The sequence below is a fragment of the Hippocampus guttulatus genome, chromosome 1, assembly GCF_054856545.1.
Source record: "Hippocampus guttulatus isolate MCC_2025c chromosome 1, RoL_Hgut_1.0, whole genome shotgun sequence".
Classification (NCBI taxonomy): Eukaryota; Metazoa; Chordata; class Actinopteri; order Syngnathiformes; family Syngnathidae; genus Hippocampus; species Hippocampus guttulatus.
Window position 1 is genome coordinate 18,115,289 of NC_141261.1, and position 278,225 is coordinate 18,393,513.

General features: G+C 42.3%; 15 protein-coding genes and 1 non-coding gene across 35 annotated transcripts; 1 reads left to right on the forward strand and 15 right to left on the reverse strand.

Moving 5' to 3' along the window:
* Window positions 1-6,180: 6,180 nt before the first annotated feature.
* Window positions 6,181-24,873, reverse strand: atp6ap1lb (ATPase H+ transporting accessory protein 1 like b). The gene is made up of 7 exons (XM_086115783.1): window positions 24,676-24,873; window positions 14,571-14,608; window positions 13,972-14,054; window positions 10,433-10,671; window positions 9,625-9,675; window positions 8,686-8,929; window positions 6,181-8,106 (listed from the first exon to the last, which is right to left on the reverse strand). Exons 1-7 carry the CDS (start codon window positions 24,807-24,809, stop codon window positions 7,870-7,872), a joined length of 1,026 nt encoding a protein of 341 aa, XP_085971909.1. The 5' UTR covers window positions 24,810-24,873; the 3' UTR covers window positions 6,181-7,869.
* Window positions 24,874-28,483: 3,610 nt separating this feature from the next.
* Window positions 28,484-39,761, reverse strand: b4galt3 (UDP-Gal:betaGlcNAc beta 1,4- galactosyltransferase, polypeptide 3). The gene is made up of 7 exons (XM_086115794.1): window positions 39,462-39,761; window positions 37,512-37,991; window positions 36,006-36,241; window positions 35,225-35,415; window positions 33,242-33,364; window positions 32,052-32,156; window positions 28,484-31,326 (listed from the first exon to the last, which is right to left on the reverse strand). Exons 2-7 carry the CDS (start codon window positions 37,792-37,794, stop codon window positions 30,975-30,977), a joined length of 1,290 nt encoding a protein of 429 aa, XP_085971920.1. The 5' UTR covers window positions 37,795-37,991; window positions 39,462-39,761; the 3' UTR covers window positions 28,484-30,974.
* Window positions 39,762-41,461: 1,700 nt separating this feature from the next.
* On the reverse strand, window positions 41,462-55,664 carry bgnb (biglycan b). Its single transcript, XM_086115806.1, has 8 exons — window positions 55,397-55,664; window positions 48,861-49,122; window positions 45,764-45,876; window positions 45,206-45,419; window positions 44,999-45,109; window positions 44,255-44,348; window positions 43,331-43,469; window positions 41,462-42,917 (listed from the first exon to the last, which is right to left on the reverse strand). The coding sequence occupies exons 2-8, from the start codon at window positions 49,105-49,107 to the stop codon at window positions 42,720-42,722; spliced, it is 1,116 nt and encodes a 371-aa protein (XP_085971932.1). The 5' UTR covers window positions 49,108-49,122; window positions 55,397-55,664; the 3' UTR covers window positions 41,462-42,719.
* A 3,533-nt stretch (window positions 55,665-59,197) lies between these two features.
* Window positions 59,198-70,632, reverse strand: LOC147210743 (extracellular matrix protein 2). Its single transcript, XM_086130587.1, has 10 exons — window positions 70,394-70,632; window positions 70,159-70,304; window positions 69,331-69,591; window positions 69,020-69,263; window positions 67,315-67,430; window positions 66,243-66,375; window positions 66,003-66,160; window positions 65,191-65,330; window positions 62,063-62,389; window positions 59,198-61,435 (listed from the first exon to the last, which is right to left on the reverse strand). Exons 1-10 carry the CDS (start codon window positions 70,575-70,577, stop codon window positions 61,246-61,248), a joined length of 1,899 nt encoding a protein of 632 aa, XP_085986713.1. The 5' UTR covers window positions 70,578-70,632; the 3' UTR covers window positions 59,198-61,245.
* A 2,255-nt stretch (window positions 70,633-72,887) lies between these two features.
* On the reverse strand, window positions 72,888-79,384 carry tktb (transketolase b). Its single transcript, XM_086115818.1, has 14 exons — window positions 79,155-79,384; window positions 77,357-77,474; window positions 77,160-77,273; window positions 76,986-77,083; window positions 76,045-76,236; window positions 75,197-75,324; window positions 74,924-75,120; window positions 74,579-74,743; window positions 74,246-74,407; window positions 74,034-74,159; window positions 73,880-73,963; window positions 73,711-73,807; window positions 73,445-73,564; window positions 72,888-73,372 (listed from the first exon to the last, which is right to left on the reverse strand). The coding sequence occupies exons 1-14, from the start codon at window positions 79,250-79,252 to the stop codon at window positions 73,200-73,202; spliced, it is 1,872 nt and encodes a 623-aa protein (XP_085971944.1). The 5' UTR covers window positions 79,253-79,384; the 3' UTR covers window positions 72,888-73,199.
* Window positions 79,385-79,945: 561 nt separating this feature from the next.
* lrrc23 (leucine rich repeat containing 23) lies at window positions 79,946-84,596 on the reverse strand. Its single transcript, XM_086115866.1, has 8 exons — window positions 84,408-84,596; window positions 82,102-82,205; window positions 81,905-82,025; window positions 81,435-81,576; window positions 81,214-81,344; window positions 80,986-81,122; window positions 80,700-80,904; window positions 79,946-80,592 (listed from the first exon to the last, which is right to left on the reverse strand). The coding sequence occupies exons 1-8, from the start codon at window positions 84,480-84,482 to the stop codon at window positions 80,569-80,571; spliced, it is 939 nt and encodes a 312-aa protein (XP_085971992.1). The 5' UTR covers window positions 84,483-84,596; the 3' UTR covers window positions 79,946-80,568.
* Window positions 84,597-84,910: 314 nt separating this feature from the next.
* On the reverse strand, window positions 84,911-97,495 carry rbm10 (RNA binding motif protein 10). 4 transcript variants are annotated; one of them, XM_086115838.1, is made up of 23 exons: window positions 97,361-97,495; window positions 95,655-95,721; window positions 95,053-95,569; window positions 94,817-94,987; window positions 94,668-94,737; window positions 92,305-92,378; window positions 90,734-90,820; window positions 90,571-90,631; window positions 90,333-90,491; window positions 90,027-90,187; window positions 89,810-89,907; window positions 89,381-89,468; window positions 88,805-89,006; window positions 88,624-88,703; window positions 88,474-88,555; window positions 88,296-88,387; window positions 88,010-88,192; window positions 87,708-87,854; window positions 87,501-87,554; window positions 87,227-87,421; window positions 87,007-87,051; window positions 86,822-86,877; window positions 84,911-86,514 (listed from the first exon to the last, which is right to left on the reverse strand). In XM_086115838.1, the coding sequence occupies exons 2-23, from the start codon at window positions 95,669-95,671 to the stop codon at window positions 86,424-86,426; spliced, it is 2,730 nt and encodes a 909-aa protein (XP_085971964.1). In that variant the 5' UTR covers window positions 95,672-95,721; window positions 97,361-97,495; the 3' UTR covers window positions 84,911-86,423. The 4 variants fall into 4 exon arrangements, with proteins under 4 accessions (XP_085971964.1, XP_085971974.1, XP_085971982.1 ...); XM_086115848.1 differs by having other exon boundaries at window positions 90,333-90,488; window positions 95,053-95,572; XM_086115856.1 differs by having other exon boundaries at window positions 88,624-88,688; window positions 95,053-95,572.
* A 2,484-nt stretch (window positions 97,496-99,979) lies between these two features.
* On the reverse strand, window positions 99,980-104,588 carry LOC147210747 (rho-related GTP-binding protein RhoA-C-like). The gene is made up of 5 exons (XM_086115974.1): window positions 104,465-104,588; window positions 103,522-103,677; window positions 101,806-101,926; window positions 101,588-101,718; window positions 99,980-101,513 (listed from the first exon to the last, which is right to left on the reverse strand). Exons 1-5 carry the CDS (start codon window positions 104,537-104,539, stop codon window positions 101,340-101,342), a joined length of 657 nt encoding a protein of 218 aa, XP_085972100.1. The 5' UTR covers window positions 104,540-104,588; the 3' UTR covers window positions 99,980-101,339.
* Window positions 104,589-105,449: 861 nt separating this feature from the next.
* On the reverse strand, window positions 105,450-113,963 carry usp21 (ubiquitin specific peptidase 21). Of its 7 annotated transcripts, none has more exons than XM_086115927.1 (11): window positions 113,660-113,963; window positions 113,054-113,305; window positions 111,431-111,674; window positions 111,236-111,350; window positions 110,800-110,919; window positions 110,659-110,723; window positions 110,394-110,581; window positions 109,672-109,765; window positions 109,482-109,589; window positions 109,097-109,211; window positions 105,450-108,943 (listed from the first exon to the last, which is right to left on the reverse strand). In XM_086115927.1, the coding sequence occupies exons 2-11, from the start codon at window positions 113,207-113,209 to the stop codon at window positions 108,850-108,852; spliced, it is 1,299 nt and encodes a 432-aa protein (XP_085972053.1). In that variant the 5' UTR covers window positions 113,210-113,305; window positions 113,660-113,963; the 3' UTR covers window positions 105,450-108,849. The 7 variants fall into 7 exon arrangements, with proteins under 7 accessions (XP_085972053.1, XP_085972044.1, XP_085972036.1 ...); XM_086115918.1 differs by having other exon boundaries at window positions 113,054-113,330; window positions 113,660-113,962; XM_086115910.1 differs by having other exon boundaries at window positions 113,054-113,383; window positions 113,660-113,962.
* A 32-nt stretch (window positions 113,964-113,995) lies between these two features.
* On the reverse strand, window positions 113,996-123,024 carry arhgef3l (Rho guanine nucleotide exchange factor (GEF) 3, like). 3 transcript variants are annotated; one of them, XM_086115886.1, is made up of 13 exons: window positions 122,744-123,024; window positions 122,509-122,560; window positions 122,371-122,418; window positions 121,229-121,303; window positions 121,020-121,127; window positions 120,789-120,947; window positions 120,509-120,571; window positions 118,980-119,076; window positions 118,287-118,363; window positions 117,883-118,140; window positions 117,286-117,456; window positions 115,811-116,003; window positions 113,996-114,433 (listed from the first exon to the last, which is right to left on the reverse strand). In XM_086115886.1, exons 1-13 carry the CDS (start codon window positions 122,809-122,811, stop codon window positions 114,186-114,188), a joined length of 1,617 nt encoding a protein of 538 aa, XP_085972012.1. In that variant the 5' UTR covers window positions 122,812-123,024; the 3' UTR covers window positions 113,996-114,185. The 3 variants fall into 3 exon arrangements, with proteins under 3 accessions (XP_085972012.1, XP_085972021.1, XP_085972003.1); XM_086115895.1 differs by having other exon boundaries at window positions 121,229-121,297; window positions 122,371-122,421; XM_086115877.1 differs by having other exon boundaries at window positions 122,371-122,421; window positions 122,744-123,023.
* Window positions 123,025-123,378: 354 nt separating this feature from the next.
* Window positions 123,379-137,576, reverse strand: uba1 (ubiquitin-like modifier activating enzyme 1). 3 transcript variants are annotated; one of them, XM_086115993.1, is made up of 26 exons: window positions 137,360-137,576; window positions 134,683-134,799; window positions 134,544-134,602; window positions 133,817-133,985; window positions 133,231-133,365; window positions 133,040-133,146; window positions 132,875-132,965; window positions 132,646-132,778; window positions 132,463-132,560; window positions 131,636-131,782; window positions 131,277-131,453; window positions 131,065-131,172; window positions 130,907-130,987; window positions 130,483-130,635; window positions 130,244-130,409; window positions 129,970-130,166; window positions 129,818-129,882; window positions 129,275-129,470; window positions 128,616-128,690; window positions 128,333-128,522; window positions 128,181-128,266; window positions 128,006-128,098; window positions 127,715-127,906; window positions 127,347-127,448; window positions 127,161-127,261; window positions 123,379-124,406 (listed from the first exon to the last, which is right to left on the reverse strand). In XM_086115993.1, exons 2-26 carry the CDS (start codon window positions 134,797-134,799, stop codon window positions 124,271-124,273), a joined length of 3,174 nt encoding a protein of 1,057 aa, XP_085972119.1. In that variant the 5' UTR covers window positions 137,360-137,576; the 3' UTR covers window positions 123,379-124,270. The 3 variants fall into 3 exon arrangements, with proteins under 3 accessions (XP_085972119.1, XP_085972129.1, XP_085972112.1); XM_086116003.1 differs by lacking the exon at window positions 137,360-137,576 and adding an exon at window positions 135,920-136,162; XM_086115986.1 differs by lacking the exon at window positions 137,360-137,576 and adding an exon at window positions 135,330-135,880.
* Window positions 127,543-127,644, reverse strand: LOC147210751 (small nucleolar RNA U6-53/MBII-28). Its single transcript, XR_015103046.1, has one exon. It is a non-coding gene; the product is annotated as a small nucleolar RNA U6-53/MBII-28 (small nucleolar RNA).
* A 433-nt stretch (window positions 137,577-138,009) lies between the features above and the next one.
* Window positions 138,010-174,204, reverse strand: camkvl (CaM kinase-like vesicle-associated, like). Of its 6 annotated transcripts, none has more exons than XM_086116023.1 (12): window positions 174,035-174,204; window positions 173,826-173,951; window positions 148,698-148,804; window positions 147,768-147,899; window positions 146,521-146,595; window positions 145,769-145,907; window positions 144,844-144,964; window positions 144,418-144,493; window positions 144,196-144,332; window positions 143,229-143,307; window positions 143,056-143,143; window positions 138,010-140,699 (listed from the first exon to the last, which is right to left on the reverse strand). In XM_086116023.1, exons 3-12 carry the CDS (start codon window positions 148,790-148,792, stop codon window positions 139,368-139,370), a joined length of 2,274 nt encoding a protein of 757 aa, XP_085972149.1. In that variant the 5' UTR covers window positions 148,793-148,804; window positions 173,826-173,951; window positions 174,035-174,204; the 3' UTR covers window positions 138,010-139,367. The 6 variants fall into 6 exon arrangements, with proteins under 6 accessions (XP_085972149.1, XP_085972186.1, XP_085972159.1 ...); XM_086116060.1 differs by lacking the exon at window positions 174,035-174,204 and adding an exon at window positions 156,375-156,438 and having other exon boundaries at window positions 173,826-174,010; XM_086116033.1 differs by lacking the exon at window positions 174,035-174,204 and having other exon boundaries at window positions 173,826-173,974.
* Window positions 174,205-182,674: 8,470 nt separating this feature from the next.
* On the forward strand, window positions 182,675-186,357 carry LOC147210753 (mitochondrial glutamate carrier 1-like). Its single transcript, XM_086130599.1, has 9 exons — window positions 182,675-182,800; window positions 183,496-183,621; window positions 184,204-184,259; window positions 184,764-184,854; window positions 184,941-185,059; window positions 185,479-185,674; window positions 185,753-185,910; window positions 185,992-186,067; window positions 186,177-186,357. The coding sequence occupies exons 1-9, from the start codon at window positions 182,778-182,780 to the stop codon at window positions 186,334-186,336; spliced, it is 1,005 nt and encodes a 334-aa protein (XP_085986725.1). The 5' UTR covers window positions 182,675-182,777; the 3' UTR covers window positions 186,337-186,357.
* A 1,194-nt stretch (window positions 186,358-187,551) lies between these two features.
* On the reverse strand, window positions 187,552-200,147 carry LOC147210754 (tetraspanin-2-like). 2 transcript variants are annotated; one of them, XM_086116080.1, is made up of 9 exons: window positions 199,838-200,147; window positions 194,112-194,214; window positions 191,320-191,417; window positions 191,164-191,238; window positions 190,994-191,077; window positions 190,470-190,526; window positions 189,292-189,375; window positions 189,090-189,203; window positions 187,552-188,923 (listed from the first exon to the last, which is right to left on the reverse strand). In XM_086116080.1, the coding sequence occupies exons 1-8, from the start codon at window positions 199,904-199,906 to the stop codon at window positions 189,138-189,140; spliced, it is 636 nt and encodes a 211-aa protein (XP_085972206.1). In that variant the 5' UTR covers window positions 199,907-200,147; the 3' UTR covers window positions 187,552-188,923; window positions 189,090-189,137. The 2 variants fall into 2 exon arrangements, with proteins under 2 accessions (XP_085972206.1, XP_085972199.1); XM_086116073.1 differs by having other exon boundaries at window positions 191,164-191,417.
* Window positions 200,148-206,677: 6,530 nt separating this feature from the next.
* On the reverse strand, window positions 206,678-236,939 carry ngfa (nerve growth factor a (beta polypeptide)). The gene is made up of 3 exons (XM_086130613.1): window positions 236,772-236,939; window positions 210,548-210,673; window positions 206,678-208,095 (listed from the first exon to the last, which is right to left on the reverse strand). Exon 3 carries the CDS (start codon window positions 208,082-208,084, stop codon window positions 207,260-207,262), a length of 825 nt encoding a protein of 274 aa, XP_085986739.1. The 5' UTR covers window positions 208,085-208,095; window positions 210,548-210,673; window positions 236,772-236,939; the 3' UTR covers window positions 206,678-207,259.
* Window positions 236,940-278,225: the final 41,286 nt, after the last annotated feature.

The following is a 278,225-nucleotide window of genomic DNA, read 5'->3' on the forward strand; positions in this document are numbered from 1 at the left end:
CAGATTAATTTCACTCAAATGAATCTTACATAATTCAAAGTAATTAGATCAAATTTCAGAAGTGTGTATCGAATTGGATGCAATTCGCATTTATCAGGACCAAAGAAGTTCTCAGTTTCAAAAAGATTGGTAAGGCATGCTTAAACGAATATACTTTAACACAGTGATGCAATTCATGAGCCCATCTATGGTGTTTTGCACTGTTTTTTGCGGGGAGGGGAGGCATTACACTAAACTGTCTCATCGAAAGCAAAGCTATGTGATTGTTTGAAATACAAGTGTAATTCTTTTTTTTTTGGTTTGTTTACTTTGACAGTAAACTTCATCTTGAAGTGGCAAAAACAGCTTGAAGCCTTTTTTTTGGAAAATGCATTTTTGTCAGAACATCATCTCTATAATTTTCCTCCTTGGTTTGCTCCCACTTTAATTTCTGTTGTGCTCTTCTTTTATTTCGGCTGCTCATCAAGGTCAGCTTGGATGAAACAAAAGATCCACAGGGGAAGGGTGTCTTGACAGAACCTGAAAAGCTGATCCACTTCTGCACAGACACAGCTTTTCATTCATTCATGTAAAAACCGTACTCCAGACATTTTACTTGTAATGGAACAAAACATTTTGAGGAATTACTCCGTGCTATTTTGTTCATCTGAACTATTGGACAGAAATTAATGGTCATTCTTATATAACTCCGTTTGTGGAGTCATATATGTGGTCAGTAGTTTCCTCAATGCCATTTGCTTGTGAAAGCCATCAGGGAAACATTTATTGAGCTTCGCTCCCAAAATGGATCATGTCCTTGAACGAAGGATTTGATCTCTGATCTTGGCCAAATACCAAGGATGGCTGTGGCTGCATTTATTTATTTATTTTAAACGAAGGTTGGTTAAATCTTTTGGGCAAACATTAACATATTCTTCCCAGTTGGTGAAAAATGACTGACATAAATAGTCCTCAAGTGCAACTGTCTTCTTCTACTCTTATTTTAGCTCACTGTGAGAACTCCATGGATGCATGGCACCACACTGCCCCTATGAGGCCAAAGTGCGCACAGCAGAAGCATCCAGTATTGATTTGTGTTTAATTTTTTAAATTGCTATTACTTTAGAATATTTGATTTTACTTTCCTATTTTAATTTCTGCTTGTTTTCTTTCAAGATATTTTTGAAGTTTTAAGGAATTCCAACACACCAACAACCATTTCAACATGATATGGCAAGAAACACAATCCCCAAGGTCCCAGGTTTTTAGTCCAGCAAGTTTGTAGATTTGTGAAAATGAAAATATTGAACCAAAACGTAAGATAAAATAAAGGGGACCCCCCCCCCCAAAAGATCAAATAAATGCAGCAAAGAGATAAGAGAGATGTCCCATTTGCAGGTTGAATGTGTGCAGAGAGTAAGGCAGGAAAGGTGAATGTAGCAGAATGAAAATGCTTTACACGATACACAAAGTCATTATGTACTTGACAAAAAAAAATAATCCAAGTCTTCAACATGCAGGGATAACTGGGCATGACGCTGTGATGGTAGTTTGGAGTAGTTGAGTTTGGGTGGTTGAATTAATTCTAAGTTTTGAAATCAATTAATATATATATATATATATATATATATACAGGTATATATATTCATTGATCATGCGACCATCACAGTGTCATGCCCACTTATCCCTGCATGTTGAAGACTTGCAGGGATATATATATACATATATATATATATATATATATATATACAGAGAGAGAGAGAGAGAGAATCCAAAACAAAAATGAGTTTAAATTTTACTTTTGGGAATGTCAACAGGGGTCACTACTGAAGAATTTTTGAACAATCACTCCCTCGGTGTGTGGATAAAAGGGTTTTAGTGAACGCAATGTAAGGTGCAAAGTGAAATGTAACTGATGGCTATTTTATGTAAATCTTTTAATCTTACACATTGGTCCTTGAGGTTACATGCCTGGTATGACAGAACACTCTCTTCATCATTTAAGATAGAAGCATAATATTTACACCACGCGGGTTTGCAAGCAGACGTGACTCAGCAGAGGATACCTGGAGGCACTCACACTTGATAATAAGGGAGTCAAATCCCAACGGATGTTCATTTCACCCAAGAATAACTGCAGGGCTTGCGAAAGAAAAGCAGAGCACAAGTGGCAGCTTCACCAAGACTCCAGGAGAAAATCATGAACAAGAATCCTCTATTCAAATGTAATATTTCAAGGCATTTCAAAGAGGAAATATCACATTTGACTTGATATTGTCAGAAGTATGCCATTTATTTCAGTTGTCACTGGTAAGCCAATTCAAAACAGCAATGCAATGTGTTGGCAATTAAACAACACATTTATACTCTATTTTTGAAATTACCTCTGCAGACTTTTGGAAAACTATTTCATCAGAGCATTTCGGTTCGCCTGAACGGATATGCTTGATTGCAGTATCCGCCAGATGTCCCTGTTGTTTTAAGTTTGAGGCCCCAAAGCCTCAAAATAATGTTAGCACATACAGTATACCTGTACTGGCAAAAGGACTTCCCCCAACTCCCAAAAACAAGTTTCATTCTGCTTTATCTGCCCATGACTACGTTCAGTGCCGCCCCAACGCTTTATGGGGCGTTATACTGAATGTGAGTTTGGACCAACTGCCACCATGTTTCCGATGTTTACAAGAAAATAATATTGACGCTTTTTGTGACACCCTCAAATAGCCAAGGGCCAGCAGATGCTTTGTTCACTTATCCACGTAGTCACTTTGTGCATATATACTTTATGTGCAAAACTAATTTGGGTGGCGGCCCGGTAGTCCAGTGGTTAGCACGTCGACTTCACAGTGCAGAGGTACCGGGTTCAATTCCAGCTCCGGCCTCCCTGTGTGGAGTTTGCATGTTCTCCCCGGGCCTGCGTGGGTTTTCTCCGGGTACTCCGGTTTCCTCCCACATTCCAAAAAAAACATGCATGGCAGGCTGATTGAACGCTCTAAATTGTCCCTAGGTGTGAATGTGAGCGTGGATGGTTGTTCGTCTCTGTGTGCCCTGCGATTGGCTGGCAACCGATTCAGGGTGTCCCCCGCCTACTGCCCGAAGACAGCTGGGATAGGCTCCAGCACCCCCCGCGACCCTAATGAGGATCAAGCGGTTTGGAAAATGGATGGATGGACTAATTTGGGTGAGGCAAACTATCTTGGCAGAAGAGATATAATACATTTGCGAAAGTCATCATCCACAAAATGCAGTATAATCAAGGCAACATATAGCCCCCTGCATCGGTTGAATATTCACATAAAAATACACTTACGAGGAAAGTCTCCACTGGGCAAAGCGTCAAATAGCACATGACTGATCTTACTTCCTGTCTACACAGGAAATGGTGTCAGAGCTCACCAGCATCTTTCTCCATCTATAGGACAGCAACTATGGTTTTCCATGGAAAATAAATATTATTTAAATGACGCTCAAACTGCATCCTCCATCTCCTAATAGGAAACCCCATTGGCAAAGGTCTGCTGTTATTCTGAGCAGCGAGAACGAGCAGACAACGTAAACGCTCTTTATTATGTTTGTGTTCACAAGCACTCCTTATTCTGCACAAATGATTTCCAGTTCCATTTTATATTCAACACCTTCCTGAAATACACCTTTGCTTTTCCCCTCATTATATTGTCCTTCACATATTTTCCTGCCTTTCATTTCCATCTGATCGAATCAGATGTGAATCCAGTATTACAGTATACTGTATGTGTTTCATTCACAACTTTATTTGACAAGGCCTACAAATTGCTTACATTCCTGGGTGTGCAGCAGCATATGTGGAGCACCATGATCCATTCACGGAATTCATATTTGCCACTGGCCCAACAGGCATGTTGATTAGCACCTCATTTACAATAATAACATGCCCAAGGGCTAGAATTAGACCCTCCTATGCTCCTATGCTGACAGGAGAGGGGGAATTCAGAGTCTGTGGTTGTCTTGACTGCAAGGTGCAATTAAAGGTTGACTTGCCAAGCCTCGACAGTCATTAAAGAGCACCATTGGAGCAAAGCAGTGATTGGCAAAATAACAGCAGTCATTGTGAGCGAGATATATATATCAATCTCAAGTTGTGATAGCAAGTGGATGTACCACCGGACCATAACAGAAGTGGCTGATCTCAAGAAGTCCTATCAGTGGCTAGGGAGGGCCAGCCTGAAGGACAGCACAGAGGCACTCATCTTGGCTGCTCAGGAGCAGGTCCTGAGCACCAGAGCCATAGAGGCCCAGATATACCACACCAGACAAGACCCAAGGTGTAGGTTGTGCAAAGAGGCACCTGAGACGATCCAACACATAACTGCAGGGTGTAAGATGCTGGCAGGGAAAGCCTACATGGAACGCCATAACCAGGTGGCTGGCATAGTCTACCGAAACATCTGTGTGGAGTATGGACTGGAAACCCCAAGGTCAAAATGGGAAACACCTCCAAAAGGTGGTGGAGAATGACCGAGCGAAGATCCTGTGGGACTTCCAGATCCAGACTGACAAGATGTTAATGGTAAACCAACCGGATATCGTGATCATAGATAAAGGGCAGAGGAAAGCCGTTGTCGTGGATGTAGCGGTCCCAAGTGATGGAAACATCAGAAAGAAGGAACACGAGAAACTCGAGAAATACCAAGGGCTCAGAGAGGAGCTGGAGAGAGCCTGGAAGGTAAAGGTGACAGTCGTGCCTGTGGTGGTCGGAGCACTCGGGGCAGTGACCCCCAAACTACATGAGTGGTTGCAACAGATCCCGGAAACAACATCGGACATCTCAGTGCAGAAAAGCGCAGTGTTGGGAACAGCAACGATACTGCGCAGAATCCTCAAGCTTCCTGGCCTCTGGTAGAATACCCGAGCTGAATGGGGGACGGACACCACCTGATGGGTGAGACAAGGATTAATAATATAAATGTGTATGTGTGTGTATATATATATATATGTATGTGTGTGTGAGACGGGAGTCAGTACTGATTGTGGCAGTCTCACTCCGTTACACACAAATACATATACACACACACACACTAACATTTTTTTAACTGATGTGTAAAAAAATGTGAAAATGAGATTCTTGTGAAGGTTGCACTCAATAAACTCTCCTTCTGGGCTCTTGAACTCCCACAATGCAAAGCGGCTTATTTAGAGGCTCCCCATCTCAGTTTGGCTGTAACAAAGGAGCCGTATGGAGAGCCCTGCAGGGCTCTTCTTTCTGACTGGCAGCTTTACATATAAAACAGGCGGGCCTATCTGTCTGTGCTCAGACCACTGCCACAAAGTGCCCAATCGGCAGCTTTGAGCTCTCTCAACAGCCTGACGCCAGAGTTCTGCAATGGGAGAGATGAGCATTCAGCACGACTCACTGATTGATGTTTTGGGGTCATCATGAACAATCGTGATTATTCATTTGTAGTCTTCCTGAAATATTTGTTGATGTACATTTCTTATTGACACGTGTTTTCAATCAAGTCAGCATTTGAATGGGGTCACTTTAGTCCTCGACTGGCCTGGCATACCATGTCAGACGATTCTTAGGCAATTAAATACTGACATCTAGAGGATGTCCTGTAATATCACACCACCCAAAAGCAAATGGTTAGTTATTCAACATGCATTTTAACGTTAATTGAGGTAAATTACAACAATTTAGTCCCATGTGGTAAGAGAAACGTATAATTATAAAGAATATAAAATATGTACCCGTGCAGTTCCGATGGTTCCGTTTGTGGCAAAAAAGTAGACACTCCTCAACCACTAATTTCACTGCAAGTGCATCTTTTCTCTCATTGCAAGACAATCCTATTCTGACTTCTACTGGTTATGATATGAAATTACAGCTTTCTTTCTCATGTATGGTTAGACCAGGGGTGTCCAAAGTCGGTCCTCAAGGGCCGCTGTCCTGCCTGTTTTCCAGCTCTCCCAAGAGCAACACACCTGATTCAAATCATCAGGATCGTTCTAAAGCTGCTTCAGAGCTGGCTGATGACCTGATCATCTGAATCAGGTGTGTTGCAGCCAAGCTGGAAAACAGGCAGGACATTGGCCCTCCAGGCCCGGAGCTTGACATGCCTGGGTTAGGCTAATATTTTTGTCCTTTCCACGTGACAATTGAATCTAAAACGAATATTATTCATGTTTGTAAATGTACTCGTCCATATATTAACGCAGCACAAATTCTCCACTAAATATCATTTATTGTTCAATCAGTTGGTCCTCGGACAAACTACCCGCACTCATTTCGTAGTTTGTAGGATACACTTATGACCAAAGAACACATTTGACACTGCTACAGATTGACAGAACTGCCATATTGAATGTTAAGATATCTACTTATTGTCATGCTGAGACTTTTTTTTTTTTAATCAATGGTAATGACTTACTGATGCTGTTATTGTTGCTAGTGTGGCTTCTGGCATAATCGTGGCATCAATAAATCCCAGGTGCTGGATGGCATTCCATCGTGTATTTTTTCTCTATGGCAGGAATTTGGATTTACAGTTACAGTTAGATTGACTGCACTTGACTTCATCAGAACCCATCTTTAAACAAAGTCAGACATATGCAGGAAGGGGGAAAATAATCATAACACCAATCCTCATCTGTTTGCACAACATCATGTAATTTTGGTTCTAATATTAGAATTAAACAGCTGTTGTAAAGAGATGCGGATATTTATCCTTTTCTTTCGGAGTTTGAGCATCGTTGTCCTGTACCAGTAAGTTTTACATTGTATAGAAAAGAAAAGATGAAAAGAAAAAGAAAAAAAGACACTTCTGTACATGTCTTTGTTTTGTACATAGCTGAAATGGTTAGCTCTTTTACACAATATCTCACTCAGCATATTTTTAATGGCAACACCTCTGAAGCTTCACGTTGGCAGTCACACCCAGTGTCTTGTCCAAAATCTTGACTCTCAAAGAGCCATTTCACCGGAGAGATGCATACTTGTGTCGTCCTCAGGCGGGATGTCTTTTGCACCATTGTCCTTCGTATAGTTTTTAAGTCTTCTGGTCAGTGCTTTTGCTACTAACCAATGTTGTGCTAGTTTGTAGAACCGCTCGCCACTCATCTACATCCATCTGGTCCGTAATAGGCCATTTCACAGTTAAATCCCAAGCAGCAGTCTTGTTTAGGGACGGCATGAAAGACATGGAAGGCTCAGAAGGGCCGTTCACTCCAGCCAGATGCTAGACCAGAATTTCCTTGCTTTCCCATTCTCTTGGAACCCGGAAGCTTCTCAGGCTCCTTTTGCTTTGTGCCTTGCTTGCTTATTTTAAACTGCACTTCATGCAACACTTTCAGATTATCAGGAAACGCTGCACTCGCTCAAATTGCCCAGCTTTTTCACGGCATGCAGCTAACAGGACTATTCCAGTGCTAAAACTGGCTGTTTGAAGCTTATAGTTGTTGCAGCAGTAGGACGATGGATACCTTAGAGAAATCTGGAAAGATGATGACTGGCGGAAGCTTGTGGTATGACAGTTGTGAGTGACCCATGTGTTACTTGCATCTAAATTGAGAGCATCTGATGTTAGCTGTGTCAGTGACAGATAGCCCGGTAAGGGTCGCATGGCTGGCTGGGGTAAAGGCCGCTGTTGCCCCTCAGGGCCTCAGGACTCTCCTTGACCTTTTGACATTTGGATCATGAACTGTCGGCCCAGGAGAGGCTTGAGCATCCGGACAATGGATGCCAAGATACAAGTCAATGAGGGAAGAGTATCCCGCATTTACTTACAAGTGATTTACAAGGTTTTCATGTGAACAGGCATTTTGTTGAAGAAATACTCTGTGGAGGATACTTTTTCCATGACTTGCTTTCTGCCACAGGCTTGCTTTTCCTCTCTTTGCGCCTGTCCTCTTTCCTCAAAGGCTGTTCTTGTCCGGCAGTTCAGCCTCTGGACTCCGGGGGAAGTAGACAGTTGCCTTGTGCTCCTCATAGCGGTCAATGTGCTTGAGGTGGACCACCATGTGCAGGGCGTAGGCCAGGACCAGGAGCAGGATCAGTGACGTCACCAAGCCCATGAGGATGGCCGGCGTCAAGAAAGTGGCGCAGTCACTGGCCGACGCAAACTTGTCCGACTGCACGTTGAAGGCCTGAATCTGCAAGAGAAGGCAGAAATCTGAGAGATGAGGCTGAATTCAAGGGGGACAAGTGGCTCTTACTGGGTTTAGCGCACACAGGTTGAGACAGCCTAGCAGATGGCCAAGCACACTGAGTACAGACAGGCCAACAGACTGCCAAACGTACGCTATAACAGACTGATGGTACACCAAAGGAAATGGCTGGCAAACACAGACATGCAAAGTACAAAATGGCATCAAACGAAATAAGTTGCAGTAGGAGAGAGTACTACCATCATCCTGAACTATGAATATTTCAGAAACCAACGAGGCTTGACCGTGAAAAGCAAATTCATAGCCATCAGGGTGCGGTCTTAAAAGTAACAATGCTGATTAATTCTACCTGATTTATGTTGTTTTAGTTACACAAGTGTATAAAGTGAGTCATGATATAGATCAAAGGCATTCACACTACGCATTCAACAGAAGGCTACATGCTAAAAGAGTTGTGGTGTGATTTTAATTTTTCTCAACACGGGATCAGCGAGACCAGCCTCTGCTTGTCTAAGGAAAGTAGCCTGAGGTTACAACACCTGCGTCCCCTTTATGAGATTGTACCTGGAAATCTGTGAAAGTAATGTGCCAGTTGGCTGACGTGTCGGTGTGGGAGCTGGGCACCAGCAGAGTGTCATATTTGTGCAGACTGCTGACGTGCTGGCAGTGGTAGGACGACGTGGCTGGGGCGTAAACCTCGCTGGCGTTGAACGTGGCCTCCTGCGTCCAGTTGTAGTGGATATGCACACTGTCTAGCGTGAACCAGTTTTGACCTGCTGCTTCGTAGAAGGTGTTTGACATCTGAAGCCTGGGGCAGAAGGCGTACATAATATCCTGTTTCAGAAATTGAACTCAGGGAAAGGAATAATAGTTTTGTTGCAGATTCTGCGTGACTATTTGACACAATTGGAATATATTAAGAGGAAACATGCTACATGATGGCAATGCCATGAAGTCTGGGCTCAGGATTTTCTGTCTGCATACAATGAGGTGGGCGGCACGGTGGACCAGTGGTTAGCAAGTCGACCTCACACTGCAGAGGTCGACGCGCTCTCCGGCCTCCCTGTGTGGAATTTGCATGTTCTCCCCGGGCCTGCGTGGGTTTTCTCCGGGTACTCCGGTTTCCTCCCACATTCCAAAAACATGCATGGCAGGCTGATTGAAGACTAAATTGTCCCTAGTTGCGAGTGTGAGCGCGGATGGTTGTTTGTCTCTGTGTGCCCTGCGATTGGCTGGCAACCAGTTCAGGGTGTTAATGGCCTATCCCAGCCGAAGACGGCTGGGATAGGCTCCAGCACCCCCCGCGACCCTTGTGAGGATAAAGCGGATCGGAAAATGAATGAATGAACACAATGAGGTTCTTATGTAGTATTTCCCGGATTTCCAAATGTTGCCTGCATTCTGTGAGCAGTGCTTTTTAACTCCAGGTTGACAAATTCAGATCAAGGGGAAATGTGCATTCAGTAAAAGGTGCTGATTGTTGAAAACTAATTCAATAGGTACCTGATCACCAGACCTCGCAAGTCTTCCACGTCACCAAATTTTAACGAAAGCCTGTAGAAAAACAACATTAAAACATCATTCAGGCCTGGAGTCAAACAACATTCTGGCTGTGACCTGTTGACCTCCTGCCCTCAGGGAGCCGTTACTTGTGTATCATAAAAAGTATGAAACGGACTCAACAAATGTTTTCTTCCCTTCCCCTCCTCAAAGCCATTACCACCCTAAGCTCACACATGCACTGAGCCCTCCCTGACCCTAACCCCTGTTTCTTTTTTTCCAGCTTCTACACAATAGTCAATCTTGGAACACTGGGCAATATCCAAATACTTTCCGATACTACTAAGACGACAGTTCTCTTCTTTATCTTCTGGCATTTTATTTATCCTGACGTTCTTTTCATTTTTAAAATTTTATATTCTATATACTGTACTTGTCTCAACTGGAGAACGAGCTGCTTTTAATCTCATTGTTTTTGCACATAGTGATATAGATAAAAGGTATTGCAATCGAGTCAAAAGTAACCTTGAAACAAATATGCTCACTGACCACATTAGGCACACCGATCCCTAGCTGAAATCATTGCCAACAACAAGAAATGTTTCACAAATGTTGCAGTTTCAAAGAAATTGTCATAAGCTGATCATGGATTCATTCAATAACGTTTTGATTGTCATCTGACACAGTTTTGATTGTCATCTTATGCAGCAGTGCCTCCTGTACTCGATACTTAATTTGCACGTAAGAAATGACAAAGAAATGGACCACAAGGAAGTAGCACAACAACATGGCTGTAGTTGTGGTTACTTACGTGGCCTTCTCTTTGGTGCAGACCGAGCCTTTGGTGTCCACAGGTGAGTTGGCATTGAACACTCTCTCAGTCAGGTCAATGAAGGTGTGGTTCTTGTAGCGGATGGCCAGGCGCTTTGCCTTGAAGAGAATGCACGTCTTGCCGTTGTAGGACACGCTCAGGGGGCCGTACGGTCCCATCGGCGACTGGAGCAGCTTCCTCTTGTTGTGAGACATTCCTGCATGATGCCACTTGAAGGGCTGGGAGAAAATAAAAGAGTGGCATAGAAGACAGTTCATTTAGTTCAACTTCCCTGAGGTTGAAACGCCAGACCACGTGTATATAGCGCCAGCAAGGCCTTCTTAGCTGGCCTCATATTACAACCTATTATACATTTTTATATTCATTCCAAAAATTATTTTCACTTAATCCCAACAGAATTTTCTCTCCATTTCCTGCTAAGCGCATGATGGATTTTTTTAGGGGGGGGCAATCAAATTTCAGCCTCTTTGTGCTACCATCTCCGTGTAATCTGCCCAGCGCCTTCAAAATCAGCTGTGCTGGCCAATGAACCGCTAAATCAACAATGGGACTGTTTCTTTAACCGAGCGGAATTCATATCCATCTCCCAGGGCCATCTAAGTGGCCGATGATAAACTTTGCATCCTCTGACTGCTTGGTCAGAGCAAGCCCAAATTGGACGAGCAAAGCACATCTGTAGCAATCTGCATCCATTAATACATTTAATAATCCGCGTCTATTTTATTTTGACGACGATATGTTAGTAGATTTGTTCGTGCCGGTCCACAGAGCAAAGGTTAATAAGCCAGAAGCAATGTAACTGCAACTCTGTTATCTAATGAGCTGTTCGCCAGTTTATTATTATTTTTCAATCTTCCGACCACCAGTACCAACAGTTGAAAAATGGACGAAAGGAATCGCACATTGGCAGGAACTGGCTTTATTATGTCCCAGGAATACTTTGCCACGGTAAAATAAGTGTCAGTGGTGAGCAACCACTTCAAATGTTGACTGCAATTCATGCGATCCGTTTGTTGTTTATATTTTATTTTACTTTATTTTTTTTGAAGGGTAAAACGCATTTCATACACAATTTAAAATGTATTCCTACACGGAGATTTGCATCGTGATATAAATTGTTTAGAGTCTCACATCATGCCTCGTAAAATGTTTCCCTTGCTGTCAAGCAGAAACGCTGCTCCACTACAATTTGTCCACTAGGGGGAGACAGTAAGTGAATTATTCTTGCACTGTACAGTCAGTAATCCAATTGTTACCCATTTGATTGAATTGTACTTAAACTAGATGATTGAATTACAAAACATGTGTGATACTGTTAAACTAAAATCTTAATTGCAATCCACAATTCCATGATGTAAGATCGTAAAGAATCCTTTGAGAGTTGAGAAAGTCGGCCTTGTTCTAAAATGTTTGTGCATGGCCTACTTGTATTTTGGGCAATGAATGAACTGCGATAAGTCGATTTGGTTTCAACAGGTGATTAAAGGTGAACTGTTTAGTCATTTTAGAAAAATCACAAATGAAACATTTTTATGTCACAGGTAAAGTAATTAACAGAATGGACATTAAATAAAGCATGAACAAATCATTTCTATTTCTTAAATTCGACAAGTGACAAACTCAGACGTGTGACGTCACTTTGAGACAACAATAGCGGAGCTCTCAATGGAAAGTGTACAAAACCAATCATAAATCGATTTGCAAAGTGACGTTTGAAACTTATCTGAGGGGATCCAGATGTTTGAAGAGTTACAGGAAGAGCAAGAGGAGATTGTTGCTGAGATGTTATTGGCCCATACATGTATGTATACAGTACGTTATTGTTTCCAACTCAATACTGTGTCGTGCTGTAAATTGCGCACGGTGGGATTACCTACTTGGTCCATGTATTCCTGCCAGCACTGAGAGCACACATTATATTGTGTTGGTGTCCTACATTGTCATTGCTAAGGTAGTTCTGTTGAGTTTTCGGCCACTCTTCACATTATATGGGCAGATATTGTTAGTTGCAAACCATTAAAGATGATTCCCTCTATGCACTGACATAGTTTGAAATCTTTTCAGACAAGATTACATCCATGTATAATACTTTGAATCAAATGTTTTCATAATTAACAGCCAGAATTATTCATTGATTGACACCCACCTTTTTTGCAAATCTGGATGAGAAAACAGAGTTCTTAGAAGTGCTTGTAACAAGAATGCACATCGACACTGGCGTGAAATTCATTCGCTTTGTGAGAATGAAACTGTTTTCTTTACAATTCGTCACCTTACGTTCCCTATTCTTCTCTTTTGGCCACTCAAACTAAGTGTCAGCCTGAATGTGAACAGTGCATCGCCACACAGTACTGAGGCATTTCGCCGAATAACTCAATAACAATGGCTAAGAGCAGATAGCGGGACAATCAACAATGCAGTACAATTGCTGACCGGCACTCAGCATTCTGTAAATAGCGTCAAACGATGGAGATTTCTGAACAAAAGCCTTTTCATTGTTAAATGCATTGCTATGGGTCTAACTATGAATCTGGGTGGATTGTGTTAAAAAAAAATTTACAGAAGTGTGCTTGAAATGGTTTTAGCTCTAAGTAATGCTCAAAAGATGGTTGGCCCAGTTTACTTCATTATTATGTTCAAGGGAGTAGGAAGAAGTAAAAAACTTATCTAGTCCTACCCCGTTATGTGATTGTATCTAATAAATCATTTTTATATCAATCAGAAAAGTAAGAGGAAAGAAGTCTCCATTAAGGCTCATACTTTACCCTTAACCGTGATATTTTTACAACTTTTGGTTTGTATCGGGATTATATACTTCCACACCCTGACACTCTTGTGTCAATTTTCTCTTAAATTCATAATGGATATTTATATACCTTTCTCTATTTATCAACTTAGTTCTGATTTATCATTATATTTAATCATTCTTGACCTTTAACATAGCTGGAATCCTAACCACAAAGTGAGAGTAATGTAATCAGAGTTGGATTTGTATCAGTCTGGAGCAGATGTGCGCTGTGAGAAAAACATGATGTACGGCACCCTGTATGCTACCAAGAGCTCCTCCATCTCTTTGCTTAGAGGCTACATCGCATTGGAAGGCTTTTGTGCGAAATCCAGCACTGTTTTGTAAGACATTTACTCTGAGTGGCTTTTCTGTCTTTATCTACGAATTACGGGGTGACTAAGGGTTGCAAGGTTTCATCTTGTTTTTCATGCCACCTTTGTGAATGCACTATTTAAAAAGCAGAGACTACATCAAATCCTTTAATCTATATGAAGCAGGAGCATATGGCCACACAGATGTGTCATTTAGAATGGTGCCGCATGTGCGTGCGTGTGTGTGGCAGGCAAAGATGTTCCTCCAGTGAATGTGACACCAAGGAAAATTCTCCCATCCAAGGTCACTCACAGCGGCAGAGTGCTTTATTTGGTTTTCATGCGCATATAAGATGCGGCTGCACGAGTCCGAAGTGCAGATGAAGACACAATGGCAGGCAGGCAGTGTGCGTGCATACCTGCAGGATTCTCCTGAGTGGGTTTTCATCTTCAGGCGTCAAAATAACCTCTTCGCTTTCTAAGCCATACTCTCCATCCTGACCTGAAAACACATGATTTGGCAGCGAAAGGTTACATCGGAATACACATTAAGATGATCCCAATGCTGCTGTGCAGATTGCAATGCAATCATAAAAGTTCAGCCCCTTTCACACAAACACACACGCATGCCACTGACACACACATGCACAAATAGATCCTGCCTACACCTCTGCGCTCAAGCGTCGCTCTATTTCCAGTTGTTTTGCGTCATCCCTGTGACTCACCAGCGTTTTTTTTTTTTTTTTTTTCTTGGCACATTATTCAGTATCTACAAACATCCACATTTCGTTGCATCACAAGATTGCCCAAATTGGAGCAGTGTTAATCTGTCTTTTTGTCAAACCATCTAAACAGTAACATCTGCCAGATTTGGGAGGCGCATAAAATAACACGGTTCTCACTTCTGTTTGCATTACAGTGACACAAAGATGTGCGTCAGGAGTAAAAAAGCATTTGTCAGCATGGGCGGCTTGATTGAATCAGGCCTTCCATCAGCCCATGTTTGTCACTCACTTACTTGATGTGACTCTTGTGGCTTGTTTGGGGTTCTCTCTGCTGTGGAGCAAAAAAGACAAGACAACATGAGATTCTGAGCACACCGCAGGAAATGAGACAATGAGAAGTCATTGAAAATAATGCTCCGCAATCAGGCATGTGCACAGATAGCCTCCTGGTGGCGCTACTTTTGCCCTGGGTGAGAAAAACTGCACTCTGCCTGAGCCCATTTTTTTCCTGAATTCACAAAATGCAAACAATATACCCTCTCTGTCATCAATTTCCCTCAAAAATGTCTGGATATTAGACGGGTATTTAGTCGAGTTATCCGCAGTGCACACAAGCAAATGAGATTTGAACTGGGGTGTGTAGACTTTTACTCTAGCTTCACCTTCACCTACTTTGTAGATAGGTTTACTGACTGTGTTCATAGTGTCAACAGAAATTCATTCTTACATACATCGACTACTGTCATAATTGTGTGAATAATTTTCACAAAGGTTGCCTCATTTTTTTGGCCTTGAGCACCTGCCCCTTAAACGTCGATAATGTGTATGCACACAATGTGCAAGTATCGTGAAGGAATCAGTGGTCATGATCAAACCCAGTGACAACATTTGAAGCGCCACTAATGTATTCTGCACATTCAAACTCCAATTATGACTTCACAATCTGACGCTTTCTTTCAACCCGTCAATATTGCAGTTGCTCCACATTCCCGCTAAAACAATCCTGCACCACCTCAGTCAAGCTTATCCTGTTCCTTGTAACCGTCCTGTGAAAGACGTCACACGGAGGAAATTGGCTTACTGGGCGGCACTGGATGGGCCTGATCTACTTGTCGGGATGCTTTGCTTTAACTCTGTGCTCTTTGCTGGTTCGTTGGTGATCGTAGCTTGTTTTAATTAACGTCTTAAAGATCTTTCGCAGGTAGCATGACAGCTTCAGTCCACCCTCTGTGACACACTTATTTTCCAGTTGAATTGTTTATTCATGTCGCCTCATGACAGCAAACAAGAAACTTGAGATGTGCATAAATGCTGTGAGATAAAATGAGACATATGGAATCAATACACGATGGAGTAAATATTCATGTCGAGTTGAAGCACTCAAACGTTATTCAATGGTCACCTGCTGTTGTCAGAGAATGTTAGCATGTTTGACTGTGCAAAAATGAATCGATTAACAGACAGCTAATCGATAACCAAATTAATTGACAACTTTTTTTAGTGAATGAATCATTTAGAGACCTTGTTGAGCAAAAACATTTTCAAATTTCCTTTGCAGAATTTTTTTTTGTCTATTTTCTGACATGTTATGGACCAAACCAATAACTGAATCCAAGTCTATTAGTTTGTGCGTTTTCTGCACTGTCAATTTGACAAGACGTCCAGTTTATTACTGTAGCAATGGAAAACAAAGGTTTTATTTGATTCCTTAATTAATAAGAATAATAAAAAAATCTAACAATGATTTGACTATTAAAAATAATACTTTTATCACATGTGGTGACTTACTGTCAAACCTACTTGGTGCACAAAGCAGGGAAAGGGTACATCCAACCCGAAATTTGCCCTAAATGTTTTTTAGCGCAGTGACTTGCCACATTTATCCATTGCTGTGAGCCAGTCAAGCTGAGAATTTGAAGCAGTTGGGTTGGGTTTTAGCCACATTTGTGGAGAAGAAAATCTCTTGACGTCAATGAGATGTTCAGCCCCTTTCTGAGGTGGTGGTTGTTGCCCAAAGGTTTTTTTTTTTTCCTTTCTGGCTGTGCACAGTGCCTCAGATGCAGATGACAGGATTTCCCATCACATACACATGAAATAAATCTCCCTGCAAATAGATTTTTTGATGTGAAAAATGAGACCAACATAAATATGCATACACCTACTACAATTTACAGTGTCTCTACATAGCTGCAATAAAGTTCTAATAGTTTCCCCTGATATTGTATTGTTGATGTTTTTTGCTTTGTAGCAGAAGACTGAAGTTTTTGTGTCTGTTCATAATTCACACCATGCATGTGTATGGAAGATTACAAGCGGGTTTTTACAAAAAGATCCAAACCAAGGTGGAATCATGGCTTCCCTTCTGAAAGAACTGCACACAGTACTGCAGTTTGCCAGAGATATTTATAAAATAGTCTCAGCAGTCTGGAGCAGGTATCCACCCATCTGGTGCAGTTTCCACCTGAGCAGTGTTATATAGATGGGTGCCAGGTGGATTAGGATTAGTGGCCAGGTCAACTGGAGTCTGACCGCGGAGAGACAAAGGCCACAAGCAAAACGAAGATTAATGAAGTCAGATTCTGCAGTATGCTGGAGACTGCAAGTGCTAACTGACCAGTTTGAGCCCCAATTCAACAGTTAATAAATGAAACCTGGCCAGTACATATCCAGGTATGGCCATGTCCTTTCTTTCCTGAACAAGCCCCCGACCTACATTCACCGGTTGAATCATACTGGACAACGACTAATAATACGAGCCTAGCTTGTTTAACTTTTGGTGACATAGAACTTGAAATCCAACTTTTATTTATGTTGCACATTCTCTCCACATAAACCACTCGTGAAAATGTCATGGATCACTCATGATGATGTAGCCACGCCTCGTGAGTAAAATAATCAGACAAACTTGCTAACATGCTAACTGAGGCCGACCTACATTTCGGCTTCTGAACTGATTCAAAATGAGAATTTACCAAGGCTCCAAATATTGATTTGTCTTGGTGGAACAGTTTTGCCAATCAATGATTTCATTTAAGGAGCAAACCTCTAATTTGTGGACTTTCTTTGTTAATCCCAGGGACATGAAGCAACCGTTTATTAAACAATAAAAATATGGCAATGACCAAATAAACCGTGAGTTTAATTTTTTTCTATAATCAAAAGTTTTAACATCAAAAATTCACATTGTGTATAGCAGCAAACCATATTTTCTTGTCTAAAAGCAAAGATAAATTGATGAAAAAAACGACTGCAATTTTATAATAATGCAATTTTTGAAAGAATTTATTGTGCGTATGTTGGATGCAAAAGTCAAAATTAAAACTCAGGGCTCTATTGTGAATAACATTACTGATATAAGTATTTCATACTGTATTAATATACTTTTCATCTTTTGGCCACTCCTCCTGGCTCACACTACATCAAAACGAAACTCAATTCATTTCTCGGTCTGGTTAGCGTGTATGATTTTCTCTCCAAATGCTTATTCATTTGCCTGCTATTTTGCTGTTCAAAGTTAGATGCTTTCCACTTTAACACGGTTCCCGCCAGATGCTCAAAGCATTTAATTTTGTGTTAACCGTCCAAGCATTGTCAATACTAAGTTAGCTTAGCTATTGGCTTCACCATCTTTTCTCATCATCCCTTCGTGAGAAAGATACTTGTCAGACATGTAACTTCTTCGCCACCACGCAGGTTAACGAAGCAACCCTACAAAATGTTTAGGTTCACTAATAGCTAACCGAAGCTTGTTGCTAACCAGTTACCGCGACGTAAGTGGCACCAAGCGTCCCTCAACCCTCGACTACCCGCGGTATGTGACAGCCGGCCCACCGAACCTTATTTTCTCAGTATGGCTATGTAATATGATTTGATGAGGCACAAAATGCAAAAAAAAAAAAAAAAAAACTGATGTGAAGCCGCTTATTTCGAGCCTTGATAACTTTCAAAATGTAGGCCCTATATTTTGACTGGGAAAAGCAAGGCAAAGCACTTTTGCTCATCTCGCATGTTTTAGACACTTATTCACACAAGCAAAAGCACAACATCCAAAAGCATTTTCAAACACAACAGTTAATGACATTTAGAAGCAAAGCAGAGAAAGCAAAAGTAGGATTAAAGGACAAAAATTAACAGAATGTTTAAAAGTAAAGAAATAAAAGTTGTAAAATGACGAAAAGAAAAGAAATATTTCAAATTGTTTAGAGGGCCTTCATCAAAGGTCTGGTGAAAGAAAGCACAGTTTTTAACCTGGATTTAAAAGAATTTACACTTGGGGCTGACTTCACTTCTGTTGTCATGTTATTCCATTTGTATGCAGCATAACAGCTAAATGCAGCTTCACTGTGTTTCCTTTAAACTCGGGGCTCCACTAATTGACCCAAGTTGATAGATCCCAGATCACTGGTGGGTTTATATTCTATCAGCATTTCGTTAATGAATTCAGCTCTTTCCACTAAGAAGACCATTACAATAATGAAGTCTAATGGAGATAAACGCATGGCTAAGTTTCTCCTGGTCCGCTCTGAGCGTGCAAGCCCACAGTCTGGATATGTTTTTGAGCTGGTAAAAAGGCTGTTTATTTGAAATAATTGCTGAAAGTCAAAGGTGACAATGGACAGCAAGTTGCTAAAATGTCAAAACTTGATGACTGCTTAACTGCAGTACGAATAGCTCTTATCTCAGTCAAGGAAAAGCTGCACAGAGGGAAGGGGGTGGGGGGGGGGCAAAAAGAGAAGAAAGAAAACAAAATAAGACATAGTTCTTGCACATGCAACACAACCGGAGCTCCATCCATCTCACCTCGTCAGGCCTCAGCTGGCCGAAAGGGACCAGAGGAGTGCGCAAGTGCTAGCTAAAGCACTCGCGTTTGTTCTTGTGCCAGTTTGGTGAGGTCAGCAAGCTGGGACTGCTGAGGCCGCGTCATTGGCCGAGCCTGTCACACGGTGCCTGAGTGCCGAACATGCCCTTTTATATAATCAACGCCACCCCTTTGGCTCACCTCACTCTCTCCTGGTATGTCTCTTCAATTTGAACATGCCCGCCAATGTGCCGCCTGATGTCATGAGGTTGTCATGAATTGAACACAAAGCACTGCGGGGGACTACTTATCGAGAAGGCCACCGTCACATACATGTTCATGTTATTGCTTTTTGTTTTTGAGCAGCAATGTATGAAACAGTACAAACATGCGTATTCACATCTGACTGACAACTGACATTTGTCACGCACGTGATGACCAGAGGGCAAAAACAGGCGATTAATGGATTGTTAGAAATTTGTTCTCAGACTTTTTATACTCGGTACCACCTCGAATAATATCTAGCTCTCCAAGTACAGCTATATGGACAATAAAATACTAAAATATAGTATTGTAGGGGTAATTTACTGAAACAGAGAGGTTTTGAAAAAAATATTTGAATTGATTCTATTTAATTTGCACGATTTCCTTCAAAGTAGATGATGTAGGTGTACTTAAAAAATGTACAACAAATTGGCTACAACCAGTAAACATTCCCTCTCATCTACTTTGTGACTTAAAAACAGGGCTCCTTCCGTTCCTACGGCAATGTAATCCAAATTTCTTGCCATTGCCTATCACTGAGTAATTGATCATTTTTCCCCATGGTTGCCTGAAGAAATTAGGTCAAAAGCTCGACCGTAACAACTACTCTGTCTTAAATATCAAATAGAAAACATCAAACGCTGGCATTTACTGGATCTGGTGGGGCACTGCAGCAGAGTCTTCGGACCTATTTTGGTGAAGAACAACCTGGCTTTCTGAGGATGGCCGAATGCCATCTCAGTGGTGTGCCAGTATTTGGTGCAACAGAACACACTGTCGTATCAAGTTCTCTGCATCATTTGCCCATCACTTCATGGCGCATAAAGTCGAGTTACCATTAAACGATGTTTAGTTAATTACATGAATGTCTATTTTATTTAGCTTTTGAGCAAAAGACAGTAACCGAGCTGTATACTGTATAGCTTGTATCGATGAATCTAAAAACATCAATTTTGCGGACAATACATTATCACATTTCAATATACAGGTACGGGCGGCCCGGTAGTCCAGTGGTTAGCACATCGACTTCACAGTGCAGAGGTACCGGGTTCAATTCCAGCTCCGGCCTCCCTGTGTGGAGTTTGCATGTTCTCCCCGGGCCTGCGTGGGTTTTCTCCAGGTGCTCCGGTTTCCTCCCACGTTCCAAAAACATGCATGGCAGGCTGATTGAACACACTAAATTGTCCCTAGTTGTGAGGGTGAGCGCGCATGGTTGTTCGTCTCTATGTGCCCTGCGATTGGCTGGCAACCGGTTCAGGGTGTCCCCCGCCTACTGCCCGAAGATGGCTGGGATAGGCTCCAGCACCCCCCGCGACCCTAGTGAGGATTCAGCGGTTCGGAAAATGGATGGATGGAATATACAGGTACATGTATTTGACTAGTCAACACAGAGTGAAGCTGCAGTCGAAGTTGAAATTTATTGGAAGGACAAGCGATGTTTGCGTCATGTGGCTCATGTAGAGTCGATCACTAAAACCCAACAGTTGTATTCATTTAAAAAAAAAAAAAAGGAGTAAAATATTGACAAAAATCCTAGTCTGGGCAGGTTCTTTCTTGGCCTATGAACCGGCACCATTTGGAATAAATAATTGGGAAACGAAAACAAGTCTTAATCCCATGCCTCACAGCTGTAGGCTGGCCTATGAATAGATTTATTAGGGCAGATTAAGCGGAGGTGTTACCCATCCATTCCTGCTAGTTAAGTGTCGAAACTGATGAACGCTTGATATGCCTCAGAGATCAAATTTTGACTTGACTCATTAGTTTCTGGATCTTTACATATACTGTATATTGAGGTCAATGTGACAGTGTTTGATGAATTCAAGGGTTGATTTGAACCTATGTTGTCTCTCCCACCCGGACAACCTAACTACACAGCAAAAAAAGAGGTTGAGCACTTAGGGCCCATTGCTCGGTGTAAAAACTTGCACATCCTTATTTTTTTTCCGGGGCAAGCCTAGTTTATTGTGTTTGGGAATTTGGCAGACCGCGCAACGGCTCGATGGGTGTTCCGGCGGCCTGAGGGTGTTTTCTATTACATGCCCTCAGGACACCTGACAATTTGGTGATAGAAAACAGATTACCGGTACACTTTAGACCAGGTGAAACTCGGTCTAGATTTTGGCACAGATGGTGAAATACGATTCTGGTGGATTTCATCTCGGCGCAGGCAGACAGATTCTGTGCTCCATAGACATGCGCTGTGGATGTCATTGTATTTCATTCATGACAACAACAAAAGTGCATCGAACTCTCTAAATCATTATAGAAATCAATTAATTGAATGTATTATTTTTATTATTATTAATTGTTATCATCATTATCTTAAAAATATTTTTAAAGGCACCTCCATGACAGCAGCACGATTGGTGTGTGTGTGTGTGTTTGGTTGGTTGTCATACACAGACACCCACTTGAGGATTGATGGCAGTCTCCAAGTGACCACTTTGCAGTGGCCAACTTTAGGTTATCCCAAGTGGTGATATTTTTTCAGTTACTTTTCAATATATGTGAGCCAATTTTGTGCGTTATTATTCTGCCATGTTGACCACATGCATGCTCATCTGTGTTGAATTTAAAGGGAATGAAAGGAGCTGCTTTGATTGGCCGGAAAGTCAGCTGTGTTCAGTCCCACAACGGCGCAAACGCCCAGTTCTTAGTCTATGAAAATCAGAGTCACCACATTTTGTCGAGAAAAATATTAGCATTGAATTAGTGTTCAGAAAATAAAGGCAGCACATTTTAAATAAAAGGGACTAAAGCTCCAACTGGTTTCACTATACTATTAATATACCATCATATAAGCTTCCAATCCAATGTGCAGATTGTTTAACTACACCATGAACATGCAATACTGTTATTTATCAATATATTGGTTAGTTCATGAAAGAGGCCTTTTTACAGTCTGCATGTTTGAAAATATTGAAAACTCGCACCAATCCCTTCTGAAGCGCACTTCTCTTTCAGCCAGCGGGATGCTATTTGAAAGTTTTCAGAAAAAAAACGAGGCTTTACAAGCTGCTCTTACATAACATGTTGTGAGTGTGTCGCAGCTGAAAACATTGCCGTGACTTGGGAATCTGAGGCAACGAGCCATCACATTACTAAGGTTATGGACAAAGTTTGATTCTGGGCAAATGGGATCAAACTTTACATTCAACTTCAGATGAAGTAATGCAGCCCTCTGCCACCATAGCAGATGGCTGTGAAAGTTAAAAATGAGAGCAATGCCATGAAACGAATCATTTCTGAAACGGCGCTTCTCTTGTCGGACTGTGAAAAAGAGCGTCAAGCAAAGTCAATGGATGTAAATTATCATTATTACTATGTTATTATTGTGAGGCCCAAAGTGGAAAATAAATGAACAAAATCTAATTTCTACATTCGTAAGTTTAGACCATCCATCCATGATTTCATTTTCTGGAGCACTTGTTCCCTTTTGAGCCATATGACTCGGGGAAAAAATGCAAACTGATGAGCTCAGAATTTCAAGGCAACAAACTTGATGACAACATTTTCAGTTGGGCAAGTCAACAAGATATTTTAAGTTTCACAGTTTTGAAATCTGGCTTTCACTACTTCACTGGCACTTCACTACTAAGAAAAAAAAAGTGGACAGCAATAATTGTCCCATGTATTGTTCCTGAACTTAAAGTCAATAAGTCAAGTCAACAGTATTTATAGAGCACTTTCAAACAGCCATAGCTGCATACAAAGTGCTGTACATGGAGCAATTTAACATGCACAATAAACAGTAAGACAAATCGGTAATAAAGGCGGTAGAAAGCACCAAACAGTAAAACCAAGAACAAATCTAAGTCATGCTGAGTCGAATGCCAAAGAATACAAGTGAGTTTTGAGGAGGGTTTTGAAGATGGGCAGCGAGGAGGCTTGCCGAATGTTCAGTGGGAGGTCAAAGATAGAAACACAAACAATACAGCAAATTGTTTTGGAGCACTGCGTTTGGCTGGCAACCAGTTCAGGGTGTCCCCCGCCTACTGCCCGAAGACAGCTGGGATAGGCTCCAGCACCCCCCGCGACCCTTGTGAGGATTAAGCGGTTCGGAAAATGAATGAATGTTTTGGAGCAAACAACTTGCTTGCTTTGTTGTGCTATGATTGTTGCCATAAATGTCAATACAGTACTTTATATTTTAAAGTTGTTCCAACTTAAATTCTTGTTTTAGCCCCCCCCCAAATAAAAAGTTGCATATTTTACAGTAATCGCAAGTTAGCTGCATTGTGATTGTGGACAAAGCATCAGCTGGGAATTCATCCCACACTCGCAATATGACAGTCAGCAATTTGAAGCGCTACACTACCAAAGGCAAGGTGTAGCCTGCCTCTCCGACGACCTGCGTTTTTTTGGTCCACAGGGAGACTCAGACCGTGACCCTCCAGTTTCAAAGCGCAAATCTCTACAGTTCAGCCACTGCAGGTCCTGACCTCTTGTGCCCCTTTATTTATTATGTATCTGTCCCTTTAAAGATGCCTTTTGTTAAATGTAATCATGTCAATTGTTCATCCCGCAAAAATGCATTCACTTGAAGCATTTGCGCTACTTAATTGTCGTCGGCCATCACGCAGAGGATGGCTTGGTTTCCAAATCCGAACATCGCTTGGGTTCAACACCGCTGGTCGTGTGTGTGGTGACTGAGAGCTAGCGAGGCCCATAGGTGCCGGCTCCGTGTCGCCCTCGTAACACTGTTGTGAGTGACAGTTGTGTTGGCCCCTGAACGTTTGATCCGAATGTGACCCGCAGGACTGCAACATGCAGACATGTCTGGCTATGTTTCCCTTCCCCGATCTCCCTCTGTCACCCCCTCCACCTCGAATCACTCCTCCTCCCTCCCACTCTCTCTCAATGACTGCATCGGTAAATTGACTCCAGCAGACCACCCCTGATGCATCCTCTCCTCCCTGTCCCATGCTTGTTTACCTTCTCTCCATGTCCCACTCTCCTCCCTTTTTTATGTCCTCGCCAACCCCTTGCACGCTCGCAGCCGGCGGCGTTATTTAGCGCCCTCGTTTCGGACCCACACTACTCTACATAGACAACAGCCTCATCTGTGATCGATGAGTGGCATCTGATGCAGTCCCCAACACCGAGGCAAACAATGGCGTGCGGTGCAGCCCTCTCGAAACACAGGCAGCCTTCACCATTCAGGAGGCCGCCAAGGTGAGATGGAGAGGCAAGACGACAATGGGGAGGAATATAAAGGAAAGAATGAACCTTGCATATACACACACACACACACACACACACACACACACACACACACATACACGCACACACGCCTCTTGGGCTCATAGCGATGGAGAGGTGGTTGGCTTTACCTTCTGTCCAAGATCTCAGGCACTTCATCGTAAATGAGTCCTGGCTGCAGCTCTTCCTCGGACAGAGTCAGAGCAGTCCGGCTGAAAGCAGACAGCAAGGCGATGGAACACAGGAGGAATGCGTGCGCAGCCATTGAGGCAATGAGAGGAGACTGCCGCTGCTGGAGCGCCGCTTCATAATCTGCTCTCCAAGCGGCGCCTGGCTCCCAGCTCTTGTGAGCGGCACTCGCCGCGGCCAATCAGCGGCGAGCACAGGGCACCGGCGTGCGTCACAGTCCCCTCGCTGCTCCCCCTCCTCCTCCCGCTCCTCTCCTCTCCTCTTCTTCTGCTTGTTTCACGCCGCTCACCCTCCCACATCCACTCCTGTGCTCTCCATCCACTCTGCTTCTGGTATAGACACAGGTAGCTGCAGGCCAGTCCCACATATAGGAAGCGGCTCACTGCATTTCACATCCCGTCATACCTTTGCTGTCCCCAATGTTATCCTCACGCGTTTGCGCACGCGCGTACACACACAGACACACACACACACAAAGTAACTAGAGCAAGCACACACGCAAAAAGCTGTGAAAGTCAAGGTCAGATCACAGAGGGAGATGGGAGGATGTTGACAAGAGGAAGAAAAAAAAAAGCAGAGCCACGACTGCATGACCTAGATCTCCAGCGTGCTGCCACAAGAGCAGAATTAATTCACTTGATCTATGCGATGTTGTGAGCCCACAGCGGAGGAAATTGTCCACTGAGGCTGCAAATATGGATGACAGCAGCAGCTGAGCAGCAGTGGGACGAGACAGGAGGAAAAGGTCTGACCGTCGGTGACCCTGACCACTGTTTCAGTTTCCGCCATGAGTGTTCATCTGCCATGAGTTTGACAAAGATCGCCTTCTCACAGCGCGCATTTCCATAAGCAATGAGCGGAATATCAAGAGTGCTTATATAACAAAATATTTTGACCGACTATTGTGGGAGATTTTCTCATCGATGCATGGCAAGTGAGTCACACTGATGCCGTCTGTCGTTTTGCGCTCACAAGAGCCTTGCTTTCTCGTTTATCATTTGGAGAAAAAAAAAGATATGTTTTGGAGATGCAGCATTCAGATATGTTCAACAGGATCATCTGAGAAATAAAGTGACGGAGTGGGACTTGACTTCTCTTTTCCAAAATAAATTTCCTCACACTTTCATGTTACATTTCTCATCGCGGAAGGAAGAACATTCATACATTTTTAGTGATAACTGTCACAAGATGGATGGATGAGATGGTCAAAGGTCAGAACGTACGGTATTTCCGGTTGGTCTTCTGCAGCCACACTTTTTGCAAATCTGTGTGGATGAAACCAAAACAATCCATCCATCCATCCATTTTTTTTTACCCGTTTATGCTCACGAGGGTCGCAGGCATGCTGGATCCCATCCCAGCTGTCTTTAGGTAGTAGTCCACCCTGAACTGGTCGCCAGCCAATCACAGAGCACACATAGACAGACAACCATTTCTGCTCACAATTACACCTAAGGACTATTTTGAGTGTTCTATTAACCTGTCCTGCATGTTTTTGGAATGAGCGAGGAAACAGGAGTGCCCTGAGGAAACCCACGCAGGCACGGGGAGAACATGCAAATTCTACACAGGAAGGCCGAAGCCGGAATTGAACCCTGCACCTCTGCACTGTGAGGCCGATGTACTAAGCAGTTGGCCACCCCCAAACAATGAAAAAAAAAATCCCAAATCATCAAGGTCAATTCAGTACATAAAATATCTTGCTAAGCGTATTCTCTTACCTGCTTTGACTTCCTTGTGTGACATCTCATTCTGAATCCATCAGGTTTGCCAGATATGACCTCATTGCACCCTGTACAGCATTAACAGCTTCCAATCTAGCACGAAGTTTAGAACATGGAATTGGGTGGCCTCACAAATGTGAGTGTAGATGAATGGTCAAAGATTTTCTGAAGCACATCTCATATTTTGTGGAAAAAATTCCCAGATGAAGACGAGTTGAAGCTGTTACACAACGCTCAATTCCAATGAATCTGGGACATCGTGTAAAACGTATATTCAAACAGAATACAATGATTTCCCTTTTTTTCAGCCTCAAACACAAGCTATTTAATATGCAAACAGATTTATCACACTTTTTGGCCGTTGGTTGGGGGTGGGGGGGGGGGTAGTCTCTCATTTTGAATCTGATGCCTGTTGTCTGTTCCAAAAAAAGTGGGGACTGGGGAAACAAAAGACTGGCTACGTTGAGAAATGCTCAACAGACTCCAAGCGATACCCACTCAAAACACCTGTTTTAAATGTTGCGCAGGTGAAATAGATAATTGGAAACAAGTGAGTGTTGCGATTGCTTCCGAAAGGCTCAGTTGATCACAAGCAAGGATAGGACAACTCTCTCTGCGTGTGAAAATAGTCAAACAGTTTAAGGACAATATTCCTCATTTCCGAACATTATCATCCATGGTCCACAATATCATCAAAAGATTCTGACAATCTGGAGAGATCTCTGCACGTAAAGATGAAAACCAACATGAAATACCTGTGACTTTTGATCCCTCAGGAGGAACAGCATGAAAAAAAAACGGCATCATTCATCCTTTGGAATAGATACTTACTTGGGCTCAGGGACACTTCAGAAAAAATTGTCAGTTAACACAGTTCGATGCGACATCAACAAAAGCAAGTAAAGAAAAATGCCATAAATCATAACACCCAAAAATGCTGATTGGGAATCTTGATGACACAATGGGAGCATATACAATTTGGTAGTCAAGCAATTTAATCATTCGTGGTGCTGACTTGACTTGAGAGATCACCCTGTGCTGTGAGGTTCCTGGCCTGACTAGGTCATATTCAAAAGTCAGCAGATTCTCCTCTTTACTCATGTGACAATTTCAAGTCCGTTTGATTCACATTTAGTGACATAAAAACATCAATAACATCCCCGCAAACCTTAATTATCAACGTCATGGTCCTTCCTTGAGGAAACTACAATATCAAGTGTGTCAAAGAAAGACATTAAGGCTCCACAACTTAGTGTGCAAGGAGGCTGGGGTGTCGCAAGGGGCCAATATGGATCATCTGTGTATTGTCACACTAACAGGAAGTGACTACAGGCTGTCTCAGCCTGCCGCAATCACTTCAACAGGCCAGTGTGTCAGTCTGCTGCAGGGAAAGTGCAGAGTAGACCATCACCGCTGTCAGCGCAGACTGACAGCACGCTTGAGAACATCCAGGTGGAACGACGATGTTCCCCGACCCCCATCGGTAATGTGGAAATGCATAGATTTGGTGTGACGTTGTGTTTTCAATAAGTTCATTTCCACGCAGTGGCTGTGACTAGATGTATTTTTTGAGGCACCTAGCGTCTACTTTTGTTCATCCGAGTTTGTGTTTGGCCCTGTCACAGTGAGTCATACAGAATTTGCGATTATGAAACAGATCGAACGTAAAAGGCCGAGGGGGGTCACTGCATGTCTATTTATAGGTATGAGCTCATGTCCAACTTTTTTAATCCCGCTCTTCATACCCACGCAGAACACTCATGCTCATGGTGATGTAACAGGTTTGTGCCGTTTCACAGCAATGTGTTCAATCTTCCACTGACCAGTTGTCATCAACATTCGCACTCGGATGGCGTGGGAGGTTCAGCGCATTCTGAGTGTGCTTACAGCACATGTGCAACAACAATAATGCCATGAGTGTGAATGAATTTGCGAAGTTCAAAACACAGCAAGGGAAAGAGACATTGCTTTCCACTGTGGCCAACTGGTCCTGTGACGCAGGCTTGCACAAATTCACGGCACACACTTCAGAATAGAATTAGTCTTTATTTGCTCCAATTGGCAGTGTCACTAAGTTGTACAGCTGTACAAAAGAATCTGCTTTTACAAATGCTGTGGTGAGACTGTCACATCACTGTCAGACATTTTTTTTTAGTACAGTACATCTTTTGATCAGCGATGCAGGTAAACTTTTCTAGATAATTTTTTGGGGCTGATTCCAAAACTGACCTAATTATTTTCTCTAGCACAGAAAGAAGCCTTTCATATGAACAATAACAATAAAATACTGATATGTAATATTGTGATATTTATGAATTAAGGGTTAGGTGCAGCAACAGGTGGGATTTTTTTTCCTGTGATATAGATGTAAATTACAATGGATGTTTAGTTCGATATTGCATAAACTTTTCTCAGTCAAACTTGGTGTGTTAGGAAAAAAAAGGAAAGACAAGTTCAAAATCAGCATGTGCAATACATTTATGGACACATAACACCATCTCTGATCAAAAATTGCTGTTTACCAGTGTTGTTATGAATATATGTACTACACATAATCTGCAGCAAAGCAGAACTCACTCATTTCTGATATTTTGTACAGGCAGCTGAACAAATGGAGAGTCCTCCGAATTATGCAGTGCAGTTGCACTCTATGCAAACTAACCACCAAAATAAATGTAATGTCAAACCAAAGCCTCAATCCCAATGTCCATCGATACATTTTATTAGACAGTGCACGCTTTAATATTAGAGCCGGTGAGCTACATGATATGGACTTCACGCTTCATAAAATTTGAGGACAATAAATTCAAAACTTGTGAATAGCACGGTTGACATTACATAGCATAATATAATAATGCATTTTTGAACGACTAGATGGTTATTATGTTGCTCAAGGCTGACAAAATGACAAATGTTTTACATACGGACGTAAATAGTCAAGACAAGTCAAGTAATGTAAACGACCTCTGTTTCTAAAAGGGATACTTCTCAATAAACATATTCCTTTTATCAAACTACGTTCATGAATACTTCTCCGATGTCTCTTGTTTTCTTTAAGTCAGCCAGAATGGTGAATAAAGGTGTATAGCTTTAAACTGAGAGGCTCTCTCAAGCGATGCAATTGTGGAAAACCTCCACGCGGAGCAACGCGCATGTTTGATTGGCTGAATTCCGTGAATGGTGAACATTTATGCTTGACATTCATGTCACACACGGCGCACTTTCATTCATCGCTGGGCTCCACTCGGCAGCGCGCCACTTGAGATCTGATTAAAAAGCCATCGGCACGCTTCGGATAATGCGAGTTTAGGCACAATGAGAGACCGACATATAGTCTACGATTAAACGGACCATTTAGCTCACGAGCGACTGATAAACAATCATTCGATACATTCAAATTGGTATCTCTACTGCGATAATTGCAGACCATGAATAAAAGCATCATATTTGAAATAATGTCTTTCAACGAATCACCGTTAGGCAAAGCAGCAAACGATGCAACCGGCACGCCCCGCCCTCTCTCTCTCCCGCGCGCGCACACTCGCGTGCACACGCACACAAAGTACCCTTCTCCTCCTGTCAAACTTCGAAGTTACATTCAAAATGGCTGAGTTTAAAAAAAAAATCTGTAGTCCGAATACAGTAAAATCTTCCTTAGAAATGTTCTCAATGTCTTTTCCAATTCCCATTTCGTCCGTTTGAATGAATGAAAAAACTCATCGACACAATTTCATGCTGCTGGTTATCTAACATGTACATAGATAACCTCTGTGAAGATGCTTTCAATCTGAGTAAATACACTGTCTTTAAGTGTCACTGTAGCCACTTTTGATAGGGAACCACATTCGGACACTATAGACATCGTGAATGATGCGCTTTAAATATCTGCAAGTTTTTTTGTTTTGTTTTTTATACGTGGGAAAGAGAACAAACACCACAATATCAAGAAGCATTCCTCTAGTAGTATCACGAACAAATACAGCATCATGCCCAGTGTATGATTATCTGACAGCCATGATAGCTAATATATGCCGAGTCGTAGAATAAACGATCTGTTCCCCTATGTGGTTTGATTGTCTAGAAACTAAAACTCAAAGAGAGAGGCACCCAACAAAAAATATAAACTGGTAAACAAATAAAGAGATTTCTCTATATAAATATAATCTATAGTGACCTTGATGCACACTTATAGAAAACAGCAACCCTGGAGCAAACATGTTGTCTTTGAAATCGCACCCTCCCTTGCTTTCGAACGTTTGCCACAAGGCAGGAGAGATCAGATGAATCTCTGCTCGGTACGAGTTTAGAAAAGCGCTTTAAAAGAGAAGGCACGCGTTTTTTTTTTGTTTGTTTTTTCACAGCACACCAGATGAAGTTGCGGGTTAGCAGCTGGGTTATTCACTTGCGGGAGATTTGACTTGTTCGGCCCAGTCTAGTTCTAGAAAGCCCAGGCTCACCCATCAAGTCCTACAAGCATTCCCACAAAAAAATAAAAAGTGAAGAAAAGCCATTTGGTGCTACAGATGAGAAGCATTCACATTTGTTTTCGCCTGTGTCATCTCATTAGCTGCCTTTGTCTGAGAAGCTTCTGTCTTTATGCCATCAGGTCTTGTCACAGTGACATTTACTAAAACAGCTGCTTTGCTCTCTGACAATTTGGTTTCCTGATGATCCAGGGCTCCGGTCTTAGAGGCGCTACGTGGATGCAGAGCGGTCGCCGTTTTCCCCTGAGGGTGATGGAGCTCTTCTCCGATGTTGACAGTGAGGTTAGTGTAGAGAGGTTCCTGTTCTTTGGAGAGGAGCTCGTACGTCAGAGAGTTGAGGCCGTCAGAGCGCCAGTTGAGTCTGGTCCTTTTCAGGAGGTCAAATCTAGAATGTTCAAATCCGTTTGACATACAAATGGCATTATGCGTGCGTAAAAATAATTGTGAGGGTTAGAACATAACTGAGCCAATATCACTATTAGCTACCTTTGAGACGTGCCCCCATTTCACCCAAAGAAGAAGAAATTTCCCTCTGAGCTTCATATTCATGTGTGTGTGTGTGTGTGCGCGCGCTCATGTGTGTGCATGCGTGTATTAAAAATTACATGTCATGGGAGACAGCAGCTCATCACTTAGCAACATGATTCAGTTTGCAAGCTGAATGTTACCGTTTAACAAAAATAGTTTGACTTTCTGGTAGATTTCAGCTGATATTTCATTTTGACATCGTGGACTTTTTTTGAGATTGACAACATCCAACTGTAATAAAAATTATGAATGTATAAATATTTATTCCATTTAAGAAAGACAAAAAGGTTGGTTATGTTACTGAAAACATCAATGCATTCTTTTAAATGACAAAAAAAGTGTCTGTTGGAATGGAGAAAACGATTTTGTTGGCTGTTATATTCATGTTTTATCATGCACATCCAATTTAAACAATTATAAAATAATATCAAATACACACATAATGAGAGACTTCTTATGGTACGGATGTGTGTGCAATTGTTTGTCTACGACCTTGCTCCGTTTTCATGATGACCGAGTGACTCTGACGAGGACGCAAAAAGCACTTTATGCGGATACTGAGCCGACGGTTGCAGTCCGTACCTGTGTGGATTTTGCTCATTCCCTCGGTCTCCTCGATGCTTGATCATTTTGTAATGACCGACGGCCACTGGGGGGCGCACGATTTTCATGCCAGACAGACGCACTCTGGTTGAGCAGCAGACAATCGTGAAAAAGAGCAGAACATTAACATTCAAGGAAAATCAGTCAACAAGATTCAAAATAAAACACTGACTGCTATCACTACCATTGATGACACGACTGCTAAGTGCACCTTTCTGACAGCTTTCTATATTTCTCTGGGAAAGGCAGATGGGCAGCGAACATGAACTCCGATTCCTGTTCATGATTAGTTGTTTTTTTCCTTCGCATCATGGCCAAATTGCAATCTCATCAAGAGCTCCGTTGAATTCTCTTTCAGTGTGGTTCGTATGCTACTCAAAATAATCTAACTCATGTCAAAGATGCGCAAATAGAGACAGCAATATTAATTTTATTGCAGCTTGTTTCATATCCAAATGTTTGCAAGCGTTTTGTAGTCCCACATGAATGTTAAATATCTGCATTTTTGGACAATGGCAGATTTTGTCTCCGGCTGCCCTCATATTCTACCGCCTGTGATTTGTTTTGTTCTCGATTGATTTGTAGCCTACTGTCATTCAGTCTTGGTGCTTTTATTAGTTATTATGTATGTTTGATCATCGAGGTAGGGATAATAGGTTTCCAGTAGTTGCAACAAATGAGATGAGGAAAAAAAACACTATTGCAGCACAACAAATGTTTCAAGCCGTTTGTTACCAGTGCAGATCCGTCAAGATGGTAGCTTAATCTGTTTCGTCAAGTTCCCTGTGAATACTTTTCTGCTTTTCCTTGTGCCTAGAAACATGTCATTATTTGGCAGCTGACTCTTGGCTGCACTTGCCTGGCGACCACTACGCGTTTGGATGTGACTGCATGTGATGCATTCAAGTGTGTCTTCTAACAGGAAGTAGTGGAAGGGAAGCGGCAAAGGGAGAATCCCCACCCGACGAACTTTTCCATGCAAACATACTCACTGCGCTCACTGAGACACACAGCAAAGCCACATGAGCGGCAGGTGATGTGAAGATGAGTGATGCTGTTAGCTCACAAAGAATGAAAAGTGAAAACAAAGAAACGCGCGGGAGCGAACGTATAAAATGATGAGTGACAAAAGCCAAAGATGATCATGATGAGTCGACCACACGTTTTACCTTGCTGCGATGTCATCATCCTCTCCCCCCCAGCCCCAATACTGGTTGGGGAAGCCGTTCATCTTCATGTACTGGTCCGGAGTCACAGCAGAAACCCCACCGAAATACTGTGGGTATGGTAGCCTGTGAGGGTCAAACAGCAAACATAAGATGTTGATTAGAACATCTCAGAGCACAGAAATAAAATTCGGACAGAACTTTATCTAGTAAACTGGAACTAGAAGACATTGCCTGAATTTTGATGGATTACTTTGAAACATTTCAATTGTATTCATTTATTTTTTATTTCTAATTTTAGGGGCATAGTAGGTTGTCGCTGGTGTGTTTTGCTCAGAGAGACATCTTAGAAATACTGTCTTGTTATGTTTTTTCAGCCACCGAAATGATACAAGCATTACCTGGGAGTCCATTAACTAGCCCAGGGGTCGGCAACCCAAAATGTTGAAAGAGCCATATTGGACCAAAATAAACAAAAAACAAATATGTCTGGAGCCACAAAATATAAAAAGCCTTATAATGAAGGCAACACATGCTGTATGTATCTAAATGAGCTATATTAGCCTGCTATCAACATGACTAAGTTGGCTACAAATACACAATGAGCATTCATGATTAAAAGGGTTTTTTTCCCCCTGCAGTTCATCCTGTAGAGGACGGGTGCCCAAACTTTTTTGACGGAAGATCTACTTTTCGAACAACCAACCTCCTGCGATCGACCCGTTACCGCACACGCATGCCAGCAACAGCCATAACGGCCGCTAAGATGAACGAGGCACGGGACGCACTTTCGCAGCGTGCTAACTATTGTAGCTCACCTGTACCGTTTAAAAATGCTTCTCTTGGACACCCAGATTCCCATTCTTAGCAAGTACCCTCGGTGAATGCTACATGAAAGGCAGCTGGGTTTTTGTTGTTGTTTTTTTTTTTTTTACAACAGCCCCCTGACTGACATCTTGCCCTGGTAATAGAAACGTGTGTCGCAGGCTATGACGCAAATATTCGTTGATGAAATGTTGACATTTAATATTTATTCGACACATTTTTACAGCATTGGAAAACGTTAATAATGTTTGTGTCATGTTTGTCCTCTGACAGAAACCATATTAAAACAAAAAAATATATTTCCCTCCCATCTTTTTCCATTTTCAAACATTTTTGAAAAAGCTCTAAGGAGCCACTGTGGGGCGCTAAAGAGCCGAATGCGGCTCGAGAGCCGCGTGTTGCCGACCCCCGAACTAGCCCTATGACAGGGCTGGGCAATGCATTTTCTAAAGACGACACAGGAGAAACTGGAAAGATTGTGGAGGGACATGCAAACACGGCAACCAAAACTGTGTTCCATATTAATGTATTTACATAAAGCATTAAATTATCTTGTTTCATAAACTGTTACTTGATTAGCTACACTCCATATTATTATAACTAAGAAATCAAAAATGTCAACAAAATTAAAAGCAGCCATTAAAATTCCATAGATGCACAACTGAACATTATACGAAATCATGTCTACAAAGTGGCCATCAGGTTTACTTTTAAATGTGCTGATATTTTGAACTTGTTAGCTCATCAGGCATTCATAATTTGGAATCTTAAATCAATCAATCAAGCAGAAGTGAAAAAAAAAAGTGCGGTCAGGACAAAAAATGCCACCAAATTTAGAAAAAATGTCACCGTGTTGGCAACACTGCAGATACACAAGTCATAACTCTTGCTCGCTTGTAACGTCTGCATGCGTGCACAACAAAATAAAAGCAGCACAAAAAAAAAAAAAAAAAAAGTCATGCTCATTTTTATTTGTGACTTCGAGAAAATTGCGAGTGCACTGTGGACAGGCCAGACGTGAGCCGTACTTTGGCCAGGTCTGCCATATGGATGCCTTTGTGGGAATTGTACCAAAGGGAGAAGGAATGAACGACCCTCGGAGTCTCATACGGTAACTACTTGACGTTGACTTTCTGCAAATTCTCATGGTGGGCATTTTACCTGTATTTGAACTTGTCCATGGCCACGGACAGGTGTGTGGGAAACTGTTTGTGGCAAGTGTAGGTATTGTGGTCGTTCTCGGGCAGGAGATCAACATCATGGAGGAAGATGCAGTTCCAGTCTTCATCTCGGAGAGCTTCCCGCACGCCAACATTCAGCAGCTTGGCTCGGTTGAAGGTACCGTTCCCCCACTGCAAGACATATAAACACGCTAGCATGAGGACAAGTTTTGAAGGGCGAACATTTGAAGAAGCACCGGCAAGACACGTCACAACAACAAGACCGAGCTTCTCCTTTTAATGTGTGCAGGACACACGGCAGGTGACTGCAGGAGTTGCCTTTGATGTCAGCTTTCTTTTTATAGCCAAACATTTATAAATGCGCGTCCAACAGATCGTCACCTTAGCGTGGGATCGGCTGGAGCGGTTAGACTCAAGTTACATTCAAGGTGCGCACATGAAAAACTGTGCAATAATAATGAAGTTATTGATGAAATAAATTGATGCGATTTTTAGAATTTGGAATCTTCCCTATCAGAGAACAGAACACAACACCTTATTAAAAACAAGCAAATGATTGTGCTGTAAAATGCAAAATGCTGTTTTTGCTGACAAACAAAATAGATCGCTTTGAGAGAAAAAAAAGTTACTCTTATTGTGCGCAAAAACATACTGAGTATTTGCATCTGGCGCTTCACAACCATTAATGGTGACCCAAATGAGGAACATTGATGACATTACTTGAAATGAACAATTATCATCAGTTGAATCCTTCTCCTGACCTGTTGCACGATGTAGATGCTGTAGTGGATCTGTTGCCTTTGCAGGAAAGGATGAAGGTGGTAGAGGAGAGCAAGAAGGTGTGTCTGTCGGTTCCGGTACGGTACCACGATGGCAGTGTGGTGCCGAGGCTCACAGTCCGGTGGACGGTAGCGTCCACCGGGCAACACCAAGGGGTTTTTCGTTCTGATTTCCTCCAAAGTCAGAGGCGAGGAAAGATGGACAGACACGGGCCCAACTGTGGGGAAAGGAAATGTTTTTCCATATGACATAAAATCCTTTCCACTATGTCGAATCAGACGGCAGTGGTGCCTTGAGATATCAGTGACATTCGTTTCTTGACCACTTGTATCACAAATCATCTTTCTCCATTGCTTCAATTGTGCTGCTCATTCTGGTGGATGCACCATGGCCAACCGGGGACAGTAGAAGACAAACATACTGATATACTGAAATGAAGGCTCAGCTCCTCATCCCGGGTTCCATGTATGATAGTAATATTCGTCATTAGTTGCAGCAGATAAAGAACACATGCTGTGTACCTGCGAGTATTCTTTTATGGCCCGTTTGCATGGGTTGCAGCACCGTTTGTATTCATATAGCTGATGATTAACTCTTCACGCGCCGTTGACTTGAAATGCAGTCGACGAGAGTCCTAACAAGGAGCGCCTTCAACGTCAATTTCCCTCATATAAATTTAGTTTTAATGGGAATGGGCGGAGAAAAGTCTTGGCCAAATCTGGTTTGATCATTTAGCTGTGAAAGTTAAAGAAAATACTAAGAAGAATTCTCATCAGATGGTAGCATTGGCTCCCTTTTGAATGAGCTCATCGTGTTTCACAACAATATGTAAACTCATAAATCAGGGTTGACCGTTAAAAAACAGCGACCATTGCAAGGAGCTTGTGATTGATCAAAGTGTTAAAAATGATTAGCATCAAAGTCAAAGTTGTGCTTAAACTATATCTTTTCACAAATAGCTTGCCTTCTGTTTTGTTTTTTGTTTTTTTTGGTTTTTTTTTTGGGTGGGTGGTTTGGGTGAAACCAACCCATTTTTACTTTACAGCTGACACTCAAGGTTTTCTTTTTTGAGAATGTCGGGCATTGGAAGAGGTAAAGGGTAACAGCACTGCCACAAAAAAATGCACAACTGCTAGCTTGTGTGCCTGTGGATTTTGCCTTTTTTTGTTGTTGTTAGCATTCAGGTAGCCAAGACTTGGTGATTGCTTTCGATTCTCAATGTGCAATTCTTTTTTCATGCTGTTTTGCTTGATAGTAAACCTCAGCGAAGTGTGGGAATAAACAGCTTGAAGCCTAATCTTTGATGAAATGTTCAGTGAGTTGAGTCACCTGTCACCATAAAGCGCTCATCTCTCAAGTCTGCGCTCGCAACTCAAAGCAAAAAAACAGGCTAACTGACTGGGTGTATCTCCAAAAAAAAAAAAAAAAAGGTCGAGTCACTTGCATCTCAAGGAACCATTGTATCTTTCATATATTTGCTCCCTCACCCAACAGAGGAGACACAATCTGGCAGGTTGCCAGTGGTGGTCCTGTCGTGGGAGCTCCAGTGCCAGCGTTCCGAGGTGGGGGAGGCGGTGCTCTCAGATGACTGAGGTTGGTGTAGACGTCGTGGGGTCGCGAGTAGTCAAACTCTTGCTCTGTGGTGTGCACCAGGACGGACACCAAGCCTCTGAAGCCCCCCAGGGAGAAGTAGAGCACAAAGGCAAATTGGAAGCCCACCAGCAAGGCCAGCGTGCACGGGGAGCCCAGAGAGTGGCCGCAGCATGCCATAATCAAGTATGCTGATCGTACACACGGAGAGATGGGTGCAGTTATGGGGGAAGGCGGAGGCAAGGAGAGGAAGAGGAGGGGATGGAGGGACAACAAAGGTTGAAGGTTCAGGCGTGCGCGAGGAGGCCGCGCATCGTCAGGGACAGATGGTCGTATTGGTGAAGCTCAGTCTGGACTGCCATCACCTCCCAGTCTCACTAAGAAAATACAAGCAAGATGACAGTGATGTCAGGTGAGGAGCGGAATTTGGACCGAGAAGTAGATATATGAAAGTTGAAAAGTACCTTTTTATCTGCCAAAATACAAAGTAATTACAGGGAACAGGGTTCGATGCAGAAGACAAGGAAAAGAGACACTCTCATTGGAAGAAAGCTTGACATTGTACTGTTTGTATACTGTGAGAGATTGTCAATTATGATCATACACGAGCTTTCAAGGAGGGCGGCACAGTGGGCCACCGGTTAGCACTTCCGCCTCACAGTGCAGAGAAGCAGGGTTCAATTCCGGCCGGGCCTTCCTGTGTGGAGTTTGCATGTTCTATCTGTGGCTACATAGGATTTATCCAGGTACTCCAGTTTCCTCCCACATTCCAAAAACATGCATGGCAGGCTCATGGAACACTCTCAATTGTCCCTAGGTGTGATAGTGAGTGAGCGAATGGTTGTTCGTCTACGTGTGCCCTGCGATTGGCTCCAGCACGCCGACGACCTTCGTGAGGATAAGCGGATTCGAACTGGTTGGACGGATGGAGCTTTCAAGGTTCATTTTAAATGTATTTATTTTCGTAATCCTACACCTATTTACAGTAGGGGAATGTCAAACAGTTGTCTGAGGATTGTAGTTAACTTAATCACACATACTTAAATACGCACCAAAAAAATCTAACTAATTAAAAAAAATTACAAATTTGCTTTAAAAAAGTCATTACAAGAACTGAATTAATACACAAAAGTTAAAACGAAATAAATACTAACTACTCTTCAACAAAAAAACAAAATGATAACCCCGCCAAAAGTAGCCCATTCTCTTTTGTTGTCTGTGCACCTGCTCCACCGAGTGCTACTCTAGTTAGTTACTTTACTGGGAGTATTGCTGCTGATCCTTGCAGGTCTCATTCTAGCCACTCTGTGACAGGAAGCATTCTCCCCTTCGCTCTGAAAGGCATCGATATGCAGTCTTGCACGATAGCTACAAAAGTGTCTGCTGCAAATGTAACTTAACCCGGGGAACTGACACGCAACCTGAAATAAATGTCATGTTTCTGTCCTGATTCAGCGATGTGACATTTCCGTGCATCTGTGGAGCAAGTGGCGCTGCATGATGCCTGCAGATCAAATGACTCCAACGTCACAGCTCTCTTTTCAGTCTGCACAATTGCCCGCAAGAGCAAGCTTGGTACGCCTGCGTTTATGGCGCTACTCACTGTTGGTTTTTAAAATTTCAACCTTCACAACGCAGCTGTGAAATGGAGCGATGAGATGCAAGTAAATAAGGCAGTAGCATCTGTGCTCCAGATGATTAGCCCATCATCATCGTCGTTGTTGCAAGGCAATCACCCCCAACAACAACAGCAGGTCCGAGCGAACGTGTTTGAATTGACTCGTTGGCCGCACGCCAGCTCCGAATTCTGCTGTGTTTACAATCTCTGCTGCCTACTGCCGACTCACCAGCTAGCACGTCGCCGCTGCGACATTTCCAATCCAGCCCGAGGCTTCCGCCGACAACCCACAGGCCGCAGCCAGCCTCCTCAAAGAGGCGATGGAGCAAAAGATCCAGTTTGTTTCCAAACTGTTGCTCGCTCCTCCTCCTCCTCTTCCTCTCCGTCTTGCTTCGCCGTTACTCGCTCATCTGGGGGCGGAATCGAAGGGCTGCAGACGAGTTGAAATGCAAAAGCATGGTGGGATTGCGACGCACGTCAGCGCACTGTAAACACGAGCGAGTGCGCTGTGCGCTGCGACGTCGGCTCCATCAGCGCGTAGTCAACGAGCGCCTTTTTTGAAACCCACCTGCCCCTTATTCGCACGCCCTGTTAGTCGCTTGTATTCACGGCAACTGGTGAGTTCAAAGGTTAATTGTAATGTCTGCCACCTTTTTATTGCATTTATTTAAGTAAATAAATGTATTCCAAATACATTTGACAATACAATTAAAAATACTAAATACAGTACTGTATATAAATAATAATAAAAAATAATGCAGGGTGGCATGGTGACCAACTGGTTAGTACGTTGGCCTCACTGTGCAGAGGTGCAGGGTTCGATTTCGGCTCCGGACTTCCTTGTGTGGAGTTTGCATGTTCTCCCCGTCCGTGCCTGTGTGGCTTTTCTCAGGGTACTTCGGTTTCCTCCCACATTCCAAAAACATTAATCACATTTTAATGGAACGCTCCAAATTGTCCCTACACGTGATTGTGAGTGTGAATGGTTGTACGTCTTTGTGTAATTCTGGCTTCGGCCCTCCTGTGTAGAATTTGCATGTTCTCCCCGCGCCTGCGTGGGTTTCCTCAGAGCACTCCTGTTTCCTCGCTCATTCCAAAAACATGCAGGATAGATTAATGGAACACTCAAAATAGTCCTTAGGTGTGATTGTGAGCACAAATAGTTGTCTGTCTATGTGTGCTCTGTGATTGGCTGGCGACCAGTTCAGGGTGCACCCCATCCACTACCCAAAGACAGCTGGGATGGGCTCCAGCATGCATGCGACCTTTGTTAGGATAAGTGGGTTAGAAAATGGATGGATGGATGAAATATAACAGAACTCTTGAGGGTAAAAAGGCTGGATAAAAGAACACAGTAGGACTCTTGGGCCTTGGGCCTCTTGTTAACAACCCTGCCAAATTGAAACTGTTACATTTGCTTTCCAGACCCAACTTGTTTTACTGGTTCAGGTCACATTTTGTTTGCTCCACTGGTAAAGAGTTGCACGAAATTCCATGGGTTGAAGTGTCCAAAGCAGGTCAGGGTGCATTTTTTGTTTCATATACTATGCCCAGTCTAAGGGGAGACAGGATACTGCACTTACAGGTATGTATCACCATTAGCATGAACGGATCATTTGTTGTTCAGCAAGAGAAGCTCATTGTTTGCAATAACACTTCAACATTTGTCCAATGTGTCCACAACAAACACTTAAATGTGCTGTTGCATCTTATTTAAAGTTGTTGAATCATTGATGTTTCAGGAGCTAGAAGAGTTGCGCAATTACATAATCTGAAACCTGATTGGTATGGGATGTGAAAGATCAGATTGTTTTCGTGTTCCTAACTTGGAAAGGTCACAAAAAAAGCAGTGCTATATTACAATATATATTGTAGTGCGACATAAAAGTATCTACGATATAACCATGTATTGTTTATATCGTTATTTTGTTGCGTGCAGGTATTGAGTTAGATCATCTGCCACAGTAACACAGCATTGCTTTTCTTTTGTGTCATCCTTGTGCCTCATGGTCCAGGCATTACCTTTTACTTTGCCGAGGTATCGCTAGAGACTTGCTATCGACAGATAATCTATACCAAGTGACTTGGTGCAAAAGAAACAAATGTGAATGGGAACATCCTAGTGGATGGATGATGGATGGAAATTAAGTCGAAGGAATGGTAAATTGACAGGGTGGATAGATACTGACTTTGTCGACCTATCGCTGCAAAATGGCACATACACATCTTTGACATAATTTATTTGCATTCTGTTGTGTTGGTAATAATCTGTGAAGGTTTACACTGGGGGGGGGGGGGGGGGGTGTACATATAGCACCATTAAACATAAGATATGGATATTTAAATTGACGACAGATTCATGTGTTCAAGCCAGTACGTGTCAATTCCAATAAGGACCCAGTGACATCTAACAATTAAAATGATAACAGTTATACGATGATGATAATAGTAGAATGTTTTTGCTTCATTCCAATAAACGTTTGCCTTGTTTAATATTTCTGCAATATGATATTGGACCCAGCGGTTGCTCTCGGGCTTAATGCAGCATTTGGAAATATCTTTATTCACATGCAGCAGTAGCTTGTCAGATTACAGAGTGGAGACAGGACAACATGTGTGTGGTTAAAGCGCTTTTGCGTTACCAAGCGGAGATAACGTGAGCAGAAACTGTGCAAAACTATGCATCAACACTACTTTAGTTTGCAGCACTATGTGTACACGATCTTTTTTTTTTAGAGTCAGTCAGCAAAGCCGGTGCGTGTTGTTGCTTAAAATGGGGCACAATGCTACGACTTGGGTGTCCCCCTTAAGGACTGCTTACAGACAGCGGAATAGAGATAAAAGGCACAAGAGAGTCCCTTGACACAGAAAAGCTGGAGGTTCAGTTAGGTAAATGTAAAACATGTTTACTGATGAGAAGAGGCCGCTCGGTCAAGCGAACCCCAAGTCGAAAGAAAACACGTAACCGAACTTGAATTAGTATCTACATTTCTGTTCAAAAAGTCTTGTTTCTTGCAAAGGTGAGAAACAGCGAAACACTAGATGTTGCTAAATTTAATGACAAGACCTGAGCAACTCTCCCAATGTACAACACTCAAAGTCCTAAAAAGCAAATGTTTCTAGATTTCAAGATCTATAACATGGGGCTTTTCTGGGGGGGTTTCCCTCCATGGTTAATCTTAAATTTTTTTTTTTTTTAACTTAAACTGCGACATTGTGCAATGGGGGATGTTTCTCTCTTTTTTAATATATTATGGCTTGGGACAAACATTCTTCCCTCTCAACTGAAACTGAATTTAGAAAATAAAACTTTGAAGTTTTACGCTGGTGGTCTATTTTATCCGCTTCCCTCCTCTTAAAGAAAAACTACCATTAAAGAAATTTCCAATCTTCTCAAATATTTTGAAAGTTTATTAATTTAAATGGTTTTCTTCATTTCTCCATCGCTTGCCCTTCATACTCTGCACCCCCGAGCAAACCCCCTCCTCTACTTTTTGTAGTTTCCAAACTGAACGGCCAGTCGGTCGCTGACGCAGCGGAATGTTGCGGGCTGCACCTCCCAGTAGTTGACGGGGTTGGAGAAGAGACTGATGCCATGGTAGAAAGCTCTCTTCATTCCTGCTCCTTTAGGACAGAAGGCATTCAAATCCACCTTGCCGATGTTGTTGTTGTGGAGGTACACCACCTGGAGAGCAATAGTACAACACTTGTGGTATGTCCTTGCAAAAACATGACATAGTTGCAGGTTGCCGTCGACCAGGGGTGTCAAACTCATTTTTTGTCGCGGGCCACATTGTAGTTATGGTTTCCCTTGGAGGGCCGTTAGGCATTTTGGGAAACCATCTAAACGTTTGATCGCCTCCATATATTACAACATAGCCTACCACAAATTGATGGAAAACTAGTTTTAAAATCAGAAGTCAAGAATAATGACTGTTATTGAGGACTACATATGACAATTTGACATTTTGCTTCAGCCTTTAGCAAGCATGATGGAACTTGACATGCTTGATTTGCTTTCGCGGGCCACATAAAATGATGTGGCAGGCCAGATCTGGCCCCCGGGCCTTGACTTTGACATTAGTGCCGTCGACTCACCTGTAAGTATTTCATATCCGGGAGACCTTTGGGAACAAAGGAGAGACGATTGTTGTCCAGGTGCAGCTCTCTCAGCCTCGGTACAAAGGCAAGACTTCCATTCTCAATGTTACGGATGTGATTGAAACTAAGGCCCAACCTGGAGCAAAAGGGAACAAGGGGGTAAATTGTACCTTTAGTCACAGAATTATTGACATTTTATATGAAATGTAGCTAATTTCTAAAGGTTGATCATTTGTGCGGCATTAATGGCAGTTGTTATAGCCTGTCTATGGCGTTTTGCATTGTGTGTTGGCATTCAGCAAGGATGCTTTCGTAAATCTAGGTAAATGCGCTTTGGTTAAATGCGATGAGTGTAATTCCCTTTGTTTTATATTTCATGTTAAGGTCAATTTCAAACACACACACACACACACACACACACACACACAAGCTGTTGTCATTCCTTCTCAAAAGGGGTTAATTAAGCCTGTTGAAATAAAAAAGGAACACAACATAAAACAAAGCTCACAATTGTGTGTTTTGGTAGATTATTTCTGTGTAAATTAGGTACGATCCCACAAGTGTTCCATAGAGGGTTGAGGTCAGGACTGTTGGCAGGCTACTCTCTATTCTTTGTTCTCCAAAATTTTGGAGTTAGTCTCTAAAAAAAACACCGCAATGTTGTGGCAAGCAGTTCGTCTCTCTGAATTGTCTTAAATGAAGATACTGTACTGCCTCCACCAAATGGTGTCACTCGGTTCACTTTGACCTGATAATTCCTTAGGCACAATCTGGAACTGTCACTGATGCGCATTCGTTTCAGTTTTTGCATTTAAAAACGAACGATACAGCTCACGACAACAATTGTTAAAATTTCCCAACCATTTTGGTTTATGTTGATGTTGTGGAAAAAGTGTAAAATGGCTTTTGGCTGGAGGTTACCTGAACAGGTTCTTGTAGCGTTTCAGGTCCTCCAATTCCACAGCCTGGATCTCATTGTGGTCAAGGTGAAGCTCATGGAGACTATCAGGGAGATCTGAAAGAAAAACACACGTTTGTCTCTGCAAGACTCCACCGACTTCCACAACTCTTTCTTGCGTTCTAATTTGGACTGGTTGAGTTTCTCATCATGCACATGATTAATTCATGAACTGTACTTTATTTCAGACCTGTAGCCCACATAAAAAGGGAAAAGAGAAGCAACAGTAACAAGAATTTATGGTATGAGACAAGGTAGGGATAAATGAACAAAAAGGTGACGATGTCGTGCTTGTAAATTAAATAATTCTGTCAGAGTCCATACTTTCATAACATATTGAAAGGGTCATTGTGCCAATCATCATTTATCTCTCCTTTTCTACACTGCTGATCTTGTTCAGGATCTTGTTTAGGCTCACAGGGGGGATGATTTCTATCCCAGATGATGGACGATGAAAGTTGTGGTACATGCTGAACTGAGATTCACACCAATGGCAAATGTGTCGTCTTGATTCAACATGTTAATTGAACTGTAGGAGAAAGCCACGGTAGCTGCAGAAAAGCTGCCCAGAAAGAACTGACCCAGTCCACAAACCCGGAACCTCCTTGCTCTGAGGCAATAATACCTTGAGCTCAACTACTGTCCTGTTTTCACATGATGTTTCTATTAGAAATGTATTTTGCCTGTCGGTCGCAGAGAGCAAATACCTTTGGGCACGCCAGTCAGTCTGCTGTCTGAGATGCGCAAAAAGTTCAGTTTCAGACCCTTGAAGGCACCAGGCTCAAATCCACTGTTCTGGATGGGGTTTGCTCCCAGCTCTGCAAGAGAGAAGACACAACTTTATGTCAACACAAAGACCCTTTCATCACAAGTGCCCAAGTGAATAACACAGAGTTGTGTTTGGGATCTTTGACCTATGCAGTTCATGTTGCCCAGTCCTGCGAAGGCACCAGCTTGCACCTTCCTGATGCGATTCTCGTGGATCCTGATCTCAACCAAGGAGGCAGGCAAGTTTTTGGGGATGCTGGTCAGCAGATTCTTGGAGAAGTAGAGCTTCTGCATGCTCTGGAGAGGAATGAATGCCCTGGGATGGACCTTGGAGATGTAGTTGTTCCTCAGAGATAATCCCTGTGAAAAGCAAGTCAGTTACGTGGTAGCGCCTGAATAGACAACAAAAAAGGGCTTATCGCATGATGTCTTGTCTGCCTGTCTAAGTCTTGGTGCTAGAGAATGTGCGAAAAGTGTCTCTGCAAAATGAGAAACAACGTGAAGTTGATTACTCCCATTTGGCCTAAGACTTCATTTTTCACACAATTTAAGATGACAAGGGCGAAAAAAAAGAAAATCAGTCTCTTAGGAAGTGGAGGTTCTTAATGATATTTCACACTACCAATGAGGCTAATATCAGCTGAGTCGGTAACACAACCAGCAGACCTCAATTTAAATGCTACCCGACTGCGTGTTTGTCTTACGTATAAATTTGTGAGGCCCTTGAAGTCATTCTCTCTCAGCTCTGTGATATGGTTGTTCTGAAGATCCAGGAACCTGGTGTCGGGAGGAATGTTGCTTGGCACCTCACTCAGACCTGCAGACCAACAAAAACACAGAAGGGAGCCATACTCCATTAAACACTTCACACGGGTAACTTGTGAAGCAAAACCCTTAAAAGCTGGTTTGTGTTCACTGTGCCACTACTTGGGATATCCGAACTTAGACTTCAGGAAAAGAGGGCCTGCAACTCAAACCAATCATCGTGCCACGCAATGTCAAATGAGCACTTTGGGTTTCTGAGTCATTATTTTAATGAGAGATGGACATAGGATACAACCATGGAGGTCACTCACAGACGTCAAAGTGGCACATAACTGGTTGCATGCAAATAAAGACATGCACACTTACACGCGCAGACACACACACACACACACACACCAGATGGGGCCAGCAGATGTTTCCTGTCTGGTCTTCATTTGACCAAAATCTCAAAGGCGACGATTTAAGTACCATCGGTATCAAGCTTCTGCTATTAAATGAAAAGGAAACAGCAGAAGCCGGCACTCTGTTGGTTGTGAGTTATCGCGTGTGTGATGAAGTCGACGCTTGACGGCTTAAGTGTCTTGTTCCGAATGACTTCGGAAAAAAAAATGACCACACAAAACGGTGTCACCGTACAGTCAGCGACATCTTGGTTTGAGAAAGCATATTTTTTGCTACTTCCAAATAAAAAGTTAATTATATGGGATACATCCATATACTTTTACTACTAATCCTCTTCAGGGTTACTGGTGAGCTCTCCCAGCTGACTTTGGACGTGAGGTGGACCACACCCCGGATTGGTCACCATTCTATCTCAAGCCACCAGCGTATGATGATACTCTGTTCGTCTCCAAATGTTTAGAAATACACCTCTACCTCAACATTTGGTCACTGGAGCCAAATGACACTGGTTGGACTTGGTCATGAGCCGCATCATAAAGAAACGCGCAATGTGTAACAAATGTAGTCAGTTGCTTAAGCGAACCTGATCGTAACCGCGCGCATGATGCAAGAAGGTCAGCTTGGCAGCTCGTACCAGCTCTCCCATTGGGATCCAGCATTCCGCAGACCACATCTACCAGCCACAGCTGTCCATTCAGAGTTAAGTTTAGATACGGCTTTGGCTGTAACCAGCCGCGCCCTCCCTTTCACCACCATGGATCGAACGCCGCGGTGCCCTCCGGTTTCGGTTCCACGTAAGCAATACTGAGAAGCATTCAAGTTGCAGGAACGGTGTGTGGACTTTTGTTTGACATTTCAAATCTATTCCTGAATGTTCCTTCTGGGAGCATAATCTCATGATGTGAGTTAAAGATTTAATTTTTTTTTTTTGTCTGTGCCAGAGCAGTTTTCAGCAAGCCTGCTGCAATTGACCCCCTTAAATGTGGAATGCAGCATCAAAGTTGAACAAACATTCGAGAAGCACACCGATCAAAATGCCTCTCCAGCGACCTAAAACCCCCGACCGCAGATTTCACCCATAAAGCCACACAGCTCAAAGGTCTTGCCACAGACTGACAAAACTGGCACCCTGTCAAACCCCAGCACCCCTCCAGACAAATACTGAACATCATTTGGGGATGCACACGGAGAGGAGACAGACGCCACTGCCGAACACACATCTGTTCTAAATAAGCATTCAGGAAATTATATGCTTCCACATTTATCCTCTGCAGAAACACCAGGGCTCCTCAGTAAATACAGAGAGTTCACAAAGTGATGAATCAACACCACCGTTATGTCGAAACAGAAACTTGGAGAAAGTTGAGAATCTTCATACCTGCCGAGATGGCTGATCACCGTAGTTTTGGTCCAAGCAACGTGGACAGGAAAATTTGAGAATCGTTAATTCAAGAGGTGATTGCTGAACATCATGTTTGTTGGAGTTTTGATCGTTTACTTGATGATTATAGCTTACATTTGGAATTGTGACAGAGTATTTATCAGGTTAACTCTTTACATTTATGATCCTACCAGGAGTAATGTTAATAGGCACGCTATGTCAGATGGAAACCTCCAATGTCCAAATTTGGTCAATATCCTTTTTTTTTTGCACAAATCGATAATATTGGCGAGTTCCCACACTGGTCTATTTGTTTGACAAATTATTGACCAATTGAAGAGTTAAAAATGACTTGATGCAATGGTAATGGCTCGACAAACATTTTTTTTTGGAGAGTTTCCTGAAAAGTGATGTTCCGGACATGCGAGGTCACCACGCGATGCCAGCGAAATGTATTTGAGGGTCAGAGTGTCACCAAAACAGATGGTAAGTTGTGACGCGTTTCTTGCTGGAAATGGTTTGAACTTCATTTCTGTGTAGATTTCCATCGATGCTGGTCTCCAAAGGTTGAGGTGAAAGCACCTGGACTTCTTGATCATTGAAGGTGTTTCACTTTCAATCCAAAAGGGAACTGAAGTATGAAGAAAGGTTTTCAAGAAATGTCAGTTGAAAAGTAAAACCTGAGAGGTTCCTGTTGGATCCAATTGAACGTTTGTGAAACTGTCCTCTTTCCTACTAAATTCTTGTGAAAACACATTGCCCTGAACATGAAATGGTATTGGTTATTTGTTCAAGATCATCCTGATTTTCTCGCCGCCGTCCTCAGTCCTTCGCTCATTTGGTCCCCCTCAATCCATCAACGTCCTCCGGTCCCCATCACAGCTCCACTTATTTTCGGACTAAACCTTATCGTCCGCTCAGTATCTACGCACAGAATCTGGAACCGAGAATCCCGGAAAGAGACGCTTTCACTTTTCAAAATACACTCTCTTCAAGGAATATGTATCTTTCCTATTAGAACAAAACTTTGCTATCTGGAGCAGCGAGAGTCGTGCAGCGCTCAGACTTGCAGTCAGCACGTGATTCAGCTGTGCGTCATTCATTAAAATGTGCTTTCCCCACGGACCCGTTTAAATATCTTGCACATTTTGTGCTGACAAGTACCACAGATACATTTCCTTGTCCCCCCAACCCCCCAACAACACAAATACACACGCTTACACACTCACACAGATAAACACACACTCACTGACCGAGGTCAGAGCACTGGACCACTTTGAGTCGACACTGGCAGCCGAAGGGGCACATGGGCATGTCCGGAGGGGGCAACTCTTCAATGGCTGATCCTTCTTCCTCATCCTTCATCATGGCCTTCATGTCAATGTCCAGACTGTCCAAGGCAAAATCCCAGAAGCCTTTCTGCTCGAACGGCAGGGCAGCGGACGGGGAGAGCAGCTGGGCCACGCATAGTAATAGCAGGAAGGAACAACAGGACTGCATCTTTGCTTGGGACACCTTCAAAGAAAACAAACGCAGCAAAATGAAGAGGAGGAGAATTTGATACATTGCAAATAAGTCTGTGGAAACATCTTGTCAAGATTGGACCTGGCTTTGTTGACTTGATTTTATCTGTATTAGCTCCTCACGGCGGCTAACATGTTCGCATGACTTAAAACGAAGGCGTTCCCACCCAAAGACGACCAGACGTAGGCCAACAGCAAATGTTTTTCCCTTTGCCTTCGAACAAGCCAATGATTGCCGGTGCTTTGGGAGCTAAGTATAGTGACTAACGCTCTTTGTAATAATATGATACAGTCTGATGAAACTAAACTACACATCTCAGAAGTTTACACTGCACCAAAAGGGACCCAAGAATCCGTTCAGGGAACTGAAGCCACTCCGACCACAAAATGCCGGCGTCTGCTTCCTGCACACCGAGTTGAGGTCAGGTCTCTTCGTGGCTAGTTTAGAGGTGGAAATTATTGCAACGGTGCAGCCTCACAAAGATGCAATTCATTCAAATGGGGAAACGGGGCTAAGAGCAAGTGCAAGTGTGTGTGTTCTTCTCGAATAGCATGTCAGCCCCTGATGTCAGACTGCACATGCACATGGTCCTAACAGAAGACCTACAAAAGTGTCAACTTGATTTATTCTGCCTGTGCTGACTATGAGACAGAAACACGCTCAGTCTAATCCCAAGAAAAAATTGAGTGACCCTACTAATTGGAACTGTTGCTCTTTAGCATCAGTGCTAATCCCATGAAGCAGTTTGCGAGCGTTGTTGTGTTAACTGAATTTCTCGTTCGCAGCCGCCTAATTTCAAACTGTGCTGGGACTGGTGTTGAGCTCACGGTGCCGACAGCTTCTGCGCCGTCTGCACCAGCAGCTCCTTCTGATTTGCAACATATTCAAGATCAAGTAGACATTTGACAAGGATCAGAGAGATGATGCAATTTTGTGTAAAAAAAAAATAATAATAATAATAACACAGTAAATGGTTTTGACCAAGACTGGCATTGAGCTAGTTTCAGTGTTGGGTTTTTAATTCAATACTGGAGTTAAAAGTACAATATTTAAAAGCAGTACCAGAGTTAAATAGATTTAATAGTAAAGCAAATAAATAAAAAAATAACTAACCACATTTACGAAAAGAGTGAAAAGAGCAAGAACAAGATTTCAAAAACATGATGTTAAAAATACACAGGAAAAAAAATGTTGCGCTGAATTTACTCAAGTGGTAAAATGAAATTGAATAATCTGAATCGGATAGATTTTTTTTAATCCCAATTAAACACCTCCTTAAAAACATTTGATTTTGTGTAGTAGCCACTTGATGAAGTAACTGAGTAAATTCAACCGACATTTTTTTTCTTCAGTGTACTTTGAAGAATTGTTTCATGGGTATGGGAAAAGAGCATAATTTTTAAAAACTTTTACACTTTCCTCTGATGTTTCGAATATCTATTGATTCCGATTATTCACTCTGATAATAAAGAATAACCTCGAATTGGGGGACAGTATTATAAAGAAATTGCATTTTAAGTGTGATTTGCTGGTGGACTGTATTATACACAGGTTTGTGGATTCACAAGATTTGACGGTACATGGCATTTTGGGACTTTTTCGGTTCATTATAACTAACTTTATAAAGCATTTTTTTAAATTCTGCACAAAACAAAAAAACATGTTTTTGTGCATGTAGAGCGTTATACAGTATGGATATTATTTAAATCAGTAATTCACAAAGTGTGGTACATGCACCACTTCTGGTACGCGGGCACTCTCTAGTGGTGCGAGAAAGAATCATTGCCCAAGTTAAGCTCACTTGTAAGGAAAACTTATATGTGCAATACATTTTTCTATATTTAAGCGCAGTTTTATTTTTCTAACCGCGTAATGTTGAAGTGCCTTCCAATATTTTTAGAAATACTTTTTGCGCATCAAATCAGTGTCTCGTTTTTGATGAACACTTACTACAGTGCTGTATTTTAATGTCAATATGGGGGTACTTTTCAGTATTTTTTGGGGGTGGTATTGGTGTAAAAAGTTTGAGAACCACCGCTTTCAATTAGACCACTTACTGGCTTACAATAAGACCACAAGATTTTCAACCGACGTACGTAAAGTGCCTGAACGGTTTATCTCATTGGTGAAACCATGTTAACACCTTGAGCATGTTACCGTTCAGATTTGTGGACTGCGCATTGAGAAACTTTGTGGCACACTAAATTCTATTACAAGGAATGTTTTGTTCATTTAGCCGGCAATTAATTGGCTTGGCTTCTCACACCAATCTCGAGATTTCTGTTCACCACAAGCACCTTCGCAAGAATGTGGAGGTCCGAAATAATGGCTCCTTTCTTCCACTTTAAATGTGGAAGAAAAAAAAGAAATTGTATGACGTGGACCTGATCTGGCCCTCGCAGACCGTTCCCAGCAATATAAATAGCAGGCAAATTATACTGTTTTGCAGCAAAGAAATAACAGCCGCGGCCTTGGTTTGGTCAGAAGAATGAAGCCAACGGGACGCAGCCACGACGACACATTTATACCACATTGCACAATGGCGCACAGAGAATGGCTGCAACACAACACCAGCAGACACCTAGAATTTCTGCAACGTGTGCTGCACAAAATTATGGGAGATATCACAAATATATTGTCAATCTAAAAATATGTACCCTAATCAGAGAGAGGGTTTTCGATGTGGTCAAACCGATGATTTGTCTGCAGTTTGTCTGGACGTGGCGCGAGATGAGGCCTTACAGAGGAAAGCACTAGAAAGGGGAATGAAGGATGGAAAGGAATAAAAGCAAGCAAGCACTTGTTAAAAACAAAAAAACATGGCTACAATTAACTCACCTACATTCCAGCCACTGTGGCTGTGATCATTTATTCGGTATAAATTTCTATCATCTCTACATCCGGTTTAATTCTGAAGAAAGGAGCCAACCAAATTGGATGAAGATAATACATATTAAAAAAAAAAAGACGGGAACCAATGAGACAATTAGGCACCGCTGAGTCAATTCTGAGGTCTGACAGGGAAATTATTGAGTGAGAAAAAGAGGAATTGGCTGAAGAAACACTGGACTACTGTCAAGTAAACCACCCGTAACTCCGTCCAAAATGAAACCAGTAAATTGACCACACATGACCACGCCTCAATTATGCTCTTTTGGAACTCGCGTGTGTCTGTGGTGCTCAAACTGCCACATACTTCGAGCCCAACTAAGTGCAGGAAGAATCCCACGTTCCCAATTTCCCTGAAAACCAAAGAGAGATTTCTCCACTCGTACTGTATCTTCCTGCACAAACTCATTTGGTCACCCACATTCACTCACTGAATTCATGGAATGAATTTAGGGATTTTCCAAAGAGAATGTCTTGATTGAGTTTTGCATAGTTATGCACTTAGGCGTCGATGCGTAGTTTTCTTTCAAGGTTCGCACACCCAGCATCTGAGATGAGCTTCACATTTTCAACGTGGACAATCCATCACGTGTTGGCTACCTGTCAGAGCTTCCATCCATCAGCAGTATCTGATATTGCTGCCAGATTTTGCTTCGTGTGCCTGCGTGGCAAGACTAATCACCCTGGCACACGTTGCAGCCCACCGTGTTGAGTCTTAAGTGAGTCAGGACAATCATGCGAATGCCTGTCGTTTAGCTCCCACTGTCACACTTTGAAATCAAACTACTCATTACTTGTGATTTAGACTCAAACCTCACAAAAATGTTTTGGGTTTTTTTCAAATGCCTTCTACAGTGAGGAAAAAAATGGTGTGTTGAATTTACTCCGATTTATTTCATCAAGTGGCTGCACAACATCAAATTATCTGAAATCAGTTACATTCTTTTTAACCCTTTCAGTTACAACAGTGGACAGCTTATCATGTTATCAGGTTGCAGGGTGCATGAAAGGGTTAAATAGATGTATTTGGAAAAAAAGTCCCTGGATCCAGATGATTTTATTTCATGCACCCACTTGATGAAAAAACAAAAAATTGAGTACATTCAACAACAACAACAAAAAATGTCAGTGCAGGAAAAGACCTTTTCTCTCTATAAGATGCTCAAATCTGCTTATATAATGTAGGCCCATTCACCCTCTCTCACGAGATACATAATATGCTGTCTTTGCTGCAAAGTATCATCCCCAGCTCATATACCACAAGCAGCTGAGGTTTTAGAAAGGTTGCCATTTTCCCCATTTTCTATGGCTCAGTTGCCAAATGTGCAGAAGATGCACAATGGAAGCGCAGTCAAGACTGGAACACGAGTTCAGCAAAAGCTGCCACGTCGCTGTTGTCCAAAGGATGAAAAGTCGAAAAGGGGGTGAGATACAAGGAAGGAGTGTTTTGGTTTGGGTGGACTTCAGTAGGTGGGCCTGTCGATTGGTTAATGTTAACATTATTAGGTAGGTTGATAATATCACCATACCAGACGAGCTAGTTGATCCAAAAGGAGGGCAGCGTTCAGAAGGCAATTTAGTGAAATCTGCCTGGCCAAAGCTGACTACTGATCAACACACGGGCAGATAAAATGACCGCCAAGTGCCCATTGCAGCTTGAACTTTTTATTGTTATGTGGAGGGAAAATCTATTCATGGCCCGGGTTGGACCAAGGGCTTTTATGATGTTTACAGAAAGTGTCTTGTAACAAGTCTGTGTTATTCTGAGCAGAAATTCAATATAAAATGCAATCCAATAAAGCTAGAACAACGCAAACCCAAAATTCACAAGCCTGCGGGCTAAAGTCACCACCGCTCGCACGAACATTGACACGGTGTTTTAGTCCGGAAAAAAAAAAATTAAGCCCTCCTTGAAAGGGCTTGTTTTGCTGACCTCTCAATTTTGTCCAACACACACAAACAGTTGGGCTGGAAAGTGCTGCTTTTGCTTCTTGCTGCCTTTTGTTCACATGCCCATTCGCATGGGAGAGAATTTATTTCAGCTCATGCTGCTCATTATCATCAAATATGTGCATTGCCATGTGTTGCCACTGTCCATATTGCTGCTGCTTGATTCGCTCCAATGTGTCAAGACTGAGTCGGTTCTGTTCTGTTCAGTTCTGTTCTCTCGCTCTTCTCTTCTATTCACACAACTCCTGTTCACACACCTCCTAACACAGGCTGAGCTAGGCGGGGTCCTGCAGCAGGCTCCGGGTGGAGTCAAGTGCCCCAGCGGCTGTAATTTGGTGACTGCTGCCCCTAAAAAAAGGTCGCCTTTGGCAGCTCCTCTGAGGCCACCAAACTTGGATGTGGTGGCAAGCTGCAGGGAGAAAAGATGCTTCCAAAAGAACCACGACAGCCTGGGGGATGATTCCCAATTGAAAGTACTTTGGAGTACCGGTACTCAGCAGTGATTTGTCGTATCATCGCCGAGGACACATGAGTTTGAGTTGGATGCTGAGAGAGAGTGACAGGTGAATGGCGACACATGTGAGAGTGTGTTGGTGAAGCCACAGACTGTCTAATAAGCGGGGAAAGTCAAGAGACAGGAAACAGACACGTTTCATTTCCTGTGTCTGACCAGTGCCACCACACTGTTTGCTCTGTCTTTGCGAAGTTAAGGTGACTCAATGGCATGACTGGCTCATATGGTGGGCATGAAGTCATGGCCATAAGACGAAATGGGGCCACCGGGGGAGACGGTGTTTCTTTTTGAGTCTTTCCACGCAACACCTGAACATAACATCAACTGGTGTATATGTAGAGTGTGATGACACAAAAAAGGCGAAGGCAAGTTTCAGGAACACAGATGGGAACGTGTGACTTCCAAATATCATTTCCTTTCATCCTCCCTTGTCGAACAGATTGCGCCATCTAGTGTAAATGTGCAATAGAGGTTGGAGGCCGATGTGACTGATTAAATCTCGGACACCCGCCAAGTATTTTATCTGATGCAAATGATTGCAGCGCAATCATTTGGAGCGAGGGTACAACTAAAATATATATATATATATATATATATATATATATATATATATCAGAAAAACAAAGGCAGAGGTATTATTGCACAGCATACGGTGAAACAAGAACGGTGAATATAATTTTGCATTCAAATAAAAAATAAATAAAACTGTAATTTGTTGCATTGTAGGAATTGCACCATGCAGAGCATTTTAAACTTGAAACAGCTTTGCAATAATAACAAGAAACAAATAGTTTGATTTGAATGTTAGCTATTCCAAGTTTCTGTGCAGGCTTGATAGTGGTCTACTAAATACGAACGTTACAGTTAAAAGATTATGTAACAGCTATTTAAAAAAAAAAAATCATCGCCTACCTTTTCAATAGGACTTTGAAAATAATTCCAAATTCCCAGAGTAGGTGGAACAGTGTTGCCTCCCTCTGTGCGTCAGATTATCCTGCAGATGATTGATTTTATATGTTGATCACATTCAGGGATTATTACAGTATTTCTCTGGGGTCCGCTGACATCAAGCCTCTGCTCCTCCACCACCGTGTGCCACTGTGAGCCGAATCAGAGCTTCCAGCCCATAAAGTCAACGGGCCAGCCTCCTTTCTCCTCTTTGGGGAGCAAGGACGAGGAGGAGGGGAAGTGCAGGACCGCTTTTTGCTTTGATTCCTGTTGAAGAAAAAACAAGGTTTTATAGTTAGTCGTCATTCCAACAAGAAAAGAAAACATCGATGACTGGGCGTCTTCACAAGAACAGATGATGACACCCGAGTCAAGTCAAGTCAACTCACTTCACAATAAGTAGAGATTTGTCAGAGTCTTAATAATTGAAAATGAAAAAGGAGCATTCAAGATGTTTATTGCCACTCTCATTAAAAGTTTAATCAAAAGCTAAACATAAAACAAGGAGAATTGCATGGTGTGTATTTCAAACAGCTATATAACTGCTTTTGATTGTCTTAATACTCACAAACAATGCAAAACACCACACAAGGGCTAACTAACAACATCAGTGTCACAGCATTATTATATTTTAAGCTATTTACATATTTGAACACAAACAATAGTGCAACTTATGCACTCATAACAATACTCACAGTCATAGGTTCTTTATCCTCTGTGAAGAAAGATTAATCTTACTGTGGTTTACTGAGGAGTTTTGACCAGATCCATGCATATCCAAATGTCTGCAATCTACTCCCGTACACCACATGGACGTACACTAGAAGGAGCAGTGCAATGGCCATTCAAGTGAAGCAAAAACTGTTTGTTTGTGTTTCTGCAACATATCAAATTATGTTATGACTGTATGTTGTATGGGGTGGCATGGTGTGCCAGTGGTTAGCGCATCGACCTCACAGTGCAGAGGTACCGGGTTCAATTCCAGCTCCGGCCTCCCTGTGTGGAGTTTGCATGTTCTCCCCGGGCCTGCGTGGGTTTTCTCCGGGTATTCCGGTTTCCTCCCACATTCCAAAAACATGCATGGCAGGCTGATTGAACACTCCAAATTGTCCCTAGGTGTGAGTGTGAGCGCGGATGGTCATTCATGTCTGTGTGCCCTGCGATTGACTGGCAACCGGTTCAAGGTGTACCTCGCCTGCTGCCTGAAGACAGCTGGAATAGGCTTCAGCGCCCCCCCCCCCCCCCCCGCAACCCTTGTGAGGATAAGCGGATCGGAAAATGAATGAATGAATGTACAGTATGTTGTATGGTACATGCATTGAACTTAAATTCAAATACAACTGAACTGTACTTGAGAAATATGCTGTCTCAATTTAAAGTTAGAGCCAAATGTAACATTCTGCACAGTTTAAACATGTAATTCAGTCAGTCGTTCATGTGCCACGAGAGGAAGTCTGTGAGTAAATGTATGTAGAAGAATGAAAGAAAAAAATCCCATGCAATATATGAAATCTCATTCGATTGAGGTGGAATTTCTTGTCGTTATGTAGAATTGTACAACATACAATATATATTGTGCTTAATGTGTAAGTAACTGTGGCTGCTAGGCGTATTTCCACTAAATGCTTTGTTTGTTACTCCATGAAAACTGGTCTTATGCCAAACAAAATCCAAGTTCATGATTAAAAAAAAAAACCAAACCTTGCATTACTTTTTGTAAATTTCCCGTGCCTACATGGTTGTTTAGTAGTACTGTAATCCATGGCCATGACGTGGTGTCACAAATATATTTGTGGGATAGTGATGATTAACACGTCTTGCTGCTTTCTATTTGATTGTGTTCCGGCAGGATGAATATGCTCATCCACTGGCTCCCTGATTTCCTCTGTGGGTTACCAGAACCCGAATGAGGCAGTTTGGCGAGCCGCACCATCTGGGAGCTTTCCCCACCTTGTCCAACAAGCAGCCACAAAGCATTTTTCAACTAGCTGCACACTGAATCTGAGTGCCACCGTTCTGGCCTTTTGAAAGTCACATCATAATATTTAGCCTCACTATCTAATTCAACTGCGACTTCCTGTCCCGCCCTACAGTGGGCAATCCACTGTTGCAGGCTAGCCCGGTGCGACACTGGGAGATTGGCAGGGAGATATTTTGGATGAAATCCTTTGCAGACAGCATTCTTCCTCAAGCCCTCATCGTGTAGATTTAGGCACATGTTGTGTTTCTTAGTTTTTTGGCTTTTTTTTATTTTTTATTAAATCCCTTTCTGTTGCTCCCTTCCTGTGGTTTTGTTGATTATGATGTTAGTGTGGAGCTAGAGGGCTTGGCATCCAAATGAAATGCTATTTCTCTCTCTCTCTCTCTCCTGGGCCTCCATGTATTAATGCACCCGCTTATTTGCCCTTTGGATGATCATCAAATTACTCATTCCCCAGCCAAATTATTCGTAATGTCAATGTTTATTTCTTGAACGTGTTCCTTCTGACAGGAAATGACACAAGGAATCGTTTACATATTCATTTTAAGGAAACAAACCATCTTGCCTTCCATGCCCCTCCCTGGTAGTTTACAGCATAAACTAGAGCATTCTAACGCACAAAAAAAAAAAATACATTCTAGAATATTGAATATGCCCACTAGAGTGGTTAACTCACCCAATTCTTCGCAGGCATCTTGGGTTCAGTTCCCACTCAATGATAGTTTGAGCATGTTTAACTTGTGTGTCTCGCTGTGACTGACTTGTCAGGCCAGGGTGTAGTCCGGCTTTTTTCCCAGAAATTCCAGCTTCCCGGCAACCCTGGAAATGATCAGCTGTGTGGCAAATTGATGTTTAGATCAATCTGCCTCAACTTAAAAGCTAAGTAGTTGGATTTTTTTTTTGTCCAAAAATACAAACACACGTTTTAGGAATATCAAAGAACACAACTTGTAAATGTATTTTCTCTCTTAAGTCATTTTCAGCTGCCTTTCTCAGTTTGAGCTTTCTTTCCTGACAAATACATGATATGTACATCCGATCTGAAACCAAAAGGACCGTGCCCCTCTGACTGAAGTCTGTCATGTTTCCGGCTGTTTCGTTTTGGTAAAGAAGGCGGACCAGAGGGTGCGTCCTCATGTTCCGCACCTGTTCTTCATCAGACTCATCATCATCCACCTTGAGAAGACATCCTCGATGACAACTCGTTGTCGGATTATTCCAGCCTTGCTCACGACTCTTGTACCTTGTGCCTGAATTTTCTAGACGTTCCTTGTTTTCGCTTCATAGTCCGTTTTGTCTCGTTCTTAGTTCCACCTTTGTTTATAGGAAGTATTTATTATATTGTGCTATTCTCTGTTTTGTCATTTTTTTCTCATGTAAGACTTCTCTTGTCCTTGTGAAACAAGCCATTCATTTTCTCATTTTCTCCATTGTCGTTTTGCAAGCGCTTTTTGTTTCTTGCAATTTCTTCTGGTTCATTGTTACCAGCGTGATTGTTTGTACTTTGTCGGTTTCGCTTTCTACTCGAATACATTTTTGTCAATTGACCTATCTTGGTCGACGTTTGGTGGATCCACTCCGATTCCAGAATTCGGATCACAGTCGAGTTCGCGATGATAAATTAAACATTTATTGGATAGGATGTGGGCACTGTCACATACATTATGATGGATGGCGAAGCAGTCAGATTTGAAAATACCTCAACGTGACGAGATTTAAGATCAAAGTGGAATAACGGGGGAGATGGGAATGAGTGCTAATACATTTGGGTCACTTTTTTTTTTTTTTGTGAAGCGGCTCGCTTCAGCTTGAAAGCGCAGCGACAGCCGCATAAATGAGAATGAGCAGTTTCATCGGCAGTAATCTGGTGTTGGCAAAAATGACTGTACAATTATGGAGAATGGAAGCTGCGCCACATGCGCAAGGCCGAAAACGAGAAATGTAACATGTGATTTACTCAGAAAGTGTATAAATGTAAACGGTACAAAAGCAGCCCTGTAGCATTTTCAGAGCGGCTTTATTCAAACTCAATTCTGCTCTGCTTGTTGACTTAAGGATCTGCAGGAGACCGTCTCTAATTTACAAACATGAATGACTTGCATTTACAGTACAACGTGCCGAAAGCCAGCATTTTGTCGTCGCAATCCTATTTCTGACTTGCTCTTCGAGGACACGTGCAGAGGTCATGGTGGCATGTCAAAACCGATTTGCAGAGCAGCTTCTGCCCACATGAAGTATTTGTTTGATTGAGCGTGTATCGGCTAATTACAATGTCAACCGATGCGTGTGATTTTTCTTGGACTGAGTACCAGTAATGAGGAAATATATAGGAGATTCCAGGTGAATTCTTGCTCAATTCAAGACAATTAAAATGCTTTTTTTCCTCTTGGACCCAGATTGCTCCAATGGTAGCTCTCCCTTATATGAGCATTACGAAATGTCAACATTGAGGCATGAGTCAGGGGTCTCAAATGAAAAAAAAAAACATGCACACAACAGTGACAATGAACCAATAAAAGTGAACAAAAACAGAAACTCTAAGTACAAGAGGACTAATCACAGCGGAGAAACAGGTGACAGTCATAAGCCACGCACTGACACAGAGCGACATGATCACCGAACCAAAACAGAAACACATCCAACACGAATCCACAAAGCCAAATGGCAAAAAGCCGAAAAATGAGAGGCCAAACTTCCACTCACATCACACAGATTAGGCTCTTCCGAAAGGGCATTTGTATGGTTGTCGTGAGACAAAAAGTAGTAAAAGGAGGGACTAGAGCAATGATGTTGCTGACAAATCGAACACACTGTAGAGCATTTTCTCATTCAAGAAAAATGTTGTCCAACAAGACAAATACACACACATTGACATTCCATTCTTTAAAAAAAAAAAAAAAAAAAGTTGGACATGAAAGTTTATCAAAGGTAGTGAAAGCAAAATACAAACTCAATGGCCGACATTGGCGTCCCTGTAAAGTTTTGTAAAGGACAGAAGGAGATAGTTGATCTCTATGATGCTCTTTTGTGTTTCAGTACGTGTCACTGAGAAGCATGAACATGAATTTCGCATGACTTTATCCACATATGCTGGAATTACGAACTACCTTTGCATAACAGCAATGTTGTTTGGGTCTGCCCAAGAGGAAAATATCTTGCATTTCGGGATGGCCCGATCATGTGATCAAAAATCTGGCCCAATCACGTCATTTGTAGCTAACCGGAATCAGGGGGAAAAAGTCATGTCTTTAAAAATGTTTTATGTATTTTTTTTCACTTTATTTTTCATTTTTAACGGCTACAAAGCAACAAAATAATCCAAATACACACACACACACACACACACACACATACACACACAGAGTTATGGTAGTTGTTGCTGCGAGAAGCTAACCAGCGTCACTTATCAATGATACGGTTTGCAGTGTGGAAATATTTTGACGTGGAAAGCGGAGACAGTGCAACGGCGACTTACAATGTGTGCAAACGGAGCATGTTATGTAGTGGAAAGGATAGAGCTACGCTAACTAATTTAATATGCTACCTGAAAAACTGATGGGCTCCCCTGTCCTGCAAAAATGATTTCAATGGTTTTTTTTTAAGTATTTGAATGTGCTCTTTTTTTCTCTTTAATATATTGCCACAGCATTGACTCTTCGGAATCAGATGAACTGCTCTGAAGATATGTCAACGTTACCATGGCAACACATCCAGAGCATTTTTCTTTTTGTTGAGTTGCCTTGAGTAGATTCCACCCTCGCTACTGGAAATTGTTCAGTCTAAGCATGCCTCACTTTTTTTTCTGGAGGTTTCATACTAAATTCTAGTGAGATCATGTTGACGTCGAAATTTCTGGTAAGGCCCCTCGTTGAGGATAGATAACAAGTCCTTCTGCATCTGTGAGACAAGCGAAGGCATTGGAGGGAATCTTTTCAGCCACCAACAGGTTATTTTCTAAGTGGACTGACGCCAAGGTGGAGCCCGAATTTTGGGGATGACACACTGCCCAGCGCCTGAGCTGCCTGAAAACACAACATGCAACAAATACAACCCAGGGTTAGAATAGTTTTGGATTTCTCTTGATGGTTTCTATTTCATTTTGACTTTTGTTTTTCAGTTACCAGTACTTTTTTTTTTCTTCAAGCAGGTTTGTATACTTTTGAATTTATTTTATTTTTTCTAAATTTGTTCGCTTCAGTTTCATTTTAATTAGTTTTAGTGTTAGTTTTAGTTTTTTAAAATACTTTATAGAGTATTTGTCGAGTGCAAGATATTTTTAAAAAGTCACTCAATAAACTACAATTCTCTTAATCTGAAAATGTAAACTCATGTACCATATGATACACACAACCACAACAAAAAGGAAGGACATTTTTGCTATGATTATGGTTAGTTTTAGTTAGTTCCCAAAATGCAAGATGTAGTGCGAGTTAGTTTTCTTTTCGTTTTTTTAAGCATTTTCATTTTTCTATTTTGTTTATTTTCCTTTTAGTTATTTCGTTAGATTCCGTGAAAACAAATAATTTATAAATCACAAATACCCGGCTTTTAATTGGCCCAACAGAATTAACTTTTGGAATCACTTCGTCAGAGACGAAAAAGGTCCAAACTTCAATTGCAAGAAAAATGGAATGTGACTGCAATCCCACCTGATATAGTTGTTGTCCAGCCTCAGTACTTGCAGGTTCTTAAACTGTCGAACCCAGAGTGGGACCTCCGCCAGGTGGTTGTCATCCAACAGGAGCTCAACGAGCGAGCGGAACGTTCCGACAAAAGATCCCTGCTCAATCCCCTCATCCCTCAAGGCATTGTGAGATAGACCAAGTAACTGCAGGCCAGGCCGCAGGTGGGGAAACATGTGAGCGGGGATGCGGCTGATGTTGTTGTGTTGGAGCTTCAGTTTGAGCAGATGGCGAGGAAGATTCATGGCCATCGATGTCAGCTGGTTGTAAGAGAGGTCCAACAATTCAAGTCTCCTGTGAAAAAAAAAACAAACAAACAAGCATTTTGCTGCCTAATTGTAGAATATATATATTTATTGGCCAGTCCATTTGGAAGTAGCAGTTCAGAGTCGTCGAGTGCACCTGATTTGCATTTACAATCTTGGCCAGGAAGCTCAGCGGTGATGCAAACACATGAGATTAATGAGCAGACACCCTCTCCTCCAACAACAACAATCCTCCTCTTGGAAGCTGCTGCGCACGCGCGCACACACACACACACGTACACACGCAGGTACGCGCACGCACGCACCCACGCACAGACCCACTCACACACACCCTCTACACTGGATGCAGAGGCCAACTAGCCCATTTTCATGGCCCTGAAAAATAATTTGTTTGTGTATGGGGCGGTGCACCGCGCCTCAGGTGGGTACACGAGGGCCATTGCCCTGTTGGCCCCACCCTCTACACATCCCTGGTTTGAAAACCTAACCCTAGTTTGAAATCTTACTTTGAAACCCTAATCCAATTTCAAAAGCCTAATTTCAAACCCTAACCATTCTGAAACCCTAAATTAAAACCCTTTGATGCCCTCGCACTTTTTAAAACACTACTTGGAAATTTTATACCTCGTGTAAACCCTAATTTGAAATTCTAACCCAAATCAAAAGCCTAATTTGAAACCCCAGACCTACGTTGAAACCCTAACACGAGTAGTGTGAAAATTCAAAATCCTATCCTGAGTTTGAAAAGCGACTTTGAAAGCCTAACCCTAGTTTAAACCCCGACTTTGAAACCCCAACCTAAATTCAAAACCTTAATTTAAAACTGTAATCTGAGTTTAAAACCCTAATCTGAGTTTAAAACCCTACTTTGAAACCCTAACTCTTGTTAAAACCCTACTTTGAAACAACCAACCCTAGTTTTAAAACCCTTAACCCTAATTTAACCCCCCATCCCTGGTCACTCGTGTGCACTATCCAAGGCTGTGCTGCCAACTGGGACGACTTTAAAAAATATGACAACAATTCAGAGGGTTTGCTGCCCAATGTTCACATATTTATGACAGAAATAGAAAGCATTAGACTCGTTGTCACCCCTGTTTGTGAGGTGTTCTGCAGATCAACTGTCTGCCAACAAATGGTCCCGTCGCCAGGGTCTCCAAGACACTCCTGCTGCATTGCATTCCAAAGGGTTGCATTCCAGCCACCGGAGGCTTTCAGGTGTCAGCTGGATTTTTCATGATTTTCAAGTCTTGTTTGATTGACATGGTGATATTTTTTTTAAATCCTTCAAACCCAGCAGAGTTGTAAACCATTCTTTGCTGTATTACCAACGCTATCGAATGAAAAAATAAATAAATAATCATATATTAAGGCTGCAGCCTACATCGTTGTTAATGGATGTCACGTATCTGTCTCTTTTAGGATCTTTTCACAAGATAATCTAATGTGCTTGAGTGTCTTTTTTTTCTTTGCAGTTTTGCTCGCTCCTCCGCTCTCCCCATAGGTTCAGAAGTATCCCAAGGAGCAATGGAAAAAAAAAAACCCACAGGAATGAACTATATTTATATACAACTCACACACACACACAAACACATGCACACACACTCTCACACACACACACACACACACACACACACACACCCTCACAAACACATTGAGACGTGCAATTGCGCTCACTCACACGGCAGCTCTTCTCTACACACAGAGTCAGCGTTAAGCCTGAGAATCAAGTGTGTGTGTGCATGTGTCTGTCCGTCCGTGCATGAAGGAACAAAAGAACATAATTCAGGCATGTCCAGCTCTGGGCCTGGAGGGCCCCTGCCCTGCCTGTTTTCCATCTCTCCTGGCTGCAACACACTTGATTCAGATGATCAGCTCATCAGACAGCTCTGAAGCAGCATTAGAACCATCCTGATGATTTGAATCAGGTGCGTTGCTCCTTGGAGAGCTGGAAAACAGGCAGGACAGCGGCCCTTGAGGACCGACTTTGGACACCCCTGACATAATTCATGATGACTGACAAGGATGATGGGAATTCAAAATGAGCTACTGTAAGCTCTAATTTTTACTAATACTATTTTGTGTGTGTGTGTGTGTGTGTGTGTGTGTGTGTGTGTGTGTGTGTGTGTGTGTGTGTGTGTGTGTGTGTGTGTGTGTGTGTGTGTAAGGATGCATCATAGCCTGATGTATTGGCACTGTCAAGATTAGCAAATGATGTGTCAGTGAGTGTTTCTTTGGAAGGGAATTTATCTGCCACAAGTTGAAACTGCCATCAACTTTACCATGAATCAAATGCAGGCAGTCTAATAATCAACTTTGCAAGAGACACCGGCCTACCCCCTTATGCCTGACACACTGAACTACAGGATCCATCCATCCATCCATCCATCCATTATCCGAACCACTTTATCCTCACGAGGGTCGCGGGCGTGCTGGAGCCAATCCCAGCCGTCTTTGGTCAGTCGCGGGGTACACCCTGAACTAGTTGCCAGCCAATCGCAGGGCACACATCGACACACAACTATTTGCGCTCACAAACACACCTACGGAAAATTTTGAGTGCTCAATTGACATTGTGTTTGGATTGTGGGAGTAAACTGGAGTACCCCCCCCCCAAAAAAAAACACGCAGATATGGGGAGAACATGCATACTGGAAGGCCAGAGCCGAAATCAAACCCTGCACTTCTGCACTATGAGGTGGACAATCAAGCAGTCAAACACCGTTTCGTTGTTTAGTGGCGGGAGATTTTCTACTCTCGCTGGCTTACCATCACTCATGAAAGATTGGCAAACATTGTTTATGGGTGGATGTGATTGAACGGACCTACCGCAGGCGGGTCCAGACATGTTGGGCAAGGCCGTCCTCATGCAGAAGGTTATGACTCAGGCCGAGCATTTTCAACTGACTGCAGCCCCTCAGTGCCTCTTCTGTCACCTCCTCGATCATATTTTCATCCATTTCTAAAGTCTATTTCAATGAAAGAATGAAAGAAAAAGGTGCACGGGAATTATGAAGAATTTAGCACATTCCTTTATCAATGTGTGGTTGTCAAGGTTACCATAGCGAACAAAAACAAACAAAATAACAAACTATCGGTAAACGATATCAAATAAAAAACAAGTGTTTTTTTAATGGTAATTAACTGAAACTAGATTTTAAACTAACAAAAGTCATTAACGCTAACTAGATTTTAAATTAACAAAAGTCATTAACGCTAACTATACTTGGAGCAAAAATGTGCCTTGTTTTCCTTTTTGTCAGTTAATTTCATACATGACCTTTCAAGGTTTTCATTTATCCATCCATCTATCTATCTATCTATCTATCAAGCTAGCGAGCAAGCTAGCAAGCTAGTTGTTTGTCTGTTTGTCTGTCTGTCTTTACATCTGTCTAAATGTCTATTCATCATCAGGTTTTTTTTTTCAATCTCGCATAAAAGAAATGCACGATAAAAAAACAACTTAAGCTAATACTAAAACTATTAAAAAATAAAGTAAAATGGAGCATTTTCAAACCAGAAAAAAATGGAATGAAAACAACCATAACCTGCTCTAAAAAAACTGTAATGAAAAAAAAAATCCTAATCGATTGTCACCGTGGTGGTAGCGTTTGAACTTTTTGAAAGAAGAAGGGTTGCACCTGCAGAGAGCGGGGAAGACCTGGGGGCAGAGAGCGGAATCGGTTGTTCTCCAGGTTGAGGTGACGAAGCCCCTTGAGTGGTTTGAATGCTTGAGGTGACACAGCACTCTCGTGCAGGCTGTTCCCTTCCATCTCCAGGTTCAACAGGTTTGTCAACCCTAAAGGCAGCAAACCTCTCATCACTACGCACTTTGCATATGGAGACTTGTTTTGCGGTTGAATTTACCGAGACACGTCTACCTGCGAAACAATGAGGGGAGAGGGTGTGGAGGTTGTTGTTGTTGACGCTCAGTTCTTCAAGAGCCGGCGGCAGAGTGGGGATCACTGTGAGCTGGTTGCCATCCAAGTTCAGTTTCTTCAGAGAGGTCAAGTTCTAAAGAGCACACATCAAAAAGAGCAGTGGAACGGCCAACGCACAAAATAGATGCTTGTCTTCAATTCCCATCATTTTCCTCCTGAAAATGGAATTACAGAGTTCAAAGAACTGAACCAAGTGAAAGAATGCCAACGTGCAAGTCCTCCATCCCATCTATCATGTCGTATTTTTGGTACAGCCTATCAATGTGGCATTGAGCGAAAGCCGCCGTGGTTGATGCATGTCATCTAAAAGCTGTGGACTGGATCCATCACAGTGTCCCTCGAGCCAGTCCATCAGTCCTCTGTCATTACTGGGATGTGAGCAGGCGAGCAGGGGGTGGAAAAAAAAAATCCCCCCAAAATAGTTTTCCTTTCCTCCACGTCATTGGCTGCAGCTGTTTTCCAACAAGTCTGCGTAGCCAATGGCGTCAGATGGTGGTGTGCGACGATTGGTCGGAAAGAAGTCGGCCGCTTGAGCGTGGTCAGGATCTTTGTGTGCCTTTGGCCTGTGGTCAATTTGAGGTTAGGCCGAAGATTATTCTTAGAAAGGATGAGTTAATGTGATTCCCAGCACTTACTCTCAAATTATTGTAATCATACACGATTGAGACTGCCTTTGATTTTAATGAGATGCAAGGACCTTTTTGAATTTGACTTGAATGAAATACATCAATTCAAAACTTACTTATATGTAAAAAGACGCCCAACCTACGTTGAAATAACTTAATCAGCATGCCTCTGTTATCACCAAGCTGTCTTTGGTGTGGTTTTCAATCTTCAGTTTTTCCCTCCTTGGCTTTAAAAGCCACCAATTTTACTGGAACTGCTGGTGCCAGACATCATTACTTTGCATGATCTCCACTGTATGACGTTTCAGCCATAAGGTACGTGGACATTTTTTATGGCTGCACTATTTTGAGCAACTGGAAAGTCGTGTAGGTACAAGGCTACTCACAGACAGCTGGTTTCGGCTGAATGAATCATCATCCAGTTGGTTTTTGCTCAGGTCCAGCGATTCCAGATTTGGCACCCCGGAGAAAACGTCTGGAGGAATGTCTCGAATGTTGTTCTCTTGGTGAGACAAATATGCAGGATAATGAGTTTATGTGATACAGAGGCAGTTGCATTATGCAGACGAAAGAATTGGGATACAGGGCCATTACAGCTACACCTCTGGAAAACATAGCTCAACAACAAGATATTGTTCAGTGTGTCTGTCGGCCATTTTTCCGACATTCATCCAGAGGAACATTTTGTTACACAAGCACACGGAGAACCTACCGACTTCACACAATTGAAACTTGAATCCTAAACCTCTGAACGGTGAAGCGGAAGTGCATACCGCCTGTTCAACATGCTGCTAAATACTGTATGTAATTATTAGCGTCAGTATTAAATGCAATTGAAGAAAAAACAACACAATGAAAGAGACTCCAATTTATACAGTCTGTAGATGTGCTTCTTTGCTTGTTATGGGTACTCCATTTTCCTTCCTCCACTGACAGGTGAAGTGAAGGCTCTAGACCACGGGTGCCCAACCTTTTTTTTTTGACTGAAGATCTACTTTCGATCAACCAAACTCCCGCGATCGATCCAATACCGCGCACGCGTGCATATGCACACACTTACACACGCATGCCCTGATGAGCAACAGTCGTAACGGCCCCTAAGATGAACGAAACAGAAAAATAAAGTACACACAAGATTTGATGAGTTTGTTAATACGAAATCACTGCCTACCTTTGTGAGAGACCTGCCGCGAAAGCATGCGATGCACTTTTGTAGCCTGTTAACTACCGTAGCTCACGCATAGCGTTTTAAAATGCTTCTCTCGACCCTCCAGATTGCCATTCTTTGCGAGTGCCATTGGTGAATTGTACACATATAGAGGTTTGAATGATAATAATTTGAAAAAAAAAAGCTATATCTCAGCAGCTCTGATCACAAGCAGCAATTGCAGACTGCTGAGCGCTAACAACTTCGGGTGATGCAGGTCACATGCCACCGTAGGTTAAACGTGACTTGCTTTATTTATTTATTTTGAAATACTTTTGTCAAAGTGGGACTTATAGGATGATCGGGGTGCAGTCTGCATTAACACAAAAAATATAATAATAACATGCACAGAGACTGACAAATGTTTTTTTTTTTTTTTTCCCTGTTCACCCCTCGTGATCGACTTGGGACCAGTCCGTGAGCTACCGGTCGATCGTGACTGACATAATGAGCAACACTACTCAAGACTATCTATAGGTGTGATTGCTTGTTTCTCTTTATGTGCCCTTGGGATCTATATGTATACCACGCCTCTCACCCAAAGTCAAAGCGCCAGCTCACTTGCAACCATAAGCGCTCCAGAAAATGCACGGACGGATCTTTGAATGCAATTGAAATGCAGGTAAAAATACTTCTTTGCTTATCTGCTGGGACCTTTGTTTTAGCATTAAATCGGAGTGAAACTGTCCGAGCATCACATTCTTGGTTTATATTTCCAAACATGACATTTGCCAGCATGTGCTATGGACTGTAGAGAAGCAGGTGGGGCCGTAATTCATTCATTAAACTTTTCCCCAAAAAATGAGAAACAATGAGGAAAGAAGCAGCACTGATGCGTCACACTGGATGGTCCAATAATACATTCAGAATTGAAAGCAACACACCTCCCACATCTAGCTTCGTGGCCTCTGGGTTGTGGATGATTGGCAGGTGAGTCATGCCAACATCTCTGCAGATGATTTCACTGCTGTCAGTCTGACACTGACCCACAGGAGGCTCTGGTGAGATGTTCTTTGTTTCAGTCTCATAGCCAGGAGCTTCAGTTGCCTCTTCTTCTTCTTCCTCCTCCTCCTCCTGCTCCTCCTCTTCCTCCTGCTCCTCTTCCTCCTGCTCATCCTCCTCCTCTTCCTGAGACAAACAAGTCAGCAACGTGCATCACTGAATGTTAAACACAACTCATTTAATAAGTCTGAACCTCTTCCTCATCGTCGTCATCATCATCATCATCGTCGTCGTCTTCGTCATCATCATCGTCGTCGTCGTCGTCTTCGTTTTCGTCATCGTCATGATCGTCATCATCCTCCTCCTCCACCTCCTCTTCCTCCTGTGCTTTCTCTTGATCCATTAGCTGCCTCTTCTCAGAATGAAACTCCTTCAGTAAAGCCATTGAGATGCTGCTCGCCCTCTCTCCTTTTTTGTTCATCCTCCATCCCGCCAGGGGTCGCCCTAATCCTGCCTAACAATATAGCAGTGTGTTTCTCAACCTTCACTTTACATCGCAGACCAGCGAACAAACACCAAAAAATTACGTATTTGTCATTCCGGAGTTGAAGATTTTTTTCCCCAAAATTTTAATTTCAAATAATAGATGCAAAAAAACAGAAACAATCATGTTGTAAAGTTGTAAAATGCATTTCTGAATATAGCATAATTTAAAATACCAAATTTCTCCTGAGCACCTCACAAAATGACCCCTTGCCCATGAATAATGTACATATCAAATACAACAGACAAATTCAACTTTTTTTTGTTTGTTTTTGCCTCAGCATGGCAAACAAAATACTGTATCATATAAAATGTCATAATGACGACTGAGCCGGACAAATCATATGATATGATAGTTGATCACCTGTTTTTCTTGAAAACATTCCAGAAAATGATCAAAAGTAAAATTTTGAAAAACGTGACATGGCTTTCTAAATGCAGGTGTTGAAAGAGCATCCTCATTCGACTCTGTACATCTACCGAATGAGGAGTCTACGTTTCGATGGACACAGGCAGAAAAGTAGGTATCATGTCTTACTATTCTATAGGCAAAGGAGTCCACTGTCGCTGCGTGTTTCCTCTTCCACCAAGCATCTCTCTTTAGTCTATCAGCCTTCAGGTTTGGGGGGTTCTGGTGCTGCTCTTCTGTCGGCATCAGAATGTGATTGTCTCCTTGTCCCACACCTTTGAAAAAATTGAAATGTCTTTTGAAACATTCTCAACATTATATTATTCTATCCATTGGAATGGTACAAGAATAGAACAGAACTTACCTGAAGGGAAAGACTTTCCAGAATCAGAGAGTTTCCTCCAAGTTTCAATCCCAGTTTCTGGGGTTACTGTTTGGTCGACTTGAAGTGACTCGGATTCCAGCTTTACATTTTTGTCATGAGACATGCTTTGTCCAGATAAAAATGTGCCACTCAGCCAAATGAGCACTACCCATGATTTTGGCATAATTGGTTGTTCCCTGAACAGTATTCCGCTTATTTCACTTGGAGCAGGATGTCAGCAGAAGGTCCAAAAATCAGCAGCCAAAGAGTTCTGAAAATACCAAGATGTTTTTTCCCCCCACTAGAATGTAAGACGCTGAACTCTACAGGTAAAAACTACGTCTTTCTGCTATGGCTCACTGCCGCAGTCTTGCCAAGTCAGTGACTGCAGCATGTAAAAGAGTACAAGATGCGATGGAGTGAGCCTATGTTGTAGGTGGGGTGGTGGAAAAAAAGGAAAATCTCACATTGTTAATAGAGGCCCATGTTCGACCAAGCATGAGATACACAGACCCGCCTGACTCCTCCTTGTCTCCTCTCTCAGTTCTTCCTTCCGACCTTCTGTCTGCCTAACACTTGCTAAAAACAGACTTGTGACGCCAAGGTAACCACGGTATTCATATATTCATTCAATGGGAATTATTTACCAATGACATCATTTGGTTTTACACCTGGAATGGCAAAGTTATGTTTTCCCTCCGAATATTGACAAAAAAGGTGGGCAGCGTGCTTGTATTGGGTCTTTTCCCAGAGGAGATGGATGGATTTCTTTTGGGGGTGTGGGTTCAGGCCAGAGTCAACCTTGTTTGGCGAAGCTCCACTGGCATCTATGTATGAAAACAAACACGAGCATGCAGAAATGGACGAGACCGACCATCTTTGTGTTCCCAAGACATGCAATGCATGTGCACACACACAATTTGGCACAGTGCTGCCTCAACTCGTCACACTGAGCAGGTGCCAACAGCTGGGTACTTTCATTGTGGGTTGACACCTGCCCACAACCACACAATGTTTTCGTTCAGAAACTCCACTTACTCTGACAAATCTGTCAAAATGTGTGACCATATTGCAAAGTCACACACAACAGATTGTTAACATTTATTACAAATATGCATTAACCCGAGGTCATGTGATGCAGACAAACGGCCAAATGCAGAACTGCCATAAAGGAGAGAAAAATGGCGACAATTCTAAGGGTCCAGAACTGAAAATAGTATTTTCATTTTGCGGCACTGGAAGCAGTGGGGTTTTTTTCACCGCGCTGTACCACTGGCCAAATGGCAAATTGAACGGTTGAGCACTACTGAACACTGAAACACTCGGGTCCTGGTGGCCTTCCACATAGTTCCCTGAAAAAGTAATAAGAAGCCAGGATAAAAGTGACCTTAATGACAAAGTATCCTTTTTGCACAGTGGGACATCGATCTCACTCATTTGCATGGAAGGGAAATAACATGTTTTTTAAGATGGAACCCAGGGGCAACCAATACAATGAAAACAATAGGGGTTACAAAATTGAAACATGTAGAATACCAAACGACAGTGGGGCAGAACGGGACTCAGAGCAACCAAGGTTAACACAAAAAAACTTTGTCAGCCACATATGATCCAAACCGCTTTGGAGCACTACCGCTAATGCTCACCTGTTGCTGATAACGAGCTAACATACTATGGTCCACTGCATCGTAATGAATAAATGCAAACGTTGCCTCGATAAAGAAATAGACTCCAAATGACTAAAAACCCATTTTAAACTAAAGTTTTTAAAAAAAAATAAAAAGTACATTGCGGTAATTTTGAATAAACCATCAAAATCTGCCTCAGTCTTTCATAATGTCTTCCATGATAGACATCTGGATGGTTGAGCAGCGTTCAATTTGAAACTAATTTAGAATAGTTATCCATAATTCAGAGGGAAGTATCTAGCGATGGAAGAATGAAGCTTCATAAAGCACGTGAGCATTTTCAACTTCTCCACTTTTTTTTCTTATAAAGCTGCAGTGGAAATGTAATAAACTTCCCTTGCAAAAGCCTTAACTTTAAACCAAGAGCACCATCTACTGGACGAAGAAAAATCAGAAGCGCTTCATAAGGATTCTCTCATCACTAGATATCAAATCATTAAAACTGTGGTAAGCTATGACCTGTGCAATTCAATTGAGGAACATTGAATTATCTCTAAGGTATCTCAAGTTAAATAGCATAATTGAACATGGGGGTTTTTTCTTTGTCGATTCTCATTCATTCAGATCATGGTCAGCCAGAAAAAAAAAAAAGGAAAAAAAGTCAATTGGACTCTGTTAAATTGATATTTTTCTTGCTTCTCCAAAACCAACTTGGTCTTACGCAAAGATGCTACACGGCTAAATTTGAAGTGAACTTCTTTCCCATTCATGAGCAAGTTAATAGAGAATGCACACTTTCAAGTTGCAAAACACCTGTCAAATAAACTTAGAAACTCAGAAAAAAATATATATACCATAACGCAATACTGTGTTAAGCATGTTTAATTCAGCACACCAGACTACCAGTAACATTTTGTTGGGTTTTGGAAGAGTAAAGAAATTTGGAAGCTTTCTAAAAATGAATTATTCATTCAACAGTGTGAAGCAAGGCAATGTTTTGCATATACAGTAGTAGAATGTGAAGAGGTACCAATAAGTTCGTCTGCAAACAATAACGAGGTCACAAGTAGACTGACTCTGGAAACTATGAGAAGAGTTAACAGGCACCTACAAGACTGCTGGAACAAGTTGGGTAAAAAAGCTGAGCATGATAACGAGCTGAAGAAGATGCAGTCTCATCAGTTGGGAAATTTCTGGCGCACAGTGTTGGCAATATGCTTCGCGCTGATGTTGTAGTGGTCCAAGAGCTCCTGGGGCTTCCCACTGCGAGGAACGCTGGTGACTGCCAGGCGGGTCACTACAATGCCCTGCACGTGGCCCACCGCCGACAAGACCGCCTCTCCAAGACCACCTGTGCAAAATGACACGTCTTAAAGGATCCAAACAGTCACGCATACACTCCAAGACAAACCACACAACCCACCCTCCTTGTAGTGGTCCTCCACTGTGATGATGTGTCCCCCTGTGGCTTTTGCACTGGCCAAAATGGTGTCGGCATCCAAAGGCTTGACAGTGAATGGATCAATCACACGAATGTTTTTCCCTTAAAAAAAAAAAAAAAAAAAAAGACAATTCAAGTAATCCAGAGCTTTTTATAAAAAGGACAGTTCTGATGACCACTCTCTTTTGTGAGGCTAGATTGCAACCCCCATTTATACACAGAACCACTAGAGGGCGGTAAAGGCATACCTTCATTTTGCAGCATGTCAGCAGCAGCCAGAGCCTCGTGCAAAGTGACACCAGCTCCAATCACAGTCACAAGATCATTGTTAGACTGGCGCACAACCTGGTGGGGGTCAAGTTTCATTACATAAGGTTCTTTGTACAAACCTTAAAGCAGATAAGAGTGACTATTCACCTTGGCTACACCAAGCTCAAAAGGCTCTTGAGCAGAATAGATGATTGGCGTGTCTGGTCTGCTGGTTCGGATGAAACACATCCCCTGAGGAAATCAAGGAAATGTCAAAAGCAAGTTGGCAATGCACCGCTCAAGGGAAGAAAAAAAAAGCAACCTTTGTGTTCGCTGCCAACTCCACAGCTCTCTCTGTGGCCACTGCGTCACTGGGGTAAAACACCGTACAAGTAGGGATGGCACGGAACATGGCCAGGTCCTCGAGCGCCATCTGAGAAGGACCATCCTCACCTGGAATGATAAAAGGCCATTGTTGAGCACTCACTCTGTAAAACATAAAAAGAGGAAAGCGTGCAGATGTCATTCCAAAACCTCACCAATGGAGACGCCACAGTGGGACCCCACAAAGTTGACATTGGACTGAGAAATGGCTCCCATTCGGATCTGGTCATAGGCTCTGGAGAAGAAGGCAGCAAACGTGCTGACAAATACCACAGCGCGGTCTCGAGCAGCGCAGCCAATTGCCACTCCCACCTGTAGCAGCAGAGTCAATGAAAATACTCCTTAGGCTTGAGGACTACACGATCTGGCTAACTCAACCAGTGACTGAGTGAAATACTACCAAGAGTCACATTTCCAAGTGAGTAATTGAAAATAAGAAGGTATCGTTCAGTGGTCGCCTCAGAAAACTTGAATCTCATTTACCATGTTCTGCTCAGCAATGAAGCACTCGATAAAGCGGTCCGGGAAAGATTTCTGGAATGTTATGGAGAACGTGGAGTTCTTGGTGTCCCCATCGAGGGCGACCACTCTGCTGCTTGATCGGCCCAGCTTGGCCAGTGCATGACCGTACGCACGCCTCGTTGCCACCTGAAAGGGCAGAGAACAGAAGTTACCGCAAATTGTTTAACCACGTAATCGACACAGCAAGGCAACCTTCTACCCACAGTATTCTGCTCCCACTGTCGAGGCCAGCGTTTTACAAATTACAAGCATATCAACAACAAACCTTCAATGGGTAAATGTATACAAAAAAAATAAATAAAAGACCTTTTCACCGCTCTTGTAGGATGGAGGTTCGGACAGGGGGATCATTCTTTGGTCGGCAGGTGTGACGTCATCCTTGGGCAGTTCAGGACACAAGGTCTTGTTGGGGTTTTGGATTTGCCCCAGTATGTTATTCAAGAATCCATCCACCGTGTCCTTGGGGATGGGCTTTCCATGCCAGTTCAATTCATCCTCAATACCTTGCCAAAAATAAAAGCCACTGAGTAAACGTGGAGAAAAAAATGTTGAATAGGACGACGTGAAACACCCTCCTACCTTTGAGGCCTTTTCCCTTAAGCGTCCGGGCAACAATGCAAGTGGGCTGGCCGCGACTCTGCTGAGCGTTCGAGAAAGCTCGACACAGTGCTTCCACATCATGCCCATCCACAACGATTGTGTTCCAGCTACAGAAAAAAAATTGAAATATATCACCGTAAGCTGTATGTAAGCCTTCACAACACTGAATGGGTTCCATTATCTCAGGTGACAATATTTAAAACTGTTGCAGTGCCATCAGCATTCATGACAGCATACTATGAAAGATTTGGTTTAGTAGTTTTCATTTCGGTCCATGTGAAATAATGCATTTCAAATATATGAAAATGCTCTTAAAAAGTTATGAATGTAGTATTTGGCTGAAATCCAATTTAAAATGATTTACCTTCTCAAAATGGGATACTTTGGGGTGAAAACAATCCGATCAAGCACATTGTAGCAATGACAGCAATGCCACTTCAAAAAAGGTTTTCAGAGGGGGCAATTTGTTTATTTGCGATTTTTCATACCTGCTGAATTACTCAAGACTAAACCAATACATTGCCACTTTCTATTGTTCTACATTTGTTGTACTGTTGAGTAAAAATACGGTTTAGTTTTGTTTTTAAACATTGACTTCGTGTGACTAAACTCTTTATTACTCTTACTTTTTACTCTTTAATTTTCAGTATAGATGCTTTAAACCTGGCAATTAACAATTATAATAATCACCGACAGATATTTAACTCACCTTTTTTGCCATCAACAATGTATTTATACCCAATCTAAAGATCATGACACTCAAAAGAACCTTATGGTTGGTTGATTGATTTCATTTTAGTCATGAGTAGACTGAAGTGGTAACTCACCCAAAGGATTCGCAGCGCTTTTTATAGACATCCATTTGATGCTGGAGGGGTGCCGGATCACTCTGACCGAGCCGATTAACATCCATGATAGCCACCAGGTTGTCCAGCTTGTAGTAGGCGGCAAAGGCCATGGCTTCCCACACGGAACCCTCGGAACACTCTCCATCTCCCAGCAAACAGTACACACGGTAACTTCAGGAAATAAATAAATACAAACAATTAATTATTGGTACATCCAGTAAATGGCCTGGCCTACAGGAGCAATGGCCAATAGTGTTCAAAAAATTGTCACAGAAATCAAATTGAATTTATTTGGTTGTGAAAAATGTGTTCCTTTGAACATTATCCATTCTTTTACTGTAGTCATTTGATAAAATGAGCCAGTCAACGACAATAGCCAAGGTGCAGGAGATGCCGAGTAACACAAAGCTGATGATTAACTGATCAGGACAGCATTTAAAGACATATGCCACCAACATCCATGACTCACGATAAGTTTTAGACTAGAGCAGCCTACCACTGATCACATCTATTAAACAGAGCCGTTTCTTGAGAAAAGTTAGTGTCAAACTATTACTGAGGTCGACTCATTTTGTCGACCCCCTCCGACTGCCTGGCCCAACTTTGGACTTTGCCTTTCATGAACTCTTCCCACCTGGCTCACCACCACCTTTTCTACCGGGAGCGCTGTGAGTGACTTCAGTAACATTAGCCAGTGATGAGGCAGAGATTTTACTTCAACCTTTCCTGTAAGCCAATTTGAGTTATTGGATTCATTGTAGCAGCCCTACTTTCCAGGGTCAAATTTCATTTGAAAGGAAAAAAACAACAACTTTAGCCTGCCAAATTGATTCCCTGCAGGATTAGTGGCCACACACACACACACACACACACACACACACACAGTCCCAATATAAACGGTCAAATGCACGCATACTCACCTGGCCCGGTCAAACATCTTCCCAGTGTATGCCATCCCACAGGCAGCACTAAGGCCCTGACCCAGTGATCCAGTTGCCACGTCAACAAAAGGCAGTTTCTGGGAACACAAAAGAATACATATCAATGCACGTGACCTCAAAGAGAAAATGTACAGCTTGGAGCTCTCGTCTTACTGGTGTGGGGTGCCCCTCCAGGTTGCTGTCAATCTTGCGCAGGTTGAGGAGTTCAGACTCCTTCACAAAACCGGCCTCAGCCCAGGCGGCATACAGGATTGGTGCCGCATGCCCCTTGAAAAGTTGCAGGCGGGAACATTATGACCGTTCTAACATGCTACGTGTAAAACTGAGCTCAAACATGTACACTTCGAAACCTTGGAGAGCACAAAGCGGTCATTGCATGGGTTGGCGGGTTCGTCAGCTTTATAGCGCATGGTGTGGAAGAACAGCACAGACATGACCTCGGCTGCACTGCAGCAGGATGTGGGGTGGCTGAGGGGGAAGAGCAAGGTGATAATTTCAATATATTCAGTTAAAAATTAAATTAAATAAACTCTGCACAAAACATGCAAATGTTACAAATATGGATTTTTCTGGAACATCATTAAAAATCTTGTTACACTCTGAGCATGTTAGCATCCACACAACCTTTGATATTTTGTGAGAACATCCACAAAGTCACATCATTATTAAATTGTCAGATACCACTCAAGACTCCACCCCCAAAAATGAACTCATGCAAACTTGAACAGTTAGATGCTGAAATAGTGGTCAGAGTATTGTAAGATTTTTTTTGTTGAAATCTCTGCACTCAACAGCATCTCAGCTTCCTCATGTGGCTTGGGCTTTAAACGGCACCATTTCTACCAAACTTGCAACATGCCAAATTGTCAGTCATTATGGTTATGTTCCTCCTTTTCCACAGGATGCAAATTTACCCACTGTGCTTTTGCCAAGCGGTGTCCTGCCGGGAAAAATGGGTAATTAAAGGCATGAACTCAGAAACAAAGTAGATGTGATTTAAATCTTGCTTTAAATGTCAGCGCAAAAAGGCAATCTGTGTGAATGCTTCCTGGTATGCGACTTTGGATCCAAGAGCCAATTAGAAAAAGTTCCTCAATTACATGCCACTTTACACAAAAGATTCAGTCGAGGTCTTTCCATACAAATAAAAGTCTACACACTCCCCCGTTCAAATGACAGGTTTTTGTTACAAACAAATCGAGACCAAGAAAAATTAATTTGAAAAAAATTCCATCACCAACACGTTTTTTTTAATTAACAGTCAATGCAACTAAACTGAAATGCAGCTGCACAAGTGAGCACGCCCTGTTCTCACTCTGAAATAGCTGCTAAAACACAAGGATGAGTCTGCATTAAGCAAAAAAATAAGTGTCAGAAAACAACAGCATTAACTGTTGCTTGACAAGGAAATACAGTATTGTCTGCAAAACCTGTTTGAGGTGACTTCCGTGAAGGAAGTGTTTGCATTTAGCAGAACGGCTTGTCGCACTGCCAAAAGATACGCAAGGTAATGACACAACGGTTACCAAACCGGGCGAACTTACGCAATCCAACAAACATTTCAGCCTTCACAGCGACACAATTTTATATGACTGCAGACTACAAACTATTTAATCAGAGACGTCGGTAACTCGCGACACAAACTAAATATGAGCAAATCGGGGTTCGAACCATCATGTCATCACTCTCCGGTTCTGCTCGTTCTCTCTACATGCACCGGAAGTCCACCAAACTGTTTTCCGGTTTTTAGCCAGGACGTTGAGCAATGGACTCATTGATTATTTTATTGAGTCCCGAAACATCTGGCATGCATGTGTGGTCAGCACGTGACGCATCGGGTGACCGTTGTTAACAAAAACAGTTATTTAAAGAAACCATTTTCCCGCCTTAAAGAACTACTGCAGTCCATCATATTAGGGGCGTCGTTGTAATGGCGTAACACTATTTAAATCACTAACGCGACTCAGGATGACTTCGAAGTAAACACATGGCTAATGACCGTATTTTTTACGACAGTCAATTGGTGTGCAGCACGTGCGTGCTACAAGGCCCACAGAAAGCCTCGTGGCCGTCAGCACGACAGAATGGTCTGCAATGAGCTCGCACGTATCGTCAAAACAGTTAAAGAAGCCCGTTTGAGAAGTTTACCCAGAGTTGGAGGCGCATGTTGCTTTAATGGAGTGAATTCGCAGCTTGTTGGCGACGTCCTTGAGCGCCTGCATAGTTGCTTGGTCGGGCATGGCCATTGTTGCTAGGATTGCCTTCCTTTTGACTGTCGGAGTCGCTAAAACAAATGGTGCACTGGGCTGTTTTATCTGGCGTCTACTTCCCGGTTTCGGTGGCGAACCACACCGACGTCTATTTAGCAGAAGGAGGACCGAGTCTCTCGAAATGAGGGCGTTTAAATATACTCAAGCCCCGCCTACCAAAGTCGTCATTCAAAAAGCGGAAGTAACCTCTCTGATCCCTGAAGACAGGAAACATCCATTCATCCATCCTGATTCACTATATTAAAAGTCGAGTCTGTAATGTACTTAAATGTAAAAGTAGAAAATTGGGGCGAAAAAAGGTCACAAGGCTATTTTCGCAAACCAAAAGTCCATATATCCTTTTTAAAATTCAGGCAGTAAAAAACAATCAAAATTTGAGAAGAATGTTCAAATACAGAGAAATACAGAGAAACTAAATATTTGTCAGCACGTTTTTTGGACTACGTCCCACCACAGAAAAGTATTCTACACATAGACCTTAAGTGTCCAATCGCTATTGTTACCTGATAAAACTGTGAAACTGCTGTTGTGACAGCAACTGTTTGAAATAATTTTAATTTTAGATAGGGTTCACATTATCGTCGATCACCAACCTACAGAGCTACTTTTTGGGTGCTGATTAATGTGATGGACTATCAGTTGGACACACACATCACAGATTTACTCAAATTAACTTGAAATATTATCTTTTATTACTAAATCATGATATTCATCAAGGTGAAGACACTTATCATGTTCACAATTTCTCACAAATATGATCAACAATGATTTTACAGGGTAGGAAACTCAAATGATTCACTGGTGAGCGAATTTTAAAAGAGGCGGGCACGCTACTCATGTGGTCCTTGGAGGCTTGCTGCCTGCCGGCACCATGTTGGGGACCCCTTGCACAGACCGCATGTTCTTCTCTCAGAGAACCAGCAAGGTCGCATGCTGTAAGATGACAAGCTGAGCTGCACTCACTTCCTTTATTGAAAGACAAGTTAATTTTCACTCTCTAGCAACAACTCAATGATGAGGTATGAAAATGGAATAGCAGCACTCACATTTTCAATGGGAACCTGTAGCACTTAATATGTCTGCCTGTGTGTATTGCGACTCACCACCACACTACTGTAGTGATACTTAAGTATTTGCGATTCTTGGAATAGATGTAATTAAGTAAAAACAACAATAATATAGTGCATTAGACAACGATGTATCCAAGCTATGACCATTTTCAAGTTTCTACAGAGGCATCCATCCAAACCAGTCTTTTCCGGCAAGCGGAGCAACTATTGCAAATGTTTGACTTAGGCTGTTTCCTCTTTGAGTTCCTGAAATGACAAATGGCATACCATTAGAAGAAGCAATAAAGAAACAAACTTTCCCTGAAGTGATGTGGAAACCACTGTGCTTTTCTTTTTCTTTATTTTTTGTTCACCTTAATTGTCTTCCACACCTCAGCCCTCTCTTCCAGAGAAACAGGCTCTTTATCAAGGCGCTCCAGTTTTGGAATGAGAGTCAGGACATATGGCCGGTAATCTGTGGTCCCGTCCAGTGGATTCTCAGAGAGGACCACGACTCGCAGGGTTTTGGACACATGGCCAAGAGCCCGAAGACAGGTCTCGTCAAGGAAGTCGTTGCTTCTGTGGGGGAAAGGGAGAGATACAGGAATGTAATGTTGTTGCTTTTGATTTTTCTTAGTGTGGCATCACTGTACAGCCTACCGGATATTGAGGTACTGGAGACATTTCATGTTGGCGCTGAGTCCATCCAGATTGGTAAGTTTGTTATTACGGAGGTGGAGAGTGGTAAGACTCTCTAACTTCTCCATGCCCTCAAGACTTGTAATAAGATTTTGGGCCTCAAGTACGGAGAAAGAACACAATCACAAAAGGCAGAGACTTACAGTATGTATTTTAATGGAGCATTTTATAACTGACTTTTTTTTTTACCAGATATAATCGCTGCAGATTAGGAAGGTTAATGCCAATAGTTGTAGTCAAGTGGTTTCCTCTCAGCTCCAATGTAGCCAGTTTGGAAAAAAGGCAACTCTCAAGACCATTCAATCTCTGTATACGGTTCCCTGTAAGCAAAGTAAAGGACACACATGACTTGAAGACAAACGTATGCTCATGGTTTATGACACTTATTCAGATGCATTCATCAGCCCAACCTGAAAGATTGAGACTCTCCAAAGCTGGTCCAACAAGACCTTCCACCTCAGTGAGCCGGTTTGCTGCCATACTCAGCCATTGTAGGTAGGCCAGCTGAGAAAAGGTTTGTCCTTGGAAGCATGTAACATAATTCTTGTCAATCTAAGAAACAGTCCAGTTCGAACTTCAGTTAGAGTAGTGGTTCTCAAATTATTTACAAGACCACCTCAACAAATGCTTTCTCTCCAAGTACCACCATAATGACCAATATTAAAATACAGTAACATATTAGTACTAAAGAATATACTGTACCAGTGTTAAAATTCAAGCCACTGTAACATTACGCACAATTTGAATACTGTAATAACACTGCTCTTAAAGTGACTCTTTCGGGGACTAGTAGTTGTGCCCGTACCACACTAAGAATCACAGTGCGAGAGTGGATGACAAAGTGCCATTTTTTTTCTTGATTAAAAAAAAAAGACCTTGCCTTGAGCCAAAGAAGCTGAGTGAGGGATGACAGAGGTGAAAGGTCAGAAATGCGGTTGTTGGACACGTCCATGAACCGAAGGTGAACGTAATTGCTGATCGCAGCCATGTCACTTAATCTTCTATATTGAGTACAAGCAGAGAAGTGGAGGTTTAGGATTGAACAGCTTTGCTCGGTTGGCAATTTTGCCCTCTTACTTGTCCTTTAGGACGACTTTAATGAATGCGTGTCTCAATCCATTTCCTGTTCGGCACAGTAAAGACAGACCTGGAATTATAATGTCTTGATCCAAGGGGCGAACCTGTTAATAAAACAAAGGAAAGGGATGCATCGACACAGATTTCAGGGGGGAGGTTGAGCACACTGAACAATTCATTAACAATTATGGAATTATTCGCATGTGGCCCGTGTCAACACTTTGCCCTCTTGATGAAAGAAAAATAAAAAAAATAGTTTGAAAAATGTTTTCAAAAACCGATCAGAATCAAAATAATCTCTTCTGCAAGTATGTAAAACACACAAGAAATTTGTCCTCGGTAGTATACTAATATATAAATAAAAATATAATTTGTAATTTCTGTTCTTTGATAATTATGCATGCGAGGGTAGGGTTCACTCGAGTGGGGAGGGGGGCTGGGCGCTGTTTGTGAAAAGGGACGAGCGAAGACTGGCTCGGACAGACAGTCTGAGTGTTGAGCGCATCGGCGTGAGTTGTAGTGATGGGAATTCCGGCTCCTTTTAGAGAGCCGGCTCTTTTGGCTCGGCTCCCTAAAAAGAGCCGCCTCTTTCGGCTCCCAAATGGCTCCTCAGTTTTTTTGTTGCTTAAATTAATTTACTACCAAAAATAACGTAATATTATGCGTAAAATGAATTACTAATGCAAAAAATAGACATTATATCAAATATTTATTATTTATATGGCTTTATGTATATTCTTCTGAACATACTCAACATGGAGTGCTACAAAAATAAAAACAAAGTACAAAGACCCATATCAAAACAAGGTCAACAAAAAGTTCCAATCTCTGAATGTGTATATTTATAAGCTTTTAACTATTTACAGTAAAACAACATAAGTAAGCTTTGAATACCACACAACAAATTATAAGTTAAAATTTGTAAAACAAAAAGAAGAAAGCAGCACCCAGGTAAAAGTTTTAACTTGTCTTTCGCGAAGATTGGCATGAAGAAAAAACAAGTGCCTCATGCAACTAACTCTCTCGTCTCCTCGTTTGTCTTGTTTGCGTGCTTCTCAGTGTGCTGCTGTGTCTCTTCTCTAACCCCTCCCCCTTCTCTAAACTGCAGCGTATGTGTGTGTGTAAAACCCTCCCCTTCCTCTTCTACCACGGATCTTGACCAATCACGTGCGGCTTTAACCGAAGGGGGGAAAAAACAGGAGAAAAAAAAAAGTCGGCTCCTATTCGGACCGGCTCCCATCGTTCACTCCAAAGAGCCGGCTCTAAGAGCTGGCTCGTTCGCGAACGACACATCACTAGTGAGTTGTGGCCATCAACAGCTCTGGTTGGTATGTGTTTTGTTGCCGTTCTGTTGAATAAAAAGTGAGTAGATTGCAACAGCGACTATGTGCGTCCTTGATAACACTGAAGGCAATTCCAAAATATTGAATAAAAATCATGTGGATATGTGAATCGTGGCTGCTAAGAGAATATGAAGGGGTCAATTGTAGTTTTAAGGTCACCAATCATCTCTGGATGTCAGATGTCTTCGTTACATTTTTTTACTGGGTCTTCTACTGCCCTGTACTACACCTCGATTAGGCCAGCTAGATAGATCGATAGATAGATATCACGGTGGTGGATTGGCTAGCACTGATCGTCCACCTCACAGTGCAGGGGTCATGGGTTAAATTCCGGATCATAGTATGCAGGAAGAACAGTACTGTAGCGCAATAATAAAATTCAGTTTGTTTTTTTGTGAAAATGTACAAGCATTGGTTTCATGTTCAGCAGTTTTGTGACAGCCTTGATATTTTTTTTATGCGAGAAAGCCCTTTGGTGAATACAGTGTGTGTTTATTATTACTTTTTTTTTTTTTTTTTGCTTGTTTGTTTGCTTCGAACCCTTTGTTGTTTGGTTAAGATAGTGGGGCGAATGTGCTCCTCCTAACCCTACACACGTTTCCCAGTCCCTGAGCTGGACAAACTGTTGTCTGCAGTGGACCTAACATGCACGTTTTGGATTTATTTATTTTTTAATGGAGGCCGGAGTATCAAATGAAAGCTCGCAAAACCGGAGCTAACGCGTACTCCAACAGAACGAGCTCACACACACACAACCCAGAAACATATGGGGGTCTTCTCCAAACACACGCACACAACCCAGAAACATATGGGCGTCTTCTCCGAAACTATTCACACCATTGAATAAGTAGCAACTTAAAGCCCAAATAAAACAGTAACTTTCAGCCTACTTGTGATCAGATGGTGATTGTGGGTGGTTAAGTGTTACATTTTTCAAGCAGTTGGTCGAACCATAATCGTTACCTCGATTGCTTCTTCGTCCTCGTCTTGATTTTCTTCACCGTTTTCCACATCCGACGACACAGATTCCTCGTCCATTTGGGTCAGTCATTTGCAATTCTGTCACCACCCAAGTTAACTCTTGATGGACGACTGACCGTTAAAGTCTCGTTTTCAAGTTGGGGCTGGGATGTTGTTCGTTGCCATGGAGACAGACACCGCCACTCGCGTGGTGGAGAGCGTGGGCATCTTTTCTACTTCACAGTAAACAAGGTAGGGCTTCAACTTTAGTGTCTGTGATGTTGAATGACAATGTGAATTTTAACACAAAAACGTGTACTGTATTAAGTAGCTGCAGAGCGGGCTCGCGCTCTCTCATATTTACATCTACAAACATATACACACACATACATACAGATTTTTTTTAACCAGTAGTGTATGTATTGCAAAATATACATATTTATGTAGCTCCTATTTTACATATCACATCATTCCAAAGAATCAACATTTCAGGTGGTACAACCACACAACGTAACACATTATTTATTTCTAACAGTCGCATAGACCAAAACACTAAAAAGACAACCTTCTTGAGAAACAACTGAATAAGAATTTGGATTCATACCTGTAAAATGACATTTTATCCCTAACTTTCTTCTTTTAGTGGTAAAAATAATGTACATGCAATTAGTGTTGTACACAGTACTATTAGCAGTCATTCACTGAATGACAAGGCATAAAGCATTAAACAGGAAGTCAAGCCAATTGTTTAAATTCACAATTTGTTCTATGCGGCCACACTACTCAGAACATGACATTCTGATTCATATTGCAGTTGAAGAATATGTATTAAGCAGCAAAATACACACATTTTTTTCTTCTCAGTGGGTGGCCATTTTGCCACTTGGTCTCAATTGAAATTAACATCATAGTGCCCGCAATATTCACAAGTGCCCTTGGTTGTAAGTTGGTACTTATTCAATGGTGTGAATAGTTTTGGAGAAGACCCCAAATTGACATCATAGTGCCCGCAATAATCACAAGTGCCCGTGGTTGTCTGTTGTTTGCTATTTGTTTTATTTGTTTATATTCATGTATTTATGTCTTTATTTTAACTTCTGTTACACCCGCGCTGCAAGGAGAGATACCGACGCTCGTTCCTACCGACTGCTGTCAGGCTGCTGAAAAAAAATAACAAAAATAATAATAATAATAATTACATGATGTGAAAAACAATTGTAAATAGCACTGCGATTTATCCCTTTTGTATTTATATTGCACTTAATTGAACGGTGTCTGTTTGTTATTCTTCTTTCTACCCACATTCTTGCTGCTGGAGGCTGTAAATTTCCCCAGTGTGGGACAAATAAAGGATATCTTATCTTATCTTTATGTATTTTCATGCAGTTCAATTCACTGCCCTTATTTTTAGCTGTGTGTTTCAATGCACTGCATGTTTGCACTGTGGTTGAGAGAGGAAAGTTATTTCATCTGTTCTGTATGTTGCACATAGAGCATATTTGACAATAAAGCTTGACTTGACTTGACTAGGGGCTCACTCAGATTGTGAACGTCACACGATCAAACCCAGAAAGCAGGTAAGCCGTGACGGTCATTGTGGCTTAATTCATATTCTAGAAATGCAACATTAATCAGAATAGAGAGTTTAGACGAGTTGGGGTGCATAGAACATGTTATTGTTGATAAATGTCTGGCTTGACTTCCCCTTTAAATAAAGCAAAAACAGAAAAAAAAATCAATGGTGCATAGACTGTCATTAGAAAATGTCATTCACTGCGATGAGAGCAAATTTGTTTGTCAAACAGGCAGGACTTGGCATCGTCAGAGTGCAGGGGGTAGGGTGGGGTGATATTCTGATCCAATGAATGTTCTGTCATCCTCTGCTGGACCAGTTAAAAGATGCAAAAGTGAAGTTAGCCAAATATGAGAACATGTTATGGACTGGTGATCGTATCAGTGAAGGGTAAAGTATTTGTCCATTTCGAATCGGAGACAAAATCCACATTGCAGCATCACAGCTCACTGCATTTGGATATTGCGCAACAAAAGTCCTTTTTTCACACCTCCTTGGAGCATTCGGGCACCAAGGCTTGAGCCTGTGATCCCATCACTAAAGAGAGGGGCAGAGTCAAAAGACAGGTAAAAAGGTAACCAAATGATAAAATAAGTCGCATAAAATGTGTTCAAGTGATTCAAATTCCACACTTTAGAATACTGCACTTGAATGGGAGGGAGAAAACCGTAAAGTAGTAAATAGCAATATTCAAATAGCAGCATCATATGGATGGGTATTGAATGATAGATAAACTAAATTTAAAAAATATGGCCTTTTGTGCAATTTCTTGCTTTGAATCAGGACTTTCCTGTGAAAAAATTGAAACATCACAAAATGATTGGGGGACGGACGGTCTTCTTACATGGCACTTAACTTGCTCTTCTTGGAAGCGGGAGCTTGGAGTCCATCTGTTCGTTTCTGTTTACATATTAAAAAACAAAACAAAAAAACCCTCTAGGGCATCAATACAATCTGGGAAAAACAATGAGTTGAGGCTATGTATATATGCCACATGTAAGATGCTGGGGGCGTTGCTGTTTGACTAACCTCTTTTCCGCCAACCTCTTGCATTCTTCTTTGCTCCAGATTTTGCTAAAGAAAAAAAAATGCTAGTTTAAAAAAAATTGCAATGACACAATTCTAAACACCTTTTATCTTTTTAGGAGACTTATTTATATGCAGTGATGCCTTGAGAGATGAGTTGAATTCAGATCATGCTTGCAACTGAACAATAATTGTCTTTGTCGTTGCATGGCAGTAAACACACCTTATGTAGTTCAGAGAGCTGCTGGTGCCTAATCAGGGCCTCTTTGCTGGGAAACTGCCTCCTACACAGAAGACAGGCCAGTTTCACCCAGTCAGTCATCCTCCCTTCCTTCTCATCTTTTTCGCCTCCTTCATCTTCACTGTCACTTTCCCCACTGTAGGCTGGAACAAGACCCAAGTGCTGAGGAGGGGGTGACTATTTGGGGGGGAAAACAGACTGAGATGAATCTGCTACAAGTTGAAATCGTAACAGAGAAATGGCACACACAACATACTTCTGTTTGTCTGAGTTGGTCCAGAAAAATTTGAGGCCGTTCTGACAGCGCCCCCTGGGGGACAGAGGAAAACATTCAATGGGATCTGCAACTCTCACCACCCCCACTTTTTTTTTTTTTTTTAAACCTACCACGTATTTTCTACTGAGGTATCATAATTATTTTAAAGCTTGTTCAGCATATGAGGTATGTGTAAGCATGCAACACCTTTTTCTCCAGAACAGCATAACCTGCATCAGCGCTGGCAGATTCTCTACGATCTGTGGAACCGGCTGCAGTGGAAGGAGAGGCAGAGCGCATGTTTTCCTTGTGTCGGTTGAGAGTCTTGGCCCAGCGCTCCATATCTTTGGCAATCTATTAACACGGGCCCAACATGGGGAATACATTTAGTGGCATGCAGTTAAGCTCTTCCTTTTTTAACATGGGCGACAATCATGTGCATTGTCAAACTAATTATTCACAAAACAGAAAAAGTCATGACGTGAATCTATTTTTGTGTAAAAATGTACCTGTTGAGCAGTTTTACTCTTGGGCTTATCTTTTTTCTCCTTGCTGCCAAGGTTAGCTAACATTGAGTCTGCGGGGGCTGCACGATCACCTTCTGTGTTTGACTGTCCAGAAGCTGCAGGAATGTATGTCTGCTTGTCGCCCTCCCAGTACATGAACTGCTGAGTGTGAGGGTTGTAGTAGTACTGTAAAAAGAGTCATGAATTGTAATAAGTGGGTCGCAATATTACTAAACTTGATTTACTGAACATTCAGCTCACGTATTTGTTCATTTGACATAGTTTTTACCTGGGAGTTTGGGTCATAATAGAGTCCTGTCAGTGGGTCGTAATAGTAGCCTGAGCTTTCATCATATTGGTATGTGGTTACATCTGGCACAGCTAAAGTATGAAAAAAAAAAGAAAGAACCAACATCAACAAATAAAATACAGGTAAAGGCAAACAAAGTCGATTAGGTAGCACATACGATATTGCTGGAGCTCATGTCCAGTGCCGGGTGTTGCAGGTTGGCTGGAAGCAGCTGGCTGTGGTTTTCCGACTATCTCGACCTTTAAGGACAACACGCATAACAGGGTGGAATGCGATGTGATGCATGGCAGTGGAAGTAAAAAGGTACCTGAGTGGCAGAAGCCTGAGTTTGAGGCTGCTGCACGACAGCGATCCCAGATGCCAATGCTTCACCTGGAATCACGGAAGCTGCATCATGTCAAACAGGTACATTACATAAATCCACAAATCCACACCGTATCCAGTCATACATCACACATATGTGAAATATCCCAGCATGAGATAGTAACCTGGCGTAGCTGCTGCTGAGTAAGCCACCTTCAGGTGTGCTCCTGCACTGGGCAAAGAAGCAACCCTGGAGTCTGTCTGGACTTGAAAATGTTGGCCGTCCAGCGAAGCGTAATCGTTCCCCTCCTGGTTATAAGTTACTGCCGCTCCCTGCTGATACATCTCACCATATTCTGGGCCCCCACCTGAACCATTTTGTGCATTCTGAGGATGAAAAACACCAAGCACAGAAATGGGACGACAATATGAAAAAAAATTAGGCTGTCTCGCTGTAGTACATGGGTATTAGTATTTAAACAGAGTAAGTGTGCATATTAAGGATTTGCAGGCTATATAACACACATGTCCAACCAGAGGATTTGTATGTTTCCAGACAGGTGCTTGAAGAATGTCATTTTCAGACAAGGTGCAAAATTGCTTGTGCTTTTTGTTTTTCCTTCACAAAAGAGTACAAGATTTTTTTTTTAATCATCAACTTGAGCAAAGTCCAAAATGCCAAATAAAACACCCAAGATTGTGTGTATAAAAACCTTAAGAAAATCTGCGTTGCCGCGCATGGCAAGTCAGCTCCAGGTTACCTGTGTGACAGCCCACTGTGCTGCAGCAATAGCAGTGCTGGCCACCGTAGCAGCACTCACTCGACTGCCTTCCATCAGAAACACGTCACTGACAAGGGAGGGAAAAAATGGTTTCACACTATGTCAACATCCATCCATCCATTTTCGATAGTATTTGTCATCAATAGGGTCACAGGTGAGCTGGGGCCTATCCCAGCTGAAGAAAGAGATATCAGTCTTTCTATTTTTGGGACCTAATTTACTTGTAGCACAGCAGTTTTCTTTTCTCCAACACTCGTGACTATGTATTCAATAATGCTGTTTTTGTAAGTCAAAATCTCCGGATAAGACCAAACCTCACATGCCTGCTTCCACTTTCGGTTGGCAATTTTTAAAGGGTATCACTGAATTTCACACTAATGTATTCCTCATGCACGACCATGCGCTTACCGCTTGGAGCCTTTGGCAAATTCCACCACGATCACCTTTCCATCAATAGAAAGAGGCTGCTTGAGAGCCTGCAAGATCTGGAGCAGTTGAGATGCCTCCTAATGACAAAGCCCAGAGGACGTGAGTGACTACAGGGCACCACTTGGAATGGATGAAGATCTCATCCACACACAATCACAATTTTCTGCTTCCATCCGTGCTCTACAATGCTGCTTACCACAATCGTGGAGAGCTGCAGAAATGCAAAGCCCCTGTTGAGATTTGTGTGCTTGTCCTTGATGAGGCGAATGTTAGAGGGTGACAGTGTGGCAAATGTGGCCAAAGAAGACAAAATGGCTTCCACTGTTGTATGTGGTCCGAGGTTTCTGAGGATCAGAGCTAGTGTTGGGGAGGAAAAGACCGTGACAATATTACTAAAAAACACTAGATATCACATCATCTTCTCTTGGTTCTCTATGGAGAACTAGCTGGGCAGACAACTTGATTGATGACAACCGATTCTGTTCCACGCCACTAAACTTACTGTCGTTGGCAACATCTGCCTGCTGTGTCACTTGACCTGAGTGGATGGCAGAAACGGAGGAATGAAAGGGTGCTGGGAGGGGAAGCAAGCCTTGGGCTCCCTCCTTTTGAAGACCAACAGGTGGATCTTTGTGCATCTCGGGCAACTTCAGCTCAGCTTCTGAAAAGAAAAGAGTATGTCAATTAACCTGTGTGGCAATCTTTTGTATTGGAGACAACAAAGAGCACTTCATTGTTACCTGATTTGGGCGCACTGCATTTGAAGCACCTTTCCCTCCTTTTAAAATTTTGCACTCCACACTGTTGAGATTTTTTTTTTACAAGCCTTTTTGTTAAAAGAAGGACAAAAAAAATCCAGAACCATCACTGTCATACATTCATGCCGATGTATCAAAACCCAACCTTGTTGCAAAGCCAGTCCTCATTGGCTCGTGGTTTGGGGTTGCTGTAGTGCATCGACACTCGTTGTCCAAGAATCAACAGCCTGCCCTGAAAGAAGGAGAGAGAGGGAGGGGGAACAGTGGATGATTATGAGCAAGAATTAGGCCAGACACATTAGAGTAAGGCCTCATCTCAGAGAATGAATGAGGAAGACCAGAGAGGGAGAGAGGGAGACAAAGAAACCTGACCAAAGGACAGAGAACAATAGAGAATGGTGACCTTCAGCTTTAGGAAAGATTGTTTGATGCTGTCAGTTTGTGTGTTTTACTCCACTATTCACCTGATCCGGATGAAGTTGTACTGTTCAGTTGTAAAGATCAGAATAATAGCAGTGTTCAAAAAGTCAGTAAAGCTCCTAATCTTCAGAACAGCTTTTTCACACATCAGCCGCATTAAAAATAAAACAAAAGAAAAAAAACACTTAGCATTCTATATTCCAATTTAAAAAATGTGGCTGGTCATTTTTCTTTACAGACTTAAACATTTACTCTATTAACTGGAAAAAAACAACACATAAAAGAGCCAATGGCAGAGCATTTTGTGGACATATGGAAGAAGAAAGTATGACTGATCTTTTGGCAGTTGGTCAAATGATACACACACAGTGTATACACAAGACAGTGAAGCATGCTATAAGAGCTGCTTTTCATACTTTGATGTCTTAACGGCATAGATCAGTTTCAAAACATCAGAATAATTGGTGATGTTGTTTCCTGTTGTCAAGGAAATGCCCTTGAAAAAGAGCACCAACTTGGTTCCAGACCAACAAGATTAATGTTCTGCAGTGGCCCAACCCAATCCCTGGACCTGAATCCAATAGCGCACTTGTGTGAGGATATTGAACACACACACACACACACACACAAAAAAAGATCTTTTTTGGACCCGCGCCCCCACCCCCAAAAAATTGATGAAATGTAGTCAATTTGGTGCAACACAGATGTGAAGCACTTCTCAAACAACAACTTCATATCAAATGAGCCACAAGTATGCAGATTCTATCAGTATTATTCCAGGTAATACAGTAAACACGTGTGTCAACATAAAAAGAATAGCCAGACTGATATTCCGTTATATTCACTTTCTTTGAAGGGATAGAGCACTTCAAATATTTTTCCTTTATGTTTTGATTCAGCATAGAATGGGCAGTGTTCACAATACATTTCCGCATATGGAAGTAAAAGCTGTTTAGAGGATTTTGAGCGATACTCACTTTTCACTGACTGCCATTATTCTAAACACAACAGCACAAACCCATTCCAAAGACTGGATTTTAAACTACAGAGAGAAAATAAGAACCAAATATTTTTTTGGGCCAACTAAGTAATGTTTGGAAAGTTTACCCCAGAACAGTCTCAGACATGGTTTCCCCATGTATGAATCCGACGTAAGAATTACCTACCTGTCACACAAAACGATTCTTCGTGAGCAAATGACATGCCATAATCTAACGTGAAGCTGGCGTGATGTGAGAGTACATTTGTCTTGCCCATTGCATATATGTGCGTGTCATGTGTGTATGGGAGAGTGACCTGGTTGGTCTCCATCCAGCGGGTGGCCTCCTGTATGAGATTAAACTCGACGAAGGCGAATCCTCGGCTCTGACCTGGACACCGCCCAGCGCCATGGTTACCGAATAACAACAACAACATAACGCAGTGAGGGGTTAGTGCTTTGTGTACAGAGGAGAGAGAGACCCTGTAGCAGCACTAACAAAGTAAACAACCGCTCTCCCTTAGAATGAAGAGGCTTGACAGTCAGTTGGAGAGCCACCTGTTAAGATTCTCTGCAAAGTGAGGAGGACACTAGGTCCACTATCTCCGTGGGCTCGCGAAAAGTGTGTGAGGGAGTGAGAGGGAGACTCCTTGCCACTCCTCACTTTAAGTCTGACCTACATGCCAACACAGGTGACACACACATAACACCAAGTTTCAGAGTGCAGAAACTTGGGGGGGACTCTTGCTGAATGGCCCGCTGTGGTTCTGGTATTGTTACCTTCCCGTATTAGTGAAATAATCAAACAAAGCAAAAATGGTTTGTCTTAACAAAAGCAGATATTGTAATTTCTAGACTATAAGGCGCTACTTTTTTTCCCTGGCTTTACCGTGCAGCTTTAAATGTGACACGGTTAATTTCTGGATTTTCCCGAACAAGCTCTCGTCACATCTCACCAATGCAATTACCCAACATGGCAGAGTTGACCAATCAGTCTTCCTATCAGTCATTTGCATAATATCAACTGCGAGTGTAAATAATGTTGTTCCTTTATCGTCTGTGTTTTTATGATTTCAGATTTTCAAAAAAGCCTGGAAAGAAATAAAAAATTGTTGGCCGAGAATTATCCTGAAGAAATAGGACCAGCAGGTTCACTTCAAAAGAGTACAAGTTCCTGACTCTATCAGGGCATCACTGCGCCACCATCACTAACTCTAATGTTTACAAGAGCAACTATTATGGCTCAAATTTGCCAGTGGATGCTGACAGTGTGGAGCAGTGTCAATAAAATCCACTTTTTTTTTTTACCAGCGGGCTTTGAAAGACTGACTGCAGCGTGATGAAGAGGACTGCACAACGTCGTTGGTGAGGTTGCCTTGTTTGACAACAAGAGAGACTGAGAAAGTGTGTAACAAAGAACGGGGGCGGGGGCTGTTCTATTTCGACCCGTAATAAAAGAGGGGTTTACAATCATAATCACTTTTTTGTGAGGCGACTGTGAAACCAGCCATGTTCAGCATTGTTTGGAAAAAAGCGTTTACCGGTGTTTAGGGCAATTAAGAGTTTTACAATATCCAGAGGGGTGATCTCTTTCTTTGCAAAAGTCTCAGGTTATAACACGGAGACCCGCGGCTAATAAAGCAAAGCGGCCACTGAAATGATGGTAATCAGAAAGCGTGGGAAAAGGTAGAGAAATAGTGTGAGGCTTAATCAGATTCACAAGGTAACAAGTTATGGATACCTTTTTTGGTGTGATATACAGTACGTTACGCTCACAATACTACCACAGTACAATACAATACAATACATCCTGATTTGATATTGCCCTTTCACAACAGTTGCAGAACCCGAACAAGGTGACAAGGTTCAACAGCTAGCTTTTGTCAAGTCGTCCAGGAGGCTCCTGACCGTTCTTCATGGACTTCCTCATACAGAGATGGCACAATGAATAGCACAAATTTTTTTAAATGCGTATTTCTTTATTGACCTCTTTTGGGATTTGATTAAGTTGGAAAGGTTTCCTAATTACGGGTCTGGTGAATGTACTGTATGCTTAAAAATCAGAATTGTGGTGTGCTTGTGTTTTTCCTGCATTGAAAACAAGGAATACAAGGATATGTTTGATGCGCAATGTTATAATTAAAATAATAATAATAATAAATACAATTTTAAAAACCCTAAGTTTAGAAAGTGTCTTGATAATAAAATGAAATGGCTAGCAAAGGATCCTCGTGGTACCAAGTGGGATCATTACACTGGTCAACAGCAAATTTTAATCAAAGATGTCTTTATTTATCCCTAAACGTATTTTTTACGCAAATTTGAAATAAAATGTCTCCTTTTTTTCTGGCACATCAGATTTTGTTCAATATTTTCATTTCTTTTTAAATGTGACCTATAAAAGATTGCACAACGTAGATTTGTTGCTGAACCTTACCCTTAATTTATGTACATTACTATGTTAGATATTATTATTATTATTATTGTTATTATTATTAAGACAGCCTGTTGTGCTTGAAAAAATGAGGGTAGACTTAGAATCAGAGCATGAAATTCATTTTAAAAAGTTTACTTTCATCAGTAGCGGTAAAAAGTTGTTGACCAGTGTTATTTAAAAAACAAACAAACAAATAAATAAATAAATAAAACCCTGAAGAGGAGAACAGACAATTCTTCTCACCTGAGGATTTGTTCCTCATGAGTCGAACCTCTTTTGGCTGGATCCCCTGCTCTTGAAGTGTTGCCCAGATCTGTCGACACATTTATGACATCACCATGGAGGGAAAACAAGACGAGACCAGCAAGAAACATATACACACACGCACACACCTCATTGGCAGTGGCGTTCGGTGGCAGCATTCGAAGCATTACAATGTTGCTGGGCCTCTGATTGTAGTCCAGATCAGCACGGTAATCCTGGTCCCTTTGCTCCAACTCCTCATGAAACAGGTCTGGCTCACAATTACTCTGGCCTTGCTCCTCTGGCTCAACTGGAAACATCTGGATTATCCATGACAAATGAGCAAATGCGGGCGGTTAGAAGTTAAAATTGCGTTCCATCTTACACGTTTCATTCCCGCTCGGTGAGAGAATCTGCCCTCCTCTTGGTGCCTGGTGAAGTTGGGCTCCATCTGTTCAGAACAGGCACCACCTTGGTGACCCCAGTGTCCTTCACCACTGCCTAAATGTAGGGTCGTTGTCTCGGAAACGTTTCTGCCAGGTTTCCTCTTTCCCCTTCCCTCTGACCCAGTCCGTAGCCGTTCAAAATCTCTCTTGTACCTCGCCTCATCAAATCCATCAGTTGAGGACTGAGAGCAAGGAGGCCACAGGAGCCCTTTGGCCTCCTGAGCACCGTCTCCTCTCTGATTAAACCCTTGGCGATCTTGGAGGAGACCTGGCAAGACTTCGGAGGGGCACAGAGATGATTCGTTGTGGACATAGTGGCTGTCCTCCTCTTTATGGACATCACATTCCGCTTCTGTAGCCTCGTCATCTTGGCCAATACCACGGTAGTCCATGTCCTGAAAGTTGCGTTCATCATAACTGCTCCCATATCGCCCCATGCGATCACCTCGCCCACCCCTGCTGAACACAGATGACACTTGGGAAGACTTGGTTGACAGCTACCTTCAATCACTAGCAAAAATGCAGGCAAAGGATAACTCACCTCAGCTCAGTATCCATCCTGTATCCACTTACGCTAGTCTCTGTCTTTGTTCATCAGCATGAATAATCTAAAGGTGTGACAACATTTGACTGGTTTTGAATGTGAGGCAATGCTTGAATTCGTTAACATTGCAGTAAAACAGCAGGCTAGGGGTTTGTGTTTAAGCAAATTAAACGTCTGCAAAAAATAATTTCAAGAACAATGGTCAACACATACAGCACATTTGACGATAAAGTTGCATCCAATCCAATCAACATTTTTGCAAATTTCCTGATGTGTTGGATGAATCATAATTATTTTCGAATAGTGTCCTGCTTTTTAATAAAGGGATGGAAATGAAGAAAAAAAAATCTAATTCACCGATTAATTGACAGTAACAGTAATTAAAGTAGTCATTAGAGCACACTGTATACAGTAGGTATTTGTGTATCTGCCGCTGACTCAATCACTAATCTTCACTCAAAGAGCCGCATCCATGGTAGCAGATTCTGAGTGGTGAGGGAACTACTGGTTTATGTTATTCACCTTACCAAAATAAACCACTGCTGATAAGGTAGAAAACATGTCCGAGTTGTAATCACAATTTACAATTTTATTTTTTTAAAGAGAAAAAACACATGTCTTGCAATACTCTGACATTTTTCAAATTTATAGTTGACAACCCCCCCTCAAAAACCTTCAGGTGAATATAGGCCATTTTTCTAAAACATAAGCACATCTTTAGTCCATATTTTTCTATGATTCTGAACATTTAATGTAAATTGGTTAACCCAAAGACACAAATTTTGGGCCCCTTGATGTTACTCGAACCCGTCATGTTGGCTGGTATTTTACTTTGCTTCCAATGCTCATTTCCTGAGTTCTATCAAACTTGGTCAAACAGTTGCCCCTTAACTGTGCTATTTTTATTCCTTATAATGTACATTATCAACTTAGAGTGCCTGTTCTTTCTCAACAGTTAATGCTTTTTTTCTTTGCATGTATGAGTGCCAAAATACCCCACTCATCACCTAACCATCATCGGAAAACTGTATATTGACCATGTTTTGTACATTTCTTTTGAAACCTGGCCCACGACTTTCTAAAATATTGTCTGTTTAGCGAGCTTTCTGATGATGCCGACCTGAAAAGGGTTATTAACCCTTTCAGGGACAGCGGTTACTACAATGGACAGCTTATCATGTTTTCAGGTTACAGGGTGCATGAAAGAGTTAATGTATGAAACTCGAATACAACAAGAAAAAGGGTCACCTAAAATCTCGATTCCTACTTTCTGTTTTGCATTGATACATAGGCCAGAAATTGGCGCATTTTAACAGTTTTATAGAGTGGTAACTTTCTTAATATTTGTCACAGCAATATAATACTTGTACCGCTGGAATCAATTTTACACAAACCGACATAGTACTACGTAAGGCGTGTACTCAGGTAACCCTAACGTCTAATATGTTGTCACCGGGTGAGCTGGTGCATTTGTGTACAAAAACTGCAAGGCGAGGGTGCAACCCTGCACTAAAGTGAGGAATGCTTAAGACGTACTCATAATATAAGCACAGAACCTTTCAAAAAATATTCAACAATGACGTATGGCGGTCATCTTTTAGCCGACATGCTAACTACTGTGAAACATGCTAGCAAGTTGTTCTCGATGGTGTCAGTCGTCGCAGACATGGCAACAGAAAGATGAAAATTTTTTAAAGACTTACCAACTTTTTATAAAGCCGACGCTCACTAAATTAACACGTCAGCGCCCGAATTAAATGTAATGTTTTTATTTCGAGCAAACGCTAGAAAATGGCCACAGTGAGGTCATATTTCAGTGGGACGGAACAGCGTCCCACTCTAGCCTGTGATTGGACAGCAGCTACACTTAAGAGGACGGTCATTGGACGAGAAGAGGGCAAATATGATGTGACAGCCAATCACCACAGAGACATAGTACAGACGCGTGCTGTCTTGCGAGGGGTACTAAAGGATGATGGCGAAGTCCACATCAAACTTTCTAACACAATTAAAACAAATTTGGAATTTGGACTAGATAAAACTAATTTCGCGGGGAGCTGTCAAATTGATCTCTCCAGAAAGATTATATACCGTAAATCAACATTTAAAACGGTACGTGTCTTGACAACATGAGAAATCGGACTGTTTTGGGGTGATGGTCCTTTTTAATGCAACTATGCCACTGCTCAGCCCACTCGGATCTTTTACAGAAACTGCAAGTGCGGTCCAGTTGCCAAATTTGTCACGACTCACTCTTCTAGTGAGTTTCACCCAAAAATCCAAAAAGTAACTTGCAACATCAGTTGCTGTTTGTTAACAGACAGCTCAGGAAAGATCTACTTGGTTGTGGAATTTCACATGAGATGAATGGGAAAGCCCACCAAACACCCATCCATCCATTTTCTGATCCGCTTATCCTCACAAGGGTCCGAGCTGTCTTCGGGCAGTAGGCGGGGGATACCCTGAACCGGTTGCCAGCGACTTGGTTTGGTTGGTTTGTTTGTTTATTGAACATAAAACATATATACAGTAATAATTTGACAGAAAATAAGGTAGATAAAAAAAGAAAGAAATCAATCTTCATACAACACAGTTATTATGTTCAAGGGAGTAGGAAGAAGTAAAAAACTTATCTAGTCCTACCCCGTTATGTGATTGTATCTAATAAATCATTTTTATATCAATCAGAAAAGAAAAAAGTAAGAAGAAAGAAGTCTCCATTAAGGCTCATACTTTACCCTTAACCGTGATATTTTTACAACTTTTGGTTTGTATCGGGATTATATACTTCCACACCCTGACACTCTTGTGTCAATTTTCTCTTGTATTCATAATGGATATTTATATACCTTTCTCTATTTATCAACTTAGTTCTGATTTATCATTATATTTAATGTTTTGAATTTATCATTTTAACTCTGATTGATGTAGGTTGTTTGTACTATTTTTTTGAATTTGTTTTTGAACTCAGCAAGCGATTTACTCATTTTCAGGTCCGTTTCGAGATTATTCCACAGATTAACACCTTTGATAGATACACTTCTTTGCTTGATGTTTGTTCTTGTTTTGAGTTTTTTGAATAAGTTGGTACCTCTTAAATCATAGCTGCTTTCTCGAATTTCGAAAAACTTCTGAATGTTTTGGCAGAGCAGGTTATTGTGTGCTTTGTACATTAATTGGGCGATTTTAAAGTCAACCAGGTCATAAAATTTCATCGTATTTAATTTGATAAATAGTGGATTTGTGGGTTCCGTATATTTTGATCTATTAATAATTCGAATTGCTTTTTTTTGTAGGTTGAGAATAGGGAGTGTGTTTGTTTTGCAGGCATTTCCCCATATTTCCACACAGTAGGTCATATATGGTAATAATAATGAAGTGTATAATGTGTACAAAGATCTCTTATTTAGCACTTCCTTGGTTTTGTAGAGGATCCCTACGGTTTTGGCTATTTTTCTTTTTACGTTATCGATATGTGGCTTCCAACATAGTTTTGAGTCTATTACTAATCCGAGAAACTTGGTTTCATACGCTCTTTCTATCTCAATTGAGTTTACCATAATTTTAGCTTGGTGTTTGATTGGTCTTGTGCCAAAAACAATTAACTTCGATTTTTTCAGGTTAAGTGACAATTTATTTCTGTCGAACCAGTTTTTTAATTTGTTTAATTCATTTTCTACGGTTGTCAGGAGCTGTTTCAGATTTATTCCAGAACAGTAGAAAGTTGTATCATCAGCAAATAGGACACATTTAAATTGTTTTGAGACCTTGCAGATATCATTTATATATAAGATGAATAGTTTTGGACCAAGCACTGACCCCTGAGGAACTCCGTGAGTGATTTTTAGTTGATTTGTTTTTTTATTGTTGAGTTGCACGTACTGATATCTGTTTTCTAAATAACTTTTTATCCATTTATAAGCTACACCTCTAGTGCCATATCTTTCTAGTTTTTTCAATAATATACTGTGATCTATTGTGTCAAAAGCTTTTTTTAGATCTAGGAAAACCCCAACAGTAAATTCTTTGTTGTCTATATTAGTGGGCACACAGAGACGAACATCCGCGCTCACACCTAGGTATAATTTGGAGTGTTCAATCAGCCTACCACACGTTTTTGGAATATGGAAGGAAACCGGAGTACCCGGAGAGAACATGCACACTCCACACAGGTAGGTCGGAGATGGAATTGAACCCGGTGCCTCTGCACTGTGAGGTCGATGCGCTAACCACTGGTCCACCCAACTACAGGTATTAGAATACAAGCTGTAAAAATGCCAAATGCCATGGATTGCTTTTAAGAACATGCACATCAAACAGAAAACCCCAATACCAGCTTTATTTGAGGAAACAAAATATTCCAAGCAGTCGCAGTTCAAAAACAAATGACAAATATCTGATAACCCACCCTTCCAAAACCTCGCACCCCAAGCTTGACCCCTTCAATGAATTAAATGGCACTATGCTTATCGGGTATGAGCTAAACATATAATAGCACGATTAATTGAGAAATAAAACAAAGAAAATAAGAGTTAATATTAAAACGTCTAAAAAGAAGAGTGACAATCACAGAATTCTGAAGTCAAAAGTAAACGCATCTTTAAAATGTCCTTACAAGGCCTTGCGAGACATACAGTAAATCTTTACATTTATTGTAATAAACTGATGTATTAGAAATAATATTCGATTTATCAACCACACCACTCATGATTTTAACCACTGATTAATAAAATCAAATCTTAAGTGTGTGTACACACAAAGGTCCTAAAATTCACAAGCTCCTTAACCTGATTGCACCTCCACTTACATATGGTCGTTCATCACATAGAGGTTTGAATATCCCTCTTGAGAGGCTGTTAATTCCTTTACCGGCTGCAGCCACAAAATATGGCTTTCAGGAGTAACTTTGGCATGGAAATACGGGGTTTCGGTCAGTGTCACAGAATACCTTTCCATGCACTAGTATGTCATAGACAACAGAACAATGTACACACATTCACTGCATGCAGACCTGCACTGGAGAAAATGAAGCACCATATTTGCCACACACTCAATACACTACTGTATAGTTATGTTTTTAGGGGGATAGGTGGTGGTGGGGGGGTCTCTCTCATACAATCTGGTATCGGCATCCCCTGCATAGCGCCCGAGTCAGAACATAGGCAAACAACAACAGAGATAAAACACTACACTACAAATGAGAAATGACACCTCATCCAAGTAGTAAACGTTTTCCTCTAAGCTTACGCGGGCCTACTGCTGCTCTCAAGGCACTATGTGGAGGTGACACTATCATTAAAAAGACTTGGGCACGGTCTTTACTCAAAACCTTTTGTATATCACTTATTTGACCTGACAAACGTCTCCATCAAGACCTTTTTCTGTCTTCATTCCTATCATGGCACATTTTAACCCCTCGATTAATGTACTTAAGCCCTCCCTCCCTCCCCATCGGTCATCTGACCTCTCAAAGGTTCTCATTAGAGCCAAGTTAAACGGTATATACAGGCCAGGGACCAAAGCTTCAAGGTCTATCAATTTACATTTAATCTGCCTAAGATTGCTGATGTGCGATCAGAAATTGTGTCCGAACAAGTTTTATTTTGGGCCCTCCCCAACATCAAATTCTCAATGCAAGCTCTGCATCCGCACTTAAAGGGTGACTTTCTGTTGTGCCACTGCCTATAGCAGAAGGCAGATGGACTTCTTGCCACGTTTCTTGGCCTGCAACGCAGCTCGAGTTGCCATCTCAAAGACTTCCCGCACACCATCTTTGGTTTTGGCAGAGCACTCCTGGTAGCCGCAGGCACTGATGCGGTTTGCCATTTCCTTGCCATCGTCACATCTAACTGGCTCCTGTAAAAGATGATGTCGACAATAACCACTACCCCAAAATAAACAAAAAAATAATAATAATGATAATCCTTCACCTGTTTCATTTTTGCAAGCTCCCGTCTGGTGTGCTCGTCATTGCGCAGATCTTTTTTATTACCCACAAGGATAATGGGTACATTCGGGCAGAAATGCTTCACTTCTGGTGTCCACTTTTCTGGAATGTTCTCTGCCGGGAAATGAACAGCCATCAGCAATTTACGTTGTAAGAATCTGGTAATGGATCAGGATGCAAGTGTTGAGCAAACAGTAGTACCTAAACTGTCCGGACTGTCGACAGAGAAACACATGAGAATAACATCTGTGTCAGGGTAGGAGAGAGGCCTCAGTCGGTCGTAATCCTCTTGCCCCGCTGTATCCCAAAGTGCTAGTTCTACCTGAAATGAAAATGAAACAAGATGAACATCTGAAAACAGAGGTTGTGTCCAAATTCACGCTCCAAAGGCCGAATTTGAAGGCCACATGAGATAACTTGGTCCATGACCCAGCCTGGAAAGGGTGAAATATGCAGGCTACGAAGTTGGACACAGTTTTCGAGAGGTACAGTGAATCCAACTTCTGTAATGATGGAAAAGCACACTCGTATCTTTAAAATCGACAGCCCACTGTATGCCAAACAACAGGGCCAAACACAACTGAGCTGGACAATCGCAAAAAAAGAATATGGTCAGCGACTGACCATCCCACACATGACTAGTTCGCTGCAAGGGGAAAATTGCATGTTGTTCTTATTGGGATACATTTTGAGGTTCCACCACTTTCTATTTTTACTTGAACTACAAACAAATGGTGTGATATTCAACGAAGAAGCGGTTTGCTCCGTTTGCTGTACCTTAAAGAGGAGAAACGGCCCATAAATAAAGGCAAGAGAGTGGCTATTCAAGAGGCTCTTGGCAATGGCTTTGGCCAATTTCGGTGACAGGGACTCTACACGCTTAACTTTTTCGCTTCGGGAACATATGAAATTATAATGACGCATTTGTATGAAAGAAAATATCGATAAATATATTGTATATATGGTTTTGGTAAGGCTTAACTGTGGCCAGCTGCATCTCATCTCATTTTTGTGTTGAAAGCTCATGTGATAAGACTGAGTGTTTTTGATTGGCTGTTACATCTGCTATGCAAAAATGTTGCCCTGCAATTTTAATTTCGATTTGCATCAAAATTAAAGGCCAGTTGTCACTCATGAAAATTAGTTACAGAACGATGCACAACATTGCTTTTCCTTAAACAATGTACTCAAAGAATCCACTGCAAGATGGGAGTGTTGAACTCCTCTATCTGGAAATTTGACAGCTTCCAAAGTAGTAACAAAGGTAAAACAGAGGCTGAGCACCGCAAGAAGCGACCACAGTGTGAAGTTTAAATCCAAGACTGATGTCACCATGCATCTGATTTTACTCTTCGGACAACCTGCTTTGCCTTTGTGAACATGCACTTTGGACATGGAAATGTCTGTGAGGGACAAGCAAATGAACCTAAACTCCACTGTTAGACCTCTAATGCGACAATTTACCAGGAATGCTAAGCAACAATTATTTGCTAGTGAGTCTGCAAGGAAGAATGGGGGGTAGGAACAGTCTGGGGGTGTGTGTAAAGTATGTAGGCAATCCATCTGTACATTTTTGGTTGCCTCAACTTCACGAGAGAGCCAAGTGAGCTGGAGCCTATTCTAGCCAACATTGGGCGGGAGGTAGAGCATTGGACTGTTGGTCAGCTAATTGCAGGGTGCATACATAAACAAACAACCCTTCAGACTCACACCTGTGGACAATATAGGGCCTTCAATTACCTTGCAAGCATTAACAAATTTGGAACTGGAAAAAACTCTCCTAGCTAAGCCGCAGCAGATGTTCAAATGCTGAACCTTAGAACTATGTGGCAGATGTGCTACCCCAAACTATTTTTTTTCATCCTCTCAAAATACAGTATATATTTGGTGCTCCAGATATTAAAGTCAATGTCTCACCTGTTTGCCATCCACTTCAATGTCAGCCACATAGTTTTCAAACACTGTGGGGACATAGACCTCTGGGAACTGGTCCTTACTGAAGACAATGAGCAGACAGGTCTTTCCACATGCTCCATCTCCAACTATGACCAACTTTTTCCTGATAGCAGCCATCTACAGGAAGGATTTTACAACACTGTTAGGTGCGGGGGTTGTTTTGTTGTCAGTTTCAATCCTCTAAGCGCTGTTATATGGAGCACTGCAGTAAAGTATGAGAAAGTGCACGCAGGACTGCATGATGCAATGTAAGTGGACATAGCAGAAAAGTGGTTCGTCAAAATTATGTTTTGTTGTTATTGTTGTTGTCATGGTACAATAATGACACTGCTTGAAAATTGGACAGTCACTTTGCGCAGGTGCGGTAATATGTTGTCTAGTATGTGACGGAAGCGAAACGTCCCAAAAACATCTTCCGTGTCTGTAATCATGGTATTCGGCCAAGCCACAGTGTGATCCTCATAGCTATTATCACGCAAAAGACAATGTTTTGAAAAATACAAGGCCACCATCGTACAATTTCCAACCGAAACCCATCTGTTGTGTTGACAGACAACTTTGGACCACTTTTTTTTTTAATTGGCCGGGGGTGCCAAAACGACTTTCGGATTCACAAGGACGGTTTCTTCGACAATCCGGAGGTTCACGGAGAAGAGTAGACGCAGAATTCGAAGTATTTCCGTACGGCGTTCCTTTCTTGAAGTGTACTGTAGCCTGGGCCTGTTAATCCCGCTAACGTTAGCAAGCAGTGAGGCTAATGCTTCGATGGTAGATGTATACATATTCGGCATTCATCGTATACGTTCTGACATGAGGTGAACATAAAACGAAACCTCATCGTTGTACTTGTAGTCAGTACAAGAGACTCGTGTAAAGTTTGTAAGCTGTCGCTGGAAAGAGTTACCGCTTGATGTTTCTGCGTCCGCCTTTCCTCCTCTTCCTGACCGAATCGTTGACTCCGCCCATCATTCAAGCGCATGCGCGTAAAACGTCACTTTTCAGGAAGAAGGTTGTCCAAAATTTTCGGGTGATTTTTTTCTTCTGTGGTTATACTTTCCCTCAAGGGAATTAGGACTGTCAGACCATGTAGATTATACTGAAATTTAAATCATCGTGGGTACCGTGTACCATTTGATTACGCCATGACATCATGCAGCTGTGATGTTAACGGGAATCATCAATCATAATCATAATCATAATTATTATTATTACACCTACGGACAATTTAGAATGTTCAGTTAACCTACCATGCGTGTTTTTGTAATGTGGGAGGAAACCGAAATACCTGGAGAAAACCCACGTAGGCACAGGGAGAACATGCAAACTTCACACAGGAATGCCGGAATCGAACCCATAACCTCTGCACCGTGAGGCAGACGTGCCAACCAGTCGACAATCATGCTGCCCTTATTATTGTCATTATTATTATTGGAAGCACAGTTTTCATGAACATGGCAAAAATGTCACTTAAATACACTAGTATAACACTTTGAAATTCTTGCATCTAACTGCATGTTTTGTTGTTACTGTTTTGTTCCTGCCACACATCTCATGAATGTGGCCTGTGACACAAGGCATTTCAGTAAGGTGGCCTCTCAGCCTGAACACTGTTAGAAACTATGTAGAAGGACTACATAGCGTCGAAACGAGACGAAGAATGCACAGTACGGTGGATGGTTGGATAAGTTTCAGGGATAAATGGTAGGAAATGGATCGATTCATGTGAATACAGCTGTTACAGTGAAAGTTGATCTACAATGCCGCTTGTCCTCATTAGGGTTGTGGGTGAATTGGACGTCTATCCCAGCAGACATTTCGCGAGAGACGCAGCACCCACAAGTGGTCATCAGCCATTTGCTGAGCATGTATACACAATTAACAGTCTTCAATGAACCTAACATGGATGTTTTTGGAATGTGAGAATAACCAGAGTATCTTAGAGAAAATACACACAAGCACAGGGAGAACATACAACTCAAGAGGTAAGCGGAGCTCAGATTTGAACCCTAGATCTCAGAACTGTGAAGCAGATATTACAAACAGTTGAACACAAGGCTACGAAAATTTATTTGGTCACCAAAATAAAACATCAATATTGTGCCATTTGTAAAAAACGTGTTCAAAACTATTTTTGTCCAGGTTTGCATGTGAAAAGTCACAGTCAAAAAGATCATGCTTTGAATCTCTAGCCTTTCTGCGTCGAGTTTTGGCAGAAACTCTTGATCCAATACTATTTACTCCCCATGCTTGTATGAGTATTCTCGGCATCCTGATTTCCTCCTGCATCCCATTCACTTATTTGAACACTTCAATCGTTACTTTCAATTTATGACATTGAAGTGATTGGGCCAGAAGTGAAATTGAAATTGTGCAGCCCCCATGCTTGTCAGCGTATTTTCCAAGTACTAAACACTTCACATATACCAAAAACTTTCACGTTAGCTTCACTGAAGACTCCATTTTGTACATACAGTCCGTATGAATGTGAGTGTCAATGGTTGTTTGGGTTCTTTACGTGCTAACAGTCCATGGTTCAACCTGCCAAGAGTCAGCTGAGTTTGGTTGCTATCTACCAATGACATAACATACGATCAGCACAAAAAAAGTCAATCGATGTGCATTCGCTTGAAAACATTTTTTTAAAAAGTAGACCTTTATTCCTTTTGTCTATTTACACCCACTTCCACAGAATGGTGGCACAAAGATTGGAAACAAAATAATATAATATTATGACACGATTGGGCGGCACGGTGGGCGACTGGTTAGTATGTCCGCCTCACAGTGCAGAGGTCATGGGTTTGATTTTGGGCCCCGGCCTTCCTGTGTGGAGTTTTCATACAATACAATACTATACAGTACAACACAACATTATTTATGCAATGCATTTCACTACAGCTGCAGCTGTAACAAAGCACTTTCCAAATAACATAAAACAACAATAATACAACAACAAAAGAAGTTGAAAACCGTAAATTAACTCACAAATTAATGATACTAACAAATATACAGAAAATGCCAGAGATCAACAGAACATTGTCAGTCTCCTGTTGGGTTGAAAGTCAAGGAAAAAAGATGTGTCTTCAAATGAGTTTTAAAAATGGACAGGGAGGGGGATAGCCTAACATTTAATGGCAGGTCATTCCAGAGGGAAGGACTGGCAACAGAAAAGCCTCGATCCTCTCTGAGGTTGCACTTAGTCCTCGGCACCTCCAGTAGCGTCTGGTCCGCAGACCTGAGGCATCAGACAGGTGCGCAGGGGTGGAAGAGCTCAGAGAGATAAGCTGTGGTGAGGCAATTTAAAGATTTGCAAACAAATAGAAGTATCTTAAAATGGGGTCGAAAATACACTGGGAGCCAGTGAAGGAAAGCCAGAATTGGGGTTATGCGCTCCTTCTTAGAAGCTCCAGTTAGGAGGTGAGCAACAGCATTTTGGACCAAATGGAGACGCTTGAGGGAGGACTGCCTGATTCCAAAAAAGTGCATTACAATCATGTAGCCAAGATGTGATAAAGGATCACCGTTTCACTGCTGCTGGGAAAGGAATGAATGGCTTTACCTTTGCCAGCTGCCTAAAATGAAAGAAGCTGGATTTAACATCAGCACCTAATTGCCCCTCCGATTTAAAAGCCAAGTTCGAGACAGTTGGCTTTATATAAGACTCTAGGGGGCCCAGGTCAGCAGGGTGGTATATACAAGGGACCAAACACCGTAACTTCTGTTTTCTTTTCATTGAAATTTAAGAAATTCAGTGAGATCCATCCACGCTTTAATTTCCTCTAGACAGGGCAAAAGTGGTCTGAAGGACAACGCATTCTTCTTGCTCAGCAGGACATAGATCTGTCGGTCATCCCCATAGCAGTGGAAGGAAATACCATGTTTTCTTTGGATGGAACCTAAAGCCAGCAAATACAGTGAAAAGAGCGAGTGCCCCAAAATAGAACACTGTGGAACACCATACGACAGAGGGGCAGTACAGGACTCAGAGCAACCTAGGTTAATTGAAACACAAAAAGTCCTGTCAGTCAAATAGGATATTAACAACTCTAATGCCCACCTGGTCCTGAAAACGAGCCAGCAGAATACTGGGGTCCACTGTACCGATTGCTACAGTTAGATTCAACAAAATGAGACACATGTATGTCTGGTCTCATTTGCCCAGAGGATATCATCAAAAACTCGTAACAGGGCTGACTGTGCTATGCATCATCTTGAAAGCTGACTGGAAAATCTCCATGACAGTTTGCTTATCCAAGAAAGAGTTTTACTGTGTGTACCACTTTTTCCAGAATTTTTGAAATAAAAGGTAGCCTGGAAATTGGTCTAAAATTAGTCATCCCATCTTGATCAAGGCCAGGTTTCTTCAGCAGGTGTTGCACTACAGCATGTTTAGAATGTTGGAGGACGACACCAGAAGACAGACTACTGAAACAAATTGACCAATACTGAGGAAAACCTCCTTATAGAATTGAGTCAGAAGGGCAGCCGGATGGCTTAATTTGGCAAATCTCATCCTCCAAAAAAGTGAAAGAAACCGCTTCAAAGGAATCCCACACTGTAGAACAAAGAACGTAGGCAGAGGGGTCAAATCTGGCATTCGCAACAGGAGCGCTAGCTGTATCAATCTTGTCAGTGAAAAACTGCAAAAATCTATTGCACATTTTAGGGGATGATATATGCATATAGGCTGACGGGTCTTAAGTGCAGAATCGATAGTTTTGAATTGAGCATGTGGATTATGATGATTTGCCTGAATAAGATTTGACACGTGTTCCTTTTTGGACACTTTCAATTGGCTGACAAACGGTTCAGGGTGTACCCTGCCTACTGCCGGGTGACAGCTGTGATAGGCTCCAGCACGCACGTAACCCTCATGAGGATAATACTGTTCAGATAATGGATGAATGGAAATACCATGATTGTATGATAGTTCCATGTCCTTGAGATCTTGAGCAGAGGTACTAGATCTTATCCAGGATGAATCTTGTCAATCATGTGAGCTTTGCTTCAATGTTCACATGCAGGCCTCACAATTTGGGCATAAATACTCTGAAGGAAAAGCAGCTGTTTTATCCCCCACTCTCTTCAGATTCTTCTCCTTGACAAAATCATTTCTTCACAATGCCCCCCCCCCCACACACACACACACATTGTGGTCCCGATTTATCTAATCTGCCTCTTAGAGTGCACATTTTCTTGGGATTGAAAAGTTGATGAATGCGAGCATGGCTGTACCGCATTGGTTTCCGTGGTCCTTGACGGTAAAAATGTCTCTGACTGGCTTTCCGGGGTCTATTTCCTTGTAGTGATGGCGTTGTTACTGCGCTGATAGAATAACACGTAGGCTTGATTGGTCTGAAGCTGCGTCTCAGAAATCGCTGACACACTGTGGGTGGACAGTGATTAATCATGAGAAAGAAGCTGCTCCAGTTTTGGGCAAAATGTGCATGCATGCAAGATGGTGATGATAAATAAAAATACATTGCAGCTCTGTAAATGGGTAGAACATTGCATAGAAGAAAATGTTTTGCAGTCTCACCTGGAGTCATTGTAGTAACACCATCCATTCTCATCTGAACAACAGGCTGTGTAGTGACCCATGTTGACAGTCCCCACGTGGTTACATATTGCATATAAATCATACAACACTGCTCCTTTAGGGACATACAGAGACACAAAGATGATTCTTTCAAATCCTAACAGATACATTACAAAAAAAAATCTGTTGGACTGTCCCTACTGCCCGAAGACGGCTGGGATAGGCTCCAGCACCCCCCGCGACCTTAGTGAGGATTCAGCGGTTCGGAAAATGGGTGGATGGATGTCCCATATTTTACAAACAGCCACCATTTTTGTGTACTTTTCTTTCCTTTCAACGACAGTGACACACACACAGCTCACCTCCATATAAATGGAAGTCTTACCACAGTCAATAGGTCCGTAGGGCCCAAGGTCAAGGTTGGTGAGTGGGAAGGACACGTAGGTTGTGCTTTTACTGATCGACCACCGTGATGTCATGAAACGGTTCAGATCTAATTGAGCGTGTTAAGTGTCATACTCATGACATTCACGTAAGCAAGCAGGCTAATTAATAAGAAGTACGGTTGAGGATACGGATCACAATAACGTGGGGGAACCTCTGGATGGACAACCGCTTGGTGCTTTCTGTATGCCTGTTACACCTCTCGCACATCTGCAACACATAACACTTGAGAGTAAATTGCAAACAAGCTCAAAGAAAATTCCTCACTTCTATGTATAAAGCCCTCCGTTATTCATCAGCTTTGCGTTCATATTTGTGCAAAATGGGTGTGGGATTGCAGGTATGACAATTTTTGCCAGGTTTTAGTCCAGCTCCTATCAAAGGAGGCTGTAATAACATGTGTGGAATGTGGGCTGGCTTTGTCTTTAGGAAATAAGCAGGAATGCCTCAGCGGTGTGGTTGTCACATGTTATGTCAACACACACCTACATTCACGTTCACATTCAGTAAGTGAGCTATAAAAGCCACCATTGAAATATACACAATAGCTCATAGTGCTACGTGAGTGGTCAGAGGTCAAAGTTGCAATTCACATGGAGAGTGCCTCACGAGTTACAAATTAAAAACGTATTCGTTCTGTAACGTTTGTTATTCGTGGTGCTTTCAAGGTTGATGTGAATATCTATCACATGAGTGTCAAACTCATTTTAGTTCTAGGGTTAGTTTGAGACCTCTGCTCTCTAATGCAGTATTATATATTTCATTCATTTTAACTGAAAATACCTAACACACAGTATAAAGAACAAATTACTTGTCAGTCCAGTGATCCCTTTTCAATTCTCCATGAACTCACTGGTGAATTCTCCTTGTCCAGTCTCTCCTCCTGAGAGAAGAGATCCAGGCACTCCTTCAGCGTCACCTCTCCAGTCGTGCAGCGTTTGGGGATGGGCAGCGACAGGTCGCAGAACACATCGAATGTGTTGGAGTAGTGAGAGCACACAGAGCAGTGTAGCGAGCTGCGCAGCTGGCCCGAGAACAGATCTGTCAGGAGGTCCAAGGCAGTTCGTTGTCGCTTAATTGTGTCAATAAGGAAAAGATGACGCCAGCGTGATTCTTACCGACGATCTTGCTGTCATCGTTGTCTAAATGCTTCTTCCATGTTGCAGCTGCCTCTTCAGAAATCCTGATGAGGGTTTTAAATTACCGGTAAAGGAAAATCATCCAAGAGTCATGACTTTTTGAAGAACCTACACACTCACCTAAATCTGGCATATTTTTGCTCGGGGTCCTTCAGTGGCCGACGATTGTAGGGCTTGCGGTTGATTTCAGTATGTAGCTTTTCTAAAAGAAACCTGAGAAACTCCTGAGCATCCTGCTGACTTAGGAAGACACAAAGCAAACAAACAAAAACATAATTTGGATCGGCAATACTGTACTGTAATTTGCAATTCCCAAAATAAATAAATAAATACAATTTAAAAAGTGTGCGCGCGTGCGTGTGTATGTGTGTTGTAATGGGAGTTGTGGGAACATGGGGTGCAGGGATCCGAAACATGATTAGCTCCAACACCAAATATAAATTCTTCTTTTTGCTTAAATAAACTGGTAAAAAAAGAACATTGAAAATGTAACCCTCGTTGTAAAAGAGAGTTTAAAGTCAAAATAGAAATAAAGCAACATGTACAGAATTCCTACCTATAACCACTGAAGTAAGGCACAGTGTCTCTGAAAATATTGTAAAACTGTCTTGGATTTACAACCGTGTCCTCTTCTTTTGAATCCCAAAGTCCGGACAATACCTGAGCGAAAGCTTGTATTGAAGGACAATAAAAATAAGTAAAAAGGAGCGTGTAACCATGCAAATGAATGATGGATGATTGGAGGACTTACCTTCTGTGAGTCTAGGCTCCTCCTTGGAAAATTTGTCATGTTTGTAGGACTTTAAGAGGCAGTAGTCCCGCAGGCCACGAGTGTGAGACAAACACTGGACTATTGCGTTCAAGAAACACTGCAGCCAGACAGCAGAGTAACCATGCTGACCCCAAATAATGCTCTGGGAAGAAAACTCTTCACTTACCGTGTTGCCGATGTTTCTAAGACCAGCCCTTCCACTTCCTAATGCGAGGAGCTCCTTCTGAAAAAAAATTCAAAAACCAGATGAGAATAAGAAGCAAGCACATTAATCTGTGCGTTGCATGATTTGACCTGTGTGCATATTAACCGCAGCGTATCAGGGCGTCTATTTGTGTGCATGCTTGGACAGATTTAGCCTGATCTCATTAGCAAAACAAGAAAGTCTAAAAGGAGGTCAGTGACAAACATTCATCCTATTAGAGACCAAGGAGTGCTGACAGGTGCTTAAACACGTGTATGTTGATGTGCAGCACAGGACTGCAACCTGCGGCTCTGGAGCTGCACGTGGCTCTTTCATCTGCTGTGGTTCTCTGTGACGTTTGGAAAAGAAACATTACACTGTTCATTTTTTAAATAGAATCCTAAATTTGAAGACGATGGTGCTCGTGTAACATTTTTTAAAAAAAACCAAAAAAATCATTTTGTCACTCAAAATATGTCTCACAAGCGCCACTGTCTGACACCGGGCACCGAGATTTACTGAGGTATTCGACTGCGGGTTGGCAAACCATAGGTAAATCCAAGGAAAGAAAAGTTTCTGAAGAAAACATAATGCTGGGCATGACCAACAATAAAAACAAACATCGCTCACGCCTCACAGATGACATCTTACAATTGTGTACAAAAATTAAGTTGATGTCATACAGCCCTGACATGCTGATACTGAGGATCTTTAGCAAAAATCATATCAACCAGGTAAAATAAATATTCAAATTGGCAATTATTTGGCAAATATTGTATAGAAACAATAAATAGTAGGTTTTACATTGTTATGTGAAATAGTCCTTTTTAATTCAAGTTGACGGTTGGCCGCATGCTTCACGTGATAAAGTGATGACAGAAGGCAGAAGACAACAGTGTTGTTTTGCTCCATGATGGAAAAGTCTAACTTTGATTTCATGAACACGAGAAGGACCCAAATAAACTGTGACTATTTTATTTGAAAGTAAGCTTCAACCAAGCGTCTTGTTTCAGAGTTCAAAGTGTTTTAGCAGTTCACTGTTTCCTGAATGCAACAAAATATAGTGGGTTGAATTTAGTTATTGTTTTAAGTAGTCTACCTAAGCACTTAAAAATAAAATAAAATTATTTTATTTTGTGCAAACACATTACAAAATAAAATTGATTGAATTCAACAAATAAAGTTTTTCACTGTAGGTAAATATATACCGGTATGTATATATATATATATACACACACACACATATATTTGCAGTTTAAACCTCACTTCAGATGTCAAGTGTTTTGTATTGTTTTTTTTCTGTGGTAGACATACAATATGACTCTGATTAGGCTCATTTAAGTTAGCCTACCCTCATGCAGTCCTCAAATGGACAAAGGGAGGATTTGTTTTAGTCTGCATTATTGCGTGGCACACACCTCATTGTCGGCAACCAGCAGAAGCCCCATCAGGGAGGTATAGAGGACAGACTGCGAAATATCAGCTGTCTCTCTCTGCAGGCCGTTCTGGGACACCAGGTTTCGACACAAGGCCTTGCAAGAACCCTCCTGGTTGGCGCCGTCGGCTCCCAGCATTCTGACGTGTCTACCACCGAGGCTCTCAAGCAGGGGGGTTGTTCTTTCACATGCGGGGTGAAGGTGATGATGGCAACATGGTGGCAGCTCATAAGCCTCCACACAGAGAAAAGTCACCTCTCTTTTAAAGAATGAAGTACATCAGGGTATTATCGCCTTTCTTTGCAACTGCAGCTGAAAAACAGGATTAAGTATAAAACGAGCATCCCCTTGGGTTAAGTCTATTCCTCCGATAAATCCAGCTGATCCGTTGTGACTGGATGTCCTTCTTCGTCTCGCAAAGCAAATTGAATCACAGTCTAACTATTAAGATCAAAATATTGTTAAATTGTTTAACAAACACTGAATATTAAGTCATGCTCTTACGCTTTCGAGAGTTTTGAGAGAATCAAGCTTTCCCAGTACCTGTTAAATATCATTAGCCTCAGTAAATAAAAATTTTGGACTCACCTGATCACTTGGTCGAGCTTATCTGCGAACAAAGAGTCCTGACCTAAGTGTTCCCATCACCTGCTGAGCTTTTAAAAATGCATAGAGGGGATGCGTCTACTGTTTCACTGTGTGCCGTGTGCATGCGTGTGTGTGTGCGCGCACGTGCGTTTGTCCGTGTGTGTGTGTGTGTGTGTGCGCGTGCAGGCTAGAAATGAAAGTCTACCTCTGTCGTGCCCCGTCACTGATGTCAAAAGAAAGAGGGAGAAGGGGAGCGAGAGAGTGACAGAGGATAATCATCTCTAATCTTTTCTCGCTCCTTGTTGTCGGCTATACTTAGACACCAAACCTCCAGCATATTCTTCAACAAACTTTTATGTGCCAGTTTATTATTACAAAGGTTCACACATGGCAAATGTACATTCAGTAACATAGTTCCAAAGCTATACAAAATAAGCCCACTCAGTGGGGTTCTCCAAGAGTGCAAAAAGCCCAACTCACAGCTGAACAGACACCAAGGAGGCCCTCCAACATCAGCTCGCTTTACTCAGCGGCTAGTGACGTCGGCCATGTCGGCGTCACAACCGATGCTGAGGTCGGCGATGTGACACAGGGTAGGGTCAGGGTGGGGAGCCGCCACCGACTGTCTGCTCTGGGCCTTCCTGTCTCGAGACTGGACCATGGCCTGGCGTAGGCACGTGACCCACTGCTGCTTACTAAAGGAGTCGTTGCCTTGCAGGCTGTAGGAGTAGGCCTTGGAGCGCCCCCTGCTGCTCACACGAAAACAGTTTTTCACTACGAAGGCAGAGGACAGAGTAGGTGGAAGGATAGTCACATTCAGAATCATGCCAAAAAGAAATGGATTCACGTCTGTGACGTGCAGTCAGGGGAGGCAGGGTAAAGAAGAAACAAATAATGACTAGCTGATTGAGACACTTTTAATATGTAATATATTTTAACTTTCCATAGTCATGCCAATGTATTCAATTTGTTGCATATTTATTTTGGCCAGGGATGGAGCAAGATGGTGTCCAGGGGTGGCCCTTGTTACTTTCTGGCTGCCCTCTTGGCTACCCCAACATCAAGGGAAAGATTTTGATGCGTATTACTTTTCTGCCATTTTCACATAGATTCAGAGTTCTTAGACCAGGGGTGCCCATTAGGTCGATCCTGATCTACCGGTACATCTAAGACAGGTCCCAAGTAGATCCGAGGAGTGTCGAGGAGAAAAAGAAACAAACGACCATTTGTGTGTCTTTGTACATGTTAGTAATATAATTTTTTTTGTGTTAATGTACGCTGCACCCTAATCATCCTATCAGTCTCATTTTCACAAAATACATTTAAAAAATAAAATAAAGCAGGTAAATCTTGAATTTACGGTGGCGCGTGATTACGTCACCGGAAGTTGTTAGCGCTCAGCAGTCTGCAATTGCAGCTTGTGATCAGAGCTGTTGCGCTCTATCTTTTATCGTCATTATTCGCATTCAGAGTTTGCTTCGTGTACAATTCACCGAGGGCACGGGCAAAGAATAGGAATCTAGGAGGGCCCAGAGAAGCACTTTAAAACGTTACGTGTGAGCTACGACAGTTAACAGGCTGCAAAAGTGCATCGCATGCCTCAGTTTCAGGCTGTTTCTCATCATGGCGTGTGTGTGTGTGTGTGTGTGTGTGTGTGTGTGTGTGTGTGGGCGCGCACACGCGCGCGCGCCGTTAAGGGTGGTTCCCGGGAGGTTAGTTGATCGAAAAGTAGATCTTCGGTCCAAAAGGTTTGGGCACCCCTGTCTTAGACCCTTGATACTCTGCTACAAGTCATTTATTGTAATTGCACATTGTAGAGTAATTTGGGGGCATGGTCTCCCATTTCCACTTAATTCATTACACGCCTTTCTTAGACACTTTCATGCACAGCGATTCAACCGTCTCGGCTGCTGACACAGTCACCATGCAGAACCTGGAAATATGTGCGCAACCACCAAAGAGGTCGGTGGAGCTTCAAACATCAGGTCAGAAAATACCAATTTAGTAGTTTTACATGTTAATGTTATTTTAAACAGTTAATTTAATGCCAAATATGCGACTCTGACTCATTCATTTGTAAATCTGATCAGTGCATCACCAGCCATAAATCCCACCGCACATCATCGATTCATTCACAGGCATACGTCTTACCTTTGTCATTGCCACCCGTGAAGGCTCCTCTGAAGGAACCCCCACCACCTGTTTCCCCATCTGGGATCACCTCCAGGTTTAAGGAGGCATTGGGAAGAGGTTGTCTGTAGACTTGGAAGACATGACCTCCTTCCCGGTCCTCTCCCGGTCTGGTCAGCACCAGAGCCAGTTCAAACAGGAATACATGCAGACGCTGGCGCGCACACGCACGCACGCACGCACACACACACACACACACACACACACGCACACGCACACACACACACACACACGCACACACACACACGCACACGCACACACACACACACACACGGACCATTTTTCAAAACTGAAAGTCAAGCAGCTCACATCCAATGAATAGTTTGAAATGGTACAAACTAAGATAAGCGGTAAACTGTCAGACGTTTAAACAAACAGCTAATGTACCCAAAACTGAAAACAACAAAACCAACAACAACAACAAAAAAAGTCATTTTCAGAATGATGGTCTTTAACCCCAGGGTCCTGTTTTGGGGTGAACTGAACAATAAAGTGAAAACAAAGCAAGCTACAAGTGACAAGCATCTTTCGGAAATAATGCAACAGAGTTGGGAGGAACCTTCTGAAGAATATTTGATTTTCATTGATATTTTTCAAAAAATATTTGTAGTTAAATTAAGGATATAATTTTATTTTTGAATTTCAGATGCACTTTAAATCTTTTCTGTTAGTTACTAAAGCTATTCTTGTACGTTGGTCCATATTTTTCTTTTTTATTCTCTTATACGTTAATAAGTATACAGTGTTATGAAAAGGTGTACTTATAACAATTTTATAGACAAATTATACTATTTATAGTCGTGCGGCGGGCGGGGGTGCGAGATGTTTTCCTCTTCCTAGGGGGGGCATAATGAAAATAATTGGGAACCACTGCCCTAGAAGAACATCACAGAACCTGTCTCTGTGTGATTATTTTTCACTCTTTCCCAAACTCAAGGGGGGGGGGGGGGGGGGTCATCATGGGGACAATTTTTGAGTGTCATGGATGTCATCAAGATGTGAATGTGGATGACACCAAAATGTCAGTGATGAAAATACATTCAGAATCCTCCCAGGAGTGCATGAATGATCTGAAGTATGTATTTTGTGACACCAGTCCTAGCACTTTTCTGACACACCGAATATGTGTGTGTGTGTGTGTGTAGTCATGTATTTTAATGTCAGGTGTAGGTTACAGCCGCCCTAAATTAACAACACTATTTCCGAAGTATTTTTTAAAATGTATTTATAACACATCAATAGGTAGAATTTCTTTAACCCAAATGCTTTAATGCTTAAACAAACTACTCAGACATTCCATTTGTATGTGTGCTTTGCAATTAACAGAAGAGCATGAAGGACTCCTCCTTTGAGAAGTTCTGTTCATTTTTAGATGAAAAACATGATTTCTTGAAGAGTAGTTTGCGAACCCCAACAAAAAGCAAACAAAATGTTACCTGGCCCTTATTGTTCTTGAGCTCCCCGTGGCAATAAAGGAAACGTGACTGTTGGATCTCTGGAAGCCTCTGGCAGTCTTCAATGTAGGTGAGCCCCCGCCGGTAGAACTGACACTCAGCCTCACCCGTCTTTTTGTTCACCTCCGCCACAATGCTCTGGATCAATTCCAACTAAGCATAAATGAAGGAAAAACATTTTCAAAACATGAACCGAAGACCTACTTCATGGGTAGTGATTCATGCAATTTGATATACACTTCCGAAATTTGTTCATACCAGATTAAAAACATGTTATGAATAATAAATGATGTGCATCTATTTGAAAACACTTTAAATGATTTTACAAGGTAGGAAGAACAAATACCAGTTTGCAATTTAAAAAAACTAAATTTCTGCAAGTGTTGACATTTTCAATTGATCACTTGTAAAACATCCCTAGGAAATCACTATACACCATCGGGGATTTTTTTCTTTTTTAACATATTCATTGCAAATAATCAGCAACAACTTGAGTCCCTTGTATATTCTCTACACAAAAATGGCAAAACTATGCATACTGTCAGAGAGAGCAACCATGCAACCTGTTTAGTCACTCACTGCATCAGGCAATGTGAACTCATCGGGGTGCTCTGCAGGCGTGCACTTCTGAATCTCTTTCAGCAAAAGAGGGTATTTCACCAAACGGCTTCGGGGAAGATCCAGGAAGTTCCACAGGTCCAGTTTCCTGCTGAACGACGACTCCTGGCACAGGCGCAAGAACTTTTCCACTGGTTTCTCGTTTTTCTTGTGGTCCAGCAGGGCTTTAGCTTCCACCTGGTTGCAGCAGTATGTCACATAGGCCTCCAGGCAAGGAAACTGCACAGTGCAAAAAGGAGAGGCCGGATGTTCAGGAGCAGAGACGTGGTTGTTGCTTTGAGAGGCTAGATGCGTCCAATACATGTGTGTGTGTGTGTGTGAGAGTGAGTTGGGGGGGGGGGTACAGTAGAAGAAAATATACCAACCCAATTCATCAGAGTGGGAGCCACTTCACCCACAGTTTTCTTGGACCCTCTCAGACGCTCCAGACGGCTCAGCAGATCTTATATGGAGGAAAACCAGGCCTCTTGCATTAGTACTCATTATAATACCACAGTCTAAAATGCCAACAATAAAGATCTCCATAATATATGATAAAGATCCAATACACGCACCAACACTGATATATATACAGGTGTATATATATATATATATATATATACACACACACACACACACACTTATATATATATACACACACACACACACTTATATATATATATATATATGAGTCACCCTTTACAGACACTGTCAGAGTGGTTGTGTTAAAATAATGTGCGTTTTGGATGTATCCTATATATTTACATTCAGCACTGCAAGCATACCGAGAGCTGTTCTGAATTGTGGTTAGTTTTTTTTTTTTTTTTAGCAACATGAGCGCAAACAAGCAGCAAGTTGCATGCTTGCATCTACACTGGCCGGCCGCAACATTGGGTACTCTCTTCATCAGTCTAACGAGTGCTTTTGACTGTTTTGCTTTTTTTTGTAGTTTGCTGTGGTTTAGACTTGATGCAACCCAAGTTTAAGACAATTTCACATTTTGTTGCAGATTTTAACAAGAAACATCAAATCTGTGATGACATCATCCTGATGATAAATAACCAATAGTGGAGGTTCACCTTCATGGAGAGGAATGAGAGAGTCCAGAGTGCCAAAAATCTGCCTGAGTTCACTCTCGGACATGATGTCCAGTTTCAGCATGGGCTCATAGTACACCTGGTGGGAACCACAAAATGATACCCTAAGTACTTTTGAGAGATAAAATTGTAATTAACTCAAGAACAGAAAATTGTGAACAAAGACTTTTCTTTCTTTCTGACTGCTCTGGTCTCACCAGTGGTTCCGTTACTCAGTAAGTTCAAAGGAGAGTTTAATAAATCCATCCGAAGAAGTAACTTGCTTTTGGACGTTTTACTAAACTTCAGTGGAAAACTAACAAAAAAAATATGAGAAATTATAGGTACATGCAAGTACATAAAAGTACGCAACAGGCGAGTATAGCACTCTTTATCATGTCCGCAGGTACGTAAACTAGCTATGTTGACTGTGCTGCTTCAACAGAGAAAAAAATATACATTTTGGGTGTTAATGCACTGAATCATAACACTCTCTTATTCTGAGTCGATGAAAACAGGTAAGTGTGTAAAGTATATGCATGAAATCCGGTAATAGAGAAAATCATTAAATCACCCAAACTGAATTAGCAAATAAGCATCTATGCTTCCATCGCAACACACCAATATTGCGCTCAAAGCATACAGATGTGAACCTTCATTGCATGTTCATGGGCAGGCAACAGGATTGGGAATTATGCTAATCAGACTGAACAATCTTCTGTTGGCCTTGTATGTTATTTACCGGTACTTCCTGATAGGAGAACAGCCATGAGAGGGCTTTTTAAGTGTCGGTGGCTGGTATCAGGAGCCTTCATGCTACTTGATACATTGAAATAAGGCCAGTATAACCGATACCTGGTTGTCGGTATGCGCCGGTTGATAAACTACTTTTAAAATCGATTTTATCTTTTAAATGGGGTGACATTTTATCAGTGATTCTCCAAGTGTGGGACTAATACCACTAGTATTATGCATCCTGACTCTGGCGGGATGTGAAATAATCACTACCTATTCAATTCAGCTGTACTTAAATTAATAAATTTTAAGAACTACAATATTAAGATTTATTTTGGTACAATTTTTTTGAATTCACTCTCCGAAATTTAGAATTCAATTAACTCATTCAGTACCAGCCAATTCTAGACCAAGTCTGAAAAGACGTTTAAAAACGTCTTTGGGAGTGAATGAGTTAATCAATATCGAATTATTTACAATACATTTTAATTTAATCATCATTTCAGCACTATTTAAAAATATATGACTTATCTACATAAGTTTACAGTAGAATCAAGTAAGCGTCTCATTTTTGTGATGAACACTTTGGCCTACTGTGCGACTGTATTTTCATGTCATTGTGGTGGTAATTTGTGTAAGACAATGCTATTCGATTCCTTTGGTGGATATATATGTATAGTTGAAGCGGGGGCACCACATCGGGTAGGGCCTATGATGCCTGCCTAGAGATGTAAAAAATATATTTGCAAAGAAGCGAACATATATTATGCACTGGAGAAAGGATTGACGTTGTGTACCTTCTTAACAAGACTGAGGTCCTCAATGAGTTGTCGCTCCCCCTCAGTCAGCTCATAGATCACCTGCACAGGAGGCGAGGACACACATACGCCCGCGCACACTTGCATAATTTGCGTGATGCACAGCCGGGCCGACGTGAGCCCCCGCAGCTGACCGTTCAATAAAGGAAGTTGAGCCTGCTGTTCCAACTCACATCCTCTTTCACAATTCTTCTTAGAGCCATCGATAACACAACATGTTCAGTTTTATTTAGCCTCTCTTAGCTCTCTCCTCACTCACCTCTTGACGTTTGATCTCCTTGGCAGTCAGGTTGTGACTTTCCACCGTGTCACTCCAGCATTGGCTGTTACGCCTCCGTGGAAACGACGAGCCCTTGGTGCGAGAGCGCAGGGGCGGCGTGGGCAAAGGCCGCGCTTCTGTACGAAAACTAATGGAGCGCTGCAACAACACGTGAATGAGTGCGTATATGTTCGACTGGACCGGTACACGAAGCGTGTTGCTGCACAGTACCGAAATGGATTGTCCGATGCGTTTGAGAGCAGGGGTCTTGACCGGGGTGATGACCCCTGTTAGACTGTTTGACTTGACAACTGGTTTGACCCGTTTGTTGCTAGGCTCCTACGAGGGAAAATCAAGAATCCAAATTCAACTCATCTGAGAAAGCAAAGCTTCATCAGGGTGACTCAGTGGTCCAACTTTTACCAACATGGAAAATTCACCTCTGAGTCATTCATGTGGTCGGGCACCATTTCAGACTCCTCTTGTTCCACCTCTGCCTCGTCCTCGTCCTCGTCCTGGCAAATTCAGAAGTGGGCATATACAGTTGATCTAAAAAGTCTACACATCCCTGCTCAAATGCCAGGTTTTTGAAATGAAAAAAAAAACCCCAACACAAATAACTGAGACATGGTTGCAAAGGTGTGTATGTCCTCTTCGAATTGGAAACGTGGCTCTGTAACTACCCACATTCAAATTCATGATAAAGAGTCAGCACACACCTGCTACCATTTAAAGTGCTTCTAATACCCCAAACACATTTCGGATGTTCAAGTAGACTTTCCTGACATTTTTTTTAGGTTTTGTGGAAACACCATCTGCTATTACTGACTCACTACCATTGACAAGTATACCGGTACTTGCCTATTGTGTCTCTTTTCAACGGGGATAGGTAGGGGACGGTCTGATGCCACTCCATTGTCAATTTCAAACTTAGAATCAACTTTGTCATTGTTCCATTTTAGATTTGAGATCGGAACAGTTTATAAGTCCACTGGTAGAAGCGGCTGGACTAAGAGGACGTGCAAACATGTGCAACACTATTGCAGGTTTATTGTTTATATTCCCTCTCAAAATGTGGTTTTTTTTCTTCAATTGGGTTTCCAGGTTTAAGATCACGAAAGGTGCAAGAAATTTCAAAATATTTACAGTACATTGGTCTTTTTTTTTTTTTGCACATCAGCCTGGGATTTGAAGAGGATTGTATAGGCATTTGATATCCACAGTAAACATAAACAGAGCAAACTCTGCAGTCATGAGAGCTCAGGAAAGTGGAACGAGAAATGTTGCGTGGCGCGGCCTTCTCATTTCCTGTGTGACTCTTTCAAAGAGGAAGAGTGTTGAAAGGGGACCGTGTGGAGTAAAATGCAAGGGGACGGCTTGCTTCTGTTGTAAATGCAGAAATCAATTGTATTTGAAATTGTTGGCAGAGAAAGACAGCCATCATTTACAAAATAAAGACAAGGGGAAATCAGCGGTGTTCAAAAGCACTTGTTCTCTCTACTCTCTGTGGTCACTGAGGTACGGTTGACCAACATCCGCCGGCAACAAAGAGATTGACGTGAGAGTTAAAAAGACAACTCACTTCTGAGATTCGGATCACAGGATCAGTAGTTGAGTCTTGTTTTCTCTTCTTCTAAAACAAGACAATGGTATGAGTTTAATATACATATTGTTTTGAATGGGATGGCACTTCTATATGATGGCTCCCCAATTGACTTACTCCAGCATGGTCACAAGTGGTTGTAGACTCACTCTCTCCTGCTCTTTGTGACCTCCAAAAAAATATTTTCAAATTGAATTTTTTGGCGAAAACTTGATAAACACAACTAAGCAAACGTAAAAGCAAATAGTCATACAGTAGTCAATACTAGTATATATGGACACAAAATTATAGGTTAATTCATTTAAGAAATATTTTAAACACTATACCAATGAGTAGCATCAATAAGTCATACCAGCTTGTCCTTGTTTCACAGCTCTCTTCCACTTCCATCATTAAATCCTTGTCACAAATCCATGTCATCCCCCCTGAAGAATTAATGCTGAAAACCTGCAAGGGTCCCTTGTTTTAGTGGTAGTGTGACACTGTGCAATACAGCAGTGCAAACTCCTTCCACCTCGTTTGCTTCGCTATCTCACCCTCAACCACATCCTTTTTGGGGCTGTACTTCACAATGTATCCGCTCCTCTCAGGGAGGCAAGCTAACTAACCTACTTGTATCTGACACACATTACTTGTATCTGACAAATGGATGAGTGAACTCAAGCTGCAATACTGTGTGAAGAGAAGAGGAAGTGAGAGTGCATCTTATAAAGGCAAACTTGATTTAGTGTGAGTAATTACATGTCAAGTGAACATAGCTTTCCAAAATCAATTGTACTGCCCAAGCTGAAAAACAAGTAAAACCCTTGCAAATATTTCAGTGTGGCAGGTTTTTCACGAAGTCATGTGAGGATTCTCTGGAATTGTCTGATCAATTTTATGAGCACCCTGCAATTAAACTTTGATATGATCAGACCTTAACACACACAAATTTATGGTAACAACGATCACTGCAAAATGAGGGTGGAAAGAAATAAAAGTCACAAGTGGTGATTTGACATTTATTCACTATCAAGCTAAGTGCTCCCATATCAAGATACATTACCTTGCTTTTACACCGTAATGTCAGAAAGATTTTACACTGTAGAGAGAAGAGTTTATCATCTACATGTTGTGTGAGCCTAATTAGCCCAGAAAAAAAATACAAAAGAAAAATAAAACAGGACATGAAATACAAAGAAATCTGATTCAATGTGCAAGAGCACTCAACACACTGCAATGAGTGCTAACTGAGGTCAGGTGCCTCAACTCCCCCCCAGCTATGAATTCAACTTGACGAGGGGGTTCACTTTTGTGTGCTAGGGAGGCAATTGAGGTGCAATCTGATCTTCTGGCGGTCCCACAACCCCAAAAAAATAAATTATTGGTGCCATTGTAGAATTAGGGGACGTGGTAGTCAAATGGATAAAATTCTCACATGTATCATTTTGATGAATTATTTACTGAGGGGGTTTTTTTTTTTTAAATGCAACATGTTAAAAGAAGCCAACAGTCAAGTGACACGTAGCGCAGTTCTGAGTAGCAACATCACCCAGGCTTCAACTGAGCCCTCAGGCTCCGCAAAGTATCAGGACTTCCGGTATATGTACAGGTTTCCTGCCGCCTGCAACAGCCGTGTCTCAAAGTACTGAACACAAGTGGATCCCTTACAAGAGCTACCAGTGAGTCAGCTCAATGGGATTATGTACACCGGGGCACGGGTTCACACAAACCACAGGCCTGGAGGGAAGGAGAGAAAAAAAAAAGATCGACTTGTCCTATTGAGAAGACCTGAACCACCCTAGTACCCCCGCCCGCAAAATGACCTCGCAACCCTTATAATAAACATCATCTCCCTCCGGTAACACCCAACCTCCCTCAGGTGGGTCCAATGTGGAGCTCAGCGAATAGTGTATCTGACGTATGGCACTTCCACGTCTTCGTCCGACATGTCGTTGCAGCACAACTCGAACACCAGAGCTTTGACGTGTTTGCCCAACTTCTTCTTCGACACCTTGGTCACAATCTCAGTCATCCTATGGGACACAGATGAAAGGAACATTGTACAACTTCAACTAGGGCTACAGCCATTAGTTTAATAAAGTCGGAATATTTTCAGAAAGGACTATTCTATCAATTATCCCATCGATTAATCACAAATTGATTTGGCAATGTACTTATTTTTGTCCACTTAGGATCTCCACTCCTATGTAGCATCTATATTGTTTTGAAATGTAGGGCTTGGCCTGGTGAGTGACATGCGTATCAAATGAGTGCAGTCTTGGCTAGCTGTTAACTGGCTAACCCATTAGCTGTCGGCATGTTGAACAAGTCAGCGCGAGTTGTAGCCATCGGCAGCTTGTGTACGAATGTGCTTAATGCGCGTTTGTTTCTGCTTGTTCTATAAAACGACTGAATTGCACCGAGGGCCATATCTGCGGTATTACATTACATTCTTGACGAGCAGTGGGTATGTGACGGTATCACAAACCCAATTCCAATGCAGGTGGGACGATGTTTTAAACAAATTAAAAACAATACAATGATTTGGAAATTACATTCAACCAATATTTAATTGAAGAAACAAATTAAGTAACTAATAGGGCTATGTGACGACATTCAAACTTCACAATGCGATATCACGATATGAACCCCTTGATGCGATAATTATAACAATTTAGCGCGGATATTTGTGATATAAAAAAAGCTCAATACTGTATAAAACGAATGATACTGTGGGGGAAAAAAGCTCATGCCGATGCACAAAATTGTGTTTTTGTATACAACAGTTTTGACCAAGAAATAGCCAGTCTTAAATGTTATGATTTCCTATGGGATCCACGGAGCAAAGTATCATGATCTATTTAGTTTACAATGCTGTGTTCATCTGAAACAGGATGAAAACTAATGTTTGAAGCAGATGTTGAAAAAGATTTGCTGGTACGACTGGTTTATGGGGGGGGGGGGGGGGTAATTATTGATATAGTGTTTATAGTTTTGTCCATATGAGCAATAATCAGTAAATGTGTATTATCTTTTAATTGGGGAAGAGAGAGAGAGAGAGAGAGAGAGATGGCGTGGCCTCTGTATAACACAAAATACAAATAAGCAATTGCATGTGAATGTCACCTATTCAATGCTAAATAGCCGAGGTCATAATTATACATATACCGTATTTTCACGACTATAAGGCACCATTAAAAGTCTAAAATTGTCTCCAAAATGGACAGGACGCCTTATGATGCGGAGCGTCTTGTCTATGCGCTGAGTTCCAAAACCTGACTGACAGCCGACACGCTGTTTATATAGAGAAAAGGCGGAAGTGACTGTGGACAGGCATGCGGCAAAGAAGTCCGCCAATCAGTGAAGGGTGGGCGTGTATATATACATATATGGAGAGAAAGAGCGAGAAAAGGCAGACGTGAGTGACAGGCATGCGGGGAAGAGGTCCGCCAATCAGTGAAGGGTGGGCGTGTAAGTGGACGCTAAAGGGACGCGACAAGCAGGTACCAACACCTGTATAGAGTGTGGCTATGTGCATTGTTGCAAAACAACTTCGGTTTTGGTTTCTAAGAACCCCCGAAAATAAATTCTACAAAGAGACACGCCTACGAAGCTCAGTTCAAACTTCAAGCCATCGGTTATGCTTTTGGCATGCGTGCCCATCTCACAGCAGCGGTGAAAAACCAAGTCAAGCAAATGAACTCTGAGCTTGCCGTTATTCCCGGAGGCTTGACTAAAGAACTCCAACCGCTGGACATCGGCATCAACCGGGCGTTCAAAGTAAAGTTGCGAGCGGCATGGGAACAATGAATGATCGATGGCAAACAACTTTACAAAGAGTGAGAGGCAGCGCCGGGCGAGTTACGCCACAATTTGCGAATGGATTGTGGCTGCTTGGACGAACGTGTCTGCTTGCACTGTTGTTCGAGTTTTTGGCAAAGCCGGCATCATTTCTGTGGAGCCACATGGCAATGAGAGTGACTGACAACGAGAGGGAACACGGCGTTTTTGATGGATTACCGGTACTTGCACAATTGTTCAATTCTGATACAGAGGATGAGGACTTTGATGGATTTCTGGGTGATGATTGATCGAAAAACGTGAGTACATTGTACGATGGCTAAATAAAATACAACGGAACTCAGTTTTCCGTTGCCTTTTTAAAAACGTGTTTTTAGCTTGTATCTGTATGTCTTGGCATGCTACAAGCTAACGTGTTTTTAGCGTGCGCGCATGCATGCCGTATGTTTAAGCTGGCGTATGTTTTACCACTTTAAAATTGCGCCCAATAATACAGTGCGTTTTGTCTATGTGTAAAATACCGAAATAGCACCCATTAATGAGACTGCGCCCAACCATACGGTGCGTCGAATGGTCGTGAAAATACGGTAGTTTAAATAGCACAGGTAACATTAATGTCAATGTACAAAAATGACCTACACGTCAATCAAGTCAATTTATGGAGGAACCCAAATGTGTTACATTCCCCCTCATCTAGCGATTTGGTGGCCAAAATGTATCTAATTCGAATGAAATGGCATGAATAAACCAACCACTTGAGGGTGTTGAAAAACAATCTGGTCCTTTGAACAGTTGTGCTGATATCGTGGCAGTTTTAGTATTGCGAGATTGGCGTTATCACCACATCCCGAGTAACTAATATAAAATAAAATTCACTGAAGCCTCAATAAGTGAATTGCGATACAACAAGTAATGTGACTATTCGATTAATTGTTGCAGCCATCATTCTTCCTCACTCACTACATGACACGGGAGATTGTACTCACGGCAGCTCGAGTCTCTCTCTGAGTTTGGCAGCAGGCATGAAGAATGAGTAGAGCATGGACACTCCCTGAGAAAGCATGGTGATCTCCAACTTATGCTCGTTCTAAAAGTAAAAACCAAATTTCATTTCAGCACAACACAGCACATTGAGAAACAAAGAGGGTTTGGGCAAGCAGATGAAACCATACTTTAAAGAAGTCCAGAAACTGCCGCAGTGTCATCTCCTCTCCATTGGGCTGCAAACCACTGACCTCGAACCGATCCCATAACGTCCACTCAATTTCATAGTACTGTAAGAAAAATGCCAAAATGGGACAATTAGTCATCACATTCAGCCTTGCAGCCAATGGTAGGTGAGCAAATTGTCTCCTCAGCACACACTGAAACCATCAGCGTGAGAAGTTCAGTAGAACGCACTTGCACCCTGACAGATGAACTGCATCTGCCTGATGCATCAGTATTAGCATGGCTGGATCATCATGGGAGCTAATCATTGGGGTCAATTTTCTAGGACAGCTACACACATGTAAAGTAAAATTGCATGCCGCGACGCTACCTTGTGTCTGGGAGCAGCAATGGGATCGGAGAAGGCAAAGAAGGGCAGCGACAGATTCATGAATCCGTTCTTAAATGACTCCAATTTTTTATGCCCTTGGACGATCTTGATGAGCTCGAGGCACACCAGACCCACCACAGCAGCTGTGGTAGTGGCAATGGCGGGAATGATTTTGCCAGCTATAAGTTTGCTCTGGATGGTGGGATAAGAAAAAGGACAACTGCACAATCAGATATACAGTCAACGAAATGAAAGTCGAGCTCTGATGTGTTCAAAGATGCAAGCACCCACATTGTGTCTGTCAGTTGGGGGGATGTCGTAATTCTCAGCTCTCAGGTTGGATGCTGCTACGATGAAGTCCATGTGGAAGTTGGTATCATCATCCTGTATTGATAGCAGCGCAAATCAGCAGGTGGTAAGACCAACTAAAAACATCACCTGGAGAAGAAATGACGACAAAGTGTACCTTTTCAAAGTCGATAGCACAGAGTTTGAACTGAGAAGACTCGGGCGCAGGCAGCAGGACCTTCAGCTCCTCTAGTCTAGAGTCATCTGCTCAAGAAAAAGGACGTTTTACTAAAACTTTAGACATTAAGATTTGTAATCCTGCCTGCTTACCAACAGACGAATTGCTATTCTGTAGCTCCTGATCAGAGACGTGGATTTTCACCCCCGAACGTGGCGTGAAATTAGGCACCTTCACCTCCTGTGAGAGCTTGATCACAGCTGCACGATCGGTGCAGCTTTCTATGCCATACGTCCGGGCAAACAGGTTGGCTGCGGCCATTATGTAGTCTATGTGCAGGTCCTACGAGACAAAGCAACACATCCGTTTTTCCAGAACTGGACATGCTACCCAAGAACAAAGCAGGATGAGGGGGCATAATAAATTCATCCTCACATTGCTAGTGCTGAATTCTAGGGGGTGAGGACACCTCTTTGGACCGGACCAGAAGGGGGCGCCAGAGCTGGTTAGCTGAAAGCCAGAAATGCATCATACATGAATATTGAATAACAAAAGAGTGACGCAAAAACACAACGCCTCAAGTTTTTTGTGCGACTGAGATGGCTAAAGGCCTCTTCTCACCAAGTGGTGAATTTAATTTTGCCATGGTAAAGATGGCAGGATTAGTAAACCCCAATATGGGTTGTGTTATACCTGTGTGGCATGTACGTAGGATGATTATAGCGAAAGAAGAGGAATGCAACAAACAATGAAAAGGATATCCAGCATTTTGTATCCCCCTTTCCCCTTATGATGAGCCTTTGTTGACCAATCACTAGAGTAAAGCACGACTGTGAATGGTGGTTGGTACACGAAGGGGGCGGTTCTTGCATTTTCAGCAACCGATTGGTGGATACTTGGCTTAGTATTAAAATTTACTTCTAGACAATAGCGCTTTCGACTGCACTAACATTTGTCCATGTGAAAAAAATATCCCTGCCACTTTCAAGGCAGACATTTTTGACTTTTTGTGTAATTGAATTATTCTTAATTAAAATAAGTGCACTCAAGGCAAGAGAAAAAAATGCTCTGGTGACATACAATTAAATGAATACCTGATCTGGGGGGAAGTTGTGCAAGAGCTGGCGGATGTTGTTGCTGTACTGGCACTGCCAGTGGTTGCGTGCCCAGGCTACGCAGTCGGCAAAACTGCGGGGACAGTCTGTGACCAGACTCTTGTAAACAGCCTCCAGCAACTCGGCAGACTGACCTCCGGGAAGTTTCAGGGTGCGCTCCATGAACTTGGGATCACTGCAACACAACCCAGTATGTCAACCAACACACATATTTCATCACTATACCTCATTGATTTACGATGCCATCTTTAGAGGTCAGATTGAAATTTTTTTTTTAAAAAAAATCATGATGGGTTAAGTGAAAACGAATGTTTTTAAACTGAGTTGGTACAGTTCTGTGGAAAAGTGGCTAGAAATCTTGAAGACTGGTTATAAACACAACAGGCCACTTGAGGAATTAAAACACAACTAACGACTTCTGTAGGAGAAGCTGCGTAAGATGAAAACAAAGGCCTGGGTGCTGCAGCAGACGAGTTCACCACAAAGAAAGACAAAACCAACCAGAGTGGGGGGCTGACTTACGAGAGATACTGTATGGCGTTCTCTGGTGGCTGCTTGAAAAGCCCCTCAAACTCATCGCGGGCCCACTAAGTAGAACAAGTTGAGACCACATCAATAATCCACTTGACGCAGTGTTTTCCCCTTAAGTGAAGCTAGTGCACACGTTTACTCACTTGCAGTGTGTGCTCAATGGCATTTGGGAAATTCTTGAGGGTACAGATGGGGATGGATTTCTCAGGTGGATCCTGGCTAGAGCTGTACGACTCCGTAAGGAAGGGGATCACAACCTGGACATTGCCTTTGGTACCCAGAGTGCCGGACTCCAATAAAGGTTTACGGTAGTACACACACCTCCGATCCATGTACAAACCTGCACAAAAATACAAAGAAAAAAAAGGTTTAAACCCTGCAAAGCAGGGCGGAAGGAAGACAACGATGGTTACTTACGAGCATCAACATTGTCCAGTGCATTGGCTACTCCATCAAGGCTCTCAAAGAAGTCATCGTCATAGACTCTCTCCGTGTCGGGGCCCACCCTGTTCTGGTGACCAGTGATCTTGATGAAGGGGTTCATCTGTTTAACTGCTGCTGCAGCTGTGTCACTTTTCATTTTCTGTTTACCACACAAAAACGTGAGCAAAGGAATTGTTTGTGATCTGACAGAACAGAGAAGAAGAGACACCTACGGTAACATCTGATTGTCTGAAGAGGAACTGTCTGTTGAGGTTAGACTTCTCGATGGTGTCCATATCAGTCACAATGACTTCGCCCTCGCCACCAGCCAGTCCAATCATGGCAAAGTTTTTTAAGAGCTCACAGCCAATCGCACCAGCTCCAACCTGCAAGTCAGGCACGTAAGGCATTGCGCAACCAAAACAGAAGAACAAATAGACAAAAACATTTATTCTGGTTATGTGATTTATGAAATTAAAAAAAGAAAACGAAATATCTAGATAACATTTCATACTTTTCACTTTGGGGCTGTAATCAGTATTTGGGGTCATCATGTGCTTCAATTTGTAACTGCATTTGCTGTCACCAAATGTATCATTTCAATCTGCTTTAGTTACAGAAGGTCATTAATGGCAGTGAATGGAAGCACAGACTTACCAGGAAGTAGCGTTGCTTGGCAAGCAAATCCTGCAGCTTGGTGCCAAATACTGCAATCTGTCCATCGTACCGACTGTTCCTCTAGGAGGGGAAAAAAGCGTTTGTGAGCATCACGCTACATGCAGGATCCATATTGTAGGGGATGTGGTAACACCTACAGGGGCACATTCTTCCTCTGTGAGTACACCTGCCTCCTCTTCTGCCAGGCACTCCAATGCATCAAAATACAACCACTGAATAATGGGCATAAATTTTCCTGTGCATGCCTGCAACAAACAACACGCAGAAATCAATGAAAAAACATTTTAAAAAATGCAAATAATTGCCGTTGATGTATAGTTCAAACGTAAGCCGACGGCTCCCAAGTGACCTTCATAACTTCCTGTGCAGCCAGACCGCCAATGAAGGCGTTTACAGGGGCCAAGTCACCCGCACAGACATAGCACATCTTTTTGATGAGCGCCTCATCAAGCGTCTCTACTTTAGCTGATCCAGACTGAGCAGCGTTCAGCTCCTTGGCTAATGTCAACATCTCTTCACCGTCAACCTGAAAGGAAAAGCCAGCAAAGTTAGTGCTGGATAGATCATACACCCCCTCGCTCCCACCAGCGCAACACATATCCCGCCCCCAACGCCCTCATGGACGAGCACGCACGCACATGCAGACAGACAAAATGGGCTACTGCCAATCAAGTCAAGTACAATTTTTTTGTTAAATGTGCAGATTACCTGGTTCCATGGTGCAGGCAGGCGGTTGTTTTTCTTCTGGAAAGCATGGATGGCCTGAAAGCCCACATGTAGTTGTCCAGGACGCTCAAACTTGCCAAAGTCTGTCATTATGAACTCTGGTTCAGCCATGGAGGAGGAAATGGATTTCTACAGCCCCGAGATCAACACAAGATGGCCACTTTACTCACAATTGCACTCGATCAGTTTGACAGTACTCATTTCTGGGTATGAGTTTCTTTTATCAGACAAATGTTTGTCCTCAATAAAAGACAAAAACCTCTGAGATTGCTGACAGTTTTGGCGGTCACTTCAACCTTCGCCAGAGCTGTCGCCACTTCCCCGCGTAACATGTCTAAATACAACTCTAATCGGGTCGGGAAACCATCAAAATCAACATCCCACCAAGTCTGCGCTCCAAGCCCCCCGCCGCTGTCATGCGTCAGAAAGAAATTAAATCACAGAATGGGCCAAAGGAAGCTATAGAGATATGGAGGCGTGGAGATGGCACAATTAACAGCGATACATGGGCTTATTTGAGCCCAAACACCTGTGAGACATTCTTCAATGGTGGCATGGGGTTGCAGCACAGGTTGGGGATTCTGACAAAGGCTGAAGTGACAGTTGAAAGTGTCAGCCAAGGTAAGAGATTTTTCTCCTTAGGAGAAATAAACACATTTGTCTGAAGAAAAGAAACGTTACATTTTAAAAAGACATGACGAACACCATAGCGCTCGTTGCAACTTCGAGTTCAGCTACTTAAATACGAACATTATGAAGCAAGTTAGTCAACAATCGAAATGACCAATGTGAATTTATGATCAACTTACAAAAGTGAATTTCTTGGGCATCTTGACCTGGGAAACAATTCCTCCTCTGACATAATCTGTAAATCCTGCTGTGTCACAAATGCTGAAGGTGTAGGGACCTGGACAGAGATAGACAATGTCAGCCAAGTGATGTTCATCGTAACAGCAACTACGATTTCAATCATGGAAACGAAGAGGTCTTACCCAGAACTCTGATCTCGACAGCCTGGCAGCCATTTAGCTCTGTCATTCCCTGAACCTCTGAGAATGTTACAAAGTCTCCGCTCTCAAAACCATGACGAGCCTCGTCCAGGCAAGTCACAACACCTGGATTGTCCTGGAGAAAAAAATCATTTTTGTCATCGATTCAAACAGTGATGTTATTCTTGAAATATAAAGGTGTTTGCTAAAAAAACAAGTTGACAGAGCTAACCTTGGTGATCATGGAAATCATGGCACTCAGCGGTTGTTCTCCATTAGTGTCATGCACAATCATTTCCTCACCAAAGTCGCAAAAAAGCTGGCTACAAAAGAATTGACGTGTCAGAAAGCATCAGACACGCCGTGGAGGTCAAACAAAGGATATTCGGGATCTCACCCAAACAGGCCGCGAGTGTCTGCAATGATGATCTTGATGCCTTTGCTGTGGCAGAACTCTCCCACTTTTTGCTGCTCATCAAGGGTGGAGCTGGTCAGCACAACAACCTGGGTTACAGAAAGTTCAACGTTAAAAAGTGCTTATTTTTCCGCACCAAAGTTCTTCACTGAGTTTCCCAAAATGGCTTATACCTGGAATTTGGTCAGGAAGTCTTCTGTGAGCGCACATGTATATGCCGCCACAGGGACATAGTTGTTGAGTTCAGCCAGGCGGGACTGACTAACTTCTGCTCTGTTTTTCCCCAGATCCTCCTCTCGAATGTAAAACTAAATCATAGAAAGAATTCATAAATGACAGAAAACATCTAGACATGCACTCTCTTCTCAATGATGGTGGATACTGGCATTATCAATTAACCATTAAAAATCATTTAAAATAAAAACACTGCTCTCAAGCCTCAACTTGAACTAAGCGGACACTAATGATTCAACGGAAAGCTCCCTTTTAATAATGGCCTAAAACTGTCCCAAGCTCGACTATTATTACGATTCGACCGGGGGTCACCCACTGACAAATTTGGGTCAGTCTTTCACAGTAATTGAGGGGGGATTTAAAGTGGCACATTGTTTGGAGTGAAAGCAGTCCAAAGCCTGTTGCTGCAATAAACTAAGAGAAAAATGTACAAAAGAAAAAATGAAATTTAGATTCACACTTGAAAAATAATCACCCCAAGTGCTACTTGTTAAAAGGTGACACTCCATGCATGTGCCTGCTCACCTGAGAAGAGAGGTCTCTCCATTCTGCGACCCCTTCATCATGTACGGTGACACTTCGAACCCCCCCTAAAATGACATTCTTGGCAATCTCCACTCCAAGACCTCTCATACCGGAGATGAGCACATTGGAGTTTTGCATGCGCTTCATTGCAGCATGGCCCAAAACGTACCTGAAGAAGGAATAGGCAGGCAAATGTCATTAAGTGCGGCGAGTGTACTCTTCAGAATCACGAGTCATCACGAACATGTCACAGAATGATAAAACTCTTAACATCTTATTTATTAGGTTGCGAAACATTTGCACACATACCAGTACGATGAGAAGTCTCTTACAACGTTCGCCTCACTTTATATGAAATGTAAACTGACATATTCCCCTTTCAGAAAGTCAAAACAGTTAAACACTCGCCAGCTTGCTAACTGAGCGTTGCGAAGTGAAGGTCATTTAATGCCTACAGTGAAAATGTACCACACTCTCAGCAAGCTCAGACTTTGCTGTTCGCATGTCCATTGTCTGCTTGTTGTTTAATTTTAGAAAAATATTGGCGGGTATCTGAGTTTGACAGTTCTGCATTTCAAGCAGCATAGCACTTGCTTAACACAATGAATACAATAACTATCAAGCTTTCCTTCGGTGAAATGAGGAAGTCCCTCAGGCAGTTGAAGATTATACTGACTCGGGTAAAATAAGCATAACTATTCTACTCTGAAAGAGAAAGAAGACTTACAGTTGTCTGGAGTACAGGCCTTCATCAATCTCAGCGTCATTGCCGTTCTTAGCCATGCCCTGCCCAGGCAGTACCAGATAGGACAGTGAAAATACTGAACTGTATATTTTTGATGAGGATTTGCAGCAAGTGTGCTTACGTTGGCAGGTGTGTGGGACAGATCAGTTCTGACAGAGTTTGAGGAGGAGCAGTGGGATCCCGTCTTCGTCTCTGTTCCTGACAAGCGACGTTTCTTGGACAGCGGCGAGCTGGACATCTACGGTTCAGTGAAAACTGAATTTAGATATTCAAGGCAGGACAATCAGCACAGAATAAATGGCAACTATGTGACAGACAAGGCGGACCCATCTAAATGAGATAGAATCCTAGTCAATTTGGTAAGAAGGGGTTTCTCATCGGAGAGCAGCTGGGCTGGCTTTGAGCCAACAACAAATCTGCTAGACAACACAGAGAACCCAGGAAGAGCTATGAATAGCAGCATTATGTGCTGCTCTCAAACAGGCACAGGTCTCCCTTGATGGTAGCGCTCTATTGTGTTTGACACCTGGATATGGACAAGGAACCGTTTGAAAAAAAAAACGCTGAATCATTCAACTTGACCACGGTTAATGCTTGACAATGACTGACAGCTGTGGCCACAAGAATGTACAATTCACAAACCGAAAGGTCGCGTCACTTCGGGCGAGTGACCAGTTAAAATACGCCCCAGTCAGTGAGGCGACAAATAGGCCGCAGGGTCTCGGAGTCATCCCTACCGTGTAACGAACGCCACCAGTGTCGGTTTACCGTGAAAAGCAGTTTCTGGAACCCTCGAACGATCCGGAAAAACAGCAGCCAGTTGGCGTACAGGAAAAAATTCACAATTCGGCTGAGCATAACAGTGGATGTCGGTGAAAATGAAAGTGTTCCCGCACGGTCCACGACTGCACGGCTCCCTGACGCTTGGCTCATTTGCCCAACACGATAAAAGCTAGCGAGGAAGCCACTTCAAAGGCTTTAATACAACGCCCCAGAAAGCGCGTCAGGTCTTCGTGGAGGCCGGCGAGAAGCGGCCGGTTGCGTGCCACTAATCGGTTAAGTCGTTTGGCGAGCGGACCGGGTGGCAACATGAATAAGTTCGGAGGCAAAGCCCAACGCTATTAGCACGACAGTCTGGGCCTATATAGGCCTCGGTTTGGTCGCTCGGCCACCATTCACAACCTTACCGGCTCGCTAACCAACGACCAGCAAGCGCGAATCTTCCCGGAAGCTTCCTGATCACATCTCGGGGAGCCGATTTGGCTGTATGCTATAAAGGTAGAGGACTTACAACATGAGCACGACCGGTTTGCGCTAACTTGGCTCCACTCGCGTCCCATTGATTTCTCCTTTCTTACCAATAATCCTTCCCGGGGCCTTTCCGATGCGAACCCGCGCCCCTTCCGTTGCGTTCAGATGTCAGCGGTTGGATATTTGTCGACGGACGGAAAAAATGAGGGGGGATCTTAGTAAAATGGTTGGCCTGCTCGCGCTATATTGTCGAGTCACTATGTGGTTGCAACGCGAAAGCTCCCCTCTGCAATAGCTGCTGGCTGGCTGGCTTTACGACTGCAGACGGGAACAAAACCAAAATGGCAGATGGGGAGAAGGGGCGGGGGAGGCGTGACGCGCGGCCCGAAATATTCCACAGGAAAGGTTGGCTCGGGCCACGCTGCTCAGCACGCAGACGTGCCATTGGCTGCGCGCACTCACTGGCCCCACCCCTCGTGACATGGACGCATGGAAAGTAGTACTTGCACGTACTGTACAGTACAATCAAATGCAGCCTCTACTAGTCAAGCCACTCACGGTCAAGTATCCCCCCCCAATGGTTGATAATTAGCAATTAAGTAACGTGAAGAGAATTCGAGCCGTAAAATTCACACCATTGTTGTTTCGGCAAATTATCTCAGTGTGGACAATTATTTTAAAAAACCCAAAATTGTCCCTATGAGCTGCTACACTGTCTGCATATGACAAAAACTTGGAACAGTTTCAAGAAAATTGCGCACATCGAGTGTGTGCCACAGAAAAAAGTCTAAGCGATGCTGAACCCTCTGAGCCATCGGCCAAATAGAGGTTAAGGGTGAGGAGCGTTAATATCTGAAGAAGGAGGGTATTGGGGGAGGGGGTGCCTGGCTGCTGAATCACAAAGGCTCACGAACGCGTGGGCCGCACATTCTTGGGTACACATGTCGACGCGGGTGTCACTCGCAACATGATTTAAAAATAATTTGGAGGATGCTGTCGCAGTGCTAAAAAATCTTAGTCAAATGTCACATAGGCAGCATAACTTGGCAAGCTCGAGAAGATGCTCAGCATTCAATGGCCGGTAACGTCGATCACGTTTCGATTCAGGTCGTAGCGTGCTAATATAACGTTTGCCTCGCAATCGAAGCCATCCCCATGAAATAGTCCCATCAAATTGCGGCCAACGTTGCTTGATGCAAATGACAATGAGCATATGCGTAACTTTGAGCACATCTGAATGTGCTCAGCAAAGTGTTTCCCAGCTACAATGAAGAGACCAAAGAATAAATAACACCAGGGAAGGTCCATTTGTTAATTAAACACACTTGATAGTGGTTATGATGGAGTGGAGAAGTGAACTAGAGCGGCGATCTACCAATAAACCGACTGCGTAGTTGTTAGCGTGTGTGCACCCAGCTAGCTTTTGAGCTATCTAGCCACCCAGTGACTTTTCCCATCTCGTGCAGCTATCCTCGTTAGCTTGTTGCTAAAATTAGCTAGCTCGGGCTAGCATTGACGAGAAGCTTATACAAGTGTGCACAACTTACCACATCCGATATTGCTCTGCCTGGTCTGTAGTATTAAAAAAAACCGGTCTGTACAAAAGAAAACGTCCGAACAAACCGCGTGACAATTAAACGGCGCTGCTGGGGGCAGTGAGGAAAGTATGTCACAGTTGCGGGTTAAGGGCTCTGCGTGAGTTTTTCCGCTGTACGACTGGCTGCCCAACGCTGGCTTGCTCAAGCGTTCCCCCCCTCACTATTTCAGTGGAAAAGCAAAGCAAAGCAGCAACATGTGCACGTTACAGACGCAACCATCTTTCCCTTTCAGAAGCGTTCATGAAACTCTTTTGTATGATTTATTTCAAGATTGACATTCGATCATCGTGTATGTTCACTATAAATGATCATTTTAAATTGATCGAGTTGGGTACTTGACGATAACTGCATCGTAGTTGCATTGTTTACCATCATGAATATTTATCCACCCCGTGCCCTCAAAATGGTGGTCTAATCCAAAAAGCGCGCATAGCCTTATTGGATATGTAGGCTTCGCCGAGAGTCTGGGTGACATTGGTTTTCTCTACTGTGCAGTGACTTTCGGTCATTATAAGATAAGATATCCTTTATTAGTCCCACATATGCACTGTATTTGGATTTATTTATCGTCTCCCAATCAAAACACCAAATAAAATCGGTAAAGATGATTTGACATTTTATTTTTCTTGAAAGACTTACAGACACAATACATTTTACAATGGGGTAGAGACGGACACCAGAGAAGAGCACATACAGTAACATGGTAACATAGAGCCAAAAAAGCCTGAATAAAATGTACATCCCTTTTACATTTGTGATAGTAAAATAAGTCGATCTCTTTCTGCCCAACATATAATCAAGACTTTTGGATAACTTTGACAGGGTGTTTTCAAGGGATCAAGGGGTATTTAGAACAAATCTCTATTGCAGTGATAAGGTTTCATCAGTCTAGTTGGCTGCAAATTTGACCTGCATCTTAAATGTAGTGCTAACATTAAAAAGGACGAAAGTAGGACTGGCAGTGCTTGATTAATGACGTTAAAAGGTGTTTGGACATGAGTAAGATTACAACACACAGCATAACAAGAGTTGGAAAGCCAGTTACAGTAAATGTATTTACATATTTGCAGGACATCATTCAAATTGTGGTTTGTCATTTCTGTTTTTGTACTTTTCTTCCCATGCTGTGCATTTTCATCAACCTACTTAAAGCGCATTGATTCCAGAATGATGAAGTTGTTTAGTGAGCATATAATGCACACATACATAAAGTATATCCATCCATCTATTTCCGCTTATCCTTACAAGGGTCACGGGGTGTAGTGGAGCCTATCTCAGCTGTCTTCGGGCAGTAGGTGGGGTACACCCTGAACTAGTTGCCAGCCAATTGCAGGGCACACATAGGCGAACAACTATCTGCGCTCAGACTCACACCTAGGGCTAATTTAGAATGTTCCATTAACCTGCCACGCATGTTTTTGGAATGTGGGAGGAAACCGGAGTACCTGGAGAAAACCCACACAGGCACGGGGAGAACATGCAAATTCCACACAGGAAGGCAGACACGCTAACCAGTCAACCATCGATCCGCTCGTACGCACACACACACACACGCACGCACGCACGCACGCACACACACACACACACACACACACACACACACACACACACACACACACACACACACACACACACACACACACAATCATGCTCTTTACAGCTTCACTTGTCTATTACTTTTTACTAAACAATAAGAAGTCGGTGCTAAACGTACATCAAGAAGTCATCTTGTGGCCATACCAAACAATACAACATATTTGAAGGGATGATGTGGATGTGCTGTTTTAGTGTGACAGTAACGATAAATCCTGATCTACAAGAGAGAAAAAGATTATCCATCCAATCCATTTTCAGGACTCCGATCTGGACTGGTCACTTGCCAATCACGTGAAAATACAGTGATTCGTAGCCAATTCCAGTCTGTGACATGTTTTGGATTCGATCATTCCCACCTATTTTATAACCGTCTGGCCATCCCAGCTCTGGAGGAAAGTCCAGAACATTCAGTCCCACTCTGTCCATACTCTTGTTCTCCTGCAGCCTGGACTGAGGCTTGAGAAGGTGGGGAGGGTGGAGGATAGGAAGCAGGAGGGATAGCAAGGCGTGGGAGAGACGGCAGCGCGGGCCTGGGAGAGGTCGGAAGAGGCGGCGGTGTGGCCAAGGTTTCTGAAGAGGTGTGATGTGAGGTGCGGGCCCGAGAGATGGCAGGCGAGGCGTGTGTGCTGCGGATGCGTAGTGGTTCAGGAGGGCAGTCGCTGATTTGCTCCAACAACGAGGGCATGTCTCCTTCAATCTTCTCCAGCACTGCCACCATTTGCTTCTCTATCTGCTCAATCACACTGTCCATTTGCCAGTCGCTTGTGGTACTGCTGCTCACTGTTCCGGGATGTAACCCGGTCCCATACATCCCCACACTTCTTCCACTTGCATACAAGGTGCTATATGGACTCCCATAGGGCCCTGCCATCCCCATGCCTACGGTCCCAATGTCTCTATTGTACGGTGTGGCGTGCCGGCCCAAACTAGCAGAGCTGCCAATTGCATAGCAACCGTGACCTGCTGCAGGACTTTCTCTGGCAATATTAAACTCCGCACTATATCGGTCTGTTTTCTTGGCGTCCCTGTCCCTCCTCAACATGGGACTTGCTTCACCCCTTAAACGAACACCTTGACCCACATCTGCCCCAGCTCCCGGCGCAATTGCCGTAGTGGCTGATGTTCCCACCGAACTCTCTGCCACCGCCTCTGGCAGTTGTGTCTGACACCAGCTGCTGTCATTTCCACCCTTCTGTGTGGCGTTAGCCGAGGCTGTGGGTGGAAGGCCATGAAGTGTTGCGGTCATTTTACGCTTGTTGCTGGGATCAGGAGAGGTGCATATCAGTTTCTTGTCAAGATGAGGCCCTAAATTATTGTCTGTCAGGCTGGTGTTTTCCGTGGTTGTTGTGGGTGTTATTTTAGATGCTATGTTTTCATCCAAATTGGCGGCTGTTTTCCTGCTTTGACCATCCTGCACTTTCTTTGTTATCTTATCGCAGGATGGGGATGCTCCAACTTCAAGATGCACCTCTACCGCCTGCTGTTTTTCGACTTCCTGTAGGTCCGGTGGCCTATTTTCAACCATAACCTCTAAAGGCACACCACTTGTTATTCCCTCCTCATCACTTGTAAACTCGGCCAGCCCTCCTTTTACGTCCCCTGCATCTTCCCCACGCTGCACCTCAGCTGAACTGTCAATAACTGACTCAGAGTTCTTCAGACGTTGCATAAAGGTGGTGACACGGATCGCTTTCTGCAAGACAGGGATAAAAAAAAAAAGAAAAGAAAAAGAATAGAACAGAAGTGTTATTTACATACAGTATGGGTCCATTACTTCCTCTGTCCCTACAATACATTCAAGCGTTGGTGCAATTCTTATTGGTATTATTAGACAAAGCTCAAAACTAAGCGCTCTCATGTGATTCTCTTGAAGCGAATTGCGCATGTGTTGACTTCCAGTTGGATTGAATACATTTGCCCTGGTGTGAATCAGTCTCAAGACCCCATCTTCCCATGTTCCTTCTTGCTTACTTGATACTTTTAATTCAGCTTTCCACTCCCTCGACTGTAAACACTGAAGGAATTGGGGAAAATGTGCCTTCATAGAAGATGTTTCAAGACCAGGGAACGGATTATCTGGAAGTGTCAAGCTACTGTAACACAGAAATGGTGTTCAGATGATAGAGCAGCTTCTAGTTAACTAGCGCAATCGTAACATTGAGGTGCAATGTGGATTTTGATAGGAGGAATGACAGGGGTCCTTGTACATTGAATTATTACATTTAAATGGTCCACAGTGGTGCCACCGGATCCTTTCCATTTTACCCCCTCCTTATCTACACCAACATAACGACACAAATATCCCAACATCTCCATTGTTGATCGTGATCTTGCAGTATTTGTAAAACTAAACTCATTTAATTGACGAGTGCAGATGAGGAGGAGGAAAGGAGCAGAGCCAACCACTTTGAACTTTTGATTGTGAAAAGGAAAAGTGGGACAGTGGATCTCCTCTGGGACAGGCAAAGTGAAAGTGCATGGACAAAGCTCGTGAGAAGACCTTCACCAGTCAAAATATGATCAACACACCTCATGGCTGACTGCTTTTTTTCTTCACATTTAGTTCTTTTGGACTATTTAGCCATAACACAGTCAATTCAAATGCAGTTCCAGCCACAGAGAGATGCTTTTTCATGCCAGACTGAATGTGCAGTTCCACCCACGCTCTGTCATTCCATTCTCTATCGTAATGATCTACAATACCTTTAACTCCTGGGAATTATATGGGGAAAGAGAGAAGAAGTTTATGGGTGTTACTAGTACTCTGAGGTCAGCAATACCATTGTCATATTCCCCCACTCTCTCCTTGATATTAACATTTGACATGGTCACATTATGATACAGTATCTATTAATTATGATGTACACTTTCTCGAGGGATGCACTGAAACCAATATAACTATTGGTGCTGATATAATATGTATTCAAACTTTCGCTCTAAAGAAAAATGCTCTGATGCTTTGATAACAATACCACTTTACGAGCTTGACCTATAACTTCGGGGCCGATGATCGTATGTCAACTTATCATGTGACGATACTTCAAAGTAGTGATGGGTAAATGAAGCTTCATGAAGCACTTGTGATATATTTCTCCTCCTCTAGATGGTGCTCTTGGTTGAAACAATAAGGCTAGTGCAGTGGACATTCAATTTCCACTGCATCTTTAGAGCAAGAGTGCCATCTAGAGGATTCAAAAAATTACACAAGTGCTTCATGAAGCTTCATTTGTCCATCGCTACTTCAAAGTAAATGAAAGATAATACTTTGTTAGCTCTCTGCAAATTATACCCCGAAGAAAGGATGAACTCTTCTCGGGTGCCGTCCAATAGGTACCAATGTTTTCGAGCTTTGTTGCCTCTTGCTCCACTTGCGTCTCAAAGCTTTGAGGCAGGGCGATCAAATACATGTCAGGGAGTTGTGTGATAAAGTATCCCTTCGGGTACCCTGTCACAGTTTTGTTTTTATAGCTTGTATTCTCAAGAAGTGGTCTTTTACTCTCTTTGTTAAACTTAATACAGAGGTAACCTGGCATCCATTTTCCTACTTGTGTATTTGTCAGACACTACATTCTCTATCTCTGTAATCCTTTTGCAAAATGCCCCTAACGTTCAGACTGAAACACAACATAAACGAAACCTTTCAAGCTACATTTAAGTACAATATGTGGCTAGATTGTTAAAAAAATGCAATTGGATGGTAAAAGGTAAGTCAAGACAAAAGTTATATTTGAGTGAAACTTATGCCTGGTTCAAGGAAATTTGTCTTTTGAACAATATTTGATTCAAATGAAACATTCTAATCACAACTGCAAGATGTATGTTATTATAAGTATCGGTACTTGGTATCAGCGAGTACTCAAGTGTAAGTACTTTTACTCTTACTCGGTCTGAAAATACGTGGTGTCAGTGCATCTTGACTATTTTTAAACATCATTACAAATAACTCATACTACTTATTCTCTTGATACCTCCAGCCTTCCCCTTTCGACTACTTTCTCTCTGAAGCTTCATTTTATGTTAAGAGGTGGCGAGTGAGGTTGACTTCCTACCCGCCATTTGGCCTTTGCAAAGTTCTTCTCAAATTGAGCACAGACGCCATCCTTAAGGTTCTTCTCAGATGCACCGTTACCTGCAATCCTGACAAAAGCAGCACTCGAAATGTGAGACCGTGTACTGTGTCGAAATACTTTTGCGAAAATGTGACAATGTGAACACTTAATACCATTCATGCCAAAGCGCATCTTGTGCTGTGATTCTCAGCATCTGGTCCACCTCCATGAGTCGACAGACGAGCTCCTTAGCTGAAAGAGTTGATGCAACCAAGCTTAACAGCAGTGAGGATATGGAGGGAAATTAACCAATAAACCGATACAAATCTGAGCATGAGAATGACTATGCTGTATTTTATACTTATTTTTCTCATATGCAACGTGTTAGTTTGTTAATCACTGACTTAGGGACATGCACAATAATTGCACCTGGTTTTAATGTTTTTAACTTGTACAAATGGCAATGAACTCTATTCCAGTCTACTGTAGTTTAATTAGCATCTGTGAGAGTTAACACTTGTGTCCCTGGCTTCACATTCTGAAGAGCATCATTCATACTTCTTTCTTTTCCACAGTGCATGCTACTAAAAGCAGATCACTAGCAAACTATAGAACCCTTAATGGTTTAACTTTTAACTTGTTTTGACATCCATACATCGATTTTCTGTACTGCTTATTCTTGTTAGACTCTTGATTATTGTAATTATATAAGTGATCTACTTCTCTTTAAGCTTGTTTTATTTGAACAAATGCATCTGCTGTTCATATTTTCCCTCCATTTGTTATGTACCCTCTAATTCCATTTTTATTTGTATTGTCCTGTCACTCCTTTTATTGTTTGATCATTACTGAGCGGACCTAAGGGTTTGTACACTTCATTTTTTTTGTATGATTTTTTCTTTTGTCAGCGCTTGATTGTGACGCATTATTTACCTTGCCTTGCATGCATGAAAAGTCTAATTTTATGTTCATATATTAAATTTCAAACTTCCTGTAATACTTTTATGTGCGTGTATATGGTTTTATTTTAATCTGACAAGGTTGGGATAATATCGATCTAAGTGAGAAACCCGGTCACTGTGTGATATTAAATTCAATCTCTGAAGATATTTGTTGCCATCGTGTGGCGAAAGCGTGTACCTGCAGGGGAAATGTCATCCCAGTACGGAGAATCAAACTCAAAATCACCAGCAACAATTCGACAGAAAATGATGCGATTATGTAGATCTGTGTTTTCCTCTTCTGTCTCATCATAAAAAGGAGGGTTACCTGATAATCTGAAAAACAAAAACATAACCATATCTGTGATCTGCTATAGAAAAAGTTGCAATTGTTAAATTTGTACAAATTGTGAAGACTTACAGTATGAACATAATGACACCCACAGCCCAGCAGTCCACAGGTCGGCCATATCGATGACGAGCGACTACTTCAGGTGCTGAGGGGACGAGACAAATGTTTGATCGAAATTCAACTAATAGGTGGTAATCCTGAGACTGTTCATATCTTGTTCATAATTCTACCCAGCACATGGTTTCACTGTTCATTTTAATTTACTTTAAAGGTAGGACTGCTCGTCCATTCTCCTTGTTATAGGTCTAGAAGTCTGAAAATTACGAATAGGAATAAAGTGTAAAGTAAATTACGCATGTAGAAAATTGAACAAAGTGTAAAATTAAACAATTGCAAAAATGTGCTCTGGAAAATCCAATTGAAATAACGAGCTAAGCATGTCAACGTGATTGGACAAATCCCGTTGATTATTTCGAGTAAATGGTCAAATCTTACCCAAGTATTCTGGTGTGCCACAGGGTTCTGTGATAGGGCCATTCTCAAATCTTGACAGATAGAAATCTCGCAAAACTACTTTGTTGTGGTTGTTTTCTGTGTAGTACATGAGGTTTTCCAGCTATGTGACATGGGACACAAATTATTTCACATATTTCGAACAAAATAGAACACGAGGAGCATTAGAACAAGAACACAAGACATAAATACTGAATGTGGAAATCAGAGATTGGCTGAACTGTGAAATATACACGACACCCAATTGGTGTTTTCGAGGTCAGCACATTTTCTCTTTTTACTTTAATGTAAAAAAAAAAAGGTCTTTTAAAAAGGTATTTTTCATCCTGCTGCTTTTTTGCAGTTATATGCCTTTTAGTGAAGCCTTGTAAGAAAAAAAATGTCTCAAACTGTTAATTGCTGAGGCAATATACAACGACAATGACTTCAACAGATGCTATTGTGACTGACAATGATGCTGAATGCTGAAATGTTATGAATCAAGCCGACCTCATTAAAATTCTAACTGTCATTATTTACTTTAATCTTCAGATTTAAAGATCACGTGTTGTGTACCAACCTCTTACACAATCGAACAATATAAATATAAATACAAATATATTATTAAATCATAAATACAATGTAACTGGGCTATACCAACTGTACAGTTTAAATTGAGTGAATAAAGGAGCCTAAAAAACAATTGTTAGTTATTGCACATCTACTTTAACAATGAGGGGTAAAAGACCCGGCTGAGATCATCGTGTATTTAACTTTCTATCATTCAATAAGTCAATTCCACATGCAGTGCAGCCTAAAAGAAAATTCCACCTTCTACCACGAGAGGACATTTGAGGACAAATGGACACTGATGGGTTGATCATGAAGGCCAAAGCTACTAATGAGAAATGGCAGAACATGAGAGTACCTTCAGGTTCCTGTGGACAATGTTGAGAGAGTGCAAGTATGCCACAGCTTCCAGCACCTGTCTGATGACGTTGGAGGCATCTCTCTCTGTGTAATTGCCTTGGTCCTGAATCCAGTCAAAGACATCTCCCCCTGTGGCCCTGTTGCGAAAACACACATGCACAAACATAAGCAGAAAATCAAGTTGCTGCTGCCAGCCACATGTTGTAATGCCATGAATCACTTTTAATGCAGTTCGCTCCTTATGTCTATTAGTAAGACAATCTGCTTCCACAGGCCCTAAAATACCACTATGAGCAATTAAAATATTACTTATCTTCGGAAAGAATATAAATGATAGGTGAGGCAGTTGTGTCTTGCCCAAAGCAGGATGGGTGCCTGTAAAGCCCGAAAGCGCGACTGCAATAACCCCATTTGTCCGTCGGAATTCTCCGAACCCAACCAACCCATCTGCAGTTATTGCGTGACAAGAAGTTGCAAACACACGCTTGGCTGGCTGGATATCGATACTCATAAGGTAAAGCATCGCCTCAGGGGTTACGAGTATAGTGTTGAGTGTTAGAGAAAGCAAATGTCTCAACAAATCGCACACATCTCAGCGGTGGAGGACTACACCAGAGCACGCAGTAAAAACAGCATATGCTCTGCCTGGCCCCTTGAGCTGACGGATTTCTGGGTACTGCATTGTTCACCAACCATTTACATGCATCGAGATTCAGGTAAGATATCATACATGAAAAGCAAGACACTCACAGTTCCTGGATGATGTAGTATTCTTTCCGGGTCTCAAATGTATCTATGAGTTGAAGGATGTTTGGGTGGTTGACCCTAGAAAAGCGTCAAATGAGTCAGATTAATAGAATGATGTCAACCCGTCTGTCATAAGAATACTGTATCTGTGGAGGGAGTTGATTCGCCAGTGTTGTTTCCCAAGCAACATATTGTACAAATAAAAATCCCATGAGAAGTATAAATGCTGAAAGAATAATTGTTTTGTCTGTATTTACTTACAAGTTTACACTAAGGGTGAGGAATCTGGGTTTGTCCAGTTCAACACAAATTGGTAAATTGGACCTTCTCCCATCTACTAGAAGAGGATGGATACGTTCTGTCTGTCACTCTACATTACTGCCATTGATAAACTAAGATACAATTCATTATTTGTTGTGAAAGAATAATAATCTTGCTGGAGGAATTAAAGGGGGAGTTTGCAATTTAAGAAAAAAAAGTGTTTATTCATTTTATTCATTAAACGGTAATTCTGACTTGATTAGTACTTGATAAATATGTGTGGAAAACAACCCTACTTCTTGTATATTATTTATTAGAGGTGCGTGATGGAGGCCAGAGATGGCTGATGTATTCCCTGATCAGATTTACATCGTGTGCTACGATTGAGTTAGAATAACTCTTAACAAATATGACAAAAAGTGTTTTTTTTTGAGGGGGGGGAAATTTCAAATTCCCCTTTAAATGATATTGGACACCAAATGAGGTCTTATGACACCTGAATGTGCTGGGGGACAGTTGTTGGGAATCGCTAATGTCATGCACAATTTATTTATCATTACAAGAAGAATTAATGTAGACCAGGGGTCACCAACGTGGTGCCCGCAGGCACCAGGTAGCCAGCCCGTGAGGACCACACCAATAGCCCGCCAGCGCTAGGATTGTGATTTGCTAGTAGAAATTATGATTTAAAAATGCAAACACGGGCAGTATTGTGAGATATCTTTAAGATGATCAGAGCCTGAAAATGAAAATCATTAAGTATTAAAAATAACACATGCTAATATTATTAAATGTAATTTGTACAAATGTTATTTCAGACGTGTATCAATTTGGTAGCCCTTCACACAATCAGGACACATGAAGTAGCTCTCACTCTCAAAAAGGTTGGTGACCCCTGATGTAGACCATCATGAAAATCTCAAATTTGCTTTTTCTGCTCCAACAACTTCTCAATCATACGTCCTTCTGTCCACACACGGACTGCGTACAATTTCAGGATCATGATCTCGTTCTTGGCGGCCTTGCGGACTTTCCTGCCATCTTTCTTGAGAAACTTCTTGCAGACAAAGACTTTGTTGGTTTGTCTGTCCCTAGCCAGGCACAGCTCACAGAACTCCTTTCTATGTCACATGAAGGAGACAGGAAGAAAAACAAGTGCATTGACAGTATTAGTTGAACCAAGCGTTAGAATCCTACCACATTTATTTCAGTGACCCAGAACAAAAGATATAATTTTAATGTGACAAAAAAAAAAAACGGGAATTATAAAGGTTTAAAATAAACTGAGAAGCAGTAGTATGCAAAATTAAAGAAAAATAATGTGAACATAGTTTATAAATGTAGTAGAGGCAATCATGTTCAGATGTTCATTTGTTAAATGTGAAGCTCATATTTTTAAATATTCTTGAAAAAAAAACAGGAGAACAATTACAGTGCAGATATTCTTTTCCCCACGTGATGAAGTGCACTTAAGTTTGGCCTTCTATGTGTTATATAAAAGATCCGCACAAATCTCTGAGGCCAGATGCTGACGTTGCCATATGGCCATGCGTGCGTATGCGTGTGTGCATGTGTGTGCGCGTGTGTGTGTGTGTGTGTGTGTGCGTGTGTGTGAGCGAGCATGTGTGTTGCTGCAATAGATTTTCAGTAGGGCGAAAAGCAGCAGCAATTTTCACGCCACAACCATGAGCACCTGGTTGGCCACCTTTGAAAAGTGATCATTAATAAATATCTTCATGGCGCTACCAACTTCAGTCCTGAAAACAAAATGATTGGATTTTCAAGCCCCCCAAAAATTGGTGCTCCTGACACAATTCCTTTGTATGCATACTGTTTATTTGAATGGTAATGTCAATGAATTAAACATTGCAGAAGAGGAACGAGTCAAAACACATTACACAAAGATTTATAGTACTTACGCTCGGAGAACATGGCCAATTTCATATTTGTCTGTCACATCGGATATGCTATCATAAGTCTGCCCATCTCGCAGCGCAAGGCACCCAAATGGCATGACGGCATTCACCTATCAAACACACAAAGCACACACAAATACATGGAAGAAATCACAAATGATTTGGCCAATCATATCAATGCTGCTCCGTATTCTCTTTCTCCGCTTTTCCCGGAAGTCGTTTGCTTGTGTTTATTAATACTCTCCGTTTTGTTATTTTCACGATTGGGTCATCTTGTCCTTTGTTGACAAGCTATTTTTTTATTATTTTTCGCTTCCCTTTTGCAAGCACTTTTGGTTTCTCTTGTTTTCTCCTGGTGTGCCTATCAGTGTCATTATTTGTACTTTGTTGACTTTGCGCCATTTTTGCTGTAAAAGAAATATTTTTGGATACCTTTATCCGAGTCAATGTTTGTTGAGTCCAATTCTGTTACGGAACCGTTACATATTCACTCGGTTGGTTATTTGCGACATCTATGAAGTTCAAATGAAGCTTTATAAAGGTCACTGACAGACTGTTTATCTAGTCCATTTTAAAATAAGTGTGCCCGAACATCCAGGTAAGAGATGTAGTGAATCAGCAATCAATACAGTTGAAACCTCTCCCAGTCCTTCACCTACCCACGTCCTAGACGCTCTGTGGAATCTAACGCCAAGTCTTCTACTGCATGCTCCTATTCTACTGCAGCCTTCCAGCATTTACCAGATGTACAGTTAGGCCCATAAATATTGGCAAATGGACACATTACATTCGTTTTTGCCTTTGAAACGCCGCCACAATGGATTTTAAATGAAAGGAACAAGATATGTTTTAACTGCCGCTTTGTGCGTATTTACATCCAAATCAGGTGAACGGCGTAGGAATCACAGCACTTTGTATCTACTTGTATGGCAGACACTTTTTAAGGGGCCAAAAGTAATGTGCAAATTCAGTTCAGCAAGTGAAATGCACCCTCAAGAGAATTCAGGTTGGGTGATTGACTTGGTCATTGCATAACATTCTCTGCCTCTTATTACTTTCACAGTATTGCTTCGGGTCACTGTCCATCTGCACTGTGAGGCGCCGGCCAATGAGTTGTGAAGCATCTGTCTGAATATGAGCAGAAAATATTGCCCAAAACACTTTAGAATTTATCCTGCTGCTTTTGTCAACAGTCACATGGCCGATAAAAACAAAGGAACCAGTTCCTTTGGCAGCCATACATGCCCACCTGGCCGTGGCTCATCGAAGCAGCCAATTGTCCCATAACTTTTGGTCTCTTTAAAAGCAGGAAGCACAAATACAGGCTGTTGTAATGCCTTCCTTATTCATCCGATTTTGACGTAAATCCCCTCAAATTAAAGATGAAGGTCTGCAGTTGAAGCACCCCTTGTTCCTGTCGTTTCAAATCTGTCATTCAGAGCCCAAAAAAATAACAATTGTGTCAATGTTCCTATTTGTGGATTTGGCTACTTTGTTACTGTACTTACAGTATATACTCTTGACTTTTCAGATAAGTGGATCGTTGTTGAGGAATGGGAGCTGTCAATTTGCTCTTGGTCCTCCTTGGACACAGGTTCTTTTATCTCTCTATAAGGTGGAAGAAGATCCAACACCGCGTCGTCTTTTCTTCAGTTTATCACAACGCAACACGAATCGATTTGGGCTCCTGCGAGTCTCAGATTTCATCAGGAAGCCCCGACAAAATACAGTCACATGTATATATAGGCATAATATGTTAATTATGTTAATTAGGGGCGGGCAGTCCTTCCCCTTATGTAAAAATCAGAAACAAAGAAAGGTCAATGCAGTTCGATCTTGGCATTTTGACAAAGTACAGACCACATCTGCTGTGCACAAATCTCGAAATAAGAGTTCCTCCTCAAGGGAACTTGACAGCCTTCAGGAACTTTACCGAGGTGGGGGACGCAAAAGAAGACACTTGGGGGCTGTTAATCACTCAAGGGGAAATAGGACCCCAACTTCACCCTACATTCTTTGTTTTAAGTAGCGGATGTTCAGGACAGAGACCGGTACCAATAGTTCTCATAGCAAGTTGAAATTCCTCAACAGTGTTCTACTACTACTTCTAGCGGAATAATTCCTTAACAATCGTTCAAACCATTTTATCAGAATCTGTCTGAAAATGAATCCATAAAACTGACCAAGTAAAAGCGATGGGATCACTTTCGAGAGAGCATTGATGAACTGAGGTTATTAAGTCAACTAATAAGGCTGCAAGGACTTCAGAAGTGGGGTTTTGAAGATTAGCTGACAGAGGAAGACAAGAACAGATAACAAATAGAGAACAGTTAGAACAGAAAACAATGCAAATCCTCAGCGGTAATGACATTTTGAGAGTGCTAATTTAGGATTATGGAACAAATATCAGTGCAATGATGTAAATCTCAACCCGTTCTGTCTGGATGTACCAATCAGCATTGCAGATGATCAGGCGAGAGGTGCTTCAGGATAGGCGGGACTTGTGGGAATTGTGTACGGTAATCCCGCTGCTGGCCCTAATCTCTAATCCGTATCTCTAATCCAGAGCACCGGGTTACACTATGGGCGTGTGTGCGTCCGCATGTGCATCCGTGAAATTGTCGGTTTGAGCGAAGTACAAAGTTCGCCGCAGATATGTCACATGTGCTGATCAGAGTTTGATTTGGATGATGAATGTTTGCGTCTGCATGCGTGTACCGTGGTAATTCAGTGCAGGCAGAGGGGAAATGAGCGATAGATTGAAAAAGGCAGAGCCTTGCGAGAAGATTATTTATATATATTTGCAAGTGCTACAATAGTTTCCAGGGTGGTGAAAGTCAGGCTTGATGTGAATACCGTTCAATGAACAAACAAAAGTGTCCTGATTGAAATATGGCCATGCCTGTTTTGCACCAAGGAAAATTTGTGTGTAGAGCACAATTCAACCATTCAAAGTGCTCTAAAACTACATCATATTACAAGAAGGCAAATCAAATCATTCCATCAACAAAGTTGCAAATGAAATGCACTTTTTATTCTATTGTCCCATGCATCATGAAAAATGGCAGACTGTCCTGATTTGTTAATGCCAGGTGAAGAAGGACTCCAATTTTTGTTTACACACAAACTGCTTCATCTTGCACAGTTTGTTTTGAAAGCCTTTCACTGATTTATGAGGACACGAAACTTGACTGAAGTTGCTGTTTGATAAGGAGTGTTTGTTCGATAAATTCAGCTCCGGCCTTCCTGTGTGGGGTTTGCATGTTCTCCTGGTGCCTGCGTGGGTTTTCTCCGGGTTCTCCGGTTTCCTCCCACATTCCAAAAACATGCATGGCAGGCTGATTGAACACTCTAAATTGTCCCTAGGTGTGAGTGTGAGTGCGGTGGTTGTTTGTCTCTGTGTGCCCGACGATAGGCTTTTAAAAAAAAATTTAACCAATGTACGTCACGGTTTCTGAATAAATTTCAAGCTCACGCATAAAAGATCTAGGCTTAAAAAAAAAAAGGGTTTGAACAATCCAAAAATACAAAAAATATATAAATACTGTACATAAAAATAATAATAAAAAATACTAGGGCTCCAGTGGTTAGCGCATTGACCTCACAGTGCAGAGATACTGTGCTCAATTCCAGCTCCGGCCTGCCTGTGTGGAGTTTGCATGTTCTCGGCTGGGATAGGCTCCAGCACCCCCTGCAACCCTTGTGAGGATAAGCGGATCGGAAAATGGATGGATGGATGGAAAAAAAATACTGAGCGATGTCTACCCTGTAGGGATGAATGTGATATTATAATTTAAAACTATACACTGCATATTCATGGATATTCGCAAATCAGCGTACAATTGACACTCACTAAAATGCATTTAAAAAAAACAAACTGTTTTGCGAACCCTCAAAATTCTCTGAAAAACACAATTGAACCTCCACTCAGCATTTTCCACAAAAAGTGGCCTTCACAACAAAAATGAAAAAAAGAAGAAGAAAGAAACAGATTAAAATAAAACCCAACCATTGATGAGGCACTCACAAGTCTCTAAATATGCGTCCATGAAAAGCACAATTGGAGGAGGAGGAGGAGTCACTTTGCATACACATATGTGATTACTGTTAATAACTCGCGCTGTCATGTTAGAGAACATTTTGTCTGGCTCTCACGCCTCAAGTGGACCCACATCATCATATCTAGCAGCATGTAACATTTAACACATCAACTCGGACTTTGGAACAAATGCAATGATTAGCTGAGATATTGAACACGGCGTCAATGCCTGCCACTGTCGGTGCAACCTAAAATGACTTTATTCATTTTTTTCAAAATGTTCTTTATTCTCAATGCTTCTTTATTTATGGGCCAATTTCCAAGAAGATGTGATGGTTAGCTTCTTGAATAACTCTTTTTCAATTCCAATGCGAAGCTATATCATTTGGGTTTCTTGTGAGGTGAACAGGAGTTATTTTTTCTCTCTCAAGTTAAAATGTAACGACACCGTATAGAACCACTTATATACTGAGTCAGTACAAACCTTGAAGTGGAGGCCGAGTAGGAGGCAAAAAAGGAGGAAGGGAGATGAGAACAGAGTGGTGAGAAAGATGAAAGATGAGCAAAGAGGTGTGAAAGGATAGGGCTCTGTGACTGGGGTGAACAAATAGAAAATAGTGCAGCGGTGCAAAACACAAAACTGCAGCGGCAGATTTGAGCCTTACGTCTTCACGCCTTCACAACTGCGTGTGAATGTTTACAACAGTGAAAGTGATTTTGTGCGCATGGGGGTGACCATGTGTGTCTCTTTTGCGGGGATGTCCTCAATGTATCTGATCTGTAAAAAAATAAATAAATAAAAACTTAAAACGTCGGCTTATGAGGTTCCACGGTACATTTCGGAGATGAAAGGAAAGCAACATTGCAATGTGTGTTTTAGCATTTGTGCCACGCAAGGTTCTCTGGCACAGGTTCAAATAGGTTGCTGTGAAACATTTGAACAAATGAAACCAATTACATGAAAAACACTTCAATCTTTGTTTGAAATGAGGATGCTCGAACCATGAATGCTTTAAAAATGCTTTATGATATGAGGGATAAGAAATGTCAAGCTTGCACATCTCACATGTTTACTTTAAAGTAAAGCTTTGGGAATTGCTGGGAAATATAAAGCCGTTCAATAAAATGTCCTCCGAGTTTCATGCTGCTGAAAAAGGAATTAAATGAAAAAGCAGCGACAGTTCACTAGCACAGTGGTAATTTTTACATCTGGAGATAGGACACCAAAAGTCGGGTGTGAATGCAGAGCTCTTTGAGACATCACACTTTCATTTCAAACTGCTCGCACTGTTGTCATCATGCTTGTTCACAAGTGCAGAGCCGAGGGTGCAGCGAGGCTCCAATATGAATAGAACGAAACATCTTTTCATCAGCTTAGAAGGTGACAGTCAAGGATATTCTGAGCACGAAATTCAATGTGCTGGCACTCAGGTTCAATCCCACAGCGGTGCATCAATCTGTCAAAGGCCAGCAATACAATTTGCTGCTCATCGCTAAATAATGTGCCACCGTTGCGGATGCTATAATAAACCTAATCGTGGATGTAAATTACACAGAATGTTTTGTCAATCTTCTGACATCCAGTGCGAGAGCTTTCAACGAGAATAATGCTCTGTTCGCAGAAACACTGTCAGAGGGGTTTTCAGTCAATATTGCAACATTTTGCAGCGGTGGACAATTCAGCACGGTATCATACTGACAGGTGTTTCTAACATTTGAATAAGATGTATTCGAGTAATATCATATTATCAGAATGATGCCGTGTAGTTCATAGTACAAACACAAGAAGTCTTTTTTGAAGTTCAACAATAACAGCAGCAGCAATGTCGAGAGGTTTTGGTGAAAAAGGAAGTAATTGTCCACTTCTATGTTATTGTCCAAACAAAATCTACATAAACTTTTACACCAAAACCTACTTTGGTCTTCAAGATTCAAGATTCAAGATTAACACATAATATGTGTATTGGGAGCTTCCTGTTGAAAAATATCCCTCTTGGTACATTTTAGAAATGGTCAATGCAGTGAATAGCATTGCATAGTGGCGTTATCTAAAACTGGGTGACATTATGGCGCCAGCACATGTCACTGTCAAGACTTTGTTTTCTATGCCTTTGGGCCATCACACTTTGAGGAAAACTGCATGAGACACATGCTTTCCTAACTACGGCATTTCTGTGCACATGCTCTCATGCCGGACCTCAATTTGACAAAAACAAATAAATAAACAACTGCTACAAAGCCACGTTGCTTTCTTCTGGTAAAGTTCATTCGTTCACATATACGCACGAGTCACAATGTTGGCAAGTCATTCATCATTGGGATTGATTTTAATTCTGAGTCGAGTGGTATGCATGTGTCCCTTTGAGATATTTGTGTTTATTAAAAATTCAACAATTGTCTGGGGGAATGGTCCCAAGGCAGCAGAGTGTGTGTGGTTGACCTTAGGTTACTTCTGCCTCTGTGAACAAGAACTTAGATCTCAAGTGAGCATGATGCACCTGTTACACACCCACACACACAGAATTGCACTTGCACACAAATACACAGTCCTATAAATCCCCAGTGCAACTGTTATGTGACAGCAACATACATTGACATGCCATGTCATGTCAATTTAATCTTCCAAGGGCCTTCAGAATCAGTAGTGCTGGCTGACGTAAACTATATAAGCAATGCGGCTATTTCCAGTGGCAGGTCGTCGAGTTTTTCTACAATTCCCCATAGAGACATTGCACAAACAAACAGTATGTAGACATCAATATTGTAGATGTCTATGCATAGAAAATCAACATTTATATACAGTATGTCAGTATGACATTAAATAAATAACAGAGACCAAACTGCCAGTTGGTTGAGGCATCGGGGAATGAGGGCACTGGAAATTCAAGCCCACCTTGGTCCTATCACTTGCATTACACAGGAGCTGCCGCGCATGTACAATTCATAAAAAAAAGTTAACCGGCAAAAAAAAAATATCTCTGTGCCCCAGACTGAAGAGGCGTCATTTCAATCAACAAAGATAACAACTTTAATCAACATTAATTATGTACTATTTATCCTGCTCATAAAAAAATAAGTATTCTTATATTTCATACCATTTTCATTTTATTATGTATAGATATATATTTTTTGTCCTCAAGGGAAGTAAGATAATGATAACTATTTGTGGTAGGGTGCAGCCCTTTTGACCTCACTGGGACAGTGCAGTGGCCCTTGATGACATTGGCGTTTTCCCATCCTTAGTTGACCACATCTGTAGTAATCTGCACACATCAATGCATTTGATAAACAGCGTCTCTGCTGAGTATAATGTATTTTATACTCATATTGCATGTTTTCATCAAGTTACCAGGTCATATTAAGTTTGAAGTGCTCCAAAATGTCTAAGTAAAATTTGTGTTCTGTTATATTGTGCTTATAGATGAGGTCAGGTAAATCACGACCGCAGGCCCAGGTATCAAATGAACTTGCTGCCTCTCAAAGATACACCTTTGCTTGCAGGAGTTGGTGGAAGACCCAGGCACAGAGAGACAAGGCAGGAATGCAGGATGAACTCAAATGATTTATTCCAAAAAAAGGCAAAAAGTACCAAAACATGTCGAATTAAAACTGACACAGAGTGAAAGAAAGCAGGGACCTACCGCAACACCTCTCGACACGACACGGGTGGCTGGAAGGAGCTGATTGGCTGACAGAAGGAGCTGGCTTGATGAGAACGTGTCAAAAAAACAAAACGAACATATGGGCAAACCATAAACAAGGGGCACAGTAAAACATGAAACAAAACTGAATCAAATCCAGACGGTCAACCAAAAATCTGATCATGGTGGTACATTATCTTTCAGTCTGCCCACTTCATTGAGTAAAACTAGACAAATAACATCTTCAGTCAATGCAATGAAGCCCAAATAAAAATTGTACTTCAAACTATTTTGATGTAATGGCCACAGGTAGTTAAAAAGAAACAAACATGAGGCTATGGGGGCCCTTGGAAAATTTTCTACCTCCTTCTACGGGGTCCCTTGCCAAAAAAGTGCGCGAAGATGAATCAAACATGTTTCATAATTTTACTTTGCTGACCCCCCTCTACTAGCAAAAATAAATACATCAATAAAAAAAAAAAATATCCATGACCGATTTGGGGTGTTGCCTCCTGTTTGTGAAACATTGCTTTAACCAGACAGATGCATCACTGTGCAATTTCCTCTCCACTTTTCTCCTCTCAAATGTACTCAGCAAGGCACATTTACGTTTTAGCGGGCCTGGAGGCGTTAACACGGCATTTGCACCCACACACAGAATACAACGGACGACAGAAGAACATCAGTAGGTACAACATTTGTGGCTGACAGATTCTCCACAAATGGAAATGACAACGGTGAAATGTGGTCGTCATCGCAGCGCTTTACGACTGCTGGTCCTGTTGGACTTGCCTCGCTGTGTACAATGCTGTACAATTAAATAAACATATTTGAGAGAGCCCTCTGCTCAGATTTGTGATGATCGTCACAAATTGATGATTCTTTCTCTTTTCTCTCACATAAATCAGTACGTAAGGCAATTTCTGCACGCTCGATCTTTTTTGATTGATACTTGAGATCGCTAGTGATTTTCCTGACCAGGCACGTACTGTAACAAGCGTTGAAAACAACCTTCTTTGTAAGTCTCTCTTGCACCTAGATTTTGAGATTCATCAGTCGGAGTATTATTAGATTCACAACCCCTTGTAAGAATTGCAATGGGTGTAATTAGGAAACAACACAATCAATATGCGAGATGCATCTGAAAGCCCACCACATATTTTGCCATTAATATCACTTTGGCCTGCGAAACATTAAACAGGAATTGGTCTCCTGATTACTCCCAAGCTTATTGCCCCAGTTGACAAGCGTCCGTTGGATATTGAGCCGAGTGTGCGTCCGCCTCAGGTCGCTTGCTAGCTTTATTACAATGTTGTGAAGTGAAAGTGTGGAGCGAGAGCAAGCGTTGCTAGGGCAAAAGAGAATTCCCCCAGAGAAATGCTGAGGCAAGCAAAGGGGTAATCTGGAAATAAAGTATATTGGGTACACCACAACTCACACATTATGAGGTACACATCAACATGTAACAGTGAACATGCGTGTGGTGTGTGTGTGTGTGTGTGTTGGGCAATCAGTTCAACTGCTTTTATTTCTTTCTCTGTTTTTCCAATGGGGTGCTTCTCCAGCTTACATTAAACACTAATTCCCACACTGCTCATAGCGCCACTCTCATCTCAGCTCTTTATTATGTGTGTTTGTGTATAGTGCTGCTCTTTGCCTCTTTAAAGAAATACCATCCAGTGTGTCTACACACACACAGACACACACACACGCTTACGGGTTTTTTTTTTTTTTTTTGCGAATGGCTCAAGCACATTTTTCGAAAGTCTTGTTTATTTGTGAAAAGCTCTTCAAACAAACAAAAAAAGCTTTGAAGTGGCAAAACGTCATAATTCTAATGCAAAAGCAAATAAGTCTTGCTTAACGTTTGAAACCGTCGTAAATATGGTAGCTTTGCATCAAATAATTAACAATTTTTTTTTGTCAGCACACAGCGCCAACTACACACTGATGGGAAGAATGAAAAACACAACTGGCTTTTGTGTTCTCTCGGCACAAGGTTGGCAATGTCAGGGAGAAAGTAATACTTTTGTCATAGTTCTGTAAGCACACAGGAATCCAAATTTCAAGGATTTTAATTGAGGGTATGTACTGTACTTACTGTAAACATCAAAACAAACAAAAAACGGTGTTTTTCCAATCAACACACACACACCACAAAAAAACGAATTTCATTGCGAGATAGAGAGGAAAAAAAAGTGCAGTCAACAATACCTCCGGGGTCAAGGCTGTCAAATTCACTTTTGTCATATTTATGATACCCTTGGAGGGCTGTTCTGAGTGTGAACCCATATAAATGTATGATCGCACTATATTATCTCATACACACAACAAATTCACGATGAAATTTATTTTCATCATAAACCAGTAAGTAGCTGTCCGTTGAACCATTTTTCAAGGTATTTTAAAAGGAGATTGCTAACACAAATACTTTGAATATCTTTTGTCTCAGTCTTGTTAAAAGTAAACATAATCTAGAAGAAATATGAAGCCGACCCACATCATTTGCCTTCGCGGGCCATGTAAAACACTTTGGCGGGCCGGATCTGACCCCTGGGCCTTGAGTTTGCCACCCGTGCTCTGGGTCATTCCATGGTCTGCTATTGTAACTCTGATGGCATCAGTAATTCTCTGTCTTACTCACCTTCATCGTATCCCTCTTACGTCTTCACCTCCACGTCTCCCCATCTCGTTCTCACTCTTCTCACTCTATTTGCTCCCTCCGTTGCACTTCACACCGGCAGTTTACCGGTGGCTTATGTCTACTCATCGGGCTGATTGCAAAATTAACTAAAAAACCTAAAGAAGTTTTCTCTTGTGACAGTGTGGCCAGATCGAGAAATCACGGTCAAACAACATGTATACAACGTGTAAATCTATTGACAAATTATGGATGCATGGTTTTTAATTTTATTTTTTATACACTATTCTATTGGAATACATCCTCCACTTTTCTAGCTCTCCATGCTAAACTTCAAACTCCTCATTAGGTGAGTCAGCCTGTGCAGGACTTGCACGCTAAGTGTGTCCTTGGGGAGAAGAGTGCCTTTCTCTACCTGAACAAACATAAATAAATGCAAGGCTGAACATGCCAGTCAAGAGTTGATGTCAGAGCGTATAATATTTAGGAGTCTGTGTGAAAATTAATTTGAAAAGCCAAGATCAGAGGAACATGCGTTGAGCGGGCTCCTTCCTCGGAAAACAGATTTATGTACGTGCATAATAATTTGGTTGTCTGCACTCCTTCTCTGCTTTACTTTGTTCACATGTTGAATACATTATAAAAGTGATTCATGTAGGTAGAACATTCTGCAGATGCCATTTCTGATTTCTGTGGTGTCCGTAGTCTACTACCGAATCCAAACCAATCGTGTATGGAAAAAATTCTGAAGAAAGTAAACGCATACACACAAGTGCCGCTGCTCAGCTCAACAGAGTCATCATAATAAATTGCCACTCATTAGTCACTATTTTAAGGTTCTGGTATGAAATAAATATACAAAGTCCTTCAGTTCCATGTCTTTTGCAAAGCCGTTTGCATGTCACAACACAAATGAAGCTATTATGGAGATCTGATCACAATCGTGAAAGTCATCATGCCATAATGAGATATTCTTGAAATGTATTCACTGGTGTCTATTTCGTCTACAGAGAGCAAATACAAAAACACGACTCAAACGCCTGTTTTACTAAGATGCAATCATGCTGTTATTACATTGAGCTCTCTGTTGCATTTACACGTGATTCAAAAAGCTGATTCTAAAACATATATTTCACGCTTCACTCACGCATGCAGCTGCCGAAAAATGAATCTATCAATGCAAAGTTTGTGATGCAGAAACAAGGCAGTCACAGCCATGTTGCCCATGAAAAATATAAAACCACTGAATAAAACTGTCTACGCTGACACACGCACGTCTTGCAAAGAATGAGAGCTTGCGATCGCGGTTAAAAATTCAGGGGATGCACTGAAATGAAGGAATGTGGAAAGTGCAGCGTTCTCGCCATTATTGTGCACAGACGCACAAAGGCTCTGCGGCATCGGATAGGCTTCACTGTTGACAGATTTGCCTGCAAGAATTCTACTGTATGCGTTTGAGAATAGAGAGCCTACATATAGACACATACACACAAAGCTTTTAAGGAAACAAAACACTAGTGGCTATGCTTACATGGGCAGCAATCTTGCACAAATTGCTCGATGAGGTAATACCTGGAATCATAGACTGCCATTCAAACAGCCTACGGCGATGCTAAGTATGTGGAGTATTCTGATCGTAATTATTATTATTATTATTAAAACTGTACAGTGCTTAACACATTGATAAGACCAGCACCCAATTAGAAGTTAATACACTTAAATCAACAGTGATTGCCAAAATCCTCTCTATATTTCTGCGCTGAACTATTTAACCAGTGAAACCCCCTCTTTCGCCTTGTTTTCGATTGAATGATTTGCATGGAGAACTGCAAGGTTTCACGCAAGTACGGCAGGATAACTCATGATTGGAACACAATGATCCGACAAAGACTGATAGAACCCAGGGAACCATATACAAGCAATGTGACGAGACCACAAGAAACACCTGGACAAGACACAAAGTGTTGATTGAGCCGAGTTGATTGGTTAAACACAAGGGACCCGGATGATGAGAACGCGTGGAGACAAAAAAGGAACATGAGGAAAAAACCCCAAATGTAATCTAAACAAAAACAAAATCATAACATGACTCCTCTGATCAGCACTTTGACTTCGTAGCATGACCACAGAAAAATTAACCCTTTAATATCATTCTAACCCCCCCCCCCCCACCCAAAAAAACCCTGTTGACTATTTTATCTTGTTTGTTCAATATTAACATTAATTTAGCATTTTTTTGTGCTTGACTAAAAATAAGATGACCTCAGAATATTAGCTTGAGTAGCACCTATTGCAATACAATAGAACCAAAAATGTGATCATCATTTCCAGTATATTTATTGGCATATCGCAGTACACCATATCACAATGAGAGCAAACCTTGGTTTAGTTAAATGTAACTAATGTTTCAATACTTACATTTATATCATAATCTTTCCTTCTGCAGTAATTATTGTGCTCAGCGATTACACGCAGCTATTTATGTGCAAAATATTATTAAATGCCTGGCAAAGGGTTTCAAATGCCCTTTGTAGTAAGGCGGTATCAGTGAGTTTGTAAGTGTAAGAGCACACAGCTGCACTCGGGCTTTTTACATTGTGTGACTGAGGCAGTTGTTTTCAGTCCCATCTGCACAAGCGATATCAAGCATAATGTAGAAACCACCTTCGGCTCCTCACAGTGTGTTATGTACAATTCTGCTGTGCACCCACTCCTTTGACTGCACGGGTGATGCCGCTCAAGTCTTCAGAAGTAAATTAGGACATCTGGTCTCGTGGGAAAGTTAGAGTGAGGAAAGTGAAGCATGGGAAGGTTAAGTGAAGACAAAAAAATACATGGAAAAAAAAATCATTAAGGAAGTGAAAGAAGCTGTAAGGAAGACAAAAACAAGGGAATAACATAAACACTGTACACGGACGCGCACAGGTCACAGGAAATACTCGTCTTTATCCTGACTCCCAACTCTGTTTCACCTCAATGAACTCTCCTCTGTCTCAACTGTGAATATTTTGTAATAGTATGTAAACGCACATCCATCTGATGTCCAATAGAGTCAATTACACAATTTCAATGCTGCTTTTTACCGAGCCAATGAGTGTAGTGCTCAGGATATGAACACACCCCTCGGTTACCTGGAAGTAGAAATGCATTTCAATAGTACACAGAGTAATCCGAGTGTATGCTCGGAGTCTGTTATTCCTTAAGACTCATTCACACAACATGCGACAAATAGACTTACATGTTAAGGAGGGACACAGTGCGTGTCACCATGAGGGAATTAGCCTGCAGGCACCAAGCTGGGCTCCTGAGTAGCATTTTGTTGAGTAGTACATTATGAAATATTAACTGCGAATGTCATGCAATGGAACCTCACTTCAAATGTCTCCACCTGCATTGTATTACAAATATTTTTTGACGTGAACATGTTCTCACAATCAGAGGAAGAGGATGACTGGCTCATACAAGAACAGTACTCACGGAATAACGGCCAATAGCTCTTACTTCTTCTGACTTCTTGAATATTTGAGAGGAGATTTCACATGGAGGCAATAATTATGATTTGTGAAAAGAAGAGGACTCATATTTCTGCAATGGAACAAACTGTGGGTGCGGAATGACGCCGATAAAATAGAGCCTGCACCCCATATAAATGATTCATAGGGATGAGAAATGCCTTTTGAGTCTTCATTGATGTGTGTGCCCGTTTACCTTTATTGAACGCGATGTTAAGAGAGTGCATTTCTTGGAAGTCTTTGCGGTCTTGATCATGATCAATGTGATTTTGGATTAAATATACGCTCATTGGCCACAACATTTTGACAATTGACACTGTCATCTTTGGAGATTGTTATCAACTGGGATGCAGAGTGGTACCAGCTCTTGGCACATTTGGTACAGAGGTGCACAGGGAGTGAACAAAAAATACTTTTATTGCTCATCAGAGTCCAAAATAAGTTTTATTGCAAAACTCCGGGGCATGTGCATCAGTACACATGCCGCACATCTTGGTAAAGTAGTAAAAAAATAAGCCCTCCAGCTAGCAAAAATGAGTAAAACAAAAAAAAAACAAATAACAAGAGTCTTTGGAGAGCTTCGTAGGAAAAGTGGGAAAAAAGGTCAAATGATAAGAGAAAAGAGGAGCCTAAAGCTAAAAAAAAAAAAGAAAAATGCATTCAGGACACAATATCAGCAATCCTGCTTCAAGTAGGGGTTTCTCACTTCAGCATCAAATTCTCATGCATCAAGACCTTTCTGCGGAATATAGGTGGCGACCAGCTGGCATTGACACCAACAAAACTGTCAAAAAGCACTGAAAAATCAGCTTTACTTCGATTTCCAATATCCTGTCTTTGTGGAATTTCAGCAATGGCCAAAACAAAAAGACAGTGAAGAGTGGACGTACGAGACTCGTTTTGCACGCTACATTCAGCGCAATGGTCAGTTTCTATGTATTTCTACGTTGGTCTGTGGGAATACTGCTGGTGAGAAACTGGCCCGTGGCGCAAGGTATGTCAGCGGGGGTGAACATTACAATCAGTTCTCGTAATTATATAGTGCAGTTCAATTTAACAGATGCAATCTAATGTGTTTGATTAAAATATCTTTCGGCATGCAAAAGCTGCATTCTTTGAAATGTACAGTCAAAGTCATTTGTTTATTCTCCCTGTGGTTGGTTTCCACGCTATCAGTCGAAAGAAGAAGAAGAATTAACATTGTTTTTTGGAATACACCGAATCCTGGTTCACAACATTTGGGGTGCAGGTGTGAGCTTTACGCTGAGAGCAAGTGAGAAGCAGAAAAAAGAACACCATCGAAAAGCGCGATGACGAATGAGCTGTGGCGTCAGAGGATGAGCTGTGATCAGAGGGGAAAATAAGATTCAGATGAAGAATGAAAGACAGCCAACGTGGTGAGGGTGACAGATGTAAAGGGCACCGAGGAATCAAAGTGAGAACTGTTCCCTGGAAGTTGATCATTCTCAATTTTTTCAAGTTGTATTTTTTCTTTTTTTTTTTTTTTTTTTTTAAGATTCAGGATGATTGAGAACTAACCTTCTCCTGTGGTGACAGAGAGAAAACAAAGAAAAACAATGAGGAGAAAGGAGTTTTGAGTAGGAGGTGATAACACTGAGAACCTTTGGAACAACGAGGTCTTGGCAGTGAAACTGAGGAGAGGACCGCTCTATTTTTGGAAAGTGTACACGGTAACATATACTGCTCATACCTTATAGCATCTGGTAGACCTGTGGACCTTGAATTCAATTCAGGGTTCCCATCTTTGGGAGAGGGGAAGAATTCTGCTCATTAAATAATGATGGCATTCCATAGTAAAATGGAAATTTGCCTGAACCAATTCCCCGAGGGATTGCATGCCCGTATGTATTCAGAGTGTGAATAGTTTTACCCCTGACCCACCAAAATATTCTAAACTCACACTACATCGCAGGAGACACCTCTTTATCAATTAATGAATAAATGAAGGTTTGAGCTCATAGAAAGACACAAAGAAAGACATCTCACACTATTCTACACTTAGACAAAACCTTTGGGATGAACGCAAACAGACTGTGAGCCAGGCCATCTCTGACCTTGCAAATCTGGAGGATGAACACATTTCCCCAATGACACTCCAAAATGATTGAAGTGTGGACGTGGCCATAGATATTTTTATTACTATACTCCTAACGCCCCACAGTGTCCACTGTAAACGCGCTTGTGGTTACTTGCCTCTTTTCAAATTGTTTAAAGTCAAATCCCAATCTAAAGAGGCCCTGTGCGATTACTGAAACACACTTAGCGGAGATGGATGTAGTCAGTATCGACCGAATGTTTGTGGGGAGTTATTTTCCTTTGCAGACATGCAAATGAGCTGCGATGTCTCGTGAAAACTGGACTATCTCATCTAATTTGTCAAATTTGATGATAACCTGCTCAACTGTCCGAGTCCTTGGACAAAAACAACTTGAAAATGCTGTGAGAAACACATACAGGCAGGCTTGCGCAGAAAGACACACAGCAAATGGCTCTATAAATACAGTGTGGGGGTAATGTTCATCGTGTAAAGTGGGCGGATTAACTGGAACCAGGTCAGAGCAAAAGCAGAGCATGCGCCAGCTTTTGTCCAATTTAGCTTTCTTTCGGCATCTTGTTAACGCTTCGACCCTGTCCAGTTCTTGGGCCCACCTCACAAAATATTACAAAGCAGATGCATGTTTTATGTTAATACTGACCCTGATCATTTGAATCAGGTGTGCTGGAGGAGGGAAACATCGAAAACACACAGAATAGTGGCCTTCGAGGCCCGGGGAACCCCCCCCCCAACTCTATGCTGTAAGGCTCAGAGATTGCTCGTGTGATTATCTGGATTCCAGTCAGTGACAGAGTGCTTGAAGATGCGCCATCCGTTCTTGTCAATACCTATCACTATGTTCTTGTCTCTTCTAGATGAGACGATCCATTCATCCATTAATGAGAAGACTCTCTGCAGAGCGGCGAAGGGGGAAAAAAAGGGGGAAAAAAAAGCCAAAGGCCAAGTTCAGGAATTGGTCTCAGGGAGGACAAGGGAGCAAGAAGGCCTTAGTCTTATTTCTCGAGTTAGCCGGAGTGAAAAATGGACCATGGTGAGGAAAACTGCCTTTGTTGTGAAGCACTTAAATATTAAACTCATCCATCCTGAGAGCGAAGAACAATGAGAAAGAGAGCATCTCCGGAGCAGTCATCATTCACCGTTAGCACAGCATAGCTTGGTTTGCATAATATGAGCATAGAACGTCCTTTATGACCAGCACAGCCAATAAATACTGACCACTTCAAACTGTTATTGTTTTCTTTCTACTCTCATCTAATTGAGATTATTTCAATTGACCGATTTTCAGCACAGAACCTTCCTATTTCCTATTTTCTCCTTGAAATAGCATCATTAAAGATGCTGCGATGCTGTCCATTGAACCCATCCATGCTTCAAAGTGGATAAAGTGGAATATAAATCGACCTCACTCATAAATTTAATCACTCCATCACATTACTCTTTCATCTATAACGGCTTCAAACAACAAAGAGTATGCAGAAAAATGGTTAAGATTGAATGACTGCCTGGACACTATGTGTTATGTTGTATTATTTTGTTATTATGTTATTGTGACTTGAAGATGGCGCCGCTAGAGTGGCTGCCTTTTCAGCAGCTCCTATACTTTTTGTTCTTCTACTTTCTTCCTTTCATAACTTTGCTGCTGTAAATTGGGAATTTCACCATTTTGAGACGAATAAAGGTGTTCTTATTCTGATTTTTATTCTTAGTCATTTAATTGGAAATATATGTAGTGGTGGCCATATTTGTCAAAACTGGGGGCTCATATTCCTCAAGGGTTTTTTTTGGTTTTTCATGATCTGATGGTGAGTCACAGTTGAGGGACTGATAAGACAGTGCCATATTGGATCCATCATTACAACAGCTTGGGGTGTTACGTAAGCGTTCATAGCTTGGGCTGAGCACATAAAATGATGAAAGGCCAAACAAGAAACTAAGTAATTATACAGTAGTTGGCAATCACACATCAATTGTAATCACCCCAACCTGTGGTCTCTATTTATGATAGAATAAGTAGGACAACACAATAAACCCCCATTGTGGAGTACTTTGCCTTCTGTTTTGGTGTCACGCTTGTTTAGAGTGGGTATAATTCCACTATTGACCATTGGCCCTAAGTTTGAGACTGTGTAAAACTTAAAGAAGTATGACACAGGAAGTGTTTCAGCACAGTCAAGTTTTCGTTGAATATTATTGATCCTGCTTTTTACGCCTACACAAAGAAATTGGCTGTAGGTTTGTTATATGATGTACATCTTTGGACTTGATTATCAATGTAGAAGTGTGATGATAAGTTTGTTAGTTTGGGGATAATTGAGGGATCGGTACACTGTTTGAAATATGTTTGTATTATTATTGAAAAAACACAAAGAGGGATCTTTACATTGTTTGGAATGTGTTTGTATTCTTTTAAAAGTGTGTTTAAAGTCCTTAAACAAATGAAATGCAGTAAATGCGGTAAAAAAACATGCCAGGAGAGTATTTACATTGGTTATTTCGATATCGTGTGTTTCACTTATTAGGGTCTTGAACATAACACTGTGATGGATGGACATTGCGTCATGGGCTTTGTTATTTTATTCTTAAGATTATGTGCTCTCACAATTGCTGTGCCAAGTGTGGCTTTTTTACTCGCTGACACTTTTGGGCCAGCGTGAGAAGGAACCCCAAAAGACACAACCTGGGAAATTGGAACCACTAGAGTTAATTGGACCTCCACAGAGCAATTTGATATACAGTAAGCCACTCTATTTCTATGATTCCTATTTTTTTTATTTTCTGAGGTTACCATGTACATTACACAACAAATGATGCAGCTAAATAACTTGGAAATAAGAACATGAAAACGGGGCAGACAGATGCAAAAAATAGACCAAAAGAAGTAAGCAGAGAACAGTCCTTTTGTCTTTGTTGCTCTCTCCTTTCTCATTACTCGAGTTCCTATAGTGCACTTCTAATCACTCCTCTTGCTCGTGTGACACTACAGAGCAATAAAGATATGATAACTCATAACTAATTCATAACTTCTCCCCACATATTGTATGCATTCACAAGGTCCCGAATTCTGCTTAGTTAAGTATCTTACCAAAACGTGCCGAACAACACATCTTTTATGAGATTGATGAAGTTGCTGTGCACCTGCCAGGCTGGAAAAAATAAATTCATTCAATGCAATATTTTATGTACATCTATCTATCTATCTATCTATCTATCTATCTATCTATCTATCTATCTATCTATCTATCTATCTATCTATCTATCTATCTATCTATCTATCTATCTATCTATCTAGATAGATCTCTCTCTCTCTCTCTGTCTATCTCTCTCTCTCTCTCTTTATATATATATATATATATATATATATATATATATATATATATATATATATATATACAGTATCTCTCTCTCTCTCTCTATATATATATATACAGTATATATATATCTCTCTCTCTCTCTCTATATATATATATAGAGAGATATATATAGATATATATAGATCGTGGATTTGATCCTGGCTCCGGCCTCCCTGTGTGGTGTTTGCATGTTCTCCCCGGGCCTGCGTGGGTTTTCTCCGGGCACTCCGGTCTCCTCCCACATTCCAAAAACATGCATGGCAGGCTGAATGAACACTCAAAATTGTCCCTAGGTGTGAGTGTGAGCATGAATGGCATGGATGGTTGTTCGTCTGTGTGTGCCCTGCGATTGGCTGGCAACCGGTTCAGGGTGTCCCCCGCCTACTGCCCGAAGATGGCTGGGATCGGCTCCAGCACCGCCCGCGACCCTTGTAAGGATAAGCAGACCGGAAAATGGATGGATGGATGTGTGTGTGTGTGTGTGTGTGTGTGTGTGTGTGTGTGTGTGTGTATATATATATATATATATATATATACTGTATGTATATGTGAGGATATACCTGTGTCTGTATCTATATATCTATCTAGCTATATATAGATTGATATATATATACTGTATATATATATATATATATATATATATATATATATTGCTTCCCAATCACCCTGAGACAAAAACAGTAGTTTCATATCAAAAGAAATGGACTGTGGACATGTGAAGTGTGTAAGTACAATTGCAGGACAAGGGAGGTTGGCTGCCTGAATACAGGATATACACAAATGCGCAAAAGATTTCATGAAGAATTCATGAGTTTATCGCATCTTCTTTCCCATGTTGTGGTGGTTTGTTTATGAGTGCCCAGTTTATGGGTCGAATAAAGAGCTTTAAACACAGGCTTGCACTTTCAGGTTTTCACAGCAGTTTGGTTTTAGTTAAAAGTCCCATCCATCCGCTTCTTCTCCTGCTTATCCTCACTTAGGTCGCGGGGTATTCAGAAAAACATGTTTTCTTATTTGTGCTATTGTGTGAGAATGATAATGACGTTTAAATATTTTGATTTTATTTGTCCGTTTTAGCTGGTCATTGGTTTCACTCACCTAGACACATCACTCTGCCAATCAGCTCATTTTCTGCCTTCTCATCTGAATGCTGTGTTTTTATTTTTAGTTTCGGCCTATCTGCTCCTTGTTGTTCAATACCTCTCCTTTTGACCTTTTTACTTGATTCTCCCAGTCATTCTCATTTCCTCTATGACCATTTGAGACAGAACTCTTGTTTGTGTACAATTTGTTTCCAGATCGATCCCGTCTTCTTCAGTACTCGCTGATACTGATATCAAGTAACCGATACTGCTAGTACTTTTGATACATAACATTCTAATTAAACCAATGAGAGATCATTTTAAATCATTTATTTTTTCTGGCAAAAACCAGAACAGTCAATCTGCAGTACAGAACTAAAACACAAACTCACTCTTTCATTTGTAATAAATGAACAAAAGTGCAAAGTTGAACTAACAACTCCCTGAGTTTTAGTCTTTGTTCAGAATAAATTAATACATTGATATTTATTATGTATTCATGTACATTAAATTGAAACCGCGCTGCGAGAAGGAGAGATACCGCCGCTCGTTCCTACCGACTGCTGTCAGGTTGCTGAATAAAAAAATAAAATGATGTGAAAAACAATTTTAAATTGCACAGCCACCTATCTATATCTAGCAGCATTCCACATCGCAAACAAAAACTAGAGAACAATTCTGCTTACCCATCTCCGCGTAAAGACTTGGGCAGACACGGGCTATTTCAAATCTGTTCACGATGCCGTTTCTTGACTAATGCGCGAATTATTTATGTCTTGTGACCTGTTGTAACTGTCATATGCTTGTGCAGGAGTTTTTTGCCTCACTCAAATTATCCTCAAATGAGGGTAGTTCGAGCGTGGGTTTTTTTTCTCCCCCTCTCCCTCCCTTGTTTCTTTCTGACTTTCGGGTTGAGTGAACGCTGGCGCGTTTTGGCTGCCGCTGCTCAACCCGTATTGTTTTGTGTTTTTTGTTATTGTAAAGTGTCCTTGGGTGTCTTGAAAGGCGCTTATAAATAAAATCTATTATTATTATTATTATTATTATATTTATATTGCACTTAATTGAACGGTGTACATTGAAACTGTAACATTTATTTTGTGAATGCAAACACTTTGTTTTTCTTCTTTCTACCCACAATCTTGCTGCTGTAAACTGTAAATTTCCCCAGTGTGGGACAAATAAAGGATATCTTATCTTACCTGCATTGCATTCAACAGGAAAAGATAGCCCTTAATAATGCACTGAATAAGAACTTTCATTTTTCTCGGTCGATGATAGCAGGTAAATACCGCAATGAAGAAAGTCATCATACCACCCATATTGAATCAGGAAATAAGAAGTGTAGGTAGCATAATGCACTTTAAGCATTAATATAAACATTACATACATATGTATACTTGTATAAATTGGCTCTTCATAACCATATGAGATGATGGACATGAATGAAATTCAAAAGCGAAAAATGTTGTGTTAGCCATGCACAAATTTACTTTGCAAAAAAATGTCTAAAATTTGGTGGCAACACACTAATACAGAAAACGCATCTTAATGGGCATTTGAGAGGATTGACAGGAATGCAGTTCACTAAGAAAAATGTTCTATCAACCTCACATGCCATTTACTTCCTAATTGTAGGAGCCACCAACTGGTCTTGGTGACTGGAATCGGCAGCCTTCGTGAGGGCTTGATACCTTAAACTAAGGTCGGTGTCAGCATGAAAGCGATACGTGGTATCGGTTTTCCCTCATCCTTAGTTTGTCTTCCTTTCATTTGAGTGAATTTCAGGAATAATGGCTAACAGTCAAAGATGGTTAACAGTAGTGAATCACTCGATCGCATTTGGCTTACAAGCTGTGGTGCTTCTGCGTTTGGGGAATGTGATGTAATGCAATAAGGCGCTTTATATTGCTATTTCAGAGATGGGGGTTGCTGCACAGTATGTACTGTATCTTTTTCAAGAACGTGTGTGTAAAATGCAGTCCCCCCAAAAAACTGTGGTCTTGCACACATGCCAAGCATGGCTCAGGCTTTGAATGGAAACAAACTGATGATTAAGAATCAGTTGGCCAGTGGGTGGATATCATCTGCTGGCATCGCTGATAAACTGTGCCACAATCCAAAACCCTATCTATAATAAAACCAGCCAGCCGTCACCATGTCTGTTTGTAACTTTTAATATTTTGCTGTATGCCTATTTGGTCATCCGTGCTCGCCGGCTTTGATCTTTTGCTCTCCTCAATGCAGTGCTTGCTCAAGTTTTCTCTTCTGTGTCATGTGTACTTTGATTTTAGTAACATGGTTAATTTTTTTATTTATTGCACCACCCTGCCAATTGTTTATGATCTCTGCATTTTCTGAGGAAATTTTCATCGCTTTTATTTGACTTGCTTATCAGCAGGTTAGTTCTTGACTCTCCGTCTACCTGCTGCTCTCTTACTTAATTCCTTCAGTAAATGTTTAACAAGGTCGTTTGCACATCAAAAATAAACTGGTGGGTAGTTTTAGATGGAAGAGATAAACGGCAGGATGATGTACAAGGGATTCAGCAGGACAAGGAGGGGCTGCAGATGAGATGCAAGGAGGCATAAAATGAACACGGACATAAGGAACCTCCGGCACCAAATGAAGTTAGGGGAAACATATGTCGTGTTTTCAGCGTATCCTAAAGCAGACACTTATCTAACCTGGATGTGTGAAAAAAAAGCTAATTGTTTGTTTACTCATATTCCACTCGCCTGTATAAGCAATAGATTCAGCTGGAGCGTATTCTCAATAGCATAGCGAAGGAAAACATTTGCATTTTTGCACATCTTACTGCGTTTCTGCCGCATTACACTATAATGAGATATTGATGTCCATAGAGCACCAAACGCACAGCTTGCTGTTAGATCTCCAATTGATCAAATCATAAATCGGTTGAAACGTTATTTATCCGCTTGGCCAGAACCAGATATGCGGCACTATCTTGATCCTGCATTGAATAATTTAAATGAGAATAATGCTCATGTTTTTTTTTTTAGGTTTAATGGTTTTATATTTTATACATTTAATAAAAGAGACCTTGGTCACAGAAAAAAAGATTCTCTAAAAGTGATCTGTGAGCAGTAATGCTACTGATTACACCATGCTTATGTTTCCTTGTTTTCAATCAATGACGTCCTGAAACCAAAAGAACAAAACAAATCAGATGAATGAAAACAACATAAAAAGAGGCAGCTCCTTTAATGAGTTTTTTAGCGACTTGCGTGGCAAAAGCGAGAAATCTGTGAAAATATATTTCTGCAGAGAATTCGCATATGAATAGATGGCCATGAAAAACACGCTGTAATTTTTTTTTCAGCAAGGTCACCAGTTCAACCCAGCAGAATGGAAAGCAAATAAAAAGCAAGCTTCACACCTGCGTAGAAATCTGCACCAAAATAAAGACCTTGGCCTGCGGCTAAACTTTCCTACCAACCATAATCGAATTTGAATTCTATAACATTTGTAAAAATAGCCAGAAAACGATGTGGCAAAATCATAAAAGATGATTCCTGTGTAGCAATGCACAAATTAGATGTTTCATTTGGTACACATGCACAATCAAATTGAATTTAGGACAAAAGTTGTAAAAAAACAAACAAAAAAAATCATTAAAAAATGCAGTTTTTCAATTATCATTATTGGAGACTTATTCAATTAACAATTTATTTTAGATTCATATTTAAATTCATACTGTGTAGTCACACCTTGCATTGGTTTCGAAACTATATAGCTATATATGCATATATGCTCAACATCAATCTCAAGATTAAATAATTAAATCAGCTGTCACGCAACAAAAGATAACATAAACATTTGGCGGCCCTTTATTTGATGCACTCCCCACTGCGTGCATGGTGCACGGCCATTGTTTTGTTTTTTTTAACCATTAAAAAGCGAGCACTCGAAAAGAACCGAACACACACCTGGTTTGAAAGCCTTTTCCCCTTTAGGCTGAATCCTCTCTACAAACTCAAAAAGAGGTCTCTGGAAATGATTCCAAATGTAAATAAAATACTGCTCCTGCAAATCAGGAGGCAGTGACACCATAGATGAGATTAATAGATTAATATTTCACACTCACATTATTCCTGCAGGCCAATCCTTTTGGTAATCCTTTTACTTTCCCCGCTAGTGATATTATACCTGACGCGCACACACTCTTCAGCTCTTTTTTTTTTTTTTTTAAATATATATAAAATGATGAACTACTACATGTTCCCCGACGGAACAACTATAAACCAATCCTGATTATTTCAAATCGTTGCAATGAGAAATGTTGCTGATGGCACTTAATGCACAGATCATACTTAGATGAACAAGCCCCTCCCTCTCTTTCTCTCTGAATGTTTGCAGTTATTTCAAACGTGCACTTAAAACCCCCGAGCATCTGCCTTGATTCCACATAAGCCTTCAGTCAACAGATCCCAGGATGGCGCAACTAAAGCACTCAAAAGTGAACAGAACCAAAAAGGACTCTCCATCCACCACGGAAAAGAAAAGCCGTATGATATTCAATGCAAGGGCAACCCCCCCCCCCCCCCCCCAAAAAAAGAAAACAAAAAAACTATAGTTACACTTTATGGCTATCTTCTGCATGCAGGAAATTACAGGCAAATCAACAAGTAAATTTCTAGCAAATTGATTTTGCCATGCACAACTGCTGGCACTCGCTCCACCACCCTCATCATCGTCGGCATGATCATGACATAACCTTTCTTTTATGTTTCCGCTTGCCGTGTATTATGCACCAGTGAGTTCTTACCTTGAGTTGTGGCGGCTCTGGAGAAATGTGGGCGTGCTCGTTTGCAGCCAAACTATCCAAAATGGGACCAGTGGATCCGTCTGGACTTGAGAGGGCAACAGACGATGATTAGAAAATGCTCGCAGTCTAGAACGCAAAGGAGAAAAGAGGGGATGTAACTGCAGCTCCTGCTCAAGCACGACCGTCTGCGCTTTGCTGGGAAGAATTACTTTGCTCCTCTCTGACTGCCAGCCCTCCCTGCTTCACTCTGCAACTCCACACTCACTCACTCACTCACTCACTGAAAGAAAACATCTTTCATGTGAGATCACCATTGGAAGCTGATTGAAGCGCAAATGTGTGCTCCATCCCGCTCCATCCCAGTCCAAAACTTGCATGTTAGACGGCCAAACAAATGGTCTCTGTGTAGGCACATCAGACGCGTTCGGATTAAACTGTGGGATTATGCCTTAAATGTTCATCATTTCATCATGCGCTGTCGGACAATGACATCAGTGTTTGGCAGATGAGCGCCACTATTACGTGGGAGTAGATGGAGAAAAAAAAAGAGTGAATGAAAACCTTTCACTTCCATTATTGATTGAATGTAGCGCATGATGCGGAACCCTGGTGGCCCGCTGTGCGTCGGGCAGGGCGGGGGGAGGTGGGGGGGTCACTAGGGTCACGGGTGCGTTGTTTGGCACGTGATGTTCAGTGTATGCGTACACATAAACATAGCCAAAGCGGTGTGCCTGCTGACAGATGGCTATGTAATGACGCAGGAACCAACTCCTGGGTTTAAGCGTATGTTTGCTTGGATTATGCAGAAACTAGAGAGGCACTGCTTATTTGTTTTATTGTTTATTATGATATCTCAAAACAGTGACAGCCTTTACATATGATAAATATTCTTTTCATAGGACACTTTGCCGCAATGTGAATAAGCTTGCTTTTGTAAATAGACGGTCCCCTCATAATACTTCGACATACAGCCATTAATGTCTGCATAGCTGACAACAAAAGTGAGTGCCCCCCTGAGTGAAAATGTCAAAATTGGGCCCGTTTACTCATTTTCGCTCACTGGTGTCATGTGACTCGTTAGTATGAAAATGTCGCAGATGTGAATGGGCTGCAGGTGTGTGAAAATTGAATCAAATCAAAATAAAATTCAACAGAGAACTCTCTGGGTATCTGGAAAAAAATATACATATTTTTCTCAACTCAAAGCTCGCCTATAGTCTATAAAAAGATTGCCAAACTCCCCATTTAACATTCATCACGTATTCTATTTGCCTCATCAGGGACATGAATACCTCCAACTTACTGAGATCTTGATATAGGAATAATACCTTACACATTTGCGCTTTAGTCCAAGCGTTTACAATTTGCATTCACACAGACATTTCACCTTGAGCTTGCGACGGGCAATAGTTCATTTTCTGAAAATAAAAGTATCTGTGCATGTGAAGGAAAGATGGAGCTAGAAGCACGGTCAATAGAGAGAGCAAACAGGTCACAGCTTGGCGAAAAATCGCCTCATCAGTGAAGGTTTCTGGTGCTTATGCACAGATGCCGACAACCATCAATGGAGTGAATTTTAAATCACTGTCCAAATGAGGGACACTGCCCAGTCATGCTTATCCTTAATGCATGCAAACACCATTGCACCTCTGAGGTGCCGTCTGCAAATGTTCTGCTTGGCTTTGACATTTTGGGAACATATTCTATAGCACGCTTTATTATTAGAGTCGTCAGTGAGCAGGAGCCTGTCGGGGCTGACTTCAGGCAGAGGCGGCGTCCAGCCAACATCGCTAGCCAGAAGCAGCCTAGCTGTCGACAAACAACCATTCACACCCGCATTACTACCAGTGGAGAATTTAGAGTCTTTATTGAATCCAACATGCAGGCTCGACACCAGAGAGCCAGAGCTAGGATCCCTCAACTGTGACTCAAACATGACAACCACTACTTTTCCATAGGATACCTAACAAACGAGGCATTATTAGTCATTTTTAAAAATCAGTTTTTACTATAAATGCAACTTTATACAACTTTATACTTTTAATTATGTGAAGCTCATTGAGTTATCTTGTGTATGAAATTCCCTTGCCTTAACTGTACTTGTACATTTTTGGTAAAGAAAAATGCAAAAACAGCAATTACTGGAGATTGAACACAAAGGGACAGAAATGTACTCCTATTATTCCCTCTTTCTGACAGCAGCCTGGTACAAGTGGATAGGATACTGTTGACTATATTGTCTCTAAAACCTGTCCACACACCACGTGTCGCCGAGAGAGCGCCAGCAAGACTCGTAAAAGGCAAACAGAGGTGTGAGAGACCCATTATGTTTTGTAGTGAATGGCTGTATCCTTAATGAGAAGCACCTCCATGGGTGCCGTGAAACCAGGCTGAAAAACACACTTATCATTAAAACGCCTGCGCTACCGGGAGAGACAAAAAAAAAAGAAAAAAGAAAAAAAAAAGAATGTGGTCAACTAAATTGTGCCATTAAAGAGGAAGCAAAAGCACATCTGCGGGGATAAAAGTGAACTGCATCATTGGTTTTGAGGACTCAGAGCAAACACGTCGGTGCCAAATGTGTCACTCGGAGCTGGCAGGCAGGCTTCAAGGCCAACAGCCATTGAAAGAGAGCGACTGATGAGCTTTGGCTCACCACTCTTTCACTTTCTATCTATCTATCTCAACTCAACTGTATTTATAGAGCACTTTCAAACAGCCATCGCTGCATACAAAGTGCTGTACATGGAGCAACTAACATATACAACAGTAAAGCAGCAAATCAATGACAAAATATGGTAGAAAGCACCAAAAAGCAAAACCAAGATCAATTCTGAGTCATGCTGAGTCAAATGCCAAAGAATACAAGTGAGTTTTGAGGCAGGTTTTAAAGATGGGCAGCGAGGTGGCTTGCCGAATGTTCAGTGGGAGGTCATTCCAGAGAGAGGGACCAGCAATGGAAAAGGCTCGATCCCCTCTGAGCCTCCGTTTAGTTCTTGGTACTTCTAAGAATGTCTGGTCCGCAGACCTGAGGCGCCGGGCAAGTGTGTAGGGGCGGATGAGCTCAGAGAGGTAAGGTGGCGTGAGGACATTGAGAGATTTGAAAACAAATAATAGGATCTTGAAGATAACTCTAAAATGTATAGGGAGCCAGTGAAGGGATGCCAGAGTAGGAGTTATGTGCTCCCTCTTACGAGTACCAGTCAAGAGGCGAGCAGCAGCATTCTGGACCAACTGGAGACGCTTGATGGAGGATTGGCTGACCCCAAAATAAAGTGCATTGCAGTAATCGAGCCGGGATATGTCGAAGGCATGAATTACTGTCTCAAGGTGCTCATGAGAAAGGAGAGGTTTTTTTTGCCAGCTGTCTAAGATGAAAGAAGCTGGATTTAACAATGGCACCAATTTGCCGGTCAAGTTTAAAATCACTGTCCAGTTTAAGACCCAAGTTTGAGACTGTTGACTTAAGATAAAGAGACAGGGGGCCCAAGTCTACAGGATGGGATGTTCAAGGGCCACTGGGACCAAACAGTATCACCTCTGTCTTCTTTTCATTGAAATTCAAAAAATGTTGTACCATCCAGGTTTTGATTTCTTCCAGGCAGGATAAAAGTGGCCTTAATGAGAAAGCGTCTTTTTTGCTCAGTGGGACATAGATAGATCTATCTATCTATCTATCTATCTATCTATCTATCTATCTATCTATCTATCTATCTATCTATCTCTGTCCGTCCGTCCGTCCGTCCATCCATCCATCCATCCATCCATCCATCCATCTATCTATCTATCTATCTATCTATCTATCTATCTATCTATCTATCTATCTATCTATCTCTGTCCGTCCGTCCGTCCGTCCATCCATCCATCCATCCATCCATCTATCCCAAATAAGTCATGCTACCATCATAGCAGCAGTAGCTAATGTTGGCTTGCCTGCAGTTCTAATGCTAGCCCAGTTTTGCTTGCGATGTTATTTTGTTGAGCCTGAATATACGTTGACTATCACTACTTCGCACTTTCAAAATTGCAAGCCATTATTGAGCTGAGTCTACATTCAAATCTTACCAGTGGTTTTTAAACTGCAACTTCCTCTTTAATTAGTGTAGTATAAGTCTGCATGCATGCTGCAATATCGAATGACTTTCATTTTTCATGCATACTATAAAATCTTGTGAACACTCATAATTTTGTATTTAATAAAATAAATACATTTTAAAAAATCCCAGATCGAGGGGGCTATTATGCAAGGGGCCTAGAGTTTTTCTCAGTGTCTTTGGTACATTTCTCAGATCAGAATTGAATGACTTTCTCAAACCTATAGTGGTCCAATTTTCACATCATTGGCCATGCAGCATGTATCTTATTTTGGTATAAAGTACATGATCACAGCACATGCACACACACGCACGCACACACACACATGCTCACCGGCACTCTGGTGATTTTACTGGACAGTGTCCCGCTTCCGTTTGACAGAAGCTCTCCTTTCCTCTTGCCAGCCCTCTTTCTCCCCTTCTGTCACCCACGAGCATACCTCATCGGTTCACTGCTTGTGCACTCTGCTTTTCCTCCTTCTTTGCTATCACTTCTTTCAACCTTTTCAAGTTGGCTTCTTTTCTCATATTTCATGGTCTCCCCTCATGACCTGCCACAGGCCTTCATTCAGAGCAAGTGTTGACCTCACACTGATAGTTGTCTTGATGATGACCAAAATCACTTGAGTTCTTACGTCATTAGCTATGGTATTGTAATGCCAAAAACAATGCTTTCAGGCATTCCATGTTTTCTTTTTGATCTAGTAGTCACATGATATACCTTTCATGGTACCAAGTGTTCAAAAGTACAAGAAATTGAAGAAAACACAGCAGTCTAATCTATTTTTTTTAATGACCGGGTTCACCAACTCCCACATTGAGAGATAAATAATATGGTGATATAGAATGGTTTGTCTCCCATGCCTAATGTAGCATAGGAGAGTTGGCCTTAATTGGCATAGCTATATTTGAGTTGTAATGTAGGGCGACCGATGCCTGCTTGACTTCAGCACTAGTTTGGGACACATTAGAACACCTTTCAAATCAAACACCAGTCTTTTAAATAAAAATCACATTCAAAGGAGGAAGCTTGTTTTTATTTAATAGCATATACTCTATTTCTAATCGGACCTAGGTCAACTCAAATTCTGTCGTCTTCCACATTGTGGTTGTCATTAGTTGCCTGATGCTTAGCTTGACATACGATATCACCTGAAGCAATCTTATGAATTACAAATACAGAAAGAAGGCTTTCAGTGCTGACAGCTTTTCAGTCAACAGTCAGCTGTTTATAGTCACACTTTCCCAGACAAGGTCCACAATTAATGTACTTTTCCCACACGTTAAGGTGGGTTATCTTACATCACGCACAGACACATGCGCAGATGAATTGAACAAATGAATCATGTATGAATTTATGGCAGTGCGCATGATTATGTGAATGCCTCCCATGTGCTCGGTACTCAATTAAGTATATCGGAGCATCTCAAATTTGGGGCCAGTTGGCTCATGTTGTATGATCTTTTGCTTCATGTAATGTAACACACTCGACTGTGATAAGTGAGTCCAATGGAGAAAAATTAAAATCCTGTCACCGGTAACTGGCAACTGGTAAACTGTCTCCCCCAACTGGGCTGATTATTTTGGAGAGATTTGTTTAGATTAATTTGGAGGCCCTGAGGACTTTAGGGGTCTGTGTGAAAGAGGTGAATGGTGTACAGTGTACACCAGTGGGGCCCAAACACCAGTCCCGGGACGGGTCCCGGCCCGTTTGGGACCAGGTCGCACAGAGACAGACCTGCAAACTGTGTTGTGAGCAAAGTTAATCCATCAGACGAGCGGAAACGTGCACGACTCTGGCCAATCGGAGTCATTCTAACATTGGTTTGCAAGTTGAAATAAACAGAATCCGCCAATAAATGAAAGCCGAAACAATTAACATAAAGTAATTGTAACAAATTGACCAAACGTACTTCTAAACGCGACGGGCAGCCATGACTTCCGAAGATGAAGCTATTTTGACAAGAGAGTTCCTCCCCTGGCGGGATCTCGAATACGACGTGGAGGAGAAAGCTGTTGTGCGTCATAGGTCGTCACAAAGAAGACGTATGAAACCCGTTGAATCATTTGAACTAATAGCAAAAATGCGAGCGGAGTTTGAACAACCTGCCCACGTAAACATGAGCAGTTTTGTCGCTAATAACTAGCCGGCAGCCATCAATCGAGTCCCATTTAGAAAAAACAATGATGATGACGCCGCAGGTAGGATCGAAATTAAAAAATATATATTATGTTTACATTATAAGGCGTATTTATTATTCCTAATTGGTCCATTACTTAGTAGTTATTGTATTTTATTCTACATTTGTTGTGCAGAAGAATAACACTGTTCGAAATTAATGAATGTTAATAAAATGTTGAATTACTCAATAATTATCTTTGTTGTCAGTAGCAGTGCCGTAAAAATGGCAATATAAAAGCAATGAAAAAAATGGTTGGAGGTTCGTGAACAGCATGTACTTGTCTCAACTGATTCGTGACACAAAAAGAGGTTGGGGACCACTGGTGTACACAGCTCAAAATGAGGTAAAATAATAAGAAACATTCTGTGGCGTGGAATATTCAAATTAAGAGGTGGACAAGAATGTGGGAGGAAAGGTGTGACGGTCTCCAGATTCCAAGGGTTATTAATAAGACTCTCCTCAAGGACTACAGCAATGATTTGGGTCAAACTGTATCCTTTTCCCCATGAGAAGTCCCAAAAAAGGGCCCCAAAAACCTTGGTGAGCTTCAGCCCTAGAACAAAACTCCTGAATACATTTCATTCCTGTTTAACAGGATATACTTTTTTCTTTACTTTTCCAATAACTCGTTTGTGGCACTATCTACTAGAGCAAAGCAAAGTGCTGGTGATGCAAGTCAGCCTGGATGCCTTCATTTAAAAATGACAATAAAATATACCCACGAGGCATCATGTTTAATTCCAAGCAAGCTGTGACAGGTGGCCTTCTCATCTTCCACCTGTTCTTCTGAATCTTGACACCACTTTTATGACAAGGAGTTAGTATAAGGGACTTCCGTTAACATTTTCTCTTCTGTTTGGGCAATATTTTTAGATTACAGCCACCCGAAGAGAATTAAACCGACTGGTGTGGTCAACTTGATTCTCACTCAAGTGCTGTCGAGATTGTCTTTTTCTGCCATCTGGTGGCTCAAATAGGCCTGCCACAATGCTTTCATTCTGTGAATGTTGGAACGTTTTCACTGAGCTGCATTATGAAGTACAACATGTAAGCAACTCGGCAGTATATTAACTATATATTAGGGTACTTTACCTCATTTACCAATATATTGGAATAGGTTACCATGGGCAGTATATGTATGACAGGCAAATAGTAAACTTATTACCTGATTAAATTTCTATTGCAGGCGTTGGTTTAGAAAAAAATCTTTGAGCTCACAGAAATGTGTTACTATATGATCAGTTTGGAACAGTGTTGAAAAACCTAATTGGTAATTGAAGTGAGATAAGCTAGTCAGGTCATTGTACATTAAGTGAAGCTTCGCTCTACCAAACTTCAGACAACAAAGTGTATGCAGGAAAGTGGTTAAGATTCCACGATTGTCTGTGTCTCATGTGTTGTCTTGTGTTATTTGGTCATTTTTTTGTTAACTTTTCTTTTGATGGCGGCGCGGACACCCGCAGCGGCTCCTCTTGTTTCTTGTTTTATGTTGAGAGGGAAGAAATTTCATCTGTGCTGTATGTTGTACAGCACATTTGACAATAAAGTTGTATCCAATCCAATTCAATCCAATCCAAAGCTACTCACGAGAGAAATGTAGCAAGCTAAACTAGCGCAGCTAGATCAAAGTAAATAATGAACAATTTTTTAACTATACTTTTTTGGGTATGAATGAACACCAAATTCGAACAACTTAACTAAATAGTGTGTACTTAATAAACATTATGTTGTAGCTGCAGACGTGGCCATCGGTCTTAATGAATTAGAGCTTTTTTTTATAACGTGAATTTAATTCACAAGAAGTGCACACCTCTTTCACCTCCTCTGCCATTGTCTCCAATCGTGCACTTTCCATCTCGTTCTGCTGCATTATCAGACTACTCATGATCATCTTTTCTTCTACTGCATGCAGAGGGCATCTAGGTCCATGACGTCAAAGAGATGAGATGCATGGGAGGTTTAGAACAGCCTGTGGTAATGTCGTTTCTGTGGACATGAGAGTAGCTTCAGAAGCTATGTAATGTTAAAGTGACAATATTAGTTATGATCACATTATTCAGAAATGTAGTTAATCTCGTAATGCTGGTTCTTGTAGCACGGTTACTCGCCAAAACATTCACCTCTGGATGCAGCACAAATTTGTTGGAGACTACTGTTAGTTTCTTGTCCTGGATATGAAATGTCTTCTCAATATTACGCCAGGCACATATTGGCTGTTCTTTCCTTCATTCAGTGTGGCAGTGGTTAAAATTTATAAGGAGAAAATGACACCTGCGGTTCATCTGGCACTCTTGTCATGGGCCTGCTTTCGCTTGATGATTACGTTCACTTCTTAGAATAGAATTGTTGATAAGACATTTTAATATTGCTTTAAAATAGGAGACTCTGATTTTATGTCAAGAAAAGTATTTCCGCGGCTAAGTGACGCATCCCTGACAACTTTTCTGATTGTGGTTTGCTTTTGGCAGGCTAGTGACTATCCAGGCTCCATTTCCTGGCTAGCATGACAGGGGCGAAGGAATGATGTGAGTGGATCTATCCCTGGAGGCGCTCTGTTGGAGTTGTCTATATATACAACCCATTGCCACTCTTTGCTCTTTGCCTTGCTCTGGACGCCTCTCTGGGACGCTCGGCTACTCGTTGTTGTGCTTTTGCACCCATAACAACCCAAAACCATGGTCCACCTGCAAGAGATGAGGTAGGAGGAAAATACTTTTTTGTCACTGTTTTTTTTAAATCTGTCAAGTTAATTGTGCTTAGCTTTTGTTGCAATTTTGCAAACTCACCACAGTGAGTAATACTGAATATAATGCAAGTACAATGTAACCACAAATTATCACAGCCATTTTCCCAGTGGTTGTTCTCATTTGTTCATTAGATGATGCTAACTAACAGTGTCAAACCTTAGTCCATACACACAGGGGATATAAAAAGGCTAGACAGCCCTGTTTGTGATACAAAAGACGAGACCAAGATGAATAAATAATTTCATATCTCATGATCTCAAAATAACCTAATCTCAACCTATAACTTGTGCAACGTGACTGATTTTTGCCATGTACGTGTGTGTGTGTGTGTGTATATATATATACATGTGTGTGTGTGTGTATATACACATACACACATACACACACACACACGCCACACACTATGATTGGCTGAAAGACATCTGGGATAACATTCCCCAACATGCCCATGACCCTTGTGAGGATAACGTGGTTCAGATGATGGATGGATGGATGTGTACGTGTGTGTGTGTGACGTGTGTGTCTCTCTCTCTCTCTCTCTCTCTCTCTCTCTCTCTCTCTCTCTCTCTCTCTCTCTCCCTATCTCTCTCTCTCTCTCTGCAATGATTGCCATGTGAATTGTGTGTTTGCCTTCTCCTGAGTTCAGCTTGCCAGCCAAATTTATTAATGGAGGAATTGCTGGCATGGTTGGAGTCACCTGTGTATTCCCAGTTGACCTGGCCAAGACACGCCTGCAAAATCAACGAAGCGGGCATCAACTGTACAGGAATATGTAAGAACCATCTTATCATGAATACATAAACACACACACACACACACACACACACACATTTATTTTTGATGTTGCTACCAACAGGTGGATCTCATATTGTATGTGTTGTTATTTCTGTACTGTAATTAAATTCAAAATGTGAAACTCCTATACCATTCACGTGCTTTAAAAACAAATGAAATGTTTTTTAAAAGGCCAATTACAGACACATTCTTTAAAGAAAATGTGTTTTGGATTCTTTTTTCTGTTGAGTTTTGGTATCTAAGCATAAAACCTCCAAATTATGGAAAATAAGATCATGAAATATTTCACTCTGTGTGTAAACAAAATACATGATTTATGATTCTCACACTTTGAATTTATTACTGAAATGAATTGTTTTTTTCAAAACATTCCCTTTTTTTGAGATCTGCCTGTACTGTGTATTGGTAATGTGGCCCTCGGTGGTTTGGGTAATATTTTCATCTCTGCTTTAATTTTCCAGTCAAGTCAGCTCAAGGAAGCGTGAAATGAAAATAATCAAATCTAATCTAATCAACTCTCAGAGCATCACTGAAATTAATACATGTTTTTTTCTGCTAGGATGGACTGTCTTATAAAGACGGTAAAATCCGAGGGTTACTTTGGCATGTATAGAGGTAAGCTTCATTTAATTGTTCATGCGTCTGATTGGTGAAAATAATCAGTACACTTAAGTCATTATAATTAGCATGATGAATACATCTTTGACCTTGAGTTTGTTTGGGCTACCTTTATACTGAGGAGCAATGTTTTCATCACAAATTTTCTACAGTATTCTGTACATGTCCAACATGTTTTTTGTCAAGTTAGAGTGCAGCTGTCATTTATTGACATGTCAGTAAATTCCAGATAAGGGGTCAGATCATGGTTCCACTTGGGTGGTGTACAGTAAAGCTTCAGTGTGAAAACATTCAAGAGCAGAGATGACATATTAAATCAAAAAAGATGTGTACAGTAAAAAAAATGTTGACACATTTAAACTGCCTCAGGTCATGCCAGTGTGACATCAACCTCCAATTTAACAGGGGTGTGTTGACTTTTTCTAACAACTGTTTATCAAAAGTGTTTTTATTGACCTTTTTTTTGCAAATGATCCTAACTTCATAAAATCCGCGTTGTAGGCGCTGCGGTCAATCTCACCCTCGTGACTCCTGAGAAGGCCATTAAACTCGCCGCCAACGACTTCTTTCGCCACCAGCTAAGCAAAGATGGGTGAGTTGTGCAACAGAGAAGGACTGGATCCCACTTCCCCAGCAACGTTTTGGTTTAAACTGATTTCTTTGCGCATGTTTCGTCAGCGGTAAACTGCCGGTGTTTAAGGAGATGTTGGCAGGATGCTGTGCGGGAATGTGCCAGGTGATTGTCACCACGCCCATGGAGATGCTCAAGATCCAGCTCCAGGACGCCGGAAGGCTCGGTGAGGTTGTCACTAATTACAATTTTAAAAAAAATATTTAGAAATCTTTTTGGGTCGGTGCCTTTGCAGTATTTTTCCTCCATTTTTCACCTGTTTGTCGTGAAAAACCCCATATTGTTATCAGCATTTTTAAAAAAAGAATTTTTGGGTTTACATTTGTATGTAGTTATTTCTTTTCACCCTACACTGCATTTTAGTGGCCGTCAATTTCGCGCAGATTTTCGCTTGTTGGCCTCAAGTCAGTAACATCGCACATGCTTAAGTGTAGAAAAACAAAGACTCTCCCAACTTCCATTACATACTGTAAATTCTTTCCATTTCAAAAACGCGGCGGCGGTGGTGGTACCTCATCGATGAAAGGAGGAGGGAGAAGAAACTATATATTCTACAATTTGATGAAGTAACTCTGCTTCCACCAGCGGCACAGCAGCGGGTGATGCCCAGTGTGGTAACAACTCTAAAGATGAGTGGGACCAGTGCTGTCCTTAGTCGTTCCTACAACGTAAGCCCTGCACCTCAGCTCAGGACAGTGTCAGCCACACAGATCACCAGGGACTTGCTGAAGACTAAAGGTGTCACAGGGTTGTACAGAGGACTTGGGGCCACATTAATGCGGTGAGACTGCGTTTTCGGCACACTTGAACCTGGCTCCCCTTCTTTGATACCAAACATGTTTGTTTGTCGCCTCTTTAGGGACATTCCCTTCTCAGTCATCTATTTCCCTCTTTTTGCACACTTGCACCAACTTGGTCGGCATTCTCCGGAAAACCCATCAGTGCCCTTCTATTGGTCCTTTGTTTCTGGATGCTTGGCTGGATCCTTTGCAGCCGTGGCTGTCAGCCCTTGTGATGGTCAGTGTTTGTCGTTTAAAGAAATGAGGCCGCACAGCAAGGCAAACTAAGATTGATTGCATTCCTTGCCGTCTTGTTTAGTGGTCAAAACAAGACTACAATCCCTGAAGAAGGGAACGAACGAGGAAACTTACAATGGAGTGTTCGACTGTGTCAGGTAAACGGGGGCGTATATGTTGCTTTCAGAAGGAGTCGAATCCTGATTAATGTCACACATTGTTACGCCAAAAAGTAAAATGAAATATTTGTATTTCCTTTTATTGCAGAAAAATTATGAGGAAAGAGGGTCCCTCTGCTTTTCTCAAGGGGGCCAGTTGCCGGGCCTTTGTCATCGCCCCTCTCTTTGGCATCGCCCAGGTCGTGTACTTTGTAGGAGTTGGAGAAATGCTGCTTGGTTGCACACCTTACAGCATCTATTCTCCATAGACAGGTTGACATTATCCTGCATCCTGTTCATAAAGGGGATAAGAGGTTAGGATCCAAATTTGGATGGGGCGAGATGCCTGCTCGCATGTGGAGCTGGACAAAAGTCAAGTGTCCTCTGTTGGAAAACTGTGCTCGCCAACCCAATTCCGTAATAAGACACGCGACATGTCAGCAAAAAGATTTAGAAGCTTTGCCCAAATGCAAGCCACTTGCCCGCTGACCCACTTTCTCTTTGACGCGTGACTTCTCTATTCATTATTGTGAGCCAACTCCATTGCACTCACACCGTGATGAAAATTAGGAATGATGCCATTGTAAATATGCCTTGTAGATAAATTTGATATTTTCGCAAAAATGAGGGAAAAAAAATGGAACCAATTTTGAAAAACTTGAACTGAGAGTCTGTTGCCATCTCAAAAATTGGTCCAAAAACTTTTTTGACCACAAAATAACTGGTTTCATTATGTTTACATTCATTTTACAATTATACGTGTAAATGCGGAATAATAAATTCTGATTCACGATTCACTGATGCACCGCATGTGCTTTGTTTTGGACGAGACAAACTTTCAGATGCAACCTTACCCCAAAGTGCACCCAGCACTGGCGTGGACACATTTGTGGCCGTGGAAATGCTCATGCTGCACTGTTGGGAGTAATTCTACCCAAGGTGATCCTGGGGCCTCTGTAACATCATTCACATAAGTCGAGTGTTCAGCTGTCTTTTCTACTCTAGTTAGTACACTACCTTCTCAACTGAGGGGATATGCGATACCGTTATTCATTCCATCATACAGGAAATTCGAACTATTGAGGGAATCACACACTTCCCTGTACACATTTTAAAACGTGAGAGCCATTTCGCCTCATGCCAAATGATACCAAGAGGGTTTCCTCAAACCAACGGGGTCATGTTGAAATATAACTCCTCTTCACTCTTCGGTGTCAATGTTTGAACCAATGTTTATCAGGCAATTTTCAACAGTGAACAGACTTGGTTTAACCCTTTCATGCACCCTGTAATCTGATAACATGATAAGCTGTCTGTAGTAACCGCTGTCCCTGAAATGTTGAATATTTAAAATGTGCCCGTTTGCAGACTTACTTTGGCCAAACCTGAAGAGCAGAATGCCATGATCTGAGAACAATAATCAAAATGCAGAACATATAAAAACAAATATACCTCACAGTCATGGAATAAAGAGAAGGAACCCGTTTAAAACTTAAGACGCTTTATTTAACTTCAAACACCAACTGTGTCGACCTGAGAAGCCCAAAATGATGTTCCCTACAAAGGGGGCCGATCAACTACATCTTCACTTCCACGATCACATGACCCATTACGTTTGTCCGTATAGTATGTCACTCTTGTATCATAAGCCTCGAATCATCACATCCCATCGCTCGTGTTGCTACTAAAATAATAAGTAACATTCAGGTATGTCCCACTTTGCTTGATTACTTATATAATCAAAAAGTTTTAAAACACATTTTCCTCTGACAAAGAGGCGAAGGAGACACAGTTGAGTGACACAACTAACACAACACCAATCAAAAGTCGAATGACTCATACGTGCTACTGGTTGAAAACATGAGTTAATTAAATGCAGTCCAACGTCACAATCGTATGTACATCTACGCTCTACATCCAGACAGCACATTGTCACTAAAATTGCTTGTCATTGATAAAAGGCACATTATAAAGGCTGATTTTTGGCCATATGGATTATTTCCTATACAAGTATGACCGAATCAGCCACAAAAAGTGTACAGCTACAAAAAACAAAACCAGTCGGATATTTACATAATGGAGCGCATAGTAACAGAATAAGAACCAATCATGAAAATGTTTGAAAAGCACAGAGGAAACAAATAGGCCAATTTTCTACTAGTCTTGGAGGAGTAGATTTCTCAACCCTGGTGCAATTTATCAATTTAACCGGCTTATGTTTTTGTTTAGCCTGAAAGACAGGGTCACATGATTGAGAACTCTTGGACTTGCTTGACGGTCCAGATTTTACAGAGATTGTAAGAGAGAAGGGTGCCAATAATTCGATATTTATGGCGCTTGGTTAAATCTCCAACCAAACGAGTTCATGTCATTCTCACCATAATTTTTAAAAAAAATAATCTATAAGAAATGTTTTAATTGTATTGCAGACACAGTTTAGTCTCTGTCTAAAAATAATTAAAAAAAAAACAGATAAAAATTTGGTTAATCATAAAGGAGAAAATAAAACAGGATATAAGGATCAAACAAAATCACGCTATACCCAAAAGAACAATGCCTAAAATTAGCATCAAACATAGGATTCAATATGAAATAACGTAATCATGTATCCCTCATGGCAAATTTGCTTCAATTTAGCATAATCATGTTGGACAAACCAAGCTAGTCGCTATCTACAGCCTTATGTTTGAATCAATAAAGATACAAAATAAGCATGTCCTGCCAAAATGGAAACCTACTGCTTCTCTTCCTGAGACCTTACAGATGTTTACGGTCAATGGCTGTGAAACAAACTTCCTGAAAGTATGTGGGATGAAATTCATTTGCGGTTGTCGAATGTCCGCGGGGGAAGACAATCTGAAAGTTAAGAAGGGGTTTAGATTATTGCATGTGATGGGATGGGCCAAGTCACATCATCCTGTTGGGACGTTGTGAAATAAAAGACAGAGAATATCAAAGGGAGATCCATTGGAAGCAGCTGGAATCTTGAGATGCTCCCACTATCACTCGGCAGATGACATACCGGTATGTGAAATGAGTGTGCGTCAAGGCTGGTCACTGCTGGGCTCGTTCAGATGACCTCCCTACTGTTACGTACTGCGCAGCAGAGCACCATGCTGAAGATCATCCCGATGATCTGTTTGAGGAAAAAAAAAATCAGCTTTTTAAAAAAAATAACAGAGCTGCACGTGACCTTTTGCAACGGTTCTCAAAAGCCAACTCACCATGACCCCAGCGATGCCGATGCCAACGTAGCCAATGATGTACAGTTTACTGTTGAAGAAATCCTTGATAGCTGTCTCACAGTCCTGCATAATGTACATGATGATACAATGACTATGTGCAATATAAGTGAAAACTATCGCCCAGTACAAGAGAAATACAACGATGCCTTGAGATTTGAGTTGAACTTGTTCTGTCACTGTTGTCGTAACTATCATTGAAATGAATTGAAATGTCGTGACGCCGTTCCAGCCACTTGCCCCCCCCCCCCCCCCTCCATCCCTAACCCCCCACACAACAAATATGTTTTTGGGGCTAAGAACAATAGTACTCTAGTAATGACATGGAAATGTAAAATGTTAAACCGTTTTTTTTTGCCACATTGGTTGCTTCAATTCAATGGACATTGTGCTGCTCCTTTTGATGTGCACACCTTGGCCAATGGGGGGTAGTATAATACAGAGATGCAAATGAATTAGTCTTCTCGAACTGACTCAGTAAGCTGCAGTAATAGTAATTTTTTTGTAAAGGAATACTAATGTAACGTTAGTCATTTTTCATAACGGATAAAGAATATATGCCTAACGGACGTAAACATGGGGGCGATCCTCAGTAAAATGCATTAGTCATTTTTGGAGGATTAAAAACATCTTCCTATGAGTGTTGATGTATTGTCTGCCTAAGTGCGTTGCTGCACGGTTTGTGTTCACCATGCCCATGCTATTCCTGAGCCAGTCAATTAAGGTTTGCATTGTTTGTTAGCATTAAGCTAAATGGATGTATCTTACCCAAAACAGTTTTTTTTTAAAAAAATACACATGAAATTCTCTTTGGTTAATGTTTGACAGTAAACTCTGACCAATAGTGGCAAAACAGTTTGGAGCCTGTTTTTGAAGAATTGCCCATTATTTACCAAACTGTTGCTTCATGTGAAGTCAGTTGAGAAGAGTTCGCCACCACCATAGAGCTTGTATTTCAAATTTTCCCTCACAACCACAGTAAAAATCCTGAAAAACTCATAAGCCACGTCAGTCGTACCTCAAGGCATCATTGCGTTTAAAATACAGAGATTCAAATATTGTGTCTAATCATGTACAGTCTCTGCATGATGCTGTGTACAAAAAAAGGTGTAGGGTGTGTATTAGCTCCACATTTTTATATCAAAAGAATATAAGCTTACCTTTGTTCCCGGTTCTTGATCTGGACAGTTCTTACCGAGTGTCCCACAACAGCTCAGCTAAAAATGCAAAGCAAAATTTTTGCACTCATTCAATAAGTATTCAGACACAGGAGCAAAAGGCTTATTTATTTATTTATTTATTTATTTATTTATTTATTTATTTATTTATTTATTTATTTATTACAAAATGTCATCATTTCAGACTCGCTTTAAATAAATGAAATGATTTAACTTAATTAAATAAAAGCAGTCCAAAACAACTTTTTTTTTTAAAGTAAATAATATCGTACTGGAGTAACTTTCACTGTTATTATTATTGCTTTTGCATTTGACATGGAGCAAGGCCTCTCGAAAACAAAATGAAATGAAACACTCACTGCTAGTGCTAGCATATTTACAATTACTGTGTTGCAATCTCAAAAACAACAGCTGTAAAAAAAAAAGTTAATTCAATTAACTATACTGTATTTCAAATGATATGTATGGATAGTAAGAAACAAGACATTTTATTTTTTCCAACTTACTACTTTCTGGTATGAGATGATCAGTGTGCTGTTGTTATTTTCATTGTAGGTCGTGGCATAGAAGTTTTGAACATCTTCGATAATCTATCAAGAGAGAAAGTGTTTTTCAGGACAGGCACGTGTACACCACAAAAGGTACAAGATAGCCAGGTTATGACTTTTTAATGTACCTTGTCTTTGTTTAAGAAACCAAACACGCCGGCTGCCACCTCAGCCCCAAAGATGATCAATAGACAGGCAAAGAACTGGAAGAGATCCACACATACAAACAATAATTCAACATTGGTATCTGTTGAGTCAAGCTCGGATGTTACATTTGCACTCACTGAACCCAGCAGACATTGAGATTCTCGAACGGCTCCACAGCAGCCAAAGAAACCCACCAGCATCACCAGACTGCCAGCTCCTATCAGGATATACACACCTGCAACAATAGGAAAAACTTACTTCACTTCTTGTGTTTAGGCCTACTTAGATTGCTGATCATTTTGTGTTTCCGTTCTTTACTGTGAAATGATGTGATGAATTCCTTATGACGAATCCCAAAACCCTAACATCTGTATTCAAAGCATGCGTGTTCAAAAGGGGAAACTAACTAAAGATTTCCTGTTAATTCAGCCATTTCGATTTTTCACCAGCAGGGGGCAGCATAAAGATAAGACTGCCGATTGAAATTGTCAAGACAACATTCGCAGTGCCCTTAGAGACGAAGTTGTTCTTCTCTGGTGCAGTGGGGTGTTGCTCGGCTACTCTCCTGGAGGCCCCAGGTGATGAGGGCTCAGGTGGCAACGAGACAACTTTACAGAAGCACAATAACTGAGTTGGATGTATTGTTGTTCTACTCAGAAGGGAGACTTGAGTTATTTTTGTGTGCGATTGCAACCACGGGAACACACACAAAAGACTGCCTACGCTTGAACTTTTCGTGTCAACTACTGTACATGAGAAACTCATATCTAATTTTGTGAGAGAGTCTTATTTTCTCGGGAACAGGGTCGTGCAACTGGCGGCCCAAAACACATCTCAATGGATTCTAATGGGCCACAAAAAACAAAAATCTGGTTTTCATTAAATTCGCTAAGTGCATACAAGGACAGGTGATTGAAATGTAACATGGGATCATTTAACATGTTTGGAAACTTACACCTCTGTCAAATATACTCAGCACATGTTATAATTTGATATGTTGGCGTGCGATGTCTCCCCCGGGTTTCCAGGGGAAACAAAGAATCCAGTTCGTGATCTGATTTTACAAAACTGCAAGCGTTGAAGCCATGGCAGAGCGTTGGACTCTTGTGTCGTCTCCATTTATATAAACGCTGAGTGATCTGTTGAAATAAATACTATTGTCACTTCTGAGACTGTAGCTGGCTTGTCCTTCCAACACCTCTCTTCGAAAGCTCTGACCACTCTTGTTACATCTGCTTGAACAGCTCACTCTGCGCTTTGCTGATTTGAAATGTTCTGTTCTGAAGGCCAGACACTGGTGCTTGCCGATGACAAAATCACACGGATGTTAGGAATGATCCAGACTGTGACTGTTGAAAGTAGTTCACCTCAGACGCTGCACTCATGAATTTATAAGACAACAGCTGATGATGAATGTCTGAATGTCTCCAATATGATGCACATGATTCATGAAATACGTTATTGGTTACAATACTTTTTTTTTTCTTCCAAATGTTCCATTTTGCAGCATGTCATGTCATTTGACATTATTGTTTGACTCATCGCTGTGGTTTAGTACAGCTCCAATGCTAAATCCAGGTTCATCTCTGTGCACTATGCTCATTTCCAAGTATTTCAGAAGCTTGGAAAAATGATGTACAATGTCGCTTTGGAAAGGGCATACATAACTACAGTATAGGAGTGAAAGAAGGCCCATGTGAATATTTTTCCGTTGTACCCAAGATTAGTGCACATGCGGCTTTTGTGTGTGGTCACTGAGCGTTTGACAACAAGACGGTGGAATATCCCGAATGATGTCGTTCTTTAGCCGAGTGTAGTACGGAAATATGTCAATGGCAATTTTAAGCCCCTTTCCAGACGGAGAATGAGAAGAGAGCCACGTGGCTCACTTTGCGACCAGTATTTAGGGAAAACATAAACGTGATAGCTGTAGTAAGATAGCTTGCTCCATTGTCAGGATCGGCAAATGGAACGGAACAATAAAAACAAAAACAAAAAAATTCGTTAGATGTGTCATTTGGACATAGATTGGAGAATGCAGTGGGGCATACACTGTTTACAAGTTTGTCCAGATCTGAGCAGCCATCAAGCTAATTTTTTGCATTGAATTGTGTTTAAAAAATTGAGTTATGGGTGGTGTAATGTGACAAATTACAAGATGCATCCGTTTTGTCGATAGAAGAAGGCAATTCCGATTTTTTTGTCCATATGTGCACTGCATCAGATTTTATTTATTTTTTAAATGCAAACAGTACAATTCAGATTTCTTTTTTTCAAATCCAACTGTTGAATGTGTATATAACCCCAACCATAAGAAGAAAACACATTAAAAAAACGGAATTGTAGGGCTCAGCTGAACAGTTTAAAGTTGGAATGGTTTGAATCTCTCAAAGAATGTGGAAATTAGAGGAGAAAAACCAAATTAAATTTGCCTTTTATTTTGGTGTATACACACAAACACACACACACACACACATATATACTGTATATATAGTATATATATATATATATATATACTGTATATATATAAACACTGACCCCAGAGAGATCAGCACAATATCCATTAAATTGAGGCAAAAAATGTAACAAAACTTAATTCTGTCCATTTTGGTATGTCGTAAGTGTGCTATATTTTAATGTCATGTACAATATCATAGAGTGCTATTTTTCATATTGTTTTTTAAAAAATAAATATCAAATTATTATTTGAAGGCAGGTTGACACAGATTAATTATGTTTTTATTCATTTCAATGGGGCAAAACTATTTAAGATACAATTGTTTTGAGTTACAAGCACGATTATGGAATAAATTAAACTCGTATGTCACCACTGTAATCATAACAAAGGCTGAGTTTGGCTTTTGGTTCACCGAGATGTGAGAGGTCAGCAACATACAAAACGCAACTACTCAGGCGCTGTGGTACCTACCAATGAAGTATGTGTCTGGGGCCTTATCACCGTTGAGCAGGGACACAGTTTCCGGGTCAAAACGTAACCACAGTCCCACTGCCAGAACAAAGGATCCCATCAACTGTTGATGGATGGAGCAGAAGGATTAGGATCACATCAAGTGCAATGAAACTCAAAACAAAATGCAATCAGTAGAGGCGGACCAATTCGAGTAAAGTGTATTTATCCTTTTTTCGTGAATGATTTTTTTTTTTTTTTACCTGAAAATGCATTGGCAAAGTGCAGAAAACAACAGCTGCAAATGCAATATTAATACAATCAGCAAATGAAATAACATCAAGGAAAAACACATCAGCAGTCTTAAGGTAATTGGGGAAGGATAGCTTTGTTTCAACGACAGTCTTAGAAAGGAAAGAAAGAGCGCATGTTTTCTTCTTAACAGACGACTTGTTCTTTTGCGCTGCCTAATTGTGGTTTTCCACCAAAATAAAGCAGATGATGACAGGAAGTTTCCAGACGCCCCTCCACCCTTTGCACTTAAGCAGTCGTATAGACAAGTGTAATTTTGGTGTGGGCAAAATTAAATGATGACCTAACAGCAGGATCGAGGATTTGTCAGATACATGGCCTGCGGTTTTGACCAACAGATTTCATTCCGAAGAGCGTTTACAGCACCACCTCTGGCTTTTCAGTTGGCTGTGTGCAGCAGTGGGGCACCTTGAGCTAAAGCAGGCCCTCCTGTTTGTTTGGAAAAGTGGTTTCATGCTGCTCACATTTTCCTTCATTCGGTATATGTTGAAGAAAAGCCTTCTCCACAAAGTGCGAAACCTTTCTGGACAAGCCAGATGTCAAAGTGCTCATGTGAGACTGGAGGTGCTGTTGAGAGAGTCCCGACAGTGCTGGCTGCTACCCTGACACATCAATACAAACAGCCAGCAAAGGCTCAAGAAGCTCTTTGAGGATTATCCAGTCTCACAACATGTTTATGCGCACAGAGAACAAGATGAGGGATATTAAGCGGTAATCGTCACATGGTGTGTCTGCGTCGTATATCACAGAAATTCTCTTGACATGCCGTATGAAGACTATTTTCTGTGTAGTCTGTACACCAAAGGTGTCCAATCTTGGTCCTCGAGGGAACCCTGTGCAGCATGTTTTAGATGTTTCCCTCCTCAAACACACCTGATTCAAATGATCTGGGTCATTATTGGGTTTTTCAAAGCTTCCTGATGAGCTGATCATTTGTGTCATGTGTGTTGGATGAAGGCGACATCTAAAATATGCTGCATAGAAGTGGACAGAGGTTCTTTGTTATCCCTTTTACTTGTTGCAATCCACAGTCAACATGACATTTGAAATACGTGCCATGGGGAAGAAGCACTGCGCTAATGAATACCATCTCAGGACACCAAGAAATCTCATCAACCCCCTCACTACGACCGTATTTTCCACACTAGAAGGCGCACTGGATTATGAGGCGCACCTTCAATGAATGGCATGTTTTGTAATTTTTTTTCTTACATCAGGCGCACCGCATGCTCAACCCGTATTGTTTTGTGTTTTTTGTTATTGTAAAGTGTCCTTGGGTGTCTTGAAAGGCGCTTATAAATAAAATCTATTATTATTATTATTATTATTATAAGACGCAATCTACAATGCATCCACCAGATGGCGCTACGCTCAAGGAAACGCCAACAGAACGATCAGATGTCAGTTCACTTAACCAACAGCAAGTTATAACATTGACTCGTTAACGTTGACCTCTGTTGCCACTGCTCTATTTCCGTGCTCAACTGCGTAACCGATCGCCTTAAGTTTGAACTCTGCGTTGTCAGTATGTCTCGAGCAAGGAGCCATTTTGGAGTCGAACTATTACCGTAATGACCATACACAAGGCACATCGGATTTTAAGGCGCGCTGTGAGCTTTTAAGAAAATGGAAGGCTTTTAGGTGTGCCTTTTAGCGCGGAAAATGCGGTAATATCCCACTGCTTTACCCCCCCCCCCCCCTTTCATCCCCCAAACACCTTTTTGGTCTTGAATCATCACCCTTCCTGACACCAGACACACCCTTCCCCTCCCACGCCTCTCATCCAAATCTCTCCACCCGCCCCCTGACTTTCCTCCATGTACCCCCCCCCCCCCCCCCCCCCCCACCTTGTCCCACGCCCTCCCACCCCGTCTCCCCCAGAGAACAAAGACCCACTGTCTTCAAGTGACTATAGGGTTTGGCGCACAAAAGGAGGGAAAGTGTCAAACACAATGAGATAATAAAATAGTGACAGGAGGGCGTCTGCTATACACACACACACACACACACACACACACACACACACACACACACACACACACACACACACACACACACACACACACACACACGACAGATGCTGCCTGTAACTATATGCGTAGCAACATTTAATATGAGCTAACGCTAATTGTATGTGTGGCTCATTCTGGAAGTTGATTTGAATCTGTTGAAGTTTAAATAGCTCTTTGATGGTGTACAGGCGACTTTTAAAACAGTGCAGTTCAATGGTGTTTTCGTGAGTGGAATTTCCATGAGAGCATGCAGAACAGACACATGGATGTGGTCTCACTCATGGACAGTGTGTGGAATTATTTTTTTTTTAAGTATTGACTGTAAAATAAAGCGAAATGAAATAGATGAATGTATGAAAACAGACTGCGTTGAAAGAGAGTTCATTTTGAGTGAATGTGTCATGGTTTGGGTGTGGTAGAGTAGGACCCTAAAAAGCAGGGAGGCAGGAGGAGCAGGGTGGGCTGAACAAAACATGAACAAAACATATTTGCAGTAGTACTCCGGAAAAACTCAAGTGTACAAACAAAGTCATGAAAACCACAAGAAACCAAAGTAACAAACAAACAAGAGACCTATGACAGGAGCAGAAACATGACATGAGCACACAGACATAGAATGATCCAACTAAGACTGATAGAACCCAGGGAACTAAATACAAGCAAAGTGACGAGGCAACAAGAAACACCTGGACAAGACCCAAAGGGTTGAAGGAGCTGATTGGTTAAACACGAGGGACAAGGATGACGAGAACAGGCGAAGACAAAACGGGCACGAGGGAACCAAACCAAATGTAGTCTAAACAAAAACATAACAGAATGCTTGGAATAAAGGCATGATCAACTCATGGGCAGAGGGAAAGTGGAAGCAATAACATGCAAGCAGCGGGGAGTGTGGTGGCATTTATCTGTCGGGCTCAAACTTTCCTGGTCACTGTGCATTTTTGTGAAAAGCTGCTCTAAAAAAAGGTGCAGAACACAACCAAAGTAAAGTAAGTGTTCTGTCCCTTTTCAATCAGTTGAGGGGAAAATGTTTCATGACAGGAGTGGCTCCATTTTGAAGTGTAATGAGATTGTTTTAGACAGTAGGGGGTGGCCATCTCAAATTTGGGGAAAATATGTTAATTTCTCGAATGGCTGGTGTATTTCTGGGCTGGTTCTGGTCATCACGGCCACTAGGAGCCACTGGATCCTATCCCAGCTGACTTTGAGCAGTAGGTAGGGTAAACTGAAATGGTTGCCGGACAATTATAAAACATTTATACCTTGAATGGACCTAGAGATGAAAAGAAAATGGCATACCTGCATTCCAACATCATATTTCATGTCTAAGGTTACAAATTTAATCTCTCTCTCTCCATATATATATATATATATACAGTATATATAAATATACATATATACAGTGAGAGAGACAGATAGTTATCTGCCAATGTGGACATTTCAGTTCCTGTTTCCAATGCGGTTGCAGCGGTAAGTGCTGAAATAAGTACATGGTCCTCGATTTTATCCTGCAGTCAGTCACATAGCACTGGCTAGAGGTCGATCAAGCAATAAGGGTATGTCGTTGGCTTGATACTAAAATATATACGAGCTTTTCATAATGTAACTAACTAGTGATTTTTTTTTAGCACAAGATGGTGTCATCACACTGTCTTTTCCTAAGATCTTGCATATTTAGTGAATGACAGCAGTGCAGCCTATCTGTAGCCAAGGCATTGCAGGGCTCCAGACCAACTCTTTATTACTAAGAGCAGAGTGGCCCCTAAACTGAAATTTTACACACACACTATCTTTACTTGCAAAGTACACTAAATATTGAGGTAGTTATGTATCAGCCTAAGATGCTAGACAAAGAACCATTCATTTGTATTAGTGGTATTTGATTGACAGTTGAGTGGGGCGTGGTTTTAGTGCATTCACTGGATGCACACAACGTTTGAGAGGAGAGAAGGGATTTCATGGTTTTGACACCTCATTGTACACACTTCTCTGTGGTGTGTCAGATTTAGAGAACTGCTGTTTGCACTTTACAGGGAATTTAATCGGGTCAATAGGAATTAAAAGCTGAATTTAAATGTCAAAATAATCAAGAAGCCAATTGAAAGCAGGCATCTGTTTTGTATGATCATGTTATTTTGATCATGTTTTGTATTTTGTGATGGTGAGAAAGGAGATTCAAAGTGCATCTTTCTATTGTGCAATGTTTATCTTTTAGATTTCTGGCTCAACTGTGTGACTAAAAAAGGATATGTTGTTGAACTATATGCAGACTGGAAAAGACAGCAAAACATTCCGCTGTGAGCCTTTAAATAGAACAGACAAAATGCACATCATAATGACGGAATAAAGAGAATCGAGGATCTCTGAATTGTAGTGCTCATGAGATGCACTGACCAAGATCATATCTGTGGCGCTGTGATATCAACACACGCACCCACATGACACTGTTATCCTCGCACTGATTTTCTACCATTATCTGGGTCAAGTTCATGCCGGCTGCCCCTCTTTTGCCATGTGAGCGAGTACAGGCACATCAACATCCCTCACAATCTCCCGATGACATTTTTCGCTCTGTGACCCCTCACACTCATCTTCTTCACACTTTCGTCTTCTGGCCGCCGTCATTTATGCTCCTTTTATCTGCACCAGCCACACCCATCTCGCCACAAGATGAATTATTCTATGTGGGTTAGGTTACATCAAATCAAGTGGAGGGGGTTGTTGCTGGTTTTGGGTGCTGAGCGGGCTGTGCTGCTTATCCGGGCTGGAGCAGCAGGCTGAAGTGATGCTATTGTCCCGATGTCACAATGGATCCATTCACACTGAGCCTCACCACAGTCGCTTGCTGGAAAATATCTCCCTCACATACACAGAGAAAAGAAAAGTTCCACTCTGAGAACATTGCTTGGATAAGAAAGGTGTGTGTGTGTGTGGGTGTGTGTGTGTCACGCACCCACATACACACACCTATCATGCCCACCTGACTCTGTTGAGCCTCATTCCAACCACTCAAGGGATTTGTGCTAAAGTAAATGTTCAAGCAGCTTGGGGATGATGCATGTATTTCGACTTTATCAATAATTTCTACATTTTTTTGTCAATGAGGACATGTGACGCCAACTGCTGACTTGGATTTCCTAACTGACCCACAATCTCCCATTATTCATTCATTCTTTCCTTTAGAAAAAAATGAATGCTACTTTTTTCTTCTGTGGAAAATCTGATTTGAGAAGTTAAATAACAACAAAGCTCTGGCTGTCTCTCATAGAGCTACACAGAGGGGAAACCACACAGAGTGACTGCAAAATCAAACACTTAGTCCCACCGCACACCAAGCGGCAGAGAGCTTGCATGTAAACAATCTCAACCACAAATCACAGCTGCACTTGCTGCACCTGCATGCAACCTTCCACGGTCACTTACCCAGAATATGAAGTTGAACACGAACAGAAGATATTTCACACATTTCATCCCTCCTTCTACTTTCCCCATGTCAGCTGGCTTTGCTTTTTATCCACACAAAACGACCTAAGGGAGGGCTGATGGAGTTGGTCCCGTTCAAGATGACATGAATAGTCCCTGCGAGTCAAAACACTTGTGCATCAAGAAGCGCTGTCATGGTAGCCTCTCTCTCTCTCTCTCTCTCTCTCTCTCTCTCTCTCTCTCTCTCTCTCTCTCACACACACACACACACACACACACACACACACACACACACACACACACACACACTCACACACACTTCTTTCCAGACCGCCCCCTTCTATAATAGAAGAGAGAGAGAGGGAGGGACGAGCTGCAGGGGGGACTGCAATGTGGATTTGGCAAATGTTCACAAAGGAGTGGAGGAAAAAAGGCTTTTTCTCATTTCTCCAATGCGCGAAAATAGATTGTTGCTACAGCTGCAATTATTTAAATACATTTCAAACAAATCTGATTGGGGAGGGCAAAAAAAAAACAAAAAACCTCACAGTTTTTCCCCCCCATAAGATAATCCTTTCGGAGCATCCTTGTGTTCTCTATTCTCATGCATGTATGAATATAAATATGCAAAACAGTCTTCTTAATGCTTCAATTTATTTCAAAACAGCATTAATAAAACATCAAAGCACAGGGAAACACACAAAAGAATGGTGCTTATATAGCAGCTGTTTGTATTAAAACACGACCACAGTAATATACTGTACATTTTATTTGACAGAGCAAAAAGCTGAACTGTGAAGTAAAAATTATCAATATAATGGTTCAATCGAGCTAATGAGCAAAAAATTTGACTGACAGCAACATAAGTTTAATTAAGACACTGCCATCAGCTAAAAAGTTTATGATGACACCAATTGTTCCCTCTGTGGTGTTTCAAATAATCAGCACCACCAGGTCCAACATTAAAAAAAAATAAATCACCCCGAGGGAACAAACAGGAGTTCATCTTATCTCTCCGAGAAATGTGGCCATGCTTTGAAAATGTCCTTATCGAGGAACAAAGCCCAGCTGAACCGTGTAGCAGAGGAGGAGTAAAAAAAAGAAAAAAGAAAAAAGAAAAAAAAAGCTGATATATGTACATGTGTGTAATCGTGGACATGAATCTCTTCTGAGTCTCATAAATGTGTGGGGACTCACATCTCAACCTCCTGAAAGTCGAAGATTAGCTTTCATTCGGGAAATTGGGGAGGAAAACAAAACAATGCGGTTTAGTCTGCACCTTGACCAGAATGGTGCCAAAAATGGAAACATGTGTCATTAGAGATCATGTGGACTTGACATCATTGCTCACACGCAGCAGAGCAGTCATCGCTTCGTCCAGCCCATCTATGGTACTAGAGTGCCACCTTCTGGTGATACTGCAATCCCGGATTGATGGCCTGTGCTGAGGCAGAGCTGCCCTGCATCATTGAGAGATGTTGAATAAGGTAAGAGCAAAATGAGCAGAGTGAAAATTACACATTCATCCTTCCCTGTTCAATACTGTTTATCCTCAGATGAGCTGAGTTGAAGCTGATTTATGGTGGGACACCCTGGACTGGTTGCCAGCCAATTGCAGGACCCATAAAGACGAACAACCAGTGACACTCACTATCCCATTGATGGATTATTTTGAGTCTTCAATGGACCTGATATGCATGTTTTTGAAATGTGAGCAGAAGTCCAAGAAAACCAATGCTTGCAGCGGAAGAGCATGCAGTGTTGAAAATTGATGGAGGGATAGACATAGTGTGTATAGACACACAACACTGCTCTGATGCTGGTCAGAATCAAACGGGACATGTATGCATCCTTTCTACGAATGTATTTTTGTTTTAGCCAAATTTGAATATTTGCCAGAGCAGTGATTCCCAACCAGTGTGCTGTGGCAAAAGCGCCTAGCAAGGTGTCGGACCGGATCCCCAAGCCGACCATCCCCATGGGTTATGAAGGAATGCCCACCCTTCAAAATAAAACACCGGGCCCGGCGCATCCACGGTCCAACCTCGGGTGCTGCAGACCCCCTGGACCACCACCGTCGGCCACCGCGCTGCCGTGGACCCTGGCCACGGGGTCGAAGTGCGGGGGCGGGGTTGCGACCCGTCCCCCTCCCTCACGCTACATAGCCCCCAGGATGGCGATTCTCCCCCCCCCCCCCCCTCTTCCCCTCCCCTCTGCCCCATCAACCCGTTTCCCCCCTCTCCCGATCCCCCAACCTCAAGAAGTCCGGCGGCGATGGCGCGGGGTGTCGGGGACAGGCTCAGATGAGGGCCCACGTCCCTAGCTCCACAACCACACGTCGGCGGCCGTGGCACGATGGTCGCTCCCCTTGCGAACTGGTGATGGTGCAGGGGAGAGGCAGCGACCACGGTGGCGGAGCAGGACTCTCTAGTCGCAGCGCTGCTCCCCTCAATCCGAGGAAGGGCCAATAAAAGGCGGCCTAAACACGCCCATCACCGCCATCGATCGGCTGGAGACCCGCCTCCGGCAGATTCATCCTTTATGCGGGCGAAACAAATACAAATATAAAAACCGGACTGCTTTCCTGGAAATCGGCGCTTGGAATGTACGAACCCTGATGGACAATGCAAGAGCAAAGAGACCGGAGCGCAGGACTGCCCTCATCGCCCTTGAGATTCAGAAGCTCGGCCTGGACATTGTGGCCCTCTCCGAGACCCGTCTCCCTGGTGCCGGGCAGCTCGAGGAGCCTCGGCACGGGTACACCTTCTTCTGGAGCGGACGAGCTGTGGAGGAGAGAAGAATTCACGGTGTAGGGTTCTGCGTTAAGTCACGTCTGGTTAGGGATCACAACATCATCCCCGTAAGAACTTCTGAGAGACTCATGTCCATCACCCTACCTCTGTGTCAATCCCAATCCCTTGTCATCATCAGCGCCTACGCACCTACCCTGGACGCCTCGGAGGAGGCGAAGGAGTCCTTCTATGCCGCGCTGCGTGGCCTGATCCTCCGCGTCAACCCCCGGGATAAGCTCTTGGTTCTGGGGGATTTCAATGCGCGGGTGGGCCGGGACCATCAGCTTTGGGGAGGGACTCTGGGGAAGGAAGGCGTTGGCAACTGCAACGAAAATGGAGAACTACTCCTTGGTCTCTGCGCAGAGACGGAGATGGTTATAACCAACACACTGTTTCGGATGGCCAACAAGCACAAGACCACCTGGCAACATCCAAGATCCGGCCACTGGCACCTGATCGATTACGTCCTTACCCGAATCTGCGACCGATCCGACGTCATGGTCACGAGGGCCATCCGCTCCATGGATGACGGATGGTCCGATCACAGGCTGGTAGCCTCAAGACTTAGGCTGAAGATCGCGCCTGCGAAAAGAAGGAAGATCCCCAAGAGGATACGTTTCAATGTTGGGCTGCTGAGGAATCCCCAAGTCCTCGAACAGTACCAGACGTCCCTCGCGGACAAACTGGACACTCAACCTCGGACCCTTCCTGCCACTGTCCACTCAGACTGGGAGCACTTGAAAACTGCGCTCACCAAATCCGCGGAAGAGGTCCTCGGTGTCCAGAAGAGGAGAAATCCCGACTGGTTTGCCGAAAACCTGGAAGAAATTGAGCCACTGATTTCAAGAAAGAGAGAGGCTCGCATTGCATGGCAGAACTGCGTTTCCTCCAAGAGACTTGAAGAAGCCTACCGGACAGCCAAGAGCCAGTCAATGGTGGGTCAACTTTGCCCACCAAATGCAGAGTTCCGCTGACCGTCACGATACCAGATCCTTCTTCGAAGCAACGAGGAAGATCATCGGTCCGGCTCACAGTCCTCCAATGGCTGTGAAGGCAAAGGACGGCACCATCCTGCAGGAAAAGGAGGATACTCACCAGCGATGGAAGGAGCATTTCATGGAGCTCCTGAACCGTCCGACATGCGCAATAGACGGCTTCCTCGATCCTGTCCCCCAGCTCCCCGTGCAACACTGGATGACGGAGCTGCCGACTCTCCGGGAGATCTCCGGAGCCCTGAGGAGGATGAAGAAGAACAAAGCTGCTGGAGTCGACGACATCCCCGTAGAACTTTTACAAGCTGGGGGTGCACATCTCCTCACCCGCCTCCACACCTTCATCCTTCAATGCTGGATCGAGGAGACGGTGCCTGGGGAACTGAAGGACTCCGTCATCGTCACGATATTCAAGAAGGGCGACAAACTCGACTGTGGAAACTATCGTGGAATTTCGCTGCTGTCAACTGCTGGAAAACTCATCTGTCGTATACTGGCCGACCGACTCACCTGTCTCGCTGAGCGGGTTCTTCCGGAGTCCCAGGCGGGCTTCCGTCCAGGAAGGGGAACCCCGGACATGGTGTTCTGCGCCAGACAGCTCCTGGAGAAGTGCCGGGAGCAGCGGAGGGAGTTCCACGCCATCTTTTATGATCTGGCCAAAGCGTTTGATTCTGTGCCCCGAGCAGCACTCTGGAAAGTGCTGGAACGTCAAGGCTGCCCCCCCAAATTCATATCCCTCATCCGGATGTTTTATGACGGCATGAAGGGTTGCGTCCTGACTCAGGGCGAAATGACTCCCCCATTCCCGGTTCGGACCGGAGTCAAACAGGGCTGCACGGTGGCGCCGACGTTGTTCTGCCTCTACATCGCCGCACTCATCCACCACGTCACCCCTGTCCAGGAGCACGGAATCACTCTACGCTACCAAACTGAAGGGTCGCTCTTCAACCTCAGCCGTTTGAGGAGCAGGCGGGGGACCATGGTCACGACCGTCAGCGAACTCCAGTACGCTGATGACAATGCTGCGGTCTCCAACTCCTCCGGGGGCCTCCAGCTCATCGCGGACGGCTTCGCCGTGGCGTACAGGACCTTTGGCCTCTCCGTCAACACCAAAAAGACAAAGACCCTCCACCTGAACCATCGTCCACCCCAAATCTCCATAGACGACGAACCCATCGAGCAGGTCTCGGCGTTCCCTTACCTGGGCAGTATTATCCAGGAGGACGCCGGCCTCACGGAGGACCTCACTTACCGTATGCAGGCAGCCCACACAGCCTTTGGACGCCTCGGTCGTCGGGTCTTCAGGAATCACGCCATTTCCACCAACACGAAGATCATGGTGTATAAGTCTGTCGTCCTCCCGACCCTTCTCTATGGCGCCGAATGTTGGACCCTCTATCGGAGCAGCATCAAGAGGCTCGAGAGGTTCCACCAAGGACGACTCCGATCTCTCCTCAACGTTTCCTGGGAGGAGAGAGTGACTAATAATGAGATCCTCACCCGGGCTGGCCTCACGAGTATCGAGGCCATGATCACCCTGGCCCAACTGCGGTGGGCCGGCCACGTGCAGCGAATGAGCGACGACCGTCTCCCGAAGCAGCTCCTCTACGCGGAGTTGCTGGAGGGCACCCGTCCCCGCGGTGGCCCGAAAAGACGATTCAAAGACCAGCTAAAGGGTCATCTTCAGCGGTGCCGGATTCCCCCGGCACAGTGGGCTGACCTGGCCGCGGATCGGGCGGCCTGGCGTGGGGCTGTGCGGGGCGGGGTCCAGGTCCTCGAGACTCGACGCGTCGCTGCGGAGGAGGACCGGCGAGCGCGGAGGAAGGAGAGGGCCCGGCAACCGCCCGGCCCCCCAACCCACTTCTGTCAATCCTGCGGGCGGGGCTTTCGGGGAAGACTGGGCCTCTACAGTCATCGGAGACACAAGCACCAGGAGCCGTCGCCTTGTCCTGGGGGCCGCATTCCTCGATAGCGAGGGCCTTCACCGACCGGCTGTGGCAAAATAAAATGGATGCCCCGGCCCAATAATCATGCAGCACTGTTTTAGAGAATAAAAATATCATCTAAGGGTATGTGTGTGCATCTTTCACACCTCAGTGACGTCTTCTGCTGTATTTTCCTCCAATTGGGAGTACTGAAAAATCAGTTTACGTTTTCATCTAATGTTTCAATTTCTATTTTCATGTCCAGCTGAAGTGGACGGCAAAGTTCAGTGTGATTGTGCGCATATGTGGATTTTTCTGTGTTTTGTTACTTTTGTAGATGTGCACAGATAGAAAGGGGCATTTGCGCCGTTGTGGGGAGGAACACAGCCGGCGTGTTTGCCTGTTTGTGATTGCCGTACGCTTTAAGATTGAAATATAATGACATTCACCACACACACCCACGAAGCTCAGAATCTGTCTGCCTGCGCCTCCATCAAAACCACCAAGATGGAGTTACACCACATGTGCCACAACTTCGATTCACTTTTAGCGGGTCTAAATTCTGGTCTACTTGCTGCTCTTCTGCATGCCGTACCAAGTGGCAATGCTTCTGTGCCAAATGAGTCCACTGGATTCTTGAAGAGTGATGCCAGTGTCACCAGTTTTATTGCCTGAACATAGTTTGCACATACTGTACAATTTATATCTCATAACACTTCTTTTGGGGAATGGGTGCTCCTTTCAGTTGGTGTCTACTTCTATTTAACAAGGGAATTGATTTATGGACAGAGGTGAGGACGATTCTTGAAAATGTCATCAATCCAAAGGGACCCTTTTCAAAGTCACTTCCTAATACCTGACTTGAGGAAACTGTTGGTGGCCCCATACAGTCCAAACTTTTTGTTGTTATTGTTATGTCTTTTCTCCAACGGAGAAAAGCGTGTGATCTTACTGCTGATTCAAAGTTCAATCTTGAGACAATTTTAGCAACTCTAAGGGATGGAATCTTAAAATTTGGAAACCACACATTGGCATATCATTTTGATGCTAAGTGGCTGGAACAAAATTCGACATTGTCTCAGTATACTGCATCATTAAACAGTTGAAAATATACGAATGAGTTTACATAGCTTGCATCCAGACATTTTTATTGAACAGCAACCTTAGCAGAGTGAAAAAAGGAGCACAGGAAGTCAATAACACAACAGTAGACTTGGTCATTTCTTTTTATCCATCATTCATGTAAAAATTCTGAATGTGCATATTTCAAATCGACAAAACAAACCAGGCAAGTACAGATGTGTTGAATAAATAACAATAAGAACAACAACACAACAATGACAACAATAAAAGCTTGAGTTCATTTTGTGTGTCTACACGCACAAACACACACACAAACACACACACACTCACACATATTATATAATTTCATATTTCACTGTATAAACCATAAATATAATATGCAGTCCAGACCAGGACTTCTCGGGCTGAGGTAGGGTGAGGGGCGGGATTGCCATGGGGCTGGAACGATGAGGTCCAGAAAGTGTGAGTGTGAGTGTGAGTGTGCGTGTGCATGTGTGTGTGTGTGTGTGTTTGTGTGTGTGTCTGTACGCTGGAAAAAGGAATACAGTATTGGCAATGAAGCTGTAGTGGTCGTCAGGGAGAACTGTGTGCTAGTTTCATAGCTTTGCGGGCAGAGCCCATCCTTCCTAATCAGTGTATGAGCCGCCCCGCCCAAGACTTCCTGCTGAGAACACACACACATGCGGCGTTGATGCGAATGAAGCGCCAGGCTGTCCGTTCCTTGTAGATAGTGAGGGCGCTTACGAATATGTGTGTGTTGGTGCAATAGGAGTTCCAGTGGCGACTGTCGATGCCGAGACAGCCGGCGGTGCCCGATTTGGAGCCCTGCTTGCCGCCTCGTCCCCCCACCCTTGCTCTGGAGCCCCTGTGCATTGGGGTTCGGCAGGTGGTCTCGTAGAAGAACTGCTTCTTCACAACGTTGTTGATTGTGACATTGGGCAACACGGTCACCTCATTCCCAGCGATGTCTGTGGCCTGGGTCATGTTGCCTACCCAGGTGTTAATGCTATCGCACACCGAGTACTCTCCTCTGTGCATGGTATGCGAGCCCGCTCTGCGCCTCACCCGTAGCCCCCTCACTCCTTCAGTGTCATAGCCTTCAGCTTCCAGGGCGTCATGCGAGGGTGTCACCTCGCTGAAGACAACGCGTGGCGAGGAACGATATCGTCTCTTGGAGAATAGCTTGGGGTCCACCACCGGGATGGAGGGGTCAGGCATGTGCGAGGCTCCTCGATGACGCCTCTTGGTCCTGTGATGACTGGTCCTGTGAAGTTCGGCGTGCTGGTCTCCAGCCACAGCCAGGGTATGTTGCTGCTGTCCAACTTGGTGATTGGCTATTGTCTGCTGTCCCGCTTTGCGGTTGGCTAGCCCGGCGCTTTGGGCCAGTCCACCTCCCATGTTCAGTACAGCCTGAACGCCGATCAAGAGGACCAGGACCAGTGGTGACGACCTCATGGGCACACGTCCTGAGAACAAAACAGAGTTCCAATTGTGGCTAAACATTCCTCAATTTATTTCAGTTTTAATCCAACACTCTTAAAACAGGTGGGAAAAAAACGTTAAACGTTTGGGCTTTTTTTTAGGACGAAAGAACCTTGAAAGTTGGGTCAAATTGATCCAAGTAATGGGTCAGTGTGTGGCTATATATATATATTAGAGCTGTCAGTTTAGCGCGTTTTTATTGGCATTAATTTAAATTTTAACGGGATTAATTTTTTTCTCGCGAGATTAACGCGGCACACGTCACAGCGGATGTTACGTTGCTCTATAAATACACCAGAAACAAAACAACAAGCGCGCTGCAGAAGTGCAGCCCATGTCTGTTTTGCCAGCCACAGCAGCGCGAGACACCGAAAACGGATACTTAAAGAGTTTATGAATGGAAAGTTTACTTTTAAAAAGTTGCCAGATTGCTCCACTGACAAGACCAAAGTTACCTGTATCATACAGGTATACGATGTATGCCACTGACGCGATTGTTACTTGTTTGGAACTATTGTGTGTGGAAGGTTACAGTGTTCCGTGTCCATATAAATAGAGCGGGTGGAGCTTCTCTGCATTCGTCTGAGGCGGTGACATGACAATGAAAGTTCATCGGTGCAGTGGTAGCGACCTAGCGAAAATAAAACGTCTCCAGTGTTGTCATCGAACCAAGTGTAGTCATCCGAAATGATGTCCACACAAAACCGTAGAGAGACTTCAGTGCAAAAAGGACCAACAGAATCAACATAGCCTGACTGCTGTGTTCAAAGCAAACTTGAGAAAAACAAAGTCTGCAACCATGGCTTTAATCCACTATAGGCTGACTACTAGTTTACCTTGGATGTGCACTTTATAATGTTATATTGCTCTGTTTTGATTCCATAAGAAGAGCTGTTAAAGCAGCTGTTGTGTGACAAAATTTTATTTACACTGTTGTTGATGGTCAGTAATATTGTGTGAGAGATTATGTATGAATAACTGCTCCAAGTGAAAAATGTTCATGTATAATTGAAAATCGAAATTGTTATTTCAGTAAATATTTGCATTTTGCATATAGAAAACTGATTCATGATTTCATATTGACGAGAGCATTAAAATGGGGGAAAAATAGGACAAAAAATATAAAAGGAAATTCAGAAATTATAAAAAATGTGTGAGCAATCACAATTAATTTTTTAGTGAATTTGAGTTAATTATGACAGTTGCATTTTTAATTAGATGAAATATTTTAATCGTTTGACAATTCTAATATATATATATATATATATATATAATTCCTCGTCTCACCCCCCCTCGGGTGGTGTCCGTCCCTCATTCAGCTCGGGTCCTCTACCAGAGGCCAGGAAGCTTGAGGGTTCTGCGCAGTATCCTTGCTGTTCCCAGCACTGCACATTTCTGGACTGAGATGTCCGATGTTGTTCCCGGGATCTGTTGCAACCACTCATCTAGTTTGGGGGTTACTGCCCCGAGTGCTCCGACCACCACAGGCACGACTGTCACCTTTACCTTCCAGGCTCTCTCCAGCTCCTCTCTGAGCCCTTGGTATTTCTCGAGTTTCTCGTGTTCCTTCTTTCTGATGTTTCCATCACTTGGGACCGCTACATCCACGACAACGGCTTTCCTCTGCCCTTTATCTATGATCACGATATCTGGTTGGTTCACCATTACCATCTTACCATCTTGTCAGTCTGGAATATATATATATATATATATATATATTCCAGACTGACATATACATATATATAGCCGGTGAAAGCCGGTGTAGTGGATGCAGCGGTCCCAAGTGATGGAAACATCAGAAAGAAGGAACACGAGAAACTCGAGAAATACCAAGGGCTCAGAGAGGAGCTGGAGAGAGCCTGGAAGGTAAAGGTGACAGTCGTGCCTGTGGTGGTCGGAGCACTCGGGGCAGTGACCCCCAAACTAGATGAGTGGTTGCAACAGATCCCGGGAACAACATCGGACATCTCAGTCCAGAAAAGCGCAGTGCTGGGAACAGCAAGGATACTGCGCAGAACCCTCAAGCTTCCTGGCCTCTGGTAGAGGACCCGAGGTGAATGAGGGACGGACACCACCCGAGGGGTGAGACAAGGATTTTTAAAAAAAAAAATTCTGTGCAATTTCTCAGCTAAATATGTGCATATTACCTCATTTAAATATGTGCAAATACCACTGGCACACCGAGACGCATTCTGTTTGGTATCTCAGTTTGTGACGCATTTCAGCATCTGCACATGCTTTGTGAATTAGATGTACTCTGTTCGCTCTGTTTTTATTGGTTAGTGCCACATACCCTAATCCTTTATTGAATTCGATCTTCAGTGTTGTCTAATATAGTATGTAGCTTAAAACTTGGCTCAGACAAAGAAATGCATAACGACTTTCTTGTTAGTCCATCACAGCAACCAACATTCATTTTCCCTCCAAAAGACACACCTGTGGAATGTGTCCAGTTAAAGTGGGAGCCCTCGGTGGACTCTAGAGCCAGACTCCAGTGCAGGCCGGGCCCCTTATGCCTGCCATCTGGACCCCCCTGAACCACAGCTTGGCAACACGCACACACTATAGAAGAAATGCAGGACACACATTTAGGATTAATTATTGAAATCTATTCATTAAAACACTTGAAACTGAACAAAATGTCTGGACACAATGATGTGTCTGAAATCACCCAACAAAATGAACATGGCAGATGAGTGAAAATTAGACATGTTTTTTCTACTCAAGAAAATACATTTATGAAGAAATGCACAGACTTGCAACATATGTGTGGACAAAAAAAAAATGCAGGTGATGTACAGTACTGACTTGTAATAGCTGGGTATGTCATCGGCATAAAAAAATGTTTTTATAGTTGGACAGTGACATCAATGCGTAAACTCTTTTCTCAGTATTGGAACATGACTTTTCGCCCCCTTCCCCCACAGAGCCTGATCTTACAGTGCCCCTTTCTGCATCCATACACTCACAATGTTTACCTCTCATGGTTTAAATTCGCCGCAGATTAGAATCCTTGATATCGCTGCGCTGTCGCCTCAGTAAAAGTCACAAATACACTCGCATTCATCACATTACATCATTCAAATTACAGTATGTGAACGAGCAGATGAACACATATAGGCCACATTCATACATTCATTCTGTCACACACAAAAACAACAAAAAATAGAAATCACGAAGCTGCTCAACCCTCCACCCGCCCCTCCAAAAAACAACAACAAATGTTGCAATGTGAATTTCAAAGAGGAAAAATAACACTCCGTATTATTGTACAGTTTATAAAATTGTACTTTTCTTTCCGGTGTGCACATCTTGGCCGTCAGGAGGAAGTATAAGAATTGCTGTGCATTAAGACGTCTGGACCTTTCTCAGGTCATCAGGGTAGCACTAATATCATACACCAGTCTTCCTCAACTGGCGGACCACGATCCACGACCGGACCGCCGACCTCCTCTGTCCGGACCTCCTCTGTCCGGACCCTCGGCAAATTGTATAAAATAATAAATTATATAGTGACTTTTACGTTATACATTTTATATTTTTGGACTATAATCTGCACATTACCGCGATCGCTTGTTAAAATTATCCGTTGTATTCTTTGCGTGCACTAACAGATGTATTGCAGAGGACCGCAGCAGCGCGACTTTGTGTGTATAATGTTTGACGATCTGGAGACCCTGGCTGAGCAGGGCATGTCGGCGATAACGACGCGCTGATTGGCTCCTCTGAACTTAAGGTGTGCCCATACATAAGCGTCAGCATATACAATGCGCTGATTGGCTCCTCTGAACTTAAGGTGTGCCCATACATAAGCGTCAGCACGCGTCTATCCCAATACACACGCATTCAAAATGGATGATTGTGTCAGGAAACAGTCGCATGCGCGACGCCACAGTGTGCTCACAGCTTCAGCCCAGGAGAGCCGCACACAGACAATTAGACAAGACGAATCGCGGGAGGTTTCGATTGTGTGCAGTTTTGCTCCGTCTATCCGGGGATCTTTGCAGCTGTTTAACAGCAGAACACCGCAACATGGTAAATGAACATCCCAATGGCGTCGTCAAATAATATTTGCATGCCTCAGACATTGCATTCACCTTTAGTGGAACAACAGCACTGCACATTCCTGTGGTCCCTTGTGTCAGTATTTAAAATGGTTCTTAACTCCTCTTCTGATATATTTTTCAGTGATTTCAGAGGGGATGTGAAAAGGGGAATTGTACAAATTAAAAGGATATTTTTGTTTTCATGTTTAGTATTTATTTTGGTAAAATGAGTATTTTGTTTTTGTTAAATTAAGGGAAAAAAAGACAACTAATGTTTGACAAAGTTAAAGTAAAAATGTCTTATTTCCCTAAAAGGGCTATTTCTATTATTAAGCAGGCACAACTTAACAAAATAAAAGAGTTCCTGTGCCTCAACACAATACCTCTCATTATTTGTTGTGTACAGGCAAAGTGAATAATTGTTATTTTCATGCACCCCATTATTGGTTGGTTGTGAGGAGTTTTGATTTGTATAAGCTTGGCTTGACCATACTAAATGGGCATATAGCCCTGCTCCCCATGACCGCCGTGCATGGGACCAGACCTTGGTCTTATTAAAAAAAAAAAAAAAGTGGACCTACAGCATTTCTAGTTGAGGACCACTGTAATATACTATACTAGTGGTTCTTCGCAGAGGATAAAAACTGTTTTCAGTTATATTATATCAATGGGCCATTCAAAGTGTTTCAGTTGGCCGTTCCTGTCAAAGGATGTTATCGTTTGTGTGGGGGATTTGAACAACGGTCCCCAACCCATCTCATCACTCAGCTGTATGGTAACATACTTTTGAGCTACCATTTATAGTTACAACGCAGTTACTGTAGTATTGCTGGTTGGTAGGTACTCCATGGTAAGGTATCATGTTCAGATGTAAAGGTTGGAAATGACAACTTATTTGTGATAAAATGCAAGAGCGCTAAACTTAGCTTAGCATAGTTTAAGACACATCTTTTGTCAGCATATTGCTAAGCAGACACGCAGTGTGAGTGTGAGCAGCCAGTGCGGTGCAGTGTCCCAATTTTGGGACAAATTCAGATGAAATTTTTTACTATTGAGTGACTGTAGTCATACTTTATAATTACATTAGTAAAGCCTGGTTCACATGGTAGGATAATCGGCCCGATTTCAGCCCCGAATATCCCCTCCCGACAATTTTCAAATATTAAATAATCTTATTAAGGCAGGTATTGTTTGAGGAACCACTGTTTTGGCTCCAACAAGCCTACACACACACACACACACACACACACACACACACACGCACACACACACACACACACAGATGGAGCAGGTCCAAGCAGGCAGTGGTTTGATTGATCCAGGGTGACGCGTTGCTCCCTCTGTAAAAAGTCCAGCGTGAGCCAGGAGACTCCTAATGTTAAAAATATGTGGCTTGTGTGGAGCCAGCACAAATGCTGCTGTGAGAGCAGTAGGGTCAATGCGGTTTGCAGAGCACGTCTGATTTACTGGATTAATTCCTCACTCCATCCTTGGACTGTCTCTGTGACCCTGCCACACATGACTTGTTAATGTGACATAATTTGTTATGTTTGTATTATTGTTAATAATCCATCTCATGTGTTCTGTAAAGTGCTTTATAGTCCAACTGCACAGGTTGCGTAAACACACTGTAAAGGGTGAACAGAGTTGAGTTGAGCAAAACAAACAAACTGTATCTGTTAGCACACATCCAAACACAAATTCGGGATATGCTCCTTCCTGAGGTTTTAGAATATTTCTTTAACTGGAGTTTGACTCTGCTCCCGATTGCTTACTGTTTGCTGAAACCCAATTTCACTCCAGAAAGAGTTTTCTTATTGCACTGTAAAAGGTAAAATTTTCATCCACAATTTGAGACTAGTCAATGAATCTGCAACAGAAAAAAACCTCCCAAACAAACACATACACACACCACACACACCACACACACACACACGCACACACACACAGAAAACACAACCTGCTCAAGGGAGTTTTTTTTCTAACATCGGATATGGCCATATATTCATATGGAACTGATAAAGCTGAGATCGAGTGTTGTGTGAGCATCTCCATGGGCAGCGGTCTCAAGAAAAACACAAAAAGGTTTTTTTTCGCTCACGTGCAATTCCAGTTATGACAAAGGGTCCCAAGGTTCATATGTGAAAACATCTCAAGCACACGATGCTTCACATTACATTACCGGATAATACAGTCCAGCATAAACAAAACACTTATCCAATATGGCTTTTATGAGTCATACCTTGTAAGGTCCTTAAATTGGACCCATAGGGGATGTTTATGACTTTGTGTCCCCACTCCGTCACTGTAAAATCAAGACCATTCCCTGTGAGTCACGTATCACTTTCAAATTCGACCAACAATGGACAGGTTCGTGCATCAAGATGATCGGATAACGGAAGATGATCTCAGGCAGGGATCCCCAACCTTTTTTGACCCGCGGTCCGGTTGAATGACATATTATATTTTCAGGAACCGGCCTTTAAGGTGTGGCGGATAAATATCACAAAATAATATGGTATGAGCTGCATGAAAATTGTGGTGTTTTCGAAAGATAATAATAAACCCGAATCTTGACACGACGAACGTCCAATCTGGCCGCAACACTCTGGTCGCTATGGTAATGTTTAAACGTGACTTCAAAATAAGATACAACGCAAATTCAAAGTGCATGAAAATTACGACTCACCACAATGCTGAATCAGTGAGAGCCCTGAGCTTGATTTTCTGCAACCAGGCGGTCCCATCTCGGGATAATAGGAGACAATGACACCTGAAGTGTGTGGTTTATGTCTAGTCTACTTCATAATTTTGTTTTGGTCGCCATCACTGCAGAACACCCCCCGCTTCACACAGTGCTGTTGTAGCGATCTCAGGGTATTCAGCCATAACTTTAATCCAGAACACCGGCAGAGTTGTTGTCTCGAACATACTTTTAAGTCATTTGCGATCTCCAGAATTTTTCTTTTTACTCATTTTGCGCAGATGGATGTGACAGAGAATTAATTCGGGTAATTTTTCAAAGTAAAACTTCTTTCGTGTTCCGAAATAAATAAAACGGAATTAATCAAAGTTATTTATTTTTTCTCTGCGGCCCAGTACCAAATGACCGGCGGACCGGTATTAGGTCCACGGACCGGCGGTTGGGGACCTCTGATCTAAGTCATGCTGCTGCTCGCTTATGACCTGGAAAAAAACAATCATTAGGGAACACGAGAGGAAGCAAATTCCTTCGCCCCAAGGCAGTGGAAGATGGCCTCAATTTGACACGTAGAGTTACCTGATGACACAATTTCAGTTCGTCTGTTGGTTCAACGATACTGCGCCCGCAAATCATCTGCTCAAGGGCGGAATGAAACCCATTGTCTGCCTGAGCGATGCTTGTGCATCTCTTTGCGTATGATGCTGTGGTCATCATGAGTTACAAAAGCACTGGCTAAAAGAAGCGTGTCAACGGCTTCCTCCGACAAACATGGCTCACGTCGGCAGGTGACGACAGCAGGCCCGGATAATCAGAAGGTGTGAAAGCGAGGTCGACAGCTGTGGTGATAGAGCGACCTAATGGAGAGGAAGCTAAGCGTTTTCACTGTATGTCTCTCATCAAATGAGGCCAGAGCACTTCCTCCTTCTGTCCTCCACTGGAAATTATTATTGAGAGGGATGACTGCCAGGTCAACATAACTGCTGTCAAATTTGTGATAGTAAATGTGTCTTTTGGTCAAGTGTATTGCACCAGTATTCCAAAGCTAAATATAACGGGCTAAATGCTAATGATATTCTGTACATTGAAAACAGAATGAATTCACCTCATTAGTGTAAACTGAAAATGTGCACCGTTTTGACAAGTCATCCCTTTGAAACTAAAATGACATTAATACAATGTCGTCATACACTTTCAATCACACTAACTGATGTCATGTAGCATCTGTTGTGTAAATGCAGAATTAGACACACTTATGCTTTTAATAAAGATATAATGCTTTTAATCATTATATACTCACATTTATAATCAAGAATGCTTAGTGCACTGTGTGGCAGTTTAGGAACGCAACCACCTTTTCGAGGATGTGGTTGGGATGAGATAAGTATTAAGACTAAACAGGAGCATGGTTGGACAGTGGATGGAGCCAACAACACCAGCTGCCACGTGATGTTTTTGTAACAATTGCACACATGTACATAATTTACACTCACATACACACACATAGTCAAACAAGTTCAGTGTGTCTTCAACAGCCTCCACCCTTTAGGTTGGACACACCTACAGTATGTAGTAGATTTCCCAATAAATGAGGGAGTGAAGGGGGAGATCATTAGGGTGCCGTGCAGAGAACTGAAACCTAACGCTTCTCCTCGTTTCCCTCCTGGTACCAGAATTGAGTCTCCTGTCTCCTCCTTGTGTTTTATGTCTAGATGTCAAATTGATGGACCTGACAGTTAATAAACTACACTGACAAATATCGTTCTCACGAAGGGATGACAGGAAGATTAAGATAAGCACATTACAGCCTCTGTCAGCTCGTAGGAGCAGCCTTCAAAATTAAGAGTATACAGCATTAGTTAATGCTGTATATTGAATATCTATAATATCGCTAGTGTTATTCAAACTTTTTCACAATGTAGTCTTGAGTTTGACTTTTGAGAACTGCACAATGCTCTCAAAAGTACATTACAATAGATAGTTTTTTTTCCAAATCAAGTTATCTTTGCTCAAGGACCACTCAACCCTTTTAAGTTTAACTTAAAATGTATACTTGTGATTTAAATTGCCCCGCTGAAAATGTTTCTAGACAAGGAAATACAATTTTTTGCAATACAAAATGTGAATTTAAGAAATAAAAATGTTGTTTTGATGACAGTATATGAAAAAGCATTTTATTGAATTAGTTTTCCTTTTACTGTGTTTCATACTATTTTTACATCTATCTTGAATGGCTTTTCCTCCAGCTAGTGGGCAAGACTCGACCTTCACTTCTAAGATCGCAAAAGGCGATTGTTGCTCCATTATGGCCTGTCACGAACGCTGTGGTGAAGGACCCCAAAAAGCAGGCAGGAGAGAGGAGCAGTGTGAACTTGACAATTTATATTAACAAAACACTGAGAAAAGTAAATCCAGAACAAAGACCTGAAAACAACAAGAACCCAAAGTAACAAACAAAAACCCATGGCAGTAACGCACAAACACTAACCGACAGAAGAAGTGACAGCAACACAAACAATGACCCGACCCTGAGTGGTTGGGCCGGGAGTCCTTTTAACAGAGAACCTACGAATGACATGATGACCAACAGGTGTGCCACTGTAGGAGGAGCCCTACAGAGCCACCTGCTGGTCCCAAACAGATCAACCATGACATGGCCGAATTGAAAACCAGTTTTCATTAGTCCCTGCAGATATATACTGTATGTTGAAAATATAAATGGATTTTTAAAATCATTTTGGGTTTGACAGAAGGCAACAATGTCATGAGTGCCATGGTATCTGTGGTTTTAATGTTTTCTCCTGTTTTCAATGTACTCATGATTATACGTTGTCTAATAAAATACATCCATGGTAGGTCTGCTGCTCATAAACACACACACACACATACACACACATACACACACACACATTGTACAAAACCTTAAGACGTCCGGAGTGAACGCTGGCGAATTTTTGGACGCCGCTACTCCCCGTGATTTTTTGATTTTTAAGTCAATTTTTTGATCTTTTAAAGTTGACATATTTTTGTCGACCTGCTTTTATGGTCACTGAGTGAACAACGATCAATCCACACTCGATTGGTCGAACTGTCATTGCCTGTCATCGAGTGTTGAGTTGCCGTCGAGTTGCGGCTAGCGGCTAACTTACCTGCTACCTGTCGCTGCTTCCTGACTTTATTATTCCAGTCCAGCTATGTCGATCAGCTGTGAGTGGCTTGCTTTCTGCTGGTTCGTCCTGTCTGTTCTCCACCACCCATTGGAAGCGCTTCACCAGTATGCTGCCACTGAGTTCAAACCCTATTTTAATCCACACGGTCCACCACCGCCTGCTCTGCTCCAACACCCGGACATCCTTTACGTGCCCCGGCGAAGGTGCACTCACCGGGGCTCACGTCGAAACTATCAATATGACAACTCCAGCTCCATCAGGTCGTTCTGGTCCACCGCTCGCCGCCCACGGAAGAACACCGGACGCCGTGCGGATGTCTCTGTGTTAACACGCGTCCCGAGGTCGGATAGCATCGCGGTCGCTTGCAGTTGCACTGCTGTCAACGTTGGCCTACTGAACATCCGTTCCCTTACGAGCAAGGGCCAGTTTGTCCACGACCTCCTGACAGACCCTGAGTTTGACATTCTGTGTCTGACTGAGACCTGGCAGCAACTAAATGATTATGGTACTCTTAATGAAGCTACTCAACCGGGCTTTGTTTATCACGCTGTGACTCGCACGACTGGGAGGGGAGGTGGCCTCGCGATGATTCTGCGCGAGAATTGGAAATTTTCACCCGTAAATGCGCCTTTTTTATCTTTTGAAGCTACAGTTATACAGTTCTCTGGATCAACTCCCACACTGATTGCCACTATTTACCGTCCACCAAAACCAAACAAGCATTTTATCACTGACATTACTACACTCCTCACTCATCTGTATACACTATCACCAAATGTGATTCTCTTAGGAGATTTTAATATACACATGGACAATATCAATAACTCACTCACCAAAGACCTTACCTCCTGTCTGGACAGTTTTGGTTTTCAACAGTTTGTCAACTTTCCCACACACAGTAAAGGACATATTCTGGACTTGATCTGCTGCATAGGATTATCACCAACAAACTGTAAAACCGATCTCCTCCCATACACAGATCATCTATTGCTTTCATTCAATGTTAACCTGTCCTTTGTCAAATCCAACCCACAACGCATTATACATTTCCGTAAAATCAAGGACATTAACCCGGACAATTTAGAATCACTTATCAACAACCTCCCCAGTACTGATTGTCTTTCTACAACAGATGAGTTTTTGACACACTACAATACAAACCTCTATAACATTCTCAATACCCTGGCCCCACTCAAAACCCGAACTGTCTCCTTCAACCAAACAGCACCCTGGTTTACCCCTACCCTCAGGCAACTTAAATCAAAAGGCCGTCAACTTGAAAGATTATACAGAAAAACTGGTCTCACTATTCATAAAGAAATGTACACTACCCACTTCCTCCATTACAAGGACTCAATATCCAAAGCCAAATCAATCTTCTACTCTGGTTTAATCAGTTCCAATGAAGGTAACCCCAGATCACTCTTTTCACTCATTTCTAAACTCACCAAACCTGCTGACACTCTTCCCTCACATCTCTATTCCACTGATTTTTGTAATACTCTGGCCTCATTTTTTACATCCAAAATCCAACTTATCCACCAGCAGCTCACCCCTTCATCTGCTCCCAACCCTCCTTCTCCATTCTCCCCGGTTCCTACACACCTGTTCTCTGCATTCACCTCCCCATCTGTCCACCAAATCTCCATCTTAATCCAGAAGTCCAAATCCTCTACTTGTCAACTTGACCCTCTCCCTACTGTTCTAGTCAAAGCTTCTATCCCGGCCCTCTCCCCTCTCATCACTAACATTATTCAAACTTCCCTCTCTACTGGCATTGTACCCTCCCATCTCAAAACTGCTGCTGTCACTCCCATACTGAAGAAACCTGGCTCTGATCCCTCCGACTTGAATAACTTTCGTCCCATATCAAACCTCCCGTTCATCTCCAAACTTCTAGAAAAAACAGTAGCTGCTCAACTTCACACCCATCTTTCCTCCAATAACCTCTACGAACAATTTCAATCTGGCTTCCGTCCCCTCCATAGTACCGAAACTGCCCTCCTCAAAATATGCAATGACCTTCTTCTCTCTGTCGACTCCGGTTCACTCGCCATCCTCCTCCTGCTTGACCTCAGTGCAGCCTTTGACACCATCTCTCACTCCATCCTCCTCGACAGACTCTCCTCCATTGGCATCACCAGCAACCCTCTCTCCTGGTTCCGCTCCTATCTTTCTGACCGCACCCAGTTTATCCAGCTCAAATGTTTTAGAGCTCACCCCTTTCCCCTCACTTCAGGTGTTCCTCGGGGTTCTGCCCTTGGCCCCTTGCTGTTTCTAATCTATCTTCTCCCCCTTGGTAATATCTTCAGGAAACATCACATTCACTTTCACTGCTACGCGGATGACACCCAGCTCTACATCTCTACCAAACCTAATACCATACTCCCACCATCTTCCCTAACCAACTGCCTGCAGGAATTAAAATCTTGGTTCACCTCAAACTTCCTCAAATTGAATAGCAATAAAACTGAACTCCTCCTCATTGGCACCAAATCCACCCTAAACAAAATAAACAATTTCTCCATTCCCTTTGACAGCTCTTCCATCTCCCCCTCTCCTCAGGTCAAGAGTCTGGGTGTCATCCTTGATAGCACCCTCTCCTTCACCTCACATATCAACCACATCACTCGTTCTGCATATTATCATTTTAGAAACATCCACCGGCTCCGCTCTTCTCTCACTCCTCAGTCCACTGCTATACTTGTTCATACCCTCGTCACCTCGCGACTCGATTACTGCAATTCCCTCCTGCTCGGTTTCCCTCAAAAAACCCTCCATAAGCTTCAGCTGGTCCAAAATTCAGCCGCCCGCATTATCACACTCACACCATACATAAACCATATTACACCTGTCCTCCAACATCTCCACTGGCTCCCCATTTTACACCGCATTCAATATAAAATCCTGCTCCTCACATTCAAATCCATCCATAACCTAGCCCCTCCATACCTATCTGACCTCATCCATATTCCTACACCTGTCCGCTCTCTTCGTTCTTCCTCCTCTCTCCTCCTCTCTGTCCCCCCTGCTCGCCTCGTCACCATGGGAAACAGAGCCTTCAGTCGCTCTGCTCCCCAGCTCTGGAACACACTCCATCTCGCTGAGCTTCGTAATACGGACTCATTAACACATTTCAAATCCAGCCTCAAAACACATCTGTTTAGACAAGCCTACTCACTCGGACCATAAAGCCATTATTTTTATTTATTTATTTTTTTGTTGTATTTTTTCTTATTTTATTTGATGCTGTTTTTAACATTGTGTTTGTGATTTTAACTGCTTGTTGTAAGGTGTCCTTGAGTTTCTAGAAAGGCGCCCACAAATAAAATGTATTATTATTATTATAAAACAATTTAACTTTCATAATCCTTTCAAAAACCAGACACACAAGTCCATCAGATATAATAAAATAAGAGATTATAGTGTTAAATTTCCAAATCAAAATCCATCCGCCTCCTGACACAACAAAGCTGTTGTTAACATTTCTTTAAAAATCACTTATCACAGCAAACTTTGGTGTTCCTGCCAACTAGTGCCTTAATAAAAAAATGAGCATAGGGATCAATTGTGTGTATTACTATTGTACTATGGTATTATTTTAGAATCTCACCAAATGAAATATGCCGGCGGCATGGAGAACTAGTGATGAGCCTAGCTACCTCACAGTTCTAAGTTTGGGCTTTCAAATCCCAGCTTGAGGTAATTTTCTCCAGGTACTCCGGCTTCCGCCTGCAGTCCAAAATCAACACTGATGAATTGAAAATTGTAAATAGTCCTTTGGTGTGAAAGTGCCCTGCAGTTAGCTGGCACCCACTAAGTCTAGGAAGTCCCCTGCCTCTGCCAGCTGGGAGAGGCTCTGGCACACTGCTTTGACCCCCTCAGTTGCCAGGCCAGATAATTTACTTTTGGGGACTGCATTTTCCACACTATAAGGCACACCTAAAAGCATTCGATTTGCTCAATAGCCGACAGTGTGCCATATAATCCGATGCACCTTATATCTGGATCAATATTCAGATTTCTTGGACGTAGTATTTTAAATTTTCTGTAAAGTGCTTTATTACAGCTGCAGCAGTTGTGAAAGCTTGATATAAATAAAGCTGTATTGTGTTGTATTGTAGTCCTTTAGCGTAGCTCCATGTAGTGGATGCATAATGCAACCACAGTCACTATTGTACCTTCTATTCTATACGCCTTATAATGTGGTGCATCCTATATATGAAAACAGTTTTAAAATAGGCCATTCATTGAAGGTGTGCTGTATACTCCGAAGCACCTTATAGTACGGAAAATATGGTTTTTCAAGATTTTTCTGTGAATTTTTTTCTCACGTTTCAACCCATTGTCCGTGGCAAACACAAAATGACTTTTTATCACCGTTTTCTGAAGAATTTGGGGGATTTGTAAAAAATCTTTTATTTTTTGGGGTTGGTGAGGGAAATTAATCAAAGGGCCATTCAATCTGCAGACCAAAACGGCCACCAGTTGCCCAGGGTGCATGAAAAATTAAAAGATGAGGGGTGGGGGCGGGGGCAAGAGATGAGTGGTCTGAAAAACAAACAACATAAATCACAGCTTCATATATTTTATTATTATTATTTATATTATATCAATGGAAAAATGTTTTGACTGTATATTTGTAGCTGGTGTTGCCAATGTTTTAGCTTTTTTCATCCAACGTAAAATTGGATGAAGATAATTGATAGTGTGTTTCCAATTATTTTTTTTTATTTGATTTTTTTTATTTTTATTTTTGCTAAACCCCTGAGATAGCCTTGGCCACCCCATGGCGCTGAACCAAGGATAAACGTCTCAGTAAATGCATTTCATGTTTTCATAATAATGATATTAATCTATGAATCTGCACAATGTCTCCTCTTTAATGCCACACAGCTACAGTATAGGCAAAAAGTTTTAGAACATTATTTAGCAACATGATGGTGTTATTAAGAGGTGGATTCGGTGAAATAGCCACTGACGGCATTGAAATGCAGTGTAATTTTTGTCACGTAGCAAGGTGGTGGTGGACCCCAAAAAGCAGGCAGGAGGGAGGAGCAGGGTGTATTTGAAGAAGTGTATTGATAAAACACAGAAAACTAAATCCAAAACAAAGTCATGAAAACAAAATGAATCCAAAGTAACAAACAAACACCATGGCAGAAACTAAAAATTCTCAATAACAAAAACATGACCAAAACATGACTGAAGCTAAAACATAACAATGAACTAAACATGACTGAAACAAACATGACAGAAGCCAACAGCAAACAATGACCCGACACGAGTGTTCGGGCTGGGAGTCCTTTTAAAGCCGCTAATTATCTAACGACCAACAGGTGTGCAGCTGCAGGGAAAAGCCCCACAGTGCCACCTGTTGGTCACAAACCAAAACATGACAAATTTCAAATTTTGACATGATGTTTTTTGCTTTTTGTTGTTGTTGTTTTGACGAACACAAAGGGCTGCTAGGTTACTGTATTTTAATATTGGTCACAAAGAGAGCTAAGTATTTTCTCAGGTGGTACAGCACATCTGAATAAAATTGCAGTCGTGTATTATTTGACAGCTGTCTCTCCACAACTCATATTTACTTCCAACTGCTGTAACTATTTTAATGCTCTGGACAGGTTTTATATCTTCCCCTCGGCTAGGCCAAGGAAACCGAGCCTCAAAAAATTTTTTTTTTTTTTTTTTTAGATTGATGGATGAATGAATGACCGTACCATAATGTCATATGGATTTTCCTGACTGTGGGAATTGATTAACTTTTGCAAACAAGTGGAATAGCAATCTTTCTTACATACACAACAAATGTCTCCGTTTGAATTTATCGCACTCTAAGAGCAGTGACACATTAATGAAAGTGATCCCTGACATGTTGACTTAAGATGTTGTTACAGGCAACTCATTTTATATCCCCATAATAAACTTGACTTCTGTTTTGGCACACGGTGAGAATCGAGCCATGACAGCTTACTCTGGCACAAATGCAAAACCACATTTAAAGCACCACGACCATGCTAATGATGAGGCCTTCGATGTTCTATCTTCACTAGCGAGAGCCAAGCCCATTTCTCTTCCTGATGACTCTCCCAGCACTTGTCCGGCATATGTGGGAGGCCTCATAGCTCGGATGAGCACAATGCCTTAACATGTTTTCCAGAGTGTTTTCTTCTTATGACCTTGACGTTGAACAATCCGCACAAGACAAGTGTTAAATCTTTTGGCAAGGCTCTACTAATGACTCCCATTTGCTGCTGAAAATCCAACATGTCTGAGCAAAGGTCGACATCTCTGTGTGACCCAGAGAATATGAAGACAAGGGCGGGAAGGAGGCAGAGGAGAAAGTCGGAAGTATCAAGGGATGGGGAGAGGCAAAAACAACAGAGGGGGGCCACCAAACAAATAAAGGAACATTTGAGAACAAAGACATTGGGTGGGGAGGAGTTCTCGCACTCAGGGACACGTGGAGCTTCATCGAGTTTAACAAGAAAATCTTTGTTCCACCTGTCAGCAAAGCATACTCCACCAAAGCTGTTCCAGCACATGTTGCATATTTACTGTAAGGGAATCCTGCAAAGAAAACCATGCACTCTGTATGAGCAACAGATAACTGGTGTGGTTCATCTTACATCAAACAAATGCCAGATTTTAGCTAATCATCACTGACTAATGAGTCAGTTTTTTTTAATTAACTTTTTTTCTCTTTACTAATTCAGATTTTGGTGCTCGACTGGTTAGCGCGTTAACCACACAGTATAGAGGTACCAGGTTCGATTCCAGCTTGGGCCTTCCTGTGTGCGGTTTGCTTGTTCTCCCCATGCCTGCGTGGGTTTTCTCCGGGTTTCCTCCCACATTCCAAAAACATGCATGAAAGGCGAATTGAACACTTAAAATTGTCCCTAGGTGTGAACGTATGTGCAGATGGTTGTTCGTCTCTGTGTGCCCTGCGATTGGCTGGCAACCAGTTCAGGGTGTCCCCCGCCTACTGCCCAAAGACGGCTGGGATAGGCTCCAGCACGCCCCGCGACCCCGGATGGATGGATGAATGATTCAGATTTGCAAAGCTTTGAATTGGCCTGCCAGAATTTGAACAGTGAGCGCAATAATGTGGAGAGAGATTGTGAGATTTGGCCCACAGGTGGAAACGTAGGCTTCCCTGGTGCTTAGCTTGCATTGAACTTCGTACACACATGACTGGTATGCAAAAGTGTGTTGTCGGACTTGAACTGGAACGCAATATCTAATTTCCAGTGCTCGTGCGCACCAGCACACAGCTTACGTGCACTCCGGTTTGAACCCTTTATTTATCCATTCTATCCATCCATCCATGAATTGAACCACTTACTCTGACGAAGGTCGCGGGCGTGCTGGAGCTTATCCCAGCCGTCTTCCGGTATGAGGCAGCGTACACCATGAACTGGCTGCAAGCCAATCGCAGGGCACACATTGACTAACAATCATTGACACTCACAGTAACACTTCAGGGCAATTGAGAGCGTTCCATTAACCTACCATGCATGTTTTTGGAAAGTGGGAGGAACCTGGAGTACCCAGAGAAAACCCACGCAAGCACGGGGAGAACAAGCAAACCCCACACAGGAAGGCCTGAGCTGGACGGAGAGAAAACCCACACAGGCACGGGGAGAACATGTAAACGGCAAGCAGGAAGGCCGGGGACGGTTTTGAACCCCGGACCTCTGCAATGTGAGGCGGACGTGATAACGTTTCCCCCATGCTTGTACTATACTGCCCCCAGCTGGCTAATGTGCATACACCAGAAGGAAAAGCACCATGTTCATTGAAGTAAAGACAAAATTGTAGCAAAATTGGTTTGATTCTTCACATTCTGTTTAATTATGTGACTACTTCATGTTTTGACAGTGTTAATCAGTCTCATGATAAAAATGCATGACCATTTTTTGGGGGGGGGGCTGTAATGGATTAAGGGCCTTTCTCTTTATTTCGCTGGGAGAAATGATGAAGGGTGTGCGCGTTTTGGGTTTCACGCGTGGTTAAGGAACAAATTAAAACTTGTATCACAAGGCACCGCTGCACTGTGTATTCATGTTTGAGAAGCTCAACTTGGCTTAGCATCATTTTTTTCTGTATATGAATGTTCCACATATTTGCTGTCATTCATTTGGATGATTTATTTTTGACTGACTGTGACTTGTCTTTAGCATAACCCTCCGCTATATACAGTAACCAGGTGAAAGAGGCTTGCCTCGGGGAAATTCAGGAGGTTGCTTTAGAAAAGCAACATATGCAGCCTTTAAAGCACAGGGCCTCATTTATTCAAATTAAGCTTTACATGACATTTTTGATAGGAACACAAAATAAAGTAAGCGCCAGCGAAGACTACTACAGTAATCCCATACTACAGGCATGTCCAGCTCCGGGCCTGGAGGGCCACTGTCCTGCCCCTTTTCCATCTCTCCCGGCTGCAACACACCTGATTCAGATGAGCAGCTCATCAGCCAGCTCTGAGGCAGCATTAGAATGATCCTGATTATTTGAATCAGGTGTGTTGCTCCTGGGAGAGCTAGAAAACAGGCAGGACAGCGGCCCTTGAGGACCGACTTTGGACACCCCTGACATACTACCTTCTACCTTTAGGTCCCATTGCACTCATTTTTCCATGATGCGTGACTTACGCTGTGCTCAGGATTAGGTGTGCTATGCGTCAGACATTAGGGTATGCATGCGTGCTTTTGAATATTCCCTACTTTACTGAGGGGTTGAATGCACTGAGCAGTTAAAAATGAATTGCCACTGTCTGGAGCCACTGAGGAGATGCAACACCAAATGTTTACATTTTTAAGAAATAAGTGTCCACACGCTTTAAAATCTTGTACAGTAACAAATCAGGTTTAGTGCTCAGCAATGCTCTTTATATACCATCAATGTAATGCTCTATGAGACATGTAGTGGAATACAATGATAAATAGGGGACTGTTTATATAGTGGGATGAAAAACCTCAGTCAAAGACTAAACAGAAACCTTTGCTTTGCCTGTCACAAGTTTTTGTGTGCGTGTGTGCGTGTGCGTGTGTGTGTGTGTTAATCAGTATGTTTTTTTTTCTCTTCAATTGGTTCCCTGAAAAGAAGTATAAATTAAATTGAAGGATAGTTATTACATTTCCTTGTGTTACCCTCTCCATGGATGTGAAATATATCTTGACACTGGCATTGATTAGGAAAAAAATGTGTCTGTAGTTGCCTTGGTGACATAAGTCATGTTGCTGTTTGGAGTTATGTACACAAATCTATCTGTCAGTGTTCAATATTGTTTCTAACAATGATGAGTTTTGTTATGATGACAACAGTTTTAGGGCATTGAGAATTTTGCTCGACACACTGAAATGAAGGTCGGGCCCAACTGCTGACCGGCAACTGTGATGAGTCACGTTTGATTAGGTGTTCATATCCCGCTCGTGTTTTGTGTGTTACCTTGTTGTGTGCTGATCATTACAGCTTTCGTTATTTCGGAATTTGTCACTCGATCGGTAACATCATTGATTGGATCCACAAAATAAGACATGACGGCACACAATCTCGTTCACTCCAGGGACGTCCTGTGCTGTCATCGTTAATAATACAAGGTTTCTCAAGCACACAATATATAGTCCGATTTTTTTCTTTTCAAATTTATTTACAATATTTTACATTATTTATGGGGTTTGTGTGGGTGGGAGTGTTGGGAGGGGTGTCAGAATCTGGATCGCAAATGTTTGAAATGTTTCTCATTTTGGACAACATGAGATTAAAATAAAACACATTTTCATCACAAATGCAAGATGGAACCCAAAATGTACTATTCGAGAGCTCAAATGTAAATACATGTTCTGAAATGTTGGTATTGGTGCATCATTGTCAGTTTGTATTTACAACAATAACTTTATTGTAAATTACACTGAGCAATTTTAGGAGAGTCAAAACACATTCATTTCTTTTGGCTTCCTTGAACTCCAGATTGTTCTATAGCGACCACCATTACTTGACTTTAATAATTAAAGGACACACACACACACACACACACACGAAAACTGATCTCATGCGCAGACCACCTTGTCATGACTCTACACTTGTCAACTGCGTTTTCCTCACTCCCGCTGTCTTTTTCTCGGACTTCAGTCTCACTCTGCCTCCTGAAGAGCTAACCAGGCCATTTTCGATTCTGTGTGGTCTCCACATCGTTCTGTCATCTCTCCCCGCCTGCGTCCACGCCGCTGCCTCGTAATCTCCCACACCCCCAACAGTACGTCCCCTTCGAGCTGATGCCAACCACCTGTCTGCGTGGGACCTCCCAGGCCCGCACTCCATCTGTTAGCAGCAAGCCATGTTGGCCGTGTGAGCGGATCTACAGCTAAAAGACATAAAGCTCCCCAGTAGGACCTGCAGCTAAGGCGCAGATGGTTTAATATTTACTGATGCGAGTGCGGGCGTCACCATGGATACATCCGACAACTATGGCTTCCTCTACAAAACTCATGAAAGCAAAGAGAGGCAGAGAAACACTTCCTTCCTTCATTCCTTCCGTAAAACAGGACTCTTTACTAATTTGCAGTTGTGTAGGAGTCCATTTATGAGTCATTGTCTCACGTAGTGTGCATTCCATGTTGACATAATCCGAATAAGTGCATAATAAGCGGCTTCGCTTGTAGACTTGGGGCGAAGGAGTGTTCATGTGTTTGATGCGTATCCAACTTAAACATACATATGCTTACGTCCACATTTGTCAGACTCGAACAGACAAAGATCCTTCGGAATCAGGTTCTTCTGACTACAATGAATCACGTAGTATGTAAATAATCTGTCAAATACAATTTCGTAGGAAGGGAAAATGTTAGGTGTGTTGTACACATGACAAATAAAGCGCATTTACCTTTAATATTAGGTCATTTCAGGTGTAAAGGAGAACACACATGGAAAAAAAACCCCACTCGGTAGCAGCAAGTTTGTGTCATGTTCCAACAAGTAATAGGTGATTCGGAATGAAAGTGAGGCTGTGTTAATACAACTTCAGAGAAAAAATTGAGAACAAAACTGCGGCACTAAACCAACACGTTAACACCACAACAGTATTATTATTATTACTGGAAAAAAAACCCAGCCTGCTAATTTCCACATCGGCACTGTACGTCCACGTTGCCTTCATGCATGCGCACTCAGCAGGCCCGTCTGCACAGTTCGTTGCAGAGGACACGCATGGAAATGGAAACATGCACAAACAGGAGAATGTGTCTCTTTTGACGAAGCACCTGTCAAAACTGTCAGTTGCGTCGAAGGCAAAGACATGCACTGACACTACTGGTTTTGTATGATTATATTAATGCAGGTTCCAAACAGTGCGGAATGAAAGACAGGTGGAAATGGGGTGATTCTGTTCTGTTGTGTTTACATGTGCTGCTTGTTCTGTTTGTGAACTTATTACGTTTACAATTTGGACTTTGAATGTTTGTTCGGTCCATGCCGCTAGTTTGTGCATTCGGTTTTACTTGTGCCTCGTTTCGTTGCTCCCCGCGCCTAAACCAATCAGCATCTTCCCGCCCTTCAGGTTCTTCTCATCTGTGCATCATTATTTCAGTTAATCTGAGTCTATTTAGCTCTCTGGCTTTTGGGGTTTATCAGTTCATTGTGTATGTACAGTTCGAGCCAGATGGTTTTTGTTGCTGCACGGTCCCCAGATTGTTCTGTTTTTCTTGTTGGCATGCTTTCTTGGTTCCAACATGACATCTGCATCACCATGGATGTGTTTGGATTCAATTGTAGAGTGCTGTTTGTATGTGTAGTTAGAATAGGTCCCCTATATTGGGCTTTCAATATATCACGTAATGAACATTCAATGTGGGACATGGTCTTAAAAAATAGTGAACCTTGGGTGGTCACAAAACAAACAACCCCCCCCCCCCCGCCCCCCCACACTCCCAATACAATAGGCTATATTCCATGGTGCATTTGCACCCATACAAAAAAAGGAAAAATATACAACATGAATTTGAACCATTTGTAATACTCATTGTCACCGATAGACTCCATCGTCGGGATACTTTCAATGGCCTGAAAGGTAAAACCAAGCACGTATTCGCACAGAACCCGCCAATGATACACCCTGATTCCCTCGTCATTAAAGAGGCCAGGCCCTGCCTTTTAAAGTCACGCTCCTGCAGTCACGATCACACGTACAACACTAGAGAACCTGGGGATGGCTATGCAAATGGCAAAAGAAAGGGCAGACAGACATACGAATGTTAAGAAAGTGCTTTGTTTGAATTGGATTTTGTAAAATACATATGATATAAGATTGTCATTGGATTAATTGTTCAATATTCCGGAAGGAATGTTTACAAAGGAGGCGATGACAAGGGCGATCACGTACAATACATGTCGGATGATGTCACATGTCTCATTGGCGATCCTTTGCCACATGCTTCCCAATCCTGAGCAATCCAGATCTCACTTTTTTTTCCTCCACCGACAGCTATCGTAACCCTGAGGTCAGACTATGACCTTTGACCTCTCTACTGAGCCCACACCCAACCCCTCACTTTACACCAGATGCTCTGAGCCCACTGACATTTTAGTTTATTTTTTAGTTTAATGGATATCAATGCACATTTTTCAGGACAGTCAAATAAACAAACGAGCAATAGTAAACATCCATCCATTTTCCGAACCGCTTGATCCTCACTAGGGTCGCAGGGGGGGGTGGAGCCTATCCCAGCCATCTCCGGGCAGTAGGCGGGGGACACCCTGAATCAGTTGCCAGCCAATCGCAGGGCACACAGAGACGAACAACCATCCACACCCACACTCACACCTAGGGACAATTTAGAGCGTCCAATCAGCCTGCCATGCATGTTTTTGGAATGTGGGAGGAAACCGGAGCACCCGGAGAAAACCCACGCAGGCCCGGGGAGAACATGCAAACTCCACACAGGGAGGCCGGAGCTGGAATCAAACCCGGTACCTCTGCACTGTGAAGCCGACGTGCTAACCACTGGACTACCGGGCCGCCCTCAATAGTAAACAATATAAGTATAAGTCATCCCTCCACTTTCCCTAGCACCCATCCCCACTTGGCTAACATGTGAGCGGGACCCCATGCCAGCCAACTGCAGGACTCAGAGAGACAAACACGCTTTCGAACTGACATTCACAGCCAAGGACAAGCGAGAGTCTTTTTTAACGAATCAACACAACAGCATAATCAACTCAGGATAACCTGCTTGAATGGGGACCAGCTGTTGCTCCAATGGCATAAATGACATCGTGTTTTATGGAAAATGAACTTTTGCATGCAATTCATTCTAATGGAACCATTAGTCAAGTTTTTTTTAATGGCCTATGTGTTGAAAGGGTACTAAAGTGGCACACAAAAACATGGAATTTACTTTTGAGGTTTGAATCCACTGCCTGATTTTTGATGAACACTTGGACCTTTACCCTACAGTTTTTTCAGACACAAAATGACAATCAGGATCATCTTTCTTGGCCGAGTAAGTTTGAAACTTGTCTCCAGTAATTTGAACCACTCTGGAATACCAGCAAACAAGAAACTGGAACAAAATGAACATTTTTGATACACAGAGTCATCACTCAATGTGAAGCGACCAGCAGTGTAGACATAATACCCCAACAATTGACCGTGACTTTTAATGTTGGTTGGTATTATTTATGGTGGTACATGGAGAGCCAAGTATTTTTTTCAAGGTGGTACTTTGTGTAAAAAGTAACAAATAAATACATCTGTACACTAATGAATTGTTTGTAAAGGTTTTTGTTGTCTTACAAAAATGCTCATTGGAATGCATGAACGTGCCTCAGACGGAATCGTTCCTTCAGAAAGCTTGAGGCAATTAACGCACGAGATGTTGTTTTGGTAGCCAGCGCTGCTGTTAAGGAAACATTGAGGGCACAGTGTCTGGTTGAAAGCAACGCGGCGCAAAAAAAAATAACACAGCGGTTGAAGTTGTCAACACTCTTGAAACTTCACGCTGACACTTTAGCAAGTTGGGGTCGTTTATTTGAACGCATCCTGAAGTTTGTCAAACTGGGCTGAGCTGGAAAGTCGAAGCACCTAGAAGACGATTCAAAATGAAAATGACATCGCTGGCTTTCAATACTGTCGTTTGATGTCAAACGCTTTTGAAGAGTGGAGAATGAGAGGATAATGTCATCTGTTTAATTCAAAGTCATTAAGTGATCAAGTGAGGAAAAGTAATCAGACAACACTTTATGATGGGAATTTCCGCTGCCAACTGGCACTGCCCCAGATGTCAAACTGGCTGGTGGCACTGTTTGATCAAAAGGCCCTCATGTGACGATTGTTTATGGAACGCATTTGCCATTTGCTGGACTGCTTCATGCATGCAAAATTGCAGTTAAGTTCACTGTTCTAAATCGGCTTGACTACCTGTGTGGCCATAAGTGTTTTACATTCCAGACACTTTTAAAGCATAATTACGACGTCAACCAAATTGACCAAAATACATTTTTATGAGCTTGAGTTTTCATTATTTTAAGTTAGATGTAAAAACTTCGGACTTTTTACAATAACGCAGAAACGTTTTTTCTTATTAATTGGAGTTTATATTCCATGGATAATACAGCTACTTTTTTGTTGCTCATTTATTTGTTGGAATGTGTAAGTGTAGCTTTCAGAGTTTGCTTGAGGTTGTCTCTGGGCCTGAGGTGAAATAGCCACACTTCATCTGAGAGTCCAGGAGTGTTATCCCAGTTTGTCTCCTGCCCAGGTGTCCTGTACTGTCTGACTGCTCACACCGTTCCATCCTCATCTTTTATTTTTGCTGTGCGTAATCTGACTGCAGGTTTGTGTGCATGAGTGATCACTGTGCACTGGAAAAAAATGAAAGCTGAATTTACTGAATTTTATGTCGTCAAGTTTAGCGACGCAAAATAAAGTCATCCAAAGCCAGATGTTTTTTTTTAATTAAAATAAACTATACATCTACTTAAATCAAATGTATCAGATTCTGATTATCTTTTTTTGTGTAGCCACAAGACGAAATTCTTCAGTGTGGCCATGACTTGCAAATCTTAAAAAAAAAAAAAAAAACTTACACAGAATGGACCCAGAGTAAAATTTTTCCATCCCTCATCCAGTTCAGGATCACCAACATTTGAATCACCTTAGCAAACAACTACAGTCAATACTGCGATTTACCCGTTGTGCGTCACACATTGCAGACTCATATAATAAGTGCGAGTCAATTAAAAATAAAAAATAAAGTGCATAAGGTATCGGGAATGTCCACAGTTTGGAGTCAAAGCAGCTAAAGTACCATTTGCAAATTAAAAGTGTCTTAAGTTATGCAACTGCATGTCTACGGTCAAGTAAATAATGTTCGCAAATATAATATAGCCAAGTGCTTAGGACATGGCGAATAGAAACACAGCTGCTTGTGCACTTTAGTTCACTGTATTCAGCAAACGCTAACAAAATACAGTAAACACAAGCACATTCTTCCATGACCTGCTGATGGCCTCAACTCACCGGAGTAGCTCACATTTAGCCACTTAACAGCCAGGCAATTCTACCTAAACATTTGCTGAATTTCACCTTTAAAGACAGACGCAGGTCCGGCGTCACAGATACTATCGTGTGAAACATGAGTCTTGTCCATCACGTGCATATATTGTGTATGGAGCTTTTAAAAAAAACATAGCTACACAAATAATAAAATACACATTTTAGCCACTACTTTGCGATTTCCATTGTTGTGGGCATGGTAAATTCACCTTGAAAGTGATCTTTTAAAAGATAGGAAAACTCAAAGATCGGTGGTGTCTGGAGACAGATTGGAAGATTTTCTCTCTTTACACGACCCTCCCACCGCCTCACATGCAAGCACAGGGAAAACTCTAATTCAACTTCAAAGGAAACCTGAGCTGGTCATGAATAATCAGACTACCTGTATTTGTCTGCAGTGGAAAACTGTCCATCTGCTTTCCATGCACACATCAGGGCGTGTTTGTATTTACTGCAGTTGAGGACTGAATAATGGACTGACAGTGATCATACAAACAACCCAATCGATGAATATTGCTGAAAAATTAAGCTGTTTGACTTGTAATATACAAAATAAGTTTTGAGAAGGTCTTAGCCCTGCGACTTGCCAACTTAGTGGGCTAGTGACAACTTGCAAAAATAAGCGCAGAGAGATACGTCCTTTTAAAAGCAGATTGTGAGTTTTGGCTAACCTACTCATTTTATGTTTACATGAATCTTTTTTTCTTTCTTTTTGTTATTATACACCACTCAATCAAGGAATTCACACTCTGCTATATGTTTTTGTTTCATGTCCCACAAAGAAGCAGACCTTCGGTCACTAGACTATCAGCCAAGTGAGCCACAGCCACCGGGTTATTTCGAAGGGTTTAAAGTCAGGGCTTGTAAATTCTTCTGCACCAAACTCATTCAACTAACTTGACACAGGACTTCGACAAAATGCTCCCACAAATATGGAAATCTAAAATATGATCAAGTGATGCAAAACTGTAACATGTAGCATTAATGGCTGACTTATGGGGGGATGACAGTGTGGGCTATTGTTGTCATTATACTTTATATGTGCAATAGTATCAGACAGTTTAAACCAGTGGTCACCAAACTACGGCCCGTGGGCCGGATCCGGCCCGCCTCCACATTTGGCCCGGCCCCCCTGAACAATACCAGAGAGTCTTTGATTTATTTTTCATCTATGTATATTTGTATTTTATCATAAAATTTGGCTTTTGCAATAAAATATTCCTTAGTTATGGACTATTTTCATGATTAACTATTAGCTAGTAACAATTTCATAAAGACATACAGTATAACGTGACATTTGTTCCATCCGTGCCGTTATCTGGCAACCCCAGAAAAAAAAAAACCAAAACCCGTCCCTCTCAAAGAGAACGTAATCATGGCGAAAAGCTGAGGTAAGCGTATAAAAATTATTCAGAATACAGGGAATTTAACCCAAAATGGAGAAACGATTTTTTTTTTCAATCCAAAGAAAAGATTGTCTGTCTCATCTGTTGGTGGCGGTATTCAAAGAATACAATCTGCGGAGACACTATGAATCCCATCACAACAACAAGTACGATTTTTTGCATGGGCAAATGAGAGCAGACAAACTGTCAACGCTAAAAAGAGGAACGTTAGCTCAGCAAAATACATTTGTACGCCAAGCTCAGCTGAACCAGCCATCTGTTCGGGCTAGCTTTCGGTTTGCTCAACTGATAGAAAGCAGCGGTAAGGAGAGTTTGTCAAGAAATGCATGAATGCTGTCGCGGAGGTGGTGTGTCCCGAGAAGAAAGACGTCTTTAATACTGCGAGTGTATCAAAAAAAGTTATTTGATTTCGTGTGGGTTTCTGGGAAACAATACATTTTTACGTCTAGGTACTCTTGCAGTCACACTTTTGCTGTTACAAACTGACCCCGGCCCCCCCATCAGAGAAGCGAAAAGTTATGTGGCCCTCACAGGAAAAAGTTTGGGGACCACTGGTTTATCATCAGCACACACACACACACACACACACACACACACACACACACACACACACACACACACACACACACACACACACACACACACACACACACACACACACACACACAACACACAATAAGAATAATCTCCATCTTGAAAAAGAGTTTTCATGATACGAGCCATCATTCAACAGTTTTTGTTGTTGTAGTTGGTCATGTAGTTGTTTTTGCTTTGAAACACAAACAGATATTTGAGAGACCAATGAACTGCTTGTTTTTGGGTGGGGGCCGGAACAGATTAGGGGTTATTTCTATGACTTTCAATCGGGGAAGATGATTTGATTAAAACTTGTATCTCAAGGTAGGCCTGTACAGTATACAGTATATTTAAGAGGTCATGAATTGTTGGAAGAAGGCATTTGATTTGTAATAACTTCTGGAAGATTTACAGTAAATTTGGGTCCCGTTTGACATTCCTCTCCTGTCAAAGCCAGAAAGGAATTCCCTGGTTGGAGTGGCAGGCATGAGGTCACACACATACACACACACACACACACACACGCTTGTACACGTGTAGATGGGAGCACATTCATCCAGTCTACCTGTCGAGGTATAAACAGTGATGGTCAGCACAGGGCTTTGCAGCTTGACCCCGCCCCGAAAAGCGTGAGGGGGAACCTCAACAGCACATTTCAGATGGGACATTGGAGTTCATCCCAATCTACAAGCCCTTCAAGGCTTGTGTAACATGAGCAGCGAGGCAGACAGATAGAAAGGTGGGAGGGGGGGGGGGAACAGACTGATAGAAAAAAAGGGGTGAGAGAGAAAGAAGGTAACCTGATGTCTCAGGGGGTTTCAGAACACTATGCTGCTTCCAGTTGAAGTTTGGAGAACCTCCTTTGCTCCAAGCCCACTCCGAACCAGTCTCTCGTTTGCCAATTTGCACTCTTCTAGTTGATTTATTTGTCTCAATCTGACTTCCAGGAAACCTTAACTTCATCACCCCACCCACTTTTCATTAGTAAGTAATTGGTATGCCTCACGTGTTTGAGGTGAATTTGTTTTTCTCCCATCAGCTGAAATGTTCACGCTGGCCTCAATGTCAATTCAGAGGCTCCGCTTTCACTTAATAACAGGTGTTGAGAAGGGGTAAAGTCAACATCGCTGGAAAAACTCTCTCCTGCTTTGGACTATCCAATATCCACACCACACGTGCTTATATTTATATGATAAACTCACCACCGTTAGTGCTGCTTCTCCTTCTTTCCCCAGTGGGTGAAAATTTCCAGAAAAAGTTATTTTGATATTCCACCACACTCTCCTCCCAAAATTATCCCAAAGTCAGATCCTGCTCCTGTTTTCAAAGCCGCGTATCCAGGTCTGGGGCCATTCACGTCTGTGTGTCTTTCTCCCACACGCTTGGAAAATGGATTGATCTAAAACTTTAGTAACAAGAGTCCCAATACTGCTCCCTCCCTCCTGGTGTTCTTCACTGCAGGTCCTAGTGCCGTCTGCTGCTACATGGAGGGGAAAGGAAAATACAGTGGCGAGATGTAGAAACAGCATTTATCAAAATGCACAAATGTCCAAACATTCCCAAGTAAAATGCACTTTGACAAAAGTAAAAATGTGAAAATTCCATTTGCAAAGAGCAAATTGTCTGGTTAAAAAGCACTCAGCCCAACAAACCAGTGCTTGCGAGCGTCAACTTTGACAGAAGAGGCCTTCATATCTATTACTGTACTTTGCTTTGACACAACACTCATTACATTAAGAATTGAACTGATCTCAATGTTAGTGTATCACTTCGGTGACATGGTGATATTTATGGAAAGCTACTGTCCATTCCTTACGAGCAGAGAGGAAATCAAAGGACTCAAGCATCAAGTTTCATCTTCAGATTATACTTGTCCACAGGAACAGGGGGAAAATGGTGTGTTGAGTCTACTCAATTTTAAGTAGATGATCAGTCTACTGAAAGAATGTAATTCAGTTTTATTTCGTGCACACCCAATGAAATAAAATGGAGTAAATTCAACAAAAACTTTTTTCAATGTCATAATTTTCATGAGTGCACTGAACGCTGCAAAAGAAAAAAAAACAACAAAAAACAGAAGAGCAGAACGTTACCTTGATCCTTTGCAACAGATGTTAATGACGTGTGTGCATGTTTCTGCAAGTTGTTTTGTTGGTTGCATTGTTTTTCACCCTTGAATTCCACATTTTCTTATTCTTGAATTATGACAGTCAGACAGTATGAAATGCGCTTTTCAAAATCCCTTTCCAGATGGGCACATCTGGTGAAGACTGTAACAACTATGTCAGAAATGTGATGCAACATTCATGCAGTCAGAAAATAAAGACCAGTAGTTAAACCCAGCTCCTCGTTGATGGCAAATAGAGAGAGCAGCAAGAAAAGTTAAACCACACCCCTCTGATATTCACCCACCCAGGGTAGCTCTAAGCCACACCCGGCATTGACTCGGGCATCTAGACTGTGCTCTATACAGCAGGGACACTTCTTTCTTGTTGTGACATCTTTATTTTGTCACTCTCCTCTCTTTTGTTTCGAAGTGCTTCTGTCTCGCCCGGCTTCTTTTTGACCCGAACCCTACTGCTTGCAGAGCCTTTGGCACTGACAGAGTAGACAGTCATACTACCCCCTTTTCCCTGACAGATAGAAAAATGAAAGAAAGGAAGGATTGTGTGTCAGTGCCATCCCTTTCTCCTCCCCTTGAGAGCAAAGAATTCCTTCAATCTTCACATAATGTGTTGATCCTGTTTTGGTGTTGATGGGAAAACTTGATTGGGTGCAAACTGGCACCAGCCAAAAAAACCCAACACGGATGCTAACGTGAGGGTTGTGTCTCTCTTTCTTTGTATCTGTTTAACAATGTTGAGCCACATATCTGAGTTCAAACGCTCGTGAGCATTTTCCTAATGCCCAAGCTCGTGTCGCTGTCAGATTTGTCTAGGCCCTTGTTATCGGGATGAGGGCTGAAAGGGGGAACCCCCAGATAGCAGACTGTGCCCTCACACTCGACTCTGAGGTTGTTTCAGGGTGAGAAATGTTGAGGGGTGAGGGTGGGGTGGGGGGGGCAATGCTGGGCTGGCATTGCGCCATAGAGGTCGGAAGAGCGCTAAAATGCTCATACTTCACACTTTGTGTCAGGGAGACCGCCTCAGACGTCGACCTGCGCAGAGTTTATCTCACCCTTTTTAATCTTCACCAATTTGTACGAGTCAGAAAGTTTGGAGGACAATATTGTTGATAATTTGCTAGCTGAGTCACACCTGTAACCACAATTAAAAAACTATTTAGTTCCTTAAATAAGAAAACAATCAAAACAAAACAAAACACTGAAACATATACTTAGTTCGGCATCAAGACTGTTTCTGCTTGTTCCAGAAAATGTGCAATTAATCATTATTCAAGTGCATGTGCGTGCATGCATGCCGAGCAATAATTAGGATGAGTCATAATCAATTTACAGCTCTATAAATTCCAGTAAATTCCTGCAAGGACTTGAATGTGTTCCTGATCCTCACACACACACTGAATGGCTTTGTTCGAAACAAATGCACATCATTATCATATTCTTGACCTGAAGCATTTTCTGATCTGAGGATGAACCTAAAATGCACTAAAGCCTTTGCAGTTGAGCTTCATTTGACCTTCTCTAACCTTTGGAATGCACGCCCTATTCGTCAATGTTTCAGTCTCTTTTTGCATAGTTTGTTGTTTTCTTATGAGGTGTTCAGCAAAATTCACAACAAGCATTTGATCAATGAATGGACCAATCCATTTCTGAGCTAAATTAGAAGTGGTATTTAAACAGTCCATTCTGCTGTTCTAATTTTGAGACGATAGTGAGAAACGCATTTGAAGACTTAAAGATTTGGAGAAGACTCTTGAAAACTACCGTCGCATACCTGCTCACAATTGAACACATGCTGCAGAGGTTTTAGTCACAGTCCAGTCTCAGACCTAGCTTTTACAAAAACTGCGAATTTTGCACGGTCACAATTTACTAGACTACAACTAGATTCTTTCGGCATTTTTCATGCTCAGTTGCGTTGGTGTTTCTCCTTTTTGCATATTGCTGTTGTGATATTTTGCAAAGTTTCCTGTTTCCAGTTTTCTTCAATCTCATCTCTTGATTGTTGGTTGTGTCACGTCACCTCAAAGCAGAGGTAGCAAATCCACCCTGCCACAGTTTGACTTCGGCAACAGCTGCTTCTACTCAACTGGCAGGTAAGGGAGCTTGTTAAACTGCTGGTTCAGTTATGAGTTTTAACTTCTGGACCTGGATCTGCAACAAAGACAGAAAGACTTCTGATATCACACACATTGGGCATTGTCAGAAATGCAAGACTAGGAAAAGACCTGATCTAAAACAGCTGAGATAACCACCTTACACTTCACTTACTCTAAAACGACTTTCAGTTTTTATTCACAGTCTATGAAAATTGTTAGGTGTAAGCCCAACAAAGACACCAAACAAACAATCAACATTACCTCGCCAATGCTTCCAAAAGGATTTTGTCAAAGGCAAACGCCCACTGAGTTGAGTGTTGGCAACACCAGGTAATTGAGGTGTTGGGTTCAAGGTAAAGGATGGACCAAAGAGCAGGGACCGATTTTTATTTACGAAACACAGAGAATAAAATCACCGCAAAACAAACTATAGCGATACTAGAATCATGTCACTAACAACAGAAAAACACAACAACTGCAACAATGAACTAACACAGACTCAAAGAAAGCAGGGAAGTAAAAAAAAAAAACTGAGATGATGAGTCACACATAGACAAGAGATCGAGAGTGGACGAGAGATCTGAATGGAGACAGAAGGAACAAGGCAGATGAGAACAGGTGGAAACGAAGCCCTAATGTGAAGACAGTACATCCATCCATCCATCTTCTGATCTGCTTATCCTCACAAGGGTTGCGGGGCGTGCTGGAGCCTATCCCAGCTGTCTTCGGGCAGTAGGCGGGGTACACCGTGAACCGGTTGCCAGCCAATCGCAGGGCACATATAGACAAACAACCATCCGGCACACATAGACACCAAGGGACAATTTAGAGTGTTCCATTAACCTGCCGCGCATGTTTTTGGAATGTGGGAGGAAACCGGGGAAAACCCACACAGGCACGAGAGGAACATGCAAAGTCCATACAGGAAGGCCGTAACCGGAATCCAACCCTGCACCTCTGTGCCTGTGAGGCCGACGCGCTTACCAGTTGACCACTGGGCCATGAGTAAACATGAGAAGGGACATCCTGTGAAATGTATTGGTCGATTCATGAGTAAACCACTTGCTGTGAATTTTGCCTTGCATCTCCTTGTTGATCCCTTTTCACACAACAATGGCTCAGTTTGCAAAGGTCGCGCGGCAGCACGGAATGACAAGGGCGCCCTGGTGCCCAACGTGCCAATATTTGGAAGTGCTGATGTGGCAGCCTCCCAGATTTTTGCCGCTGGTTTCGACACGAAGTAAACCACACCTCGACAAGATGTGGCTAAAAGTCAGAGAGTTGAATTTCGTTTGCGAACTGCACTAAAATCACTTCAAGGTATATTTCAGGGTGAACAGGGAGCAGTGTTTTCTTAAACATCTTACTGTATAATATCTCTCCTGTGTCCCAAAGCTTGGTAAACCAAGCCACCTAATTTCCTCCATTGTCCTTATGTCCTTTACATCAAAATAAATTCACCACAATTACACTAAATCAATCTGCCAGCTCCCCTCCTGTTGGAGATGTTTATATATTTTTTCTGATGTCACAGCGACACTGCTCTTCGAGCAATTTTCAGGTTGAGGCGCCTTGACATTGCGAAGTTCTGTTGCCGCACCCCCCAGCAACACTCAATTCTGTGGTGTCTGCTTTTCACCACGTACACATTGAATGGTTTCATCAATGACATGCTTTGAGCTACTAAGTGCAGTGTGAAAAGGGCTTAAGAGAAGAAAAAGTTGTGCAAAAATGACTGGATTTCAAATTAAGTTCACCTGTAAAAGTGACAGTACATTTTAAATTGAAAGTGAAATTTCAGAATATCCCAAGCATGCATGACAGTCACCTGCACTGATTGTTTACATACTCTATGTGTGACATCCTGCTTATTGTTGAGTTGTCGGGCTTGTCTTCTTACACCCTCGTGGTGGACAAGCGTTGACGTATCTGGAAGCCTCCTCACTCACTGACTCCTCTGTAGCCTTCCTCCCACGGCCTCTCTTTGCAGAATCCCACTATTGTCTCGTCAAGGACGGCCTGTGGCGTGCACAAGCTAGCGTGTAGCCCTGCGCGCACTCTCACATGCAGTACATTCTCCAGCAAAGGCGCTACAGCCAAACATAACTGAACGAGTGCATAATCACAGAAAATTTTATTGCGTCTCTGCTTTTTGCAGATAATGTAGTTCGCAGTCAGAAAAGGATAAAGCTCAGCTGCCTCTTGGACGCTTCCTTGGTGAAGTGTTTTGTAACGATGGATCCCAGCTGGTAACACCTCAGGATTGCCCTGCAAGAGCTAGACTAAATTGCTGGGGAGAGGGAAGTCTGGGCTTCTTCAGGATGGACAATGACAATAAAAATAAGGATCATTTGACAACAACTGGAATGCAAATTATTTAAGAAACAGCAGCGAGACTAATAGTGAATGGCTGGGCAGGTTCAACATCATACAAGGTGTACAGTATATATTTCCAGCACTTTGACGGCATTGAAATATGGCTGAAATTGGAGGCAATCAACTCCTTTTCATAACCATCCATCCCTCCTTTTTCCGAACCGCTTATCCTCACTAGGGTCCCGGTCCCGGTTGTCTTCGGGCAGTAGGCGGGCTCCACCCTGAACTGGCCCTTCTCATAAACAATAAATCCAGAACTTTGTATTTGTTCCATCAGAAACATACTGACTGTGTTTTATTTCTGGTTCAATGTAAGCTACGGTATTTTAGGGATGGTTAAAACACATATTCAGCTGTTGTCCTTAATGGCCAAAACAATGGAAGATTAATGGCCAAACCATCTATTTCAAAACAAAAACAACTGTTTCATTGCATGTGGCCCATCGAGATCACAGACATGATCACATCACATAATCTTGCACAGACTCTTTCAGTAAGTTGAGCGCCAGTCCACAACCCCTGATGATTTTCTGTAAAAACGGTGAAGCGTTTTAAGCGGCAAATCACTTGGCTCGTATTCTTACAAACTCTCGTTTTCAGGTTCCCCTTCTGTCCGTCCTCAGACCTTCCACCTCCCTTTCTCTCCACGGACTGAAATTGATTCTCAAACTGTTGCCATTATTGACTCACATCCTTCCTTCCTTCTTAGTGCACCTGTAAGAGCACACTATTTCATGTCATCACGCAACAATAGTTATCACGTATTGCACTTGTTCTCACGAAGGTCGCAGCCCACGATGGCCGATCCCATTTTACTTTGGGCTACATGTTGGACTTGACACCAGTCAATTGCATTCAAACAATAATGACTAATTAGTACAATCATTTAACAAATCAGTTCGCATTATTTACCATTTTAATTGGCCTGTACTGACTTTTCTCCAAAGGCTAAAATGTCTTCAGGTCTCACGTTTAATGGCCAACTGAATGCCCTCACATCCCATTCGATGCAAACGATATCCGAACTGCGCCACATGCAATCCGTAGTCCAGATTTGTGAGAAATGTCGTGTAAATCCTGCTACGGATGAGCCACCGCTGGCCCATTACCGGGAATCAACTGACTTTTATAGATTTTGCTGAAAGGGTGTAGCATGGGCCAAGGAAGAAGTGCTCATCAACCTTTGCGACAGATCCATAAATATCATGCTTTTAGCTGTGAGCTTTCTCTGAAATGCGGCTTTCTTGGATGTTAAACATTCCTGCTTGGCCTGAGTGAGGCGTGGGATTATTGGTGAAATATAACGGGTGAGAGGGAGAGATCAGATCAGTGGAATCACTTGTGAGGGGAGAGTTAAAAGAGACACCTGGGGGTTGAACAAAGCAGCAGCTGGTGAGGATTTACTTCTTTGCAAGTCTTTGTCAGGGGTTCAGCTGTGTTAGTCGATGAACTCTCAACATATGCGATCACACCTGGGAATTCACATGTACGTTCTTGCCTCCTAATGTTGGAGTGAAAAGGAGATTAAATACCCCTGTCACACATTAAAACGGAGACATTTTGTGATCAGTGTGAAATGCCGAGCGGGATACATAACGGACCACATCGTCACCTTTTATCACACAACTCTACAGTTCCAAATATTGTGTCTCATAAAATATCAAAACAAAGCAACACTTTACTCACCGTTTCTGCAGCAGTAACAATTCTTAACATTTCCTAACAAGACAGAATTAAGCTGTGTGGAAATGCTGTGGTTAATAACCATTATAGTCTGGCAAGTGAACAAATGATCTTTCCCTCTGAACAGGCAGTTATGCGTCATGAAACTGTTGCACCACTTATCTTGCTTTGCCTCCCAGAAAGTGACAATACAATATCAGAGAGAGAGAGAGAGAGAGAGAGAGAGAGTAACAAGCAATGTTCTCTCTAAGGCATGCATGTGAGCAATCACGCACTAGTTGCACCCTCTCAGCTCACACACTGGCATTGGCAGGCACCATGCACACACGTTGCATTTCTACTCTCATTCCTTCATGTCCACCCCAGTTTAATCTATAAACAGGACACCGCACCATTCCCACTTGCCTCAGTTTCAGTTGCGAGACCGAAGACACACACTCAGTTGTTTTACTGTAGTTTGAAGCATACTATGCCTGTGTCCAATTTCCCAGGCTGCGTCCTCCGAAGGCCGCATTTTCGGAGTCATTTTTCAGCCGTCACTTACTTTTTGAGCAGTCACTTATGGCACAACTCCACCGCATGTGGTTTCCAAATTCTAGAAAAACAATTCGCTAGCTGAGTCCTTGAACGCCTTCAAAGGTTGCTCCTCATTTAGCCTCAGAAACTGTGGTGAATTCGGACAGGCTTAAAGTGAATTTGGACATGATGTGCGGTCGAGCCATGCCGGAAGTGATGCCATGCGGCCGTAAATGCGACCTTTGGAGGACCCGGCCTGTGAATTTGGACACGGCCATTATCACATGCACTCGCCGCTAAGGAGAAGCTGCAGGCGAAATGTGGCTTGCTCCATTTGGGAAGTTCAAACATGTGCGTAGTTTATGTGCCCTTTAAAGGCTCTTTTGCACGATTCAGAGGTTAGGTGGCTTGAAACGCTTGTGTTTTACTAAATGACATGTTTTGCATTTTGTATGAGTGGACCATTTGGGACCATATTTATACAGATTGTACTGACAATTAATTATGTTTAAAGTGGATTTTGTGTGAATGCTCAGACGCATGGAAAATTAGCAGGAACATTGGAAACAAGGACTACTTTCTTGTCCCCACACTAAAACAAAAGCTGATTTAAGGGTTATAATTAGCAAAAGCTTATTTTAATAGAGGGCTCCGTCCTTTTAGCAATTACCCACAATGCACTACCGAATAATTCGTGTATGGCTTGTTTATAACAGCCCTCCAATATGGCCGCCGGTAGTGCATTGTGGGTAATTGCTAATTCGTGTATGGCTTGTTTATAACAGCCCTCCAATATGGCCGCCGGTAGTGCATTGTGGGTAATTGCTAAAAGGACGGAGCCCTCTATTGTCATGTTTGTCTGTGTTTGACTTTGTTTCAGTTCCAGGTGGGGCGGGGGGTGTTTCCTTCCAGCCGGCGCACCTGTTTCCTGTCATCATTTAGCCTTGTATTTAAGGACTGGGACTTCTTTCACTCTTCATCGGATTATTGACCTTGTTTGCTGCTTATGCTCAAGTGCTGTTTTCTCAAGCCCTCAATCTCATCATAGCCTTTCTTGCTCGCTTGTTCTTCATTTGTAAGTATGGATATTATTTTGATATTGCTCTTACTTTGTTTCGTGTAATTGGACTCTTGTCATTTCGTTTGTATTCTCGGTTTAACTATTACCTTGTCTTTTGCAAGTGCTTTTTGTGAATGCATTGTTTTTCCTGGCTCCTTGTGACCAGCGATTTCTGTTTGCATTTTGTGGGGGCACTTTTCTGCAAATACAATTTTTTTGTTTTCGCATTTTGTCTGAGCCTGCATTTCTGGGATCCCAAAAACATTTTTGGGTTCGGTTCTGAACCTAACATTTACAAGTGCCAATACAAATTCTCCCGAACAATTCCTTTTTTTTCCCTTTGGGTCACCGATTGGGACTTATTTTGATCAGGAAGCATTTCTCCTTAAACAGTGTCTCCTATATTCTGTATCATTAAGTCATGTGAAGCACAATTTATGACGATGTTTGAACCTTGAGTTGAAAAGCTTGGTGAAACCCTGATGTAATGACTCAAATGATGACTTGCTGAAGTAAGGGCAAATGTAATGAATGAAGATCCACTCCGCCAAGCATTTACAGAGAAGGAGCATCATCAAAAGGTTTTATGGGCTTTTAGGCTCGTTCTTTTGTCCTGAGGTGTCCTGTAGCGTTCTTAGATGAAAAGAGATCAATGTCAGAGTGAGTATGCACAAGGGATTAGATGAAGAAAATGGCGGCCACACATACAGCACGTAATAGGAAATGAGCTCAGCTGCTTGCTTCTGCTGCCACCAAGGGACTGGGCCCAAGTGCAAATGAATTCTCACGCACGTGCTCTTTTGACAGGGATGCACATGACATGTAACATGGCCGGATTTGCGCAAGAACATTTTTGTCATTTGTTTGGCCTGAATCAAAACACAAAGTTAACTGGAAGAGGCTTCACGTTGTGCAGTCATAAACAGAGACATCTCAAATATTCTGTAGAATTTCTCTTAATTCAGTACTGCAGGACACATCCGCAGACACACAACGTTAGCATTGACTGCTCGCGTCACATTGCATCTGTGAAAGTCATTACATTCAGGGTGAGAAGTGAAAAGAAAGCAGAAGGATGAGAAGAACTCGAAGACCTCCTGTTGAACAACAGTATGTGGAATCAGATTGGGTGCAGATTTTGGCGCTACACTGTATGAAATCCTCATGGACACTGGATTTGACAACTGCTTGCCAAACAACTCCATGTAACGCTTATGAGGGAAAGTTGTTGGTTTTTCCAGCCAATCAGCTGCAGTTTTGACATGGAAAGGACACATTTGGAACGTGAGAGAAAACCAGACCGTTCAGGCGAAACGAACACAAGCACGGGAATAGCATGCAAACGATGAGCAGAAAAGCCTGAACAGAGATTCCAGGTGTCAAACTCAAGGCTAGGGGGCCAGATATGTCCCGCCACATAATTTTATGTGACCTGCGACAGCAAATCAAACATGTCAACTTCCATGATGCCTGCTCAAATCTCTACCAAAATTTACAACTCTCATATGTAATAAATAAGAGACATTTTGTAAGCATTTTCTTGTAACCACAGTAACTTAAACAATAGTTGAATAAATGGTTATTGACTTTTTTTATTTGGTTTCAGTCATAATGGCCCTCCAAGGGAAACGGTAACTAAAATGTGGCCCGCGACAAAAATTAGTCATGCTGAAAGAAAGGCTTTACCAGGTAGAGCCTTTCTTTCAGCATGCAGGTAGAAGGAGGGGAATTTGACCATGATTACTTTTCCCCCTCTTACTGTTTTATGACATCTACTTTACAAGCTTATTCACATGCAATCAGGAGCACTTGCCACCCACAGACGTTAAGTCAGCCAGGATCCATTGGTTTAGAAGGAATGTCTTCGTCAACTATTTGCGAAACATGATCTGTTAAAATCCTACAAACATGTTTGCGTTCACAAACACATAATGCAGTGGGAAAGGCCCAGCTTTTTAGTTGTTCGAGATGTGAGCTGCACTTGTTTGAGTTTTGTGACGGTAATTTTCTCGCGTTATGGCCAACGCACTTTATTGACAGAGTCAAACACACCAATATGCTTGCACTGAATTAAAAGGCAAAGATTCTAGCCCCTGACATCACTCAATAGGCCACGCCCCTTGAATCCCCAAATCTCTACACAGTTTGTTCCTTAACATTGTCTATTATGTTTTATAATGCATTGCTACCTTTATTTATTAAAACCACAATACCCAATAATTGTGGAGTTTGTTTTTGAGGGGCTGGACCAGTTCAGTTAGTTTCAAAAAGGAACACAGATTTGACAAACGAGTACTGTACCGGTAGTTAGGAGCTTGGTCAGAGAATGAATTGCACTTGTAAATTGAGTTAACTCCACACAGGAAGGCCGGAGCTTGAATCAAACCCTACACCTCTGCACTGTGAGGCGGATGTGCTAACCAGTGGTCCACCATGCTGCCCACAATAATAGTATAGCAATATATTCGGTAGTGTTGATGAATTAAGTGGTTACATTGAGCAATAGGTGGAATTTTCTTTCTCAAATGTCATAAATGTAAATCGCACAATTATATGAGAGAAGACATGATATGACATGGGACATAAGAGCAATACAGTAGTCGACATTGCACAAAGTTTTGTAGTAAAAAAAAAAAAAAGAAAATATCTCAAAAACCTGATGTCATAGAAAAAAAAGTTAAGACATTTTTTTAAATCACTGTCAAACATACTATTCGGATACGTAACCGACATTGTTAAAATTTGCTCTTGATGAGTGATATTGTCATTGTGATTGTGAAGGATATTTTAAACTATTAAATGCATGAGGATTCTAATCAAGAGTATCTGGAGAGTGCAACAGTTGAATGGAACATTTTCAAAAAATTTCGGCAATGAGCCAAAAACCAGAGATATGGCTTCAAAACCATGCAGATGATTTTTGAAAGGTTCTCCACAGAGCCATATTTTACTTGTGAGGACTGAAGAGCTGTTGAAAGCACCATTTTTTTTCTCTTCCCACAAAGCTCCGTCACCTCTTGGCCTTCAGGCGGCTGAGTCCATTCTTATATTCACACGCATGCATCATCCACTAGAAAACTCACAGCAGTTCGCTGTAGCAAATGCAGCTATTCGAGAGAAAATGTGTGACAGAGCTCAGCACGTATGTCAAGTTAAGAGGTAACTCCAAGAGGGTTATTTCTTTTGTCCATCCCGTGAGAGAACATTTCTTTGAATTTCACTGTATCTGGCACTTCACTTGACATGACGGTAAGCTGCGGACAGATGTTCCCCTCACACGTACAGTCTGGTTTTCTTTGTGGCAGTCTGTTGTGCTTCTCTCAGGGAGTGAGCAGCGGTGGTGAGAACCAGTGAGCCTTCTCTTTCATGGCTGGGCTGCAGGGAACTACAACATTGCGAAAAAAGGACTGAAACACAAATCGGAAAAATGCCGGGTGATGAGTGAGGAATCCCTTTCAAGTCAATTTCATGTTGAATAAAGGCATTTATGGCCAATACATTGTGTCAATGCCGATCATGTGTTATGTGAGCATGTGAAGGAAACATCCTTTTTCTGGCCTGAAAATATAATGTAGTCATCCTTACTTGGAAGTTGGACTGTATAGTATTGAAAGATTGTTTAAAAATGTTTACAAAATAAAAATGTGGACTTAAAAAGTCTAATTTTCTAAAAAAAAAAAACAATAACAAAAAAAAGGCATTTGACAATGGGTGTGTAGATTTTACATTCATTGCACTTCCTGATAAGACAGTTTGATCATAGTTGCCGTGCCAGCTATATCTTCGATAACCTTCAAAATTCCATCGCTTCCATGTTTCACAGAAAACATGACGAAAACCTGAAGGGTGGAACAACAAAAAAATGCGAATGTTTTCTCTTCAAGACATCGTCTTTAGGCGCACGACTAAAAAGGAACACTTACTGAAAGTTTCAAGATAATTGAGTTGGCATTGTTGCTAAGTGCGTCAATTATGTTCTTTAAACTTTGTGGGAACAGTTTGTGCCCAGGCCATTTTCGGCTCCAGCTTGACGGCACTTCAGTGCACCAAACAAGGTCCATGAAGGCATAGTTGATGACCACATTTTACGATGGGGTAAATACAGGATCGACGTGACCTACTTGTTGCATCAAACATATTTTTGCATGAGCTTGAATAAACGCCTCATCCACTATCAGTGACCCCTGACCACACTGGATGAATGTTGAAAAATTCCCCACACATCCAAAATCGAGTCATAAGTCTTCCCGGAAGATTGAATGACTCCGTGTTTAGTTGTTTGTCTCAATTGTAATACTTTCCTGAGATATCAAATTAAACAGCAAAACTGGAAACGTTACAATGATTGCAAACTTGATATGATCCCATTTGAGATTTTAGTCATGAATTCTTCAAACTCGGAGTGTAGCTGTACATGATGGGAGCCAAAACTACATCTATGTGTGTGCGGGGGTGGGTGGGGGTTTGGTGATTCGAGCCTTCCTCAAGTGCCAAACATTTCTCCAATCAGTGAAAGCCGCTTAAGTTAGATGGCTGCTGTGTAAGCCTCTGTAACTGGGAAAAGATGTGTCGGCTTCGTCTTTTGCTCAGCATGGCACTTTGTTCATAGTTGGAGATGTTTCACAATCATTACCGCTACTGAATTACAATGCCCTGAGTCCTTTCAGTGAAGGTGGAGCTGCTCAACGTTTAACGATGAGCAAGCATTTCCAAGCTTGGTTTGTCCAGTAGTTGAGCTCACTTTCAAAGTATTTGCTGCAGAGTTTTCCTCTTCACTTCTTTTCACCGTGATTTAAGGCGATATTTATTGTTACAACTCGTAGGTTTGACGGGATCAGCTAACATTATTAGCAATGTTTTTTTTCTCTTATTTTTACTGACTGTATGTTTTGTGAAGTGTGTGAATGCGCTCACACACATTTATGTGTGGGAAGAGGTCCCGGTGGTCTGCTAGGCCAGATTCTGCTGGTGTTTAGTGCTGTGGCGTGAGTGCGGGCTTCAGAGTAATAAAGATGTCTCTCCCACTTCAAACTTATTCCCACTTCAGTTGGACCACAGAGGAGCACGTTAGGATAGTGCTGGTGAGTTGTACCAAACTAATGTCTGGTCAGTCATTTTTTGGTCATTTCAGCACTGAATTATAATTTTTGAACTAATATTTAGATGCCCACCCAAAAAGTAACAAGCAGCTTATGAAGTGAATAGTGACACTTATTCTATTAAAAAAAAAAAAAACGCTCTTGTCATGTTCCAAGAAAATTGTGGTTAACCTTTTAAATCTTCAAGCCTCTTTTACAAAATCGGTGCTATTGTCATCACCTCCAGAGATGCTGACTGTTAAAATTATTTGTGACTTCCCATAACTCTATCAACTGAACGATTTGTGATATCACATACCCAGGTTCCTTCTTGTAAAATGATCTGATTCAGAAGGTTAGGCACTGAAGCACAATTAGACTTGATTACATAAAGTTCGATTTTCTTTTTTCATTTTGCTACCAGTATACTTCTTTATTCACTGTTACCATTTGGGGTCATGTGAAATGACTGATGAATCATCAGTGATGACATATCCTGGTACATTTACTCTGTGAGAGTGGATGTGACCAATCCAGGCTGTCGTCTCCTTCAGCTGGAGTCGGCTAATGTAGGCTCCAGCTTCCTGCAACGCTCAACAGACTCAGCAGTACAGCAAATGGATGGATGATGGCACAAAAAAATGTGAAATCATTTTGATTCAATTCACTAGTGTTGACCATTATTAACCGCTCCAAAAAGGAAAAACGCTGATGTGCAAATAAGAAAGTCTGAAACAAAATTTGTGTCCCTTGCTCAGGTTCTCTTCTTGTGGAAGGGAACTTAAATGAAGGAGGTGGCCACAATTTTTCAAATGTGCTTCTGGCAATTCCTAACCAAAAGTGTGACAAAAAGATTACAGATATTGACAAAATACGTGCCGGCCCGCAAATAGCAAAAATCCGTGTATAAGTGATGTCCACAGATAAACTATTATATTATTTTTTTTCCTTTTTTTTCTTTCTAAAAAATCTTCAACAAAACAGAGTTTTTTTTAAAAAAAAAGAACAAAAAATTTTTGGGAAATATTTATTGATTTATTTATTTATGTATGCCGTTCCAACATCAGTTAAAAAAGACAAACGTTTTTGTAAATAACATCATTTGCAATGCTTCAGACGTGGGCCCTCCGATCACATCCATCCGTTGCATTTTCGGGGAGTAAGTCGCCCGCAAAGGCACAATTGAAAGAGACGACTTCTTTGTGAATCATCGTTGAGACTGCAAGCCTTTCTGCTTATGGGCTACAATTCTGACCAACTTCCTGTGTGTCCGCGCCCACAACCATGGCACGCCTTCAGCAACGTGCATTCTTGTTGAATGACATCACGGTAAACTAAATCGCATAAACCATCAGATTGTGACCGAGTGTGCTTCACATATTTCAATGACGTCATCCACAGCAGTGGCCTTAAAATCCTTTTCAGACGTAGTTAATTTTTGCATAGATCAGTGGAGTTTGACAAAAAATCCAGAAAACAATGACATGGACAAAAAAAGTGATGACTGTACTGATGACAAGCCTGCTCCAAGAATGCTCGTTCCATCTTAGGGAGACGTTCATAATCCGCTGCAGATAGTCACCAATTTCAACCTCCCAACTTAGACTCTTTCTTTGGTTCAGTCCAACCACCGAAACTTGAGGACAAGACTGTAGTTCTTTAAATGCACCAGCTCTGCTGTGTGACACATTGGGTGATCCCATGCTGTACATATATTATCTGTTTTAAACTGTGATCATTTAAAATTGTTTTGTCTGTTTTCAAAAATAATAAAACCAGTTGTGTTTTGTCTCTAGTTTTGGGACCTTCCATGTCATTGTCTATATTTAGTCTCATCAGCTCATCTGCTCTTCTGTCAGTGACACAAGACACATCGCCAATAAACACAGTCCAGAACCAGAGTAAGAAAATAAGTGTATTCATCTCCGTCCGAAATTATTCAGTGGCCTCAATTTTTTACATAGACGTGATTTTTGGCTAGGCTGAAATGAATGGTTGATGTACTAGTATGCTATTGAGAGGCTGAGGGCAAACAATCAACTTCTTGAAGGCACCACACTCAGATAGTACACACCTTTGTTTGCCAACAAAGTCTTTTGGATGGGAGACGAGAATTTGAGTGTCCTAAAACGCCTCAAAATTTGAACACAATGAATGACTGAATTTTCATCATGATGACATTCGGGGACACTTTAGTGTACAAAGAAACATCTGGCTTCCCACTTTGAAGGGGTCGTTCACCCCTTTGGAAATGTGTGCATGCTCCACTTTATAGGAGCAATTGAGACTCATAACCAGAAAGAAAATGTTGGAGGAAGTTGGGCAAATATCAACCGGACAAAACAGTGTCTGAATGACGGATGTCCTGTTTGCATTACGTCCAGCGACTCATTAATGATGTCACGTGTTACCGTTGCCACGTCTCAGGTCTGGACAATGTTGGCCAAGGCTCAGGGAGCAAAAACATGTAGGCTTGGCCTTGCCTAGAACATGTGCATCCGCCAAACAAGCATCTTTCGTGTGTTGGGACTGTGATACGTTAGATTTTGAACTTTAGAAAAGAGAGACATTGGATTCAGACAACAACAAAAAAAGGAAACATCTCACATGATGTCAGAACAATGACCCCGTTAAAAGGATGAGACAATCTTGCTGTTTAATTTCACCCAGATATTGCTGAATCACTTGTCTGGCAGGTAAATGGGAGTCAAAGATGTAACACAGGGACTGACGGGATCTAATGTTACTAATTCTCAGCCTCATCCTGCTACTGACAGGAAATTGGCAAGCCAAACTTAAGCAATGGGTCGGAGCTGTCAAATTGTTTAGAGGTCCCAGTTTGGCTTTGACAGATTCTCAAGCCAGTTCCTCAAGCCTGCTCTTACTTGGAAACTGAAACAGATACTTTTGACTGGAGGGCACATGCACAAAGCAAGTTGTGCTTGGATGACTTCATAATTTAATCTCTTTCCACTTCCTGTTGGTGTCATTAAGGTACCACCATGCTTTTGTCCATATTGAGCAAGTCTCGTTTTTGGATCAGTGGCCGGGTTCACATGGAGCCCTAAATTCCGATGGAAATGAATCCGAATTGTCACGTTTTGCGTGATGGTAGTTGTAGGACCCCAAAAAGCAGGGAGGCAGGGAGGAGCAGGTTGGATTGACCAAAATGTATTTAACAAAAAATACACACAGCAGCACAATGAAAAAAAAACACTAAGTCGAAGTACTCAAAAAAATGCCTGGAAATCACAAGTATCAAACCAAACTACAACAAGAAACAAAACATGACAGGAGAACACGTATGCTCAAATACTCACAGCTCACAATGACCCAACAAAGACTGACAGAAACTCAGGGAACTGAATACAAGCTAAGTGACGAGACAACGAGAAACACCTGGACAAGACACAAAGGGTTGAGGGAGCTAATTGGTAACACACAAGGAACACTGATAACGAGAACAGGTGGCGAAAAAAGGGCACACGAGGAATCAAAACCAAACGTAACCAGATCGAAACATAACACGAATGGCCAAATGAAATCAAAATGCTCCCTATAAACACCTCAGTCGGAATAAAAAGGCCAAATTTTATTTGGATTCACAGGGGAAGCATATACCTTTTGCCAATCTGAACGAGCGTCTTGTGAAGAGTCCAATCAGAATAGCCAAAGGGTGTCCAGTCTGTGCATGCACGATGACTTAAAAAAAAGTCTCTATTTGAACCCAGTTAGTATTTCCCAAGCTTTATTGAGACAACGGGCCTATTTTCAGTCAAAAAATCGCACCGCACACCATCCAACAAGAATATCACGAGAATATTCCACTGTGATGGAAATGAATGAAATCTCTATCTTTAAAACAATAGTGCTATCGAGAGGAGTCAAAAATGATCGCAAGTGCTTCATGGAGCTTACATTGAACACTCTACTCCAATGAGTTTTTGTTGTCTTGTTAGTAATATACTCAAACACAAAATATGGGTGGTAACACTCCAAACACTGACGTGTACTTGTGATTGCCTTCCGGTACATTCCTACACCTACAATTTCAATTGGGAAGATATTGTTCTTTATGTGAATCGGCAAGTCCAAATTGCTTGGTAGTGATGGATGTGGCTCAGGAGTGGCGCAGGACATGCTGCCAGTGTTTGAATGCCTTCTTGTTATATTTGTGACGGATGTGTGTTTATGTTTGTGCATGTTTATAGGAGTGTATAAATGGGGCTTGCCCCTCAGCCAAAGGGCCAGTTGTTTGGATTAACCTCCACACTTACCATCTTTGTTCCAGTGTCTGCTCCTGTCAGTGTCAGTCTGCTCTCTCACCCTTCAAACTGTTAGATAGACAAAGAAAAATCGAAAGAATTCCAAATGTTTGTGTCTTACCATGCGAGCAGACAGCTGCTGATGGTTATCCGGGATCAGGAGTGCACAGATAGCATAAGGTGTGGCATTTGTACTACATTCCCGAGTTAAAGGTCAGTTGTAAGATGTCTTGCCAAGATACTGGGCATAGGCCTGCTTGAATAGATTTTGAGGCATAAAGCAGCCTCCTGGTTTTAGGATCTTCTCTGTTCTGTAATGAATCACTGTAGAGTCGACGACCACTCAAGAGGTTGGAATCCTTCTGGAATTTCCAGACATTGACTGGCCATATTAGGCCCACCTGCGTAACTTGTATCTAGAGTAGTTTAAAATTACAGCATTTGTCTTACTTGCTGGTACAAGTCTATGACTACAGAGTGTACATAAAGTTGTGTATTTAAAAGTCACATCTGTGTGGAAAAACAACATAGCTTGCTTTAGAAGAAAAAGGTTTTCACACATTTTTTGGGTCTATAATTAAAACCACATATGCTGATGATGACCAAGTCTGATAATTTTTTTGACAGAAAACAGATTCAAGTTGTATGGGTATGACGACAAAATTTCCCCAATGATCAATAAGGCCTTAAACACTATTGTCGTGGGACCATCTGACGTTTGGACCAAAGGAAATAGTGATTCTATGCTTGTCTAAACATTCCGATAAAAGTCATTTCCAACAAAAGCCACAGCGTCATTTCCAACATTAGTCATGACCACACTGTATTTCCAATCACTCTCATGTTCAATTAAATCTTTTCTTACAGTATTATTCTCTTGCTATCCTAACATTGTAATAAACATCATCAGTATTAAAATACAGTTTGCTAAAGTTCGAAAAAAGTGTGACATCACACGTTTTAATGTCCAAGTCAAATTTTTTTCCTCTTTCGCCACCTCCTCTTTTTTTACCACTTTTTTAACCACGCTAAAGACAATCATTTTAACCGCTGGCCTTGACTGATTGTGACCAGGTGCTCACCATCACCATCTGAACGCATCAGATGCAGTCTTTTCATGGAGTGTGTGCATGTGTGTGTGTCTCACTGTGAAGTATTAGCAGGTGTCCATGGCTATTATCATGTGTTTCTAGATGTATCTCACACAAAGATGGAAATCAAAGAAGGATCATGGAAAATCACGGAGAAAATGTTACCACTGGTTATTAGCTAAATAAAGCCTACTATACGTCTTTACCGCCAAAAGCCCTGAAAGAGACAAATGATATTATACAATATATGTATGTAGGTGTGTATGTATGTATGCAGAGATGGGCACTTTACCCTATTTTGCTGGTCCATCCTCCGTCCTCCTGTCATTATCCCTCCGTCCTTATTCATATAATAATCATCCTAGGTCCCTGTCTGTCCTCGTCCTTTTGAAGCACTTCCATCCCAGTCTGCCCCCACTCCTCCGAAAAAAAGCATTATCATAGCCAACATTAACATGACATTTACAAAGACACCATATTGAGTACATTGACGACACAGCCATATTGGATGTGGCAAAGTGAAGCAAATTGTGACTATGCTTCCTCCTCGGACATTTATCATCAAGTAAAAAACACACTGGATTAATACGGAATTATTGGTTTTGATTGTATGATGTTAGTCGCTGACGGTATAGTGATACACTCGCCGGCTTTCTTAACCGGCTGGATTGATCATTTGTGAAATGGGTGTGTAGGCACTTTGTTATGTTCTCTGACTGTACACTAGGTGGCAGGGTTGCTATAAGAATACTATTGAGATACTTTAGCCTGTTAAGAAAAAACAGTTTTTAGCTATGCTCTGGCCTTGTTGTTTTACTTAACCCGGTTCGGGACGATTAACTCATTCACTCCCAATAACGTTTTTAAACGTCTTTTCAGACTTGGTCCAGAATTGGCTGGTACTGAATGAGTTAAAGGGGTGGACGAAATTCCACTTCCGTCCTTGCTTGATCCGACCTTTTTTTAAAAACCTCTCATGTACAGGGACGTACTGAGTCCAAAATTTGGCCCGGGAATATTCTTCGATGCCCAAGGGTGGGAGTGGGCTTGGCTGCCGGAAAACTATTCAACTATTTGGTGATTCGGCCTTGTGGGGGGCGTCCACCACACAACAGCACGTAATCGTCGACGGGAATGGTGGGGGTCAATGAGGGGAGGGGGGGGGGTCGTACTGGGTAAGGTACCAACCCCTGCCATCACGCGCCACAACGTAATAGGAAATAGGAGAGAGAGAGGTTCGTATGGCGGACGTCACACTATGAAAGGTAAACTTCGACCTCAACACGCAGTTCTCTAACAAGGAGCTAAATCTCAAAATTTACCAGTTTGATCCAATAATCGTCCACAACATTTCAACGGGTGTCCACTTTGATGCCTTTCTGTCACTTTCAGTTTCTCTGTTGCAACCTGCTAACGGAATCATGACACTAACCTCAGTAAGACTGCTTGAGTACCGTTTGAACTTGTGAACCTTTTCATTCAGCTACCTGTTAGAGCATATGTGTCAAACTCAGGTCCTAGAGGGCTGCTGTCCTGCATGTTTTCCAAGTCTCCCTGTTGCAACACACCTGATTCAAATGAACAGTTTCAATGTCAGGCTTCTGCAGAGCTTGCTGATGATCTGATCATTTGAATCAGGTGTGTTGCAACAGGGAGACTTGGAAAACATGCAGGACAGCGGCCCTCCAGGACCTGAGTTTGACACCTATGTGTTAGAGAACAGCAAGTTTTGCAAAAAGTACTGAAATAATGAAAAGCTGTGAACATGCATTCAAACGTTTACAGAGGGGGAAATAAAGTTCACCTGTGAATGTTTAGAGTCCATTTCAGGTTCTCCTGAAATTTCACTGGAAAGCTGAATACCTCCAACTTTCTGTTTGGAGTACTGTATGTAAATATATACCATCAACCAAGTGTCTCTAATCAGTGTTAAATATCCATCAGAGTTGGGAAGTGGATGGTGAGATAAACAGATCACAGTTAACGTAACCCAGAGAGAAATGTTTGGCCCGATACTGCAGCTCTCAGACCAAATGACACCCTCCCACTTCTCGGTTTAGCTTGACGGAGGATTCTTATTGAGGTCAACGGATTGGTTGGACAACATACATGTTTACAACTACTAAATCGAGATTTGCCCAGATGTGTTTGCTGGGAGATGCAAACCCAATTTAATAAACATTCAAACGTGTTCATTTGTGCTTCCCGTGACTGGATGTGCTCTTGTGGTTGATTACGACAAGCACATATAAGCCAGGAACATGGATGCAAACATTGTGACTGAGGGAGGCCGACTTTAAAAAGAAGTAATAGCCATGTTGCCTTTTTATTTTTAATGATGTCAGGGTTATTACAAGAGACCCATTCAACCCTTTGGTTTCAGGTTGCATCCATGTTCAGATGAGCGTGACCGGGGCAGTGACATCTACCGAATAAGAGATCATGCATATGCACGCACACACACACACACACACACACACACACACACACACATACATGCTGATGTACTCCGTATGTTCATGCATATAAGAAGAGGTTCATCAGATTTTGGCCCACAGTCACATTTCCAATACTGCACATTGTTGAGCTCTTTGTGGTTCTTTAAAAGCACAGCTCCATATATTTGTGACACACCCACATGCACACACAAGCACTTTGACACATGCTAAATAAAACATTGCACTCGTAAACTAACCCAGCCCACATATGCTGAGCACAGCTTGGGTAGCGTGCTACCTTGTATATGGCTGTATGACATTTGGAAGGCTTGAGTTTCAATTTGGAAACGCTAACACACCGTTTGTATTCTCTATTTTGCCAGATTAATGGGAATCTTGTGGATTCGTCACTTCCGCCAGTAGGTGTACCATCCATCCAGAAGACATTTTTGGCCTAAGAGTGACTATAATATGTCTAAAACCAGGTTCTTTGATATGCCAGATGATGTTCTGAAGTTGGAGGGGCGGGGGGGGGGGGGTGAACTTGGAGAGCATATGGAAAACATCTGGAGGGAAGTGGCTGGAAATGAGGAGAAACTGAAAATCAGAATCACAATAAAAAAGTCAATAAATTCCCATTTTGGACTGTAGTGTTCATTTAGAAATGTCTTGCCTGTGTGGCTTGGTACATACTCAAAAAAACATTCATCCATGTTCTTTTGCTTATCGAGCTCCGGTGGGTGAGAGGTCGGCTACAACTTGGCCTGATCGCACATTGCATAAACAACTTTGAAAGCCAATTGGTGGCTGTTTCTGACTGTGCAGTGGGCCTCAATGTGATATCCAGTAGTAAATGAAAAGGAGGGGCGCTCATAATAAAGTCACAACTCTGCCTGCTGAGCCACAGAAATGCCAGGCTAAACCAGGAGTAAAACCAGCAAAGATGTGTGGAATATAAACTCTGCTCAACATTGAAAGGAGAAAATGTCAGCACAATCCGACATCATGTACATGACTGAAATGCTACTTTAATTACCTGAAATGATGTTGGTGTCATTGCTTTGTGCAGGCAGAATAACCAGACCATAAAAAAGGTGTGTGTGATTCCTTATTTCACCTCATAAAAATCCACATACTGGTCAAAACTTGCTGTCCTGAAGGCATTTTTTTTCATTCGTAAGGAAAAAATAATCCACATTATCGAAACATAGAAGTGATTGGTGGTTTTTAAAATGGATGAACTCCCCCTTAGTCTGACTTGATCGACTTTTGGTTTGATGTACAGCCCCACACAAAGTGTAGATTCAATGTCTGCAATTCTTTGACATGGTTGTGCAACCTGGCAAAGACACCTTTCGGTCCGACCTTCTCACGTCTGTGCACCGAGAGTCTTCCATCATATGTTTCTACTTGTTTCTTGGACGGAATTGTAAAAATTTTACAATTCAAGAGGATACCGTAATCCAACCAACCACAACCGTGCTTGCATTCGTGCTTCAGGTTCCTCTGGAGCTCATGTTAGTTCATGAGAGCACAGACTTGAGGACTTAAGGATTTTACTGATGCTTTTAATAGAAGATGATATACTGTTACGTACGTGCAGAGCGCATAGCATTGGTGTTTGTGTCTGAGCAAACTGGTTCTAATCATCTGTTTATGGCGTCAAGCAGACGACACAAGCACTTGAGTTTACTGCGTAGTGGCCTCAGTCAGAGCTGAGGTAGTTCTTTGGAATTCATGAAGCTGGGGTGCAAAAAAAAGCCCCATCTGTTGACTAGAATTCCAAACCTTTGGAAGTCAATTGGGTCTGTGTTTAAACTGTAAAGATTCCTCCCATTGGTACAGAGCACATTTGGCCTGCGGGTCGCATGACTATCACAAACCTGGCCTTGCGGTGAGACTTTCATTCAAACACTTGGTACATGCCACAAGAATTTACCCCAAATAAGAGGGGAAAAGCCAAGAATAAAGTGAAGGAAACCACTTGAAACCCATGACAGTTTAGACGTTCAGAGAACGTATGATTTTTAGATAACCCTAATGGATCACTTGATTTCTGCTCGTCCAACTCTGGCACTGATGATGTGGGTCAGCGGATTGTTTTTTGTTTTTTTATTGTTTTTTGTGTTTAGCAATGCCTAAATATATTTTTGAGGAAATATACTGATGATGCCAAAAGGAGACATTTCTGAGGCAGCACTAAATTCCAACGTTGTGAAATGGTTGCCACAAACCGTTTGGGAGGTTTGGCATGTTCAGTCTCAGTGTAAAAGTCCCAAAGCGCAAAAGCTCACCATATTAAAAATTTGCGTTCGCCAGCTGTGTCAGCAACCAACAAAATCGAACAAGAACACCAAACTCATAGTTTGGCTTTGATTCTGTTTGACTTGACATCTAACTTGACATGTGAGAGGACCACAAGCTCCACCTTGCCTTACCTGTATGCAGAAACAAGACCCCTGAGGGAGGGAAGGTGGGCGCAGAAAAAGAGAGAAAAGAGCTGCAACGACAAACCCTGCCCTGCCGGCTGTCCTTCAGCTGCCTCCCCCAAGGCGGGGATCCCATGTCCCCCTTTGAAAGGGACTATCAAACAAAGCGCAGGCGCTTTCAAAAGGGCAGCTTCTTAACCGTCATCACCCTTGCAGGAGGAGCAGACTGTCTCGGACCTGGGCCAAGAGAAAACCGCATTTGCAGCTCGGTGCTGAGCAGTGGGCCTTGAATGGTGTCAGGGGATATGTTTGTCATTTGATAAAGTGACAAACACACACGCACAGCAGGAGACTTACAGTATGTCATGTTGGATTTCACAGTTTGCATTATTCACAATTCATGATATTTTCCTCTCAATTTAATACAAAAAAGGAAAATATTTATCTTCTCACTGCTCTCCTCTTGATTGTTTTCAGATTCCAAAATCACAGCAAGCATTTTCCATCTCATACAGTCAATGTTTGAGTCTGCAAGTAAAAAAATGCAGACACAGGCCAAAATGCTTTTTCTTCACTTTCGGGACACACTTGATGGATTTATTTTCATGAAAAAAGCACATTTGAATAGAACGTGCACTGTCCCCAATGCATTTTAGTGCAAGTCCCTTTCTCACGCGCACACTGTTGTTGTGCTAAACACAAATGCACTATATGTCTGTCTGTCTTCTTTGTGTGATTTCTCTGCCTGCACGCTCTTTGGCATTGATCGCGTGTATTGTTCCTTTCAAACAGATGGATATTTGGACTTGAAATCAACCACATCCATCATATCTGTGTCCTTCGATCTTTCTTCTAAACCACTAAGCTTGTGTTTATCCACTTGCCAAAACACAATAGCATCTGACCACACGGTGGCCAGTTACATTCTCACTCTTTATTTGACATGGGCAAACTGTAACTCGAAGACACTGGCAGGCTGTTAGGGTGAATTTATAAACCACCAGCATAGCTTTGATGATGTGCACATTTTTGATGGGGAAACTCAGATCTTGTGCATCCTGATTTTCACCCAATTTAGCATATACAAAAACTACTGATTTGATATGCACGAAAAAGGATGTGAGTGAAGGAACAGCCAATGAAAATAGATGTCCCTGTTGTGGGAAAATAAAATGTTTTCACTCTTTTTTGTGGAGTTTGGTTTGTTTTCCTTCTTCTACGGAGTGTGTGCGCGCTCCCTGTGTGCTCATTGTCTCATTGTCAACACATAACATGAGCTCTGCTCCCTCTTCGTCAGCCAATCAGCTCCTTCCTTTCCTTGGCGTCGTCCCCAAGCGGTCTCTCATTCCATCATTATCCGTGTGTGTTTATTTGGTCTCTCGTTTTTTGTTTACTTCTTGTGGCTTTCTTGTCATTACATGTTATGTTGGTACAGTACGTTCCCCTCATTGTGTCTGTTTGCTATTTTCCCATTTTCAGTTTGGATTTGCAGCCACCAAAGTCATGTTCTGCAATTCTCTTGGGATGAACAATGTTTCTATGAAATTTCATTATAATGCATTCAATGTTGATGGTAAACCAAAAACAGAAATTCTATCCAAAGACCCCTGGTGTTGCATAAATAATCCGTGTCAAGGCTTAACAATGAAATAAAGCTCCTAGGAATAGCAAAAGGATGTAAAAATATGCAACATGGGACCTCAAAGTAGTTTAGTGATTCATTACAATTATAACCATCAAATGTAATAATAATAATAATAATATTAACAGGATAATTCTTGGTTTTACAAAGTGTGTCTGTAATGATTGCATACTGCTTCTGAATTTTGAAATTTTATTTGCTAAAGCTCATATATTCTGCCAATGAGTAGCACAGCCGAAATCTTGCAAGCGGTTCAAAACAAGCATAGACCAAATTCCCAAAATCTCACATTCCATTTCTGGTGTAGACTGTGCTGGTGTCAGCCTGCACAGTTGACACATTCACACAGAGTTGGGATTACAAGGGAACATCCAAGACATACACTGAGTTGAATCAAATGTTCCACCCTCCCTATTGTGTAGGGTAGGTTCTGTCTCGGTTAATTATTTGCATGCCCTTGAATAACCTTGGACAACCAGAATTGAACTCATAACAGAATGCACGTGGCTGTGCTGTTTTCAAGCAACACAAATTTGGGGAACCCCCCCCCCCCCCCCCCCCGTCTGTATGGGATGAGTGTTTGCTAGAGAGTAGTTAATCCCTTCTCAGATGGCAGTGACAACTGCTGACATGCTTTTTTAATTTCAATAACAGCTTTCTAATTCATTACACAAAACACACAAGTGCACATGTTATGGACAGTAAATCCCTCATCGGCTTCCTGTTACGTGTTTCAGTCAGTCTGTGAGCGACCACAGTTTGCATATGTTTTTTTGTCCTATTGTGGTGTCAAGGAGGTCTTGGCTAAGGAATGGTGTGTGTGTGTGTGTGTGTGTGTGTGTGCGTGTGTGTGTGTGTGTGTGTGTGTGTGTGTGTGTGTGTGTGTGTGTGTGTGTGTGTGTGTGTGTGTGTGTGTAGCTTTTTGTTAAACTGCAGGGTTCTCGCGAGGGACATGAAAGTCAAACACATTTGCAGATTACAGTTTTTCCTTAATGTAAAATGAGTTTATGAAGTTGTAGTAATGAATGCATCGGTATGAATTAGACCGAGGATATAAGAATGAAAGAGTAACATAATAATAATAATAATAATAATTTCATCCGTGCTGTATGTACAACATAAAGTTGTACTTGATTTGACTTGAATAATAGGAATATCAAGTATCAAGTACAACTTTATTGTCAATATTGTCAATATTACATATTGAAAATCCTAAATTGTAATATGTGTTTAAAAGCCTTCTGAGTACCTCTTCCATTTTCTCACTTTCGGTCTGGGCCTCTTGCTGTTAGTCCGACACATGACAAGAAGCTCCCCAGTTTAACCAGAGACATTTTGTGCTGTCCTCTAGTGGATAATAGCGGTACTACATGTTCACATGAAAAAACAACTAACCACCAATTAACTGGATTTCTCAAAACCACACTTCAGCCCTACATCTCGTATAAAATGTGGGTTCCCTCAGATTCCCTTAAATGAACACTGATGAAAGTTCTTCATATTTACTGATAGCTGGTGCCACTGGTGCCCTGCTATCCCCTGGCTCCTTTGCACCAGACCCCAGCACTCTTGCAACGGGCCATTGTGGAAACCCAAACCCAAACCCTCATTACCTCCATCATTAGTAAACACTGCACAATAGGGAACTGCTTGCCATTGCTCCCACGGTCCCAAGATAAAACCTGCAGACACACGCACATGCACTGAATGCGCTCGTCGCTGTCGCTCTCTCTGGGCTACGGCTCCGCTGATCAGGTGTCTGGGTCTCTTTCTATTCTCTTTTGTACTGTAACACAAAGACTGGCTCTTTGCCTTTCGCCTTTTATCTTTTTACCTTATCCACTCACCTTACCTGCATGCCTCGTCTCCCATTGAAATCTCCTTTGCTCTCCTATGAAGGGCGGTGTGTGTTCAGTTCCTTTTCAAGACCACCGGGGAGCAGCAGTGGCTATCTATCAATCCATCCATCCATCCATTTTCCGAACCGCTTGATCCTCACGAGGGTCGCGGGGGGTGCTGGAGCCTATCCCAGCCGTCTTCGGGCAGTAGGCGGGGGACACCCTGAATCAGTTGCCAGCCAATCGCAGGGCACACAGAGACGAACAACCATCCACGGCCACACTCACACCTAGGGACAATTTAGAGCGTCCAATCAGCCTGCCATGCATGTTTTTGGAATGTGGGAGGAAACCGGAGCACCCGGAGAAAACCCACGCAGGCCCGGGGAGAACATGCAAACTCCACACAGGGAGGCCGGAGCTGGAATCGAATACCTCTGCACTGTGAAGCCGACGTGCTAACCACTGGACTACCGGGCCGCCCCTATCTATCAATGTGAATGGAAAAAAAAAAGTGCCACAGTTCACCGGATTGCCTCGCTGAGAACCAGTGTGGCACTGTCTTGCTGCTAAATGATTAATAATTAAGATTTCCAGATTAACTCGAGTCGCGTTTAGAGCGTAGCTTTCAAATAATTGCTAATGTAAAGTGACTGCATGATTAGCAGCAGTGGACAATTAATATAGAATAAAATATCCCAATTTTAATTGCAAAATTAACAGATTATCCCGTGACATAAAATATTGGCCTCTCCGGGAGCCGTCACCTTACCGTGGTGGAGGGGTTTGTGTGTCCCAATGATCCTAGGAGCTAAGTTGTCTGGGGCTTTATGCCCCTGGCAGGGTCACCCATGGCAAACAGGTCCTAGGTGAGGGACCAGACAAAGCACGGCTCACAAAACCCCTTATGACAGACAAAATCGATGGCACTCAGTTTCCCTTGCCCGGACGCGGGTCACCGGGGCCCCCCTCTGGAGCCAGGCCTGGAGGTGGGGCTCGTTGGCGAGCGCCTGGTGGCCGGGCCTACACCCATGGGGCCCGGCCGGGCTCAGCCCGAAGAGGCAACGTGGGTCCTCCTTCTCATGGTCTCACCACCCGTGGGAGGGGTCAAAGGGGTCGGGTGCAATGCGAGCTGGGCGGCAGCCAAAGGCGGGGACCCTGGCGGTCCGATCCTCGGCTGCAGAAGCTAGCTCTTGGGACATGGAATGTCACCTCTCTGGCAGGGAAGGAGCCCGAGCTGGTGTGTGAGGTAGAGAAGTTCCGACTGGATATAGTCGGACTTGCCTCCACACACAGCCTGGGTTCTGGTACTAGTTCTCTCGAGAGGGGTTGGACTCTCTTCCACTCTGGAGTTGCTCATGGTGAGAGGCGCAGAGCAGGTGTGGGCATACTCATTGCACCCCGGCTCAGTGCCTGTACATTGGGGTTCACACCGGTAGACGAGAGGGTTGCTTCCCTCCGCCTTCGGGTGGGGGGACGGGTCCTGACTGTTGTTTGTGCATATGCACCAAACGGCAGCTCAGCATACCCACCCTTTTTGGAGTCCTTGGAGGGTGTGCTGGAGAGTACTCCTGCTGGGGACTCCCTTGTTCTGCTGGGGGACTTCAATGCTCACGTGGGCAATGACAGTGAGACCTGGAGGGGCGTGATTGGGAGGAACGGCCCCCCCGATCAGAACTCGAGTGGTGTTTTGTTATTGGACTTCTGTGCTCGTCACGGACTGTCCATAACGAACACCTTGTTCAAACATAAGGGTGTCCATATGTGCACTTGGCACCAGGACACCCTGGGCCGTAGTTCGATGATCGACCTTGTGGTTGTATCATCGGATTTGCGGCCGCATGTTTTGGACACTCGGGTGAAGAGAGGGGCGGAGCTGTCAACTGATCACCACCTGGTGGTGAGTAGGCTCCGATGGTGGGGAAAGATGCCGGTCCGTCCTGGCAGACCCAAACGTATTGTGAGGGTTTGTTGGGAGCGTCTGGCGGAATCCCCTGTCAGAAGGAGTTTCAACTCCCACCTCCGACAGAGCTTTTCCCATGTTCCGGGGGAGACGGGGGACATTGAGTCCGAGTGGACCATGTTCCGTGCCTCTATTGTTGAGGCGGCCAATCTGAGTTGTGGCCGTAAAGTGGTTGGTGCCTGTCGTGGCGGCAACCCTCGTACTCGCTGGTGGACACCAGCAGTAAGGGATGCCGTCAAGCTGAAGAAGGAGTCCTATCGAGCCTTTATGGCCTGTGGGACCCCAGAGGCAGCTGACGGGTATCGACTGGCCAAGCGGAACGCAGCTTCGGTGGTCGCCGAGGCAAAAACCCGAGCGTGGGAAGAGTTCGGTGAGGCCATGGAAGCCGACTTCCGGACGGCTTCGAGGAAATTCTGGTCCACCATCCGACGTCTCAGGAGGGGGAAGCAGTGCACCACTAACACTGTGTACAGTGGGGATGGGGCACTGCTGACTTCGACTCGGGACGTTGTGAACCGGTGGGCAGAGTACTTCGAAGACCTCCTCAACTCCACCAACACGTCTTCCTTGGAGGAAGCAGAGTCTGAGGACCCTGAGGTGGGCTCTCCTATCTCTGTGGTTGAAGTCACCGATGTGGTTAAAAAGCTCCTCGGTGGCAGGGCCCCAGGGGTGGATGAGATCCGCCCGGAGTTCCTCAGGGCTCTGGATGTTGTGGGGCTGTCCTGGTTGACACGCCTCTGCAACATCGCGTGGTCAACGGGGAGAGTGCCTCTGGATTGGCAGACCGGGGTGGTAGTCCCTCTTTTTAAAAAGGGGGACCGGAGGGTGTGTTCCAACTACAGAGGGATCACACTCCTCAGCCTCCCTGGTAAGGTCTATTCAGGGGTGCTGGAGAGGAGGGTCCGTCAGGAAGTCGAGCCTCAGATTGAGGAGGAGCAGTGTGGTTTTCGTCCCGGCCGTGGAACAGTGGACCAGCTCTACACCCTTAGCAGGGTCCTCGAGGGTATGTGGGAATTCGCCCAACCAGTCTACATGTGTTTTGTGGACTTGGAGAAGGCGTTTGACCGTGTCCCTCGGGGAGTTCTGTGGGGGGTGCTTCGTGGGTATGGGGTACCGAACCCCCTGATACGGGCTATTCGGTCACTATACCACCGATGTCAGAGTTTGGTTCGCATTGCCGGCAGTAAGTCGGAATCGTTTCCAGTGAGGGTAGGACTCCGCCAAGGCTGCCCTTTGTCGCCGATTCTGTTCATAATCTTTATGGACAGAATTTCTAGGCGCAGCCGAAGCGTTGAGGGCGTCCGTTTTGGTGGCCTCAGTATTGCATCCCTGCTTTTTGCAGATGATGTGGTGCTGTTGGCTCCTTCAAACGGGGCTCTCCAACTCTCACTGGAGCGTTTCGCAGCCGAGTGTGAAGCGGTTGGGATGAAAATCAGCACCTCCAAATCTGAAACCATGGTCCTCAGTCGGAAAAGGGTGGAGTGCCCCCTCCGGGTCGGGGGAGAGATCTTGCCCCAAGTGGAGGAGTTTAAGTATCTTGGGGTCTTGTTCACGAGTGAGGGCAGGAGGGAGCGAGAGATCGACAGGCGGATCGGTGCAGCGTCTGCTGTGATGCGGACGTTGTATCGGTCTGTCGTGGTGAAGAAGGAGCTGAGCCGAAGGGCGAAGCTCTCAATTTACCGGTCGATCTACGTTCCAACCCTCATCTATGGTCACGAGCTATGGGTCGTGACCGAAAGAACGAGATCCCGGATACAAGCGGCCGAAATGAGTTTTCTCCGCAGGGTGTCCGGGCTCTCCCTTAGAGATAAGGTGAGAAGCTCGGTCATCCGGGAGGGGCTCAGAGTCGAGCCGCTTCTCCTCCACATCGAGAGGAGCCAGATGAGGTGGCTTGGGCATCTGATTCGGATGCCTCCTGAACGCCTCCCTGGTGAGGTGTTCCGGGCATGTCCCACTGGGAGGAGACCCCGAGGAAGACCCAGGACACGCTGGAGTGACTATGTCACCCAGCTGGCCTGGGAACGCCTCGGGATCCCCCGGGGAGAGCTGGAAGAAGTAGCTAGGGAGAGGGAAGTCTGGGCTTCCCTGCTAAAGCTGTTGCCCCCGCGACCCGGCCCCGGATAAGCGGTAGAAGATGGATGGATGGATGGATGGATGGATAAAATATTGGCAACTTAACTATGTTCTCAGGGGCACGGTGGGCAAGTGGTTCTGCCTCACAGTTCTGATGGTCTGGGTTTAAATCTTGGCTCTCGCTGCGCCAACGCGTTTTTTCTGCAGGTACTTCTGCTACTTTCCACTTCCTAAAAAAATGCATGTTAGCTTGACTGAAGAGAAATTGTCCAAAAGTATGACTCTGAGCGTGAGTCACTGTCTATCTGTGCCTTGCGATTGGCTTGTGATTAGTTCACCTCCTCACCTGTGACCCCACGTGGAATTTATCCATCCATCCATCCATCCATCCATTTTCTACCGCTTAACCAGGGTCGGGTAGCGTGGGCAACAGGTTTAGCGGCGAACCCCAGACTTCCCTCTCCCCAGCCACAGCTTCCAGCTCATCCCGGGAGATCCCAAGGCATTCCCAGGTCAGTCGGGAGACATGGTGTCTCCAGTGTGTCCTGGATGATCCTCAGGGCCTCCTCCTGATGGGACATGCCTGGAACACCTCACCAGGGAGGCATCCAGGAGGCATCTTAATCAGATGGCCGAGCCACCTCATCTGGCTCCTCTCCAAAGGGAGGAGAAGTGGCTCGACTCTGAGCCATTGTTCAGCTTGTACTGTACTGAAATGCACCTTATTTGGGATTCAACCAGTCCTCCGTCAAGTGTCTCCAGTTGGGCCAAAATTATGCTGTTTGCCTCCTAACTGGAGCTCATAGGAGGGAGCACATACAGTAACTCAAATTCTGGCTTCCCTCCATTGGCTGCCTCTACATTTTAGAGCTAATTTTAAGTCATTTCCACTTGTTCACAAATCTTTACATATCGTCACGCTAGCTGACTTCTCTGAGTGCCTCTACCACTATGTAACTGTAGCGGGTCAGTGGACCAGACGCTACTGGAGGTACCACGGACAAAGCAAAGCCTCAGAGGGGATTGAGCTTTTTCCGTTGACGGCACCTCTCTTTGGAATGATGTCCTGCTAAACGTTAGACAAGCCACTTCTCTGTCCATCTTAAAATACATTTTTATTCTTTGGCTTTTGACTCAGCATGAAGACTTCAGTGTTTTGTTGTTTTTAATGTTTTAATGTATTTTTCCAACTGTATTTGTTTTTATTTATGTTTTAACTTATGTACAGCATTTTGTCAGCAACTGTGTGTTATGTTTCGGTCTGGTTACGTTTGGTTTTGATTCCTCATGTGCCCTTTTTTCGCCACCTGTTCTCGTTATCAGTGTTCGTTGTGTGTATCCAATTAGCTCCCTCAACCCTTTGTGTCTTGTCCAGGTGTCTCTCGTTGTCTCGTCACTTAGCTTGTATTTAGTTCCCTGAGTTTCTGTCAGTCTTTTTTGGGTTTTGTGAGCTGTGAATATGTGAGCATATGTGTGCTCCTGTCATGTTTTGTTTCCTGTTATAATTTGGTTTGATACTTGTGATTTCCAGGCATTTTTTTTGAACACTTCAACTTTGTGTTTTTTCCACTGTACTCCTGTGTGTATTTTTTTGTTAAATACATTTTGGTCAATCCTCCCTGCCTCCCTGCTTTTTGGGGTCCTACAACTACCATCACGCAAAACGTGACACTGGTTGTTTTGAAAGTGCTCTATAAATAAGGGTAAGTTGAATTTTAATCATTGCACTGTTTTTGCTTGGTGTTTAGGTTTTCCAAATGAATTATTTAAATGAAGTTTGTTTTAATAGAGAACGCAAGTAGGATGTTCTCAAGCCATTGAGTTTTGCAATAATTTAAAAGTATTTATCGTTATGGATTTGGTATTCACTCCTATGACCTCTTTGCGAAGTGTTTCTGTCAGCAAGATGGCCCCATTTATTGAGAAAAGAGAAGCTTGTTGGAGTATGTGGCCAATGAATAAACAGTGGTCTGTAAAGACGAATTGAATTGTTTAACTTTCACACAGAGAGTCTCCATCTGGTTTCCTGAGGCGCAATTCCATCATGTGTAACCGTGGCATAAAAAAAATGAATATAATACAAACCTCACCAACATCTTGCCGCTCTAAACACGCATAAATGCATCACACTCACTCTTGCACACATATACACATGAATAATTCTTACTTTTCCTCAGGTCACGTGTACAAAGAAAAGAGCACTGTACATACTGTTTAACTTGCAGGAGGCTCAGTTATGTTTTGGGGCTACTGTGCTGCATCCGGAACAGATTGTCTTGAATCTGTGCAGGGTACTGATGAAATCTCAAGACTACCAAGGCATTGTGGAGCAAAATCTGTGGCCCAGGGTCACAATGCAGTCTCAGCTGCCGTTCTAAAATGCTTTGACATCAGATTATTCTGAAGAGAGTCACAAACATTGTAGCTATATATTCACCTGACTTCTGTGCAGGATGGTTGGATTCAGCACCTACTAAGTCATGGTGTGAATGTAAGTCTGAATCATTGTCTGTCTCTACGTGTGCCCAGTGATTGACTCGGAACCAATTCAGGGTGTAATCTGCGTTTCACCGGAAGTCGGCCAGGATAGGTTCCATTTCGCGGGCACGCTGAACAGCATAAATGGTGTAGAAAATGCATGGATGGATGGTTAAATATTCTGAAGAGCGCCGATATACATTCTGTTGAACATCTGTGGCATGACTGACACCTTGCCACAGTTAGACTTTTTGTCTCGTTTTTTTTGCTAATCAAATTTGAAGTACCAAATGGGACCAGAGAGGGAAGATTTTTGTCACAAATTATGTCATTCTGACAGGTCACATTTGACTGTTTTCAACAATCAGACAAAAAAAAAATCAAGCTCCCCTTATAACGGAAGAGTGCCTACAATTTTATCCACGTGTGTGCACGATCCACATGTGGAAAGAGAATGTTTGATCGCCCTCAACACTGTGGGGTGAAACAACTAAAGTGGGTCACGGAGGAAAGACTGCATAGTTGGTTTACAACTCCAGCACGTGTTGGCTGATATGTTTTCACACTCTGTGCATCAACCAACTGACAGATTTGCAAATTAAAGAATGTGTGAACTCAAATTTGACCAATGTCCCCTTTTCAAAAGCCATAATATATAGTACTGTACTGCATGTACAAAAAACAAATGAACCTAAAGACCTGTTCCAACATTCACCACTGATGAACGGAAAGAACATTCTTGACCTATTTCAGTGGAAAAGCCTCGTTTGCGCCCTCAACCTGCTGGTCGAGAGCACACACATGCTAATAATGTGGCTTTGAATTGTTTCCATTGCTACAGTGAATTTACAGACACAGTGCAGCCCTATTAAGGCAACATTTATATGCAAGCTACCAACTGCGTCCTAATGTCCAAGTTTGCCAGGGCAGTGACTGGCCACGTTTCTTTGCTAATTGAAAGGGCAGGATGCGGTGGCAAAGAAAACGACTGTGTCCCTGTGTTTTACTGTGCAGTGCAGTTGTCTACAGTGAGATAAATGTGCTTCTTTTTGCCGGTGTGAGCGTGCTTTTCATCTGTATCATTGAAGCCTTCACACTTGCTGCAGCCTCGAAGCGTGCAACAGGAACATGGCGACATGCCAGACAGCGGCAGTCGACGTGTTAAACCTCAGATTGCTTTTTAAATGACCGAGGGGCCAGTTGTAGTGCACTTCTCACTGTGTAATTCATGGTTGCCAACACACACACACACACACACACACACACACATACACACGTGTTTGCACACCCTTTCACTTGGATTTTGACAGGTCAGGAGCTGTTTGCGACCCACAGCTCCCCCCTTGCTCTTGTGCGTTACATAAGAAGCGAATACCTGACTTTCTTCCTTTCGCCTTTTTGTCTCCCTTGCATGGAGTGACATCAGCCCCCTTTTATCATGACAGTTTTGTCATTCCTTTTCTCCGCCTTACCTTCCTCGTTCTAATCAGTGCCAGTGGTGAATAATTCACTCAGTGTCGTGGCGACCGGAGCACCGTGATTGGCAGCTTGATTTTCTTGTCCGTTTCATTATTAATGCACTTGTATAGGCCTTATTTCTATGGTGGAAGCCATTTCAGACAAGGGGACAGTCAACTGTGTGATGATCGACCAATGGCCACCACCTCTAATCACACACCTATTTTCTTCACCACCATCCGGCTCACCATCCTTCACTTTATCCCACGTGCCGTTCCATATTTAGTTCTCCTGAAGGTCAGTGGTGTGCAGAGAGTCAGGTGGCCTTTTCATATGGCAGCATAATAGGCATGGAAGTCATGAATATTTTGAGCTAATCTGTAGGTCACTTACACATAGCCTCTTTTGAAGGAAGAACATGACATTTCAAATGAACATGCCAACCTGAAAGTTAATGCATGACACTATTATGGGATTATTATCGTCTTGAAGCAAAGGAGACAAAAAGTAGTGCGCTACTTGGCCGTAGACTATACATCTACTTAAAAAAATGACGATTCTATTGTGTTCTCACTTGTATTCTTTAGCATTTGACTCAGCATGACTCATGTTTGATCTTAGTTTCACTGTTTGGTGCTTTCTACCATCTTAGTTACTGATTTATTGCTTTATCGTTGTATATATGTTAGTTGTTCCATGTACAGCACTTTGTAAGCAGCGATGGCTGTTTGAAAGGGCTCTATAAATACAGTTGAGTTGAGTGTGCAGCTATTGACAAAATAAAATTGAATACATGTTTTTTTTCAATGTGAAGCAAGATAGACTCTCGTGCCACCGCGCCTCATTAAACCAAAAATACCGCTCGCTACAGTTCACAGTAACCATTAATACATGATAGCTTACCCGACTGTCTGTCATCAAACTGGGACGGTAACATTAAAATGCCCTTGCCATTTTTTCTTAATTGGTAACGCAGTAGGATGGAAGTTCCTTTTTTTTTTGGGTGTGAGTGAATTCACAAACTGGTGATACCAACTTTTATGCACACATTGTACAGACCATATCAGGAATATTTATAATAAAGTTTTAAATTTAGTATTGCTCAGTTTCATAGGTAGCAACTGGGGTGGCAGCAACACCGCTTGCCAGCCTTGAAAACCACCTATGCCTGCTGAATGAAATACTGACATGTGATTGGAGTTGTTTCCCCAGGTTCCAGAATTCAGCATGGCATTTGGACCAGTCGTGAAAGTATTATTGGTCTTCCTGGTCAATTTCTTTCCAAAAGAAATAAAATAACAATCGAATATGGTGCTGTCCAGTAGTCCACAAATGTCTCTCCTAAAAGTCGATGAAGGAAATGCACATCTTTCTTTTTGATACTACAGTACTAAAATCTATTTCCGTTAGTCTTCTGCCTGGTTACATAAACGGACAAATAAGTAAATTTGGCCACGGATCATAATGCAACGCTAATGTGCTAAATATTTTCTTGAGCAGCTGAGATGTGCTTTTGAAGACGTGTTATTTCTGCCACTGGAAAAGCACTTGACTTTGAAATAATTATTTTGTTCTCAAATAAGTTCAAAAGAAACAACGGGAAACATAACTTGGCGTGACAGTAAATGTGGCAAAGAAAGATGACTGAAGGCAAAAGGAACAGTTTAACGTTGACCCTGTACTCATTCAAAATATTGCTTTATTGTTGTATAGTATACATGTTCGTTGCTCTATGTACAGCACTTTGTAAGCAGCGATGGCTGTTTGAAAGTGCTCTATAAATACAGTTGAGTTGAGTAAAAAATAAAATAAATAAATAATGATCACATTCAATTATTTTTTCATTTTCAAACAAATAGTCAATGATTTCATTAAAATAGCTGAATTTGCACATCCCTTGTTCAAATGGACGAGAAGGGAAGAACGGGTCCGAGAGGCACTGCACCCAGAGTGCCTCAAGCAACTATGCACGCGTTAATTGACGCACGCCCACAAGCGACATTGCTGGTTTGTCTTGATATCGCCAATATATGTGTTTTATCACATGTACTGCACATGCAGATGCTCAACAGTCTGTCTAATGTATTTGAATTTATAAGATAAGATATCCTTTATTTGTCCCACACTGGGGAAATTTACAGCCTCCAGCAGCAAGAATGTAGGCAGAAAGAAGAAAAAACAAACACCGTTCAATTAAGTGCAATATAAATACAAAATGGATAAATCGCAGTGCTATTTACAGTTGTTTTCCACATCATTTAGTTATTATTATTATTGTTGCTATTTTTTTAATCAGCAGCCTGACAGCAGTTGGTAGGAACGAGCGTCGGTATCTCTCCTTCTTGCAGCGCGGGTGTAACAGTCTCTGGGCGAGTGCTGTCAGGGCGGGCTGGAGAGGGTGGGAGGGACTGTCCATCATAGCTTTTAACTTAGTTAGCATCCTTCTGTTGCCCACCTCCTCCAGAGTGTCAAGGGAGCAGCCCAGGACAGAACTGGCCTTCCTGACCAGTCGCTCCAGTCTCTTTCTGTCCCGGGCTGAGATGCTGCCTGACCAGCAGACAATGCCATAATGGATGGCCGAGGCCACCACCGAGTTACAGAAAGTCTTAAGGAGCGACTCATTTCGTCTTTGTGACGGGCTAAAAAAAACAAGCGAATGTTTGAGTCCGGAAAGTACCGTGCCTCTTTGACAGGTGGCAGTGCTGAGTTCCATTTGTCCAATTGAAGCACGGAGCTCTTCAATTATGCTTTTTTTGTTTTTTATTTAACATTCAACTAGCCATACTGAGATGTCTGGCTCTGAAAAGAACTAGTCAAGAAAAAAAAACTTATTTAAAAATAAAAGTAAGGTATAATGCTATATACATTTTAAAAAGGGAGGTGAATAAAAAAATGGAAACAGAAACAACAATAAGTTTGTCCTTATATTAAATATTATTTTGTTATTGTTGCTCTCACATTGTTGAACAGCTTGTGGTTGATTGAAGCACAATTAAAAGCTTTGAAAACAAATGTTTCAAATTTGAAACACAGGCTCATCTTTTGTTTTGGGTTCATATTTTTTATATCTGACTCCAGAGGAGTCAGAGCCTCACCAGTCACTAACCTCACTGCTCTCAGAATTATGCCACTGACAAAAATAGAATTACAGACTCATTATCTTAAAGTTCTTAGATGTTTTGCTTAATAAGTGTTCTGCTCTTAATTACTCAAGCTATCAAACTTCTTAAAAAAGAGAGATAACTCCTCTGTGTGCTTGGGTTAGGGTGTGTGTCTTTTATGGGATGCTGTGAGAAAAATTGGGTTAGACCTTACCACTTTGTCCTCCTTTACAACTGGGACTCAAAAGCCAATTAACACCGAGGACGCAAGAAGGAGTGAGAAAGAAAAAAAAAAAAGCTACCACAAAAAATATATGCGTTTAAATGCAACTGTCTTTTTCCCAAATTGAATGATTGCATGTGCGTCTTCTTGCATGAAGTGTGTGTGCGTGTGTGCCATTTGTGCACGAGTTTACCGATATCCCAGAGGACACGGTGTTTAGAGCTCCTTCCTGTAACTGCGTACGTGACAAAGGTTTGCCAGAGTGATCCTCAGCTCATGTGGTTGTATTGAGTTTCCTTGTATGAAGGTTCTGGATGTAGTTGTGAGCACTGGTGTTTAGTTTAGCCTTGCAGCCCGTCTGGTATTTGTGTCGCAACGCTGTTCTGATTCTTGGACGGCACAAAGAGGCAGGTTACATTTGACATTTGTTATGCTTTTTTTGATCCCACCTTCACTCAGAAATTAGCGATCTCATACACATTTGAGTAGGGGTGGCATTCTACTTGATACAGTGAACGGTACAGGACACACGTTAGGCCTGAGTACAAACCTGTAACTACGTTACTTTTCGAAGGCAACTGTGGCAAGACTGGTGCCAATTTGCTAAATGGTATATATTCTTTCACAAATCTATACAATTGGTCAATCAACACATGTCGGCGGATTTTTTTAAAAATTAGTGACCAACTAAAAGTGTTGAAAATGGCTTCATCTCTTTGACAATGCACATTGTTTGGGGGTCTCCTGGAAAGTGATTTGGAGGTACACGGATTCTGCCCGATGCCAGCGTTATGAATTCTCATTACAAAAGGATGATAATTCACAGACCATAGAGATGTGTGTTGCAATAGGTGAATACACTCTCATGCAGCGGTCATCATGCTATCAGTTTGACCAATTAGGTTCATTAGCATGGCCATAGACACAAAGGCTTTTACGGCTTTTAATTAATGATGATATTACGCTACTATATATCGAGGCTAAAAGGCAACTCTGATAGGAGTCAAACTCGGGTCTAGAATGCGAACGCTGCCACCATTTTTCTTTAGCCACAGGTGTTTTTACTCAACCAGAAGGAAAACAAGTTTTTGAGTCGTGGCTAAAGACAAACTGTAGAAGGCTTTACTTTCTGGAGCTGGATTGACATCTTTGGCGGGCTGGAAGGTTTTGGCAGTCAATATGAAGTTTGATGAGGTATGACTGCTGAAAGCGACAGGTGGTGCCCACACATGAAGTCGTAGACTCCAATCTTACTGGGAGCCCACCCAAATGTTATTGTGCATGTGGCCAATGTTGCTGTCTGCAAACCCAAGTTGACCCACTTATCAAGATGCACGTCACAAACATGCAGGCCAGAGAGGCTCCCAAGGAACTCCGGCCATATATATCGCATATAAATTTGAGGGTGTCAGCTGGGGTCTTTCTGTGCCGAGTTTGCAAGTTCCACTTGCGCTCTTTGGGTACTCTGTCTTCCCGACCACGGTGAAGGTTGGGTCACTAATTTGAACACTGTAGCGTGGCCTGGAAGTGTGAATGGGAGTGTAAATGGTCTTCTGTGTCTATGTGCCAACGCTGGAGCCACCCTGCCTCTCGTCCTAATGCCCCTCTATTCTTCTCACTGTTATTGATGCTTTTACATTGGCAAAAGTGGACAGTGCCAGTTACTCTGAGGTACGGCACGAGCCTATTTGGAAAAAAGTTAGGCCGTAGGCAATATCAAAAAAATAAATGCGCTAGTAAATAGAGATGCTTGAAAAATCCGTTGCAGCACCGTTATGAAGAATTTTACATTGTTACTTTCCAACACTGACGTAAAGCACTGCTAGCTTGTTGGTCATCGCTTGAACCAATTCATCTTCTTCAAATCTGAAATTAGACATCACTGCTGCATGTACCATCAAGATTTTGGAACAAGTGTGTACATGGTGGCTTTCATTGGAGGGCCAAGTCACACCGATGTCTAAATTGAGGTGAATAATCAACACAGATGGCCACAAATATGGTGTCTTTGGTTCAGCATCTTTCTCTGTTGAGAGATATGCATATGTATATAAAAAGACATAAACAAACGGCTGCAACTGCCAACACAGTGTGGTATGTGCTGAAGAAATGAATCTGAGGTAATGCATGCTTTGAAAGAAACTCCTTCTGCTTTTCATGCACACACGTACAAGCCTCGGAGGTCGTGATAATAAAGAGTGGGAATTAGGCAAAGCAGGGCAGCTTTAATTAGTACGGTATATCGCAACCTGCGAGAGCATGTAGTAGTACATTTTATGCAATGGTAAGCACTGTAATTTATTTATTTATTGTGAAAGTTGTCAGTTCTGAGTTGGGGGGGGGTCGTCGAATCCGAACTCTGGCCTTACTGTATCATGTGCTTCCTCCTACATTCCATGACAAATGCTTGCTCGGAAGACTAAATTGTCCTCAGTTGTGACTACCCATTTGTCTGTCTTCGTGGATGTGCCCTGCAATTGACTGGTGATCAGTCCACGACTGACCCTACCGCTTGCCCGAAACCAGCTTGGATAGATACCAGCTCACCTTCGACGCTGAAAATAATTGGTACAGAAAAAGAATGGCGGCCAATCCTTCAGTCAACCTTTTTCACACAGAGATGCCCTCCTCCAAGATGTGAGGGCGCCACATTTAAAGGGAAGGGGAAAAGCTGCTTTTGATGGCCGGTGAATGGAATCAGTTTCGTTCACACCCACAACGGC

Coding starts and splice junctions, on each gene's coding strand:
- ngfa (XM_086130613.1), bottom strand. CDS start 208,084: ATGAGGTCGTCACCACTGGTCCTGGTCCTCTTGATCGGCGTTCAGGCT.
- lrrc23 (XM_086115866.1), bottom strand. CDS start 84,482: ATGGACGAGGAATCTGTGTCGTCGGATGTGGAAAACGGTGAAGAAAAT. Junction 81,577..81,904: donor CTCAGCTTCTTTGGCTCAAG/GCAAGGTCTTTT, acceptor ACTGTTTCTTAG/ATTGACAAGAATTATGTTAC. Junction 80,593..80,699: donor AGGTGTGGAAGACAATTAAG/GTGAACAAAAAA, acceptor TTGTCATTTCAG/GAACTCAAAGAGGAAACAGC.
- camkvl (XM_086116016.1), bottom strand. CDS start 149,979: ATGGGACAATTGGCTGCTTCGATGAGCCACGGCCAG. Junction 147,900..148,697: donor ATTGGCCATGTTCTCCGAGC/GTAAGTACTATA, acceptor CATGTGACATAG/AAAGGAGTTCTGTGAGCTGT. Junction 144,333..144,417: donor GGTGTCATTATGTTCATACT/GTAAGTCTTCAC, acceptor TTTGTTTTTCAG/ATTATCAGGTAACCCTCCTT.
- LOC147210754 (XM_086116073.1), bottom strand. CDS start 199,906: ATGGGGAAAGTAGAAGGAGGGATGAAATGTGTGAAATATCTTCTGTTC. Junction 191,418..194,111: donor CCCAGACACATACTTCATTG/GTAGGTACCACA, acceptor CTATTGTTGCAG/GTGTGTATATCCTGATAGGA. Junction 190,527..190,993: donor TCATCTCATACCAGAAAGTA/GTAAGTTGGAAA, acceptor TTGCATTTTTAG/CTGAGCTGTTGTGGGACACT.
- rbm10 (XM_086115831.1), bottom strand. Junction 88,704..88,804: donor CTCAGCAGCAGCTACGCCAG/GTTACTATCTCA, acceptor GACATGATGCAG/CTTCCGTGATTCCAGGTGAA. Junction 87,855..88,009: donor AGAGTAAAACTGCTCAACAG/GTACATTTTTAC, acceptor CCGTGTTAATAG/ATTGCCAAAGATATGGAGCG.
- LOC147210753 (XM_086130599.1), top strand. CDS start 182,778: ATGGTCCACCTGCAAGAGATGAG. Junction 185,060..185,478: donor CCAGGACGCCGGAAGGCTCG/GTGAGGTTGTCA, acceptor TGCTTCCACCAG/CGGCACAGCAGCGGGTGATG. Junction 185,675..185,752: donor CTTGGGGCCACATTAATGCG/GTGAGACTGCGT, acceptor TCGCCTCTTTAG/GGACATTCCCTTCTCAGTCA.
- LOC147210743 (XM_086130587.1), bottom strand. CDS start 70,577: ATGCCAAAATCATGGGTAGTGCTCATTTGGCTGAGTGGCACATTTTTA. Junction 69,592..70,158: donor ACTCCTTTGCCTATAGAATA/GTAAGACATGAT, acceptor CTATATTGTTAG/GCAGGATTAGGGCGACCCCT. Junction 61,436..62,062: donor CTGGACAACAACTATATCAG/GTGGGATTGCAG, acceptor TTGTGTTTTCAG/GCAGCTCAGGCGCTGGGCAG.
- tktb (XM_086115818.1), bottom strand. CDS start 79,252: ATGGCCATGCCCGACCAAGCAACTATGCAGGCGCTCAAGGACGTCGCC. Junction 74,408..74,578: donor TCATTGCTGAGCAGAACATG/GTAAATGAGATT, acceptor CTGCTGCTACAG/GTGGGAGTGGCAATTGGCTG. Junction 74,160..74,245: donor GTGGCGTCTCCATTGGTGAG/GTTTTGGAATGA, acceptor ATTCCAGGTGAG/GATGGTCCTTCTCAGATGGC.
- atp6ap1lb (XM_086115783.1), bottom strand. CDS start 24,809: ATGGCTGCGCACGCATTCCTCCTGTGTTCCATCGCCTTGCTGTCTGCT. Junction 9,676..10,432: donor TGCACCAAAGAGAAGGCCAC/GTAAGTAACCAC, acceptor GTTTTTCTACAG/GCTTTCGTTAAAATTTGGTG. Junction 8,930..9,624: donor TTGCGAGGTCTGGTGATCAG/GTACCTATTGAA, acceptor CTTCTGCCCCAG/GCTTCAGATGTCAAACACCT.
- arhgef3l (XM_086115877.1), bottom strand. CDS start 122,811: ATGACATGGATTTGTGACAAGGATTTAATGATGGAAGTGGAAGAGAGC. Junction 120,572..120,788: donor AGGAGATCAAACGTCAAGAG/GTGAGTGAGGAG, acceptor CCTCCTGTGCAG/GTGATCTATGAGCTGACTGA. Junction 117,457..117,882: donor AGTTCACATTGCCTGATGCA/GTGAGTGACTAA, acceptor ATTTATGCTTAG/TTGGAATTGATCCAGAGCAT.
- LOC147210747 (XM_086115974.1), bottom strand. CDS start 104,539: ATGCGCTTGAATGATGGGCGGAGTCAACGATTCGGTCAGGAAGAGGAG. Junction 103,678..104,464: donor GGACGCAGAAACATCAAGCG/GTAACTCTTTCC, acceptor TCCTTCCTGTAG/ATGGCTGCTATCAGGAAAAA. Junction 101,719..101,805: donor CGACAGTCCGGACAGTTTAG/GTACTACTGTTT, acceptor ATTTCCCGGCAG/AGAACATTCCAGAAAAGTGG.
- bgnb (XM_086115806.1), bottom strand. CDS start 49,107: ATGCAGTCCTGTTGTTCCTTCCTGCTATTACTATGCGTGGCCCAGCTG. Junction 43,470..44,254: donor CGCTACAAGAACCTGTTCAG/GTAACCTCCAGC, acceptor CTTTTGCTCCAG/GTTGGGCCTTAGTTTCAATC. Junction 42,918..43,330: donor CGGATATGAAATACTTACAG/GTGAGTCGACGG, acceptor ATTGCTCTCCAG/GTGGTGTACCTCCACAACAA.
- usp21 (XM_086115927.1), bottom strand. CDS start 113,209: ATGCTGGGAGCCGACGGCGCCAACCAGGAGGGTTCTTGCAAGGCCTTG. Junction 111,351..111,430: donor GGAGCCTAGACTCACAGAAG/GTAAGTCCTCCA, acceptor CTTCAATACAAG/CTTTCGCTCAGGTATTGTCC. Junction 110,582..110,658: donor CGATGACAGCAAGATCGTCG/GTAAGAATCACG, acceptor ACCTCCTGACAG/ATCTGTTCTCGGGCCAGCTG.
- b4galt3 (XM_086115794.1), bottom strand. CDS start 37,794: ATGGCATGCTGCGGCCACTCTCTGGGCTCCCCGTGCACGCTGGCCTTG. Junction 36,242..37,511: donor GATTGTGTCTCCTCTGTTGG/GTGAGGGAGCAA, acceptor CTTTCCCCACAG/TTGGGCCCGTGTCTGTCCAT. Junction 33,365..35,224: donor ATGGACAAGTTCAAATACAG/GTAAAATGCCCA, acceptor TGACCCTCACAG/GCTACCATACCCACAGTATT.
- uba1 (XM_086115986.1), bottom strand. CDS start 135,494: ATGAGCCAAGCGTCAGGGAGCCGTGCAGTCGTGGACCGTGCGGGAACA. Junction 133,147..133,230: donor ACTTCCTGACCAAATTCCAG/GTATAAGCCATT, acceptor TCTGTAACCCAG/GTTGTTGTGCTGACCAGCTC. Junction 132,779..132,874: donor TGATTTCCATGATCACCAAG/GTTAGCTCTGTC, acceptor TTTTTTCTCCAG/GACAATCCAGGTGTTGTGAC.